Source organism: Crocodylus siamensis, chromosome 11 (assembly GCF_052110815.1).
Source record: "Crocodylus siamensis isolate JL-2025a chromosome 11, ASM5211081v1, whole genome shotgun sequence".
Lineage (NCBI taxonomy): Eukaryota > Metazoa > Chordata > Crocodylia > Crocodylidae > Crocodylus > Crocodylus siamensis.
The window spans coordinates 48585971-48868350 of NC_143405.1; the positions used below are offsets into that span (position 1 = coordinate 48585971).

General features: G+C 52.5%; 1 protein-coding gene across 6 annotated transcripts; it reads left to right on the forward strand.

The window, feature by feature from the left end:
• Positions 1-2350: 2350 nt before the first annotated feature.
• PLXNA1 (plexin A1) lies at positions 2351-235769 on the forward strand. 6 transcript variants are annotated; one of them, XM_090022932.1, is made up of 33 exons: positions 2351-2492; positions 28941-30289; positions 49660-49842; positions 109886-110026; positions 117313-117413; positions 120121-120244; positions 122377-122530; positions 123674-123773; positions 139881-139995; positions 154644-154844; positions 173257-173353; positions 173879-174069; positions 182770-182921; positions 183928-184048; positions 184622-184758; positions 185637-185804; positions 187199-187292; positions 188039-188278; positions 189058-189201; positions 191354-191588; positions 193659-193801; positions 201697-201953; positions 207874-207940; positions 208626-208772; positions 214990-215136; positions 216281-216440; positions 217437-217540; positions 218245-218341; positions 219150-219340; positions 221224-221393; positions 224852-225064; positions 227715-227865; positions 234211-235769. In XM_090022932.1, the coding sequence occupies exons 2-33, from the start codon at positions 29117-29119 to the stop codon at positions 234304-234306; spliced, it is 5814 nt and encodes a 1937-aa protein (XP_089879058.1). In that variant the 5' UTR covers positions 2351-2492; positions 28941-29116; the 3' UTR covers positions 234307-235769. The 6 variants fall into 6 exon arrangements, with proteins under 6 accessions (XP_089879058.1, XP_089879064.1, XP_089879062.1 ...); XM_090022936.1 differs by lacking the exon at positions 2351-2492 and adding an exon at positions 3660-3888; XM_090022933.1 differs by lacking the exon at positions 2351-2492 and adding an exon at positions 4167-4285.
• Positions 235770-282380: the final 46611 nt, after the last annotated feature.

A 282380-nucleotide genomic window follows, 5' to 3' on the forward strand; every position in this document is an offset into this window, starting at 1 on the left:
ACAACCCTCTTGCTCTGCTGCCTGTTCCTCTCCAGGCAGCCAAAGCTGAGTTGTATTGAAGCAAATACACCTTCAGATTCTGTGCCAGATTCTCCTAGGTTATAGTGATACCATCACGCTTCCATCTCAGCCTTTGCCAATTAAGTCATCATCGCAAAATTCGTGCAGGTGCATTCCTGATGTCATGCACTTGCATTCAGGATTGCTCCCCTCCTGCGAGATGACAAAGAAACAAGGACTCTTACTGTTTTGGTGGGACCTACAAAAATAAGCAGTTGCCCCTTGGGAGTGGTACTGGAGTGGTGTGATATCCTGGAGCTGACGCCCAGGACCGTGCTGGTATGCAAAGAAGGAGAGGAATGCAGAGGCAGGGGTGGTTTCACCTCCTGGGTAGGAGGGCGGGATGGGGAGCAGGGATGGGAGGGAATTTGGGAGGTGCCATGTGACAGGGACACGTCTCTGGGGTGGAAGCCACATTATTTTTGGAGCTAATAGGAGGGCGGCAGGAAGAAGAAAGAGTGAGGGGGAAAAAAATGAGAGTGATAAAAGTGCCTGGCATGGAGTGTGTTTTTAAAAGACGAATAATCAACTCAAATTGTCAATGAATCATTTCTATGGCTTTTATTATTTTTCCTCTTTATAATTTTGTTTTTAAGCAAAGTGAATTGAATGCCAGGTGAAGATGCTGAATTGACGGTTCTGGAGAGCAGCAGCCTCTGTCGCTCTGAAGATCAGCCCGGTGTGGCCCCCTGTGCCAGTGCACCCTGCACCAGGCCACTGCCACTTGGCCAGGGTTTGTGCAGCCTGCCTGGGCCTCTCTGCCAACAGGGCCTGCTGCTACATGGCAGGGGGCCATGTCTAGTGGGGAGACCATGGGACCAGCTCTCGGCTCATACTGCGGAGGTGACCCCTGGGGACCCAACTGCAGTAGGAGGCAGGAGTTGGCAGACCACAAACTGGCAGCTAGTTTCCAGCTCTTCTTGTACCTCAGGGCTGTGCCCACTCCTGGGGAGCCTGGACAGGCAGCCATGGTCTCCCCTCAGCCCTCGGTTCCCTCCGCAGTGGGATGAGTCGAGCGGGCTCTGCCTGCAGGGCCAGGATCCTCTCTGGCTATGGTGGCAGCACCAGAAAGGGCAGCTGACAACAGGCAGCAAGTACCAGGGAGGTAGAGGACTGACCCCTCACATACGCCACAGTCCATGTCCCCCAATGCCACCGTGCCAGGGGAGGGTGGCAGGAGCTGGCATTGCCTGTCACTCCCATCCCTTCCCCCTTGCCTGGACCACCCAAGAGTTAATGCCTCCCTGGCACCTTCTGCATCTCCTTCCCACTGAGGAGCCACCAGGCTCCCTCTCCCAAGAGTGCAGAACCGCTGGCTGTCTTGTCTGTATGGAAGGGAGCAAATCCCACTCCTCCAGTACCATCCCCGGGGAGACGCTGGCCAGGTGTCCTGCCCCAAAGCCCTGCCTGTGGATCTGCACCTTGGAGGGCTCAACCCAGACCTTGGGCATTATGAGCCAGCTAAGAGTGGCACCCCTGAGGTGAAGACCCTATCCACCGCCAGCTTGGGGCTTAGCCTGCTTTCCAAGTTTGTTTCATTTTCCTTTCCCATCTCAATTTTTTTTGTCTCCCTATTCGGCTGCTATCCCCCACTCTCCACCTGCACGCAGAACAGTCGCTTTGCTCTAACAGTGTCAGCGTCGATACAGGGCCAGCTGTGCCCAGGCACCTTCACGCAGCTGCGGCATCCATGCTTATGCCGTGGCTCCAGGGGAAGGGCTCGGGGGGCTGCTGTGCCCCGCCAAGGGCACTTTTCAGGCTGGATCCTCTCTGCTCAGCCTTCTGGGGTGGCCCTAAACCTTGGGCACCGTTCCCTGTGCCCGCTGGTGTTGGGCTGCATGCCCCTGGGTGCTCTGCTGCGCGGCTCCGAACACCTGGGGGATGGTAGAGCTGGGTCACTTGTGCACGTTCGTTCTTGGGCAAAATGACCTTGGCCAGGCCAGCATGGCCTTGGCTGACCCACACCCCTTCCTGGGGTCTCAGTCGCCCTCCCCTGAGTTTCTGGGGGCCGGCTCCAGCCTGGGACCCCCGTGCCTCAGTTTCCCCATCCTTGCCCGGCCATGGCTCCTAAGGGCTGCTTTGTGTCCCCCCCGCACTGCCGTCATCCCCAGGCGTTCAGCTAGCCTACCCCACGGCCACGACTCGTCCCACGAGCGTCGCCGCTTTAAGGCGCGGCCCCTTTAAGAGGCGCCCCGGCCCCGGCCCCGCCCCCGGCCCGGCCGCGCAGCGCGGGGCGCCCCCTGCAGGCGAGCGGCGGCGGCGGCGGCGCGTGCGCGGGGCGGGGGCGGGGCGAGGCGCCCGCTCAGAGCGAGGCTGGAGCAGTCCCGCCGGCGCCGCCGCTCCGCTCCCGGCTCCGGCCCCGGCCCCGCTCCGCTCCGCTCCTCGCCCCGCTCCGCTCCCGGCCCCGCTCCGCTCCTCGCCCGGCGGCCGCGGTGAGTGAGTGCGGCAGTGCCCGCCCGCGGGCTGCAGCGGCTCCGCATGTGGCTGCAGCGGCAGCTTCAGCTTCCCTGCGTGGGGCCAGCCCAGCCCAGCCCAGCCGGACCCGGCCCGGCCCGGCCCGGGAGGCGGAGATCCCCGCGCCCCGGCGGCGGCCGGGGGAGCGGGCAGCCGTGGCAGCGCGGATGCAGCAGGGCTGGGCGGGCAGGCGGGGTGTGCGTGTGTGCAGGCATGTGTGTGCATTGGTGTGCATGGGCGTGTGTGCAGGCATATGTGCGTGCATGGGGTGGGGGTCCCAGCCGTTTTTCCCCCCTGGGTGGAAAGGGGAGAAGTTTGCCCTCGCTCGGGGCAGGGGCTGCCCAGCCGAGCCCCTCGCCCTGCCCCTGGAAGCAGCTCCTCTGTAGACACTGGCACTGCTGGGGCTGGGATCTCTGCAGGGACTGGGCTTCCTGGTGGCTTGCCAAGGGTGCAAAGGGGTGGGGGGAGATTAGGGTGCAAGGGTTAGGGCCGGCTGGCTCCCAGCTGGGCTGCGAGGCTGACAGCCAGGGCCGGGGAGAGGGTGCTGGGGGCAGGCGGCATCCAGCGTCTTTGGCAGGGCTTGGATCCAAGCCACAGGCAGTGCCCGGGGACATCCCGTCGCTGGTGCTTGAGGTGTGTGCTTGAGTTGGAGGTGGGGTGTTGGGTGGGGATGGTGTGTGTGTTGGGGGGCTCTGTGTGTGTAGCCCTTTATTATTAATGTGCAGGGTGATGAGCTCTCCTGGCTGTGTGATTTCCCTGCCCACCTTCCCTTCCCCACGCTGCTGGCAGTGTGGAGAGACCTGCATAGGCTCTGCAGCGCGAAAGGTTTGAGATTCCCGTGATAGTTGGGATCTTGTCCGGGGCTCTCCCCTCTGCACGATCCTGTCTCCTCTCCCGAGTCCAGGCTGCGAGCCGGGGGGAGGAGAGGTGGTGTGTACGTGTGTGCGCAGAACTTAACACAAAGGTCACTGGTTAAAGAGGCGCTGGATCTGGGAGGACAGGCAGGCATTAACCTTCCCCGTTAACTCTCCCTACTGCCCATGGGAGAGAGGAACAAGCAAAATCCACCCTGCTCACACGGAAATGAATATTCATGACGATCCTCTTCCATTGTGGGCCTGGAGGGGAGGAAAGTTGGGAGGCTGAGCTGCTTGGAGGAGGCTCTTCCTTGTGCCCAGGCGCAGTCCCTTTGCGGGGAGCGTTCTGGAGAGAAGCGTGTTATTGGTCTTTGGCTGGAAGGAAAAAAATTCATCCCTCTTGTGAAGGGGACGTAAAAGGGAGGAGAAAAAGGCTATTGACTCCATCAGAGGTTATCCATTTGAAAACACCATTTTCCTCCGAACAGCATCTAATTGCTTCCTGAACAATTTCAAGGTCCTTTGTATAGACTCAGTGGGTAAAAACAAGTGACTCCGGGTCTCTCTCTCCCTCTCTCTCTCTCCGTCTCAAGACACTGATGACCAAATGCAGTGCAAATATGTAGAGTACAGAAGCCAACGGAAAAGCGGCAGGGCAGAAAACGCCAGGATGATGCGGAGATCATTTCTGAAGTGGTTACAGAGAGAGAAGGGGGTATTTTTTTGCATCTGACTGTTTGCATAGTTCCAGTCGTCTGATATTAGTAAATTACAGTGCTACCGGGAGCGAGACAATACCCGCCTGCGGGGGTGGGAAAGAAGTTTGGATCCAAAATACGCGATCGTGTAGCAGAGCGATACGCTAGGAAGCGGCGGGGAAGAGAATCCAGCGCATCCCAGCGTAGAAGCGTATGGTATTTGAATGCTCCCCGTCTCTTCCCTTAAATAGAGAAGTTGAAGCGATCTGTCTATTCTGATTAAGGTCCCGGTGGACGCTGATCTAGACGGGTATTTGTGGCTTTTATCTTCTCCAGTGGAGCCTTAAAGAAATGACAGCGTGGTTTTGCTGTTCCCGGTTCGGGCTTTCTCTTGTGGCAGTTGCGTTCCGATGCTATTCTCTGTTGTATTTTTGGTAGCACAGTAAGATACTGATACTGGAGGCAGCTCAGTTATGCGCTGAGCTTTGTCCTGGGGAGGGAGGGGAGAGGGCCTAAAGTTTTACCCACTCGGCCTTTTTGTCATGCTGGTAGGCTGGTTGTGGAAGGCAAGCGCCTGAGCGGTCGGGCTGCGACGTGGGGACAGGAATGAGGAATTGCTTCTCTGTGCGATGCAGCCCTTGTGCTGGAGGGAGAGGGCCCTGAAATGGACTCCGGCGGTGGTGAGACGCGGGTGCCCGGCAGGGCTTCGGGCCGGCGTTTCTGTCGCCAATGTACACTGCTTGGCTGGTTGGGGGTGTTCGGGGCTTGTGCCTGTCCTTTCCGTGCTGCGGCCGTGCCTCCCTCCCTCCCTCCCTCTCAGCCTGATCTAAGCTAACGCAGCCAGCCACCCTGCCTCCACAGTGGAGAGGGAGATCGGAAAGAGACTTTACAGCTGCCTGGTGCTCCGTTGCTTGGCTTTGCCAGTTCCTACTTTTCGATCGCTTCCCATTTCATGGTGGTGTCCTGAGAGCAGAATCCAGTCCTTTGCTCCAGGCTGATGAGGGAAATTGTGCGTGTTTGCTCTGCAGGCCCAGGGTGGCTTGGGGGGCGTCTGACCCACTCCTCGCTTGTGCCATAGCGGGGGCAGAGCGCTGTGAAACTTGCAGCTGAGAGGTGAGGATTGCCTAGGTGCAGAATCTGTGCAGTGCCTGGGTTCGTGCCTGTGGTGGGTTCCCTAGTACGTCGTGCCCAGTGTGTGGTGTAACTTATACCTGCATGCCAAGGGGGGTGCATGCCGGGGGCTGGCAGGAATGGGCACTGCACCCACCCTCTCTTGTGGGTCGTGATGGCTGTGGGGAGAGCTGTCACTTGTGGTCTCAGCTCCTGTGATTCATTGTGCCCATTACTCACTCTGGGCTTCCTCCTGCTTTGGTTTTCCTCTCTCCCTGCATCCTGCACCCAACACTGGGGGAGATAAGCACTGCCACCCCCTGTCCCTGCGGTGATCTCTTGCCCGGGGCTCTGGGTTTGCACCATGTTGGGCTCCGGGCTGCAAGCCCCACCAGCTGTAAAGCCTGTGGAGGGTCTGGAGTTCCAAGTGCTGCATGTGGTAACTTGGCATAGCAACCTCTGAACCGTGTCTAGACCCACTTCTGTGATGCTTTTAAGTATCCAGCTGGCAAAGGCCTCCAAGCGATAGGCTCCTTCATTTCTCATGAGCAAGCTGCACTGGCCTGTGGCAGAGATGGGGGAGGGAGGAAGGGAGCATGAAGGAGGCAGTGTTTAGTTTAGTTTAGAAGGGGCTGCTGCTATTCTTGAAGTCTGTCTTTTTTTTTGGAGGTGCTGAACACCAGAGCTGGTGGAAGCGGAGAGTGGTTAGAATCTGCGTGGATTAGGTACACGATGTCTTTTGGCATCAGAATCTGCTTCAATACAGGGACTGTGTCTTCCTCCATACAGAACACGGCACGTTCTGGGCGCCGCTGTATTATAAATAGCTCCCCTTTCTAGCTCTGGTCAGCAGGAATGATCCTGCTCTGCCTTGACTCTCCCAGACAAGCCTGAGCCCATGCCTTGGCGTAGCGAACGCAGTGGTAAAGCCGTGTCAGCGCAGACAACTTGTTCATCCGGACGCATCTGGGAGCCTTGTTTGAGCAAATGTCACGTGCCCCACGGAGTCCAAGCGCTAAATAAGAAATGAATCGTGATGGCTTTGTGCCAAGCCAGCAGCCCTACCTCGGCACCAGGCCACTCCAGAGAAATGGTGCAGCAAAACCGTGTCTGATGCTTGGCAAGCCAAAAGGGACGCCAGCCCTGCAAAGGCCTCTGGCCCTGTTACCATGGCAAGTTGTTGCCTGGAGTGGGGTCAGACATTTGGGAGTAAATGAGGGAGGGGGCCACTGGGACAGCCTTGCCCTCATGCTGCTGCCTGATCCCAGCCTCCTTCATCCTTTCCCCCTGCTCCCAGCCCCTGATGTATCAGGTGTCTATCTTGTTTGGAGACCATTTGCCCATTCGGCCCCCACCATCTCCTTTATGATGAGCATGAAAAGCACTAGTCAAGCCGTGCCCTTGTTCCTTATCTGATGAAAGGCATAAGCCAAGCTTAAAATCACTGTGTCTAGACTGTTAAAGCCCAAATTAATATGGGCCCCCCCTTTCCTACTTATCCTGGAATGAGAGGTGCTATACAGTATACATGCCAAGTGTTTTATATTAACTCCTGGGCAGATGGTGGATGCTGGTCCTACAGGTGCTAGGGCATTGTAAGGAAGGGAGCAATGTTCATCTCTGATCTACAGCTCTGTGTGTGCCCCACGTCGGTCTTGGCACTAACTGAATCCTTTCTAAACAGCGTTGGTGTCTGAATCAAGCAGATTGTAATTTGGATTGACAGGACTGTGCATTGGTTTAGTGATTGCTCTGGAGTCTGGGCATGGCACTGGGACTAGGAAGACCCGTGTTTGCCTCCTGCTGTCCTGTGTTTCTTGCTCAGGTTTCCCACTCTGTACTCCAAGTCGGGGGAGATAGAGGGCAATTGTGCTGTGATGGGGAATAGGTGATGCGAGATGTGAGAGCAGCTGCCCCTTCCTGACCCTGTCGGCAGGGTCCCTGCAGAGCCCTGTGTGCCTGTGAGAGATCCCTTGGCTGTGGCTGCTGCTGGCACTCTCCAATAGCGGCCCTGTGATGTTCTCTGACTTTCCGTTATAGCAGCCCCACTGGGACTGACCAGTGGCTGTCAGCTCCCATCACAGCCTTCAGACTCCCCACCTTCCACCCTTTCCTCTCTTTGCCTCCCTCCATCTGCCAGCCACCTTGGCAGGGAGACTGCGGAGAAGTCGTAATCCAATTTCGGCACTTGAGTCACGCTTTGCTAACCACGCTGCTGGCCAGTGCTCGGGAACTTTCATCTGCCTAATGACCCCAGCTAGGGGACTGGGCGGATGGATGGACAGCCAGTCGCTGGATTGGGGTTTTACTGTTGGGAACAAATGTGGGCCCCTTACCAATGCATATGTGTGCTTATACAGTGGGGAGGGGAGGGAGCAGATCAGGGTATACTGGCCTTGCAATTTTTAATTCTCTTCCCTTTCTTCCTATCACCACCCCTCTCTTATTTCTTCCTTCCCCCCTTTTCTTTTCTTGTAAAGATAAAACCCTCCAGGCAAGGCAGTTTTGCAATATACTATTATTTCCAGGAATGCTCAGCCAAGAAAAATAAAGCATCTCTCTCTCTCCCCCTTTGGTTGCCTACTGTTTAATGTACAAAATACAGGGGTGGTAATTGCATTAAAATGTATATAATTATACTAGACGAAAAAAAATCTTGTTAATTGCACGAGTGTTTTGAACTGATAAGTGTTGAGTGATTCATGTTTTCTTAGGAGTTCACCAAAGCAGAGCTGTAGTCCACAATGCGTAAGGTTAGGCAGGGGCTTGTTTTCATGCTGTTTGCAGAGAGTAATCTCAGCCTTTGGCATCTGAGCCGACTTGGGAATCTCCTCCATCTCCAGCATGTGATCCTATGTTGGTGGTAACTCGAGCTTGGGTTTTAAAGAGTTGGGTAGCTGGGTGTTCAGGCCCCGATGCACAAAAAACCTGAAGCGCACACACTTTGCTTTAAACACTGAAGTAGTCTCATTGGCCTGCAAGGTGCAGTCAGTCAAAGAGCTAGAAAACACGCTTTCCCCCAGCTGGGGGTAGGGAGGAAACTCCCATGTGATATTTGCTGTAGCTCAAGTAAGGTGTGTTGAGACTTTGTGGCCTGTCTGGGGTCAAGGTTAGAGGCAGGGCAGTGGTGCCTATGGACCAGCGTGAGAAAATGTTGTAGAGCATTTATCACAGTCAATTCAGTTGCCAAGTGGCTGGAGGGCTGCACCCAGAGGGTGGTGGTGGGTGGGTCCTTCTCAGCGTGGAGGGATGTGGGCAGTGGGGCTCCGCAGGGCTCGGTCCTCGGACCTGCACTGTTCAACATCTTTATCAGTGATTTGGATGAGGGGGTAAAAAGCACCCAGTTCAAATTTGCTGATGACACTAAGATGTGGGGGGATGTGGGCACACTAGAAGGTAGCATCAGGCTTCAATCAGACCTAGACAGGCTACAAGGGTGGGCGGATGTGAATAGGATGGGATTCAACACAGACAAGTGCAAGGTGATGCACCTGGGGAGGAACAACTGGTACCATACCTACAGGTCGGGGAACTCCCTTCTTGTCAGTACGGAGGCAGAAAAGGATCTTGGAGTCATCATTGACTCCAAGATGAACATGGGCCGGCAGCGTGGGGATGCAGTCAGGAAGGCCAACCGGACCTTGTCATGCATCCACAGATGCATTTCGAGCAGGTCCAAGGAGGTGATCCTCCCCCTCTATGCGGCACTGGTCAGGCTGCGTCAAGTTCTGGGCGCCACACTTCAAGGGGGATGTGGACAGCATGGAGAGGGTCCAGAGGAGGCCACTCGCATGATCAGGGGGCAGCAGGGCAGGCTCTGTGAGGAGAGGCTACAGGACCTGACCCTGTTCAGCCTCCACAAGAGAAGACTGAGGGGGGATCTAGTGGCCTGTTACAAACTAGTCAGGGGGGACCAACAGGCACTGGGGGAGTCCCTGTTCCCCCAAGCACCGCCAGGAGTGACCAGGAATAACCGTCACAAGCTGGCAGAGGGCAGGTTTAGGCTAGATATTAGGAAGTGCTACTTCACGGTCAGGGCGGCTAGGATCTGGAACCAACTTCCAAGAGAGGTGGTCCTGGCTCCTACCCTGGGGGTTTTTAAGAGGAGGTTGGATGAACATCTTGCTGGGGTTGTATGACCCCAGTATTGTTTCCTGCCATGGCAGGGGGTCGGACTAGATGATCTACTCAGGTCCCTTCCGACCCTAGAAACTATGAAACTATTTGCTGTGTGGATCTCTCAGTCTCCATGGAAAGGACAGAAAGGATTGACTGGTTAACTGGACTCTGTTGCTCTGAGAACTTGCCGTAGTTACAGATAACACCTAAGGCAACTGTAACAGGAATACATTTGTCTCCTTTGTGCGTTTATGGGCTTTTTCTGTAAATGGTTTTGCTTTTCATCTCTATTGTTGGTTAGTTTCTTCTCTGCTCTGAGGACACCAGCAGGGGAACTGGGGACCCTTGAAGCTAGCTTTAAAGAAATCTAGCAGGATAGAGCTGAGCAGCTCAGGCATTCAGAGAGGCTGGACTAGACTGGATTCCAGGTGCAAATTTGGGAGTGGTTTTTGGAGACTGGATGTGTCCATTAATCAGACCTGGCTCTTTTAAGGAACTCGCTTCCCCGCTCTGAGTTTGCCTTGTGTAAAATGGGATAATGACACTTAACTGTAACCGGCGATGTTCGTAGTGAAGCTGAACTCATGAATGAGTGTAAAGCGCTTTGAGATCCTTGCGGTTGCGGGAGCTAGGGAAAGGCTGAGTTATATCAAATTCTCTGTGGAAGAGGGAATGATTCCCTAATCCCTCTTTAAAGCAGAGCGCTGGAGTGTGCAGTGGGGAAGTTGGAGCTGCTGCTGCCTTCTAGCAAATGTTTAAAATTCATTTTCTCTCAAGTCTCCTGTGCTGCAATGTCACACCTCCCTCCACCCCCAGCTCCTCTTCAGTCAGTTTTATTCCTAGAAGTGTTGGCATGAAAACAGGAGCCCTGATTTTAAAAAAAAAAAAATTTTCTTATGCATCCGTCTGTAGTTCCTAACTGGAGGTCCTGATCCGTGGCAGTCACCTCGCTTCCTTTGGGGTGTTGTGGGTGGGAGGGGGCTGTGCTCTCTGGTGGGCTGCGAAGCAGCCTGGGGATCTCTTCTAAAGTGGAGAACCTGTTTTACAGGCTGACGTGGTCGGGAAGGAACGTGGGAGCAGATGCACAGAGAACGCAGGAGGGAGATCCGCGGGATTACTGCATGTTGGGAGCGGGGAGTGTCGAGAGCCCTCTGAACCCAGAGTGGGCCTGGGCAGCAATAACACGTCGTGAATGTCATGGCAGCTTTGTGAGGCCACAGCGGAGGACGGGGCCTTGCGTTAGAAGTCACTCACATGCTTAGAAAGAGTCCCTGCCCTGGAGTGCCTTGAGCCTCGATGGCTAGATGGAGGTGGGGAGGAAAATGGAGCGCCCAGGAAGTGACCTGCCAGGGCTGATGCCATAGACCAGCTGCAGAGTGGTACATAGACTCCCGGGGCTGGATCCTACCCCCACTTAACAGAGCTCTGTAAGTTTGTCAGGGATGTGAGCTGGTGGGATGGGACTGTGCTTAGGCACCTTCCTGTTGTAACAGGATCAGGGGGCCAAGTTTCCTGACTCCCAGTCCGGTCCCCCGCATCCCCTTTGCAGTTACTGACTGGGTGGTGTGGGTCCCGTTGCTTTCTGGATGGGGTCACTAATGCCACTAACAGTTGAGGGGGAATCACCTTTAGCTTTGGGAGATCTGTCCTGGCTGCCATGGAGCTGTTTTGAGAGACCAGGCTACACAGTGTGGAAGTGAGCCCAGTTGTAGTACATCGCAGTGTGCCACGTTGCAGCATGATACACAGCCAGTCCTTTCCCTCTCGTGCTGTGGGCAGGGGGCTGGGCTCTTACAGCCACTTTCATTCTTATTTGTGGATCTCTGTGCCCGAAAGGTGTTGGTTTGGCAGGCAGTAGAGGCAAGCGTTTCTTCCATGTGCCTCCCTGGCATTGGGCCTTTGGCCTGGCTTGCAGTGGGAGGTGCAAGGGGGGAGCCATGTCCCCTGGGCCCTTTTTCTGCCCTGAGGTTATGACAGTGTCCTGTGTGATGTGCTGAAACCCTGGTTGTATTCCCTCTGTGCACAGCCATCAGACATCAACATTGCCTGTCTGCCCTTGACCCAGGCTGGATTTGAACCACGGACCTAGACAAGAGTGCTGCCCCAGTATCGCTGTCTGTACCAGGAGCTTCTGCTGCATCTGAAAGGCCTTGCACCTCTTCTTGGCCCCGGCTGGGCTAGCCGAGCTGTCTGAAATGTCATGTGGACACAGCCTTTAAACGTGTGTGTGTGTGCGCGCCTGTTTTGATTGGATGCCGTGGGCCCTTCCTGTGTTAAAACAAAGCCTGTTACTCTCTTGAAACATCGTTTCCCCTCGTTTCCCCTCTCTTTGTTTTGTTGCTGTTGGACCCGGTTCAGACATTTCTCTCTCTCTCTCTCTCTCCCGTCCTGCGGTTGAGCCAGACTCCACGAGCTCTTGAGTTGTCTCGCTGCTTCCAGCTTTCCCAAGCCATCTCCACCGAGGGCAGTTCGGCCCTGGGCTCTGCAGAGGGGCGACAGAGTGGGTCCGAGTGCTGGTTTGACTTCCGAGGGCCCATTCCCGTCGGCATCTCTGAAGGCAGGAGCGCCTGCAGTTTGGGGGAGCTGAGCCAGGCCTCCAGCGGGGAAGAGGGCTGTGTAGAAAGGAAAGAGAGGAGGGGAGAACAAAGCCTTGTGTGAGATGGAAAGAAGGCTCCTCAGGAATGTCCTGGGGCCGCAGAAACCTTGTTAGGAGGCTCGTGTTAGCAAGGAGCTTCGGGGACTCTCAGGAAGAGCTAATGGCCAGCATTGGTTCACATGTCGTTATTGGAAACTGGGAGCTCGCTCTGTGGGGACCTGCTCGGAGAGCCCCCAAAGGCCTGCCAGCTGGAGTTGTTCCTGGCTGGAGGGGGAGGGAAGGAAGTGGTGGCTGGGCTTTCTGAAGGCTCGAATCCCTTGTTCCTGCTGGGTTACTAGGGGAGGCATGTGCGAGCAAGAGGGGCAACCTCCCCTGGGGCCCGGCTGCGGGAGACGTATTGATCTGAGGAGGGAACGCTGTTGGTTTGTATTCGGAGCTGTGCTCCAGCCTGCTAAAGGGCCCGTGGCAGACGGTTAGGAAGGCAGGAAGATCCGCGTGCATCTCTGCCTGGGCGCCTCTAATTCCCAGCCGCCGGAGAGCAGAGCGCAGCCGCCCGGTTGTGACTAGACTGCGAGCGCTCTGCCATTAGTGGCCTAAGTGCCTCCCTGTGCCGGCAGCTTCTCCTCCCAGGAGAGGCAGCGCAAGAGGCTTTGTTCTCGGGGCAATTCCAGAGACGCTAACGGTGTGCTGGGGGGAGATACAGGGAGAGGGTAGGAGCCCACCAGGGAGCGCGCACTGGCTGCATGTCTCTGCTTCCATGGGTTTGGGTTCGGGTCTTTGTGCTGGAGAGCTCTGGCATTACCTGGCCTTGTTTGTTGACATCGCAGCACTCGGCCTTGCTGGTCATCTGGGGTCCAGGGAGGACTGGGGCTAGGACAGCTGGACCCTCCATGGGTGGAGTTGCTGGGTGGAGGGGTCTGAAATTGGTAGATGAGGACCGGGTTGGCTTAGCAGGAGCTGCAGGTTGTGGCCGAGGGGCTTGGTGCCAGCTTTGAGCAAGTGACACTAGCTACTTTCTTGCATGCTGACGCTGCCTCCCGACCTCTCCAATCTGAGGCTCCAAGGGGGCTGAACTGCTAATGAGCACAGCCCAGAATGGCTCGGGCCCCAGGGAAGCAGGTTGTTATGGCAGGGAGTGGGGTGCACCTGGGGTGAGTAGCTGGGAAATGAAGCCAGGACCAGTTGGACTGCAGCTGAGCCTCCTGTGCACTGAGCGGCCAGGATGGCTTCCTGGGGGGGGCAGTCCTTAGGATGGCTGCATGCAGTGCTAAGGAGGACAAAATAGGTTGTACGAGGACAGGACCACCGTTTGGTCACAAATTCTCTCACCCACTGCTGTCTGCTGCACAGGCTGTTGTATCTGTATGGAGGGCACTGCTATTGGACTAGCTGGGTGGATGTGGGAGAGAGTCCATTCCTTGCAGACTGAGGTGGGACCTTGGTTCAGGAGTTGCTAAGTGAATTTCTCCTGTTTGTTGTACAGGAGAGGTCGGGGCAGCGGATCCCACTGATCTCTTACGGTGTTGAACCTCTGCTTTCAGGGCAGTTGAGATTTGTTGCCTCCAGCAATGGAGGCAGCTGCAGCTGAGTGCAAATTCAGCACATTTGTCGTTCCCTGCAGGATCACAGACAAGCCACTTGCCTTGCTCTCTGCCTCAGTTTCCCCTCCTGGCCATGTTGTTCACTTGGATTGTGACTGCTTTGGGGCAGAGATGGCTTTGTGCTGTGGGTCTTCGTAGCCCGGTGGGGCCCTGCTCTCTGACTGGATGCGGGGAATTTCCTCCTGCAGTGTGGGCAGCCTGAGACCAGGAGCAGTGAGGCTGGTTGGTAAGAGCCAAGAGATGCTTCCTTCTTGAAGCAGCTGAAATGCTGTAGCAGCAAGCTGGCTGCCTGCTGGGGCCAGCCCATTTAGGTGTCAGGAAGCTGCCTGTCTTTGCTCTCTGACAGTCCTGTTGCTAGCACAGGGAGAGTCTTGCCCTTATTTTGAATAGCTTTGCTTGGTGGTGCCTTGGCACGGAGACCTAGCCATGTCCGGTGGTCCCTGGCCAGTGCATCCGCTGGTGGGACTCTAATCTTGTTGGTGTCATTGAAAAGCTGGAGAACTGCTGATCCTGCATGGCAGGATCGCACGTGCCTCTCTGGTCTGGGTGATGTTGTGGGCTGGCGGTGCCCTTTCTTTGTTACTCATTGCTCAGGTTTTCTATCTCGCGGGTCTCTGCTCTGTGTGGAGGAGCTGGGCTGCCGGTGGCAGGGAGGTGGAGTTTCCTTCTGATGGGTGCGGTGACCTGTGGCATCCCGTGAAGGCTTTGCTGTGAGGAGGTGGTGTGGGGAGGGCAGGAGTGGCGGTGGAAGCTGGGGCAGGAATGCCTTGTGGCTCCTGCAGGCAGCAGGTCAGGGCCAGCGATGCCGGAGTGGGGCACACACCTGCTTTCTGTGTGTGCAGCTGGTTTAAGCCGCTGTTTCCTGCTGCCAGCTCCCTTCTGTTCCCCCTGCAGTGCTCGTCCCAGACCCTCCCCGGTTGCTTCTTGGAGAGCGAGACTCTCTTGGGACCTGGGCTCAGAGGCCCAGGTGGCTTTTCTAGTCCGGGGTTATCCTCTGTGCCATGTTACTAGGGCTTACTGTGCTGACAGGCTTTGTTTGTCTCCAAGGGGTGCCCACAGTCCCGGGCCTATCTTCATGGTCCCTCAGATTTGGCATTTGCCTTGTGGAGAAGAGGTTCACAGACCACTGGGACCTTTGTGCCCACCCCGGGTTAAAGCCTCATGCAGGATGATGGGGATTGCTAGTCCCCTCCCCTGCCAAGCCTGGCTGCAGCACTGTCATGGTACTTGGCCCTGGGGTGTGACACCAGTATAAGATGCCCCAGGGAACTTATACCCAGGGCATCAGTCAGGACTAGGCAAATGGCACGCCCGTTCCCCCCCGCCGCCTCCAGATTGCCAGGGGGAGTTGGTGGCCTGGGGAAGGGTCTTCTGGTCTTGAGGAGGATGAGAACGAGTTGCAGGTAGTGTTTTCTCCATGCCTGCCTTGTGCCTCCTCTGCCCAATGCTGATGTACAGTCCTAGCCAGCCCACGCGCCCTCTCTGGCCCTGGAGCTGGCTGGCGTTCAGCAGCCTGGGATTTCAGGCTTCTGGAAGCAAGCAGGCCGGCAAGGAGGCCTTGGGCTGTCTCACTGGAGAGGCCAAGGGCAGGCGGGGGCTGGGAGCAATGGGAACGTCAGAGTTCACGTGTATAAACCGCAGAGCTGAAAAGTTCCCAGCTGAAGTCATGGGCTGTGGGTGTGAGGGGGGAGCAGCTCCAGGGCTGCTCTGTGTCTGGGTCGACAAACCACAGTCCCTCCGCCTCTCTCCTTCCTGGGAGACCTCAGCCTTTGTGTCTCTGAGCCTGACTGTGTTGGATCTGTTCCCCTCTTGTGACTCCCCGTGTAGTGGGGCGGGCGCAGCGAGGCCTGGCCCAGCCCCTGGTTGTGCACCCTTTCCCCTCTGCTCGGCTGTGGGAGCTCTGGGCAAACTGCCCCGATGAATCGGATGGCGAATACTAGGGGCAAAGCAGTGGGGACTTTGATTTCAGGATGGTGGGGGGCAGGAAGGCAGGGGCTCTGCTTGTGGGGTGCAGGGTGAGGGTGGGTTCGCTTGGGAGACTCTGGAGGTGGTGTCATGGGGGAAAAGGGGGGTGGCTCTGCTGTTGGCTCTTCGCCATGGTTTTGCCCCCTGGGGTTATGCCAGGCTGGTGTTGTCGTATGAGCCAGCTCCTTGTTTCTGGCTACCTGCTTTGGGGTGTTTATGGCCAGCGAGCACAGAGGCTTTTACTCCCCCTCATGGTGGTTGTAGAGGTGCTAGAGTGCCTGTACTGGATTTGTCAGGGATTTGCATCCTAGCGGGTGCCTGCCAGGGTTTGTGGGTGTCTCGTTGTTCTTCACCAGGCAGTGCTTTCTGGTGAAGACTGCATCGTGTTGCTTCGGTGTCTGGGCACTGTGCAGTCTGTGGCAGCGTCTCCCCAAATGGCCTCGACAACCCGGTCGTGCTTTTCATCTCTCGTATCTCTGGCCCTGAAGCAGGAGATGAGGGGGAGATCTGCTGCGTTCCTGAATTTCTGCTCCTTCCAGCTGCCCTCTCTGAGGCCGCTTTTCCTTGCTGGTCCTGCCACAAGTCTGTTGTTGCTCACCTGTCTGCCTAAACCCTGCCTCATTTGCTGATGAAGGGCCAGGGAACAGGATGGCACCAATCTGCAGTTGCCTGCCTTCATGGTACGTGGGGAGCAGCCTGTGGAGACGCCAAGTCCTGGCACATGATGCTCCCTACAGAACTGGTGAGCACAGGGCTGAGGCTGCTCTAGGGTGATGAGCTGGAGATGGCGTGTTGGCCCCACTCCCAGGTCCCAAACCTGCCTGGCACTTTGCATTGCTCCTTTGCTAACAGGCAGTCAAGGGAGAAGCCAGGGGCTGCCCGCTCCATTCAGGAGGCTGCTAAGAGAGAGGTCCTATTTGTGGGGTCCCTAAAGACCATTATCTGTCTGTCGGGCACAGATCTGCATGGCTTGCATCCTCCATGTAACCAGAGGCCAAGAAGAGGCAGAGTTTGTATGCTTATCATCCTTCCTCTCTCCAGGGGCTGATGTAGCTGGGGATCCTTGAACAAACGGTTTGTACCCACAGCGTTGTTCCTTTCTGTTCCTTGCATGGACCAAATGCTGCTGGCACAACCAGGCGAGACTGTCCTTGCCCCTCCTGTGCTGTTTTTTCTCAGCCTCAGTCCACAACCCTGTGCAACACACGCACAAAAAAAGAAGAACCACCTCCTATTTTTTCCATTTCGCAGGCTGGCTCCGATGTGGGCTTTTGCAGGCAGCAGGGAGGTTTTTAATTTTCAAAATATATGGCAGCGGGGTGGCTATAAATGCTTTCACCTTGGATGATATGTTGTGCTACTTTACATGCTGAATTGCAAGGGCAGGGAAATCAGATCCTTGATAAATGCTGTTTGTATTTGGTTTATGGTGGCAATAGTACTTTGCACTGATCTGCTCCTTTTTTTCATCAGAGAAGCTCCAGTCACTCTGCAAATGTTAATTAAGCCTCTCCAGAGTCCCTGGGAGATGTAAGTAGTCTTATAGAGGGGAGGGGAAACTGAGGCACAAGGAATTTTAGAGGACTTGCTCAAGATCAGTCAGTAGCAAAGCTGGGAGAAGAACTGGGAGTTGTGCCGACTAGTCTGTGCTCTGATCATTGAGCAGCCTCCCTCTGACACTGCAGGTAGGAAGGGGAGGAGGTGTGTTGCAGACAGCAGAGGTGCTACGGATTGATGTTGGCATTGTGGAGATCAGAATAGGTCTCGTTTAAAGCTCTCTGACATGTGCCGATTTGGGCCCGGGCCCTGGTGCACATTTGAGATATGGAATTGGCGACAATGATTCCACTTATTCGCTAGCTGGGGAACAATGGAGAAATCCCTGCAAATTTGTTTTTAATTAATGTGTGTATTGGGGGGAAGTGGAGGGAAGAAATAAGCTTAGTCAGTTGTGTATGGTTGTGTGTAGACTATAATGTTTTGCCCCTGGTAGAACTGCCAACCTTGCCTTATTGCTGCAAGCCTTTTCTGCTCTCCCCATGAAGGCAAACCTCAGAATTATACCTTGTGCATTCCCAAATCTGCCCCACTCCCCTCTGCCCTTTGGGGCTCTTTTTCCTTTGCATCGTTTTCCCATCTTGTTGGCGATTATTAAAGGAGCGTGCATGAGATTTGCACGTGTGAGTGAATGTGAATAAAGAGCTGACTCTTCATTTGCTCCATCTCCATCTCCCCAAATGCAGCAAGTGACTCGTAGCGGTGAAAGATAAAGACCCATTAGATCTGATTTCTGTGGTCTTTTTGGGGCCCAATTCAGGGTAATTCCTTATTCCTTGGCTCTCTGGCCCAGCTGAAGTGTCCATCTTCCCAGTGACCAGAAATAAGGGGGTTTGTTCTCTTGCTGACTCCAGATCAGTTTCCTTCCATGTGCATGGAACGAGGACTTTTCCAGGTGCCCACTCTGTAGGTTTGTCGGGCACACCAGTGTTGACCGGGGCTCCTTCTGCCTAGTTTGTCTTCACCCGTAGTAAAGCTGCTGCAGTGAGAACGCGGGTAATGAACCGTTACATAGTGAGGCACAAGCCAGCATAGATGTGGGCCTGTCGTCCTGGCACAGAGCTGGTTTTGCGGAGCCAGGAGCAGGGGAATTCCTGTGGCTCTGGGCACGCCCATAGGACAGCTCTGTTTGCTGCTGTGTGGGCAGTCACCTTCCTAGTGATAACTGTGAGCGGTGGGACTGCAGTCGTGGCGTGTTTGGCACCAGGGATGGAGTTTGCTGAGTCAGCTATTCTGTGCGCTCCTGAAGCAGTACAGCATCGCCTCGCTGGATCAGGGAGTTGGCATCCGGCCTAAATTCCTTCCTCTCCCCCTTCCCCCTTTCTCTTCTTTTATTCTGTCCCATCTCTCCTGGTTCTGCCCCTTAGTGTCTCCCTAAATGATGCCGAAGGCAGCAGATCTGAAGTCGCAAAGGCAGGATTATGACTTCTCTGCAGGACCCCATAGGAGGAGGAGCCCGGCAGGCTGGGGAAGGCGCAAGCGGTTCCATATCTTTATTAGAAAGCAAGTGGGCCGCAGGCATTTGCAGGGAAACTCAATGGCTTTTTTGATGAAAGGGGCTTTGAAGTCTGTGTGTGAGTGTTGGCTGCAGCGACGCAGGCAGAAGTTCCAGCCTGATCTAGTTCTCAGAGCAGCTGTGACCAGTGTCTAAAACAATTGAGGCCTCGTGGCCACTTTAAAGGTGAAACTGTTAGCAAATTTCCTTTCCCAGCCCCGGGATGAAAGGACTTGGATTGCGTTTGGTGGGCTGCGGCCGCCGTGTCAGCTTGGCCTCCTATGGTGGGTTTCCTGCCCCTGTGTATGACACATGCGTGTGTGAACACACAACGTGGGCATAGCCCGTCCCTTCGCCAGTCCTTCTGTGTGCTCTGTAGTGCCACGGCTCTCCCCCTCTGCCCTCCTCCTATTGCATTGCTGCAGTTTGAGTCATCTCTGCTCAGGGTGGTTCTCTGTCGCAGGAAGTTTTGCACTGTTTGGTTTTCTGGCCCGGCAAAATAATGGAATGTATTTTTAGGCCTCTTCGCATTGCTCTCTGAGTTGGCATTAACACACGGCCCGGGCTGGGATGTATTATTTTAATGCAGTCCATGTCAGGGCTGGGCTTGGCTCCAAGGCGTCTGCCTGGAGGTTTCCGAAGTCCTGTAGCCACGGTGGCCGTGTTTGTGGAACAGGATTAACATCCCGGAGGCAAACTAATTGCTGGGTGTCCAGTGGGAATGGAGTTGCTAGTCAGAATTCACAGGGTAGGTCTCTGGGAGGGGCAAGAGCTGCCCAGGGCAGCTGGCACTGATCACTATTGCGGTGTCAGCGCGTAGTACGGAAAGTGGGAGGCTAGCACGCTCACTGAGGCACAGGGCTCGGAGCTCCTGGGTGCTCATCCAAGCATTGTCACAGGATTTGTCTGGGGGAGACGCATGGGGACAGGTCCTGTTCTCTCGTGAGGCAGCGAGGTGCCATTTAATACAATAGGTGTACGGGGTCCTGCTGCTTTGTTGTGTGCCTTAGTCTTCAGGATAAGTTGAAGGTGTGTTACCAAAGTAGATGTACTTAGGGCTTTTCAAGGACTCACGCGGTGGAGTAGGTTTGCATTTGGACATCTAATCAGTGCGATGGAACAAATTTAGTCCTGCAAGGCCCAGGTAACGGTGACATTCAAAAAAATGCTGGCCTCTATATGCTTCTGTGCAGCAGTGGTAGGACTGAGGCATGAGAAGAGCTAAGCAGAGACGAGGTCAGGGAATCTCAGGCTGTTTTGGGGGGAGGGTCCAAGGCAATGCATAACCCCTTGCCTTTCTCAGACTAGGCAATAGGCAGCCTGGGGAAAACAAACATGAAAGAAATGCCTCTTCTTGACCGGTTCTAGCAGGTGTCTGTGTGGTGGGAGCACAGTTGCATCCGTCAGCTGTCTGCGCTCAAATGCAGAGCCTTCTGCTTCAATTTACACCCAGCCTGATCCTCTGCTGAATTTGTCCAAACTGCAGAAACCCAAATCATTTGGTATTTTTATTTTATATTTTAAAATAAAACTCCCCCATTCTTTAATCCCTGTTGGTGGCTTCAGGCATGTATTATTGAGCAAAGCAAGATCTGGCTCCAGAGTTGCCTAATACCAGAGCTGGCATTCACCGAGAGGTAACTGCTACCTGAGAGCAAGCCATGAGGCTACTACACCATGGCACCCCAAAGCCCAGGTTGCTCAGAGACGTGCACTGCCCAGGTCCCTTCTCTTGCATATCTCCACTCCCCCTTGAAGTGACTCCAGGAATGTGCTCTTTTCCCTTCAGTATTCGCCAGGACTGATCTTCATGTCTGCAGTGCTGTGATCCTTCCGATATCAACGGCGACTAACCAAAGAAAACAACTTGTATCTCTGCTCTCTCTAAAGAGTCACCGCATCCTTTCAGCCATGTTTGTACATAGGCGCTTACGTGGTGTGCCCGTCTTGTGCTTCCTGCTGTGTGTTTCGGTCTTCTTTTCTTTTTCCTCTGTCTGTGTTGGTCTCTGGCCGGCCTAAGTGGTAATCTCCTTGAGGCGGAGACTTCTTGCATACAGCCACGACCATGCAGATATCGTGGCCGCGTTACTGCTGCCTGGGCTTGGATGGAGGGCCCTGCTGAGCTTGCTGGGCAGTAGTAGGATCCTTATGGGTGAAAGGGTCCAAGTTGTCTCCTGGGCCCTGCTGTGGCGTGGAGCCTGGCAGCTCATGGGAAGTTCTGTGGGACTCTGGCTTGGTAACTCAGTCTTATTAGCACTACAAGGCATGTCACTTAGTCCTGGCGCTAGGATTGTGAGCTTTCCCCTGTGTCCTGCAGGCTGCACCGTGCTGCTGCCTGCGATAGGGTCATGGTTCAGTGGTAGTGATGAGACCAGACTAGACAGCAGTCAGAGGAGGGCAGGCACTGCCTGGGAACCTTGCTGTGCAGCCTCAGAAGAGAGGGGGGCCCTGAGGGTCTGGCTCCTTGGGGAAGAGGAGGGTCAGTGGAAAGGAAGGAGGAAGACTCTGCTCTCTCTGTGTGGGCTGAGGCACTTTGTGGTTTCAGCACGGTGTAAAGCACTGGTCTGGCTGGTGGTGGGGGAGATCTTGGGGAGGCTGGGTGAGTGGTGCAAGAAGCTGACCTCATGTATGGCTGGTAAGGCCATGTGTCTTGGCCACAGGCAGTTCCAGCCGTTGGAGGAAAAGCAGGCTGTACAGCTGGGGTGGCTTTGTGGTGCATTGGGCTGGCAGTCCGGAGGCAGCGGTTGTTTTCCTTGCTGTGTCATTGGGGCACTTCCCTTCTGTGCCTCGGTTTCCCCACCTGCGCTGTCTGGCTGGTGATGTTCCTCACCTGTCTTGGTGGTGGGAGAGTAAATTCATTAGCATCTGGAAAAGGCTGTGCTGCTTTGATGCCCAGCACTGCAGAAGCAACAGGGTATGAAATAATTAGTTGCTGCCTTGCTACACTGCCGAGGGCATGGGTGCGGTAGGTCCCCACCTTGCTCAGCAAAGAGGCACTGGGCTGCTTTGCCTGGCCTGAGTCTGCCCTGGTGAGAGACAGGCTGGGCCCTAGGGAGCTGGAAGCCTGTGATGCTTCCCCATGGCCTGGCTTTGATCTGCTTCTCTGTTTGCGGAGGCATGGGCTCAGACCCCAGTAAGGCAAAGGGTTGATGAAACAAATCCCATGCTGGGTGGAGTTCTTCAGAGACGAGGGCTGAAAACCCATGGTGCTGGCTGGCTCCTTCCTCCTCAGCATTGGTGGTCCCGTGTCCTCCCCACCTCTGTGCTCCGTGCCAGAAGTCGTTTTGTTTCCGGCTCATTTGGGAGGACGCATGCTCCAGACACATGGGGTGATTCTGGCTAGGACTGCTTCCAGGGCTGCCGGCTCTTGGATTCGGTTCTCTCGGCACCCAGGGAGCTTTGCAGCTTAGCACCTGGATCGCTTTCCCCTTGCTGCTTGTCCAGCTGTGTGTGGTGTGTATACACAGTCGCTCAGCCCTGCCTCTGGGCAGGCTCCTTGGGCCCCGAAGTGTGGGGAAGGGCTCTTGGGGAAACGTAACTGGGGCAGCCTCAGCCTGGCACCTGCTCAGTGGGTTAGAGGTACACTTACCATGGGGAGTCTGAGTCCAAGCCTGGCTTGGATGACCCTGCAGGCAGGAGGCGAGCTGAAGGGGTGGCCATGTGCAGCTGTTGTGGGGGCAATCCTGAAACGGCTTTTGTTTGTTCCACTGTAGCCCGTGCTTGTACCCCAGGGGTCAGCAACCCCCGGCACATGTGCCAAGCACGGCACACAAGGCCATTTTGCTCGGCATACCTCCGCCAGCCTGGGCTCTAAGCAGCTGCTGCCAGCCATGGAGCCCAGGCTGCTCCCAGCAGGCGGCTGGGAGGCTGCAAGCCCTGCACAAGCAGATCGGGCTCCGTGGGCCAGCTGCAGCTAGGAGGCTGCAAACAGATGCTACGGTCTCCGGCAAGTTGGTGCTCCGGCACCTTCCGAAGTAGACATTGTTTTTTTTCGGCACTCCAGCCAAAAAATGTTGCCTACCCCTGTTGTACTGTGAACTCTGAGGGTGGCAGGGCGAGTGGGAGAAGGAGGGGCACCTGGAGGGGCATCTGCAAGGACAGAAGGTGCTGACACTGCTGAAGCCGAGGCGCGCTCTGCTCCCTGCCCTCCTGCGTGGAGCCCTGCAAGCCCATTGCTGGCCTTGCCAATGCTGCACTGTAGCTGAATGGCACTACTGGAGGAGGAAGCTTCCTTTGGTGCTGCAACTCAATACTGGGGAGATGCTCATTCCCGTTACCAAGCCTCTAGCTTCCATGCATGTGGGCAGGAAACCAGGCGTGCTGATGCTGTTCCAGGCTCCTGGCCCTTGCTGCAGTGAGGTGTGGCCCCCAGGGGCAGTTCAGGAGCTCAGGTAAGAGGCAGCTCATGTCAGAAGGTGTTTCACGTAACCAAAATTACCACCCCACTCACATTTGAAGCCTGGACACTCGGGCTTGGGTCATGTTCGTGTACTGGGATCTCCTGGAGGATTGAACTCTGACCAGCTAAGGCTGCTTTGCTGCTGAGTGAGGGCTTCTATGTGGGGTTGTAATAAGCTTTAACTCAGAGCTTCCAACCTTTCCTGGCCTGGGGGCAAACATGCTGAGGAAGTAATGTGCAGTCAGCAACATCCTCCATCACTCCCCCAGGGCAATCTTGTTTTTTACTCATTTTTCTGCATACACAAGGAACTTTGGAGGGTTTTGAGGACAGTATCGTATATGCAGGGATCCTGGTTTTCTCTGATTTCCAAATTAAAAAAAAAAAAAAAATCTCCAATTTTCAGGTTAAAAAAATTACTCAAAATGCACATTTTTCCATTATTAAAATGAAACACCAGTAATACATAGGTAGATAGATAAATAACATTACATTACATTTAGTGGTGTTTCATTTTGATCACATGAAAATGTGTTTTTTGGGTTACTTTTTTAACCCCAAAATTAGGGATTTTTTTAATCGGAGAAAACCAGGATCCTTGCTTATGAGTCCCATGGGTTAGGTCTGCTGTGCTGCCTGCTAGAGCAGGGGCTCTGGACCCAGTGATTTCAGGAAGTCCCTTCCAGCTCTAAACTTCTGTGACACGGTTAAGTACTGGTTTCACATCTTTAATTCACTTATCCTTGCTTCCCTGAGTGCCTGCCTATAGATCAGTCACTGAGAACTGGCTGGGCCAGTTAAGGGAAGGCTGTCTTGGGGCCTGGTCAAGGGAAGGTGAGAAGCACTTCGTGATAGTATCATGTGGCTGATTAGACTGAGCTTTTTCCAAGAGGGTTGGCGCTCATCAGGAAAGGGGAAAGGACACCATCACTCCCAACAACTAAGCTGGCATATGGTTATAGGGAGTTCTCTAGCCCTTTTTCCTATACCCAGCCCAGAATCTTGCTCTGCTCCATCAAGAGGCACCATGGGAATCCACTCAGTGGTTTGAGGACCTGGTCCATGCCTCATGCAGTTCCCCTGGCCAGGAGATGAGAAAACAGTGAGAAGGAGTGTGAGATGGCAGGTCTATGCCCTGGGTGAGCAGGTAACAATCCTTGTCTCCCTGTTTTCTGCTGAGAAGCGCTCATCTGGAGGTGTGCTGGTGGCTGGCTGGGTTTTGTCGCGGAGTCCGCAGGGTTGGCCATGCCAAGCTGGGCTGCTGGCCTGTCGGGTTCTGTCCACCTGCCGCCTCCACCTGTTGCTCTTACGCAGGGGGAGACCCTTGCCTACATCCTGCGTGCCCGTCGGGCTGTGCTGGAGTGGGGTGAAGAGGATCCTGGGGATGTGATTCTGGCAGAGCCAAGATGCTGCCTGGGGCTGTATCTTCTCTGTGCCATGCCCTGCCGGAGATGCTGACTACTGTTGTGGAGTTCAACAGGATTATTCCTGGTGAACCCAGCTGGAGACCTGAGGTAGGGATGTGTCTTTCTTTTGGAAATGCAAAACTCTCGGTTGAGAGATGCTACCTTTTATTAGACCAACTAAGAAATTGCAAAAAAAAAAAACCCTATCTTTTTCTGCAAGCTTTTGGGCTCCCACACCCTTTATTAGGCTCAGGGAAAATTAAAGATGGTAAAAAGTCCCCTTTTGGAACACCTCATCTGAGGAGGCAAATGGGAAGCAAAAGGTTTAGCTGATGCTTCCCCTATGTAGATGGTATCTTCATGTGCCATCTCACTAAGGGGTGTTTGGTTCTGGTAGATCAAGGGGGAGAGACACCAGGTTGAGCATGTGCCAGTAGATATGGTAACCCCCGGTGCCGTCGGACAGTGTTTGGGGCTGCTCGGGGGTCCCTGAATCTTGCTGGGAATGCAGTAGAGTTATAGGTCTCCTTATGCCCCCATCCCTTTGTTTGTATTGAGCTGGAGCTTTGAGACTCCAGGGTGTCCCTATAGCTTTAGGGGAGGAGGTGGAGACTACAGGGCAGAGATGGGATGGGCCTGAGACCTTTCTCATGGCAGCTGTAAATCACTGGACTCTTCTTCCCACCCTTTCTCCACTGAGATGAAAAGGGGAGAGAGGCCCATTGTCTTGGCTGGTATGGTGGGGGAGGTGGGGAGGGCAAGTGGGGCTGACCTCTGAAGAAAGGCCTGCAGGGTCTTTGCTGCTTGGGTTTGCTGCTGGAGTGGGCATGCAACGTAGCTGTCAGCTCCAGGGTGTGGTTGCAGGGGTTTGGGGTGGGGAGGTGGGGTTTCTAACCGGTCCATGGCTGTGTGCAGCTCCAGGCTTGCATGGCCCTGGGATGCCTCACTGAGGTAGTCATGGAGGTGCAGTTCAGACCCACCCAGAATAGCAAGTGTGGGGTTGCAGGGCCCACCCCTTGCTTGCCTCTGCTCCATGCACAGCCTGTACAGACATTATCTGTTGCTGCCTAGGCAGGGAAAGGGATGTGGGAAGTACTTTAACCCTTGGATCCAAATGGGCAGATGAGAACCTGATGGTGTTTAACACCGAAAAATGCAAGGTTCTCCACCATGGGAAGAAAAACCTGCAGCATCCTTATAGGCTCGGCAGCACTATGCTGGCTAGCACTATGGCAGAAAGAGACTTGGGGGTCATCATTGACCACAAGATGAACATGAGCCTGCAGTGCGATGCTGCGGCTAGTAAAGTGACCAAGACGCTGGCTTGCATCCATAGATGCTTCTTAAGCAAATCTCAGGATGTCATTCTGCCCTTGTACTCGGCCTTGCAGTTGGAGTGGTACGTCCAGTTTTGGGCTCCACAATTCAAAAAGGATGTGGAGAAGCTTGAGAGAGTCCAGAGAAGAGCCACACACATGATCAGAGGTCAGGAAAACAGACCTTACGACGGCAGGCTCTTGAGCCTGGAAAAGCGCAGGTTCAGGGGTGATCTGATGGCCACCTATAAGTTTATCAGGGGTGACCACCAGGATCTGGGGGAACATTTGTTCACCAGAGCGCCCCAAGGGATGACGAGGTCGAACGGTCATAAACTACTGCAAGACCGTTTCAGGCTGGACATAAGGAAGAATTTCTTTACTGTCTGAGCCCCCAAGGTCTGGAACAGCCTGCCATTGGAGGTGGTTCAAGCACCTACATTGAACACCTTCAAGAGCAAACTGGATGCTTATCTTGCTGGGATCCCATGACTCCAGCTGACTTCCTGCCCTTTGGGCAGGGGGCTGGACTCGATGATCTTCTGAGGTCTCTTCCAGCCCTAATGTCTATGAAATCTATGAAATTCAACTGGGGGATAGGGCTGAAATACTTGTATGTGCTTTGTAGACTGAGAGATGGACTATTACCCCCCCCCAGCGTATGGAAGCATATACCTAATGTTTCCAAGAGCCATGAGACCACCTACGATACTTCAGATGAAATATAACCTGCCCCAGTCCTGAATGTCCCCCGAGGTTGTGGGGTCTGGGGTAGTTGGCATATTCAATTCCAGCCTGGGGTCCAGGCTCTCCCCGTGGGAGGCTGGTATGTGTGATTCATCTGGGTCTGGAATATTCCCCTTTAAGCAGTGTGATCCTGTGAGCCTCATTGCCAAGATGCCGGGGCTTTAGGGTGCTAATTTCAGAGGGGAATTTTGAGCACGGAATTAAAGATCTGCTTTAATTTGGGTCACGAAGCATCTGTGCTGGAAGCTTTCCACCCTGCTGTGGTAACAGCATGCATCTTGCGCATCACGAAAGGGATCTGCTACAGACACCTCTCCTTGGATCTGTGTTTCCTGGAGTCAGTGGGATTTACCCGTCCACCTCTCTTGGGGAGTGATGGACAACTCCCATTATCTCTGGATGCCAGTCAGGCTTCTGGGGGTGTTAGGGAGAGGATGGAAAATGAGCTGTGCATCTCAAAGAAGTAACGTCCCTGGGGGTGATGGAGCTGGTGGGAGGGTGCTGGGGGAGAGCTCTCTCCCTTGGTGCTGGGGCCTGTGGACTGCTCTCTGTCCCTCAGTGCTGGGGAAGAGTGGGCAGGTGGGCACCTGTGCACTGGTCCCCAGCTGCATCCTCATGGCATTGCTGACTGCCTGTTTCGGAGGAGCTCTTCTTTTCTTTGCTCTGGGGGCAGAGGGTGGGGACTTTGCTGAGTCCCTGCTGCTGCAGAATCTGCTGGGCCTGCACCTGGGCTCCAGGCAGCCGCCTGTGAGAGATGTTCCCTGCTGGGCTGCCTGGAAACCAGAGGAGTGTGCAGACTAGCTCAGCAGCAGCCAGGACTTGCTCAACAGGCTGCTGCCCTTGGGCTTCCTTTGTGAGGCCTTCAAGGGTGTCAGTTATGGTGAGAGGCAGCTCATGTCAGAAGGTGTTTCATGTAACCAAAATTACCAACCCACTCACGTTTGAAGCCTGGGTTGTGCCCTGGCCCTGCAGCGCCTGGGGTTACAGGTCTCCTCCTCCCCCTCACTGTGTGACTATCCAGCTAGCTCCTGGGGAGCTGCATGGGCTCTTTCCTGAGCAGAATCCCCTCTGGGCTGCAGATCACCTCTGTGCCTCCGTGCTCCTCCCTGGATCCAGCCTACGGCAGAGAGCTCTGTGCGGCTTTGTGCTTTGTCACGCAGGGTTTTGGGGCTGCTGGGACGGTCTAGGTGGGGCAGCTGGAGGTGCCTGGGGTATTGGATGAATGGGCCAACCCTGTTCTGGAGGGTGATAATATTTTTCACTCGGAGCTACTCTTCCAAAGTCCTTTGAGAGGTAAAGGAATGTTAATCTCTCCTGGGCAGTGGGTTGACGTTTTTCTCGCCAGCCTGTAGATGAGTAAACGGAGGGATGGGGATGGGACTCTCCTAAAGCCATGTACCAGGTCAGTGGCAGAGACTGGAACAGACTGCTGGAGCACTGACTCCTGGTTCTCCTCCCCGGACCCTAGCTACACTGTTCCCTCTCTAGCGCATTGGCAGCCTTTATTTCTCCCTTCATTCATGAACTTTTCTCCCCCTCTCTTTGTAAAAGGAAAATCCCCTTAATGACCGACCATTCTGCACATTGAGATCCAATTAGGGAAACAGTGAAAAGCTGGCAAAGCTTTGAAAGCTCCCTCCTGCAGCAGGAGGGAGAAGGGCCCCCTGGGGAGCTCCACTTGTGACCTTTCCCAACCCCTCTTCTCTGCTGTTGGGTGTCAGGGTGGTGGGTGTGAAGTGCTCAGCCTCTGGAGAGGGGCTGGTAGCCTATGTCCTGGTAAAGAAGGGATGGATTGCTATCACAGGATGTATCCCTGCAGCAAGGACAGAGTTGGGTAAGCTGACCCCAGGTCTCCCTTCCTGGTGGTGTGGTTGACCTAGCCCGACGAGCATGGGCCATATTTGCCCCATGGAGACTCTCATGTTTGAGCCATGCTAGTGAGTTATGAGCCTGCTGCCTTTCATGTGCGTGTCAAAGCTTTGCGTACTGGGGGCTCAAGCCAAGCAGCTGAAGTAATGCTGGTATTGGGTGATGCTCTCGTCTCTCTGCCTGTGGGTTGGCCCCATGGTTTTGCATCTTCTTGGAGGCTCAGGAGGCTTCTCTGTGCCAGCAAGAGCTGAATGTTACTAAGGCTAAGTCCTGTCTCAGCATGGTTGGTGAGATGATGGTTGTGACATGGGACTACAGGAGTCAGGAGCGTGAAGCCAAGCAGACGGAAAACCTTTGGTGTGTGGGGTCAAGGATGGGGGCAGATCCTACCAGAGCCCGAGCGGGTCGGGGGTGAGGGGTGTGATATAGCTGCAGAGTTCAATGCTGCCGATCAGCCCACACCAGAACAACGCGTGTTCCTTCTGCTTCTGGTACGAGGGCTTGGAGGAAGGTGGCTGGGCACGAAACTCTGTTCCATTGCCTGGCAGCTGCGTCCCCAGGGTGGTGTGAGAAAGCAAGGGAGAGAGGAGTGGTGTGGGGTAGGGTGAGCCATGAAGGGGAGGAGTTTCTCATTATGGCTTGAGCCGCAGGAAGGCTTGTCTAACTGTCTTGCCCTTGTCTTTCCTTCCAGGGTTGACCAGGCTGCCAGCGTCCACGATGCCCTGAATACAGAGCCTGGTGGAAGCCAAGGAGACTGGCCTGCTAGCCCTCCTGTCCCTTTCCCTCTGCCCTCCCATTTTAGTTGGCTTATATTTATTTTGTGGCTGGGGCGTGTGCACGGCCTTGGCCGGATGTGACACTGCTGTGATGTGGCTCCTTCGCCTCAAGCACCACCTCTCCGTTAACATCTGGACCCTGCTGCTCTTGGGGAGCGCCTGGCTACCGCTGGCGGAAGGTGCCCCCAAGTCCCCCTTTAGGACTTTTTCCGTCACAGACTGGAGCTTGACGCACTTGGTGGTTCACAACAAAACTGGGGAGGTCTATGTGGGTGCTGTCAACCGGATTTACAAGCTCTCCAACAACTTGACACTGCTGCGCATCCATGTGACAGGGCCAGTGGATGACAACGAGAAGTGCTACCCCCCACCCAGCGTCCAGTCCTGCCCTCATGGGCTGGTCACCACTAACAACGTCAACAAGCTGCTACTGGTGGACTACTCAGAGAATCGTCTGATCGCCTGTGGCAGCGCCTCCCAGGGCATCTGCCAGTTCCTGCGCCTGGACGACCTCTTTAAGCTGGGCGAGCCCCATCACCGGAAGGAGCACTACCTCTCCAGCGTCAATGAGTCAGGCACCATGTCTGGTGTCATCATCGAGGTGTCCAACGGGCAGAACAAGCTCTTCATTGGGACGCCCATTGATGGAAAGTCAGAGTACTTCCCCACGCTCTCCAGTCGCAAGCTGATGGCCAACGAGGAGAATGCGGAGATGTTTGGCTTTGTCTACCAGGATGAGTTTGTCTCCTCCCAGCTGAAGATCCCCTCGGACACCCTCTCCAAGTTCCCCACCTTTGACATCTACTACATCTACAGCTTCAGCAGCGAGCAGTTCGTCTACTACCTGACCTTGCAGTTGGACACCCAGCTCACTTCGCCTGACTCCACGGGGGAGCAGTTCTTCACCTCCAAGATTGTCCGTCTCTGTGTGGATGACCCCAAGTTCTACTCGTATGTGGAATTCCCCATTGGCTGCGTGCGGGACGGCATTGAGTACCGCCTGATTCAGGACGCTTACTTGACCAAGCCTGGCAAGGCTCTTGCCAAGCAGCTGGGGATCTCGGAACGAGAGGATATTCTTTTCACCATCTTCTCCCAGGGCCAGAAAAACAGGGTCAAGCCCCCCAAGGAGTCAGTCCTCTGCCTTTTTACCCTGAAAAAGATCAAGGACAAGATCAAGGAGCGCATCCAGTCTTGCTACCGAGGGGAGGGAAAGCTCTCGTTGCCTTGGCTCTTGAACAAGGAATTGGGCTGCATTAACTCGGTAAGTGCCTGCGGAGGCAGGCTGCCCTGGTATCCAAAGCCCTTTCAGTTTCCTGGCCTGGCTGCTGTCCTCTTATATTAGGCTGCTCTCCTGCTGGGAGGGGTGAGGACTGATGGTGGGAATGAGGAATGGGGCAGGTCTCGAGCTGGCCTGCTGACAAGTGCTGGGGAGTTGCCTGGAGTCTGGTTTCAGTGGAGATGTACACTGACCTAAACCAGATGTCAGTGGAATGACTGAAATCCGACACATATCTTGTCCCTGCTCCCTCCCTACCCCTGCCTGGTACAATGCAGCAAATGCTGTTCTTAGCCTTAGCTCCGTGGGTGCCGTCTTGCTCCAGTTCTGTCTAGCTGAATGCTGGGAGGAGGAGTTGGCTGTAAAAGGACTGGGAGTGCATGCATACAGGGCAGGAATAGTGTGTGAGCTGGCTGAAAGCATCCTTGAAGCACCCTGTCCCTTCCTGGTGTAGTACCAAGGGGAGGGCAGTTGCAAAGGGACCTCTTTCTGCATTTGGTCTCCATTGTTTCCCAATGTCATCTGCTTGGATGTCTGTACTGGCATTCATAGTGACAGAGCATCCTGGCTCTGGTCCTGCTGATTTGCTCCTTGTCTCCAGGCTTGTGGAAAAGCTGAACCCAAGGTGGAGGAGCAGGACAGTGGGAGGGGATGACCTGTGTTGGGGTCCCTAGCTGCATGGATGAGCATTCTCCGCAACAGGGAGGCAGGGGGAGGGAATGTGTCCCTGCAACGCTTCCTTTCGTTGCCTTGCCAGAGTTGGTTCCCTCCTGGGGGGGCATGTGGAGGGAACAGCTAATCCCTTTGCAGATCAGGGTAATAACATGCTTCAGAGAACGAGCCCTGATAAGTGTGGATTAAAGAGCACAGATTACCCTCCTGTGGAGCAGGCAGCTCCTCTCCTGCTGGTTGATGCCATGCTCAGATTGGAGGTGCTGTGGCTCAGCATGGAGAGCTCCCCATGGGTGGCGGCTATGCATCTTGGGAAGATGCCTTGGCTTGCAGAGGTCAGTGAGACACCCGCCACCCCCTGACTCCAAATTGCCATGTACAGCTGAGAATGCAAGGCTGGGGAAGCATGTAGCAGTGAGGGAGGGAAGGAGAGGGCACAGCCCAGGGGTTGTGCCTGGGACCTTGAGGCTCTGTGTGTGCTTTCTGGCCCTTGTTCATTTGAAGTGCGCTAGTTGCATGTCATATAGTCTGAGTCAGCCAGAAGCAGGCACAAGGGTCTCATCCCTTAGTCACTGAGTTTATAACTGCTGATTGCTTCCTTCAGCACGTCCATGCTAGGCACTGTATGAAGCCAGGGTTTGAGCTCTCTCCGACGTGGAACCTCATGATACCTGTGAGCTGCTGCAGCCTGCATCTAAGGAGCGGACCCTGGGCTGTCTCTGCAAGGTAGCCCAGCCCTCCGGGCTTGGGAGGGGAGAAATGCTCTTCCTTTATGTTTAGCACCTTCTGCTCTTGCTGGAGAATGTGGCCTGTTCAGGCTGTGTCAAGCCACTCCCCTTCCCTCCCTTCCTCCTTTTCTCTTCCCCCGCGTTGTACAGGCTCAGCCATGAAGGAAGTCTTCTTGTGCGGTCTGCCTACTAGCAACCCATTCCCTGCACTGCCTGAGCCCTGGGAAATCTGTCTCCCTGCATCCCCTTCTTCTGGCACCTCCTTCATTCCAGGAATACCCGGCGGTGGCAGGAAGCCGTCTCCTGTGTCTGGAGCCCTCGGTGACACTCCAGTCCTTGCCCGGACAGGCCCCAGCAGAGAATCTGCTAAACCCTGGTTGCAGTTTGCCGTGGGGTTGGAGTTCCAGGCAACATCCAGATCCTGCAGCTGTCCTCATGTCACAGTGTGGTGCGGTGGCTTGGAGAAGGAAGGGCAGCTCCCCTTGAACTCTGGTTCCCCTGCAAGCTGGGTTGCTAGGCCATTGGCAGGGCCCAGACATGTTTTTAAAGCATGCAGCCCCATTCGGGATATGTGGGGGTGGAACGGCAGGGCCTGGGGCATCTGGGTGTTCAGGCTCTTACTCGCACTGTCCCGGGATGTAGGCGTGTGGGAGACGCAGCTAAGATGCCTGACTCGAACAATTAGTAGCAAACCAGTGGCCCGAGGCAGTGGGAACAGGCTGGGCCCAATCTGTCATCCTGGGGCTGTTGTTTCCCAATCAAGGGAGTCTCCTGCCTCTCCTGAGGGAAGTGTTTCTTATGGGCTGTTGCTTCTGTTGATGTGGTAGCTAGTTTATTGCTCTGTTTCTTTGCATGATGTCTGCTGCCGGGGGGGAAGGGGGGGCATGCCTGCTTGCTTTATGAACTATTCCTGGGTTCTTTTCCAGACAATATTATAAAATATAAATGGTCACAAGGAGGCTATTTCAGCTCTTTGGGATGACGGGAGCGCAATCTATCCTGGCCTTGCTAAGCTGGCAAGGAATGGGCAGACGGTTCTGCTCGCACCAGTTCCCAGCGGGTGTAAAGCAGCCTGGCTCCACTGACATCAGTGGGGTTACGCCAGGTTACACCACCTGAGGAGCTGGTATGAGACCTAATGCAGCCCAGCCTGAAGCAGGTGCTGCTGCTGTTGACATCGGCGGGCCCCAGGCTTGTTTATCAGGGCTGAAATTAGTCCTGGGGCCATGGCAAGGTTGGTGCGGCAGTTACATGCCCTAGCCTCCATCTGCAGAGGACTGAGCTCCTCAGTCTTGCTAGGTGAGCTAACAGTTTTGCTCCCTGGTTAGTCCTGGGCAGGGATTCAGTCTGGTAACATGCACTGGTGTGGTTTTCTTTCTCAAGGAAAGCCAGGACTGGCATCAGCAGGGGTATTGTAGGTCAAGACACTGGCAGAGAGGTAGGGAAGTCCAGTTCTGGACTAGTGAGGGGCTCGCAGAGCTGGGCTCAGGGATCCCAGTCCTGAAGTAGCTGGGCGTCCTATAGAGCTGGGTGCAGAGATCTTGCCCTGCTGTTTGCTCCTCTGGACAGCGCGGCTTGTCTGTCTCTCTCGTGAGCTTCCTCAGAGCCACCAGGTATATCTCTCCAGTGGGAGCTTCTTTAGGGTCTGATGTTCAAAGCCAGCCATGGTCAGAAAGCCATTCCCTCTCAGGGACTTTGCTGTGAGATACTAACTGCTGCTGTGGCAGGGGCCAGTGGTTCATAAGGAGCCTCTTTCCCTCCTGGCCTCTGAAATCCCTGCTTGGCTATCCACGCCTCTCATTGGGATAAGCACCCACTGTCTGTCTGTCTTTTCCTGCTGAGTGCCCACCCTGGTCAAGCCTTTGGGCACTGGGGGGTGCAGCAGGAGTGATGATTGGCAGAGGATCTCCTGGATTTAGTGCCCAGAAGGAGAGTTTATTTCCTTTCCCTGTGGTTTCTTGGGTGCCCTCTCGGAGGCCGCGGTTACTGCGATGACACGGGGTCACCCTCTGGGAGCTGGTGGCTTCACGGCAGCCCCGGGAGCAGGCGCAGCGGCGATCCGCGGCAGCCTCTCTCCTGTCCTCTGCCGGGCTCCAAGGGAGACAGCTAACAGCTGCCTGACAAAGTAAAGGGTTTGCTGTCAAGAGCGCTGGGCTCACAAATCTGATTTTGGCTTCAAACTAATTCAATTTTGGTGGAAAATGATGAAATCGTTACACTGCTGCCTGCTGGGTCACACGGCTGCTGACTCAGGGAGCGGAGCTGTTCGCCTCCTCGTTCAGAACGTGCTCCCACTCGCCAGGCTCTCCCTCGCTGCCCCCCTTGCCGTGCGGGGACACGGCTGGGGCTCTTTGTAGGCCATCCCAGCAGCAGGTCCACCTGCCTGCCCTTAAGGTTTGATCCTGAGCAAGAGAAGGCATCTCAGGAAGGGGATGTCACCTCGTGAGGGGATCGTGCTAGGGGGGTACGGGGATTGATGTTCTCTCCCCAGATAGGCCCTGGAGGAAGGCTTGAAATACCCACAGTGTGTGGCTGAGACGGACTGGCTGCATGAGCATCTAGGCAGGCAGCGGTCTCAGTGCCTAGGTTTCAGTGTTGTTTCTCTGAATCCAGACTAACTAGTCCCGTGATCTCTGCTGGGGGTGTGTTTTGGGTTGCCCCTCGGTGAGTTTTGATCCAGTGCTGGGCTCAAGGTGAGACAGAGTGTGCGTGAATGACACTCAGGCAAGGGCTGTCCCTGTTCTGCAAATCACTGCCTTGCTAACGCATCCTAAAGTGCATCTACGCTGACATCCTAAGAAGATGGTCATTAGTGGATCCCTTGTGTCTGTCCCATCCCTCGTTCCCTGCCTCCCTGTCTGCCTCTCCCTCCTGTTTGCTTGTGTGCACATTTACAACCTGCTTCAGCCCTTGTGCGGAGAGGGAAAGAGCAAAGCATAAATAGATAGGGCCCAGCTTGGCTTGCCTGGCTTGGGAAAGAGTCCTGGTTACCAGCAGGATGTGAAGTCCAACTAAGATGCTACCTTTTGGGGGGGGTGGGGGGCAGGCCGCATAGCCTCTGACACCTGGAAATGGGATTTGCTTCCCAGACTTGTAGCCCTGGAAGCCAGCCACTCACCCCTGCTTGAGGCTGCCATCACAGCCTGCCTGAGCTCCCTCTATTGGGCTGAGTCAGGGCTGAACGGGAGATGTCTAGGGAAAACTCAAATGCTTTGGGAAGTGTTGGTGGTGATTCATAGAGGCAGTGCTTGTCCCTGGGAGCCAGCTGGAGCTGCCCCCCTCCCACTGCATTCATAGGGAGACTGACAGGCTGGCCACCCTGTGTTCTTTGGGGACCTTGGGTGGAAGAGAGGGTGGACTCCAGTGTTGTGGCCAAAGGCCATTAGGAGTAATGATGATGATCCTCAGCCCCCTCAGCAGGTTTAGTTAGTGCACTGTTTTTTTTCTTTCCCATCCTTCACCAGTTTGGTGGCTGCATGCCTTTAAACAGCTCCCTCCCTTGCCCAGACATGGAGGTGACTGCATCCTTGGGGTTGCTGAATGCCTTGAGTTCATAAATCAGTTTTTCAAGGATGCTGTGCCTCTGTCTGGGTGAAGTGCCGGCCGTTATTGTGGTTGATGCTGGAGGGGGTGAAGTCTCTGTTCTGCTAAATGCCATTTTGTGGCAGGCATAGCAAGGCTATATTTTTACCAGGGAAGAGAGGCCCCCATGGCTTTTGTATGCACTCCGCTTTCCTAGATGAAACATGCCACGATCCCTACCAGTAACTGCACTGGGAGCCCAAATGCAAGTCTCCACAGCTTGAACTGAGTGGCCAAGCTCTGCAGTTTGTACGGTCAGCAAGGGCAAGTGTGCGTCTTCACTGTGGCAGGGAAGACATGGTTGTGCTTGTTCTGGTCTGATGACAGGAGCTCCAAAGGGTTTCCTGGGAAGCACAGAGGTGCCAGGGCTCTTCTCAGTGCTGGCCCTTCCTGTGCTAGACCCAGCCAGGAGGTTCCTGTCTCTGCCAGGCACCAGGCTGGTCTGTTGGCACAGAGAAAATCCCGGCCCCCTCATGATTCAGTTGTGCAAGCAGAGTGCAGAAAAGGGCAAAAGAAGGCAGAGCCAGCTCACACCCAGCCCTTGCACCTCCCTCTCAGAGAAGACTGAACCCACTGGAGCATGTAGAAATCCTGCTGTGGGAATCCCCTCACCCTGCTGAAATGTGGGGTAGCCTTTGGGGTAGGCTGTAGCAGCTGACTAGCAGACACAAAACGGGGCAGCACACAGGGGAGAATGGTGCCTTTAACTCACACTGTACAGGTGTTTTCTAGGGAGAGGCAGAATGTAATTGTCCAAATCAGAAGATACCTAGGGCTCTGGGGTGAATGCCTGATTCCATGCAGCAAAGCTCTCAGGAGCTTGCACTACCCATGGGCAGGATCTGTGGCTCCACCACTCACCCAGAAGTCAGAAGAGTGACTCCCTGTTGCTTGTGGGGGGAGACTTCTCTGCACTGGTGCATCCTGGCATAGTTTCATAGTTGGTCGGGTCAGAAGGGACCTGAGCAGATCATCAAGTCCGACCCCCTGCCATGGCGGGACAGAGTACTGGGGTCAAACGACCCCAGCAAAGTGATTGTCTAGCCTTTTCTTAAAGACCCCCAGGGTAGGAGCCAGCACCACTTCTCTTGGAAGTTGGTTCCTAGCCGCCCTGACCGTGAAGTAGCGCCTTCTGATGTCTAATCTGAATCTACCCTCTGCCAGCTTGTGACCGTTATTCCTGGTCACTCCTGGCAGTGCTTGGGGGAATAGGGACTCCCCCAGTGCCTGCTGGTCCCCCCTGACTAGTTTGTAACAGGCCTCAAGATCCCCCCTCAGCCTTCTCTTGTGGAGGCTGAACAGGGTCAGGTCCTGTAGCCTCTCCTCGTAGGGCCTTCCCTGTTGTCCCCTGATCATGCAAGTGACCTCCTCTGGACCCTCTCCATGCTGTCCACATCCCTCTTGAAGTGCAGCACCCAGAACCAGACGCGGTACTCCAGCTGACCAGAGCCGCATGGAGGGGGAGGATCACCTCCTTGGACCTGCTCGGGATGCATCTGTGGATGCATGACAGGGTGTGGTTGGCTTTCCTGATTGCATCCCCACACTGCTGGCCCATGTTCGTCTTGGCATCAGCGATGACTCCAAGATCCTTTTCTGCTCCTGCACTGATGAGAAGAGAGTTCCCCAGCCTGTAGGTATAGTGCTGGTTCTTCCTCCCCAGGTGCAGCACCTTGCACTTGTCAGTGTTGAAACCTATCCTATTCTCGTCCGCCTACCCCTGTAACCTGTCTAGGTCCGATCGCAGCCTATTCCCTCCTTCTGGTGTGCCCACATCCCCCCACATCTTAGTGTCATCAGCAAATTTGAACTGGGTGCTTTTTACCCCCTCGTCCAAGTCACTGATGAAGATGTTGAACAGTGTGGGCCCGAGGACCGAGCCCTGGGGGACCCCACTGCCCACATCCCTCCAGGCTGAAAATGACCCGTCCACCACCACTCTCTGGGCGCGGCCCTCCAGCCAGTTGGCAACCTATTTGACTGTGCAGGTGTCGACACCACAGTCCCCCAGTTTAGTCGAGATTAATTTCTGGCAAGGGCCTCGATGGGGAAAATGCAGCCTCTGCATGAACCTCAGCTTCTCCCCCTTCATCCCACCCTTCAGCCTTGGCTCCTGGCCTTGGGTCTTTTGGCAGCAGCTAACACAGCTGGGGTCAGTGCACCAGGGTGGCCAGTGCACATAGGCCTGTGGGCTCCCCCAGAGTGGTCATGTCCTTGCAGTGAGATTCTGGGTGCTGTGGTAAGGACATGAACTTTGCATTGCAGTTCCCCATGCTGCAGGCTCTTGGCTTCCCTGGAGCCAGGGGGAGAGCTGCCAGACTTGGCAGGGAGCACCGGAGATGTCAGCGGTGCCTCCCCAGTGCCGAGGAGCTGAATACACTTGGCCAGGGAGCTCGTTCCAGCCTGCCCGAATCCATCCTCTGAGAAACCCTGGAGGGAGATGCTCAGCTGGACGGCCCTGAGGTTCTGGCAGTTGTCCCTTCTTTCCAGACCCTGCGTGGCCCACCTGAAACTCTTGCTCTGAGGGACAAGGGACAGCTCACCTCACCTCCCCTCACTTGCTGGCTGAAGAGGAACACCCAAACTACTAATGGCATCAATCGCCTTATGGCAGAGCATGGCCTTCATCCCTCTGCCCATATGTGCATGCCATGGAGAGCTTGGGCAGTTTGGCCTGTTTAACTCCTCAAAGGCTGGATGAGAACTGGGACTGTCTAGTTCTGTCGCCAAATCTGCGTGTCAGCAGCTGGTGCCTTCCCAGAGCCCCCAGCTGAGGGAGGGGGCCTGGGGACAGGCTGCTGCAGGGCCAGAGGTGTACACATGCTGATTATCTAGGTCCTTTATTGTGTCGTCATGGCTGTGGATGGTGAGTGCGTCACAGATGGAAACAGACCCCCTGCTTAGACCAGCCCTCCTGCTTGTCTTCTCAAAAGCGCAGGGCATGAAGCCCTGATTCAGCATCAGCAAAGCACTTAAAACATGTGCTTAAATCCCATTGCTCCAGTGGGACTTAAACACAGTCTTAAGTGCTTTGCTGAATTGGGGCCTAGGAGACTCACTTGGTGCCATGCAGAAAGTTTGTAGCAGACTTGGGAACTGTATTCAGATCTTCTGCATATCTTGATACTTAGAGCATCCTTGTGTTGACTCACAAAGAGGGGGTGGATGTGGCTGCAGGTATTGAGGGCTGATGGAAAGCCTCTTCTTGCATGGAGTGGATGTGAGGAGGATGGCAGCAGGGCAAGCTCTTTCTAGTCCTTGCTCTTTGCCTTGTGTTTGACCTGCAAGAGACCATGTTTGGGGAAGGAAAGAGGAGTTCAGAACCTGTGGTCTGTTTGATTGTCTCTTTGCTGAGCTGGCTGGTGAGGGGGCAGCAGCTGCCCGTTTTGGAGGTGGTACGTTGTGATGCAGACACTCGATCTGGATGGAGAAGCATCATATGCTCCTTCCCTGGAGACTCCAAGCAGAATCCAAAAACCAACACTTTCTGTTCACTGCCAACCTGGGGCTAAGCTCAGACAACGGTATCTGTCCTCCTATTGCCCCATGAAACACTTCTATTGGCTTTTAATTTCCTTCAGCTGCTCTGTTTGGGACTGGGGTTGCTGGGTGAATTTTCTTTTGGGTGTCTGGGATGTGGGGATCAGAGGGAACCCTGTATTGTCTGGGTGACCATTGCTGAGGTGGAGGATCTCTCCTTACCCTCACATCTGTTTGTTCCTTGTGAGGTCAAGGCAGGGAACATCTATTTCAGATAGAGACCCCCGCGCCGCTCCTCAAACTCCTCTCCTCCGACCCAACCCCCGGTCTGAACCTCAGCCTCTGGTAGCAGTTGCACTCTGATACAATCCTTTACCCTACACTGATCCTCCATTATTGATTTTCAGCATAGGTTTTGCTCTCAAAGAGCCCTGGGGGGTGTTAAAGGTTCCCTGGAAGACAGGATAACAGGGACCTATATGATGTGTTAACTGGCAAATTACCGACCAATTAATAATAGTAAATGGCATGTATTTTGCCTTTCCTGTCTGCTCCCTCATTGCTCTGGTAAGTGGGCTTGAAGGGAGGCAATGAATCGGAGCCTCAGAAAAAACAGCGGCTTTTCTGCCCAGCTCAGTACTGCTCCACGTACGTGTACATATGTTGGATGCTTGGTCATGGCCTTATCGTGCTCTTTCTTGAAGGCTGTGGCTCACCAGATGCCATTGCATATCATCTCCACCTTGTTTGGAGATGGCATGCAGCTGAGGGGGAAAGATGACCAACTCCTGGAGATGGGACTCTTTACATCTCCAGCCTGGTACAGTTCTGATAGGGGCAGAGACAGCTTTTTCCACCTTCAGTCCCTGTCATGACCTGGAGCACCCTTCCCTCTGGACACAAGCATTTAGTCTTTCCTGTCCATCCGTGGCTTGGTTTTGTGGCAGAGTGTAGGACTCAGCTCTGGCAGAGGTTTTTGTGAGGGGGACGCTCTCCCACTAAGGGATGAATGGAGGTCCCCTCTACACTTGACTTGGAGCGGCACTGGACATGCAATACTGGTGATAAACCTACTGCTCTGGCTGCTTGCAGCATCGATTGTCCAGCTCAACCTCCTTCACACTGTGGGTGGCTGAGAAATGAGGCTTCCTTGACTAAGGTGTGGGTGATGGCTTCGTTGAGTTGGCAGGGCCTTCATCCAAGGCAGTCCGGATGGAGCCTGCTGGAAAGCAGATTGCTTTACCTTTTGCCCACCATGGTGGCATGCCGTCTTGTTAACCTGAGTGTGGGGCATATGCTTTAGGGGTAGCTGTGCAGGCTGAGAGAACAGAGAAGAATTGATTCTTCAGGTCAGCTGATTGTCACGGGTCAGGAAGGGATGCTACCTGTTTTGTGCAGCATCCGGCACATGGCCAGATAACTTTGAATCTCCCCCTGAAGCGTCTGGCGTTTGCTGTTGTCGGAGGCTAGGCTTCCATACCAGTATCTGAATCTGCCACGGCAGCCGGCGCGGTACCTCTCCCACCATCCAAGCCAGCCCAGCATGGCCCAATCTTGCCATAGTGCCTGCCTGCACTTCTCTAACGAGGCACTTTGCTGTGAATGAGCTAATTGAGGCATAATTATTTATTGAGGTGGTGTCGGCATGGCTGTGGCAGGCGGGGGCTCCTCCTGGCCCTGGAGTGCAGCTGTATTTGTCGTTTCCCAGAGAGTTTGTTGAGACAAAGCAGAGAGGAGTAAACACCATAAACATTTATCCTCTTGCATATTCAGCAGCAGATGAGGTTGGGGAAGCTGCAAATTGGAGTGCAGAGAGCAGCAGGGAACAGAGATTGCATTGGCTGGGTGGTGCTGCCTGGGCTAAAATACCTTCATTGGTTACACTCCTGTCTGCCCGGGACTCCGGCTTTCCTTTAACCCCTTCCTGCCACCTGCTAGGCATTTGGGGAGCGGTAGCAGAAAAAAGGGACACTGATTTCTGCTATTGGAGAAGGGGCACAGAATGTGTGCGTGTCTTGCAGGGGACAAAGATAGCCAGCTGTGGATCAAGCCTGTATGTGAGAGCCTTGATCCAGGAGTGCCTGAGCCACGCAGGGGTTCCCTGAGCTATGGAAACCTCTGCTGAGAGGTACTTATGCGCCTCTTAGAGGTAGCACATGCTTCTCTTGAGGGTAATGGCCAGGCTTTTTCCTCTTTCTCCCTTTTCCTGGCACAGACTCTCCAGCTCGCTAGGCTTTGGGGCCTTGTGGGCTGTGTGGCTGCAGGGGAGCTGCCTCCGTGTCCCTGCCTGCCGCAGGTTACCGTCAGCACTTTCTGTAACCACCTGAAACAAAAAACGCTGTGTGGCACAGGTGATATTGAGAGGGGGGGAGCTCTCTTGACCAGCAGCTGCCGTCCTCTCAGCCTCCTCTGATAGCAAAATGGCCAAGAAACTGCAGGTGCTCAGCCTGGGTGGAGATATCTGCTAGTGAATTGATTCCCTCTCCCCCCACAACACAGCTTATTCCTCAGGCCTCAATTCTCTTCTGCTTAGTCAGTGCAATCCTTCCTGGGTCCCAGCGCTTGGTACCTGGTGCTGGACAGCCAGGAGCACCCAGCAGGGTGAGGTGCTGAGGGGAGCAGTAGGCAGGGACCTTTCGGTCAGCTCCATTTGTCACGAGGGTGAGGCATTATATTGGTGCATCTTCCTGCTCTCACCTGTGTGAGAATGGAAAAGCAGCAGCCAGCCAGGGCTTTTCCCTCCCCCTCCCTCCCCTGGTGGTAGTGGGAGCCCTGTGTCTTTGGGCTGCTGCTGGCTCTTGTAACCCTGCCAGCCACTGGCTCCAGGGATGCGAACTTGCTTTTGGTCCTCTGTGGTGCTGACCCTGATAGTCTGATGGGGGCATGAGTAGTACATAGGGGTGGCTTCCTCCAGCAGATACGGACCCAGCAGGACAGGGGGAGCAGGCCCATCTCCCCCTTCTCTAGCAAGGGCTGGCATAGCCCTTGACCCAGCCTGGGCAAGAGCAGAGGAAAGGAGTCTGCTTGTGACCGAGTCCTCAACCCCTTGCCCCAGCAGAGGAAGTGAGAGCAGCTGAGCAAGAGGAAGTGAACTGTTGTGCAGGGCTGGATCAGCTCAGCTGGGTGCTTTGCCACCTCTCTACTCTCCCGTTCAGTGCCTGGGGTGGTTAATGCGGCAGCGGTGCGGCTTCCTGGCTCCACGTTGGCTCCTGGCTCTCTGGATAGGGAAACTGCTCCGTGCTCATGGGAATTGAATGCCACAGGGGCCTGGAGAAAAGCAGGCGGGGGCAGCCCCCAAATCTCAGCGAGTGGCTCTAAACAGGAAATGAAAAGAAGTTGGCTCGTGAGTGTGTAACATACGGAGCTGCAGTGTTTTCCTCCCGTCTGCAAGCCTATCTGCCTGGTGGGGACCGGTGCCCAGCCTCTTGTGTTTGCTGGTAGACAGCAGCGCAGGGCGAGCTCTGGAGGGTGCCTTCTGCTTCCTGGGTCTCCTGGTGGCACAGATCCTCCATGCTTGGCTTCCCAGCTCCGCAGGGGAAAGGCTTACACAGATGATTGATCCCTTGGGATGCTTCTGTTCCTATTAATTAATATCTCTATTATTGACTTGTCTCATGGGGGCCTAAACTGTCAAAGCCCATGGAAGGGGCTTCCCTTCCCTTCTTGACCAGGAGGCATGTACTAGAAGTCCCTCTTTTCCCCACAGTCTTTGCAGTGCTGAGACAGTGTCTAGTGTCTGCCTTTGCTCTGAAGGGCTCTGTACCTTTAAGGCTTTAACCCTTTTTATCCCTTAGCCTTGTACCCAGGGCCTCCCCCAGGGGTAGGAGTGAGCTGGTGCCAGATGACCCACTGACCTGAGGGCCTGCATTCCCTGTGTGCCACTCTACAGAGGTGCCACTTCATAGTGTCACGGGGTGGAAATTTTGCAGGGGGGACTGGGGCTGACTTGTGAGCTGGGCTCTTGGCCTCCAATAGCTCAGGAGCTCAGCACTTCCCCATATGTTAGACACATGCTGCATGGCTTCAAAACCCCGCAGGGAGCAGAGCATGTTCTGAGCCAGTTGCTTCCCAAACCCGCCCCTGTGAACTCCAAGCTGCTTAGGAAGCCTCTTTAAGCAAGAACCCCTGGGGGTCCCTGCACATGTGTCCTTTTCCTGGAAGTGCTGACTTCACCTGGGCTCGTGGCTGCCTGTTCAGGGCTTGGACAAACACTTTGCACCTGTGGGCGCACTGGGAACAGGCGTGGGACAGATAAACCCACGTGGGCTGTGGTGGCGCTGCTGGGTTCTGCAGGAGCAGTGCCATGGTGGCACATTGCCATTGCTGGATGCCATCGGGGTGGGATGAGGCCTACTGGGTGACTGAGCTGACCCACCCCTTCGTTCACCTCTCTTCTCAGGGCTCAGTCCCTCCTCCATCTTTTCCCACATCTCCTGGATCCTGGAACCCGTGGTTAGAGGCTGCTGGACCAGGCGTTGTCAGGGCAACAGCTCTCCTCCTCCTGAGGTGAACAGAGAAAGAGATTTCACGGTTCAGGGAGTTTCCCAGTTCCTGACCCCTGTGCTCCATCATCTCTGTCATCCTGGGTAGCACCACGTGGCCAGGCCTGTGTCGGGGCCGGGGGTGCGGTGCTGGTGAGAGAATGACTTCATTTAAATTCCTTCTTTGTGCAGGATGTTAGGGAATCTGAGCCCTGGGGAGAAGGCGTTCGATCGGCAGCTGCTGCGCGGGTGGAGACCTGACAAGCCTTCTGCCCCAGGCACCCCCTTGCTGCGGTGTCTCCAACTCTTTCTAGGTACGAGTGAGGAATACAGGCTCCTTGAGGGTCTCCCTGCTCAGGTGCCCGGACCACTGGGACTGGGATTCACAGCAGCGTGTCTGGAGACATGAACTGGCTGGTGGAGGGTGACTGCTCTGCACCAGCCCTTGCCGGGGTTGGATCAGAGGGTCTGATCCAAAGGCTGAATCCCTGGCCCCCTTGCTCAATAGCTGCAGATATCCCTTTCCTCCAAGAATTTGCCCAGCCCCTTTTTGGATGTGGCTAACCTGCATGTGGCAAGGAGTTTCATGTCTTAATGATGTGAAAAAGGACTTCCTTTTGTTAGTTTTAAACTTACTACCTACCAGTTTCATATTGTGACCACTAGTTCTTCTATTGAGAGAGTCAGTAATAAATCCCCATTCGCTTTCTCTTTGCCACTTAGTATTTTGTAAACCTTATGCTCCCTCTCAAGCATCTCTTTTCTAAACTGAATGAGCCTAGCCTCATGTGGAAGCCTCTCCATACCGTTAATTATCCTTGTTGCCTTTCTCTGGATCTTCTCTAATTTTTCTACATGCTTTTCGAAGCATGGGGACCAGACCTGGGCACAGTATCCAAGGTGTTGATGCACTATGGATTTATAAAGGGGCATCCTGATACTTTCTTTTTCACAAAATGTACAGGTGACCTACAGGTGAACGGGCCTTGTGTCCTGTTCCCCAGGTCAAGAGTATGGGGCCTTGGCGTTGCTATGAGATGGTGATTCTCCTAATGGGACTGGCAAATAATTACCTCTGTCCTTTGATCACTGTGGATCAGGGTCATGAGCTGACATTCAGTGCCCTCTTACTGGATGGAGATGCCTGACCCAACCCAGCTGCGTCCTGTTTTTCTTCATCAGCTCCCCAGGCACAAGCACAGAGAGGGGTTTCCACTTTGCTGCCTCCTGCTTTTTGGAAGCTATGTGGAATGAGGCCTTCAGGCTCAGGTTCCTGAGCAAGGACCGCCTGGGTCTACTGCCCTCCCTTCACCCTAGGCAGCAGTCGCAGTGCTCAGTGAAAGGCACGCTTGAGAAAATTGCCCTACATTCGTCTCTGCCAATTCCGGGCACTGGCTGAGCTACGATGCCTTTTGGCTGCTGTTCCAGCTCCCTTTTGTAAAAGCTTCTTCTGGATCTGCAAATGTGGGACAGTGTTTAACCAACAACACTGTGAGCTGATGCTGGCAGGGGAGCTGTGGCCCGGCTGTGCCTGCCAAACCTGCCGGGACATGCCTACCAGGGGGGTCACAGGAGTCTGTTCCCTTTCCCCCACATTGGAGCATTGTCTGGCTGGCCAGATGCATTGTATAGGAGGTGGACTATGCCTCCGTCAGCTGTGGTAAATCCTGTGTCCCCAGGGAGACTGTACCTCAGCAGTGTTAGCTCTGGAGTTTAGTGCTTGCTCTCTGCGGGTGCAGCGAGCGAGGGCAGGCTTCTAGCTCGCACAGGAAGCAGAGACAGTTCAGTCTCTGTGGCTCACTCAGGTCTCGATGTTTCTGCTGTTGTTGCAGCCTTGGGACCAGTGCCATACCTAGACTCCTGGAGGGCCCTGGGTGAACTTTTTTGATAATAATAATGGACAGTGGGGAAAAAAGTTACCATTTTCATGTACCCGTTCTGTCCCGGGCCCCTGGCAGCCACCTGGTTAGCTCATGCCTGTGTCTAGCTGTGCTCGGGACCTGTTGGTGCCAATAGTGATGGTGGAGCCTTGTGTGGTGGCTCCTGGGACCTTTTGAATTCATGATATTTGGCACAGCCTGGATGGGAATCACTGTGGGCCTCTAATCTTTTTGGCTGATGTTGCAGACCTGAAATGCCTGGTCTGGGCTCTTGTCTTTCCCCTGTACCTTCCAGACCTCTGAGTTGGTCTCTTCCCTGGTAATGGGGGTTTTGTCAGCCAGTCTTAGCCCCTTTGGGCATCTGTGAGAACTAGGAAGAGAAAAGGGCATTATAAGGAAGGTGGGGATTTCCCCAAAGATCTGGTAGGGAGGGTTTCTGAGCAGTGTTTGCTGGAGGCTTTGGTATGTTAAGTGAAGTACTTGATAAAGGCAGCCCTCTGTTTGTCTTGGCAGGACCTTTGCTGGGGAGTGTGTTGTCTCTCAGGAAGGTCGGGGCATGGCATCCAGTGCAACTCTTGCGTCACTGTGCCGAGCTTTCCTTTGATGCTGCTTGCTGGTGCCGCGGCATTGTGTTAGCCTGGCATAGTTCTCTGGCTGGTCCCGTCTGACTCAGATTTGTGTGATCTGCGACTGGGTGGGGGGAGAGGACGTGCCAGTACTCCAGGGCAGAACTTCAAGCTAAAGCAGGGGGAGCATGATGGAGGTTTTGGAGGGTGACCTGGGTACCTCAATACTGGAGGGTGCCCATGGCTAATGGGGATCAGTATAGCTGGTGGCTGGGGGTCAGGGTTCAGTCCTGTAGGGTTTACTAGTATGACCAGGTCCGGTGGAGCCAGAAAAGCTGGTGTACTTGCTTGAGCAAAAGCTCCTGGTCTCTGGACCCACAGAGCGTCTCCTTAAGGTTGAATTGTTTCAGCTGGCACTCTGATAAAGTTGTCCCTTCTAGACCTGAGTGACAGCAGGAAGAGTTGCTTCTTACGTCTTCTGAGGTGAGGAGAGATTGTGGAGCCAGTGTCATGCACTGTGTGGGCCCCAGAGGCTAGCACGTGCTGGCCAACCTCCTCATCTCATCTGGAGTGTCAGGAGACTGCAGATGGCACCGTGGCTGTGCCGTCACTTGGCCGCGGTGACAGATTCTCGCCTTCTGCTGGGGAGGGGTCAATATAGTTTCCCTCCTAGACACTGGTTGGCGATGAGAAACATAGCTTTGGAGTTATTCGAAGCAAAACCAGTCAGCTAGCCAGAACCCTGACCTTGAACTCTGCTTCCCCTGTTCATGGTTTTGTGGTCTTCAGTTCCTCTCTTCTGTGCGGGACCAGTCGGGTCTGCCTGGCGCGGGTCACCCGCAACAGGAGCTAGAGCCTGTTCCGCAGCGAGCTTTCTGCCGCCCCGGTATGTGATGTGTGGGATGCCTGACCACGTCTGTTTGGAGGGGCACAGACCCCCGAGTGCACCCGCTGAGAATAACCCTCAGATGTTCTTCTAGCACCTTTGCAGCTCAGAGCGCTGTACAGGGATCAGCTTCACCCCCTGCTGAAAGGCAGTCACCTCTGGGGCAGATGATGGCAGCTGCTTCACAGCTGTGCAGCCGCAATCCCCCCAGCCGCTTAGCACAGGAAGGGAAGGAAGTGGTATGCACCGGAAGCTGCAGGGGAATGTGCAGGGCCGGGGCAATGTGTGTGGATTACAAATGCATTCCTCTTGTTACAGCTAGTGGAGATGCAGCTTTCTCTTTCAGGGGTGGCCTTGAGAGGGGAGGATGGGGGAGAACGAGCAGGTGTGAAGTTGCAAAGCTGTGCCCCCCTCGAGCCTCTGTACAGATCCAGATGACATCGTGCAATGAATCCCCTGGACCACGATCAAGCCAGCCAGGAGAATTCCTGAACCGGCGCCAGCTGAACTGCACTCGGGGAGGACTGGCCTAGCTAGCAACGGCTGTGAGAAGGCAGGCAGGGCTTAGGGGGGCATGAATCCCTCATGACCCCAGGCTATGAAGGGAAGGGGGGTTAGGCAAGGGAGCTAAGCAGGGGGGCTCTGCTGAATGTGGTAGTGATGAGTTTTTGAAGGTGCTGTGTAGCTGGAATGAGCTGTTAAGTCCCGTCTAGGCTTCCTCTGGGCCATATTCAGCAGCACCCCCATATCCCCTTGGCTCCCCATTTGTTCCTGCTCTGTGGACCCCAAACCCCAGAGTAGAGGTGAGGGGACTACCTGAATCAGTGACAGCACACACACACGTGCCTGAGACATGGGGCTCCGGGATACATTTGGGGGATGCTTTGAGGTGACTGCTTTGCCTGTTTTTGGGGGAGCGGGCATGTTTCAGGCAAGAGGGACTGGGTGAGGGGCACTGCATGATGGTGCTTCCCAGTGTGAGACTGCATGGAGGCGCCTGGACAGGCCCAGTGGAGAGTGCAGTGCAGTTGGATCTGGGAGCAGCTTTTACCTGGGCCTTTCTTACTTCCCAGGCTCAGCCTTTGCTTGCCTTAAAACGCTCAGGCCAGCTTTGTGCAGTGACCAGGTTGGGTCAGTCAGCATGGCTCTGCCAGTGAGGTGCATGCTGCCCTGGCGCATGCTCTGGATTAATATGCCCCTGCTTTACCTTCAGGCTGGCTGCTGGAAAGGCAGCAAGGCAGCCAGGCTGTGGGGTTTTTAATCACTGCTCTCTTTCCCTCGGCGGAGAGCTCAGTGGGAGGCAGGCAGCCAGGCTGGTAAGAATGCTGATGGGGCTGTCCTGCTCTCTTCTCCAGTCTCTCCACTTTCCTGCTTTCTTTCTACCACGATCGCTCGCTAGCTTTGGCCACTCGGGGAGTCCCAATGCTGCTCCACGCTGAGCTGGGGCCTTTGCCTTGCTTTTGGATTTGGGGGTGATTCAGGACTCGAGGTCTCTGCTTCAGTGACTCTCCTGCCTCTGCAGACTTCATGTCTCCTGTTCTGCAGTACAACCCCCCCATTCCCCTCCATACCTGTTAATTTAGTAACAGGACTCTCCAGGGGAGCCGAGCCTCAGCTGCAGCAGGAGCCATTGGGCTGCTGGACTTTCCCCCGTTTCCGTCTGTGAGGACAGGTGGACGGGAGGAGTGGAGCTTTCTCTGTGCTTGCTGCAGCTGCTGTGGGGACTGTAGGAAAACCTGATTCCAGCGGGTTCTCAAGTGCCTGTACTCCAGGCCTTCCTAATTTACCCCCCGCCACAGCCGCTGCTCTTCCGAAGTGCCCCAGAATCCTTGCATCAGCTGCAAAGACACTTCAAGGAGATGGACTGGTTCCTGTTGCATCTCTGGGCCTTTGAGCTGGCTGCGAGGGGCTGAGCAAATCTGCTCCGGCCCAGGCAGGCTCGTGACTCCTCTGGAAAACTACTGGCAACCTCGTGTCTGGCCTCAGGCTGAGAACTGCCAGGGTAATTGAATCCACAGGGTGGGAGGACAGTGCCGAGGAGGACTCGAGAGATGGGGAGTGAGGGCAGGGGCCGTTCTCTCCAGGAGCCAGATCAGCAATTAGCCCTGAACTGCCAGAAAGTCTGGAGAGCAATTTCCAGCAAAGGCTGGCCTAGCAGGGGGTGATAGAGGTCAGGAATGAGGGGCACGGGCAGTGGGCTGTGTGTAGCAGAGGGAGCTGGGGATGGACGTAGCTGTAGGCTAGGAAGGAGGGGCATCAGTTAGAGCCATGTGTAGGGCGAGCCTGGGGCTGGTGGTGGTTGGTTGGAAGCCAGGCCAGGAGCAAAGGCCAGTTTTTCATGTTGTCCCTTCAGTCCTGCCTTAAAGACTGTTGTGTGCAACTAATCACTGCAGCCTGTAGGCAGATGGGATGGGCAGTCCGGTGGGGTAGGAATGGGCACTGCTGCAAGCTAGGCTGTCAGCCTGTTGCTTCCCTGTGCTGAATCCCAGGCAGCAGGGTGGAGGCTGGAGTTTGGCCCCAGCTGCCCAGGTTCTCCCACAGGCCCCCTGCCCCGGGAGGCTTTTTGTGGTCTCCCTTGGTGTCCTGGCTGGGTGGGGGTCGCTCACAGAGGCAGCGTGTCTGTGTACATCCCCTGGCCTTGTCTCACGGCCCCTGATGGTCACCTGTCTTCTGGGCACTGTGAGGCTGGTGAATCCCAGCTTGAGATAAGCAGACCTGGTGCTAGGCTGCTGTGTGCAAACTGCCTGTGATGCCATAAAATTCCCCGCAAGGAGCAGTCTCTGGGGAAGGGATGCAGAGCCCCTTGGTATCCTCTGTCTAATCTGAGGCCAGCTTCCTTGCTCTTGCTTTCAGTGTCTCATCACCTGCTCAGGCGAAGGGGATCTTTTGCCCCTCGGAGGAATGAGTCTGTGGTGGCAGAGGTGGGCACGTATCATTTCCTCACTTTGTTATTGCTCTAAATCAACAGCTCAGCCCCTCTTCCCCACTCCCCGCAAGCTGTGCATCGTGGTTTATGCAGCGTGTCAATGTATTGACAAACAACTCATCTCTCACTCTTGTTCTCCGCTCTTCTCCGACAGCCTCTGCAGATCGACGACAATTTCTGCGGCCAGGATTTTAACCAACCGCTGGGGGGGACGATCACCATTGAGGGGACGCCGCTTTTCGTGGATAAGGAGGACGGCATGACCTCAGTGGCGGCGTATGACTATCGTGGGCACACAGTGGTCTTTGCTGGCACTCGGAGTGGGAGGATCAAAAAGGTAGGCAACCTTCTGGCCTGGTTGTGGGTGAGGAGGCCAGCTAGCTTTTTGATGACTTGGAGGCAAGATTTGGGGCCTGTGCTGTGCTCTGGGGTGGGGATAGCATGTTCTTGGTACAAAATGGCAGTGTGGGTAAAGGGCCATATCCCTTTGCTCCTGTCGGCCATCCATATTTATTAAAGCATTTCTTTGTGGGAGGGTTGTAACTTATGAAAGTGGCTGCCCTGAGGTATCCTTCCTTTGCTCAGTGAGAGCTGGAGTCATGCTGTTGGCCTGTGCTTGTTGTGTTCATCTATACCCTGTGAGCCTCGATTCTGGGATAGCTTTGCCATTGCCCCGAGGGGTGCTGTGCTGTGTTTGCACAGATGAGTCCATGCCCGTGGCGCTTGGTTGCTCTCTGCCATCTTGTCTGGTGGTAGCATGGGCTTGAACAGGTTGGCATTTCTTGGGTCAGATGAAACTCTTGTTGTCTTGTTTGGAGCTCTAATTCGGTGTCTAACTTAAATGCTGAATTTGGACCAAAGGACTTGAATAAGAGGAACTGGAGAAAGAAAGGCCCAAAATAACTTGAGGCAATTGCTGGTCTTTCACAATTCATCACCTTTGGACTAGGATGAAACTCAGAGCAGGAGTTTTCCCTTCACCCTCGCAGCTGTGGTGCTCCCAAGCTTGGCTGAGACGTTTCTTTTTCAAGTCGTGTGTGGTGGCGTCCGCTTAGTCAGTGTCCATTGCTAAGGCAGTCCCTTTACTTTCCCTGCCTTCAGACCTGGGCTTCAGCCCACCTGTTACATGTTGCCCTTGTGTGGGGAGAGCGTGGAGACAGATTCTCTTGCTCCATGCGTGGGACATGAAGGATAAGCTCCCATGGCAGGGCAGCTCTCTGGGGGGCAGGGGGTGGGAGGGAAATGCATCATGTTCCTCTTTGTCTGCCCCAGGCCTTCTGCAGACAGTGTGGGGGAGCTTGCATCGCCCACTACACAAAGGCTGCTTGTCGGTGGCAATTTAGCAAATCACTGCGTGCCTCTCTGCATCTCCACAGGGCATGGATTTCCTGTTATCATAACATTGTTCCTATAATGACAGTTGGATGTATAAACACAGCCTGCACTAATGGCATCCCCAGTCAGGCCAAGCTGTATTTCAGGTCCTGGTACAATCCTGCTGGTGGCAGAAGGGACCGGGCCCTGTTGGACTGTCCAGGCCTAGGGCTTGCTCTTCCATAGGCTGGGGATGTGGCTGTTTGGCTCTGCCCAGTACTTAGCCCAGGAATAGCCTGATCTGCACTCCTTTGGCCTTGCTTGCATTGGCTGAGAGACCCTACTTTCCAAACTGACATGCTGTTGTGCAGCTGCCACCATGGCTCCCTGGGAATGTGATCACAGTGGGGGGCTGGGAGCACAGCATTCCCCAGCAGGGCTATTCATATTGCTGTGGAAAGCCGGTAGCCAGGAGTCTGGGTGAGACTCTGCTATTGTTTAGAGAGCCCTGTTAATTGGAGGATGACCTAAAAGGGGGCTTCCTCTGCCCAGCCCTGTGTCTAGCCAGGGTGGCGGACAGGATCTTTGCAGGCTAGGAAGGGTGTTGGATCAGGAGCAGATAAGGAAGACCAGGCTTTGATCTCCAGGGTTTTGCCATTCAAATAGGAGCCAGGTGCTCCTCTGTCCTCCCTACCCCACCATGGCTTCTGGTGGCGAGTCAGGATCACCCACTTGTATTTGTGGGGACACAGATGCACCATTTCTGCCCAATGAGTCAATGATAGAGCTGGGAGCAGAGCTTTGGGGTATTCCCTTGCTGTAGTCCTTTCTCTGCTGCTGGGCAATGGGTTGAGCTTGCCCTGCATGTGTCTCCCCCGTGTCCCCATGTCTGCAATGTGCTTTTTCACTCTAGTATGTATGGCTTGAGCCCCCTGGCCCTGGAGGTAGGAGGCTGCTTGCAGAGGTGCTGATTTCTGGTTCACTGGGTCAGGAATGCAGCGACTGGCCCCAGGCCAGTGCAAGACCGGATGAGAGTGTGGTTAAGTCATTACAGTGGTGTTGGACTGTGCGGGGCTGGGGCTGGCGCCGGCGGAGGGTGAATGCTAGGGGTGTGAAGGGGGGACTTGGATGGAGCTGCTCACATGGCCCTTGGCTTCATTGCAGGGAGCTGAATGGCCTTACAGGCATCTGCTTCGCATGGTGTCTTGAACACAGCCTGTGCTGAGCTCAGCAAGAGCAGCCCCTGCAACTCCCTGTCTTCTGCTGTCTGCCAAAGCCTAGCACCAGATCCAGCCCTCAGGGGTGTGATCCACTGTGGGTGGGTGGCAGGGTGGATGTTGGGGAAGAGGGGAGTGTGTTGGGAGAAGCTGGGGGAGGGTTGGTTGGTTGGCTGGTTGGTTATCTCCTCTCCCTGTCTGGTATCTGCTGTGTCTGGGAAGCATCAGGTGGCAGTGCCTTCCCCCAGCTGGAAGGCAGGACCAGGCAGCCTTTTGTGCCTTCGTTCCTGGGATCCCAGGCTCCCTTCCCCATCCTCACATGCGTGCTTCTCTCAGGTACAGACAGGGGAACAGCCTATGCTCCTGGTTTGGAGCCATGGTTTGCCGGCAGCGGAGGAGGAGGGGAAGAGAATAGGGCTTTGAGCCTACTAGGCTGAATTCAATGGGGACAGCAGCCTGGGCTCCACCTCAATTAATGTTTGCTTCCACCCAAGGAAATGCAGCTCATGGTCTAGCTCTGTGGTTTTCCAGGCTTTTCTTGAGGAAGTATGAAAGAAAAGTCCCCACAGGCCTCTTTGCACTGGGTCAGCCTCTTAGAGGGAGAAACTGAGGCCACATAGGACCGGAGACATGAAGTGAGTTGGTGCTCAATCTGATCATAGCATCCAGGAGTCTGTGCTGGCTGTTCCCTGCTCTAACTACTTTGCCTCACTCCTCTCTGAAGATGCCCTCTGTCGTGAGACTTCCTTCCCCTCCATTTGCCCCTCCATCTCCCTTTCTCCTCAGGTTTCCATCCTCCCTGGCATTATCTCCCCCATCAGAGGAGTCAGCAGCCCCTGGCTTGGAGCAGCCGGCAAGAGCACAGTTTGTCTGGGCCAGGCTCCTGGGATACTGCCTGCGTGGGGGTTTGGGCCTCCTCCAGGAAGCCAGGGAGCTGACAGAGGCAACTTGTCCTCCCTTCCTGATCGATAAGGGCTCTGAAGTGACTCCTGTCGCCTTTCCAGCAGCCGCTCCTGCTCCGGCGTTCAGACTGCAGGTTTTAAATAGGCCTGTGCCAGTGTGCATGGTGGGGAGGGCATGTGGGTGGAGGGCACATGAAGCCACTGAGACAGCACTACACACACGGGTATTTATTTATCCCTTGAACCTGCTGGTTGCTTTTCAGCTGCCAAATTTCTTTCCCTCCTTTTCTGCCTCTTTATCTAACCCATCCCCTTCCCTTGCTCCCTGCCCTTCCCATGATCCTGTGATGGTAGCTAGAGAGGAGAGGGGCCTGGGCAGCAGCCCAAGAGCATCTGGGTAATGAGAGGCACAAGGCTGGGCAGGAGTTGTGCCTTGGGTTAGCCTGGAGATGATTGTCCTGGCAGCCTGCCTTGTGTTCATGTAGAGACTGCCCATGTTTGAGTGTGCTGCACTGTGTCCATGGATGGTTTTCCAGGGGGCCAGCATAAGGGAGCCCACCTGTGTCCAGAGGGTGGGATGGGCTCTGGTTTTCAAGCGCTTAAGAGAACAAGTTGAGTTAGTGAGAGGCAAAGTGATGAATCCGTGCAGTTTGCAGGGGGCAGGTGTCCTCATCTTAGCCCCTTTGTGCCAGCTTCTTGAAGAGAACAAGGCCTGGGTTTCCCTTCTGCCGTGCAGAGTGGTGTGGGAAGTGTTTGTGCCTGGCTCTCTAGGCTCCATCACCATCAAGCTGGGTACCGGTCTGGGCTCTTCCAATAGGAAGAGCCCCCTGTCTTCCACTGGTCCCTGGCAGTAGGGAAGTGTTTGCTCTGGCAGAGGGTTGGTCAACATGTGAAAGGGCCAGGACAGCAAAGTGGAAGAGGAAGAATCTGTATGTCCTTCTGAGGGGGCTGAGATCCATCCTTGCGATGGGCCCAGCTCTCTTAACTGGCATCGCTTCTGCTCATGGCTGTTTGGCCACATCCCTGCTGCCGCTTAACGTGGCTGCCATGAGAAATGGCAACTGTGCAGGAAAAGGCAGCCTCTTCCAGATCATCCCATGGAGGCCCTTGGATCATTATGGGTGGCCATTATTATATTCTTGCACTTTTCTTGAAGGTGGGTTGTAATGACCATTGGCCCGTGGGGATCAGGGCTTCCTGTGCTGGAGCTGCACAGAGGTGGATGCAGTCCTGTCCAGACAGGTTCACCTCTGACACGGAGGAAGCCTTTAGTGGGGAGTCTGGGGCTGGGTGTTCATGAGGACTTGTGTATCTACAGCTAAGGGGCTGCTGTACTTTTGTGGGAGGGATATTGTTCCTTGAGAGAAGTTGTAATAGCAGAGAGCTCACAAAGAGGGCATGGGCGGCTGCTAGGCTGGCATACTGCTCTGGCCAGGTACAGATGGATTAGTGCTGCTGGAGGGGGGGGTGTTGTGGAGGGGGGAGGGATGGCCTGCGTCCCCTGTCCCCTGTGGTAACCTTGCAGCATCAGGGTGGTATGGAGAGCTCTGTTCCTTCTAGCAGGGCCCGTCTGGCTGGGCCTGGAGGGTGGGGAAAGTGCTGCCTCAGCAGTTACCTGATCTTCCTGGGGAGCCCTGTGCAACCAGACCCTGGCTCTGGCTGTCTCTGCTGCTGCGGCAAAAAGAGAATTGCTTCCCCTGCTTTTCTCCCTTCCTCCTGGATCTGGAGGCTCAAGGACTCTGCTCTCTGGGTGCTGGGGGCATGCTGTCCTCCGGAGGTGGAGGTGTGACAAAAGGATGCGGTATGGCTATCGCCTCTACTGGCAAGACCCTGAGGAAGCTCCTGTGAGAAGTCACTGGTCCCTATCTCTGCAGAGCGCAGGGATGGGTGGGGTGGAGGGAGCCTGGGGTAAGCGTGGTTCAGTTTTGCTCGGAGCCTGTACTCTTTGGAGCTCTGGATCTAGTGCTGCTTCCAGGATGGGCCCCAGGTCTGTTGAGGGATCGCCCCACTTGGCCCTTGCATGGGAGTGAACATATCTTGGGTGGGGGGAGGTCTAGGAGCTGCACAGGAAACGGCATTTCTGCCCTCAGTGCTGTCCTGTGGGGAGGTAGCGGGTGTGTGCCCTGGGCCTGGCTCTGGTTTGCATTGCTTCCTGGCATGATGCTGAGTTCAACACAGGTGGGGAGGCAAGGTCTTGTGGCTCAGATGTAGTGAAGACCACAAGGTAGCACTGAGTGGCCCTTGCAGCTGGGGTGCAGGTCGGTTTGGGAGCTTGGTAGTAGCTCCCGCCCTCCCCCCCTTCACCTGCCTGCCTCATGCCAACAGTCCTAACTCCCTCGCTCGCTGGTGACAAACTCAATGAGCTGCTTCCCTGTGCCTCTGGCAAACACCTTTCTTTGCACTGTGGCAGCTAATCTCCCTCCCCTCTCAGGTGTCTCCTCCTCCCAAGGTGCCCCATATTCCTGCCTGGGGGTGGCAGCAGCATCTGCAGCCCCCTGAGGAAGGCAGTGCCCAGGCTAGGCTGTGTCCCCACCCCCTGCCTGGCATTTTTCTCCTCTGGTGCGTCAAGGACATGGACCCCAGCCCTACTGCATGAGCGTGGGGGCTTGACTGGAGGCCCCTCACAGGCCCATGCAGCCCTCATTGCCCTGTAGAAGCTGCAGTACCACTTGCCTGCCCAGCAGCAGATGCTATCTGCTTTCCTGGCTGGGGCTGGATGAGTGTGGGGGGAGACCCTGGCTGGGTCACGACTGTCCCACCCCATTGCTGCCTGAGGGGTGTCTCAGATGGGTGGGGGGCAGCTGCTCCTACCCCACGATGCCCCCTGCCTCCTAGAGCTCCCTTGGCACAGACATGCTGTCTGTGACACTGCTGCTTCTGCCCTGCTCCCACCAGTACCAGTTTGTGCTGCTGCCTTTGCCTTCATCTCCCAGCCACTTTTCTTCTAAAGGGCCAGGTGGATTGCTGCTGGAGGCAGGAAGCTGATGCGAGTGGGCTACAGCACAATGTGGCGGCAGCTGCTGGGAGTGGAGCAGAGGTGAATGCTTTTCCTTCCACGAGATGGCTTAGACCCTGCAATAACACACAGGAATATGCGTCCTCATGACTCCAGGTGTCTGGACTCCCCAAATGCTGGGAAAAGCCCTGGCTTTGCAAGACTGCTGCTCCCTGAGCTGCCCTGAGCTCCCCACCAGGCGGATGCTGGGTTAAAGGGGTCTCTGATTTCACCGTCTGAAACTGGGGCGAGGTCAAGGGGGAGCCGGGGCAGCCCAACACTCGGCCCAGCCGCTCCTTGCACACAGATCCTTCCTTTGTCCTAGGGAGGCCAAGCGGCCTGCGGCGGCTCTCTAGGCAGCCCACAAACAGTTGCCTCTCAGAGCCTGGGTGCTGGGCAGCACCTGTTGCTGGCACAGCTGTAGCCTCTCCCCTGACCTGCACTTCCCCATCCTGTCTCTGCTCCCCAGCTTCCCCTTGCCCCTCGCCCTCCGTCCTGACCCTGCACAGGCAGGAGGATTGTCCCGTCAGGCTTGTCATCGTCCCCTCTTGCTGCTGAGCAGCCTGTGGCCTCCCGGGCACAGGGACCTGCTTGAACAGCACGAGGCCCCAGGGCTGGTGGGGTGGGCAGTGTATGGGTCTGTGAATCCATGAGGAGTGTAATGCTTGGGTTGACTTGTGTCCCAGGGCTCTCGGGACTGGCTAGAGCAGGAGTGAGGGGCGCTAGCAGTGCTGTGGGGGCGGGAGATTGTAGCCCTTTTCCCCAACCCCTGGAACTGCAGGGGACTGTGGGTCAGGGACTGGAAGGGGTGAGGGGCTGCAAGTTGGGATCGAGGTGTATTGGCAGAGCTGTGCAGCGGTGAGATCTGGGAGGCTTTTGCTGCTGCGTGAGGGCAGACAGCACCACTGGTCCCTGCCCTCCCAGTGGCCCAAGCCCTGCCCCATTCTCCATCACGGTGCGGCTGTGGGCTGTCTGGGGAAGTTTTGTCACTGCTAGGATGAGTGATGGCATGATGGCGAGTGATGCTGCCAGGCTGGGATTGAGGCAGTTCCCTCTGCTGTTCTCTAGTGTGTCCATAGCTTTTCCTCTGTGGTTTGGGGATTGTCACAGGCAGGGGGATCACCCAGCACTGCCTCTTCTGTCTTTTCCAGAATAAACAGGTCTATCCCCAGCGATCGAGATGGGTCTCCTAGTTGGTGGCTTCTGCCAGGGAAGCGCCAAGCCTGCCTTCCTGCGACAGGCAGTTATGGTTCCCCTGGGCTGCCTTGTACATTGAGCATCTCGCATGCAAGAAGCTCCACGTGCAGTTGCTACGTCCTGGGTGCACATGTGCACCTGCCGTTGCCGGCTTGCTCTCTGCGTACCAGGTGCACCCAGGCAGTTCCAGGCCTGCTTAAAGCGAGCTGGGGAAAACCGTGCCAGGCCCTGCCTACATGGGCTGTGTGCAGGCCACAGATTGCAAGCCAGATCTGCCCTCTCGTTTGCCATGGCTGTTCAGATCCAGGTGGAGCATTGCACGGTGGGAGCGGAAGTCCCTGTGGCCCCAGTGTCCCTCTTAGGAACAGAGCCCGCCATCTGCTCTGTGCAGCGCAGATCAGACACTGCCACGGGGTCTGTGCCGGGCATCTGGCCTGGTCCTGGTGTCTGACCCAGCTTTGGTTGGCACAGGATTGTTTGTGGGTCATGGACTCAGCCGTGCCATGTGGGCAGCCAGCTGGCCTCCAGCTCACAATAGGCCTCAGGCCACTGGAGGCCCATGCAATATTGATGGAGGCGAGGAGAGCGGGTGCCCTGCTGCCTTTTTGCCTCCGGCTTGGGGCTTTAACAAGCCAGCCTGTCACTCAGCTGAGGGGGATTAAGCTGCACTCACCTTTTGGAAGAGGATTAGCTAGGATCCAAGGGGCTTTGGAGTCTTAGCTTGCGTCTTTCAAGATAGGCATTTGTGGGCTTCTTGGGGGATGCAGGGATGAGGCGAATGAGAGGGAGCGACGGGGTCCTGTCAGGGCTGGGTCCTGCCCCATTGTGGACAGTCAGACCACGGTTTAACCCTGTAGTGGGAGTGTGATCAGGGCCAAACCGTGGTGTACGAGTGGCTGGGTGGTGCCCATAGGAGTTTTCATGCTGTTGCTGGTGCCTTGGGCAGACGTGGGAGGTGGTAATTGTGGGCAGAGGGAGCTTTCCTTCCACCCTCAGGCACATGGTGCTTCTTTCCTTCCTCTACGAATGGGTTTTGAGAATATAGCAGGCATTGCCTGGCCAAAGACTGAGGCAAAGGGTGATGACTTATCCCATCCACCAGGCCCAAGGCTCAAGTCCTGCTGAGAACTCTGCCCTCTGCCCCGGGGTGCTAGAAAACAGGTGGCACCGGGCTTCCTACTGGGCCACGGTGCCACAGGCTTTGTCCAGGCAGCCCTTGGGTGGCTCTGGGAAATGTGGAGGCTTTACCTGCCTGCCACAGAGCAGAGCGGTTCTTCCCTCACTGAGTGACCTGCCCCTGCTCTGTCTTTGTGACTGCCTGTGCCAGCCCACCTGCTGTGTGGGGATTTTTGCTGCTGCTGGGATGAGTCGTGCGGTGCTGACTTCTCTGGGATGACCCCAGATTTTAGGGCTCTGTTCCTGGGGATGCCCTGGAATGGGACTTTCCTCATAGGTGTGACAGAATGGTTCACATGGACTGCAGGTGTCTTCCCAATCAGGGTGGCCTTGGCACCAGCTGTGGTCATTCTCAAGGCTGCTGTTAGCCACTGATAGTCTTTTGGGCTCCCGGAAAAGTGGTTGGTTGTGTTAGACCTTTGTATGGTGCTCTCTCGCTTCCTGGCTGCTGTGTGGGGTGGTGGCTTCACTGTCCTGTTCCTTCCTTCCTGTCTTATCCCGCGGAGGTGTTGTTTGATCTACCTTGCCCCTACCATCTATATGCTCCTAGCCAGCAGTTGCCAAGGTAGCTGGTGATATTGGTGCCCAGCTTAACACACGAGCTTTGTTCTTAAAAAGCGCTGGGCACTTGCCCTCTGAAAACCAGGTGGGCTCTTCACACTGGGCACCAAGGCCTCCATCCCTGGTACAGTGACCATCATTCATGTGTTAAGTTCTGGTTGCCTGCAGGGAGCTGAGAAGCGGCAGTGACAGTGGCCAGAGCTTTGTGAGGAGTGGCTGCAGCTGCCTCAGCAAAGGTCTGGGCAGTAATAAAACTCTGATGTTGTCCTGCTTGGGAGGACAACAGTGGGGTACCAGGCCTGGGATAGGGATGTGGGTTGTGGGGGGAAGGAAGTCTGTCTCCAATCCTGAATCACAAAGCTTTTAATTCCTTCAAATGTGGATGTAACAGATGTCACCGGTTTGAGTCTCCAGCCTTGCTGTTCCCCAGGGGCAGCTTTCACCCCGTTGGTGATGATGATGAGGTATGGAGAGGCATTTTCCAAGCCACCCTCAGAAATGTGTCACTTGGGAATGAAAGATGGAAAGACCTGGGGAGTGGAGGGGGGTGATCTCCATTTGCTCCCTTCCAGCCCTGGCTGCAGGTACCTAGTTCGCTGCATTTAATAGGCTAGCAACACAGTCCAGTCCTGGAGGGGTTAATTCATGTGCTTGAGGTCTGCTGAGGCAGGCCCTGTCCTGGGACCAGCTGGCTTGGGGGCAGTGGCTTTGGAGGTGTCAGAGTGGCTTTTGCTGTGGCCTGTTTCTTTGTCTGCATCGGCCTGTCAGTTGCTGTTTTAATCCCTATGACCCTGTTCCCTCCGTGCGGACAGACGTGGGAGGGAGCGACTCTGCTGGAGTCAGCTCCCCCCAGCTCGTGCTCTCCCCATCTTGTTTATTCTCTCCCACGGACTGTCAGCCCAGGCTGGCCCCACCTCTGCTTTCTTTGGCTCTTCTTCCTTTAAGAATAATCGCAATAAAATAAATAACCTCTCCAGGCAAAGTGGGTCATCGTGACCCCACACACACTCGCATGCGCAGGGAAATAAGGCTCCATGTTTGCTGTACTGCTGACTAGCTAAGAGCTGCTGTTGTGGAGGGGCAGAGGTGGTGGTGGTCACAGTGGCTGATGACCCATTAAGGATCCAGATGTGGCTGAACTGCCCCAGTGTCCCTAGTCACCCTCTTGGGAGGTTAGGACAAGCTATGTACCTCTAAAAACTCTAGCTGTGGGTTCTTCCAGGTACCTCCTACTACCTGTCTTGCCCTAGATAACACAAGATCTCCAGGCCCCTTCACTGGTGTGATGAGCTTGGCAGGTTCTCAGAGAGGCTGGGGTGAGAGGCTGGCAGAGATGGGAGGAAGCACCTTTGGTCAGGGGCCTTGCAGGCATTTCTCTGTCTCCTGCTGGATTCCAGACTGCTGAGATGGGACATGAAGCAGCACGTTTCCCCCTCCCCCACTTGTTGCAGGGGCCGTGCTTCCTCCCAGGAGCCGTCCTTTCCCTGCAATGCAAAAGAAAACGTTTCCAAGCAGGTTGGGAAAGGGCCCACAGGTCTGTCACTGGCATGGTATCTGTCCATCGTGTACTGGCACCCTGGCCAGCACCAGCTTCGCGACTGGGAGGTGGCAGCAGCAGCTCCCGGGATAGAATCCCTGCGGGGCTGGCATAGCGAGCGGGCACTCAGCAGGGCCGACCCTCTTTCACACGCACACGCTCTCGCCGGAGTCTTTTGCTTCACACACCCACACACTTCTCCATGCCACTTGGCAAACAGTAGTCCCCAGAAGCCATATGGGATTGGGCCCCTGTCAGTGAAGGCCCCCAAAGGTGCTGTGTGCTCCAGTAGGCTTTCTGCTTGTAGTCCCAGTTGCTGTGTTTCTCAGCCGCTGGCAGAAGCCGGGCCCCAAAGAGATGCTGGGAGGCTGGGGCCTTCTGCTTTTGGCAGGGCAGACAGTGCTGGCTGTACACTGCCAGGACTGCTGAATCTATCTGACCTACCAGAGCACCCGCCTGTGTTACAGACCCCACTGTGCCCTGGATGCACATGGACACAGGGGTGGGTGTAGTGGGTCTCTCACAGCTCTGAAGGTTTGCACCCTCTGGCATATGGTAGAATCCCTTCCTAATGGGTAAGACTTGGCAGAGGTCATAAGGCCTGGCGCTGTCTTGGAAGGCCCTGGGCAGGGCACCACGCTGCAAGGATGGTCTCCTCATGGGCTCACCCAGCAAGTCCAAGGCCTCGTTCCTGCCCCCGACTAGGACCTTTTGCAACCCTTGGCGCTTAATGTGAAGGCAGCTTAAGTTGTCCCCAGCTGGACAAGTTGTCCCTTTGTCCCAGCCGGTGGAATTTGGCCCTGGCTCCGGTCTCTGTCAGCGAAGTCTGAGCTCCCCTTGTGAGTCAGCTTTCCTGTGCCTGTCGTGCCAACGCAGCCTTTGCAAAGGTGGGGAGAGGAATGCCTTTACAGATGGTGCTGGCCAGGAGCTGCAGTGGAGGGCTCTGTTGTGGTGGGGTGGGTACCGGGTTGGTGATTTGAGGGGAAAGAAGAGGACATGACCTGGCCTTGCCTGCTGTGCCCCTGCCTTACCAGCTTGAGAGCAGGGGCAGGTGGTTCAGTCCTGGGTCTCCCATTCTTGGTTCTAGAGTAGATAGATTCGTAGATGTCCCTGCCCCCTTGAATGTCCTCTGCTGTCCTCCCCCACTCTCCCCGATTGTCACCTTCTTGCCACTCTGATCCTTGTGGGGCATCACCTGTCAGCCCTGCAGAAGACTCTGGCCTCAGAGAATCCAGGTATCCCAGGGGGCAGGTGCTGGGCTCTCGATACAATGGGGACATCAGGGACTGCACTGGAAAGTTACTGGGTGCCCACAGGGAGGAGCAGGCAGTACAGGGGTTGAACGACTGGCATTGCTGGCACTTGCTAGCGCCCCACTCCTCAGCTGCTTGGCCAGACCCAGGTGGGCCAAGGAGCCCCCTGCTCTTCCCAACCCTGCCCTTCGGTCAGGAGCTGCCCTGCTCGCCACAAGCTGACTTACTTCCAGGACAGGCTACAGCCAAACCCGCCCTTGCCTCTGGGCTGCCCGTGTCCCGTGGCACATGCTGCTTGGGTGCAGGGCTGCTCTGAATCGGGCATCTCCTAGGTCTGTCATGTAGCCGGAGCCTCCCGGTGGATCAGGCCGCTCACAGGGAGCCGTGGGCTATGCCAGCTGTCTGTGCACACAAGGGCCTTTTGTTCTCACGCTGCCTCTCCCCTGCTCACTCCCTCTCTCTCTCTTGCTGTCTGTGTCCCGTTCTCCCTTGGGACCCCCTCCTCCCCCTGCCAAATATAAAGCTCTTCCCTTGGATTTCTCCTGGGGCTGGGGAGGGGAATAACCACCCCCCTGCCTGTACCTCCCCCTGATCGATAGTGATAATTTCCTTGGCATGACAAGGGAGGGGAGTGTTGCCAAGGCAAATCCATCAGCTACCTCTCAGCCCCTCCCTGCCCCCTTGGGAGCTCTCGCTGGAGTCTTTAAGTGCCATGGCTTTTAATCAAGGTGGAGGCCCTGGGCTCTGCAGTGTTAAGCTGCCTAGATGGAGGGCAGCAGGCTGTGGGAGGGGAGGCGCCTGTGTCTGCTTGCTGTGTGCCTGCCCGTTCCTGCGTCTGGGGATGGGGCCCCACTGGCCACTGCATCGAGCTTGGCGGCTCCGAACAGGATGTTTCATTGTTGGAGGAAACAATTAGAAATTCAGCTTGAACCATTGGCCTTGGGGACCTGCCCTGGGAGGCAGAAGCCACCAGCTCACCACCCCCAGCACCTCTGAGAGAGACCTTGGCTGGGTCACCCCCTAGCTCCAAGCAGAGCCTCCCAGGAGAGCTGTGCTAGCTATAGGCGGCGAGGGGGTGTATTGACAGCCAAAGGGGCAGAGTTTGCCACCCCTTCCTCAGCAGGGCTGTGGCTGGGGCTGCCTCTGTCCTGTCCCCTCTACTGACCTTCTGGGTCCGCTAAGATTTAATGGTGCCTTGGGGAGGCAGAAGGGGCTGCTGCATAGCTACGGCTGCCCCCTCCCCACCCCCAGCTGCCCCAGGCGCTTTGATTCATGGGCCATAACTTCCCTTCCCATCTGTTCCATACTCAGCACAATGCAGACAGGTGAAGAAATGAGGCAAGCCGGGCCCTTGTACTTGGCACGTGGCCAACCAGAGCTATGGCGTGAGCAACCCGTCCTGCTCTGCCCCTTTTGGCAGAAAGCGCTGACTCTGCGCCTCTCCCTGGCTCCTGTGCTTCGGCATCTAGAGGCAGCATGCCGTGTAGCCTCCATCCATCAGCCAGAGCTGCTTGCTACAGGAGAGGAGGGAGAGTCCCTCGCTGGGCTTTGTCCGGGCACGTGGGTTCCGTGGCGCGGGAAGGTGACGTTTGCCAGGGGTTGGAGTCTGGATGGATCTGAGCTTTGGAAGGCTTCCTGGGGCACTCTGTCTTGCTGCAGTGTCCAGCGAGAAGCTTTCCAGTTTGGGAATGTGCCACTGCACTGGCCGAAAGAGAACAGGCACCAAGAATGGCCCGTGAGAGGTGTGGCCATGTACAGAGAGGCCTCCCATCCCCTAGCACCTGGTTCCTCTCTTCCTAGCTCTGGGGGTCCTGCACTGGCTCCCAAGATCCCAGTGCAAGGAGCTTGCTTTTGCACTCCCTCTCTCCCTCTCAGGTTCTGGTGGGCCCAACTGGGTTCATGCCCAGGCACCATGTTGCCAGGAGGAGATGGCTCAGGTAGAGGGGGCATGGGTAAAGATGGATAATAACAAAGGAGCACAACGGGGTGAAGTGTAGAACAAACCAGCCTGAGCTGGGTGGCTGGCAAGGTGGTCTGGGCTGGTGCTGGGGGGTCTGAATGCCTGGGTGGGGTGACTGGGACTATTTGATGCTTCACAGTCACACGGTACCACCAGTCTCTTTCGGCCACCTGCAGATGGCGGCCGGTGGCGAAACGTGCACCCCGCACCCTTCTGATGGGGTGCGGGGAGGGGTCCGATGTTAAAAACACCCCTGGAGGGGTGGGTCCCGCTAGTCATCGCTGTCGCTGCTGCTTGTCTCGAGCGAGGGTCGACCAGCACATGAAGACATCACTAAGATGAGTGGATGGGAATTCGTCAGGTGCTTGGCTTGCTTCTGATTTCTCTTGCATCAGTGGGAACATACAGCAGAGAGGCCATCAGCAGAGTTGGGCCTAGAGCTCATGGCGCGAGCTGTGAAGGGCAGAGGTTGGTACTGGGGAGGATAGACTGGGTGAGCAATGAGAGCTTGGCTTATGTTCCTAGGAGGTTACAGCTTGCCTGATGCCTCTTGGGTCTGGGCTGCGTCCCTGCTCCCAGCTCATCCCCATCCTCTCTGCTGTGACCGGCAGCTCCCTGATGGACCCCCACATGTGGCTCAGCCCAGCTGGCGGCCCCAGCGTCTGAGGCGATTTCTGACTGCTGCCTCCTTCCTGGCCTCTCCAGGCTCTTAGTTCTTACAGGAACATGTGGGTGTGAGCACTTGCATTGGCACAGCTTGTGGGGCACCTTGCTGTGGCAAAGATCACGGGGCACCAAGCAGGAGGAGAGCTATCTTCCAGTTGCAGCTAAGTCTCTGATGCTGGCACAGGTGGGGAAATGAGCATAAAAGCATCACTGCAACCCCAGATGATCTGTCACTGCAAATCATCCTGCATGCTGGAGTCCTTCCCTCTGCCTGCTTTCCACGCGGCAGGAGCAGTTGCTCTGTACTGAGGTGACGATGGACCCGGGAAAGAGGAGAATGGCCTTTCTGTGTCCTTCGCCCTTCTTGCCATTGCTCTGGTGGCTGCGGCTTCCAGCTTGCTGTGGTGGGTGGCAGGCAGGGCTGTAAAGCAGAGGCAGAGATGCTCCAGCAGCCCCAGGGGAAAGATGTGAGGTGGAAGAGCCTGTGGGGGTAGGAGAGGCCATGCTGCCATGTCCTAGCATCCTACTTGGTGGACGGATGTTTCTGTGTGGTCCAGAATGACTGGCCTGGGCTCTGGGGTTGCTTCTGAGGGCTACTGGGCTGAACATAGTGGCTGCTTTGGGAACAGGGGAGGCAGTTTCATGAGCTGTCCTGTTGGAAGCCATGCTGAGGGCTTTGGCAGGGCATGGTCATCTGCTTCTGGGGTCTGGTGGTTACCTTGGGGGTCTGGAGGGAATCCTGGCCTCTTTCTGGCCCTGTTTAGCTGCCCCATGGATTTTCTCTGGGCTTCCCCTGAAGTAGCTGACATTGACTGCTGTGAATGCAGGGCCCTGGTTGGATCCAAGGGTCCCCTTTTCTTGGTCAGCTTCTTCCCACTGTTCATGGAAAGTGTGTGCTTATCCCAGCAGTGGGCTCCCCTGGGCCAGGGCATGCGGCATCGAGCAGATGGTGTGTGCATGGTTACACTGGACACTGCCTCTAGCAAAGGCCTGATGCAGGACTGGTGGCTGGAGAGGGTGGGCTGGGAGTCTGGTCTGCAGCATGGTGGGGAGATGAGGGATAAAGAGCGGAGGAGGTGCAGGGGGGCAGGTGGGGAAGCAGGGGGGTGATCCCAGGGGACCTCAGGACATCTTTCAGAGCTGGAATCTTGTCAGCTGTGCTGGGTGCGCCCCGAACTGGGGCAGATGGGAACCCAGGATAGCACTCCCGTCCCTGGGGCCGTGGCCCTCCTTCTGCAGCCATCTTGGATGGGGAAGTTTTTGTGAGCTTAGCCTGACTGTGGCCCTTTGCTCACTGCCCATCACTGGCCCACGTGGCTTTTGGCTTCTGTTATTCCTAGCCTGGCAAACGGATCCCCTGTCCCACCACAGCTCAGGGCAGTGTCGGCAGTGGGGTGGGTTAGTATGGGTCCGTATTAGACACACACGCTCCTTGCCCCCCTTTCTGTCTGCCTCTGTCTGGTACTGGCCGGAGCAGCCTTCTCCTTGGCCCTGGTTGATGGGGTGTGTCGGACCTGTGGCGGCTGAACAGCCTGGCCTCCCTCTCTCCTTCCTTAGCTTCCCTCCCTCCCACCTCCCTTGGTGGCTGCTGACTCTTGTGTGCTGAGCAGGGGCACATCCCTTCTGGGGGACCTGGCTGGGATGGCCCCTGCAGGGACGGGGAGGGGTGAAAAGCCACTGCATTGAGATGGAAATGAGCGTGGAGGTCTGGGCTCTGTAGCGTTCCCTCCTGTCAGAGCCATTGTGTCCATTCAGAGCCTGTAACATTGACTAATTTGGGCCTCTCGGGCAGGAGAATAGCCCCCGGGTCCCGCTGAACAGAGAAGAGAAAAGGGGAGGGTGAGGGGCAGTCATGCGGCTGGTCATGGAAGCAGTATTCCCAAGGCAGGGCTCTCAAGCTGTCGCTGGTGCAGAAAGGAGCCACTCTGGGATCCAGGCCTTTGTCTGTCCTGATGACCCCAGATTAATGGTGTCTGAGGCATCTCTCTTGCCCCTGCAAGCCCCACTCTACTGCCGTAGTCTATGCTTGCCTGGCAGGGGAAATACTGTGATCACCATGTTGGCATCCTGGTTGCACTGGGGAAGACCGCTCTGCTGGCATGGGATACTACCCGCATAGGTAATGCATAGTACTGCTCTGCTCTGTGGCAGGCAGATAAAGCCTCCACATTTCCCAGAGCCACACTAGGGCTGCCTGCATAAAGCCCATGCACCATGGCCCAGTAGGAAGCCCGGTACCACCTGTTTTCTAGCACCCCGGGGCATAGGGCAGAGTTCTGCGTGGGGGAGGAATGGGCCCCCCAGGCTGACAGGACTTTGCTGTTTGTGCTCCAGGCTTGCCCTTCAGGACCTAGCAGTGGGCTGGTGTCTGCTGAGGGGGAACAAAAGGGTGCTGGTACCTCAGGGCATGCGGCTGGGAGGGGACGGGGATGGAAAAGGGGCTGGAAACATCTGGGTGAAAACCAGAGGAGGCTGGAAACCAATGGGGGTTAGGACTGTCTCCTGGAGATGGGAGCGATGGAGGCTCAGAGCAAGGCATGGTGGGGTTACTTTGTTCCTGCCCTTGGTTTGTGCCTTGGCTGAGGCACTACCCGTCCTTGTGCCTCCCTTGCCCTTTATCTGCCACGTGACTCCTGGAGGCCCTGATGCAGCCTGACCCTGGCTTGGTCTCACACGGGGATGCCCTGGCCAGTGCAGTGACCTCCTGTCTTCTGCTGGGAGCTGGGTGCTGGGCACCGCAGCGTCTCCAGCTCTGCTGGGCAGCGTTCACTACGTTGACCCGTGTGTGTCCCCACGCTGCCAAATGGAGAGGCAGGGGGTAAACCAGCCATTGGGATCCCCCGTGGCCTAACCTCTGTGGTTCCCGTTCCTATGGCAACCTGGAGCTCATATAAATTAGGAGCTGCACGGAGGCATGGGCCACAGGAGAGTGTGCGGGGCTCAGGAGTGCGGGGCTGGGGGGCTGGCTGCTTCCTCGGCTCTCAGAGGCGCCTGCTGGAGCCCAGCGTAATTCTCTGAGCTTTTTGATATTTGCAGTGCATTCATCTATATTGCATAGGTCCCAGCAGGGGCCCTGTGCTAAGCGCGCACTCCACCAGCAAGGCCCAGGCGTGCGGGGGCTTCAGACAAGCAACTGCTGGGCCCCTTTATCCCTTTCTCTCGTTAATTATCCATTGGTCTTTTTGAAAGGGGTGGGGAAGAGGGTGCAGGTGTCCTGAACTGACTGCTGGGGCGAAGGGGTGGGGGTATAGTCAGGTCCTGGCAGATCAAAGCATGCAGTGAAATAGGAGATGGGAGGCCTGGGGGGCATTGCTGAGAGGGGTCTGCAAAATGGAGCTTGCTGCTAATCAGTGCAGATCAGTGCAGTGCAGCGCCCCTTGGGGAGGCTGCTTGAAGCGATTGCTGTTTAAGGGGAGGGGGCAGGGGCAGCCATTAAACCCCTCAAGCACAGGTCCCCCAGCAGGGCACGCGGCCTGCTGAGATTAAAGTCCAGTGTGACCACGTTGCTCAGCCTTGATCTCTCCTGGGTCACATTTAACCTGGACACTGCAAGGCAAACAGGCACACAAGCAGGGCCGAGCATTATAGCTCATGAGGAGGCAGCAGCAGGCTGTAGCCATGGGATAACAGAATAGGTCTTCTCGGCTTAAGAGCCCTAGGTGCTAATCCTGGTTTAGGCTGCCACAAGTATAGCACTTAGCATTCTCCAGGCTGGCATTTTAGGAGTGAAATGGGTTTAGGGCTCTGTCCTTTGGACGTGGGTACACAGTTGGGTGTCAGCTGATGGTGACTCTTAGGTGTGGGTTGCAGATCAAGGGTTGGGGCATTGGGAGAACTGGGTGAGAGACCCCAGCCAAGGGGCGGCTGGAGTTTAGGAGCCCTAGTGAGCTTGGTTCTTTGATGGTCTCTAGGTACCGTATCTACCTGCACAGCTCCCTTTGTGCCAGGAGCGAAATGCTTGAGATCCTTCCTCTGTCTTAGGTTGCTTACAGCTTTTTTTTTTTTTTTCAAATGCTTGAGATCCCTTGTCCTACTGCAGAACCATCGCTGCTTCCTCCCCTGCTGCACCCCCCTTTGCTGCACCTAGTGGGTAGATGAGAGTGGAGTGAACCACTGAAACCTCAGGAGCTCTCCATTCAAGAGCAGCTAGTTACTGTCCCTTGGAGGAAGAATACCTACCCTGTGCTGTCCCACATTGGGAATGTTTTTAGCAATGTCTCCATCCCAAGCCCTGCGCTCAAGATGAAGCTGAGAAGTGAAACAGCAGGGAAATCTTGGCAGGGAGGTGTGTGGCAGAGGCTCTGCAGAATCTGTCTCCTGTGGCATTGCAAACCAGGATGGGTTTAGTGCTGACCTCGGGGTTTACCAAACCTCTGGCTACTGACCTTGTTGTAGGAGAGAGACATCTCAGCCCCCTCCCCTTCCTATCCCACTGGTGATTACTGGGACTGTTCCCTATCATACACCACCCCTGTGGTAGCAACTGCAGTTGCCTACACAGAAAACAGGAGCAGGAAAGTTATTTCATGGCTGTTTAGTTCTTCTAATGCAATTTAGCAGCTGGAAAGGAGGAGGTGAGGCTGTGCCATGTGACAGATCATGAGGCTGGGAGTGAGAAGAGACCAGTGGGACCAATCTCCAGTCGGGCTTATAGTCAGAGAGCACTTTGATTCGCATGCTTTTGTCATGCTGTGCTCTCGGGGGCCTGTTGCTGTGTGTTAGCACAGTGCCTGATGCAGTGGAGCCGCAGCCTGGTCAAGGCTTGTAGGCGCTGGAGCAATGTAAATCCCAGCAGAGGAAGGTGACTCTGAAGAGCTGGTTTTGGGTGGAAGCTGTTTGTCCCCTGTGGGGTTTCAAGGGTCCCTCTATTTTTAATTAACTACAGCCATAAGCATGTGGCTTGGAATAACACTGGAGATGGATCAGCTTCAAGCTCCTCAGCAGTAGAAGAGGAACTCCCCCCCACACCCCACCTTCACAGCTGTTAGCTCACTTTCCTTTGCATGTGACTCTGCGCCCTTCTCTGTTCAGGGTCCTTCTCACTTGCTGATCTTCCTCACCCAGCAAAGTTTCCTTCTCTTTGTTTCTGATGCTGTGGCAGAGGAAGGTGAGTTTATAAAGCAGGAAGCAACGGAAGAGGCAGCATCTCCTCTGGTGCTGGGGCTCTGTAGCCCTCCTGGCCCCTTGGTGCTCTTTTGAAAACTGTAGCATGGTGGGGGGCAGCCTTTTGGGCAGGAGTGCCGCTAATGAAAGACTGTACCCTCCCCGAGTGCTAGTCCCACCCCCTTCCCCTGCTAGGTCCACTGCTCTGCTTTCTGCTCCCAGTCTGTGCTCTCTAGCCAATCTGCTGTTGTTTCTGTTTTCTGCCCTATCTGCTATTATGCTGCCTGTCCCCTCCTTGGTCTGCCACCTGCAGAGGCTACAAGTTAGTCTCCCCTGGTGTAGCGGGTGCCGTTTGTGAAAGTGCAGTTACAAGTTTCCAGCCAGCCTTGCCATTGAAGGGGTTGTATGGGGGGAGGACTCTGTCACTGGTCCTGATGCTAGTTTCAAACACCTTCCTTTGATGCGTATTTTAGCAGGCACTGTCCAGGGCTCATCTGCTGTCAAGTGGCATCTCTCATGGGTCCCAAACAAGGCTGCTTCCCCCTGCTCTCCCGAAATGTTGCATCTCTCAGTAGAGGAGGGAGAACTCAGCTGTGTTCCCCACCTTCCCAGAAGCCCACCTGGTGTGGGTGCCCCACAGCTGCAGTGCTACCACCCGCCTCCCCACTGGCGCCCGCCTGCCCTGGCCTCGTTTATAATTGATAAACTCCGAACAACAAATGTTGCTGTAATTTAATTTTCAGGCAAACAATAGTCCGGGGATGATGTTAAATTCGTGAAAGTGATTCACGTGCTGCACTCTAATGAGGCGATTGGTGTGTGCTCCTGAGCACAGCAATTGGCAGGCTTAGGGCTGGTGGGGAAGAGATCCTTCCCATCACCTCTGGACATACGTGGGTCCGTTTCCCATAAAGAGCATGCATATCAGGCATCTGGCTCCGTGGGGCAGGCCCAGCATGTGCTCCCTGGCTGAGCTGGGCTGGGGGACCTCCGCTGTGTGCTGCTGAGGTGGGCGACTTCCCTCGCTGGGCACAGGCTAGAGTGGGGCTGGCGCTGACAGGGCTGTGGCCCTCCAAGCTGTGGGGCAGGAGTAGTCTCTCCTGGGTGCCTCCATGGGGTGGGGGTGGGGGGCTCACAGGTGCTCTGTGGGTCATAGAGGACATTGGTTTCCTGGCATCATCCTCCCCTCTAGCTTTACAAGCTGATGGGGACAGGCAGGACTTCTTCATAGGATCTGGGCTCCGTGGCTAAGGGGGCTAATGAGGCCATGTCCAGCTCTCTTTTTCAGTAGTGGGATATTCCTCCTTCTCCAAGCCCTGCAGAGCTGCTGTTTCTTCCCCTTCCCTTAAATGCAGTGGTGCTGCTGGTGAGAGAGTCATTGTTAAGGCCAAGCCCTGGCTATTAGCCTGGCCTGAGCACGAGGGAGGGCTTTGGGGATTAGTGCTGGTGCAGCCAAAGAGCTGGCTGAGTTGCTGCTGCTTCCTGGTCTGGTGGGAGCTGGGAGCCATCTCTTCACTTGCCTGCATCCCCATGGCTGGGCTTGGCCTCCTCCTTCTCCTGGAGGATGCTCGCGGCATCCCAGCACCAGCCATCCCAGTACCATGGCTGTTCCTCTGCCCCAGGTTCTGGGACGGGCACCTGTGCTCTCCACGGACAAGCCTCCTCTGTGGCTCAGCCTCAACGAGGGCCAGCCCTCGGCAAAGCAGGTACCATCTGCAGAGGTGGCTTCAGGAAACTGGCCGAGGGGGAGAAGGTCTCAGCTTGGCCAAAACCAACATGGCTCCTTTTAGCTGCTTCTCCATCCTCAGCGCCCAGCCTAGGCTGTGTGGGGCTGTCACCCTGAGGAGCCCACTTCTGTTAATGGCTCAGTCTGTCTAGACACGGGGCTGGATGTAAGGCCCCGAGAATCTCAGCTCCACCATACAGCGCCTTCGCTTCCAGCCTCACAGGACAGGCTACTCCACATGGCCAAAACAGGGGAACTGGTCCTGTGCTGGAGGCATCTGTCTGGTCTTCTCTGCTTCACTTTGCCCTCTCAGCAGTGTGGTCTGGTGCATGGAGTCACAGTGTACAGGGGTAGAGGTGCATGTGGTGCTCACTAGTTCTTGCTGGAGCCCAGTTTCCCCATTAAACATTATGGATAGCTCCCAGTTCAGTGGCTGGGGAGGAAGCCGACCACTAACCCCTTCTGTGCCCCTCGCCCCACCCTCCTATCTCTGTCCCTGTGAGCATCCCAGAAACACTCCAGCCTTGTCTTCAGAGAGGCCGTTAGCCTCTGACCTGTCTTTTATACACACAGCTGCAAAGGATCCTTTTCCTAGGGGGGTCAGGGCAGAGTGCAGAGGATAACCTCCGGGCCCAGTGCTGTGCTGCCTGGGCTGAGCTCTGGGGAAGGAGGATACTAAAAATGTCTGGGGCTGCTGGGATGGGGTGTGTTTTTTGTTTCGATTCCTCCTGCTGGATCTTGCTTCCTGACTAGGGAGCGATGGGTGGAATTTGATGTCACCCCTAAGTAGCTTTGGGGCTCCAATTTCAAGGACTGGGAGTGGGGATCCTAGCACAGAGGCCAGGAGAAATCCCGCAGGTTTCTGGCGGGGAACTGTCCTCCCAGGTAATAAGAACGGTAGACTGAAAGAGCTGGAGACAGTGAACTGTGCTTGTTACAGGGGAACTCAGTAACCTAATAATACTGTGTTTCCTGCCTTGGCATTAGTCAAGCTCCCTGAGGTGGGTGGCAGGTGGAGGCCTCTATGACCGGGTGGAAGAGTGTGCTCCTGACGTGGGAAGGGGGGTGAAGAAGTCCCTGCAAGGGTGGTAGCGATGGAGCAAATTTTTGCTGGGGGAGCATGGAGCTAGGGCTAGGCCTTCATATTGCTTCCCAACAGTCAGTGCCCTGGCTGATCTGTGTCTGTCTGTGGTTATGGGTATTCTGTGCAGAGCAGTACCTGGTTCCCCCCTCCTCTGGGTTGCTTCTCTGCAGGACTCTGGGATCCTGTGGAGGGGGGGGTCCATCTCAGGGGCGACCCTCAGGACCTTGAGACTGTGCTATACTGTAAGGAGCCATACTGCAAGGAGCCACAGCATGTAAATGCCCATGCCCTGCTCCAGCCCACTCCATCCCCACCCTGTAAAAGCTGGATCCCTGTAGGAACCTGGACAGAGGTACATACCTCATATACACAAAGCTTGGGGCCTGGGGACTGCCTTTTCCTCTCCTGGGAGAGAGGGAGAGTGGTCTGCTGGCTTGGGAGTAGAACAGGGCATAGGACAGAGGTGCCGGCCTGGCAGGAGCCCTGTGAGGGAGCCTTTAGAAACTGGGGCTCCTCAGTGATGTGATGGATCGGTTGTGCAGGCTGGAGCCTGGGACCCCTGTCAGCAGCACTGGTAGCTCACGGAGGCATGGTGGGAATTGTTGTTCAGTGCCACCATCAGTCTCTGGCATTTGGCATGGGCTGGTCCCTGCCTGTCCCTCTTCCCAGCGTCCTCTCACCCTCTCCTTACTGTCGCTGCCATACTAGTCCCCAGGGCCATTTTAACCCTTTCCAGTACAGATTAGATGGGATGGCTTGCTTGCTGAAGACTTGCCTGTGTGGAGTGCATGAGACAAAACCAGCCCTTTTTGACACCCTGAACCTTGGCAGCACCCCAGCCAGAGAGGGGAGAAGGGGCCTCTGCCCCTCGTGGCCCTGTGGGTGGGAGGGTTTCCTTCTATCAGTTTGCCGGACTGGCAGCGCCCAGTGTTGGAGTTCCCCTGACCTGAGCCCTGTCTTTGTGGCTGGGAGGGGGGCTGAGCATCTGCACTAGCAGGTTCGGGGGCAGGTTCTCCATGGGCTGTCTGCTTGGGGACTATGTTGGGATGGGAGGTGGGTTGCTATCTTGTCCTATGCTGCAAGGCGGAAATTAGTCTGAGGGGCTGGTGCAGGTATGAGCTAGCTCAGAGTCTGGGGTAGAGGAGGGTCAGGTGCTTTCACATCTAGCTTATTTCTTTCAGGTGTGAAATTGGGCCCAGTGCCAGGCAGAAGCTCCAGGCATGATCTACAGTGCTGAGCAGGCTGGACTTGAGAGGCCTTTCCTACCCCAGCTCTACAGATGCCCCTCAAACCTAACCTGTCAAATCCTCCTGCTCCAGCCCTGCCTCAGGGCATCCCAGCACCCTGCTTTTTAAGGCTGCATCCCTCCAGGAGCCTCAGGCCCTTCCTGCAGCAGTCATTGCAGCACCTGGTGTCATGGAAAGGGAGTTGGATGTCTTCTAAGAGCTAGGCTGAGTCCCACCGAAGTCATCCCATGTATGACACCTCCCCATCTCCCCCAACAGGACTTGAATTCAGAGCTGAAATGTAGGTGAATCATGGCCCTTTGCCCTGCCTCCTCTGGGTGCCCTTCCTCTCACTTGAAGGACTTGCTGTGCAGAGTGGTCCTAGAGGCTGGTGTGGGGGAGTCCCCCTCTGCTTGGTGTGGCCTTGGGGGCTGTGTCCCATGGAGGCCTGGAGCAGGGCTCAGCAGTAGGAGAGTCCCAGCTAGGTTTGTCCTGGTGGTCAGCGTGGCTGAAGCATTAACTCCCCCCAGGAGGCAGGGCTGGGTCTTAGATCTGGTGTGTGGGGAGCACTGGGGCCTGTGAGCAGCCAAAAGTGGCAGGGCTCCAGGGCACCTGAGACTGTGACCCCATGTCATGTCAAGGCTCCTTTGATTGAGGCTGCCCCAGGTGGAGATGTTCTCTGGCACTGCCTGTTCTCCCTTGTTGCAGAGCTGCACGTCCTGAGAAGAGGCAGGACCCGGGAGCTGTGCCTTTACAGCTGGCAGGTCCCTTGGGGAAGGCTAGATACTTCAGGCCACCTGTGTGTGCTCCTGACTGGCCCTGGGGAACATGACTGTGACTGACTGAAGCACCAGGCAGGGGAAGGGATCATCTCCTAGTGGCCCTGAGCCAGGGGCCTCAATACTTGGCAAGAGCAGCCAGGCAATTGATGCTGGCTGGTCTGTTCTCCAGCTGGGAGTGCAATGGGGCAGTGACCAGCTCCAGGCCCCATCTGTCTGCACTGCCCTGACACTGCTGCTGGCCCCGGTAACTCATAGCTGCCTGCTTTTCATAGCTGCTCCGCCCTGGCCCCTGGCTCCTTTAGTGGCTAAATAGCTTCTTGTTTTCCGTTTGGGTTTGTTAAACCAAATCATGGAACAACATGCAAACAAGGAAAACCTGCCTTGGGCTCCTCACGTTGCTCTTGAAGCTTCCAAAAATAGACCTCGGTCTCAGCCAGGGTGCCAGAGCTGGAACTGGCCTTGGAAAACGGCTGTAGTTGCAGGAAGCTTGCTCACAATGCACCATTCAGGACAGGTCCCACTGCCGGGGAGGGGGTTGGGAGTTAGCCTCCCTTATGCGTGGAAACAGACAGGTGGGTGGTAGGGGGAGACCAGACCAGCAGAGCTCCCCCTTCCTTCTCAGGAGCCCTCGAAGATTCAGCCCAGTGGGACCTGCATGTTGTGTGGGTGGAGACGGGTAGGGAGCATGCCCTGCACCTTGTTTGTCCCTTTTGTCTTGAGATGCTCCCTTGGCCAGCCAGCACCTTGGTGTGGTTTGGGGGCTTGGCCATGGGACAGGTTGGAGAGTGCAGGGGGAGGTGAGTGGTACAGAGAAGAGAAGCCGTGCAAGGAGGATGTCTGTGGGAGATGCAGGGGGGATTCTTCTGTTCTTAGGACCCTGAGGTACTTGAGGGACCCAGGCCACGCAGGTGCCTGCAAGGGACTTACTCTCTGCAGGAATTGGGAACTTTGGAGCCTGATGTTCTCCTTAGTCAAAGCTGATGGTCCAGGAGGTGGGGGCATGAGGTGTGGAGGTTCAGGCCAGGAGCTGCCTTTCTGGCTGGTGATGCTGCTGAGTAGGTCAGCAACTCTTTCAGGAAGCATCCTCAACCCCCATGATAGTCCTGCTGGGTCCAAGATAGAACCCAGTGACCTCCCAGCCTGGGCTAAAATGCAGGACCCTGTAGCAGTGTGTTTTGGAGAGTTTGGCAAGAGTGGCAAGTTCTCGACGGGCTGGGACATGCACCGATTCCAGGATTTTGGTGGCTGGGAGTCCCCTCAGGGCTGAAGCAGCCTTGCCGTCTTGCAGTCTGCCTACAGCACAATGCCAGTGCTGTGACCCACAGAGCATCTGAGGCTGGCTGCAGTGCCCTGCACTTCCCATTGCCTGGAGTCACTTGTGGGCTCTTTCTGGGCATGGGGCTGCTCTGCCTGGCCCTGGCACTTACAATTTGGGGCCCCCTCAGTGATTGGAGGCGGGGGGGAGGTGGGACATGAATCAGGAACCCGGCAGCTCTTACCTCTGGTTCCACTGCCAGGGTGGTTGCAGTGCTTGCAGGTAACATGAGGGGCTCCCGAGATGGCTCCTCTTGGTATTTCTTGCGAGTCACTTGGTGGTTCTAGCTCAAAGCACTGATGTCCCCTGTCCTGGCCTGTTGATCTTGGGCTGCTCCTCCATCCACATGGCATGTGACTGGGGTCATAGCTGCTTGGCTACTGCACCCTTTGATGGCATGATTTGGACTCTGGTTCTATACGTGGCTCCTCTTTGCTCATCCCCTCTCTCCCCACCCCACAGAACCAGTTGTAGAGCAACACCACCGCGGAGCACAAGGTCATCCTTGCTGTGATGTAGGTATGATGTGCCACTGTCACTGGCTTCCCCAGGTAACTGCAGCGGCTGTGATGGCTCCTGGTAGAATTCACCTTCCTCCAGATGCTTTCAGCCTGTTGCTGCAGCCAGCCGGAGCTGCGGTAACTGGCTCTTGGGGCAGAGCTGTGCCGCTGGGGGCTGTATGGGGGGAGCTGCTTCCAGGATGGAGGTTGTAAGACAAGCAAACCTGCCTGAGAAGACACCGTAATTCCCTAGCTTACACTAAGGCCCCTGGATGGCTGGGAGCTTCCCAAATAGAGCGGAGGGTTTATTTCCCTGGGGCTGCGCTGTGTCAGTCTCTGGTATGTGTATGAGCCCCTAGAGGAGTGTTTTTATACTCAGTATTTAAATGGAAGGCCTGGTTCTTTTCTAGCAGGTGAGGACTCTGTAAGGAGACTGGACAGGACCTGGAGCCAAACTGGGCTGCAGGGCTCCTGGGCTCTATGTATGGGGCTGGTCGTGTAACTTGAGCGTCTGACTGCACCACTGCAGCTCCTTGCGTGTTCAACAGGGCAAAAGTCATGCCCTTTGCTGTGGAAGTGGGACACAGAGGGGCTGTGACGCTGCTGTTACAAATACAGCTGGAGCTCTGAGCCCTTGCTTCTCACGGGGGTGGGCGAGTGTGTAGAGAGCAGTGTGAAAGAGCCTCGGGCTTTTGAGGTTCCTTGGCCGCATCGGGCTCCCAGCACTGTGCTTCACCTGGCTAGTCAGGGGTTTGCGCAGCTGGTCTCTCAAAGAGCTACATATTGCACATTTGGGCTTTTGAGTCTGTTGTGATTGCCAGTGGCTGCACAGGCTCTGGGTGCAGAGTGGCAGGGGCTGCTGGGGTAGATGGTTAGACCCCCCTGTTCACAGGTCTCAAATGAACTATTGCATGTATCAATTGGGCCCATTAGTGTGGATACACTTGCTGGAGTTGGTAAGTCACATCGCCTCCTTTCCATGCTGAGAAGCTGTGGCATAGAGGAACAAAGGGGCTGGCTTCAGGCCCGTGTAGAGACCTGGTTTCCTGAGCTCTTGTTCACGGCTCTCCCTGTGGTTCATTGCTGTCTCCCAAATTTTTCTGGCTGACTTCCGGGAAGGACTGTTTTCATAGGTGACTGTACAGTGCCTACCCCACCCCCTTGCACCATCTGGAATGATATACTAACTCATCATGTATAATAATCTATCGATAATCCCTTATAATGACCTATAACCTATAACAAGCAATCATTTTAACAATCTATCAATATTCCATTCTAATAATCACTTACAAGCTATGGAATAAATGATGAGTTATCTTTGAAACAAAAGTTCCCTCCAGAAGCAGTTTTGATGTGGAAAGAATCTCGTGCATCTGAATCAACTCCTTTTCTCTCCAGGTGTTTTGTCACCATCAGTGCTATTTCTCCCCTCTTTCGGGCAGCCTTGCTCCATCTCTGCTCAGCTTTATTTCCCAGCCGGTGCTTTGATTAGTTCCAGCTCAGGAAGGTCTGAGTGTGAACTGAGCTCCAGTCCCTGAAGCTTAGTTTGCTCAGTGTCTAATGTGTTCGACAGTTCATTTATAAGCTGCTCCTAAACATGGACCCAGAGTTGAGTAAGGTGCATGTACAGTGTGCAAAATAGCAGTGTCTTGGTGAGATGTAGGGCTGATAGGGCTTTGATTGCCTCTGAGTTGCCTTTTGCACATCCTTGAGGTTGGCTGCTCTGTGTGGGAATGGAGAGGCGGCTGGCATTCTTTTCTTGACAAAGATCTCTTGTTCTTAAAAGAAACCCCAAGATACATATGTGTGGGGAACAGAGGTGGTGTGAGGCAAACTGTATTCAATTTTTCTGTGCCTTGTAATTTTGGGGCATAATTTTTAATCCCATTTTGTGTAGAAAGCATTCTCCACATCGTCACTGTAGCCTTTCATTTCCTGGAAAAAAGAAGGGGGTTAAAAGCACCATTAAACAGTGAGTATTGGTTGTAGCTGTGTTGGTCTAAGGACATAGGCAGACAAGGTTCTTTGGGTAAATGTGATATCTTTTATTAGGCCAACTAAATAGTTGGAAAAATTGTTCTTTTCAAGACTTTGGGCACAAACACCCGTCTAAACAGTGAGTTTAAACACTCATGCCGGTGCCCAAAAGCCAGTCCTGGCTCAGCCCTTGCCCCAAGGAAAGAGCCTTCCGTGTTATTTTCCGTGACCGTTAAACACCTTTTTCCCCACCCTGCCATCAGCAGAAGTCTGTGGGCCTGGACTGGAGCCCATAAACCTGGGCATGTCCATGGCAGCGTGGGCCTGTGGGCACAGTGGGACAAGGGACACGTGGCTATGGCAGAGGTGTGGGTGACAGGAGACTGGGCCTTGTGGCGGGTTCTGGATCTCAGCCTGGCAGGCTGCCTCCCCTCTTTGTGCCCCGGTCTGGGGTGTGGTGGGGAGCACACCTGGGCAGGTGGAGGGGTCATTTATTAGCGTGTGCACAGTGGCTAACAAGCTGCAGCATTACCGAAGGACCAGCCTTTCTTCTCCCCTGCTCATCCCAGGCAGCTCCTGTTCATAGGTGTCTTCCCCAGGCCCCCAAGACTTGCTCTTTGTAAGCTGATGTTACCCACTCCAATACCCACTCGTTTTGCCCTTCCGAATGCCAGGCAGAGGGTGGGGCAGAGGCCAGGGGGGCTTGGGACTGGGGTGGTGCAAAAAGTCCTTTGCCTTGAGGGAGGATGGCAGGAAACAGCCGTTCTCTGCCCCTCGTGGGGTCCTGGCTCTGGGTGTGGGGCTTTTGCTTGAGTGGGGTAAGTGCCTCACCCAGCTTCCTCCCATTGCAGTGAGGCAGGAGTGCTGGCACAGGCTGAGGGGCATGGGGCCGCCTTGTTGTTCTCCAGGCTCTTCACCGCACACAGGATGTTTCTGTTTAGTCAAGAAATGAAATCATACAAGCAGCCTGCCTCCAATTCGGCGTTTGCTGAGCAGCAGCTTTGTGGAGCCAGGGAAGCCCTTCCTCCCTGCTGCGCCGGAGACTCCTGCCCCCAGACCCACGGCAGGCTCGAAGGGCAGGGGACCTATTGCACATTTTGGGGACGACCTGCAGAGCTTGTCACCACCGCCCAGCAGAGATTGCTGGGTCATGATGAGCTGAGGGCTGGGATTTAGGCTTTGACGGACCAGTCCCCCAAACTTTGCAGGGTCTCCCCTTGCACACCCATGCTCAGGCCAGCAAAAAGCTGCCCAGCTATCTAGTACCAACCTGCCAGCCAGCACCTAGGCCAGTAGGGGCTCGGTTCTGAAGACATCTCTGCCAGTGTCACCCTAGAAATGCAAGTGCCCAGCCTGGCAATACGGGCTCGGACCCTCCTCTGGGCCCCCAAAGCTGTCCTGGCTCAGGGGAAGGATCTGGAGACATGGATCTATTCCTGGGGAATGAATATCTTTTAAGGATCACAAGCAGGAAGTGCCAGGCTCCAGGTCTGGGGTGCGTGGGATTGTGGCTGTGCCACGCAGGTTGGCACCCTGGCATCACCTCCCTCCTTGGGCCTTGGCCCTCAGGCAGTGACAAGAGCGCAGACGGGCAGGGAGGGTCCAAAACTGGTTGAAACACAATCCTGGCTCTTCTCGGGCCTGCCACACGCATCCAGCCCCTGGCACCCGTTACCATGGCAAAGCACCCAGTGCACAAAACCCGCCTCTCGCTCCTGAAGAGTTTGGAGGAGCAAGACTCCGTGGAGATGATCAGAATAATTTACCAAGCTGTTAACGAGAGCTGGGAAGACGGCGGCAGATTTTGGTGGTGGGGGAGGGAGGCTGCGTTTTGGCAGGGAGTGGGTCACGTTGGCACCCTGCTCCTCCTGCCTGGATGCATGCTGGAGTTGGGGAGGCGGCTGGAGCAGCGGCTGGGGAGTGGTGGTGAGCCAGCCGGGCCCCAGGCCAGCTTGCAGGCAAACATGTTGTTGTGTAAAAATTGTAGTCAATTAATTTAAAACCTGCCAGCTTCAACTGCAAAGCGCTGCGAGGCTCTGTCGAGTTTGCAGGGGGATGAGAAGCGGGAGGGGGAAGAACGCAGTTCCCTGCGCTTGGTGAGCGGAGCTGGGATTTGGGGCTGATCCTGCAACGTGTCTGTCACCCTCAGCTTCCACGGGCATCGGCACGGCCTGATCCTGCGAGGAGGGTTAGGGGAGGCCTGGCAGGAAGCGGGACCCCTTTGTCCTCCTGGGAGGGCTTGGCCCATTTGGCTGGTGTGGGGAAGCCCAGGGAGTGAGGAAGACTTTGTACTTGGCACATGGGTTTCCCAGCTGTGATTTTGGAGTTTTCCCTAGCAGCTGGCAAGCGTCGATCTCTGGCAGCCCTGGTGGGATCCCCAGATGCTCTGCTGTCCCAGAGGGCTTGCCCTGTCCCCTCAATGCCATGCACCGGGGAAGTTGGTGACTGGCCTGCCTAGCTTCCCAAGGCAGGTGGGGGGTCTGGGTCACCTCTGCTTCCTTGCCTGCTGTCCTGAGTAGGAGTCAGCTCCTCTTCCTCCCAGCTCCTGAGTCATCCTATTGGTTTGGGTTATGGCTGTACTAGCCCCAGTCCTGGACCAGGGCTGTTGTGTGTTCAGGCTTCCCATCCTGCCCCACACCCATTACTTCTTTTGGCCCAAGTCACCTGGGTCCTCTTCCCATCCTGCCCCTGGCTGGATGCAGTCACCAGCAGCTCCATGTGCCAGCTGGTCCCTCTGTCAGTCAGCGAGTGAGGGTCATTGTAGATGTCTGGCGCCTTAGGGTGGGGGGCGTTAAGGGCAGGGTGGAATTGCATCTCCCTGCAGCACCCAGTATAATGGGACCAAGACCATGGGTCCTTACTGCTCCCTACCCTGGGCAAACTATCCTGGGGTGCAGGAGGGGAAGGGGGCCAGGCAGGTCAGACCAGGCCATGCAGCCTGCTACCCGGCCTCCTCCGCAGCAGAAGCTGCGGCTGTTGTTTTTCATGCGTTTTTTGGAGCCCTTGAGTTTTTATTGGAGACTGGTTTCCTGGGGTTTGCGCGTGTGAGGTTTTGTGTTTTTTTTTTTTTGTTTTTTTTTTTGTTTTTTGTTTTTAACAGTTTAATGAAACTGCAGCTCTGTCTGTGAGTAACAGTCATAAGACTCGTGGAACAAGCTCTGTTTGATTGTGCCCTGCGGGCCGTTCTGAGCTAACTTTGTAGGGATCAGCTCCAGCCCTGCTGCAAAAGAAAGGGAATTTGTTCTGCCCGGGGCCTGTGTGTCTCTCTGCTGGCTCACTCCTCTCTCTGCTTTTCCTGGTTTATTTTTCAACACTAAAAACACCTTGGCTGAAATGCATTGTCTGTCCTTCCATCCATCTCTCTGTGATCAGCACTGGGCTTTTCACTGGCCTCTGCAGTAGTGGCATGTGTTGTGCATAAGGATGCAGGACACATGCCATTATTGGATCCCTGCGTTCTTGCACAAGTGGCCCCTATAGTTAAATGACCAGTGGTCCCAGATCCTCCAAGACAGCGCTGAGTTTCACGGTTGTCTCTCTGAGGACTGCTTGAATTGGGAATTTCCATCTCCTAAGGTTGGTGCCAGGCAGCCACCAGATCAGGGCCAATATCTGCACACTGTGCAATTCCCTGGGGTCCTGAGCTGGACACGGCTTGCCTGCTGAAGCTGTGAAACTGCCCGGTCAAGTTCAGGGCAGCTTCTAGCTGTCTGTAGAGTTCCCAGAGTTTTTCAGGGATTTTTTTTCTCCTTGAAAGTCGATGGCTTTGTACTCAGAGGTGTACAAGTGTGAGGAAGCGCCTGCATGCTCCAGGCCCAGCTGTCTGAAGAAGCAGAACACAGAGATCTGTTTTTGGTCAGGGGAAGCTCAGTCTGGGGTGTTACTACTGTTGCCCCCTTCACATTTTCTCTTGCAGTTTTAGTAGAAATCTCTTGTGTCCTTTCCCAAACAGGGCTGAGGTCTGACCATGCCTGTCACATAGCTGCCAGGTACCACCCCTGCGGTGGCTGCAGATTTCCAAGAGATTCCCGCAGAGTGGTTTAGCACTCCTTTGAGAGGAAGAGGCAGAGGAGTAGAAGGTGGTGCTATTTAATACCCACATGGGGCTGAGAATTGACTGCCACGCAGGTCCCCATCTGCTGGGAGAAGGGAGCTGTCAGGATGGGCTTTAGCACACAGGTCACCATTTGGGAGCCTGGTTGCCTCCTCCATCAGGAGATACTTAATATTTCACTGGCACGGGGGAGATGGCTATGAGGCGTTCCCTTCAGAGGAGGGCAGCTGCCAGCCGTGGCTGGGGTCAGACAGGAGCTTTTGCAGTAACTCAGTTTTCCCCAGCTGGTGCTGCCCCATTACCCGGCATCTTCCTTTGTGCTGACCTGGCTTGCAGAGGCAGCTGCTCCCTCCTGAGCTGGGGCAGGTGAGCCACGAGAGGAGGCAGGTGCTCTGTGTTCGGGAAGTGCCAGGCCTGCGCTGTAAGCTGTGCAGACCAGAGGGTGAATCGGCTGTTGGCTTTTTCTAGCTGCCCAGTCTGGATCTGGGCTGCTGGTGGGGCTGTGCAAGCAGGGGATTATTTGTGTTAGTATCCATGCCAGGTCCTGAGCAGGTTAGTGGCAGTGCAGGGACTTGCTTGCAAATCATCGTGGGAAATAGTGTCCTGCTCCATTCAGTCTGCACTTGCCTTTAAGAAATGGTGACCACCCAAGCAGAGCGGTGGGATCTGGTGAATGCTACATGACTTGACCCCAGGTGACCTGCATGGCTCTGAGTTAATGACAGGTGTGGGATGTCCAAAGCCTGGTGCTCCCCAGAACACTAACCTGTTCCTCCCACCAGCACACTTGGAAGTCTTTCAGGGACTCATGGCTAACTTGGCCTCTTGCTGCTCTGATCTCAGCCTTCCCACCCATCCATCAGAGGTATGTGTTGGTAGTGTGCGCGTGATTTCACATCCCAGCACTTTGGAAAGGGCCCGGATTGGCCCGTCAGGACCAATAATGCAAGAATTACTGCATTGCATGGGCGTCTTTATGTGTTTTTTAAACTGTGCTTCCTAATTATAAATAATGGCCGCGATATGAGATGTGATTATGATGAATGGGGATTCTGTATTCCACGCGTATTAGCGGCTTTAACCTTGCCGAGGTAATTATGTCTCATTTAGAATTCTGATAGTATTTATTTGAGGTAGGGGACTGGGAATTTAATTTCTGGCGCTTTGTCTTTTAGGATTATTATGATTTGAAAAGGATACCTTTGCAAAATTGTTTTTTAATAATTCCCTCCAGTGGCTGCACAAGTTCATTAATATTTTAGGGGCCTGCATGGAGCTGTTTTAAAGACGTTCTTAAAGGTACAGGGGGCACGAGGTATGTAAAACGAGGGTAATAGATGAGAGTGGGAAGCCATGGGTGGGAGCGGGGAACACCTGTGCCTGTCTCTTTCTTGGTCTTTCACATGCTTGGACTGGTAGGCTGCAGTGTAACAGTCGTCGCTCGTGCTTCATCTTGCAATGAAGTCACTCGCTCTGAAGAGAGCCTGGAGCTGGTTGAGACTCTCGGAGGTTGTGAGTGGGCTCCTAAAGTGTTCTCCTCTTCCTGCCCCTCTTGGTGCCTCGTGCCAGCCACAGGCGAGATCCAGAGAAGTGCTAGAGTCTGGTAAGCACCTACTGATTGTGTTTTTAAGCCCCAAATCCTTCATTACCTTGTGCCAACACAGCCCCAGTGGGTGTAGTAGGCCAGAGGAGTGCTCTTGCTTCCAAGACGGCTGATGTTTGGCTAGCGCTGGGCATCATCCCTCTAAATGGTTCTCCAGGCTCCTGCCCCCTCAGTGAGCTGCTTGGGGCAGGCACTTTGCCATTGAGGCTGTGAAGTGCTGAGGACATTGACACTGATTCCACTGTGTTGTCCTTGTACCTGGGGTGATGGGGTTGCACTCATAGCCAAGCAGGAGAGCCCAGTGGGCAGAAGCTGAGCACAGGGTCTGCAAGCACTGGGCTTGACTGCAAAACAGAACTATTCTGTTTTGTTTCCAGGGGAGGAGAAAAAACCATTGCAACTTTTACTGCCAAGTCACAGCTGCCCATGAGAGTTGGGGAACTCTGATGAGGCCTGAGTCTGCATATGTAGTCATTGCCTGCACCAGGGGTGGGCAACACGTGCCATAAGTGGCACAGGCAGCCTCTGTGCATGGCACATAGCAGATCAGGGATGGGGCAGGCAGCACAGCAGCAGATATGGCAGAAAGTAGAAAGCGAAGCAGAAGATTGGGCAGGGAGCAGAAAGAGCAGCAGACCAGACAAGGAGCACAGGGCAGAGAACAGAAAGGAGAGCAACTGATTGGACAGGAAGCACAGGGTAGGGAGCAGAAAGCAGAGCGACAGATCGAGCAGGGGAAGGTGATTGGAGTGGCACCCAGGGAGAGCACAGGGCTTAACTTAATGCTTGCCAAAGAGGTTGGCTCCTATTGGCCTACACAGGCTCACATACTGTTTCCCAAGACACTCTCATGGTGTGCACAGACATGCGCACACACTCTTCTGTGCAGCCCTCCTCACACCGGTTGGGCTGCAGCCTGAGGTGTTACGGGACTGCACCTACTACCTTGCCTGCCCCTCGCCCTCTCTGATGGCACATTTTAATTAAAAATCAGATCAGCCTCCAGTTTGTGCACGTGATCTGTCATCAGGTGAAGTCTCTGGGAGAATAAAGTAATTATCCTCATCGTTTGGTTACAGTAATTAAAACTTTAATTAATGTCCTCTCCCACCCCTTGGCCTCCAGAAACAGCACGGATATCCAAGCACTGCTGTGTGAGCACCCTTAGGCTCTGCTTGGGCCTGTGTCTGCCCTGCTCTGAGCTCCAGAGAAAGTCAACTTTGTTTGGAAGCTGGAGTTTTTCCCCCTCTTCTGACCTGAAGTCACAAGGCAGCTTAAAGGCACAGCAAACATCCTCTGCACCCCCCTCCCCCCCGGTCTGCTCATGACCGCTGCGTAGCCTAATCCCTGGGTAGTCAGTCAGTCTGTAGGGACAGAGTGGAGTTGACTGTATTTCATTGCTATTATGCTCCTTTCCACATTGACCTCCCTGCCCCCAATTGCACATTCCTAACTTGAGAAGTCTTCTACCGTCTTATCCCACACAGGGAAGAGGAATTGATGAGGAAGTGGGAGACTGATCCAGGGTGGGGCAGAGAGAGTGAAGCTCTGGTGCCTGAAAGAGAGAAAGGGAAGAGCTGACTGGTGCAGGCTGGGTGTTTGCTTGGGGGAGTTGTGCTGCATAGAGGAAGGTGCCACATATCAACTCAGTGATTCTTCAGGTTTGTGCAGGGGTTGGTCTTGCTGCTGCTTTGCTGCTGCTTTGCATGCCCGTGCTGATCCACCTTCCTTGTGTCTCTTCCGTGGCACTCAGTCTGCTGGGAATGAATAGCAAATGTCAGCTCCCATTTGAGATTCCCCATGTTCCAGGACTGCTAGGGTGAGATGAAGATAGCAGCAGGTGTTCGTCAAGTTGTGATAGCTCGTGATGTGGTCCTAGCTAGATCTACCCTCCACAATTCAGCACCCAAACCCACCTCCACAGCCAGGGGACTATAAGGCTGTAGCTAGGCATGCAGATGATGCTTTGAGCATCCTGTTGGACTCTTAAGGCGCATCCACATGAGCGCGGACATTTGGTTCCCTGGGGACAAGTAGCAGTGACACACCTTGCACTGCTGCTACTTGTCCCTGAGAATGCCTGTCTCGTGTGCACTTTGGTGTGTGGCAAGTTACCCTGGGGGTGGTAGAAGAGGCGGGGGCCTCCTGGGGCTGCAGGTATGGTGATCCTGCCAGGCGGAGCCTGGCCAGCAGCCTCAATATGGCTCTGGGTGGCCTGGCTTGGCTTTTCAGCAGCACGCTGCCTAAGCATGCACTGCTCCGTTTTTTTTTTCCATGGGTTTTTTTGACCCCTGGATATTCTTCCTTGAGGCCTAGATAGTCTGTGTGTTTGTGCCGGTGCAAGAAAGGACAGATCATTTTTGTTATCTGCTCTACTGGAGTAACTTTGCTCAGGGATAAAACTCCATCAGTATGAGCTACATTGGTAAAGGTCCCATCTGTCCACAGCTTATCCCAGGGTGGCTACCTGCTTAAGGCAGTGGTGCCCAAACTTCTGGCCCCACAGGCCAGATGAGTGGTGGGGTTGGTCCATGGACCAGATCCCATGCTAGCTTGGTGCCTGGGGTTGGTCTGTGAGGATGATCCCGCCTATTGGATGTGGGTACAGGGTGACCCAATATGCCAGCCTGCTTTAGTGTGCGGGGTCACATTACCCAGACTGCAGGGCTCCCCACAGGTCTGGAAATGTGAAAGCAGAGAAGTGGCAATTAATGCTACCTTTTCTGCCCCACAACCCAGTTTCGGCCTGTGGGAAGACTCATCGGCCAGATGATGTGGCTCCGGGCCAGATCAGAGGACGAGCACGGCTGACTTAGGGCAAACAGGTGGTTAGCTGCTCCTATGCCACTAGTGTTGGGGTGCAATATTGGTAGCTGACAAGGCTGAGCTACCCAGAGTGATGGGGTTGCACATCTCTTACAGGCCCCGGTATACAACAGCTTGGCACACTGACATGTAAGTTATACTGGTGCAAGTATGCCATCCATCCAGGCTTTTAGCTGTATTGGTAGAGGAAGTAACACCGGGACCGTTTCATTAGTGCCAGTGGTAAGCCAGTGCATCAGCTGCAGGTATGGTGCTTCTGCTGTAGGAAACTTGAGCTCTTAACCAGCTCCCACTTCGAGATGTAGGGAAGAAAAGGCTTTTCCCTCTCCTCCCAGTGTCTCTGTGTGGGTCATCCAAGGCCTGCACCCGAAACCAGTGGGATCTGCCTTGGATCGGGGGCACTGTGGAATGGGAGATGTGACTTTCCTGGGGATATTTCAGACTGTGAATGTGACAAAGATTGGACATTTGAGACCCAAGAGGATCATGTGGAGCTTCCGGAAAGCTCCCAAAAGCAAAGGAAGCACAAAAACAATGAAACGCACCATGTGATGGAGAGTTTGTGTTAGAGGCAGGTGGGGAGGAGAGGGGGAGGCTGCATGTGGGGTGCTGGGAAGCAAAATGCTGGCAAGTTTGCTTACCTCCTGCACTGAGGCATCACCTGTTCTCAGTGAGAGCTGACGGTAAATGCTGATGGCTTTTTTCCCCTCTAATCTAAGACGTGCATATGTTTAAGATCCCAAGCTCTTTCAGAAGAGGCAGACCTCTGGTTTTGGTGTGTAAACAGAGGCAGCACTAATTCCTGAATAGATTTGTCCATGTAGCTTCCTCCTGCCTCCTCCCATGCTGGATTCTTTCCCCTTGCAAGTGCAGGACTTTCTCTGGGGAATTGCTAGTTGGGCTTTTGAAGCCATCGCGGATGTTATGGAGGCAACTCTGCAGCTCTGTGCTGGGCACTCATGCACTGTACTGCTGATGGGACACCCCTCCCCTGTTGTTATCAGCTTCTTCCACATCAGCTGGATGCAATTTGTAAGTCAAGATCAAACACAGGGCAGCGCAGATCGGCACCCACAAGAGGCCTGTTCTGGATAAAAGGATCACAGCTGCTGTTAAATAGCTGGAGTCAGATCCTGCTTGCCCAGCTTGTGCTGCCGTTTCCCCCGACAGACCTGAATGGGACGTGGATTTAGTTCATATTGTACAGCATCGGCTGTAATACATGGCTGCAGCAAATGGCATTTGGATTGTACGTAGCGGAAATAATGACCATTACATTTGCATGGCAGGAGCTGAATAAACTGGTAGCTGCCAGAACAGGCTGAGATGGATTTGCAAACTACCTGCTTGGAAGGCTTCAGTGTCCATGGGGTGATGTTGGCTTTGAATGAAAGATCTGATGGATGAGTAAACTGAGGTGCAGTTATCCTAGAGATAAGGATCTTCTCTGCTGGCAGAGCCATGTTGGAGGGACCGTGGTTTAGGAATATGTTCGATGTTTTGGGTATAAAATGATTGTTTCTTTGACAGGCCCAGGTTTATGCCCCTCCTGGGACAAGGCTGAAACCAGCTCCTAAGGTGGAGTAAATGAAGCTCTGAGAAAGCTGTGGCCAAGGCAAAGGGAGTTTCGCATAAAATGCTTCACTTATCTTGGCATCTGGGCAGCAAAGCGTTAAGCTGGATCTTGTTTCAGCTTTGGGAGGGGGAAGGTGGAGCTGGGCTTGAGAGCATGTCTGGAAGGCAGCCCCTGAGAGGGGACAGGGTCCGCATCTGGCTGGGGGCTCTCCACCTGGTTTCAATTGGGGAAGTGCTTGGTTTCCATCCCCTGTGTCAGCTGCTCTGGGACTTGGCCTGGGGCCTGGGCCCCTCCTGCTTTGCTCAGGATGTGCAGTGGGAAGGGGCTGGGAGTCAGACAAAGAGGGGTGGGGGTCCCTGTCTTGGCAGGGGCTCTGGACTCTGGGGTGCTGAAGAAGCCTGGCTTCTCCCTGCCCCAAGGAGCTGCAGGCCATGGTGACAGAGGTGCACAAGGCAGTGATGCCTAGGCCTGAGTCAGGCTGATGTTTAAACAAGGACTGATTGGAGGGGGCGCTTGCCCTGGCCCTCAGCAGGAATGTGGGGCTGGGGCCTGCTGCAGCCACCTCCCTCTCTGCAGCAAACCCCAGGGCAATAGTCTGTAGGGGCCCATTTGCCTCAGGCTCCCAGGATGCTGCTTGGGGTTTTCCTGCCTCTAACTCTGTGACACCTCTCCCTGCCCTCTGGCCATGCCCACTGCGTTGTTTTGGGGAAGGAAACAACTTTTTCTTTTCCTGGAGATTGTGCTGGAGGGGAGCTCATCCGCCTCGGCATGTCCACTGGCTCTTCCCACTTCCACGCAGAGCATGACAGTGTCTTCTGGCTGTTGCTGTTTTGCTGGAGGTTGATCTAGAGGCATGAACAGGACACACTCCCTTGACCTTTAGCTGAAGGTGTCAGGCATTGAATTTGCTAGCAAGGACTTTCTTCCCAGGGGCATACTCAGGCATTTTTAAGTCCAGCAGCCCAGATGTCGATTCCTTGCAGCCTGGCTCTTTGGGGAGGCTCTGATGTCATGATGCTGTCATTGTTCCTATCAGTCGCAGGGTTTTCCTGACTATGACTTTGTAGCTGCATGATTAGGGCACGGAGCAGTGGGTGTGGGGGGAAATCCCGAGTGTTTTGGTCCTTGCTTCCAGGATTGTACCTGTTTCCTAGGAGAAGAGACTCGGAGAGCTGGGGTTGGCCTAGCAAGCAGCATGGTTGTGTATACAGACATTGGAAGGAAGTTGCCAAGGGAGGGGAAGGAACTATGCAAGCAGTGTTGGCTCCAAAACAAATGAGCATGAATTATCCGGGAATAAAATTAGAAGATGACATCCACCCATGGGGGCAGGGAGGTCTGGCAGAACCTTCCCAGAATGGGTAGCAGGGTGGGCTGGTATGGGGGCAAAACCCCCAGCTGTTTTCAAAATAGCTCTTGCTGCCTTGAGGAAAGGGGTGATATGATGTAGTGCCTGTGAAAGCAGGGACCCGAGCCATTCCTTCCAGCCCTGTGATCCTATGAAAAACACAGGAGCCGGGACCTGAATTTCTAATAAAAATAAAGAGCAGAGAGCCTTTACTGAAGAAAATTGCTCTCCCTTGCCATGCACCTTCCCACACTTAAAAACAGCAAAAAAGGCACCATGTTTTAGTTCCTGGTAGGCTGCCACAATGAGCAGTGCCAAGCCTTGGACCTGTGGGCAAATAACCTATTCTGTTCTGTTCTGTGCAGTGTCACAGGTTCTTGTACCTCTATGTCACCGTGGTATCTGGGTGCCTTCCCGGCGTGTTGTAAACCGTGTGACTAATGCTTCTCACATGGTGGCTCTCAGCTTCTCAGGGGGAGAAGCTTGTGCGCTTGCAGCATGTGGAGTTGCTAGGGCTGTTTTGGTTAGGTTCCTGGTATCCATGTCTCTGGCAAAGGAGCATGCTGCACTCAGAGGGGAAGGCTGTGAACTTTGTGAGCTTTCCTTCATTCACTCCATGCTCCAAGACTGGTTCCTGGGAAATTTTTTGATGAGCTGTGTCCTTGCTGTTGAGAGGCCAGCAGTATCAGCAGCCTTTGACCTGGGGCTGGATCAGGCTTTTTGGTACCCCCAAGACCCTTGAAGATACAGCCCAAGTCCCTGAACCGGATTAGAATCCTGATGGTCATTTGGTTGGAGCTCAGAGACCAGGTCTGATGCTCCATTTGCAGGCACTTTGCCCAGGACCGTTATAGTCCCACTGAGCAGCAACAAAGGTGAGAATAGCATCTTGTGCCAGAGGTCCTGGGATCGTGCTACCCTGCTGGGGTTACAGCTTTGTGCAGAAGCGGCTAGCGTACAACAGCGGTATCCTCCTTCCCTGACCCCTGAACATGGCAGCTGGAGTTGCCTCCTGTTGGGTGCCCTGCAGCTTCTTGACTCGGTGACACAGGGCAATGACTGCACATTGATTTCCTTGTCAGGAGCCCCCCTCCACCTGAATCAGCCCTGAGCAATGCTGATTGGGAAATAATTGCAATAATAATAGAGATATTTTGCTCCTGAGTAAATAGACTATACAAACCGGGCATGGAGCCAGGAGAGTTTTGAAGGGCAAAGCTGAGAAATCAATGGCTTGAGACCACTGGAGCAGCTGTCGAGCTGGGGAAAAGGGGGTGGAGTGAGGAATGGTGAGGGGAGCGGAGATGAAGTTGCTAAGGGGGGGCAGCAATGGGGGACCAGGATCCAGAGGGAAGGTGAGGGATGGGAGCTTGGTTACCCTTTCCCTGCCATTGTCAGGCAGAGCAGATCCCAAGTAGCCGATTCCTAGTCACACATCTGCCCTTTCTTGCTTCTTATTTCCTGGGGCATGGCTTAATCTAAGTAGTGACTTTGGGGCATCTGCTGTCTGAAGGAATCCTGTCACCTGCGCTCAAAACAGGACCAGCTTCTGCAGGTGGAGACCATCCCTTTGATATATGGGAAATTGCATCTTCGAGCGGGGTGCGGTTGGGACAGGGCACTTGGTGTTTCCAGCTCCCGTTTCCTGTTGTTTCCAACTGCTCAACCTGCGTTAAAAGACATGAAAATATTTTCCTAATGCATATGTTCCCTGAAGGCATTTTCTGTGGTCCCTGCAGCATTGCCATAGCAAACGGTATGGGGTGATGGTGAAGGAGGGGCAGTGGCTTGTGGGCTAGGTGATGATGGACTAGAGGCACAAATGAGGTTCCCCATTGAGTTGTCCCTGGATAAAGGGTTCGGATGGGCCGTGCTTGTGGTGTCACCCATCTGAATACACTGATTTAAGTGATCCATCCAACTGGTATTCCTGATAAGATTTTCAAGTCTGATTCTCCCAGCCCCATCCTTGTCTCACCATGTGGCGTCTCACCCCCTTGTACTTCTAATGAGGCAGCTCACCTGTGATCAGACCAGGACTGATAATTGTTCTCTGTCATCCCTTTCATTGGAGGAGCAGAAGGCACTTTGCAAGGGTGGATACACTGGATGATCCTCCCAGATTCTGAGGTGAGGAAACTGTGGCACGCATGGATGAAGTGGCCTTCCCAAGTCAAAAGGAAAGACCGCACCAGAACTGGTCTCTTCACTCCGGGGGTTCATTGGCACTAAGAAAAAGAGGCACATAAGAGCTGCCATCAGGTAGCCAACACAGGGCACTTTGAAGGTGTCGCATGTCTTTGCAGGTGGGGTCGAGCTTACAGTTCATCTTAACTAACTCTTGCACAGACCACAACTGCCACGCCTGTATGAGGTTATCGCATGTTAGCTAAGAGGTCACAGCTCCTTGATTTAACCACAGGACCGTACTTCCTTTTGGTGGGTGAGTGGATCCCAGGGGTCCTAGCTCTGACCTTAACCTAACAGAGTGACTGGACTAGGGCTAGAAACACCACCCGGGCCAAAAGCCTGGTCTTTTGGGTTTCCCAGACAGCATTTGTCCAAGAGCATGCACAGCAATGTGCGCGCCAATCTCTCTCCATCCTCACAGCCACAAAGCATCAGGTTTTTCCCCTCATTCCCCCAGGTGAGGAGAGCTCACTTGCTGTCCCTGGGGAGTTCCCAGTGGCTTTCCACGGCAGCTGTTCTGTGCTTCAGCTCTTCCCCCTGCTCCAGGTAAAAGCACGTTTCCTGCCACTCCGGACTGCCTCCACTGCAGCCCCTGCTAGCACACGCAGGCTCCCGGCAGCTCGCGTTGGAACAGCCGGAGCCGCAGGTTGGGTTGCAGACATGCCCACGCTGCTGCTACATGCAGATCTGCTGACGCAGCATCCCTGCTTAATGCCGGGTCATGTTCTGAGCCCACAAACACGCTCACATGGGGTTCCTTCAGGGCTTGGAGAAACGGCTTGACTTTGTTGCAGCCTGGCCCCAGGCCAGCTGCGCCCTCCCCTGCAGAGAGATTAATAACCTCACGCAGCAGCCGCGGCACGGGAAGAAAGGGGCCTTTGTCCTGGATCTCCTTCCCTCGGATGGGATAGGGGTGAAAGCGATTAGCCGTGAGCGAGTGGGCTCCTGGAGCTTGCTGCCAACGTTTCTGTAATGCAGGAGGCTCATGCCTGGCCTCGTGCCTGGCACTGAGTAGGGGGGAAAAGGGGGGCTTGAAGTGCTAGATCAGCTGTCTGCTTTGCCTTCCCCCAGCTGAGAGCCCAAAGCCGGAAGAAATCGCTCTTAACTCTTACTCTGCTGGAGTGACTTGCTCTCCCCTTGGGTTTTTGGCAGATATCTTGGGTGGAAGGCTTTGGTCTCCTGGGGAGGGGTGGCCAGCCTGGCGGTGTGAGATCTACCAGGCCCGAGTCGGGATGTTCTGGGCTGGGGCCTGTTCCGAACTCCTCTGAAGCCTGAGCCGCAGGCCAGCCAAGCTTCAAGTGGCTGTGCCCTGGTGCGTGAGGTTTGGCTTGGGGAAGCTTTCTGCCAGTGAGTTAGGTAAGAGTTTTTCATAAAGAAAGAGGCAATGTTAAAACAATGCAGGTTGAGCTAATAGGAAAATGGGTGGTGTGCTTCAGGGAAAGAGCCCTAGAGGCTTGGTTGGTTTTGCTGGGGATCTGTGTCTGTGGCCTTCTTTGCCCCTGGAGCTTTCTGCCCCTTCCTCGCTCTGCTTCTCCGTCGGTCTCCATCAGATTCCCCTCCCTCTCCTGCAAGTCCTGCAGTGTTCTTGCCGGGGTTGGACCCGACCCTGCGGTGCTCGTGTGGTGCCATGAGCTTGTCCATCTTTCACTCATGTGCCAGAGATCTTGTTTTCTCCCAGTCATATCCTTTGTCTGCAGGAGCTGGGCCTGGGGGACCTGCAGCCCCAGAGAGGGGGAAGAAGATACCCTTGCTCCTTACAACAGGCCCTGTTCCTTTCAGTCCCTGCACTGGTGGTCTCTGTTGTGAGGGGTGGGCATGTCCTGTGGGTTAGGCTTTTAATGGAACTGAAGTATGAGGGGCTGAGCTTGACGATGCCTTCCCCCCCCCCAAAAAAAAAAACCAAAACAAAAACAACAACAAAAAAACAAAAACCCAACAACAACAAAAAAAGCCCCAACCAAATCCCCGTGAGCGTGAGGTGGAGCTGGAAGTAGCGGCTTGGGAGATGGTAACAGATGGGCTTTTGGGATCCTGTTTGGGGCTCGGAAGAGACCTCTGGGCTGAGCATGTGGCCAGCAGTGCAGCCAGGAGCGAGAGCCCAGCCATGGGACCAGCGTGGTGACCTCCATGCAGGCGGTTTTGACTTCCCATTCTCACAGCGCCCAATGCACTGCCAGGCCTTGCTGTATCTCTGCATCCCACATTCCCCTCTGGTTCTCTTTTTTGGAAAGCGCTCTGCCCTGCTCTGGGGTGAAGCATGAGTGCTTCCTCCCATGGCTGTGGGCTTTGTGGCTGACCAGGGATGGGTGTGAGAAGCTGACACTCAGGCCCAAGTGTCAGGCTTTGCATGAAGGTGCTGAGGGGCACTAAATACCGATGCCTGCCTGTGGGTGTGTGGTGCTGGGTCACTGGGTGGGGAGCTGTTCATGTGGGGGTGGGTGTGGAGGGTAGACCTGGGTGATGGGGTGTGGGGTGACACTGAGTGAGCCTGCAGGTGGGGGAGGCTGTGCATGCCCGGCAGACTCTGAACAGTGATGTTGCAAATGGTTTGGTGCTGAGGCTGTGTGTGTGCTAGGGGCTGGGGTACCGTGTGTTGGGGGTGATGCTGTATAAGTATTGATGTCTGAGCTGCGCCTGGCGCTCTGGGGTGCAGGACTGGGGGAGGGGCATGCGTGCTGGGGTTCAGCTCTTGGAGTTTGGCGCAGACCTCAGGCCCAGGTCCCAGGCTTTGTGTGAGGCTGGCGGAGGGCACTGTGTATGCAGGGGGTGCTCTGCCCACCTGGTACGTGCATGTATGTGAAGCAGTGGCCCTGCACCTATCTGCACTTGGCAGCCAGCCTGGCTTCTCTGCTGGAGGGCCAGGCACCTGGAGGTGAGGGTGCTGTACCGTTGACGTGCCTAATAGGCGCACGTGCACAGCAGGCCCATTAATAACATTCCCGCTGAATCCGGTCAGATTAACCGGTGTCATATCTGTCAGCGTCGGCAGGTTGTTAGAGTTTGTTGCTGTTATGAACATTGATTTAGATTAAGTATCTCCCTGTTTTTTGCTTTATTATGCTGATATAATTAAAGTTCCAATACTCGCTGGCTGGCGGCGGTGCAGGGTCTGGGACAGCAACCTTGCTTGTATTAATCTTTATTAAATGGGAATTATTGCGCTGAATGAAAGTCGGCAGCTTATCTCCCCCTTCCCCAAATATATTATGGATGAGGAATGAGGGCTTCAGTTGTGAAAGAGCAGGGAGCATTGTGGATGGGCGGCTGGGACGTCCAGCCAGGAAGGATATAAGGGATTTCTCTCTTCTCGCCCTGTGTGTATGGGGGCATGAGGGCATGTGTGCGCGTGAGCGTGTGTAGGGGGGTGAGTCAGCATCTCCCCATTGTTTCCTGGGTAATTGTGTAACAGGGAACGTTTAACAGAAGCCTGAAAATATTTGGTTTTCCAAAGGTCGTCAGGAGCTGTTTGCCTCTGTGCCCCAGGAGAGCCTCCAAGGGGCCGAGGGTCTGGGGCATCAGGCTGAGCCTCACAAGATGCGGGTTGTCAGTTCAACTTCGCCATTGCTTGGGCAGATGACGTTGTTTCTCTGTGCTGTCTTCTGAATGAGGGGCATGGTCCTGCCCTGCCTTGGCTGCAGGGATTTAGGGTGCAGTTATTGTTGTGAACTAGGGAGGAAGCAGAAGTAACTGTTAAAGTATAGCGGCAGCTGCATTGCAGAACCCAGTTTCTAGTCGCTCTGGTTTGAGTTACTTGGGGCCAGTGCTTCATAGATACCCTCACTATGAAGCAGTCGCATTATTTAATGGGTTATGTAGCGGGGGGTGCCAGGAACCCCCCGTTCTGGTCCCAGTCCTGACCCATTTTGCTGTGAGTGGAGTTTGCTGTCCTTTTTCCCACCCCGGATTTGGCCACTGGAAAATGAGCTTAATGAGACAATAAGTGTGCCCCGTTTGGGATTGGGTGGATTAACCAGTGTGTGTGTCCAGGGCTTTGAATTGGGTAACTTGCCCTGGGAAGTGGCCTGTCTCTTCAGCAGTGCCAGGTCAGTAGATAATTCCTCTCTGGACTGTGTAAATGCTGTGACATCTTGGGGGGAGATGGGCAAGGGGGAGACCAGGGCTGTCAGCACTTGTCAGTGTCATATCTAGCTGCCCCTTGCCATTAGACTTCCAGGTACCCTGGAGGCACCATCGTGGGGGTAGGAGAGCAGAATTGGTGAGACCAGACGAGATATTTAATCAACTTGGAGCATGTTTGTTAAAATGGGGGAAGAAACCAGGGCTTGTCGCCAGTGGGGCATGGCTCAGAATAGCCCTTCTGTCCTTGCTCCCTGCACTGCCCGGGGAGCGCCTTGATGCGGGTTAGCTGGGTCTGCTTCAGAAGAGCTCTTGGAATTCGCACACGAACTTATTCCCCAGCAGTGTCCTCCGGGTAGAGCCAGCGCTGTCTGCCTTCCCACCCACCATATTGCAGCCTAGGGCGTGGGCTGGTGGGCATGGGGAGAGCGGTTGCCTTTGAGTCTGTCTTGTTGTGAGAGGGAAGTGTGAGAGGCTGGGAGTCCCCTCCACAACTGCTGAAGGCAGAGGCTGGCTGGGCTGGGAGTGCAGTGAGCCTGCAGGGCAGGCCTCAGTGGGTCCGGCCTGGCAGACAGAGAGGATGTCCCGTCTGCTCCCAGAGTCAACTGCAGAACTTCAGCCCACGGGCATCTCTGACATAGAAAGGCTGTGATGGGGCTCGGTGGTGTTTATGGCACCGCTCGTTACCCAGCCGGGTGGTATCAGGCTTTGCTGTTGGCCTAGGTCTGGTGAATCCTCTTTGAAAGCCTTTTCCCGAGGAGGCAGACACCTCATGCCCCCCTGTGCTATCCACCCCAGGGACCCCTAAGCTGCCTTGTCACTGGGCCATGATGGTTCCCCCTCAGCAAGGTGCACATTGCCTGGGGCTAGCAGCTACTGCTGGGAGCCTGCTTGCTCCTCTGCTCATACCGCCTTCCTCGCTGCTGTGTCTGGCACAGACTTTACCGCAACTCTGCATTGACCTCCTGGGGGAAAAAAGTCAGGCTGTGGTGTTGCCTCCTGGTATTGGGGTGCTCGCAGCAACATGATGTACAGAGCCACCATCATTCTTAACACATGGTGCAAACTCAGCCACTTGCCTGTCACCTCTGGGCGCTCACCCTGACCTGGGCTGTGCTGTTGAACGGGTGCAGGTCTCAGGGGGTGTTGGGGTAGATAGCCACCCTCAGCTGGCACTAGAGTGTATCCCCCCTGAGTGTGGTGCCCGCTACTCTACAGATGCATGCTTGTTGCCCTGTGGTACCGGGGGGTTATGTCCATTGCGGTATAGGCACAGGACGGGGGGGAGATGTATGCCCCTTCTCTGCACCGTGCCTGGAAATCACACAAATAAATCAGTCTCGCCTCCGAAATGTCAGCTAATCCTGTAATTCTGTGTAACAAGCCGGGGCATGTTCCACCAGAGACCCCCAGCAGCAGATGCGGGTCAGGAAGCCCCGTCCTGCCAATGGGGCGCCAGCTGCTTGTCTGGAAAGAGACGCATCTAATCCAGCCCAAGAAGAATAAATTCCTTTGAACGGCAGCTGTTGGGAAACGCAGCCAGGGCCAGGAGGGGTGAAGAGGTAGCCTGGGTCTGTTTTCACCTCCCGCTGCAGGGAGTGCCGGGTCTAGCACATGCTTTGCTCCACATAGTTGGGATTCCTGTGTGCCGCGGAGGGGGCTGGGAGCCCCTCTGCAGAGCAGGCTTGCCTTCTCCCATGTAGGCTGGCAGGGGAGCTGGGGCACATCAGTCACAGGCATTGAGTGACTGGGGTGCTCCCATGGTGGGCTCCTTAACTGGGAGGTTCTCTTGGATTGACCCCCTGTCGAGGGTGCCCCCTCTTTGGACGCTCCCCCTGCCAAGTCTCTTATGGGCTTAGCCTGGCAGCTGAGGTGTCCCCCTGCCGCAGGTGGAGAGTGGTTGCCGCTGGCTGCTTTGCTTGCACCTCTCCCCAGAGGCAAAGCCAGGCCTCTGGGTGCCCTGAGATCGTTGGGAATAGTTTTCTGTGCCCTGGGAGCCTGGGCACATGCATCTCCTCAGCTCCTTCTGTTCCTCAGGCCAAGTTGGGGTAGATTCCTGTGGCCTGAGAGCCCATGACTAGTTGGGGCTAGGGTGGGCAGAGGATGCTCAGCCCCATTCACATAGCATCCCACTCCTGGCCTGCAGCCCCTTGCCCCTCTGGGCCTGAGTCTCCCTCCCAGCTCAGCCAGTGTACCTCCCTCCTTGCCAGCAGCCCCCCTTCCCCACCCCAGGCCAGCTACTGTACTACCCTGCTGAGCTGAGGGTGCTTGATTTCTGACTCACGTCAGCACCTGTGCCTCACACTTGTGCACTTGCACGAGCCTCAGCTGCTCATCTGTCTGACACGGTGTGACAGATGGGCACTGACGTGGTTAGGGTGCGAAGGTGTTGGGCGGGGGGAGGATCCTCCTTTGGGCAGTGTCTGCACTGGTGTTCCTCTGGGGTCTTCTCACCATCGCTGCCCTCAGTGCAGTTTCATGCTGTGATCCAGACACCCAGGAAACCATTAGTGTGGGCTTGGCTTGAGAGTCCCAGGGAGAGCAGCCCCTTCCCCCAGCCCTGACCCCCCTGCTCCGCATGCCTTGCTGGCACTTAGCAGTGGAGCATTCCAGTCCTTCCCCGGCATCAAAGGAGGAAAAATATGTGGCTTGGTGACCCAGCGATGGCTGTAGGGGGGAGCTCTGCCCAGCCCTCCCAGTGTGGGCCTAGAGGTGTATCCCATGGTAAGGGATTTTATGAGATAGTTTCTAGGGTCGGAAGGGACCTGAGCAGATCATCAGGTCGGACCCCCTGCCATGGCAGGAAAGAGTACTGGGGTCAAATGACCCCAGCAAGATGTTCATCCAGCCTCCTCTTAAAGACCCCCAGGGTAGGAGCCTGCACCACTTCTCTTGGAAGCTGGTTCCAGACCCTAGCCGCCCTGACTGTGAAGTAGCGCTTCCTGATATCTAACCTAAACCTACCCTCTGCCAGCTTGTGACCGTTATTCCTGGTCACTCCTGGCGGTGCTCGGGGAAACAGTGACTTCCCCAATGCCTGCTGGTCCCCCCTGACTAGTTTATAACAGGCCACAAGATCCCCCCTCAGCCTTCTCTTTTGGAGGCTGAACAGGTTCAGGTCCTGTAGCCTCTCCTCGTAGGGCCTGCCCTGCTGTCCCCTGATCATACGTGCACTCTGATGGGTGAGCACGGAGCTAAGCAAGGCAGCCTTTGGGCATCGCTGGTCTCTCACGGCATGGACTATGTGTAGAGAGTGGGGGATGCCCACCCGGGTCCTCCAGCTGTTATCCATGTAGAGTCTGAGTGGGAGGGGGCCCATGAGCTTGCTATCACCCCAGCCTTTTGTGGATAAGGGGCAGCTCATCCCTATGCATGTATGGTCTGACTCTCTTTCCTCCAGCAGGATCAGTAAATCTGGGCTCCTTGGATGGATCCCAAGGGGGTCCATTCCACTTGACCTCACCAGATTCCCCTTGCACCCAGGAGCTTTCACTTTCTGTCCTAAGCTCTTGTGTGCAGCGTTGTTGTTGTGTTATTAAATCTCTGTCGTGTTCTACCCCAGAGGTGGCTGCATTTCAGCAGTGGGCCAAGCAGGTCTGACAGGTGGTCTGCATGTGTATAAAAAACAGTCCCTGCCTGTAACCTTTCAGACCCTCTGAAACCCCAGACATCCCTGCGAGTCTCAAGGCTGTGCGGAGTCAGCTCAGTCTGGCTATAAAACTCCTGCTGCAGCTGCTGCAGGGTTGTTCAGCCTCTGCTCTTCCCACCTGCTTTGTCTGTGCTGGGAATCGGAGCGGAAACCAAAGCAAAATGCTTCCGCTGTTATTAAAAATGACCCCACAAGTGCCTGGAGCCTGAAGTGTACAGCAGAAGGGGAGTGCCCGCACCTCTCCCTGGGAAGGGAGCAGGAGCCCTCTGGCTCATGGTTCTTTCTGGCTCATGTTTCTGCTCCTCTTTTGCTCGGCCGTCTTTGCTAGCTGTGTGGAGAAGGAAGGGGGAGATTCCCTGGCTGACTGCACAGTGTACGTGTGTCCTGTGTTTGTGTGCACTCATGTGTCATAGGTAGTAAAAAAACCCTGTGGTGGCAAGGAGCTTCCCCACCTCCCTTTCTACAAGTGGCACATTCGGAGCCAGTGATGGGGCAGGAAACCTTTTACCTTGGTAATGGGCAAAGCTCATTCCCACATGGCAGTAGGACTGTTGCCGATGGGCTGAACTCTGCCTGGGTCACCACAGACGCATCCCAAGAATGGCTCATGGCATTGGATGTCCCACAGGTGTGGGATCTTGTGCCCTAGCAGGGAGCTGTGAGGACATTTGTGGGCAAGGCCCTGGGATGGCCATTTATTTGCCTCTGTCCTTTGGCATACCAGAGGCCTGATCTCTCTGCATCTCTTCTTGCTGGCGGTTATATCAGTGCAAACCCTCCTGGAGGGTGGCCCTGTGTCTGGAGCACACCGATGCGTGCCTGCTATCTTGGACCCCCCCCGTCTCTGTAGCTGCCACTGAGTGGCATGGGGTTGGTTCAGGAGTGGCATGGGACCCTGTAACTCAGGCTCTCCTCTAGCTTAACCCTGGAGCTCTGGCATGTGCATGTGTTTGAATGCAGGAGGAAACTAGGTGAAGGAAGGAGAGGGCGCCTTGAAACACGGCACCATAAATAAGCCCACCTTTTGCATTGCCTGTCAGCTGTGTGAGCCCTGTGGAACTGGAAAGGGTCCCCATGAAAAGGCTGCGAAGTGTGTTTCAGGCTGATAAGTCCCTGCCTTTGAAGTATGGCAGTGGGTAAAAGCGCCCCCCTCTTGTAGCTGCTGCCAGCCACTGAGAATTAATCACAGCCGTGTACAGATAAGAGTACAAAGCACTGAGCGCTGTGCCTGTGGGGAAGGGCAGGGAACGGGACTGGGGTGGGATAGAGGGATGGGGGAGAGATGAGGGGCCATGATGGAGCCAGAGAATGAAGGGCAGGAGAGAGCTGGAGAGCCTGGCCCAAACTGGGGGTGCTGGAGGGGGCAGGGAGTTGGCTGGGCTAGCTGTAGTAATGGGTGGATACTGGCACTTCTGGGACAGTTGGAGGCAAGGGTCAGGAGTGGCTGAGAGCTGCTGACACCAGTGTGATGACTTGGTAGGTCTCAGCACATGCACCAGAGGCTGAAGCTCCCCCCATTCCTGAGGCCCAGTGTGGAGAGCTTTCCCTGCTTTGCAGATTGGGGGGTGGGCTTCAAATTCCAGAGCTGTCCCCCAGCAGCAGAAATGTGCCCATGGCTGTGGGATTACATTTGCACTCTGTCTATCCCCTCAAGCAGCCCTATGTTTCCTACCACCCAGCTGGCTTGCCCCATGCCAGCCTGCACAGCCCCACACTCCATTGCCTTTCTTCTACAGCCTGGCTGTTGCTTGGGGCTGCTAGATAGGGGAAAGGGGAGCAGAAGCTGCAGATATCATTTAGATATCACCAGGCAGGAACCTTTTAACAGCATTATACCCTCTGAGTCATGCCCTCTGCTAATGCATGCTCAGCACATTCTCATTACTGCTCTGTCCCACTGCCCTCCAAGTGTTTGACGCATCTGCCTGTTGCCGCTTGCCTTCATTTATGTGGGAATTCCTCATGACAGAGGTTGTTCACCTGAGTCTGCGTACAGTGCCTGATGTAGTGAGCGATAACCCCCAATTCATGCCTTTGGGGACTCCAGTAATGTGCATAACTCTGCAGGGAATAGGAAAAGAAAGAGCCTGTGTTAAAAAATAGCAAAGGATGCAAATCCAGCACTAGAAAGGAAGGAAATACCAGTGGTAAGGCTGCCTGTATAACCATAACTCGGCCCCTTGTGCAAGTGCACTGTGATAACCTTGGCCAACATTGCAAAACATCTGTGGAGCAGAGCTAGAAACTGAGCCCAGCCCAGCACCTTCCTCTTCTCTCCTGCAACCTTCTCTGCCCTGGGCACTGAATGAGGTTGGGGGTCTCATAAGAAAAACAGGTGGTCATGTCATTAAGGAGTAGATCTCAAAATGCATAGTGCTTCTGTCATGGGTGTAGTCATCCTGTTGCAACTCAACGTCATCCTGCCATGGCCCAGGCTCATTCTGGGGTGAACTGAAGTATTGTGAGAATGCTGACATTGGTCCCACATGGATGAAGGGGGTTACCCACAAAAGTGGGGATGGTTGGCATCATGGCCAGTGTTCCCCTGGGTTTCACTGAAAAACTTTAGACCCTGCTGTGTGGGGGTCTGACTCTTTGGGAGCTGTTGAAAGCTGCTTGTGCAATTCATGATTGATGGCCTGTGTGCTTACTGGGTAGATGGGATGGGGTTGCAGGTGGGTGGGGAGCAGCATCTGGGAGCCGGATGGGAGGCCAGGATCGCAGGGTGGTGACAGCACAGGGCCAGGGCCTGGGCCTGGGGCACAGCTGTGATCTGCTGCCCACATGCCCCTGCCTGTGGAACCAGTGCCCATCGCAGGGACCTGTGAGAAATGGATCGCAGCTCTGCCCTGGTTGGCCCCGTGCACCTCAGCCAGGTAGAGCTGAGGGACCCACTGTGGGCTGGATAAAATCCCTTGGCAGACTGAATTCAGCCCATGGACTGTATTTAGCCCACCCTTGGCTCAAGTCATCACATAACAGCGCAGCCCATCTGCACCCTAAGGTGATTCAATGTCCCATCCCATTCCTCTCTCTGCTGCCAGGGTCCCCATGGGATTGGATGGGTGACAGCTCCTTCCTGGAGATGGCACTGGCAGCCCTTCCTTCCCCATAACTCATGCTTTTATTGGGATTGGACATGTTGCAAACAGCTGCAGACAAGTCAATTATGATGATAAAACCGACTGCTTGATTCATAGCCATCATTAGGGATGTTGCCTTCAAGTGGAGCTGATGCAAACTCCTGGCGAGGCTGCAGTTGGACTGTGTGGGGCAGGTGAGAAGGGCTGGGAGCTGTCTTAACCTCAGGCCGAGGCAGCAAGGCTACAAGGTGGGCTGCAAGTTGGACTCCACTGCCTTTCCAGCAGATTTGGATTGACTTGTCTCCAGCACCTACTGGTCCTGGAGCTAGTGTCCATGCAGTTTGGAGAACTTTCTTCCCTTGCCAGATTGGGGCTAAGGCAGCTGTCATCTGTGCTCTGTTCTGTCCCATGCCATAGCCTGGAGCAGGAAAATGACCTGCAGCCACGGATCCAGTAAGGAATGGAGCAAGTGCTAGAGCCTGGGTCTGAAGTCCAGTGGGTTGAGTTGCATCCTTCTGCCAGAGTATTGCCTCACTGCTCTGTCTAGTTTGGCATCCCAGCTCCAGCAGTGGTTGCCAGTGGAGAGACTGGAGGAAGTCTCCAGTGCAGTTGCAGTTGCCATCTGTGTGACTGCTGAGGAGAAGGAGAGCCTCACCTTTCTAAGCATTGGGCATACACCAAGGAACAGGAGATCTGGCTCCTCTGAGTAACTCTTGCTTCAGAAGTTATAACAGTTCTTCCAGATCTCCAGCCACAGCACTGGACCCTGATCTTTGCTGGCAGTGAGTTACCTGGAGTTGATTTAACACTCCCTGAGAGACTGCACCTCTCCTTGCTCCTTTGCTTTTGAGAAGTATTAGCCCATCCCTGTGTTGGGTTTGTATCTGTCTGACACATCTCCCAAGAGATGGGGGAGGAAGGACAGACCTGGAGTTGAGGGATGGGGCAGTTTGGTGCATTTGCACATGTCTTAAGGGAGCAGGACTTCCCAGGGTGGGGGGCAGAGAGAGCACACCCATCTTGAGTTTGCACCCCGTGGTCTTTCATTGCCACAGCCATGTCTCCCACCATTGCAGACCTGACCCAGCTCTTTCCACAGAGCTCCTTGTACAGCTAGGGTTCACCTCGGGGCAGTCTTTGAAACAACTGTTCTGAGCACGTTTCCCTGGGTGCTCCAGTGTCTGAGTAGGGCCTTGCGAACTTTCATCTGCAAAAGTGCAGTCCCTGTAACTGCAAAAGAAAAAACTGCTGATGTACTCGCACACGTATCGGTCCTACTCAGGCAGTGAGTTGTGCAGATCCTTGTGCACACAGATTTCAGAGATCTCGGTGTTTTTCAAGCTGATCCCTTAAAACTCTCGCCTTGTAACTTGTAGTGGCAAGTCTCACGCATTGAGGCTCTGCCCTCTTGAGATGGGAGCACAGCAGCTGTGGTAGCAGCTGGAAGCATGGTCTAATCCCTCTGAGATATTGCAGTGCCCAGCAGGAAGCAGTTATGTTAAAGGTGTGTGTGCACTGATGCTGGAGTAGAGCCAGGGGACCAGCCCCCTTACTGCAGACACTCCTGACTTGCCCGGGAGTCCAGCTGCATGGCAGGAGGGAGCTGGAAAGGCAAAGGAAGAGCTCTGGGCATATTCCAGGGCTGTGCTGGCAGAGGGAAGGGGAGGGTGAGGGATCTGCTTAGATCTAAGGGATGGTACATCTGACATGCACCCCATGAGCTGGGGGACCTGGAGCATGGCGAGCCTTGGGATCACCCTGATGTCAGGTGGGGGACACTGGTCAGTTCACTCAGGCACCACTTAAATCCTCTGTATATAGCTTAGAGTACTGGTTCCCAACCCTTTTGGACCTGAGGTGCCCCTCACTGGACTTGAGGCTCCCCTCCATAACCTCTGTGAACAGAATGGCACCTGTTTCAAACATGAGCATATGGATTACAGTGCTTCCTTCCATGAAGAGTGGGGATGGAGGATCATCCAGGCAGGGACAAGCCTGAGCCTGCACTTATTGGCTTAGTTGATCTGCTTATCTCCTGACACCTCCCTTATCTCCTCATGCTTCCCAGCACCCTTCAAAAGATCTTGCAGCACCCCAGGGTACCCCTGCACCCTGGTTGAGAATCACTGGCTTAGAGAGTTTCACCGGGCCTGGTAAATCAGCCTGGCTTTCCTCAAGTCTCCTGACTGCTTGCAGACTTTGTGCTGGGTGCTGGTTCTGCCCCTTTCCAGTGAGCTGCTCAGGTCTGGTTGGGGGTCTCCGAAGATTGTGTTTGCGATGGCATTATTCCTGATGAGATGACTGGCCTTCTGGGTGGAGCACCAGACAAGCAACAGCCTGTGAATAAGAGGTTTTCTGGATGACCCTGCTCCCTTCACCCTTGGGATTACTCTCTAAAGCTGGGTGGGGTCAGAGTATGGGCCTGCTTCTCCAAACTTGGCAGGCCCCTCAGAGGCCTGGAGTCTCATCCTCCCCCCCAAAGGTATCCTCCCGGCCTCCCCTTTGCCTCTCCTGCCTTTGATGCTTGAAGCAGCCCCGTGTCTCCCGGCTCCGGGCTTAGCTCAGCTTCACTCGCACGAGACAGGCAGAATGAGGGCAGGAATTCTGAATGAGAAATTAGCGTGAGTAATTATTAGTATTAGGTAATTATCAGCATCAGGATGAGCAGGAAGGTTAATAGATTTTTTTTTTGGTAAATGTCTATTCCCCTGAGTGGAAAGAGAGAGGGGTGGGCAGGAAGAAACCGCTTTTGTAAGGGGGTTGTTCTGATTAACCTGCATCCTCTCTTCCCCCTTCCTCAAATTCCCCATTGCTGGGGAGGGGAGCTGGAGGGACCTGGATGGAATTAGGTTCTCTGAGCTGTTGGTGACACAGCTCCGTGTATGGAGCTGGCACCTTTCCGTGTATGTTCTGCATTTCATACATCAGAGCAGTGCATGGAGCTCCCCCACAAGCAGTGGGGCTGGAGGAGACCACCCCATCACGGTGCAGGAAGCCCCATTTCATCTGCATGACCCACGGCAGAGCGGTTCCTCCGATCTGTTCTCTAGTCTAGTGTTCAACACCGCCCCCCCCCCCAGGTCTGAGCCTCCAACTTCGTCTTGCAAGGAGATTTCTTCAGACCCTGTGTTCCTCCTTCCCCATCCCTTTTCTGAATTCAGAATGAAAGGGAAGGGCCTGGGAAGGACATGAAACCCAAGTGGACATGGAGCTCTGGAGCGTCAGTAAAGGCCTGGGGAGCATGAGGTTGCACCATGGAAAAGCTTTGCCCCTGAGTATGGGGATGGTCAAGTGCACCATGGAAATATCTCTCAGCTTCTGGACTGGTGCCTTTCCCAAGCTTCTTTAAGTGACCCATGGAGGACTTTAAGTGAAACTTCTGTGCCTTTAAAAGCCCTCCGCTCCCTCTGCCCCACGACCTTTTAGCATTTGGGCCACTTCAGAAACAGTTTAGTGTTTCCCATTTCCCCAAACCCAAAGCTGCTTTGGGCTCAGACAGTTCACTCCCTGCGGCAGCTCCTTCCTCTGCAGAATTGATGCCCAGAGCTGTGTGTGTATGCATGCACGTGTCCCTCTGCACACTGCTCCCTCCTCATGTCCCCTGAGTCGTTAGGGGCTCAGCTCCATCCCTTGTTGACTTGAGCAATTATTTTTTAGGCTTTTCCTGGAGCCTCAAATTAACTGGAAGTGCTTAACGTCTGTTATTTTTTTAATACGTCTCTTTCTATTTCCCAGCACTGCGCAGTGCAATAATGTAATGGGGAAATTACCCCACTAGTTAAAAATTACTGCCAGAGCGACATCAGCCCATAGATCTATTTTAAAACCAGGGTAAAACTATATTGATTCTTCTGTGCTGCAACTCTGGCCTGTAAAAGGCTTGGAGAGGTGCGTTTGTCACGTTGCCATGGTGCGGGCGGGAGCCCTGGTCTCCCTGCAGGGGAGAGCAGAGACTCCTCCGTGGAGTGCCCGTAGCTGCGATGCTCTATATGTGGGCGTGCGTGCTGCAGAGTCCGCCCCAGCCTGCCCGTCAGGGCTGCCAAACTGCTGAGAGCCGCGTGCGTAATGATAACGAGCGGGATGTGCACGGTGGAGTTGCTGAGGATGAGCCCCCGTTGGTTGCTATCGCTGTCCCTTATCACTGCAGCAGCAGCAGCTAAGAGGCCTGCAGGTGAGCCGCCAGCCCCAGTGCCAGGTGCTGTACAAGTGCAGAACCATATGGACGTGGGCAGCATGGGTCACGTGCCTGTCAGGTCAGGGTAGGGGAGCCCTCCGCGTTGGGAGGAAACCATCCTTGCTCCTTTAAAGCACTTCATCAGAGCCCCCCACCCCAGGGGGCTCACGGACACGGCCTGCAGTAGACCCTAGGATTGGGGTGTAAGTTGGAGAGGGCTGTGGCAGGGCAGTGCTGGCGGTAGGAGCTGAACTTAGCAGTGTGGAGTCCCTACATCCTCTGTGAGGCTGTGCACGAGTGCAGAATCTGGGGCTCTTCTTCAGGGTTTGCTGCAGAGGGAGGATTGACTGTGAGGTCCTGCATCCAAACAGAGAGGCTCCTGGAAAGGGGCGAAGTTGTTCTACTCCAGCATCAGGCCATGTAGTAACATCAGGAGGGGTGTCTTCTGCCCCCTCTCTTGGGGAGGGGAGAGGGACCCCTGTTAGCAGTTGCAGGAGATGTAGAGGTGTAGGCAGGGAGCAATAGGACCAGGGAGGGGAGTGCAGGGCAGTGCTTGCAGGGGAGATCAACTGTCCTGCCTGGGCAGTTGTCAGCGCTGCTCTCGGCTTCTGAGAGCTGTGCCCCCCGGCCCCTGCAGCCTGTCTCCTTGCTGAGGCAGAGGCCCCACGCTCTCTAGTAGCTCAGGGGTCTCTTTCTTAATTAAATACATTTGTTTTGTAAAACTGACTAAAAATAATCCGGGGCTGGTGCGCGCGGGAGGCTGGCAGTGAATCAAAGGCGCCGCTCTAATTAAACGGGCCCCGGTTTGTTTGTGAGCCGCATACATTTCCATGCTAATCAGCTGCACACCGGGATCCTGCCTTCCCAGCCCCGTATCCTCCGCCTGATTGGGAACTATGCAAATGCCGGAGTCTATTTATTGCAGCAGGGAAACTGAGCTGCAAAGCTGTCTGTGGGGGTACGGGGAGGTGGGTGGGAGGGGAACTCAGCAGGATGCTGGGGTGGGGAGAGGGTGGCTTGCTCTCTGGAGGGCCTGGGGGAGTAGAGGAGGGAAAGGTGGGTGCTTGCTGCAGGGGCTTTGGGGTGCTGCTTGAGGGGACAGGGAGAGGATCACTTGGCTCTCCCAGTGGGGCATGAGTCCTGCTGGGATCCAGCACTCCTTGTGCTGAGAGCGCCTGCCTTCCTCTCATTGCTTGGGGCAGCCCATGGTGCTTGGGGCACGCTTGTGTAATTGCGGTCACCAGTGGGGTGAGCTGTGTGTGCTCTGCCCACCACTGGGCTGTCTTCTTGAATATGACTGACTTGGAGCAACAATTATAAGACCAGTTTAAGGGTAGTTAACCAGTCTAATGCTCTTGAGGAAAGGGAATGTATCTCTGCAATGTCACTGTCAAATTAGTATGGAGGGCAGAGTGGTGTTATATGGTCCATAGTTTGATCAGGATTGCCACAGTCGCATTTTGCAGAACTCCTAATGCATCATTTGTGCATTAAGTAACCGCAGCAGCCGTGGCCAGTTCAGATCCAGTTTAGAACCTTGCATGTTTTTTGTGGAAAGTCAAAACCAGGAAGGCTTTGTTGGGTTGGAAATTAGAGGCTTATTCCGAATGGTGGGCCTCACTGGGCCTGACTTCAGTCAACAACCCCTTTTTGGGTGCTGACACTGTTCAAAATAGCCCTTCCTTTTCTTAGAGCCACATGCCTGAGCCTGAGTGAGCTTCAGAGCCAGGGGCCAGCGGCTGTGGTGGAGAACCCTTGTGCCCCAGGTTTCCAGGCCCAGTTCATAGCCATCTTTCCCTGTCTGTTAAGCAGTAGCTCCCAAACTTTTCCCTGTCAGGACCCCACTGATAGTCCCAAACACCCCGTTACCGCCTACCTGCACATGTCTTTATTGTGCTGAAGCTGTATTGTGCTACCTGCCCTTGTGCCCACAATTACCAGGAGTTAGACCAGGGCAATTTAGCCTTTTCCACTTGGGCATCAGCTGTCTCAGTTTAGCGCTCACCTCGGAGTGTCTGAGAGGGCAATTACTTTAGAGCAGCAGAGGCATGGTAATGCTCTGCCTCTCGTTAATAGGGATACTTGGTATAATTGCAGGCTCAGAGGAGTTAGGGGCTTGTAACTCCATGTTGTTTGGATTCATGACCTGGTTTGGGCATCCCTGCTCCAGAGCCTGCCTGAGGAGCAATGGAGAAACTGAGGCACAGGGCAAGGATGCACGTTGCTGGGAGGCGACTGTCATTAGCACAGGGTGGCAGTGGGCTCTGGGAATTAGCTGTGCTGAGCCGAGTCCCCACCTCACAGTGGCTCTGTCCCTGTAAAGCCTCCTAACATGGTTACCACCTGTTTGGTGTCACACCAGTGTGCTTAGGAAGAGCTGTAATGTAATTGTGTGTGTAAAGGGATTACTGTTTGCCATGTCCCTGATACTGCTCTGCGGGGCAAGGGTGCTTTCTGCCCCTCTGCTGCCCCTTGCTTCTAAGTCTCTTATAAAGACTTCCGCAGGCCTGGCTCTGAGCAATGCCCTGTGTCTTGGATCTCGAGGAAGACTGAGGCAGGGCAGTGAGAGCCCCATCTTGTAGGTCCAGTCCCTGTTGGGCAGCTGTGGTCCAGGTGTGCCATGCTATAGGGGGAGGGTGCACAAGCCCTTTTGTGGCTTATGTGGGACAGAGCGTGGTTTGTTGCATCAAGTACTGGGCTCCTCATTTGCCAAAGCCAGACTGGAGGGGACTTTGGGAAGAACAGGATCCCTGGATGGCTGCAAGGCTCTGGTGATGGGGGGAAAGGAGTGGTCTGGCGTTGTGCTGGTGAGCAGGACATGGTTTCTGTGTGCACAGATCTGAAGGGGTAGATGCTGGAGGGGTCCGTGGGGGTGGAGCCAGGAGCAGGGGGTGAAGGTAACCAAAGGGTTGAGCAGATGGAGGTGCAGCCACTTGCTGTCCCAGAGGGGACATTCCCTCTTCTCTGGGGGTACTTTGCCCCAGCCTGTGTGGCATGAAGCCCTTGGAGATTAAGCCACAACCTGGCCCTGGGAGGAAGGGGTAGTGGGCTGGATGGGACTTGTCTGTTTTCCCCCCTAACTCTTTCTGGAAGCTGTGTCAGAGGAGACAAGGGCAGTGCAGGGTGAAGCAGGGAGGTGATATGGGCTTCTGGGCAGGGTTTGGGTGTATGTGTGAAGTCTCTCAGCCCTTGTCCTTGGGGAGCTCTCTCCACAGTGGTGCATTGCCCCCGTGCCCCCAGCTCCTGGCAGGACTACAGCATGGCTGGGCCACAACAGAGTACTAACCCACTCCCCTCTTTCTGCAGATCCTGGTGGACTTATCCAGTGCCGGTGGACGCTCAGCATTGCAGTACGAGAATGTTGTGGCCCATGAAGGCAGCTCCATCCTGCGTGACCTGGTGCTCAGCCCCGACCGCCAGCACATCTACGCCATGACTGAAAAGCAGGTACCTGCCTAGGTGGGGAGGTGGTGTTGGGGGGGGCATGAACACGGTGTTGCCGGCAAGACTGGGATGATGTTGGCAGATGAGGGGAGCTGCTTGAGTGAAGGGGTGGCAGCCATCTCACCTTGATTGTACACAACAGGGGACCCCAGCATGTGCCTACCACTGCATGCCTGAGTGAAAGCAGCCTTGCTGCTGCAGCCCCTTTTCCAGAGCTTTGTCATTGTCCTTTTGCCTCTCCTCAGAGCTGGAGGCCAGCACAGTTGACTAGGAGGTTTTGCTGGTTGACAGTACCATCCTCTTTGTAAGGTGTTCCCAGGGAGCCTATGAGATTGAGGTGCTGGCTCCTAAAAGTGCAGTGGGCCTTGAATGCCCAACTTCCTTCCTTTTCCCTGTGAGACTTTGGCTCTTGGCTCTGGTCGCTCTTCCTGTGGACTCATAGACTGTCCTGGAGGAAGCAGAGACAGGAGCTGATCAGAGAAGGGTTCCTTCCATCTCATCGTCTCACAGGACAATTGGGCCATTGCCGCGGTTTGATACGAGAACTTGGCAGTGCTGCACGTGGTCATGAGAGCCCAAGATCACTGGCACGCAAGGCACATGCCTACGCACACATGTGGGCCTGGCTCCTTCAGGAGGTAGTGTGCTCTCTGCACCTTTGCACTTCCCTTGGGAGGTACCGGTATCACCTCTTGGCAGCCCCCAGCTCTGCAAAAAGAGTTGCCTGAGGCCAGCCAGTGTAGAAGGCATCGGTCCGTCTGTCAGTTCTGGGCTTGGTGGCCACGAACCTGTGGCACAGTCGCTGTTTGGTCCTTCTTTCAACAGCTTAAGCAAAAGGCAGGGCTGGAGTGCTCCTTGGAGACTGGGAGACCCTCTGACAGGGCAGACATACTCTGCTAGGGGTACTGGGACAGCTGCTGCCACATCGGGGTAGAGGTCTCTGTTCCAGAGGATCACTGGAATCTCGGCACGTTGCTCGGGGGGTCGGGAGGGGGCAGCTCTGTTCTCTGTCGGGTTGTCCCTTGGCAGCTGCCTTGCTGCATGGCCCTGTTACCTTTTCCCTGTTTTGCTGCAGGCTCCCTCTGCTGCTTTCTTTACCTTGTCACCCATCACTGCAGTGACTGCTTCCTCCTTCGTAGGGCAGTGACTTGTTGGGTATTTCGCTGTCCCCTTCTGCCCCTTTTCTGTCTTCTCCCAGCCTTGGGAGCAGGCCTCCCTTACACGGCTCAACCCTGTCAAAAGGGCAGCGGTGTGCTGGCGCCTAATGCTCGTGAAGGATAGCTGAGATCACTGGGCTCCTGCAGCCCAGCGGGGCTGCCTTGCACCCAGAGATGTCTGCCTTGGACCCCCTGTGCTTTGGCTGGGACAGCAGTGCAGGCTGAGAGCGGAGCCTGGAGGGGGCTGGCGGATACAGGGGCTGTGCTGCAGTGCTCAGCCCCGTCTGTGTAAAGTGCAGACACAGGCACAGGCAATCCTGTCCTGACTGTAGTCCCTTGCCCCAGGTAGTAGTGATTGTTGGCAGCTGCTGGACTCCCCCTTCCACATCTTTTCCTTAGGGGTCCAGGCCTGCCTGCCCCTTGGAGGGGTCACATGCTGTCCTGATAATGTTGGATGGAGGGGTGGGGTGAGGGGGTGGGCAGGTGCAGTGAGAAAAGCACCAGTCTCCTGTAAGCTCTTCCAGGCAAGCTCCATTCCCACATGTGCCTCCACATGCCTCACTAGGTACATGGACAAGCACTGTCCAAAGTCACTGCCTCTGAAGGGCTTTTCGTTATCTGTCCCAGACATTTTTTTTTAACCTGCTGGCCCTGGGGGTAAGGAGAGCTTAGCGGCTTCTGGCTGCAGTTGCTAGGCAGGCTGGATGCAGCACACGCTGTTTCAAGTAGGGTGTGTGAGAGGTAGATAGCAGGATGGCCTCCGGTGGTCTTGCTTTGGCAGAGAGTGAGGAAGCGTCCCGCAGTGCACTTAACCGTTCGGGAGCCGTGGGCAGGCTTCTGAGCTGCTGGGTTCCCTGTCACAACCCATCAACTCTGGCTCTGCTGGGCTTGGAGCAGTTGCAGGGCTACAAAAGGGGACTCAGCCTGCTCACTTCTTCCCACCAAGGGTCCCCAGGGTGCTGGCTGCATGGGAGTTATTATGCTGAGGCCAGAGCCTTGGCTTCTCACCGTGTGAAGAGGAGCTTTCCCCATCTATGCTATGCCTGGGGTTCCCACGCTTTGGCTTCCTGGGAGCTCTGTTCCCCTCACAGTGCCGTTAACCGTGGCTGCAGCCGTACGTAGAGTGGGGCTGGAGCCTGGGGCAGGGGTGTGGGGGAAACCAGGATGCAGTAGGCCCTTGCCACTCCTGGCCCCTTGGAACGGACCTTTTGGCTGGTGGTGTCAGGGCCCTGCATCCGGGCTGTGCAACTGCGGGTGTGTCTCCATCTTCGAGTCTCCCTCTGGGTTGGAGCCTGCGAGGGTGGAACCACAGTTGTACTTGGACTAGAGGAGGCGGCTTGGCCGTTCTCCCAGGTGGGGGATGCTGGACTGGGGCCTTTGGCTTGTCTAGACAACCCCGGGGGATGGAGCAGGCCGTTCCCTCCTCCTCTTTCCAGTTCCTGTTTCTAGTTTATAGGCCACCAGAGGCTTGGAGAAAACCTTGGGCTTTCCAGGTAGCACTGCAGGGCTTGGTGCAAAGAAGCTTTGAAATTCATTAGAGTCAAGTCCACCAGCACTGGTATCTGCAAGGGTCAGGGAAGGGGCTCCATAGGGAATCTCTCTGCACCAAGCCCCATGCTGCCTCCTCTACTTGGCCTCTCTTCCAGCATGTCAGTGGGATTTTAAATGCTCTGCAACTCATCCATCATGGAGCAGCCACTCCTGTTGGCCTGTTGCTGAGCTGGAGCTAGCCAGGAGGTCCCAGGGGCAGGCTGTCCTGCCTGTGATGGACAGGGGTTGTGCCTGGGCCAGTAACGGCTGGGAGCTAGGAAGGGCTGATGGAACTGGGGCAAGGTCCAAGCTGCTGCCTCCTGTGGAAACATGTGAAGAAGCCAGAGGATGGTGCTGTTTCTGGTACTACAGAGCCAGTTACGTGCAGGGGCCTCCCTGTTACTGAGGGCTGGAGAGGGAAAGCCACATGCCTGGGTTTGCAGGCTGTCCTCAGAGAGCTCCCCCTCTCCGGAGTCCATGCTGCCCCAGTGCCGTCCAGCTGTGTCCAGGCGTGAGGTGATGGGAAGGGGTTGGTGCAGGTGTCACTTGGGTGGAGTTGCTGGGTTATGTGGGAGTGTTCATGTGATGGTGCCTTTCAGACTGAAAGTTTGTAGACTCCAGTTAAAGGGGCACCAGGAAGTGTCCTGCTCCCCAGGAGGTCTAGAGAGAGAGATTGGAGGGAAGACGGGTATTGTGGAGAAGTTGCCTAGAGGCTAGAGAAGTTCTGGCAGGGAAATGTCACTGAAATGTAGCTGCTCCTGGCTGCCTCCCTGCTGTCACCTGGTTGCAGAGCTGAGGGCAGGAGTGAGAGATAGTGGGGTGCCATGGCAAGGAGAGGGGCTTGCTCAGTGAACCCCGGGGGCGGAGGGGAGGATAGAGAGGGATGCTCTGTTTTGTTTTTGCTGTTGCTATCACCAAGAGTAGCAGGAGATGAAGGCTGAGCACCAGCCAGCACCCCATCTGGGTGCAGAAGGGTTGGGGAAGGACGCGTGACATTTCCGAGGAAGCGATAAGTGCTGTGGCTGGGGGGGGATGAAGCCCCCACCCTCTTCCTCCTCCTCTCCTGGCTGCTGTTTGCTTTTGGGCCCAGGGCAATGGAAGGGACAAACAAAAACTGGAGCGCTACAGGTGTTCTCATTAGTATGCAAACCAGAAGATTCTGATTGGCCGGCCTTATCTGAGCCTTGGAGCCATCACGTGCAGCCTGTGTGCTCAGCGTCTGGATGAGCCTCTTTTTCCCTGCTGGCCTGGCAGCATGGAGCAGTGGGGTGGGTGTTGCTGCCTGGGTGGGGTGTGCCTACTGTATTTTCTGTGGCTGAAATGCATGTTAGGTTCTGCAGCCACCAGCGAAAGCAACCTCTTCCCTTCCTTGCACATTGTCACCCCCTTCTACCAATGGGGAAACCGAGGCACAGGGCAAGGATGCACGTTGCTGGGAGCAGACCTGTTTTTGAACCACTAGGCCTTGCTTGTGCCTCAGCGCAGGATGTGACCAAGCTAAGTCTGGCCACGTCAGATTGGTGAAACCACGTCTTGGAGTAAAGAGCCCCTAGGGCTCCCTCAGCTTCTGAGATTCACGCAGCTCCTTGAGAGCACTCTTCTGCCAACCTCAAGCGGGTGCGGGTTGCAGCTAGGCTTGAGGCTGCTGTGCAGCACACAAGACCAGCCTGGCTAGGGGGAGCAGGCTTTCCTTGTATGCTACCCCAGGCAATGATGCCCAGCTCCCACTTGGAGAGACTGGGGGAGGTGGGTTCACCCCCTATGACTCTTTCAAGCCATGGGGTAGCTTCCCTGTGTGCCAACCTGGGGGCTAGTCATGTGGCGATGATTTTCTTTTTTGGGCATCGGTTCTACTGGGGAGTGGGCTGAGATCTGCCAGGCTCCTTCTGTGCGGACCTCCACTGTGTCATTCCTATTGTGGCATCACCGAGTTGTGGACGTGTGCAGCACCTAACACAACAAACGTGGTGCGCACAGAGACGGTGCTCTGGTGGCTTTTCACTCAATCTTTCTGTCTCCTGGCTGACGAGCAAAAAGCTTTGCCATCTTGTGAAACCTCTCCCTACCCCGGTCCTCTCCTTAATAAAAATGAGCTCTTCCACCGCGGCCTGGCGTTATCAGGGTGTTGGCGGAAAGTAATTAAACGAACAGTTGTAACAGAGCTCGGAGGGCCAGAGGAATGAGGGGATTTTAATCAAATCTAGAGGAGCAATTAATAAAGAGCATGTAACCCTTTCAGGCTTGCTTCTGCAGTTATATTAAAGGAAGTATTGGGGTCTGGTGGGCATCAAGGACAGGGATTGGCCCAGCTGCAGCCCATTTTCCTGCGCTGCCTTGAACCCAACTAATGCAGAGGCTGGCACGAGCTCCAGACCTAAGGCCAGTTGGGAGGCAGGGGAGTGATGCCCCCCTTCACCCCACCTGCCAGTGCCCACATCACTGGCAGTGCCCTAGCTGTGATATGGAATATCTGTCGGGCTCAGTTTGGGGAGCTGCCTTGCTGAGGAGCATGGACAGCTGGGTGGGGACCAACACCTAGAATAGCTGGGGCGGGAGCTGGGGGTCAGGGCTGAGGCTGCTGTCACGCTGTGTAGGCTGCTGAGGCCCAGAATAGCAGAAGGAGCTGGAGGTTAGGCTCCTCAACAGAGCTGGAGGAGGGGTGGGAGTGTGGGGAGCTGCATGTCACGGGTGAGGGGAACGCATTTGGTGGGAGCACTGTGCACACATGTAGACCTGTGACCTTTCCCGGGTGGTCCCCAGGCATGAGAAGGGGTTGCCTTGTTGCTGGCACATTGGCTTTCTCTGTGTCACTCAGGAGATACTTTCTCCTCCCAAGGCTCAATCATTCTTGATGGATGTCATCTAGATTTCCCTGGCTTGAAGTGACTATCTGCCTTCCCATCACGTATCGCCTCCAGAGGAGCTGAGAGACACGGGGGACCCATTAAGGAAGAGGAGTCCTCATGGGGCTCTTGCTTTCCTCCCCATGTCAGTCCCCTTGGGGAGCTCAGGCTTTGCTGTCTCCCTAAGGCAGGACACTGGAACACCCTTTGTCCTGGGAGGTGACCTCAAGATCTTGGGTTACTGGGTTAACCTGGGGTGGGCAGAAGATACGACTTGATTCAGTTCCTTTTAACATCTCTCCCTTTCCCATGGGCTGGGGGTCAGGGTCTGGCAGTTGATATCTGTTACCAACAATATCACGGGTGGTCACAGCGGCTAATTGTGATGTTCCAGGCTAGGGGCAAGGCGCTGCGTGTAAGGAGAGAGTGAAAAGCAGAGCCATGTGCCTTGGGAAGGAGCGAGGTGTGTGCAGCTCCCCTGGAGCTGGGAGGCAGAGGGGGAGTTTTCCTGTGGCTCCGCAGTCAGGTCCCATGTGTCCCCATGCTTGGGATGCAGCCCTGGTGTCGCTGCATCTGTAGTTATGTTCATGCCTGCATGAGCTTTTCCAGAGCTGAGCAGGGAGCTGTTTATGGGGCTGGAACAACCCAAGTATAGTGGGCTCAGGGGACTTCTGCTCCCAGAGACCAGATTTTACCTTATTTGACCCCAGAAAGGCTTGCAGGGTAATGAGGCATATACAAAGGCACACGTCCCTAGTCCTGCTGCTCCCTGCCTGGTGCTGAGGGAGGGCACAAGGGCTTTGTATGAAGACTGGGTGTCTGAACAGGGCTTCTCCAGACACACCAATGTGCCCATCACTGAAAATCCTGTCTTATGTGTGGACGCTGCCAACCTGTGTCTGTCCCAGTGGCAGGGCCAAGCGGTGGGAGGGAGGGCAGAGCTCCTTTGCCAAGCCCCATACTTATGCTGGGGCCTATTGCCACAGTGCTCTCCAGGCTGTGTGTCCTGAAAGAGGCAGCATGGTCCTCTCCAAGGGGTGTCTCTGTCTAGCAGACCCCCCACTCTTGGAGACCTTCTGGTGGTGGCACATCAAGGCCTTCCCTTCCCTGGGTTAGCGAGGCGTGTGTCTGGAAGCTGTGAGCAGGGCAGGGAGGCAGGGCAGTCAGCTGGCAGGCGTGGGGCCCTGGTGCCCAGGTGCTTATCACAGCTGGGCTTCTCTGGCTGTCCTGGCATGGCAGGGAGAGCCTGGGCTGCCCAAGCTGCATCAGCAAGCACATCTGTGCTGCCTGGGCTCTCACTTGTTAGCCTGGCCCTTTGATTTCCTAAGCCTGGGGCAAAGGGTGAGATGAAAGCACAGGAAGGGGCCCTCTGTCTGCCCCTCCTGATCGCCAGAGCCTGGGCCCTGGGATTTTGTCTTAAATCTGTTAACTCCTTCATACCCAAGAGCAGGGCTCTTCATCCAGCATGCTGCAGGGTCCAGCGCCAGGTGGAGAGTCCCAGTTCATTTTCCTCCTTAACCACGGTGTTTGTCTTGTGGGATCCTTGTGTCCTTCCCTGTCCCTTCCTTCCCAGGCACTGTTGCCATTTGCCCCCCAAGGGAGGTGCTGCCTTCTGCTGGCCAAGCCTGGGTGCCCTTTTCTTAGTCCCTCTCTCCTGTGTTCAGGGCTCCCCAGGGAGATGGCTGCGTCAGAGCTGGCTGTCCTGCAGCTTCCCGATGGCAGGGGAGGTCATCATCCCCCTGTCTCTGTCTCCCTCCAGGTGACGCGGGTGCCCGTGGAGAGCTGTGAGCAGTACAAGAGCTGTGCGCTGTGCCTGGGCTCCAGGGATCCCCACTGTGGCTGGTGTGTCCTTCATAACGTGTAAGTACACTGTCTGGCACGTCCTGCCCATCCTGCACCCCTCCTGCCTGGCTCCCCTCAGGCTGCCTGTAGTGCATCTTCCCTGTGACCAGTGCCCAGAGCCAGGATGCAGCGGAGCTCTGTCCAAGGCGTTTACTTAGACCCATCGCTGTGGCCTCTGAGTGCCCTCTGGATTAAGCAAGCGAGTTATGTGGGTAGTTGTCTTTGGCTCCTTGCTAAAGCTTGGGGCTGTGCTGGTGTCTGTTGCTTCTGGCTCCTTGCTCCCTGCTATCACAGGCCTGAGCCCTCGTTGACAGTCCTGATGTTTCCCTTTTCTCCTGGCCCATAGATCTCCCCTTCAGATCTGCATCCTCCTTGTTCTCCCCCCTGCGGAGTCCTCACCTGCTCAGGGTGCACTATCTGCACTTCCTGACTGCATGCTTAGCCCTTAGAGCCCTGGCTGAGCCCTGGTGATGGGAACAGAAGAGCCCAGCTCAGCAGATTTCCCTCCGATCTTCCCATGACAGGTGGCTCTATCCACTGCTGGTGGTGTGGCACTTGCTGGCTCCACTGAGCATGCAGGGGCATCAGGGAGCCCGTTGGAGAGAGGCACTGGCTGTAGGCTGTGGAGGAGGGGGGCATTTGGCTTGTGCTGTTGCTCTCTGGCTGACTCCACCAGCTGTGCTGCATGCCTTGGAGTGACATGGCCCAGTGTGGAAAGGGTGCTGGATAGCAGCCTGCTGGGGTCATGCAGCACGTGGAGGATGTGCCGGGTGGCTGAGGATTAGACAGCAGCTGCCCAGAGGCTGGGCAGGAGGTCTGCCCCGCCAGATGGATCGATGCCAGCCCCATGGCAACTGGAGGCCTTCACCCCATGACCCTTGTGCAGCTGCTCTAATGCCCTGTAGCCGGTGGCAGCTGCCGGGGATGAGCGTCAGAGACCTGACTGGCCTGTTAACTCTTTGGATCCTAGGACGTTTCATCCCTGCAGTACCATAGCCTTTCTTGGCTTGGCTGGCTGTTTCCAGATGCTGGTAGGAGAAGCCAAGCCTCGTGGAGCGTGGCTCAGGGGCTTGAAAGGGAACTGGGGCCTCTGGCCACCTCTCTGGTGCTTGTCAGGTTGCAGTCTGTGCTCTAGAGGGAGGAGTATGAATGTGAGGGAGATTTTTGGCAGGTGGTGACTAGGGCCTTCTCCAGAGTCTGCCTTTCTTCTGTGCTTCCCAGGCAGCAGAAGCAGAAGTCACTGTCTGGAGGGTAGGTTTCAGGTCAGAACCAAAGAGCCCAGCAACAGGTGCTGTTGCAGTGGGTTACCACATTGCGGTGCTCATCCAACCAGCTGCAGACAGCTGTGGTTGAGTGGTGAGGCTGGCACAGCTGCAGGGATAGACTGAGGATAAACCATTAGGGCCCCTCATGCTGCCCTTCCTCCCCTCTTGTGTCTGACTGGAAGTGGCTGTGTCATTTCACAGATAAACCATGGGCAGGCAGCTCCTTCTCGCATGTGCTTCAAGCCGTGGGCCACGCAGACTGGCTGTAATTTGCTCTGGGAAGCTAGAGGCAAAGATCTTGTCGCCTGACAGCGGGGCTCAGGGCTCAGCTCCCCCAGGCAAAGAGGGAGGGGAAACGCAGCATTGAAAAAGGGAAGCACAGATGACAAATCCGGTTTTCAGCATGGGGAAGACTTTATTCCAAGGGATGAAATTTGAGTGCCTCATTGGAAGCCCATCTTTCCTGCCACGCAAAGCATTTTAATTAAAGCTCCCAGCCTTGACCTCCTTCCACAAGTCCTTTGGGGGCTGGGGAGGGGCAGGCCAGAGTGTGTCTGGGGCACAGTATGGTGCTAGTGCCTACTCAGGAGATAAATCGCTCAGATTGAAGCTCTCTCTTTTTCTCTTTTTCCTCTTTACACTTAATTAAATGCTTCCTGTAATGAAATAATGTTAGCACAGATTCAGGGAGGGCTAGCTGAGGGATGTGGTTGGAGCTCATTAAGGGAAAGCACTTGGACAGAGCTGGGTTCAGGGGTTGGGGAGCAACTTCAGTGTGGAGGTAGTGTGAAAAGCCTGAGCTGCGCTGTGAAGCCTCTGGAAACATATACTATGGGGGTGCAAGAAAGAAGCACTGGGAGCAAAGAAGAGAGGCCAGAGGACGTCATCAGGGAGGGGCTGTGAGATTGTGTACTGCTCTCTCCTCTCTGAAGAGCTGGTCCAGAGCATGGGGAAGGACTCTTGTGGAGAAGGACTGCTCAAACCAGCACATGGCTGGTACCGAGTGGCTTCAGCAGAGCTGAAGGGGGAGCAGATTAGGCTCTTCTGGGGTGCTGCAGTGCTGTGGGACTGGCATACAGATGGTGCCTTGGTTCTGGAGTGTGGTAGACGGATAGAAAGCTGCAGGTGGGGTGCTTGGGACTGCTGTGTGTTTTGTGGGCATTGGTGGGTGCAGAAACTGCCTGTCCAAACGCATGCTGTTGAGTGTCTGCAGTTGTGCTGGGGTTACAGAGCATTTCAGAGCCTGCCTGCCATGTCACATTCATTCTGTATTCCATCCTGGGAGACATCTGTCCCTGGTCCTCAAGCCTTGCCTCATCCCTGAGCCCTGCCTAGGGCCCTATGCAGCAGTAAGTCCCAGGCTTTTCCAGAGGCATAGTGGTACTTAGCTCTGAGGCTGAGGAATAACTCTTTGATCAGGGGGTTCACTTTCTCATTGTGCCTGTTTGATCCCTTTCCAGTTGCTCGCGGAAGGACCGGTGTGAGAGGGCTGATGAGCCTCAACGCTTTGCCTCTGACCTGCGCCAGTGTGTCGAGCTCACCGTCCAGCCCAAGAACATATCGGTTACCATGTCTGAGGTCCCGGTAAGCCACTCACCTTGCTGGTACCCTCACCAGCTACCTTCTGCCTCAGGGGTAAAGCAAAGGCAGCATTTAGAGATAAGTAAGCAAGTCTACAGGGGCAGATTAGATAGCCATTAATATACATTAGATGTTATGAAGTTCAGGATATTGATAAGGGACATATGATAAAATTCTTCACTGGGAAGCTAAGGTTAATCAGGAAAAGATGGAGTGAGTTTATTAGGATGAAAAGGAATCCAAACAGTGATAGAACCTGTAGCCTGGAGATGGTAACATGGTTAATCCTGACGCAGAAAAGGCAGAAAGGTTTGTGGGATATGTCTGCCCTGCATTTGGAAAGAAGCAGGATGTCCTTGTAGTGTGTGAGGCTGATGAAATAACTTAGTAACTAAAGAGGAGATTGGATGACATTTGCTAGTGATAGACCTGTTTAAATCCTCACAGGCCGGGGTAACTATTCTAAAAGAATAGGCTGAGGAGATCTTTAGCCTTCTGATGTCAGTGTTTAAATCAGGTTTATTCGAAGGGAGTAGGGAGCTTCCAGGAGACTAGAAGGGGACTTACTTTGGGCTGATGTTCAGAAAGGGCAGTTGAGATGACCTAGGTAACTTTAGGCTGGTGGTCTGTTATCTATCTTGGACAAGTGAAGGCGAAAGCTGATCTGGGATTTAACTGATACAAAATTAAAGGCTGCAGTTATAATTAATGTTAGCCACCATGGTTTGATGGACCACAGGTCTTGTCAGACAAACCCGATTTCACCTTGGATGAGATTACATGCTAGGTTGTTAAAAATGACTATGCCAGTACAATATACTTTTGCCTTTTACAGGGCATTTAACTCAGTGCCTCTCAACAAGCTGACCAACAATGAGCATTAAGTAGGAAAGCCTATATTAAATGGATGGCTACCAGAAAGATCTCACACCACAGTTGTCAGTGGAATTGCCATCCCGTAGGGTTTTTCTGGAGGGGTTTTGCAAAGAGTGGTGCAAGGCCTGATTCTGTTCAGCATTTGATCTGGAAGTAAATGTAAGTGTTACCATCTGGTGATAATATGTGCAGATGGCACAAAGATGCTACAGAGTGGTCAGTACTAGTGAAGGAGGGGGCAGTTGTAAAAAGTGATTGGGGCTGTTCAGGAAACAGGGCCCTTTCAAATGAAATGTGTATTAATGTAACCAGACATCTAAGAATGCAGGCCAGGCCTACAGAATAGGGATTTGCACCCTGGCAAGCTAAGGCTCTAGAAAGGATTTGGGGTCTGGTGGAACATGAGCTCTAAGTGTGACACATGGGCCTGGGGGGAGGGGGAAGACTAATGCAAGTCTTGGCTGTGTGAGTATTTTGTAATGAGGACTAGGGAGGTGACTTCATCTTTGTGTGCGACTGGATGAAGCTGATGTCTGAACACTGCACTGTCCTGGTGCTCCCAGTCTAGAAAAGGCTGTTGAAAAAAACAGAGGCCTTGCAGAAAAGAACACTCTTGACTGATTCAAGGGCTGAAGAGACTAAAAGAGCTCAATCTGTTTAGCTTATCAAAAAGAAGATGGAGAGGTGAGTTGATTACAGCATGTAAGTGCCTTTGTGAGGAGCAAATGCTGGGTGCTGAAGGGCTCTTTAACTCTTCAGAGAAAGGTGTAACAGGAACCAGTGTTTGGAAGCTGAAGCCATAGACATCCAAGAGAGCAATAAGGCACTGAGTTTTTGCTTTGAGAGTGGCTGACCAGTGGGACAAACTCTCAGGGAAAGTAGTAGGTTCTCCCTTTCTTGATGTCTTCAAGCTTAGATGCATTCTTGAAAAATATTCTTTAATCAACCCAAAAGCCATTGGGCTCAATCGAAGGAAAGCCAGGTGGAATGTAGTGGTCTGTAGTGGAATGAGGTCAGACTCGAGGGGTTAGCGGTTCTTTCTGCTCTTACACTCTAGGTTTCACTTCCTACCCTGTCCTCTGCATTTCCCAGAGGGGGCAGGGGTGCTTGTTCCTGGGTTGGTGGCAGATTTTCTGCTAGATTTGAGGAAGGGAAGTGGGACTGCTTCTAGCCTTTCCTCTGGACTGGGGCTGTTCATGATTCAAGAGCTCCTTTCATTAGCTGATTTACATGGTGACTATTCTTCCTCTTGACCCCAGCTGGTGCTGCAGGCCTGGAATGTCCCAGACCTCTCGGCTGGGGTGAACTGCTCCTTTGAAGACTTCACTGAGTCCGAGAGCCGCATCGAAGATGGGAGGATCTACTGCAGCTCTCCCTCTGCAAAGGATGTCATCCCCATTACCAGGGGCCGAGGTGAGTTTGGGGAACCATGCATAGCTCCTGACGTCAGTGTCCCCAGGGGCTGGGAGAGAATCCCTTTACAATTACATATACACATGCATGTTCTGTTGTATTTATCTTGCACAAATATACGCTCTTGTCTGCTCCCAACTATCATACACTTGTAATCCTGGGACCCAGGTGACATTGGCAGTGTAGTAGTCCTCTCAGGGCCAGGGCAAGGAGACTCCATAATCCAAAGCTAGACAGGAAAAACCGTGGAGAAAGGTGTGTGCGGCTGAGCCCAGCTTGGGCCTGAAGAGGATGAACTGGAGGAGCTAGCATGTCTTCTCCATGTCCCTTTGGGAGAGGCTGGCCTAGCTGAAGGGCACTGCTGGCTGCACCTCTCCCAGTGGAGGACCTGAATGGCTTATAAAGGACCCAGGGCTCTGCACAGACCCCAAAGCAGGAGCTTGGGGTGCAGCATGGGTAAACACGAAACGCAGTTCTTCTGCAGAAGGAAGTGCCATGAGGGATCAGTCTCTGGAGTGTGGCAAAGCAGTCTTGGAAGGAAGGAGGATTGAACTCCAGATAGGAAAGGCAGAGTACACTGGTCCCGTAGCTGGGAAGGAGTAGATGTTTGACTGTGATCTATCTTATCTTCTCCCACTCCTTAAGCCTGACTGCATACTGAGGGCCTGTGGCTATATCCCATTGAGGGCTTTTGTGGTGACCCAGCTCCCTAGCATGGGAGCATCCTTCGATGAGGCTTGTGATTTCAAAGTGAACTCCTCAGGACACTGCTTGAGGCTGTAACACAGAGGGATTCAGTCCTCTCCTTTGCCATAAACCCTTGCCCAAGCCTGTGCTCCTCTGCTGCTACTCACCAGTACCTCACAAAGTAGAGGCATAGTGCTGAGTGACCTTACCTGGCCTGTGATCCCTGCCAGCTGGTTGGAAGGCTGCATGGTAAAGTGCTCCCCCTCTTCTTGGCTCAGGAATTGGGCCATTGTCCTAGCTAATTGGGGATAATTGGGATAACTGCTCTGTTCCACCACAGGCTTCACTTGCTCAGTGTTGAGCTGTGCACTGGGTTCCCTCAGTCCCTTTCTGGTGTGTGACCTCCCCTGCCAGCAGCACCTTTCTGAATGGCACGTCCACCTGATTCTCTTTCAGGCGATAAGCGAGTGGTAAAGCTCTACCTGAAATCCAAGGAGACTGGGAAGAAGTTTGCTTCTGTGGATTTTGTCTTCTACAACTGCAGTGTCCACCAGTCGTAAGTCACCTGGGCGTGTTCTGGGAAAGGGGCCAGTTGAGGCAGGCACAGTGGGGGAGCACAGACTAAGGCAGGCGGGGGCCAAGGGTGCCAGCTGTTTTTCTGCATCTCACTGGGATTTGGTGGAGGGGGACTGGGGAGCCAAGTCATCTTGTTCTCCTCTCAAATTTGGGTATGGTGAAAAGGGGTCAGGTCCCTGAGAACATGGAGGAAGTCTCTAAACACCTGTGCTTTATAATTCATCCCAGCCCAAAGGCCTGATCCAGCTCTAACATGGAGGAGATGGACTTCTTTCCAGTGGTTTAATCAGTAGAACTGTTTGCTAAGTTTCAATCAGCGGTGCCCTTGCAAATGCCCTGCCAGCTGCTGTGTTGTGCAGATGTGCATAGCAGAGTGTTAGTGAAGGCATCTCCTGGCTTGCAGAACCTTGAGGGCTGGGTTGGAGGGCCACAAAAGCTTAGAAACCCCCACATCTCCTTACTGGATGCCAAGTACTTTGATCTGGAAGTGAGAGCAAGGCAACCAACCTGAAGCCAATGCTGTAGCTTTGCCAGTCGCTGCTTCCAGCAGAATCTCATTTGCACAATTGACTTCTTTTTGCAAAGCCTTGGAAGGAACAGGCTGTTTGTTGGAATGCAGATGCTGTAGCGATCACTTGGACTTCACGTGCTGGACGTCTTGTTATTCATGGAAACTGTTAACATACAGGGCAGAAGGACTTGGCTGGGGAAAAGCAGTAAAGTCCTACATTTTCCTACCAAGGTACTTGCCTCCCAGGGCTGCTGGATGGCAGTCTGGAAAGTCACAGCAAGGCTTAGTGGAACATTTTGCATATTATGCAGCACTTGCCCAAGAGTTTTCTAAGTAGAAGGAACTGTGCCCTTGCTTTCTCTCCCAGCTGTGCTGAAACCCACTTTAAACATTGGCCTTTGGGATGTCTGAGCTGTGCTTGTACTAAAACAAGGCATGGAAATGTGTGTTATTAGGATATCCAATTATGAGTTAGACAGCCTGGCAGTTGGGACAGGATGTTAACCTTAGGGAAGAGATTGGCGTGGATGTGAGCCCAGAATTCAGAGGTAGTGATGGAGTGATTCTCTTGGCTTGCCTGATACTTTCTGGTGATGGTAACATTCAGGCTGGTCTGTGGAACAGAGCGATAGATAATTTCAGGAGAGGGGCTGTATAGTCATCTGGGTTGGACTGTTTCCTGCCAATGTCTGTAGTCCTTCAGAGGGCTGACCCAGAGCTCTGCTACAAACAACTTCAAAGCCGATTCTTCAAACAAGCTGCACTTTCCACTTTGATCAAGGAAACAGCGGTTGAGAAGCAGTGTCTTGGGGTGCCTCCAGGACACCTGCAGTGAACGTTCATGCATCAGCACCTGGGGCTGCTGGCAAAGAGAAGAGCCTGTGGGGACCTGGCTGTACCTGTCTGCCCAGGACATGTCCACATGCAAAAGGAAATGTTAAGAGGCCCTGGGGCATAGTGCCTGGACAGCAGAATGCAGCAGTCAGGACTGTGATGAGGGCTGCGGAGACAGTGATATACAGCAGGGAATACACCTTCTAGACCACTCGTGCTGGGGAGGCGAGGTTGGTCTCACTGCTGGGATTTCACTACCACCTGCTGCTTGTGGAGAAAACAGGAGAGTGAGGCAGGGGGGAGCATAAAACATGCCTCTCTCTCACACCTTGACTCACAAGTAGAGCTATGCCTCCCATCTCCCTTCACATCGTGTGGTTTCAATAACATTAGATCAGCTTTGGCTCAGGCAAGTTGCTTGTCATTAGTTTGCAAATCCAAAAGCAGATGTGGGTTTTTTTTTAATAAAAGAAACAAGACTTTTGACTACAAATGGTACCAGATATGGCCAGATCAGGGCCTCATCATCCTGCCAGCATAGAGGGGAGAGATGATGAGGGAAGTGACATTTTATTTTATGGGCTTGAGACAAACATCAAAAACCCCCCAAACCCACAAAAAAGCACTGACTGATTTATAACCATGTTGGTGTTTAATTTTGGATGCATTATTTAAAAAGGCTAATTATGGAGGCATTAATATTTATGGGCTCCGGTTGGAGCTGATAGAAGTGTCTCTGTTCAAGGCTGTTGAGCATTATTATTATTTTCTTTACGTCAAGGATTTTAGAGTTTGGAGGCAATTTTAATTGTGTGACCTGCAGTCAAGTCATAGCCAAAGAACATGACAATATCCAGGATGATGCAATACTTTTAAATACCATTTGCAGATGGGAGTCTTTAATGGATCTCCTCAGAGTTAATAGCCTCTCCGATCCAGGTTTCATATTGTGCAGAAGAAAAATCTATAAGTCGGCCTGATAAATTCTGTATTAGGAACAATGCACTTTTCTACAAGGCTAATGTTTTTCCTGTGGAGTTTTCTGATCACCACGCATTATGCGTTTCTTTCACGTTTGGGCAGCTTTTGCTTGGGCCGGGAGCCGAGGGCCTGAGTGTTAAATCATTTGTCTCCTTGAGGATGAAATGTTTTAGAAGAGATTTTCAAACCGTTACAGAGAGAGAGAAAAATGGCTAGCTGCTTCTCCACTGGTGCAAATTGGAGCAGCAGTAGGGAAGCCAGTGGGGCTCTGTAGACTGATGCCAGCAGATCTACCCCGACATGTTTGCGCCTGGAAAGGTGCCTATGATATTTGTAGGCAAAACCCATGACAGGATTTTGGTCCAGTCCTGCCATGGTCTCAGCACCCTTGGTGCTCAGCGCCTTGCAAGAATGGGGCTCGCTACGCTTATTCTAGAGGCCGCTGGGAACTTGGTTTGGGGGCTGAGGTGGCTTAGGCGGGCTTCTTTTTTTCTCTAAGGGAGCTCAGAAACACTCAGAAAGGGTCTGTTTGGCCCATCTCCTTAGGAGAGAAACTGGAGGGGCATAAGCAGGGCACAGCTCCCACTTCTTTCTGATCTGTCCTTGCAAGGCTTTGTAGGGTGATCCAACCCTGTGCTGCTCAGGCTCATCCCCTGCGTTGGGTTAATAGCAGCTAGATCCCTGATGAATGTCACTGGCACCTTCGTCTTTCCCTGGGCTGCAGAGAGCGTTGCTCTGGGAGCTGATAGAGTCCTCTGCCAGCCATACTGCTAATTTCCAGCATAAAGAATTTTAAGCAGTCTCCTTTACTTTCCCCCCTGTGCCAGGCCTTGCCCCTCCTCAGCTTGGGATGAGGCAGCCAGGCCAGTGACTTTCATTTTCTCTTTCTAGGCAGTTTTGCTTTCTGTTTCTCCAGCTGAGTGCTGCCGCAGCCTTGAGTTTTTGATAGCCCAGGGGAATGTCGAAATCAACAGCAGCAATAACAACAACAAAGCTGTTTATATTGAAACCTTTATAAAAGCAAGAATATGTTTCTGCTCCTGTTAGGTTTTGTAAATTGCCTCGCCTCTCCCCAGCATCTCCCTTTCCGACATTTGGAGTCTAAACTGCTTGATGCCAGCAAAGACCATTGAGTGTGGCGAGTGTTGTGGAGTGCACAGCTTGAAGTGCCGTAGACGGAGCTGATTTGCAGAGGATGAGCAAACATCAGGCCCCTTTAAGGTGTTTTAAGCTGGGTCCCAAGGTACCCAGCAACTCTTGGAGCAAGTGTCTTTAAAGAAGATCTGAGACCTTGACCCCAGTTCTGGGTTGTGCAGCCCCTTTACTGTGGCAGCATCTAGGTAGGCAGTCCATACTTGGCATAGAGTAAGTAGAATACCCTGGATCATCTTCCCCCTATGCCCTGTCATCTAGGGAAGTGTTTTCCAACCTTTTCCAGCCCAAGACACACTTCCATTAATAAAATTTTTCTGCGGCACACCTGTTAAGGCATTCTCCGTCCCAATATTTATGAGCTTGTTGTAGCTCATTGCCATGGCAAAATTCTGTGGCATACCTGCTCATTTCTGACAGCACACAGTTGTGCCATGGCGCAGCGGTTGGTAAACAATGATCTAGGGACACAGAAGGGAGAGCTTGGAGTGGGAAAAGGGGCATCAGGTCCCACGGACTTGTGGGGTTACGCAGGTATTCCCTGCAGAAAGTTACTATAAGGGAGAGCAGCCATTTGAGTGACTTTAAATCATAATGAGGCCTTGGTGTGGTGATTTGAGATCCATCTCAAGCTGAGCCTCCTCAGAAATGCAACCCTGAATCAGGGCTTGTTTCCAGTGACTGCTTTACTCTGTAGAAGCACGAACAGGGAGGCAGACCTTGTCCTGAGCCTTGAAGATCTATCAAGGTTTGTTCAGGATGAAAACAAATCATTTGGTGTTAACAACAAAGGGATTGTGCCTTGTACATGATTTCTATAGTAACCGCTTGAAAGAGAAGGATATTGGCAAGGAGACAGGTGGGGAGTGCTTTCTGATAGCACCTTTCTGGAAATGGTGGGTCTCCTTGCTCCGATCAGCCAGGAGGAATTTTGGGAGCCTTGGAGCTCTCCTGGTAAATCAGGGCTGGGCTGAGGAAGGGGTTATGATTCTCTTTTTGAGATGCCCCGGTGAGTTGATGCATTTAGACCTTGTCAATATTTTCCGCGCTGCTTTGTGATGGGGCATTGGGACTGGTGTCTTGGACTGTCGCTCTCTTCTGGCTCTGCTTTTCCAAGAGAGGAATCGCCGTGACATGAGGCACCAGAGTCCTGTAGCACCTCTCAATATCGATTTTCCTGTTCTCGCCAGAGTGGTGGTGACTGTTGACAAGGTTGCCACACCGCTTATTTTTCAAGGCCAGCCCCGCGCACTGTCTGGGAGACTTGTGGAGAAGAATGCCGCTTGTATTCTTTTTGGGAAAGCTGCCTCCCAGCTTTCCCAGATAAACGGGGCTGCAGTTTGTTAAACCTTGATTAGCACAAAGTGTTTGACAGAGCCCTTTGTGAGGACCTGGTCCATGTAATGGGGGTGTGCACAGTTCTATGTGCCTTGACTAGGAAGGGCTGAACTTCCCTCTGCATTCCTAGGGGAGATATTTGGTTAAGGGCTAGTTGCTTTGTGCAGAGCCTGCAGGCCATGATCAGGCTGCTCGGAGACCATTGTTCAGAGCATTTTCAATAGCTGTCCTGCTAAGGGGCATGCAGTGTAGCACAGCCCCTCATTCATATCCTCCGGTGCTATACAGACTTCTGCATCAGAAAGGGGATTGGCTAGCTCTGGGACAGCATTTTCCCTTCCCTTTCCCTGGATCACATGGAGGTCTCTTGGGGCAGTAAGATGAGTGTATGGTGAAGCGATGGGCTAGAGGGGGGTACACCTCACATCCCTGCCAGTTTTGGGGGGCAAAGGGGGACCAAATGGGCAGCACTCTCTGTGCTGTCTGTATAGGAAGGTAGGTGGGAGGAGTCCCTGGAGCAGCCATCAGCTGTGAGAGCCCTGTCAGCTTACCTGTGTTTGAGCCATGCTGCATGGAGAACGGGCTCCCACGAGCTGAGGTAGAGGCATGAACCTGCAGAAGGACAGCCTTGGTATGTCCCTGACTATGGGACTCATCCACTAGGCTCAGTGAGCTGGTTATGCAGGCTGGTCTTTTCAGGCAGGGCTGCAAACTCTGCCCCACAAGGGGATGTCTGGATAGAAACCTCCATGGGGAACTCTTTGTGCTTTCCCTCCCGATGAGCCCCTCCCCTTGGGGGCTTTCCCACAGCAGGCCTTGATCAGACATGCATTCTTTAAAGGCCACTTCAAGAGCTTTGATAATCCACTTAATCACCCCATGTCCAAAATCTGTGTATGCAGATGATGTGATGCCTTTGTGCACATTAAACTGCCTCTTAAAGGTGTTCTCCAGGAAATTGAGTTCCTCCTTAGAGATAAAGGTCTAACACAAAGCTCCGTTATTGCTTTCAGTAGGGGCTGTGGTCTCTGACTAGGAAGATGAGCGAGAAATAGGTCTTGAAAGAGAGTCAGGGATTTCAGAGGGGTGGGGAGAGCGATGGAGCGATGCTGGGGCTCGTCTCCAGGGGGAGAGTTCTTCAGGACTCGGACGACTAGGTTTGGAGAGGGGGAAATGCTGGACCTGAGAGCTGGAGGTTGTGGGGGAGCAGGCGCATAGAGATGCAGGGTCTGGCCCTCACCAAGTGCTTCATGGGACTGTCCAACTATATCTGTTCCCAGCCTTTGTGGTGTGGGTTTCACTTCATTATGGTTTCTGCAGTCTTGTTCCCAGGCAGAAAGGGTATGAGGGGAGGGGAAAGAAGAGGTGTTCATGAGGATGTAGGGCTTGATTCTGCCATTTCTTCATTTCAGTCAGTAAATTATGCAGAACTTTTGACTTTTAATATTGCAGCATGTCAGCACATTCCCAGGTTCCCATATGGCCTGTGCAGAGAGAACCCATCACAAAGCAGCAGCTCTGCCAGATTTGGAAACCACAGCCATCCCATTGACAGAAGGCAGCAGGTGGGACAGCAGTAGACCACCCGGCCTGATCCAGGAGGGTGAAAGAGACGTGGGGATCCTGGCAGATGGGACTGGGAGGGGGACTCTGAACTTGAACAGTTGCCATGGGCTGCTCGATGTCCATCCTCTCTGAGTTTCACACACGGATGTAGTACTGTTCACATGCCAACACAGGAAACACAGAAGCCCAGAATGCTGCCTCCATGTGGTGACAGTGATGGCAGCTAAATGCTGCCCTGTGTGTGAGGGTTGAAACTCTCCCTCACCTCCCATTAAAGCTGTTATTGCTAAGAGCATCATCTCCTTGCCGTATGAGCTCCCCAGCCTGCCCCGGTGGTGGCTACCCTCCAGTAAAACCCCTCCCAGAACAGCGACAGCTTTTGGGATCACTTCTGTGCACAAGGAGGGGAGGTGAACAAAAGCAGCTGTGTTGGCCGCTTCTGCATGATGTAGGGGAGACGTTAGAGTCAGAGGGTCAGGCCAGGGGGATGAAGTTTATTTTTAAAGCCTTGCGAGGGCATTGCAGAACAATGGGGAAATGGCTGTAGTGGCTGTAACACTACTGCAGCTGAAGCCAGGCGTCTCTCTAACTCTAGGGAGGCGAGCGCTGCCGCCTTTGAATAGAGCAGCCCTATCTCACAGGTCAGGCTTTCGTTATAAGTCTCCATTAGGCAAATGGGATTTTAATGCATTGCTTCAGGGGGTGAGAGCTGTGTGGCACTGCAAAGAAGGCAGGGGCTGGGCTTGCTGCTAGCATGTGAATCACTGTTTCTTGAGAGTCTATCTCCACATAATTTTGATTCTCTGGAAGCAGGATGGGTGTGTTGGTGCCTGCTAGAGCCAGGGGGGAGTGCAAGTGCTGCACACTCTTCTAGCTCTCCTAGTACCCCTCAGTCCATATTTTGCTAATCTAAATCTGGGGCTTCCCACTCTGTCCTGCTGATATGCCTCAGTCCGGATCTGTAGCATGCCCTGCCACTGAGATGCACCTCATTCCCCCGTAAATGCTGAGTCCTTGCCCCAGTGGTCTCGCAGCAGACAGACTTTACGACTTGTACCCTCCTGGATCAGTTCTGGTGTTGCATTTACTTAGGTGAGCTATCCTATGGTCTTCAGTGGGACTGGCCTGAGGACGTACTACTCAGTGTGAGTAAGGCCTTAAGGCCAGCCAAGAAGAGCATAGGTGAGACACACCAGGCTGTAGGGAGGGCTGGGTTATGGCCAGTAGGGCAGTGTGGTTTCTTGAGGGAATAGCATTCATGTTTGGAGGTGTCTAGGTCTCCCTCAGACAGTGATGTTTCAGGGCAAATTGTGGTGGGCAGGTAGGGAGAGGTGACCATAAGGAGATATCCATGCAAGACCTTGGGTGAGGTGGAATAAAAGAACATGGGTGCTGGCCTGTAGCCCCGGCGATTCCAGTGCCAGGGGCTATCAGAGAACTGCTCGCACTCCTCTGGGGTGAGTGGCATCAACCCACTTCTGACTCCCTCTTGCTGCTCTCCCACCTCCCCCAGCCTGTTTTGCAAATGTAATGGGAGTGGAGCTCAAATCACTTGCAGTGCGACCCCTCCCCTCCTCCAGCTGCCACTCCAAACGCAGGCTCTAATAGAATCTAATATTCGCTAAGGGCATATCTCTCTTACTGAGATAAGGTCTTAAAAGTAGCTTGGAGGATCTGAGGAAGTCAGAGGGAGGTGCCGCATGTATGCAGATGCTGTTTCCATCAGCATGGATCGCATATGTCATTTTCCCTTCCAGTTGAACCTCTCTTGTTCTGCATATGCCCTTAGTAGAAGTCGCCCTCTCCTTTCCTCCCTGTGTGTCCTTCCTCTGTGGAAATCCGTGGCTCCAGGCTAAGATCTCCCATGGTGGGGGTCTGTCCTGCCACTTGCTGTGATGGTGCCTGGACTGCTTGTGTCAAGCACCCAGATAATGCTCCCTGCGTCCTCTTTCTGGTTTGTTCTCTAAAGGCAGCTTTGGGGGAGCAAAGGTAACCACCTTCTTCCTCCATTTTCCTTTCCTCTCCCCTCTTCTCTCTCTGTCTCTCTCCTCCTTGTTTCCCTGCTCAGGCTTATCTCCCTCCGCCCCGTGGGTGCCTGTTTTGTTCTCTGCCTTCCCTTCTCTGCACAGAGTGCTGAAGAGCTCTCAGCTCTTTTAAGCCGGAGATAAGAGAAGCGAGTGGACTTGTTTCCCAGACCATGCGAATACCAATATAATAGAGAAGCGTGCACCATGCCTGAGGATAAGAGTGAGTGAAGGTGAATGAGGAATGAGGTCTGATCTGTAGCACGTTGAAGTTGATGAGAAGTTCTTAGGGTATGGACATGAGAACAATTTACTGCAGAATAAGCGGGCTGGACTTTATCACGTGTCAGCTGCTCTGCGGTAGCTGCCCGTGTCCCTGCTTTTACTCCATGTGAAAGAGGGCTAAGCTACCGTGGTTAAGCTTCCACTGACTTTGGGGTAAGAGCATGTACTCAGTTATCGTGGAGCAGCTGATGTGCGATAAAGCCCGTGTTCCCTGGGGTGAATTGTTCCTGTGTCCTTAAGCCTTCCTTCAGTTTGGATCAGGCGGGAGGGATAAGAACAACAGTGCTGTAGTAATTTGAGCTGCCTAGTCCTTAACTCCAGGAGGAGATGTTTTCCTGAAACCACTGTCCACTGGTTCTGGGACTTAGCTCCATGGAGCTGGTGCAGTCCCAGCTGGGATCTCAGGAGTGATGCTTCTGGAGCACTCTCCATTTGACTCTCCTGTGGTTTCCAGAGACGTTCTTGACCCACTGGTCTCAAAATCAAGCACTTTTTGCTGCTTCACGTCCCCTTCCCACACCCTGCTGTTTTGGGCATCGTGTGTCTCTGATGTACACTTAACTCTGAGCAAGTTTATGGCTGACCTCCTTTCCAAGGGGGAGCAGGATAAAGACACCAGGGTTGGGTAGGCACAGGGACCTGGATTGGATGGCAGCGGGGGCTGCAGGTCAGAAGAGGACATTTTATCCTGTTACACCTAAGTCAGTGCAGCTCCAAGGCAGCTTTCTCTATCTGAGGTTTTTTGCTTTAGAGCTGCTGTCGTCTGCAGTCCTGAACACTCTTTCTCTGGGTAGGAGCCCTGGAGTTGTGATGGTTCTCAGTCCTTTGCAGCCCCACGACAGTAGACAATATGTACCATTCCTACCACAGCAATCCATGACAAGGGCTTTCTCTGGTAGTTCTGTGGTAGATGAACCCCATGTGGGTTTTCTTTGCCTAATGTGAAATCACTATTGAGTTTCTCTCCAGTCACATGGTCCTGGAAAAGAGGAAGCATGCAGTGCTGCAGCTCAACTCCCTGTGGACACCTCAGCAGCAGAGCCAGTCCAGGGTGCCTCATCTGCATCCGAACCTGTGTTTGGCATCAAATTGTTTCCAGCTCGGCTTGACTGCCGGTGGAAACTGGCCTTCTGGGAGAGGATGTTCCTGCTGCAGGGTCCGATATACAAGGGAGGATGTGAGTGTGTCTTCCTCTAATTATCCGAAATGGTGAAAGTCTTTTAGACAGTAAGTGCTGAGGGAAGAATGCCTGGCTGTGGGAAGGAGAGAGACGGCACAGATGGCATCATGCTGCCAAGCAACCTGCTACTGCATCAGGAACCGGCAGGAGTGACAAATGGACACACTGGGGATGAAACCCCAGACACAAAGTAGAGCCCGACCTTGGCAGGATGTGCCAAGACCAGAGAGCTTCAGCTTGCTCTTCTGCTTTGGCTGCCAGGGTAGTCTGACCGGGCCAGTCTGCAGAAACATTTGGAGAAGCCTCTCATGCTTCAAAATCTCAGCTTTGACTTTTCTTACTGAGTTGGTCTGGGGCTGGTCATTAGGATGAAAAGCCTTTGGAGCATGACACAGGCATGTGCCAGGGCAGTAGTGTCTGTTTGTGCCCATGGCAGTTTGCAGGGATTGAGAGGGCTGGTGCAAAAGTGTCAGGGTCATGGCACTCTCAGAGCTGTTCTGTGTTTCAGTGCTGAACAAAGCATGCAGGAAAAGGGGGGGTGGCGGGGGAAGGTGGTGCGGCCTCATAGCAGTGCTGGGGTTGACCGACATCCTTAAACCCTAATATGGTTTGTACAATTCAGGCTTCACTTTGGTGTCACCAGTGGGAAGAGCTCAGGCTGCTGTTGCAGGATGGAAGAGTAGAGCCATTTAGATGTCTCCCTACTCTGAGTTGTAGGGTTTTAGCAACTCGGTTTCAGTTCAAAGCCCACTCTGCTTGGCAGCATTCACTAGCTAAGGTGAGCATGTCTGAAGCATATTCGAGCCATGCTTTGGAACACGTTCTGGCCTAGGGTCCCTGCTGTCCGGGTTCTAGTTTGCCGTGCGGTCTGTAGACACATTGCCCAGTCTGCAATAATCTGGGAACTTGTTGGAATGGAGCTAAAATGCCACTGGAGACTAGGGCATGAGTAACAGGAATAACATAATTTTGACATCCTGGTGGCAGAGGGTGGTAATGTGATGCCAAGCTCGAAAAACAGGGGTGCTAAAAAGGAGTCTGTTAAGTTAGAAGGAGGATGAAGGGGTAAATTAGGGAATTAAAATCCATATGCCCAGCATGGGGGCTGCTTTGAGGGCAGTACATTAGAGTCTCTAAAAGTAGGTTTATCTCCTGGCAGGTGACGGCAAAGCTAAGAAATCAGCTAGATCCTAGTGTGGTTAAATGGTAGAGTACATGAGTTCAGTTGGGCCAAATTTACAGCCTTGGCGCTGCTGCAGATTTAGCCCACTTAGGCTAGTAGGAGGTATTTAGGTGCAATATAACATCATGCTAAGCTGGACTTCCTATAAGGTACCAGCCAGGAGCTGATGCTACTCAGCACCTCTTTAGGATCAAGCCCATGGTGTGGGACCGGTCGTACTCAATACAGGGGAACACTAGAATAGGCTGGGGATAGTGGTCCACAGTTGCAAAGAGTTACAAATCAAAGACTGGTTAGGTTGGACGGTAACATGGGGAAGGTCTGGATTGAAGGTTGCCTGTTGGCTCTCCCAGGTGGAGGCGGCCTCTTTGGTCTCATCTGGGGCTGCCCTCTACTGCATGTTCTCCTCAGCTTTATTGAGTCTTGGTTCAAGTGCCCCAGTTGATGTGGGCTGGAGAGTCTGCTCCATATCCTGAGAGATCAGTAGGAATTATTTCCTGCTGTGTTCAGGCTGTATTTGCTTTAGCTCAGTTTCATTCTAGTCTCCTTAAGTTATGCTGATCTCTGTGACCCAAAACAATCTGCCCCGCCGTGCATGTTCACCCCATCAGACGCTGGTACCTAGGCACTTATCTGAGCTGTCCTTTCCACGGTTGCTGTTTTTCTATTTGCTGGTTTTTGGCCAGTGTCCACCACTTTGGTAGCTGAATTGTTTGCTTCCCAGTCCTGGCTTGAGCCCTCAGTGAAGGGATGGAGAATAGAAACAATCCTTTTGCTTTGTTGTTTGTTTGGTTGGGTTTTTTTCCCCCTCTCTGCACCTCCCTCCATCAAAGCTACTGGAGATAGGAGACCACGGCTGTGCTTTTAAGTTGAATATCTGCAGTTGAAATAAAATTGCATATATTTGCATAAGGAGCATCTCAATTAACATATTTGTGGGTAAAGCTAAAAGGGCTGTTCATTTGGAAGTGAAAATGTGAGCGAAACATGGAAATGACTTCCAGCCCCTTTGCAAGCAGCTTAATTAAATATTTCCTTAGTGCATACGCATGGATTTAAACAGCTCTCGCTGTATACGTAATGGCGTGTGAAGCTCCAGGGCAAGGAGTTTTGTCCCTGCAAAGCCCCAAGTGAAGTGTTGATACTGGGGCTTATCTGTACCTTGATTGTCTGCCCTGGCATCCGTATCACACTTGGCCTCCTTGCGCTATCCTAGCACCTCTGAAGTGACAACTCTTCAGGAGGGAAAGGAGTTCAGCACGATAGATCCCTGCATTGGAGACTGTCTCTTTCTTAGGAGCTCTTCTTTCTATTTCTTCTCATCACAGACTCAGCTCTCCCTAAAACCGCCCTCCCTGAGAAGTTCCCACAGGGTTTGCTGTCGTGTCTGGCTTGCTGGAAGCATGACTCGCTCAGCACTGGGGTTCGAGGGCAGCCTTTCCACTTACGCCACTGGAAGGATGTTTCTTTATGCCAAGGCTGGAATCAGGCCTGGTATTTCTAAGGAGGCTGCCATGCTTTGGGGGTAATTCTGCTCTCCTTGAAGTCAGTAGGAACAGGATTGAGCTTTTATTGGGATAGTCATTCCTGGAGCTAAGGTCTTTTCTCTTTTTTTTTTCCCCGCTTGTGTTTTTAATGCAGACAGCTATGTCCCCCACTTCATTTATGCCCCAGTGCCTGTCCTTGTTTCCCAGCTGCCAGGACAGGTTTGGTTTTGTGACGGTCTTTCATCTTGTGAACCTGGCTTGTGACTGAGGTGAGGGCCTTGTGGACAGCCTCACGGACATGTATGAAGAGTCAGTTTTGTGGCATCACTACTGAACTCCTTCCTCCCACAAAGTGGCTGGACTCTGACTGTATCCCTCATGCAGAGGAGATGGGTCCCTAGTTAATGGAGCAACTGAGGGCCATGGTGCCGTGACCTGGAAAGGAAGGGTAGTTTCAGGGACATTTTGGTTGTGTAGAGACCCCACTCATTTATTTAGATTTCTGTTGTTTAATAACCACATTGATCCTCCAGTGCTGGACTTCTGTCAGTGTAGAGCAGAGGTGCACAGTGCCCACTTTCTTGCCTCTGGCAAGGGACACTTTCCAGAGGGGGGCTGCTGTAGTGGGACTTGCCTGAATGGATGTGAGACCCCCCCCAGTGCCTTTGTAAGCAGGAAGCTGGCTCGGCTCTACACACTGGTTAATGAAGACAGAGAGGACTGTGCAGAGAGGACACGGGGTGTGTTCTTTTGCTTTCTAAGTGCTTTTACATGCAGCTCATTGATGTGATCAAGGATTCTGGTGGGCTGCTGGGATTGCCCAGGCTGGCTGCATGCGTGCCCCCTGCTGTAGAAGAACCAGGCCTCTTGTGATGGGACACTGCTATCCCTGCTAGCAGTTCTCTGGGTGTGCCAGTTCTGGACGTGAATTGGGGCCATAGCACTTCAGATCAAGAGTGAGGAAAACCACGGGAGAGATCAATCTTGTTCATGTGTTACAGCACTGTAGTGGCTTTGCCTCAACTAAGGGAAAGTGTGCTTCTGAGGAACCTGTTAGCTAGCAAGTTGTAACTCAGTGCTGTTACAAATGCAGTGGTGCCTAATGTGGACAGGGTTTGGTACCTTCAAAAGCTGGCCAGCTTGTCACGATTGTTCCTAGACCACATGATTTTAGAGTAGGATTGATGTACCGTTTAGGGTACTAGGATCATTCCCAGGTGAATAAGCCCTTTGGTTGTTTGTGCTTGCGCTGAAGGAGTGTCGCCAGGGCAGCCTCAGGCCAGACTGACAAGCAGGTGGGCAGGGCTGGTGGCTAGGATGACACTGGTGGAGACTGGGGCAGCGGGGTCCAGTGCGAGTGCATCTGTTTTCTCTTCCCTCTGTGCTGGTCTGGCTAGTATTTCTGGTGTGGCTCCCTCTGCCCATCTTGGAGTTGGTGCAGACTAGGGCAGTCCCAGTGCTATCGTGGTTGGGTGGAAGGAGGCCCTCGGGCTTTTCTGGGGCTGCCTGCTGGGTAGCTGTGCTTGGTTTCATCAGGGCTTACCTGATGGGCTGAGCTGACTCGGTGTCTCCTTTTCACATCCAGCCCTAAAGAGGGTCCTTTGGAAAGCCTGCCCTTGTGCTTTCTCTGAGCGCAAGAAAGGCTGCTTGCCTGCCATGTTTGTTTCCTACCAAAGCTGCTCCTTTGTGGGGCAGCTCTGACACAGGGACTTCAAAGTGCAGGAGTGCGGCTTGCAGACCCAGACAATGGTTAAACATAGGCCCTGGGGGGATGCAGAAGAGAGAGGAAGAGAACCAGGGGAGGGAGGGAGGGACTGCGAGCCAGGCTTGCACACAGCCGGGGAAGGGGGAAGCCAACACACGCGCAGCCCGGCTGCAGACTGAGGATGCGAGGGGAGCAGACAGAGGGGTCACACACGCGGCATTGTGAGGGAGTGAAAGGCACTACAGTCCCAAAATGTTAATCTGACCCAACCTTTGGCCAGTTATAATGTAGCTCTGAATGAGCATGCATTAATGCAGTGGGGGTTTTTTTCCTCCCTGCAATTGGAGGGTCCTTGTTCTGACTCTGTTTGCTAAAATTGCCTTTCATAAAACCAAAAATAAAGCTGACAAAGTCTGCGATTCAGCCCCCTCACAGGCAGGCGGGAAGGGAAGCGCCCAGGCCTGTCAAGTTAGGGAGAGGGGTCACAGGTCCCCTGCTTGTTACCACGTGGCAGGCGTCATGACGGGGAGCGGAGGAGGAGCGCGTGGCTAGGGCCAGGGGATGAGAGAGAGAGATGCTGCGAGCTTTGTAAAGGCTGTTTATGCAGGCTGCAGAGTGGGCGATTCAGCACAGAAGCTGTGATGTAGTATGGAGAAGGGAAAATTGAGGGAGAGGGGTGGATTTGATAACAGTCTTCAGATACCTGAAGGGTGGTTATATGGAGGATGGCGATAAACTATTTTCTGTGGCCACAGGGGACAGAGCTAGGAACAATGGTCTCAAATTGCAGCAAGAGAAATGTAGGTTGGATATTAGGAAGAACTTTCTCAGTCTGAGGGTGGTTACGCAGCAGAACAGGCTGCCCAGAGAGGCTGTAAAGTCTCCATCCTCGGACCCTTTTAAGAGCCGGTTAGACCAGAGGTACTTGACCCATAGCCATGGGCTGCACCTAGCCCGTAGAGCTGTGTCGTCCGGCGTGTGGGGCTTCCAACAGATCCGGAAATTTGGTGGTGGGGGACTGGTGGCAATGTTAATTGCTGTGGCTCAGGGAGCCAATTCACACTGCTTCTCTTTAGCCCTTATACAATTTCTGGACCAGCGGGCTGTCCCCCAGTCCAAATGACGTGGCCCCATCTATCGCTTGGGGTTGCAGCCAGTTCAGTGTATGGGTTCCTGTATGGCCAGCTGAAGCACCGGGGCCAGGCCCGTGCACCAGGTTGCAGCTGTGTGCTGACCCCGCATGCAGGATTTGGCCCTGCACTGCTTATTCGGCCTACAGAACTGGAAAGTTGAGCATTCCTGGGTTAGACAGAGACTTGATTGGGGTGGCTTAGTCAGGAGTGATCCTGCCTCCTACAAGGACTGGGCGACCTTCTGAGGTCCCTTCCAGTGCTTGTCTATGATTCGGAGTGGACGGGGTGAGTCCATAGGAGCCACTGTTCCCAGACTGAGTGCTGGGGGTTGCTATGTGCACTGTGCTCCACCAGGCACAATCATGTGGCTGAGATGCAAAAGAGAGACTGACCTCGCTGCATGATTTAAAATCCTCTTGTATTGATGAGAAAATCGGGATGCGAGAAGCATTTGACTAAGATGCTGCTCACATCTGACCACAAGTAGTTCCATTCTCCCTCTCCATCGCCCTCTGTGATTTCAGTGGGATGCATACACCTTTTCACGTCACAGCCTGAATTATTCTGTTGTCTTCCACCCTGCGAGCAACTACGTTTCAGTGGTGGATGTCTGATCCCTATGTACAGTCTGCGATGCTCTTGGGCACTGTAGGGAGTCACTGCCTCATCAGGTCTTAATACTTGATCATCTGCTCCCTTTTCTTGCAGCTGCCTCTCCTGCGTGAATGGCTCATTCCCATGCCACTGGTGTAAATACCGTCACATCTGCACCCACAATGCTGCGGAGTGCTCCTTCCAGGAAGGACGTGTGAACATGTCTGAGGTAAGCTTCCTCAAAGCTGGCTCCCTTACCCCTCCATCTGCCTCTCTGCTCTGCACTGGGGTCTGTGGAGTGGGACTCTCTTCGGATTATCTGTTATTTTGGAGGGGAGAATACCAGTGAACTGCAAGAGGGAAAAGGGCCCTTTCACAAGCTGTCCTCCCTGTCCTACTTGGTTGTGCTTCCATCTGAGAAAGGGGTCCTTGCAGTTGGGCCCTGTGTTGGTGGGGCAGTGATGACAGTGGAACTGCTGTGGGTTTTTGGCGAATTCCTTACTTGTTGGAAAATGGTGTGATGGGGATTGAAACCGTTTTATATGTTCAGATTGAATATGGCAACTACTCTGCCCTGAAAACAATAGAAAACTCAAACCCCAAAGCAAAAAAAAAAAGACCTTCAGAAGAAGTTGAAACGTTTTGTTTTGATATTTCCCAAATGGAGTGCTATGAATTTTCCTTTCAACGTTGACACTTTCATTAAAAATTTGCCAACATTTAATTAAAAAAACCCCCAAAACAGGGCAGTTGGGGGTGGGGGCGGGACCTTAAAAGCCCCTTGAAAACCAAACAGTTCCCCCTTCTCCCTCCTCTTCTTCCCTTCTGGTTTGCCAGGAGATCCAGAAGATTTGCATTGCAGATCAATCCTGCATGCAATTTGTGTCCGCCAAACTGAGGAACTCATATGTGGACTGCCGTCCTTGAGGGGATTCTTTGGGTCCAAACGAGGGTGGCTTCCCTGCTTTTCCAGCCCTCGGTAGTACCTTTACTTGTCCTGATGCTCAGTCACTGCACGAGCTATTTAAGAGCAAGGCCTTGGGAAAAGTAGGTTCATTATAAACCAGCTCACACGTGCTTCCTTTCCTCTCTCCCTGTCTCAGCCTATCAAGGTGGCTTCAAATCCTCTGTTAAGTCAGAGGGAACCTTAACCCTTCAGGCTCTGCATTCTCAAGGTCCCCCTGAGTAACTCAACAGCAATCGCTTCCTGGAGTTGGAGACTTGTATACATTTTGCCCAAATTTCAATTGGTCTGTAGAAACAGCAGTTCTGGTGAGCACTGGCACAGATAGGAATCACCCCATATTTGTCTTACTGCAGCCCTGTCTGCAAATGGACCGGGGAGGTTTGTAGAAGCTGGTGAGGTATAGGTTTGTCAGACTGTTCTAGTCTGCTCCTGATGCTGGGTTGGTCCTCCTGCAAAAAGCCAACGTTTTAAAAGCAGTGCGATTTTTGGGCACCCAGTCTGAGATGCCTTTAAAGCAGCCAGATTTGCAGAATGAGGACTTGATCTCTGTCCAAACTAGGTCCCTTTAATGGGTCTCAGGTTGGGTACCCAACAATATGAATTGCTGCTTAGCATTTAGGCCAGGGCTCCTGCCATTCCCAGGGGTGGGGAGTATTCAGCCTTGCCAGAGCTGAGGTGGTCACAGTGACGGGGTGGCAGGTTCTACAGAACAGCATGATGTGAAACCCTGGCTCTGTTGAAGACTATATCCGAACTGCTCTTGATGTTAGTGGAGCTGGGGTTTTGCTCATGCTGTGCTGCACACCTTCCCAGCAGGACTGATACCTGGTTTTACCTCAGAATTGGACCTGAGACCCAGCTATGCCAACCACCAGTCCAGTGCATGCTGCCAGCCCCATGTCCGTAGGGCCGTTTTGTCCAACGTTACATTGGCTGGGGTGAAGGGAATTTCCTTCCTGACACCCTCTGGCAGGAGGATGAATTTCCCTTCTGATTGCGCCACAGGTGGCTGCTGCTCTTGTTATCCCAGCGCTGCGAGCTGCCTGGCGTGCTGCTGTGAGCCTGGTGAGTAATGAGGACTTCTTGGCCCACAGAGCTCTGGGCTTCCCGTCACCCTCTGCTAAATTGGAAGAAAAGGGCTCTCTTAAAAAGCCGTGTGTTAGGAGCGCTCTGTTAGAACCTGCCGCTTGCCACTCCATCCTTTTCCCTGCGCAGCTTGATTCTGGCACCGCTAACGCTTTCCTCACCAGAACCTGTCCACATGGAGGCACCAAACAGCTGCCTGTCAGGAGCAGTGGCTTGGCTGAGATGTGGGTGCAGGGGGGCAGTCTCCACGAGTGCTTTGGGGAATGGGTGGGTGATGCATTGCCTCCTGTTCTGCTGTGGCTAGGCACCTACATGCAGTGGTGCGTGGAGCCCAGAGAAGAGGCAGAGCTGAGCTGTGGCAGCAGCTGGAGCTGGAGGTTCTGCTCTGCTGCCAGGATGTGCATTGCTGCATGTGCAGATGATGGTTTCCTAAATTCTGCTTTGCTGACTACTCTGCAAGGAAAGGGCACTCAGTAAATACCTAAGGGAGAGATTTGCTCATGCTTTTAAACCATGAGTATCCCCATGGGGCTGAAAGGGCCGTAACCTCACCTCCTTCCCACAACACACATATCCTCTCACTGCCAAGTTGTGCTGATCAGCTTAAAAATAACCTTGCACTGGATTTTGGGTGCTGTCTTTGGCCATCTCCTCCCCACTCCAGGGATCAGCCCCCAGCTCGTAATTCTGTCTGATGGGCATGAACAGCTCAGAGCAGTAGTGGTCAACATTTTTGCTGTGAAGGCTGGATGAGTGGTGTCCAGGCCCAGATGCCATGGCTCTACAGGCTGGGGTTGAGCACCCCTGGATCAGAATTAGCTGGGGAGAATAGTGCCTCACTCTGGGAGGTGGAAGTGCCTTGTGAATTAAGGGGGAAATTAGCAGCACACAAAAGTGAGTATTTCCCATTTGACTTCCTCTCCCCAGCAATTAACTGGGAGTGCTGGAGATGATGAGCCTTCCCTAGCCCAATCCAGAGCTTCACTTGAGACAAGTGCTTGTTGCCGCCCTGACCCCCAGCCCTTGCTAGCAGCTCTGTGCACACTTTCTCTCTACCTCATGTCTGGTAATAGGAAAGAAGTGACTGGACTTCTTTATGGAGATTGTTCAAATGAGTTTCTCTTTGGAGAAAGCACTTGTCAGAGCCATCTCAGGAAACCTCTCCCCAAGCAAACACCTTTAATGAGGGGGCTGACAGGTGACAGAACTCACGGCACATCAGGTCTCCCAGGGAGCAAAGGACGATGAGGATGGCTAGAACTTTCCTCCCTCTGTGAATCAATTTGCTTGTAAAGGAATAGGGGAAAAGTCTCCCTTTCCCTCTGTATGGTTGGACAGTCTTGGCTTGGCCAGTGATGCTCCCTCCCACAGCAGAGGGCACCTTCCCCAAAACCCTTCCCAGTCTTTAGGATGTGGGAGATGGCTTGAGTTCCCTAAAGCACTGCCACCCTTCACAGCAGCAGTATCTAACCCTAGCCTCACACACTTGCCTGGCAGCCAGCCTCTCTTGTGACTTGGGGCCCTCCCAGTCTTCTTCGCACCTGGGAGATGCTTTTTAAACATGCCCATGTGCCCCTGGATCAGCCTGGCTCTGTGGAGACTTTGTATGCACTAATATCCCTTGCAGTTCTGTTCCTTGCATAGCATAGGCAGACTTCCTCTTCCCTTAGTGGAAAACCTTCCTTTACCTCTGTTGCTTTTGTCTCCCAAGTTCCCTATTATCACTGTTTGGGGGGGGGGGGGGGGGGGTGGCACAGACCAGGGATCTCCTGAGGTGCTACCGGGTTGGCCCACCCCTGTCCACCTCCCACATGGCACCAGACAGATCCGACAGTGAGCGCCATTGAGGCTGAGGTGCCCTTGGCAGTATTTTTCACTTCCTTCTCACTGTGTCGTTTCCACTCTGGCTCCTGTTGCTGCTGCTGCTCCAGGCCAATGAGCGGCTGCTCTGCATTGAATAGGTCGAGCTTCCGGCAACGAACAATTAATTTTTCTTCCCCCACTCACCCTTTATCATCTCTGGGAGCCTGGCCCTCCAGGAAGGAGCCAGCAAGTTGGGCAATTACTCATCCAGAGCCCAGTCACTGGCCGCAGGATTATTCTCATAAAAGGGAGAGCATGTGCAAGGGAGTGACTTTATTTATGCCAGGCCAATTCCTGTGCACCTCAGTCATTTAAGTGGCTGTACTGAATTCAGAGGGCCTGATCCTACTCCCACCAAACTCAACTCATCTGAGCAAGGCAGGAAAACCTAACTTGGTGTAACCAGAACCCAGGCTTCCTAGTTCCTGTGTGTCTGGTTGTCTTATCCATCATGCAGTCTGCGGTAGCTGTACCTCCTGGGGTTGTCTCTGTAAGAAAAGGGACAATTTCTTGTCATACTCTTGCATTCTTGACAGATCTGGCCAAGATTGGGCGTCTTAGTGGTGATACCTGATGTGTTGAGCTGTGCTAGTACCTCCCAACCATTCACAACTCTGATTCCCACAATACTAGTAGAAATGGGCAGCTGTCATTTCCCCAGGGCTGTGGCAGATAGGGAAAATGAGATTCCACTTGGCAGTGCTGCCTGCCAGCCCCTCCCCTTGTCCCACAGCTCCTCACATATGTGGGTGCGTGTGGGTTGTGTTGGGTCTCTTCTGCTGACTGCAGCGACTGACAAAAGCTTTCATTGCCCATTGATCCTATGAGCTGGGCAGAGATGGGGGGAGCTGGTGAGACTCTGTTCTGCCTCAGACATCGATAATGAAAATAAGCTGAATTCCAGCTGGAGGGCTGGCTCCGCTCTCAGCCAGTCCACGGTGTTGCTCAGGGCAGGAGGTGACATCTGCAGGGTTGCATGAGGATCTCCAAAGCTAGGAGCTGCCCTGTAAAACTGTAATTACTGGTGAGGATACACCAGCCAGAAACAAGTGCAGCTGGACTCTTGGATACTGGAAGAGCTTTGTTGTGTGCACAGAGAGACAGACGAGGTGTCTTCTTGTAAAGGAGTCCCAAGAGACATGGGACCCCATGTCGCCTTTCCCTGAAAAGAGCTGCAGGTTAGGGGCCACAATTCAACTTAAATTTTATACTCATTGTAGGGATTTCCTAGGCCATAGCCAGCAAGCAGCCTCTACATGCCCACTAACTGAGTGCATGTGTGAAACTTCGCAGGCTGAGTTTTGGAACGCCCTCTGGAAATGCAGTCCTGCCACTGCTGGGTATTGCCCTCAGTCTTACAGTGGCTGTTCGGTGACGCGCAGACTTCCCAGGAGGACAGCCCTTGAGAACTGTGTACAGACTCGAGGCATGGGGGAGCTGGCCCTTTTGGTTCAGGCTCAAAGTGGCCAGGAGCCTTGCGTGAGGTTTGGAACAGCTCAGCAAGGCTTGTTTTTACTCTTGTGTGGCTTAGTTAGTTCCTGGCAGGGGAGGTCAAGATATGATCAGAGCAGCTGCTCTTGTGGGATGCATATCCTGGCAGGAGCTGATGGGTCATGCCGCTGTCCCCAAAAAGCCTGTTCCCGTGAAACCAAAGGAGTCCTGACAAACAGCCCAGTGAGTCCTTCATATGAGTGGAGGCAGCCGGGTACCAAATCATGGCAGGGTAGATGAAGGATGGAGACTCAGCACAGGCATTGAATTTCCAGCCTTTCGTGGGTGTAAGTCTAATGCTTTGAGGTATTTTAAGCTGTGCTTGGTCTGTCTGGGTTTCTGCTTATCTGACTGTGGTGGGAAGGCTGGCACAGAAATGGAAACCTCCCTCTGCACCCACTGAGACGTGCATGCAGCTCCTGCTGGCTTTTGCCTCCTAGCACCTCCAGGGCAGCCGTTGCCCATTAAGCTGTCTCTGGAGTCGAGGGAGGACTATGGCATCCCTGGCTCATCAGGTGTGTTCTGCGGGCGCCAGAGAGCAGCGCAGGGCGCGTTCCCCTGGGTCTTCCTGGGGCAGTGACTGGGGAGAGCAGGGTAGGGAGAGATCACGGATCAGTGGGAGTTGCTCATTCACCCACATCTGGGTGGCAGTGCCAGGGAACAGCCAGCATTTTCCTGAGGCCATTGGAGGGCTTTGATCCCCTGGATGTAGGAGGCTTGGTTTTCTAAGGGTTAACACCACATAGCTCTTTGCCCTCTTGACTTTGCCAGGGTGTGAGGAAGAACAGCTGCTGTCTCCTTCCTTCTTCCACCTTCCCGCTCCTGATTCCTGGTGGCTGGGGAACGCGATCAGCAATTAAAACTGAATTATCTTTTAATAAAAGGCTGTTCCACTGAGGGTGGATCCCGCGTGCCTGCGGGTGGAGGGGGCTGGATGTAGAGAGGAGGAGCATGTTGGAAGTCTCCAGCTGTGACTATCTGTGGAGGATTGAATGTGTTCAGCTCTGGGCTGGCTCTCTTCCTCCGGGCTGGAGAGTAGGTGCTGCTCTGAGCTGAGCCAGGAGACCAGGGCAAGGCTGAGGGGATCCCTGGGGAATTGCCACCTGCTACCTTCCCTGATGGTAGAGCAGAGCCCCTGGGCTGTGGTTGGTCACACTTTGGGGCCTGGTCAGATGGGAAGGGACTTTGGGGAGTCAGAGGCCGGGGCTGACTGTCTGTCTGCCTTCCTCCTGTGCCCCATACAGGCAGAGCCCCAGACGCCAGACACCAGGCCTGGCCTAGACAACCCTGAGGAGTAAGAGGCTAAGAGTCGAATGTAGGCTCTTTTCTGCGAGGATGCCCAGTTCCTCAAAACAGCACCTAGCCCTGATATCCCAACTGTATCATCCACCCACCAGCTTCTGGCCAAGCCACCTCTGGGTATCCAAGCCAGGCCATATGTTGTGCTGCCCTTAGCTTGGTATCGCCTGGCTGGGAGGGGAAAAAGGTGTCCAGAGGAATTCAGAAGAGAGAAGAGGCAGAGAGAGAGAGGTGGTAACTGAAGGGGTGGAAGGGGAGTGGGAATGCACATACTGATGGAGGAGCCTGGGTAGAAGGACATGGGGAAGAGGTAATGGGCACCTGGGGTGAAGGGAGGAGAGACAGCAAACAAGAGCAAAGGTGTTGTGGGGACTGATGAAGAGGGGAGCTGGAGCAAGAGCCGAGGGACAGGGAGTGACACACAGACAGAGAGGGAAGGAGATGGTCTGAATGACTGGGAGAGGAGGAGAGACGGATGGAGAAGAGTCAGGCCAAGGCTTGGCGAGGAGGGCAGTAAAGGCCAAAAAGGAGGGCCAAAAAGGCTCTGCCTTGTAGCTTGCGGCTGAAAGCCCTCTTACCCCTAGCTTTACCCCCACATGTTCAGGAGGCTTTTGTGGGATCACTCACCACTGTTCTCCCAGTGACCTGGACCAACTTGCCTATGTCCCACCGTATACTGGGAACAACACAGCTGCGTGCTCACTGCTGATCCAGGCAGCCATGGAAAAGGCAAAATGACCACTTTCCCACCTGTTCTTTACCCTCTGCCCAATAGAAAATCTCTAATTCAGAGGTGGGCACAGGCATTTCCTTGAGTGGAAAGCCTAGTTTCTCATCAGAGAGCAGTTGTAGCACAGAGAGCTTGAGACCAACTGTATTGTCAGTGCAGATGTACCAGCATCAGGATGCAGCACCCCGCACCCCCATGGTGAAGTCAGGGAGCTGCAGGAAATGGGGCCAACAATCCCTGAGTCAGCTGGGGCCTGTGTGGAGGTGTCCCCTCTGCCAGCATGGAAGGAGCAGGCTAACATCCTAGGGCACAGCCAGCACAGGTTTGTTGCAGGTAGGTCTTGTTTGACCAATCTCATTTCCTTCTATGACCAGGTGACCTATCACCTGGACAAGGGAGAAGAGATTGATGTCATATATCTTGACTTCAAAAAAGCTTTCGATCTGGTATCCCATGATCACCTGTTGGCCAAACTGGCCAGTTGTGGCCTTGGCTCCACCACGATCTGCTGGCTGGGAAACTGGCTCCGTGGTCGGACCCAGAGGGTTGTAATTGATGGTAGTCACTCATCGTGGTGCCCTGTGACCAGTGGGGTCCCTCAAGGCTCTGTCCTGGGACCCATACTGTTCAACATCTTCATTAATGATGTGGACATTGGAGTCAGGAGTGGACTGGCCAAGTTCGCCGATGACACCAAACTTTGGGGCAAAGCATCCACGCCAGGCTGACCTGGACAAGCTCAGCAAATGGGCGGACGAGAACCTGATGGTGTTTAACGCCGAAAAATACAAGGTTCTCCACCTTGGGAGGAAAAACATGCAGCATCCTTATAGGCTCGGCAGTGCTACGTTGGATAGCACTACAGAAGAAAGAGACTTGGGGGTCATCATTGACCACAAGACGAACATGAGCCTCCAATGCGATGCTGCGGCTAGTAAAGCGACCAAAATGCTGGCTTGCATCCACAGATGCTTCTCGAGCAAATCCCGGGACGTCATTCTCCCCTTGTACTCAGCCTTGGTGAGGCCGCAGCTGGAGTATTGCGTCCAGTTTTGGGCTCCACAATTCAAAAAGGATGTGGAGAAGCTTGAGAGAGTCCAGAGGAGAGCCACGCGCATGATCAGAGGTCAGGAAAACAGATCTTACGATGACAGGCTGAGAGCCATGGGACTCTTTAGCCTGGAAAAGCGCAGGCTCAGGGGTGATCTGATGGCCACCTATAAGTTTATCAGGGGTGACCACCAGGATCTGGGGGAACGTTTGTTCACCAGAGCGCCCCAAGGGATGACGAGGTCGAACGGTTACAAACTCCTGCAAGACCGTTTCAGGCTGGACATAAGGAAGAATTTCTTTACTGTCCGAGCCCCCAAGGTCTGGAACAGTCTGCCAGCGGAGGTGGTTCAAGCACCTACATTGAACCCCTTCAAGAGTAAATTGGATGCTTATCTTGCTGGGATCCCATGACCTCAGCTGACTTCCTGCCCTTTGGGCAGGGTGCTGGACTCGATCTCCTGAGGTTCCTTCCAGCCCTAATGTCTATGAAATCTATGAAATTTGTAAGGGGGGGGGAGTGCCATCAGCTTGTGAAGCTGTTCTTGGGGATCACATCATTCAGATTCCTTCCAACCCTGCTGCAGGGGAGCGGGGAGGCTGGATGAGGTTGCAGGCATTTCCCCTGCGGTTTTCCCGGTCCTGCAGCCTGGGGCGTGGGGCCATGCGGCTTGCTGGGGAGAGGGGGCCTCCCAGCACCAGGTGCTTCCTGTTTTGTAGCCGTGTGAAATTTTTGTTGGATGAGACAGCTCTCCCCACAGATGCAGAACATGTGACGTCGCCAGAGGATTTGGCTCTGGCCCAAAGAGCAAGTCAGCAAAATGGGTGGGTGGGTGTGTGGCTGCGTGTGCAAGCACCGTGTGCCTGTCATGCCATACGCCTGCACACACAAGTTATCTGTGGGCACTGTGGGGGCAGTTCACAGCACCCAGGGGCGACCCAGCAAGCAGTATTACAGAGCGGAGGGTGAGGCTAAGGGGGCATGGCACTCAGCTCCCACGTGGCAGAGGCTTCATGGAATATGAGCTGGTTCTTTTAAGGACCACTCAAACGCAGCTGTTGTTGTGAGGGGGCAGGTTTGGCCTTAAGTCATGGGCCAGCGTGACAAGGCCCCAAGACCCATCAGCCAGCTCTGATACAAGGCGGGAGTGACCCATGCCCCACACACGGTGTATGTTGCTGGGAGCCAACCCACAAGCTCCCGAACACACCAGCAAATACATTGACTGCACCCGCACATATGCTCAGGCAAAATTGCTGCCATTGCTGTCATGTCATTAAATGGCTCCCTATCCACTTTGTGCCCAGGGTCCCCAGAATCCACATGCCAGCTCTCTGTGAGTGTGGGAGAGGATATCTAGGAGGGGCTTAAAGAAGAGGCTGGCGGGTCTGCAGACTAGCTCAGGGAAGGGTGTTCTGCCTGCAAGCACCTGTGCCAGTAGCAGACGGTGTGAGGGCATGAGGAGAATGGGAACCTGGTAGTTACATAGGGATAGGCAGTTTCTCAGGGTCTGGGAGGCAGTGGCAGGGAGTAGCAAATACCAAGGGACAAGGAAATGGAAGGTATGGTGTTATGTTGGAAGGGTATGATACTTTTTGTTTAAGGGAGGAGGAATCCTCTCCAGGGGACTGTCTCACCGTGTAGGGAGAATGCTCATTTTAATCCATTGTGTGTGATGCATTGCAAAGGAGAGGGCGTGAGGCAGTCAGTGGCATTATCCCCATTTTGCAGAGGGAAAACTGAGGCCCAGAATGAAGTGAGTCAGTGGCAGAGCCTGGAATAGACCCCACCATCTGATTTCATGGTTGCCACTGTGAGTTTTGTGTAGCTGGTGACCTGTAATTTGTGACCTAGTGCCCCCGTTCCCTCTCTGTCAGTACATGGATAGAGTCATTTTTTTCAGATGAATCAGTTGCCAGAAAAAAACCACAGTGTTGTGTTGACCAAAATGATCCTAAATTCAGGCTAAATCCAGTGAGTCATTTGGACAGGAAAAATGAGGGGGTGGGGTGGGAATTGAAAAAAGTGACATGCATTGTCTTAGCATTTTCAAAGCAAATGGGTTTGGGTTTTGTTTAGGAATGATGTTTCCAGACCAAGTTTGCTCATATTTGCTAAAATGAAATATGGCATAAATCCATTGCTGCCCCTCCTCCCCAAACAAAATACTCTGTTTCAGGTTGAATTAACCATTTCGGTCAACCTGAAGCTGTATTTCAGCCTGGTTTCCTGTTTGCTGACAAAGCTGGAAAGGGCTCAGTTTTAGGTCAAGCTGACACCATTTTAGTGTTTTCAGTTTCTCTGTTCAGCCAGGAAAGGGGAAAAAAAATCAATGATTTACCCATCTCTAAGCCTGTTGCTGCTCAGGTCTCACTACAGTGAAGCAAAGCCCTGGCGTAAACACAGCTAAGGGAGCAGAGTCCCTGTTGTCTTACCACTCACCTGGTTATGAATCGTGGCCCTGAGGTTGGGGTGTTGTGGGGGGGAGGCTTTGATTTTGGATCTGCAGCTCTGGGCCTCCTATGAACTGTCCCTGAAGCCAGAAACCAAGGAATGCATGTCTGAGCATCTGCACTGAAGTAACCATCTTGCCCTGTGATTGCCCTGTGGGCTCTGCGATAACCCACCAGTTCACTGGTGCTGCAGGGAGTGGGGCTGAGTAGGGCAGAGCCTGTTTCTGAGACTGCCAGTTAACCTCCTGATTGACACAGGACATCTTGATTACTGGGCACTGTCTGGCAACAGGTGTTTTCCCACTGCACAGCAAATGCCAGGCAAGGGACTCTTGCTGGACTTCCCCTGTGGAGAATCCAGCCCAGCAAGGAAACATGGTATGACTTGATCACTCCCAGAGGCAAGGCGACCTCTACCCTGAGCAAAGCGGGTACGGTGCTCCCTTCGCAGAAGGCTTGCTCTGCCTGAGGACTTGACCTGGTTGGTGTGTAGAGTGGGGAGAAGGCAGAAGCTGGGTCATAAAGTGACACCATGGGGTGAGGGGAACCAGCCTCCAGCATGTGCCTTTCTGTGGGAGAAGGCGTCACACTGGGCAAGGCTGAGTCAAGGCCCTCAGGGTGGCACTTGGAAGGGGTAGGAGATGCGCTGGCTATTTTCTGCTGAATTATTTCATGGGGTAGCTGGGGACCTGGAAGTGAGGTTGAGGGGAGGAATGATGGGTGGTGGCTGTTCCCAGCACATCTGAGAGCATACCGGCAGGGAGCTGGACTTCATGCATGAGGGAGCTGCGTTATCGTGGCTTCAAGGACCCAGGCAGAGCTGAGACTATCAGCTCTCCTGATCCAAAGCCAGGCCTCTGCCTGAGAAGATCCCTGGCCTAATATGTAACATTCATCTGGGCTGATTTGCTGAGAGGATTACCAAAACTGCAGGTGAGACTAGCACCAACCCTGGGGAGCATGGTCTAGGGTTCAGGGGCCAGGACTCCTGAGTCCTAGCACTGTACAAGCCCCATCCCTTCTCTGCGCCTCATGCATCCCATCTGCAAAATGGAGACGATGGAGCTTGATGGTGACAGTGAGGATCGGGACGGTGATGGGATCCCTGTTGCTTGGACCTCGGTAACCAGTTGATGGGATATAGCCCCTAAGGGCCTGTGTCTGCAGTGGAAACGAACCTCCAGATTAGTCGGGTCCATCTCACCTATGGGCAGTTCTCTGCCTGTCTGCCAGAGCTGGCAGAAGGACTCTTGTGAGGCAGGGTCTCTGTAAAGTGCTTTGATGGTGTTAGGCGTAGCAGAGTGGCACCTCGATCCTGGCTCTTGCTGCCTCTGGTTTCAGCCCTGGTTCCTGGAGTTAGGATCACCACATCAAGCTTGCATCGTGCATGGTTCCTGCCAGGTTGCCAGGAGATGCAGCTGCAGGTCCCTTGGTGCAGCTTGGTTTCTGTTCTTAGACACATTTGTTTCAAAACATGTTATTCTCTCTCCCTTATTTAAAGCCAGCACTTTTAAGAGTAGCCGCCTCAGGCACAAGTCCCCAGCCAGGCTCTGCAAGGCTGGCCTGGGGATTGCATCAGGCTATTGTTGCTGAAGCATCATCCTGAGGGACCATGGAGCTGTTTTTCTGTCCAGGCCCATTTATTTTTGCTCTCTCCCTGCTCCCCTGTGCTTTGCACACTGGGGCTTGGGGCTCCGTAGAGAGCAGCCCTCAAACTGGATGCATGAAAAGTTGAGAGCTTTGCAATGCTGCAGCCCCAGTGGTTCTTCTCAGAGCTGGCTGATGAGGGGATGCTCAGACTCAGGTGCTCACTGCTGTTCCCTGAGCTCTTGGCTTGCTCCACTAAAAACTCAGGGCCAGGTGCAGCTGTAACTCAGCCATGGCACATGCTACCTTCCCTCAAAGTTGAGGCCATGTTTGCTGGCCAGTGGCCACTCTGATGGTGCTCCTGGTCCATCACCGTTGCATCAGAGCTCTGTGGTTATGTTGTACAAGGCGGGGTGTGTGGGCGCTCCACTCCAAACCCAGCCCTTCTCCTGGGTGAGGGCTGAGTGGGATTGCTATGTTCAACTTGCTACAAGAGCCAGATCTGGCTCCATTGCTTATTTTGCAGGACTGCATGCATTAGTAGGGCAGCATGCAGCTTGGGCTTCAGGTGGACAGTAGACGTGAGCTCCTGGCAGGGTTTTCCTTCCTGAGGGGACTACAGGGACTGCCATATTAGGCCCATGAGTTGTATCACCTCTGAGCCCTCACCCCTGCCCAGTGCACTGCTCATTTTAGGTTGTTCTTCCTCACAGTCCAGCACCTCAGGGCTCACGGGCAAGGACTGAGGAAAAGGAAACTCCAGGACTGGGCTTATAGAGGCTACTATAGGGTCACAACTAAGGGGCTGTAGTGATGGGCTTGGATCTGAGGCACACTGGCAGAGCTCTGTTGGCCCAGTGCTGAAACCAGGGGCTGTCACAGCAGCAAGGTGCCCAGGCAGGGCTCTGGGTGAGAGGACTTTGACTGCCTGCTTGCAAGTACCAAGATCTAGCCACCATTACATCTCATGTTCTCTGTACTGTAAGCACACAGCCCTTCAGTGAAGAAGGGCTTCCTTTCTGGGAGCCAGATGCTTGGCCCCGAGCGCATTTGTCCTGTGCTAGCCTTAGTTACCCAAGCTGGCACAGGCGGTACCTGTTCTCCAGCTGGGCTGAGCCACTAGAGGTGCCGCTGTTCACGCATTAGCAGGCAGGGCACAGGTAAAGCATGCTAACTTGGCAGATGTTTTGCTCAGAGGCCTTCCCCAAGCTCCTTTCCTCTCCTGCCAGAGCTTGCTCTGCCCTGCAGTGCCTCTTTGGCTTGGGCAAAACAAGCACCCATAGGTTTGCAGGAGAATGGTGTGTGATAATTTGACATCTCAGTGCTTTGTTAACTTTGGAGGCCTTGTGCAACATGTAATGGAGCTGAGCTCTGGAGCACCAAGCACAGACGCTACATTGAGGCTGAAATGGCCTCTTTTATAGAGCATTGCTGGATGATTAGAGCATGTCACTGGCCGGCTCTAAAATCAGCCTGATCTGGTTCTTGTTTGCCAGGCAAGGGCTGGGTTAGGAGTGGGTGTGGGTGTGGGGTTTGGGTGGCGGATGTGAATGCCTGTTCTGCATTGCAAGGCTTTCTGGGAAATCCACCTCTTTCACGGAAATGTGTTCCAGGACCTCAGTGTCTAAAACGTGTCATTACCAGTGTCTAAAAAGTGTCATTACCAGGTGTCAGTCATAGCAAGTGCGCCTTCCAGATGTGAATGGGGTGAGGCAGATGCAGCCACATGTTTGAATCTGCAGCCACTCTGAAATAGTCACTCTGAATGGGAAGCCTTGGAGGGTACATCTTGATGCATGTTGACTCTGAAACCTAGTGATTACATTTAAACATAAACACATCCTGCTGCTAAAGTTGCAAGCTGTGCAGCTGAACTGTTCCTCCCACAAGCCGGAACTACCTGCATTTCTGCATTTTCAGCCCTATATCCTGCACATCCTCCCCCCCCCCCCCCCCAAAAAAAACAAAAAACAAAAAGTGAATGGCAGGGTGGAGGGAAACAGATATAGTGTCTTACTGAACATGAGCAGGAAAGTGTCTCCACAGCGGTGGAGTGCTGTGGAAACAAGGTGGCTGTGCCCCAGCTCTAGATCCCATGTGCTGTAGAATATGTGGGGCTCTAATCAGGGCTGCCATGAGCTCCTGACAACTGTAGGGCTTGGCTGTGGACAGAGGCACACTCTGGTGTATATGCAGGATTGGGTTTGTCTCATCTCTTGTACAGTTATCCTGATATGTGTATGCTTTTCTGCGGTGTCTGGAGGATGCCAGAGCTCGCCATGAGCAGTGTTTCTGGGGTTTGGGGGAATTTTTGGTGCTAATTCTGGATCTTTCATCCCCTACCCCACAGGACTGCCCACAGATCCTGCCTTCCACCCAGATATACATCCCTGTGGGTGTGGTGAAGCCCATCACCCTGATGGCCAAGAACCTGCCCCAGCCGCAATCTGGACAGCGCAACTACGAGTGCATCTTCCACATCCCTGGCAGCACCACTCGTGTCACTGCCCTGCGCTTCAACAGCACCAGCATCCAGTGCCAGAACACCTCGGTGAGTGCAGCCCCCACCTCGCCTCCCGCCCCTGCTGGGACTTCCCTTGTGCTCCAGGGCATTGGTGAGGGGAAGTGCATTCAAGCCTGCAAGGCATCTATGGCGTGACCCCTCTCCTGAGGCACACGTCTGGGGGGAGAGCTCATGTCCCCCCCACTCCGCCCCGGCAATTCAGAACACGTTTCACTTGCAGGGTGTTTGCTCCCTTCCTAATCTTGGCAGGTTGAAGGTCACCCCGGTGGCGTGGCTTGTTCTCCTACTGGTTTTGCCTCTTATCTGCTTTGCAAGCTGAAACTGTCACTTTGAGAAACTCTTTCCTCACCCCCCAGACCTCACTGCCCGACTTGCCTGATGCATTCTCACCCCCGCCCACCCCCGCCTCGCACTGGCCCAGCTGCACGGAGTCAGGTTGTGTGGAAGTGCTCCATCCAGCCCACCGCCCACCGCAGCCATTCAGCCAAACTGACCCCAGGGGACCCTCCCCTGCTTTATGAGCATTTCCAAGGAAATTTGCTTATGAAAGCCAAAGAAAGTTGCCTGGGAGAAAGCCAGCTGGACTGGCGTTTCAGAAACTCTGCTTGCCCCCCCTTCCTCCCCCTGCCGCCTGCACTTGGTTTCCTTTAACACCAAATGATCCCGCTTTACAAGCGGAATTGAGTTAATTCCCCATTTATACCCAGCACTGCACACACTCACACATGCACACACATGTCCAGTCACGCTTTCCAGCCCACTCTGTTGAGCCCAGTCAGGCCTAACTTACAGCTCTTCTGAGGCCCTGCAGCTGTGATGCTGCCCCTCCTTCCTGCCCTATAGCCCCTGCGCTCACTGCCCTGCCAGTGCTCCTCACCCTTGCCCTACAGCCCCCTTGACCAGTTCAATCCTGGACTCCTATCCAGCTCTGCCAGTGCTTTTCACCCCCCTCCCAACTGCCTCTGTGCTCAGCTCCACCAGTGCCCCTTAATCCAGAGCCTCTTCCTCCCCTGTTATTTTATCCTTCTCTCCTCTAGCTCTGCTGGTGCCTTTGAGGCCCAGCCGCTGCTCTAGTCTATGCCACGCTGCCTCTGGAGTGAACCTCAGAGTGCCACTGAGAAATTAGCCTTGCCCACTTGCTCCCAAGTCTGCAAACTAGGCCATGTAGACAGCTTGGGGGAGGGCATGCCTGAGAGATCTGGAGTATGCGCTATAGCACAAGGCTCGGGCTCTTCAGCAAGGTAGAGGTGGGGCATGCACTTGGGATGGCTCACCAGAGCCACGTATTGTGGCCACATTGGGGCTTAGGCATGAGCGGGGGAAGAGGGGAGCCAGTCACTTGGCTGCACTCCTGGGCTTGGTCCACAAGCCATACAGAGAAGCCTCAGCCTCGTGTCTCCTTCCCACTGCTCTGCCAGTGCACATTTTGTCTCGATCTTCAGCTGGCCCAGCTCCCCTCACCTCTTCCTTCTGATCCACCCTGTGCCTAGGGAGGTGGGTGCTGTTACAGCCAGGCTGTGTGATCCACTCAGGAAGCTTGGATACCTGGTCCTGCTTGGTGACCTCTGTGGAGAGCGTGAAGCTGTGAACAGAGAGATCTGAAGGATTACTAGGCTGTTGCCCTCTGGGGAACACCACTGCTACAGTTCCTTGGCTGACCCGGTGGGCTCTGCACCAACCTTTCCTCATCCACATTAAAACTGCCCCTCCCTTCCTTCTCTGTGTCTCTGATTTAATCCTTTTAAAATTTGTTTTCCATCACTCATACCGTGAAAGCTCATTTGCAGCCATGATGTGAGCCATACTCCCTGCTCTCCTGTCCTTCAGAGGCACAAGTGACATTTAGAAGCTATTGAGGATCTAAATGGTCTTTTCTCTTTCTCTTTCCCTCTGCCCACACAGTCTCATTGGGGTGGGACTGGGCTGGACCTGGAGGGCATCATTAGGTGTGAGTCTATCCCTCTCATTTTCCTGGGAGTTAATAGCTCTCGGTTTGTTACCTGATGCTCCATCCAGATACACCTGATGCTTTTAAAAAGTGGGTATGTCTGCCTGTGTCCTTGCAGTGGGAAGTCCTTAGCTAGTGGGCAGATGTCACATCAGGTATGTTCTTACCTGGCTGGCCTTGGACCTAACGCAGCATAAACTATCTGTTATAGAGGGAATTAGAGGCTGGGTCAGAGCTCTACTGTAAATATAGCTTCCCCCAAGGGAAAAGCTGTGCTCAGGAGAATGCTCAGGTGGGGATTTGTATACTATTGTTAAATTCTCCATAAAGCAGAGGCGTCTCTGGGGACACTGTGAGTGTGAACACATGGGGTACGTCTGCCCTGCAGAATTAACCTGGGTTAGCCAGGCCTGGCTGCGAGCAGCCTGCTCTCCACCCCCCTCCAGGTACTTCATTACTAGTGCTGGGTTCACCCGAGTGTTTGCTACTATGGGTGTGCAACACTTCATACCACAGTAGGCTGCACTTCATCAGGACACTTTCCTAGAGGGTTGTGGGAGAACTCTGTTCTGGTATGTGCAGGGAATTGTGGAAAGGCACTAGAAGCCTGTCAGCGCTCGAATGAGTTAGCTTACTTGCTCCTTCATCACCAGCCTGAGTGAAGCAATACCCGATCTGTAGCCTGCATCCCAGCAGAGCCTAAAGCAAGAGGTGCTGTGTGTGGATGGGGATGGGGGTAGGGGTAGGGGTAGGGGCGACGTTTGAGTAAGAGGCCAGCAGTAAGGACAGACCTAATCCCAGCATACGTGCTGTGGGCTGAGACTGGAGCACAGCCCGTTTGCAGTTATGGAAATAACAATGAAGTCAGCCATGGAGACGCATGAGTTCAGGGGGAAGCAGCAAGGGCCAACTGAGCACATAAGAGGCCAAAAATCATGTTTTCTGGAGTGGGAATGCTCTCTGTAGGGAGACTTGGAGTCTGTATTGAAGTACCAACAGGGTTCCAGGGAGACGGCTCTTCGAATCCCAAACCCTGGCAGTAACTCCTTCCCAAAGAGGTTTTCGTTGTGGGGTGGGCTTCCTGATACTATCCAGGTGACCCTATATCCAGCCCTCCCTGCCTGCTTCTAAAAGGTACTCTTCAACATTCACCTAAATACCACCCCCAAAGCCACAGAGGTGCAGGGCAACCTAAAACCTACATTTCAGTCCTTACAGTGAGCCATCAGCCTCACACTTGTGCTTCTCGTGAGTATGCAGCGATTTCTTTTCAGTAGCTTAGCCAGGCTTCTGGTGCGTGGGGGCTGGGGTGTCCTTCAAGAGAAGCAACTAAAGGAGAAGCTGGAGTAATTGAACTAATTTCCATCAGGGGGGTGGTGGGGGATTGCCCCCTACCAGAGCCACCTCAGGTTCCACCTCATCCATCTCCCTCAGCTAAGCACCGTTTTGCTCAGCCTGATCTCTAGGACTCAACGTAGGCGAGTTGTAAATGACTCGAGAAGAACGGAACGAAGAAGGCTGTGATGGATGAGAGCGTGCGTGTGCGAGGAGATTACTGCTGCCTCTGTCAGATGAGATGGCCCCCAGGATGGAGGGGCCTCAGCTGGACTCTTGTTCTTATATTCTGCGTAGCTCCGTTGCTCTGTATCTCCTGTTGCCTTGCAGAAGATGCTTCAGAGGTCAACTGAGTGGTCATTTTCCCAGCAGGAGGCCAATTAAGCCAAATACTGGCTCAGCTGTACGAGGGCTGTTACTGCAGCACACGTGTGCCCTAATCGCATCCCAATTGCCAGTGTTCGCAGGCCTTGAAATGGGGTCGATTAGGAGGCCGGGGGAGTCTGTGGCTTGCCAGCGTGCAGTGCTTTGGAGGAGCCATTTTTCAGTGGCAGGCAAGAGAGAAATGGGGTTTCCTACTTGCTGTAGGACAGCAAGGCTGCACAGAACTGCACCCGTCACAGAAGCACTTCTGCAGGGTACAAGCAAATCTCTTGGCTGGGCTGCTCCCCAGGGCAACTGTGATGGTGCTTTGGGGTGGAGGGTTAAGGCTGGTGGGGGAAGAGGCCACGCTGTCCTCAGGCCTGGCTGCAGTCACATCAGCGGTCCTGCTCTGGTGGGCAGGATTAATCTGCTGAGCAACGTTACATTCACATGTGTGAGTGTTGGCAAGACTAGGAGCCTCCTGGATCCCCAAAGGCAGCAAATCCCTGCTGCTCTACATGTTACAGAGCCTTTTGGTTTGGGGTCTAGAGAGCAGCAGGCAACTCTGGGGTGGTTAGAGCAAATCTGTGTTCATACATGCACCCCGGTGCTCTATTGTCGCAGGCCCGGCAGGCTCGCGCTCCTCAGGGGTGGGAGGAAGCAAGCCAGGCATGCTTTTCTACCAACCACATGAAAGTAAGAGCAGGCTTGTTGGTGTGTCGGCAACCTCTCAGCCAGGGAACTATCAGTTGTTCACCCTTGCTGATTTATTGATCTCTAACCTTTCCCATTTGAGGAGCAGACCTGCCTCCCCCACTTCTTCTCTCCTTCCCTCTTCGTTCTGAGCCCCTGGTCTCCATCCTGCCTCCCTGCCCCTCCTGTCAAGTCTGTTCAGTCCTCCAGGCAGGGACTTTTCCTGGGTTGCGGAGTCTACTCACTTGAGGGCTGATTCTTGAGGATGCTTAGCACTGTTCATCTCACTGCTTTTGTGGGAACTGAGGGGACTGGGCTAGTCCCCTCTGTTTCCTCTTAAACTTTTCTCTTTGTCTTTAGCTTGCAGTTTGGTTTAGCTCATTTTGAAGCAGTTGGGGATGCTGTGTTCTGAAGGACACTATATAAAAATAAATAGCATGGTTGAACAGTAGTGAAAGCGCTGGCTTAATGGGTCTTGAAGGTTGTATCTGATACTCAGCCTGTGGGAAAGGACAGTGACTTGTGTTAAATGCAGCACCTGGGAGTGATGCTTGGGTGACTGAGGGAGCAGGTGGGTTTGGGTGCTGGGGTCAGGAATTACTGACCATTTGTGCCCATTTCCCTCTGGTCCATACAGCCTGTGAATGGTGGGGATGTTGGGAAGTAGTCATGGCAGACTGTGCCTCCTGCCTTTACAGTGCAGTCCTATAATCGCAGCTATTAACTGTGGTGCCTTTGAGGCTCTGGCTTAAACAGATGTGATGGCCCAGCAGGTTAGGGGCCAGGTGTTGTTTCGAACAAAGGCTTTTTGCAGAGCCGTCCATTTCTATTGATAGTTTGCATCACAGTAGGACACAGTAAGGCCACAGACACAACAAGAGAGATTCCCTGCCTCAAAAAGCTGACAGTCTAAATGGACAAGAAGTGAGACAGACATAGAGATAACGGTTCTTGGTTGAGGTCACCCAGTGGGGTTGGTAGCTGAGGTCGAGCAGACCCCAGATTCCTGTGCCCCAGTCCAATACCTGCCTTCTGTAGGCAGCTTTGCCCACCCTCCGTGTAGGTGACATCTCCATAGTGAAGGTTGCAAACAGAACTTGAATAACCAATGTGAACGTAAGTTTGGCCTAGGTATTATCAGACATCTCCTAAATAAAAAGCACAATGTCTATGTGCGGGGTGCAAACTTCCTTTGCGTCACAGAAGTGTTGATGTCATGATGGTCCAGGAAACATTTGAGAAGCAAGATGTTTGATAATATCTTTCGTTGGATCATCTTTGGGTCTTTTGGCCTGTGAAAGTGTACGTAGTGCCCAAAAGCTTGTCTAACATCCCTCCATACTATAGAACTGGTTCTGTGAATGGGACTACCAAACAAATCTTGCTGCTTTGAGTTACATGTCACTTGGATTTTAGAGCTGGAGTTAAGGTTTGAAGTGCATTTCTTTTTCAAACCAGTCTTTCCCCTACTGTTTTCATGACCCACCTGACTTTGTACAAGAAAAAACCTTAGTTGAAAAAAGCTGTCTTGGCTTTCAGCATACACTTGCCTGTTTTAAAGTTTGAAGGCAATTTGCCAAGCTGTTTTAGGTTTTTTTTTAGTGTGGGTGCTTAAAATTCACACTTTTTTTTGAAATTTTACTCCTATCTCTTTTTTTTCAGTCCATCTGGCTTGATGATGGCACTTCATACTCTATACGCAATCAAATACCATTAATGCTGACCTGCAGTGGGGAAGCGAGGATGAACTTGTGTCCTGGGTTGTTTCAATTTCTTTATGATGAATAAAGAAGAAAGGGAATTGGGTTTGTTTAGTTTGCTTGGTTTTAAGTTTCTACTTTTTAATGTTAGAAATTCATGCCTTGTGTTATCTGGAAGACCCTCTTGACTGGTGAACTACTGAAAGGACCGCATACATAATCAGAGATAGGAAGTGGGTATTTGATGTCTATGATTGTGGAAAGTATGTAAGCAGATGCTTAATTCCCATAACTTCTATGGGAATCTATGCACAAGGTTAAGTGTTTTGCTGAATAAAGGATTCTTTTCTGGATTAGGTTCTGAATTGGGAAGAGATTTTTAGTTAAGGCTGCTTAAAACTCTTTGTGTTGTGTTTGGTTTGTTAATACTGATCTAACTCCAGTGGCTAGTTAGCATTTTGAAGAAAGGTCATTTTTGTTTAAACATTCAGCAATCCCTTTGTAAAGGTTTTAATGTTGAGCATGCACATCCTCTGAGACACCCAACCGGTCCTCCAGCAAAATCAAGGGATACCAGGAGAGACATTCCTGCTAGCTCTAAAGTAAAAAAGCAAGCAGAAAAGAACTTTAATGCCTCCCCACTCAAAAAAAACCAGTGCCCCTGAGCTTTCCTTTATCTGTCATAAAGAAGTAAAAAAAGCGTTAGTTCAATTTAAAAAAAAACCTTTCCAAGTCAACTTTAAATTTAGTTAACTAGTTTCTTAAAATCTTTTAAAAACACTTATACAAGACCTTGCCTTATTATTGAGTATCAAGATGCATTGCAACTCACAAATCCAATCTCTGTTGCAGTTAAAAACTCCTTAGCATTCAACGGCATGGAGATGAACGTTAGCTTCAATCTTGCAGATGCTTGTTTGCACACATGAATAAAGTTCCTCCTGTAGGCAAGTGTTTGCAGGCTTAGTGTCATACTTTGAAATGGAAGGCAGATACATATTCACATATCCTCACGGTTCATACAGGCTCTCAAATAAATGAATGAAGGTAAACCACTGCATTTCACATTCCAAGTCCCCCCCCGTTTTCGTTCTGCCAGCTGATACCTTGCCTATCCACCTTATAACACAGCCATTGTTCTGGTCGCTGCAAAAGATAAACAGCATTATTGATGAAAAATAACATCGTCTTCCATCATTTGTGGCAATGCTAGTAACACAAGGAGGGGCTTTTTATAAAAATATATGCTGCCAGATTTCTCTCTGATGCAGTTAAAAAGGTCTTAAGGAACTACCCCAAGCATGGATTTGGTCCCGGCTTTTGCTCTTGAGAATGTTCCCTGAAAGGGTGTAATGTCAGGGGTTAACCCATGAAACATTCTTTGCCTTTAAGTTTAAAAATAGAATTGAACTCCTGATCCGCTCCTATTTCCTCCTTTTATTTGGGTTGGTCGTCTCGGTGCTTTAAATTAAACGTAACTCTGAAACTATTTCTCATTCCCTTGCACAAAAGCAGCACTGGGTGATGAGCAGCTGTGTCAACTCAGGAGAGTCCTTTCGGGCTGATCTCTTCAGTCCTCCTGTCATTCGCAACGAGTTACTCGTCCTTCTGCAACTTGCCTCTGGCTTCCAGCCATCATCTCTTTGAACTTTGCTCCTTCCTACCCTGGTACCTATTGGGTGGGAAGGCATCCGCTGATGTGACTGCCTCTTTGGAAAATGAAAGGCAAGTCCTCTCCATTCTTCTCAGTAACCTGACAGTAACATGGCCTGTGACCTGTCATCACCCAGGGCAACGAAGGCAGTCAGAAAGCTGAACGCCAGATGGTTATTGGGATGGTTTGTCAAGGATCCTATCACCCATTTCATGCAGTTAGATGAGAGCCAGAGTTTGAGCCCCTTTTTGTGAGGGGATTAGTCTGCATTGTTCCTGAGCATTTTGTTAACACTACTCTTTGGAGGAATGCAAAGTGCCGGAATAACTAAGCTTGCAATAGTGGCATTGTCCCCACACGTGGCTGGGGAAAGTGAGGCACGGAAAGGTTACGGGACTTGCTCAGGGATGCACAGAAAGCCTCTAATAGAAGTGGGAGTGGAAGCCAAGGGCCCCGACTGACCATTGAGGACAACACCTTATCCTCTGCTAAAAGAGATGCCGGGCTGCCCATGGCAACACGGTACTGCATGCCCATTCCCGGAGGCTATGGGGCTGGGAGGCTCAGCTGACTAGTGAGGTGTCGTGTTGCCATGAGTGTGCTTGGCAAATGTGTGGCTTGTGGGGTTTCTTTGCAGTTAACCTTGATGTGGTCCAGGCTTTGACCGCACCAGAGCCCAAGGGTTTCAGGATCTCAGCTTGCTGTATCCTGGGCTCCTTTCCAGGAGCTCGGGACATGTTGGGCTTTTGGAGCTGCGTGACTCGGAAGGGAAGGAACATGAATGCAAAGAGAGAATAATAGCAGGAAGAGAGAAGAGATATAAAATCAAAGCCGAAGCCATCCTGTCAGGTTGTGCTATGTGTGTGAGCGCTGGTATTTTAGTGGGCCTGGAGTATATTTATAGGGGAACATAAATCATACACACATGCCCTATTATGAGTGCTGCACACCTACAGTATATGTATCTCTAATTAACCAGCCGCTGAGAGGGAAATGGGATTGGATCCTGCAACCCCAGAAACGTTCTTGGAGGAAGCAGCGCTCTCTCTCTCCTCACGGCGCCTACATTTATCTTTCCTGCAGCAGTGTTTAAAGTGAAAAGGGAGTATCAGGAGAGTTTGATAGGATCCAATTAAATTCCAGCAGATAAAATAATGATGAATTGCAGTTGAGCTCCAGCGAGACGCGATGTACATTACTGCCATCCCCGTAGCACGGGGAAGGAGTTGAGGTCATCAACTACAGAAAAAATAGGACACAGCTGCAACTGAACCGTTCCTACAGAAATGCAATCAAGGGGCGCGCGCCTGTAGACGGGGGTGTGGGAGAGGGAAGTTGGGATGCAGACAGATGCTCCAAGCCTATGCAATGCACGCTGCTTGCAGCCGACAACCATCACCTTTCTTCCAGTTGCTAATGTGGGCTGCAGCCTTATCACATGCCTGGGAGAATCCAGTGTAGGGGCTTGCTTTTCCTAGACAGCCGTCTGGGAGGACGGTGTTTTTGGCTTGTTGGGTTGGGAGCAAATGGAATTTGGAGCAACTGAAGCAGGCTTGGTCCCATGGCTGGAGATGTTCTTGTGCTGGCAGGGCCTCGAAGCCCCTGATGGACATACCAGTCTCTGGGAAGCTGAATTTTGGGGTCTCTCTGTAAAGGAATTGCTTTGGCATAAGCCCCTTCCTTCCAAAACTTTGTGCCCAGAGACCCTTGATACTGCTTGTCTTGATGCTTATTAGTACCAGTCCAGCATCTGCTGAAGTGGGCCGTGCAGGACAGACAGGGCACCAGCCTGGTAATCGAGGGTGCAGTGACTGCTGTCCTGAGCTGGTTTTTTGCAGTGGAGTGAAAGGTGAAAAGCACATAGCCCTGTCCTGGACCATGAAAGGTCCTGAAAGGAATGATTAGGGTTGTACAAGGCGACAGAGCTAGGAGCAAGATGGGGGAGAGAGAGTCAGTCCAGAGGCAGGGTGAGAGCATCAGTGCTTGAATCCCTTCTCTTGGGAAGGAAACTGTCCGGCTTGGCTGGAGCGCCCTGCCTTGGTGTATCCCCAGGCGCTCCTTTGAGTTACCCTGTGCAGGATCTTTGTTACAAGATTCACAAGCGTCTGAAGTGCAAAGCTCAAGGACCTGGATGCCAGGAACTCCTGGCAGGGCTGTGTGCTCCTTTCCTTCTCTGTGCCTTGCCTCTCCCAGTGGAGATCCTACTGACCTGCTTCCCGGGGCTGCGGCAAAGACTGGGTTAAAGCTGGCAGAGCACTTGGACGACACAAAGCACTGAGTGTGTCCTGCTGAGTGTTATTACTCTACTTCTAACCAGGCTGCTGGAGGCAGGAGAGGTTGTCAGTGCAGTTTGATTGGTATTCTCCGAGTCCTGGATCCTAGGGTGAGGCTCTGAAAACAGCGCAAGGAGCCCTCCCTCCCTTTCATCTGTGGCCACCATTTTTGCTCCCAGATAGCAATTTTCCCTTCCAGCAACTTGTCCACTGTGCTGATGCTTTTCTGCTGCGTGCTTTCCCCCAAAGGACTGTGGGGTTAAATGAAGGGTCCCCAGGCTTTTTCAGAGGGTAGAGCCTCTCTGATTAGGTATGTCCCCTCCCATTCACCACTGCCCAGCCCCTGCCTTCCCCATCCATTCCCCATCACAGAAACCCTGGCTGACAACCCCAGCAATGATGACGGGAGTTATTCCTAGCAAAGTGTTTAATGGATGTTCTGTGTCTTTTAATACAATTTATTAGCGGGCAAGCCAAGAGGAGCCAACACCATGTGAGCACCCTCAGGTTGGGTGCCTCTGAATGTCAGGACTCATTAAGTCATTGCGCAATATAGCTTGTTCACCTGCATTAGTTATTCATTGGTTTGTCAGAGGGAAGACATGTTTAGGATGAACTGGAGGCAGCTTGGCATGGTGGCCTGGGCATGGGACTGGGAACCAGGAGCACTCAAGTCCTTCTCATGGAAGTGGTGGTGAGCTGGGCAAATCACTTCAGCTGCTTAACCTCGGTTCCCTCAGGAAGGTGATAAATTGAACTTACCTGTAAGCTGAGGTGGGGCTGAGAGGAGGTTATGACTTATGAGGGGTAACTGGGCTTTGCAAAGTGTCAGAAAGGGTAAAGAGGTAGTGGATATGAGCATGACAGTTATCAAACAGTGTCTCAGCACTGGAATATGGGAACGATTGGGGATTCCAGGATATGCTTAGGCCCCACTTGCCTTGCCTTTGCGAACAGGAAATACATTTTTAAAAAACCCCACTGGAAATGGGCCACCTCTGTGTTCACCTGCCACGTCCTATAGGCAGGAGGCTGTTTCCCTCCCAGTCAGAGTACGGAGTGTGACCGCTTTCTTGCTCTGCGTCAGGGCTCAGTGATGCCATCGACTTTTGCGAGGAGCTGCGTAGAGCCCAGCACACGGGTGCTGAGGGGCGGAAAGCTATTCGGCTCCCCTCCTAGGCTGCGCTCAGTTGTGTGTTTGAAACCGGCCCAAGTTTTCTCTGGAGGATCTGCCATCTGAGTCAGATAGGCTGCTCATGCTTTCTCTTCAGCACGTTTCCATCTGCCCTCTGACAGACTCAAGCCACTGAGTCTAGTTGCTCAGGACCCCAGTCCTCATTCTCCTCTGCCATTTCATCTCAGGTCATGCACACCTGGGTACAGCAATCTTTGCTCAGAACTTGTTTTGTTGCACCCTTCCTGAGCACAAGTGTGTATGATGGTGCAAGACAGCGGTTTCTGGGGCCTCTGTCCTGTCTAGAGACCTCCTCTTGTACTGGTCACCATAGCCTCTCAGCTTCCATTCACATCTGTCCTCAGAGCTCTGCTGACCCTGTCTGAGCCTGGGGCACAATATGGAAATAACTTGGCAAAGTGATAAAGGGGACAAACCCTGGGAGGAGCAAGAGGGGCTTTTCCAGCTTCGAAGAAGGTTAAACCTTTGAGGGGTGTAGGAAGGAAAATGGGTGTGTGAGCAGGAGATGGATTTTGGTGGGGTCTGTGCGATACGAGGAGGTGGTGTCAGATCCCTGGCTCTGGAGTAGGCTTTTCCACCCCCTGTTTTCTCCTATACTCCCACCTTCCTTTGTGCTCCCTGACCCTGGGTTTTGGGACATGGGGTTGGCTCCCATCCTTTACATCAGCCTAATGTGGAGGAGAAACTCAGGGTGGTTCTGGAAAACTGGGCTTAGTCTAGTTGTGGAGAGTTGCAGAGAAGCCAAGTTGGCTTGGGGGCAACGGAGCGCAAAGCCACCAGCCCTTGTTTTCACTGGGGGCTCCCTGGAGTTGGTGACAGATAGCCGAGCGTGTCGCAGACAACAGGGATGAATCACACCTGGCCTTCCACAACCCCCTTCTCCTCTCCCTGCAGCAAAGGCTGCTGGGCTTGCCAGTCAAGTGACCATCAAAACAGGTGGCTGGGACTGCCAGCTCTTATCTTCCCTCTGGCCTCAAAAGCCAATGTCCGTGGCTGAACGAAGCAGTATGCGTTCCCTGCTGCTGGCTGCCATGGCTGTGGGGAAGGCCAGGCTGACTGCCGTTGGTGGAGGGTAGTAGGGGACCCACTAGCAGCAAGCAGAGCAGGCATGTTTCAAGATACAAGACTGGTCTGCTCAGAAAATGGGTCTCTCCCAACTTCCTCGAGGAGCTCAGTGCTGGAAGGAGAGCCTGAGGAACACAGTGCTTTGCTGAGCAGTTTCTAGATTTAGGACCTGAGATTGGTTAGAGCAGTGTTTCTCAACCTGTGTGTCACAACTCAAAAGTGGGTGGCAAGAATATATGAATCACAGAAAAATGCAGGGAAGTGTGGGTTTCCCCTTGCGGGCTGGCAGTGTTCCAAGAGCCGGCTGCGGGGAGTGGGATGCAGGGGGTGCCACATGCACATCGACCCGCATGCATGGATGTGGCAGCCAGGCAGGGTGGAGAGCAGCTCTTGCAGCTCCCCACAAGTAAGTCTGTGGGGGTTGCATAGACAATGTGTCTTGTGCTGGCACCAGGCTGCAATGGGCAGGAGCTGCCTTGGGGGCCCAGCGGGTGGGTCCCAGTGTGGGAGGGCGGAGCAGAGCAATGAGACTAGCTGCTGGAAGCTGAGCGGTGGTGGCATGGTAGAGTTGTGGCCTAGCTCACAAGCAGCTGGCGGTGGGAGGAGGTGAGGGCAGCGTGGGCTCATCATACTTCTGGTGCAGGGTTCATGGTGGCGGCAGCAGCAGCAGCTACTCGTGCTGTCCCATTCCACCCTCCCACTCTGAGACCCACCTGCTGGGCTACTGAAGCAGATCCTGTTCATGCTGGTCTGGCCAGACTGCAGCCCTGAGCCTGTATAAATCTGGGGGGGGGGAGGGTACATGTCCCCCCCATGGCCTACACACCCACCCCGACACACTGAGGGGTTACAGCCTGGGGGCAGAGGGCAGTGGGCAGGGAGTGAGGGGCACCAGCAGGGCTTGGGGTTGGGGAGATATGGCTTGGGAGTGAGGGGCACTGACAGGTCTGGGGGTTGTGGCTTGGGAGTGGGGACACTGGCAGGGCCAGGGAGCTGTGTGCCAAGACTGGCCATTGAAGTTTACAAATAGGTCCTCGTACAAAAAAGATTGAGAGCCACTCACTTAGAGAACTGTGCATGGAGCTGTGGATTGAATTTCCTGACCCTGGGTTTGAGGCTGGGCCTGGACCCATAGGTGAGAAGCTGCCAATATCAGGTCTTTGAACTTCATCGGTGCTGTAGGATGTATCCTTTGCTGTGCATCTTTGGGATGAGACCTCAATATCTCCAAAGCTGGTGCATGAAAGGTTAGCTGAGATCCAAGAAACATTAATGCTTCAATGGCAGTTCCCTAAAGGCGTCTATACACATGCAGCAAGGCTGCTCCAACACGCTGCGATTACAGCACGTTGGAGCAGACTCAATTAATCAAGTCTGCTGGAGCGTGGTACTGTAGTCCAGCGGACTCTAGTGTCACGTGCATCAGCATCTCCATGCTGAGAAATGGTGGCGGGGGTACTTTAACTAAACCTAAAGTGCCTAAGCTGTCATTTTTCAGTGCAGGAATGCTGATGCACTTGATGCTGTCAGAGCCGCTCTACTTAAAGCGTCCCCCCTCCGCTCTCGGAGTATGTGTATAAGTGCCCTAAGAGCCTAGTCAAGATACTGTGCTTCATGCAAGTTAGGTGCTCCTTTCCATGCCAGAAACAGCTGCATTTTCATAGCATTGCCTGGCGCTGGGTGGGGGGAGGAATCTGTGGTGGAGATCACAAGCGGATGTAGTGCAAATGAGGTCTGAAATCTGAATCGCAACATCTCCTGCTGGTTTGAAGAACTGAGCTAAAGCCCACACTGCAGACCTGGAGGGCTTGGCACACTTGCAGCTGGGGTCTGAGCTGCATGGCTTTGACTTATCTCAGTCAAGGAAACAAAATATAACTTAGAAACTTGGGGGCCCAAGCAGAACTGTTACTGCCAGGCATGGTCAGAAGGGTAGGAGGGGGAGGCACATTGCTTCTCTATGATGCTTTCATTGTGTGGGGCTTGTTCCTTCTCTCCCATCTTCAAGGCAGGTGCATGAAGGGTTAATTATCTTTTCCCCCACCCCCTGGCCCCCCTTTCACTCCCCCCTGCAGAAAGAGTTCATTTCCAAAAGCAGCTGGGGCAGGGAGATGCAAATAAGTGTTTTGGACAGCTGCAGGCTGGATGCTTTCCCGAGATGCCAGGGCCCCAAATGAGACATGTCAGAGTACAAATTGAAAATGCCAATTTCACTTACGTGGCCACGCTGCTCGTCACAGCTAAATTCTGCTCCACGGCTCCTCCCCCCCACTCCCACTTCTGAGCTTGCCAAGTCTGGGACTCCACCTGCTTGTGTGGCACTTGCTGCTCCCCAAGCGCCTTGGTGCGAGGGCTCCCTCAGCCTCTGCCCTTGTACAGGGATGGAGGGAAGGGGGTTGGAAGCGCACACCTGCTGAGTTTCTAGTCCTTTTCTGTCCCTGTCATCATGGGGCCCATAGTCACAGTCCCTGGAGCTCAGGGAAGGTATATGATACACCATAGAGGATGGGGTAGGGTGGGAGCCTTCCCAGGAGCACCGCTGGCTCCGTGGGCTCTGGGCTGAGTGGCGCGAGGTTTCAGTTCAGCCTTGGTGGTAGCAGTGATGCTCCATTGAAGAGGCAGGCTCTAAATCAGAGCTTTCTGCCACTTAGGTCATCAGTGGTCTGACAGCAGTTTCAGCTGGATGGACCAGTCCTCATCGTGTCCAGTCATAAGCTGCTCTTCCCTGCTGAACAGCTGCTGGCTTCTGCCTCAGAAGTGGTGGTGTTTTACTTCTGGGGACAGTGACGGCTGGATCTGGCTGTGCAGTCCTGTCAAACTTGCACTGTAGGGACAGAACTGAGGGCGGAATTCAGCCCATCCTTAGCAGATGGCTTGTGGGGATCTTTAGGTGCCAGGGGCATGTGTAAGGGTGTGCATGCATGTGTATGGTTTTTTTGGCGGGGTCATCTCATATCTCTTCTCTGATGCCCACTAGCTAGTGGTTTTCTTTGATTCCCTTCAGTTTCTGGATTGCAGCCTGTGAGGCTGTCCGGGTGTTGGAGAGCCAAGGCTGCTGGGACCTCAAACACTGGATTTGCTGCTGCTTTGACTTTGACTTGTCTCCTGGGTCACTGCTTTGTGTCCTCTGGACTAGGCTGTCGCTGCCAGTGGGGAGCTGCCCCTCTGGCTCTTAGGGCCACCTGGCACTAGGACTGGAAGTGACTGGTGCCAGGAAGCAGGGCTGGGAGGATGGCGGGTTTTTGGCTCAGAGCCCTAAGGACAGAGCATCCTTGCCCTGGGCAGCCATGTGGGAAGGTGTGTGGTGGGCAGAGGGGGAGCAGGGTTTTCTTGCATTGAGGTCTTTGGTGAGGGGCTGGGGTGCCCTACTAGGGCCAATCCCTGCCAGGGTGTTGGTGGAGATTTTCACCCCCTCAGTTGGGTTAAAGGTGAGATCCCCAGTAGCTGTAGTGCACAAGGTGGAGGAAGGAGGGGGAAGACTAGGCAGAGGAGGAGGTCTCCCCTTTTTCTGTCCATATCTGCAGAGGTGAGGGGCAAGGGCAGGTGCAAGCTCAGTCTCTGGCCATGGAGAGGAGGCGGTCCGGCCTGGCCACAAGGCACAGCTGGTGAGTGTAGGGCAGAGAGCATTTGATTTTTCACTGATGAGGGAGCAAGCTCCAGGTACCAGCACTGCAGTCATCCCCATCTGGGCTGGGCTGCAGTTTCCAAGCTAACAATCAGGACTTCCCCACTGCAGGCCTCATCCCAGTAACAACTGCCCCTCCCAGCCTGTGCACTCCTTCTGCCCTGCATCCTGCCCTGGAAAAACAAAGGTATTTCCTGTTCCTGGCCAGCAGGGAATTTGCTGTGCAGGCCTCGCCATCCCAGGCCTCACTCTGCAGGGGCAGTGCATTCCCTCCCGTGCCCCAATCCCTTTGACTATTGCTTGGTGCTGATACACTCACTTATATATCACGTGTTTCTTTGGTACCTTGCACTCTGTGTCCCCATGTATCAGCTGGTGTGTTCAGTACTGTTGCAGGGCAGCCACCTCTGGATGGGAGCAAGAGCCGAGGGGCACAGGACCCACCGTGCTCGGTAGCCCAGTAGGGGTGTGCGACTGTGCCTGAGAATGACCAGGTTAGCACTTCCCTCCCCCATGCACCTACGTATAGCATTGCCTGGTGTCACCTGCTGTGATGCCTCCTCTGGACTGGCCCTGCCCTGCTGCTCTCCAGTGCAGGTGCACCTAGCTCTCAGGAGCAAGCTGTGGATGTGCCTGCCCCACCTGCTGGGATCCAGGAGCTGTGCTTGTGCCCCAGTTACCTACGCCATGCAACTCGCCCACTGCTGCCCCACATACTTCAGACATTTTTACACAGTACGAGCTGTCTTAAAACCAGCTCGCCCATGGTTAGGGCAGTTCCTGGAGTAGCACGATTGTGTAATTAGGGCCAATTGCCCCTGCTGAAAAGGGGCTAATGGGGCTAACAGTGCTACCCTGCTTCTGGTATCCATTGTGCCCAGCTGTTATAGCCAGAGGCCCAGCCCATGGGCAGGATCCTAGTGGCTGGAACACATGGTGGTTACTTGGGACTTGTGGCTTCTGTCACTGCATGAACAGCTCACCTTCCCTGAGCCTCAGTTTCCCCATCTGGGAGTGCAGGGAGATCCCTGATGATTTGGTGCAGTTTAGCAAAAGGTGCAGAGGGGATGGAGAGCTGGTTTATTCTGCTGTGTCCCTGGTGCTTAGGCCAGTGGCACCCGCTCCCCACCTTCACCCACGGTGGGGTCTGTCTGCTCTCACCTCAGGGCTGCAAGGACAGTGCAACACTTGTGTCCCTTCTGCGCCAGCTGCAGAGCTGGTGCTGAAGCAGGGTGTGGATCAGGCAAGAGCTGCTTTATATATGAGGAGGGGTCCGGGGTTGGGGGGGTGGTGACACTGTCGTTTGCCTTGCTGTCTCCATCCTTGCAGCCGGCCCGTGGGACTGGGGAGAGCAAGAAGCGGTGTGGCTCTGGGGCGGGGCCTGAACTCGCCCCAGGCCACGCTGCAGCGTCCGCAGCTCCCTAACCAACTCCAGCAACCCATGAATCATTCATTTAATCTCTCCTGACACGCCTGTCATTTTCTCCGGAGAGGAGCGGAGAATCTCTCGCCGAAGGAGGTCATTAGCTGTCAGGGAAGGTTCCGACTGCCTTCCTGTCTCCGTATCGATTAAGCCTCCGCCTGCGTGCCGGGGCTGCGTGGGGAATATTGATGGGGCTGCCAGGACTTGGCTCAGGTTAGAAGCCGTGGAGGTGCTTTGGGCGGGGGGAGGCACGGCGCGGGGGCGTGGGAGGGATGTGCTCGCTGCTGGAGTTGTGTTTCTCTGGCTCCTTTCACCGGAGCCTGCTTCGAGTGCCTCGGCTCTGCGATCCAGGCGAGGGGGTGAGGAAGGTAGGATCTAGCCCTGTTCGTTCTCAAGTGGGGGACAGAAGAGAGCTCCAGCTTCTGCCAAGCCCAGGCAGCACAATTGTTACACTTAGACAGCTTGCCAGGGGGATTTGCATCTTCCCCAGCCACAGCTTGGGCCTGCTGCATTGCGATGTCTGAAAGGTAATTAATCTCAGCAGTTTTCCTCTGGGTCATTTCTGGAATGGCCCTGTCTTGGGCCTGTGGGAGCCAGTCTGGCCAACATTTCCTGATGGGTTTGTTTCATGAGCTGGTGGGAACGTTCAAGGCACAGGAAGCAGTGTCCACATGTGCGGTGTCTCTTGGCATTGCAGCGCTTGGCTTGGTGTCTGGGGGATGCTTGGAGTCAGGAGTGAGACTGAGGTGCTGTTACAGCTGGGAGGGTCTGGGGGGCAGCAGCAGGTTTGGAGTGAATGGCTCCGGTAGGGGTGGGAGAGCCCCAAGGCTGGAAAGCAGTAGGTGTGAGGAAGGGGGGTAGGGGACACTGGCAGAGGTGTGGGACGGTCTGGGCTAGAATAGCAGCCAGGGCTGGCACAGTGTGCGGGGGGTCAGAGCTGGAAAGCAGCAGCTACCTGTGGTCTAGGTTGGGGTGCTCTGGCAGAGCCCGTAACCGTGTTGCACTGCTCTGTTTGCCTCCCTTTGCGCCCAACTGGGAAGTTCTCTGAGCAGCGTTCTTGTGTGGCCTTGGCTTCGTGCCTCGCCTCATCCATCACGGGAGGTGTCTGGCCCAGCCCTCCTCTCGCTGACTAACGGCTTCTGCTCTCCCGTGTCTCCCCTTGCAGTATTTCTATGAAGGGAATGACATCAGCGACCTGCCCGTGAACTTGTCCGTGGTTTGGAATGGAAACTTTGTCATCGACAACCCCCAGAACATCCAGGGTAAGTGGGACCGCAACGTGGCCAACAGCCCCACAGTGAAATGACTCTGTGGTCCACACCCCAAGCCTCAGAGCCACCTGGGTCCTTGCATCTCCATGCAAGAGACGATTTCCAAACCCATCCTCTGAAGGCCAGTCCGCCTCCACTTGCACCCATCCACCCACCTGAGCAGTTGTGGTTCCAGATTGAGATCAGCTCCCAACCATTTGGGCTGTCATGTGAAATGGGTCAGTGGGCCTCAGTCCAGTTCCTTGTGAACCAGCGTCCTCATAAGAAGCACCAGTGCTGTCCCCTTCTTGGTGGTCTCTCAAGCCCCAGGCACCCTTCCAGCATACCCCAGATGCTGAATTCTCTTCACCCCCTGAGGTGGGGCATCTTCAGCACGGAGTAGGGGCACTGGTGGGATCAGTCTGTGTGGGATGCTTCCACTCCCACTGCCTGTTCTGGGGAGGTCTGTAGGGCAGTGAGGCAGCAGGATTTCCCTTTTGTGGCACTGACCCGAAACTGCTCTGCTTGCCTTCACAGCTCACCTGTACAAGTGCTCAGCCCTGCGAGAGAGCTGTGGCCTTTGTCTCAAGGCAGACCCACGTTTCGAGTGCGGCTGGTGTGTGACAGAGAAGAGATGCTCACTGCGGCAGCATTGCCTAGCCTATGAGAGCAGCTGGATGCATGCCAGCAATGGCAACAGCCGCTGTACGGACCCCAAGATCCTCAAGGTAAGGGAGGCTTGAGGTGAGCGCTGAAGAGGATGCTGCAGGGGAGACTCCTGCCCATGCCATGGCCTTGTCCTTGCAGCTTACAGTGGCAATCAGTGTACACAGTGCTGTTGAAACAGTCATGGGCCAGGTCCAGAAGAGATTGAATCCTGAATGTGACTAAGAGGGAAAGAGGCAACACAGAGCCGAGGTGAAGCGGGCAGCTGCTCTCAGTTGGGGGGTGTCCAGGAGCACTTGCTGGTACCCCTTTGCTGTGGCTTTGTTTGGGATGCAGTGCTTTCCCTCTGGGTGGCTGAGCAGGGACCAGGTGAGCAGGGATTGGGGTGGAAGTACTCAGCAGATGGGGGGTTTGAAGGTGGAGGAGGGAGCCTCGGGAGTTAGGAGGCAGGGCAGGGTGAGAAGGGTGGCACCAGCAGAAAGATGCCTGTTCATACCCTTGAATTGCATGCAAAACCGTGTATGTCAGCGTATCTGCTGCCTGCCTATCTTGTGTCTGCCCCCCATGTTCAGCTGTGTATGTGACTTCTGCTTAGCCCAGCAAGCACATACCTGCACTCCCTGCCCCTCTCCCTGGGCTGGACAGGATCCCTGCAGCACTGACTGCTTCTCCGTGATGCTCATTCAGCCCTTGTATCACTCTGCGCTTGTTTGTTCTGCCACCATAACCCTCCTGGCCCCATCTTGCTCCAAGCACAACACAGAGCCACCCCCACCCCTCAGCAGCAGACATACAGTGGGGTCATTAGGGCCACCACCACCCCCCAGCAGCTGACAGTGAGGAGAGGAGGGGTGCAATTTCATGGCTAGAGCAGGCTATTTTGGAGCTAGGACTTCTACATCTTATTCCCTCCTCTGCCATTGTGCAGCCTTAGGCAACTTGTGTGCAGCCTTGGGCAAAGTCTTGGCCTTGCTCTGGGCTTCAGTTTCCCCTCTCAGCAAAATGGTGACCCTGACCAGTTCCTGGACAGCTTAATTATTGCTGGCCCTGTGTTTTGCAATCTGCTGGTGGCAGGCACGGTCTGAGGGCAGGTTCTGATTATCCTGGACTGCTCCTTGTGGCCTGTTCATGATGAACGTGCACGCGCTCTCTCTCTCTCCTCCCTGCTCCTGGTGTTTCCCCGTGTGAAGTCTCTGACCTTCCTCACAGATCACAGTTCCCTTGTGTCCCAGGCTTGCAGACTCCCAGTAAAGCACTGGGCTATTTGTCCCCCAGCTCCCCCTCCCTGTGAGGACTGGTGGTTCATCATCTCTGTTCTCTGACAGCTTTTATGACCTTCATTTAATAAGACTGTGTATATTAATGTTAACATGTCTGTTGGGCCAGGCTCCAAGTGCATTAGGAAGGATTGGTGGGTAATTCTATTTGATATGTTCTATTTACCCACGGATTCCAGACCAGGCAGGCCTTGACGGTGTTAATTACCAGAGTCTTAGCATAGTATCTAATCTATTTGGGTTTCAGTTTCTTATCTGATGAAGGCTGGAAATTAGAGTTGTGCCTCTCCTGCTCCCCAAAGCTCCCGCTGGTTATTGGCACCGCTGTGGCTGTTGCTCTGGTCTTGCTGAGAAGAGTAATGTCACCACTGGCCTGCTCCCACCCTTCACACCAGCATTTGGGACCCCTGCCCAGCACATAAATACTTTCCGCCCTGGAATCAGAATTTTGTTCAAAAGGAATGATAAGAGCTCAGAGCAGCTGAGAGCGTCAAGCCCGTCCTGTCACAGAGACAGAGTGAGCCAAGAATCTGGATAGCTGTTAAAATGCCACAGAGCTTAGGGGTGGCATTTGGCTGGAGCTGGCTTGGCCTTTCTTTTTGCATCCAAGGCACTGAAACTACAGGTGCTTGGTGGAGGAGCCAAGATGTGCAAGTAGAAGAACAGTGGCACCGTGTGTTAGGGGTAGGGTTAGTGGTCAGGGACCTCCATGCTCCAGCCCTTTGGTTTGCTGTTCCATATGGTGCCTGTGACCCCCTGATAAGCCCTTTCAGTCCAGATAGTGCCCTTGTTCTCTGTCCAACACCAATTGCCTATCACTGCTGAGGGAAGTGGCTTAAGTAACATGGGAGGTGCCATGCTGGAACAGAACAGCTGTCTGCCTGCCCCAGTATCCTATCTCCAACCATGCCCACCACTAAGTGCTTCAGAGGAAAGTGGTAAGAAATCTCCCAGTCCCTACTAGTTAAGGACAGGCTTAACCAGGAAGCTTGATGTTATTTCCAAAATTTATGTCAGCCTGAAAGAAAACTGATGTGAATGTCCCCTAGTGAGGTCTCAGAGGATGTCATGTTAACTCCAAGCAGTTGACTTTATGCTATATAATCCCCACCCAAAGCCCTCAGTGGGAAGGACCAAAACCCTATGTAGAAATCCCATCTGTTCCTGGGCTGGGTGCGTTGTATGCCCTTTCCCACAGCTGTTCTGACCTGGTGATGGAAAAAGGACTGTGTCACAGAGTATCTGTCCACACTGCGAGGGCTGCATGCAAGGGCTGCATACAACAGACTGAATAGATTTTGCATGATTCTGACAAACCAGCAAAACCTTCCTTTGGGATGAGCAGAGGCTCCATCCAGCGTGAGATCCTCAAAACTTACGGCCTGTATTAGTACCAGGAAACCAGGCCATAAAACTGACTAGAAGCAGTCAATAGTGACTGAAAAGCAGAGGCCAGGTTTTTGTGGCCTGTGTGAAGGTGTATTTGCTGTGGGAGTCATTAGGAGCTGCAGCTTTGGCCTACGACATGTAACAGGCCTGTTTAAGCTTCATTGCCTCAAGCTGAACAGGAAGGGCAGGAAGGAATGAACACTGCAGAGGATGAGGTCAGTGAAGGGTTTTAAAGTCTGCTCAGTTTTAGCAGTCTCAGGGGTGGGAATGGTGTGGGTAAAGGAGGATTATTGGGCATTTGGTACTGGTACTGGGCTGTGCCCGCACCCTCTTTTCCACCCTCCTCAGTGGAAATGAATACATCTTCCAGATCCTGGCTTAGAAAGGTAGTAAAGCAAGAGGTCTCCTGCTGACTTGGTTTGGCTTTGGCAGCAGATTACTAGTGAAGCCTTCATGGTTGGATTCCCCCATGTCTGCAGCAGGACAGCTGATACCTCTACATCTGTAGCAGATAAGTCTGAAGCTGAGAGCCAGCAGCCACAGGAGTCTGTAATGGGAACACAGCTCTCGCGGGGCTGGGCATCAGGATGCCTGGGTTCTCCTTCGCAGCATGGTATTTTCAGATTTTCTTCACTTAGGTTGAGATGACTGGGCCCTGGCTTTAAGGAGGTGCTGAGAGCAGGTGGCACTCCAGCTTAGGCCAGCGGGTGTAGCAGGCATGGAGCATCTTCATTTGGATGCTTCATAGCTGAGGCATCTCATATTAGTAGGCACCTCTGAAGGGGGTGGCCTCTACTACCATATCGCTAAAGATAGTGACCTGCTGCCTAGAGGCTTTGGGAGCCTCTCTCCTTGTCTGTACAGGGCAGTGAGTTCCCTGCAGCAAAGGTGGGAAGAGCATCCTGCATATCAGGGGGCTGGAGAAAAGGAGGAGAGGGACCCTGCTTCTGCCTTATCCCCAGCCAGGCAGGGAGGGAGAAGCAGCAGCTGGAGCTAGGCGGTGTTTGCTTCTTTAATTCAGTCCAGATGAGGGGAGGGAGCAGGCTGTGTGAGACCTGGATGGGAGGGGGTGGCAAAGCCAACATGGCTGCCTCTGGAACGCATGCTCCAGAGCTGGCGGGAGCTACCCAGTTGGCAGAGCCTACGGACTCGCTCTGGTGCTGCCTGTTTCCGATTGCTTGGAAGTTAGCAAACAGCAATGCTTTGCAGCCCCCTCTGTGTCTGGCAGGCAGAACAGGTAAAGAAACTGAGGCACTATGAAACTATGAAGCACAGAGAACGGCAGAGTTTGCTTAGTCACTCGGTGAAGCAGTGGCAGAGCTGGGACTCAGATTAAGTCTCCTGACACCCAGAGCTGCTCTGAGACCATTAGCCACAGGCTTTGTATTGTGGGGATCCTGGGGTTTGGAGTCATTCCCTGACACCTCTGAACACTTGTTCACTTTTCTGTGGGAGGCACAAAGTGAGCTTCATAGTCTGCCCCTGGTGGGCACTAATTTGCTCCCAGCACAGAGTATCTCCAGCCTGGCTGACGCCAGAGTTGCAGGCCTCGAGCAGCGGCAGATGCAGTGGGTCTGGATGGAGGAGCATTACTGGAGATGTGTATGCACTGGGGCAGGGGCTGAGATAGCAGAGAGCCAGGATTGTCGCGTTTGTATGGAGCTGTGTGCGGGTGTCCAAGGCTAGGGATGTTGCTGGTCAGGACTGAGAGGCAATGGAGAGAGAAGGAGAACGGAGCTAGGACTTGAAATCCTGGAAGGACTTCAGGTGGGTGAGGTGCCTTGGCAGAGGGTGGGGAAGAAGCCTGCCCTGCCCTGCCCTGCCCTAAATTCTTTTCCCGCAGTAGTGGTCTCCTTTCAGGAGCCTCTTTCAGAGAGGCCAGGCCTCTGTCTGTCTGAAAAGATGGGGAACCAGTGCCATGCATTTCAAAGGGCCGTGACTGCTGCCAGGCTCAGCTGACCCTGCTGTCTTCGTCAGGCCCCTGGGTGCTGAGAGCAGACTGTTCCCAGCAGATGCAGACCCTGGCAGGCAGGGGATTCACATGCTCTCTGCTTCCCTCTGGCAAGTCCAAACTGGGCTGCTACAGGCCACACTCCACAGCCAGGGCTCACTGACTGCCCCGTGTTGACTGGGGCAGGGGGTCACTCAGTGTGGGAAGCCCCACTACCATGGTTTCATTTGTTAATCCCCTTGGCTGTGGCTGAGGTCACTGACAACATCCTAAGGGAAAGCACCTGACTGGGGCAGTGGAGGAAGCTTGAAAAATACCCAAGCCCACATCTGTTTCAGGGCTGGAATTCCCCTTGACAGCGTCAATGCTGGGGAGCGTTCAAGAAGGTTTCAGCATTTCCAGCAAAGACAGGGTTTGCAAAGAGCTCAGTTCAACTGCCGCTTGGCACCATAATAAAAAACACTGGTGCGTGGGAATCTGCCCCTTTCCTTTTCAGCGGCCACTGCCCTCCAGAGGCGAGGGCGCTGGTGTTACCTTGGGGCCGGGCTGCGCTGTGCACAAGGACCCCTGGGCTTTCTTCAGGGCCTCAAACAATTGACCGAGGCATTTAGGTTCTGCGCTTCCTGTTGTGTGCGCCGGCCACTGCACATGCCAGTTACAAGCTGCATCTGATTAGCTGCCAGTGCCTGGCCCCGCTATCAGTCTCCCCATCCCCAAGTCATTAAAAGTAAATTAAGAAATTGCCACACTAATTGTAGGTCTGGCACAAATAGATCAATGAGCCCTTGTGAGCTGCCCGTGCAGCCTACGCACTGGTCTTTGTCAGGGCTGGTAGTAGGAGGGCAGCTGGGGGTTGAGTGTTGTGTCCAGCTGCTGCCCCGACGGTAGGGCCTACCCCAAGCCAGAGCTGAGAGCTCTGCGTTGTGTTCGCGGAGTGGGACTCCAACTATTCTCTGCCAACCCAGCAAGGCAAGGCCGAGTGAGACTCGAACCACATCTCGATGGGGCTCGGAGTACAGTCAGGGGAGTGCTCTTGCTGGGGTCAGAGAAAGGACCTGAATCCAGCCCAAGGAGGGTGCAGGGAAGGTTACAGGTATTGGGAGGATTCCTCGGGCTCACCTTTGTGCGGTGCATCATATGGGGTACTGGCGCTGTGTGGGAAAGCTGCATGGTAGAGCCTGGCCCATGTGCCATCATGCAACATCCCTTTGCATTGGAGACTTGGAGGATATGAGAGGGATGGATTAGTCTGCACGTGGCATGTTTCCCAGACACTTCCTCTAACATATCTGCTGCTGCCTGTCAGAGCCCCGATCCTGGGCTAGATGAGCCTTTGGTTTGACCAAGGACAGTCATTTTTGTGCTCTTAAGATGCCTTTTTGCAATGCCATAACATTATTATGGCAAGTTGCCAGACCATCCTATGGGAAGGCTCTATCACAGCTGCCAAAACAGCTCTGGTCCAGCAAGCTGAGAAGCTGATGCCTCCATAGACAGGGGACGTTCTCCAGCCTGCAGTGGTGACCAGTGGCTACCTTGGGTGGAAGGGGCTCCCTGTAGAGCTGGGATGAGCTGTCCCTTCAGGCGCAGTTCCTCAGCCCTCTGGCCCTGCTCAGGCCCTGTCCTCTGCCCTCAATGGCTCCTGCACCCACTCGGTTTGGTGCATCTGAGGAGTGAGCACACAGCCTGTGCTCTGTTGGCCAGTTTGTTTAAAAGGACCCTGTGAAACCAATTAGCAGAAGAGTAATGTTGTTTGTCAGGGCTGGAGCTGGGACGAATGGGGATTTGGAGGTGGGGGGTTCAAGAGAGCCTCCGATTTCCCTGCCAGCTTTGTCTCCCACGCACCTTGTTTAGTGATGACCTCCCTGGCGCTGGGGATCCCCGGATGGGCGGCCCTTGTCAGCTTTGCCGCCGAGGAGGAAAGGATCTAACATGCCGGGGCAGCTTCTAACGCTGATTTAAAAATACCAAGCAAACAGCCGCTCCTCACCGCCCGCCCCAGCGGAGCCCAGTTTAGGGAAGAACAAATCCGATCGTCTGCTGCCGCTGCCTTAATGAGCCCTGATCCGGGACTTTGGCAGAGGGCTGGATTGAATTGAGGCAAACAGCAATACCCTAAAGCCCAAATTGGTTTTGCCGTTGTATAAATTCTGCCTCGTGGAGCATGATTGCCCTGGGCCTCCTGTGAGAGAGTGCATGGCTCTGTCTGCATGTCAGAGCGCGGGACCAGGGAGCCAGGACTCCTGGGTTCTGCTACGAGCCTGCCACTGACCTTGGACAAGCCCCCAGCTCCCTCTGCTTCTGGAGGAGCTGGGCAGTGTCCTGCAGGGTGCTGATCGTGGGACAGGACATTTGTAGAGTGCTTTGAAGAGGAGAAGGAGCAGTGATTTCTTTCCATCATGCTCGGGAATGATGATTAATAGTAGCCATTTCTAGAGCTAGGCCTTTCTTAGCCTTTTTTGGGGTTGCGGCTGCATTGTCAATACAGACTTCCCATTGCTCATCTCTGCCCTGAGCTCTCGGCTTGTGGGAAGGTGTAGGTAGCAAGTGGGAAGGTGTAGGCTCAGCTGATACAGGAACTGAGGCACGAAGTTACAATAACCCTTGTTCTCCTTGAACAGCCACAGCTGGGGCCAGCACTGAAGCAGTTCATATGAGTCCCGGGGCTAAGAAGAGGAGAAGGGACCAGCTAGCGCTTTCAGAGGGTAGAAATAAAGGAGACATTGCTACTGGGGACCCTTGTCCCTAGGCAATCCATCTTGGGGGCTGGCAATGCTTTCTGGCACTCCCTGCTCTGGCATGGAGAGCTTGGCAGGTGTATTGGCCAAAGCTGCTGTGGATCCCAGCAGTGGGCCTGAGGTGTCACAGGGTTGGGAAGTAGTGAATTCCTGGGAGGCAGCCGTGGACGTAGGCCAGTCCACTTCACTTCCACCACCGCGGCCTCTTTCCTCACTGATCCACAGCCTGCAGGCTTAGCTGAGACCCCCCTCCTCCTGCCCCCCCACCCTCTGGCTCTGTGTTGCCAATGACCTCCCCCACTTCCCTGATATAGGAGCGCACGCTATCCCATTAATTCTGTTTAGTGCCTGCAGGTGTGTGCCGAGCACTGGGGCCAGTGAAATCTGGTGTAAAATTGCCCATAATTACCTTGTTAGCGGCAGTGGCGGGCTTGTGCCTCTCTGCTCATCCGTCATTGTGCTGGCTTTTGTCAGGCCACACCTGTCCGCTTTATTGGGAATCATCTTGCTAAATGAGGTGCATCCCGGTGTTGGGGGCTCCCCCCTCTCCCCAGCTGGTGCTGGCACAAGCCCTGCTTTCTGTGAACGACCAGATTGGGATGGGGGGAGGATACCCCCTTCCCAGGGGTTGTCACCGTCTCCTCTGGGGAGGTGATTGCAGGAAGTCTCTATTTGAAGGGGGCAGCAGGCCCTCTGAGGGCACCTGCTGGCCGTGCCAGGCTGGCAGGAGCGTGGCGGAGCTGGACCTACCATCTCGGCCTTGTAGGTGTGTTTCCACGGGGCTGGCCCAGCAGTCAGGAGGGTTCCCCTATTTCCACTGCACGCAGCTGGCACTGACTCAGCTGGAGCATCAGCTGGGCTTGAACAATAGGCCTGTGCTTATTCCTTGCGGGTGCGCTTGGAGATCACATGGGCCAGGAGGCTGGCTCAGTGCCTTGGAAAACCATAGGTTTTGGCAGCACCCAGAACTCTGCCACCCAAGCCTTGTAACCCATGCCCTGGGTGATTCATGGTGTGGGACTCAGACTGGGCCAGGAGAGCCCCTTCTGCTCTGTGCAGACCCTAGCACCCCACTGGCACTTACAACCGAGAGGGTTTGCCCAGTGCCCACAGTGTCCTCTCCTGTGCACTTGCCTGTGGACTTCTGCCAGAGAGGGCTCCCCCAGAATGGATCAGTACCCAGGTGAACTCTTGGCATGATTTGATCTATACTGACTGATAGCAGAGGCAGGGTACTCTGTTCTCAGCTGCCTTGCAGTGTTAGTAGCTGGAGTGGCACCATATGTGGCTCTGCACCTCTGCTCTGTGGCAATATTGAGCACTCTGGCCGGGGCTGGTTTCACCTTACAGCTGGCAGCAGATCAGAGCACTTCGCCGCAGTTACAGGTTTGCTTTGCTGTCTTGTAGCTATCGCCTGAAACAGGCCCACGGCAGGGAGGGACTCGCCTCACCATTACCGGGGAGAACCTGGGCCTGAAGTTCGAGGATGTGCGCTGGGGAGTGCGAGTCGGCAAGGTGGTGTGCAACCCCATTGAGAGCGAGTACATCAGCGCAGAGCAGTAAGTGCCCACCTGGATGTGGCGGGGTGGGTGGTCAGGCCTGTCAGGTGGCTCCCTCAACCCCCACTGCCAGCTTGAGAAGCCCATGTTTTGGGTGAGAGCACTGCCCCTTGCTGTCGTCCCAATGGATGCTGAATGCATGAAGTAGTTAGGAGTTGTGAGCTTATCTGAGCTCTAGAGACCCTCCGTGGAGTTGAGAAGGGCAGAGCCCATGCCAGGGCAGTACTAAGAGGCCATTCTGGTGCTGTCCCACTTCAGGCCCTTGTGACACTGCAACTGCAGACCCATCTGGCCTCCCCGCTTGCATTTCTGCTCTGACCAGTGATCCAGGGTACCTGTTTGGAGTTCTGCTGAGCACTTCGGCTCTCCCTGCTTCCAAATGGGATTGTGCAATGAATGCTCCCTGTTAGAGGGGGAGTTGTGCATTAGAACGCCTGTATAACTGGTTCACCGGTATTGCAAAACCTGAGAAAAGGGGCCCGAGTAAGCCCTGGAGTATCTACATCCCAGCTCATTCTTCAGTGTTGGACCCCCAGAACCTGGGGTATTAGCCAGATCTGCCAGCGGGGGCACCTCTGCTTGCTCTGGAGTGTGAAGAAGCAGCCCATGGTCATGTTTAAAGATCTCTGCAGGATTAGCAGTAACTAAGGGTCACAGTCCTGCATACTGGTACTTGAACCTTAGATCCATCCTCATTTAAGGGTGGATGGGCTCCTCCCTGAGAACAGAACCATCCCATGTCTGCCCACGTTCCCCAGGCCTTGTTGTCCTTCCGTGCTGAGTGATAGCAACCCACCAGGGTGTAGGGTCTGGGAGGAAAGAGGAGCAAGCAGTCATAGTCCAGTACTCAGGCAGAACAGCGGTTGTGGTTGCCTGTCCATGCAGCCTGGACCTGGTGGATCTGGTGGTCTCCCCTCCTCCCCTTCCTTGTGCCCTCTGCTCCAGGGGGCTCTGCCATGTTACTCCCATAGCAGGTGAACCAGAACTCCTTCCCTGCTTCCCCTAGGATTGTCTGTGAAATCGGAGACGCTAGCCCGAGCAAAATCCATGAGGCCCGTGTGGAGGTGTGCATCAGGGACTGCTCCCCCAACTACCGAGCCATCTCCCCCAAGAGCTTCACCTTCGTGGTAAGGATCTTCTACAGCATCTACTGCTCTCAAGCCCTCCTACTCTGGCCTGTCCTCCTGCTCCTCCCCACAGCTCAAGAGCCCCTCTTGGGAGCTGGGGGTTTGATCCTGTTTCCAGTCTGAAGGACTGCAATGAGTTCAACCTCACTTCCAGCTGTCAGCTCTTGCAAGCCAAGGAGGGTAGTGGGGCTTGTGCTATCCTTGGAGGGGAGACCTGGGAATCACCAGCCCCTACAGGAAGCAAGTCTGGGGACTCAGGGGGGAGGGGGTGCATATTACTCGATAGGATGTAAAACTAAGTTCCTTGCCACATGCTCCAAATCTCAGCTACCTTTTGTCCTGGCCAGATTTCATTTAATCTAAATGCGTGTGTCACACTGAAACCTTCACTGTTTGAATGGCCTTTGAGATTCGAGACTTCCAGCCCCAAATAGCAGTGACTTGTTGCTGTCCAGGAGCATCTCCCTTCCTCCAACTTTGATCTAAGATCTGCTCCCACTTAGCCCTCATCCTCCCACGCTGCTTCCCCCATGCCATCCACTGCTCACTGGGTTTGCCGTTTTCCTCTGACAGACTCCCACCTTCTCACGAGTGATCCCCGCCCGGGGTCCTCTCTCAGGAGGCACCTGGATTGTCATCGAGGGCAACCACCTCAATGCTGGCAGCAACGTCACAGTGACAATCGGGGGACGGCCTTGTGCCTTTTCATGGTAAGGCTTCCAGTGGGGCAGCATCAGGAGAGGATTGGGGGCCTGCTGGGGTGAGGTAGGATGAACATGGGGGAGCACTGTGGTGGATGGAGCAGATGGGACCTACAAAGATGGTGGTGTTGGGACTTGCTTCTGGGAAGCCAGGCCAAGGGTCTGGAGCAAGGTGCCCGTGGAATTCATCCCTTCAAACCTCTTTGTTTCTGAGGTTCCTGAAAGAGACTGAAGAACTTGGATTTTCTCTCAAAAGCGCAAAGCCCTGAGGCATGAAGTGGATAATTTTTAGATTAGGGATGATAATGGAGCGGCTCTTTAAATATTTTCCTGCGGTAATTACTGGTTATCAGCCCTAATCGCTGCTGTTTGCAGCAGCCACACGATGGGGAACGCTCAGGAGCTGCACGCGCTTCTCTTGCTGCTTTTGTTTTATTTTCCTCTCTGCACTAACTGATGATTTCAAGAGTGCTTCCAGGGAGGGAGAGGGGAAGAGGCAGAGGGGGCAGTGTAGCTCCCCACACTCTCGTCAGATGCCAACAGCTGGATTTCCTCGGGGCCTGGGCCACAAGGAGTGCTGGCAACAGCAGGCTCCTGAGTGCTGCCAGAGGCTGCAGCTGGGCCTGTGTACATGTTGCATCTTGTCCATGATTCACTCCTCAGCCCAGCAGAACCTGACTTGAGAGGATGCGGGGCTGTCTGTTGAAGGAACAGGCAGCATGAATTGTCTCCAGCAGTGATGCAGCACCTGCATGCCTGTTTTGGCTTCTCCAGCCCTTAATCCTCCTCCATGGTGCGGGGAGGTAGATGGGGGTCTATCAGGGCAGGCAGTGTTGAAACAGAGTTTGGGGCTTAGTACCTGACGACTTACTTTCCTGTGTCCGCAGGAGGAGTGCCCGTGAGATTCGGTGTCGGACGCCCCCTGGCCAGAGCCCTGGCGGGTCACCCATCCTCATCAACATCAACCGAGCAGAGCTCAGCAATTCGGAGGTGAAGTACAATTACACTGAGGACCCCACCATCCAGAAGATCGACCCTGAGTGGAGCATCAACAGGTAGATGTATGGGGGCAGCAGGTATGAGTGTTCACTGAGAAAGTGGGGCCCTAGCACAGCCCTCTGCTCAGGAACCGTGCCTGGCTGCACCCGCCAGGCTGTTCAGTGTTAGAGTGCTGGGGATGGGACAGACTCTGGAGATACAGTGACTGCGCTGGGTGAAGCCAAGAGCACTTGTGTCCCTGGCATGGCTCCTCACCTCAGTGAACTTCTGGCTTGCAGCACTCAGCCTGGCAGGGGTCAGGCATAGAGAGGGTTTGAAATAAGTTTTAATTTCAGCTTGACATTTGGCTGCAGCAAATAAAATTAAAATATTTCCCACCAGGGGAGGTTTAAAATGTTTACATGGTTGGTTAAAAGGTTTGAATTGGCTGGAGGGGACACCGAGGAATCTGCTAAACGTCAGCACCACTGAGCCTTGCTGGGAACCAGGCACTGGAAAGGGTCCCCAGTGACCTGGGCAGGTTTCTCGCTGCTCTGGGGCTTTTCAAATGAGTCCTGGTGAGTGCCATGCCCTCGCCCTGGGTCAGATAGCTGGCTGGTGTCTAATGCTAATGGGGCTTTTGTGTCTCTGGCTCCTAGGCTCCTTTTAGTGTAATTGGATGGGTTGGAGAATCAATAATTCCCCCTGAGGTGGCCATGTCGAATTCAGAGCAGCTGCCATCCGCTGCTTGTACTGAGGTGGGGTCAGGGGCCTGGCTGCTTGGTAGGCATGGGTGCATACCCCAGAACTTCCTGCTATCTAGCATCACAGTTGGCAGCTGCATTAAAGAGGCATAGGTGTGAGTGAGTCTCTAGAGACTGAATGCCTCTTTCCTCTCAGAGGGAGGCAGGGATGGAGGCAGGTCCTGACTGTCAGTACTTGTGGCTTTGTAAGGGTCTTTGCTATCTGGAGCTGCACCTTCCATGTCTGCAGGGGACATACGGAGCTGAGAACTTGGCTGGAGCTGATGGCCAGGGCCTCCTGCGCTGCCATCACTTCCTATTGCTGGGAGACAGTTCTGGGTGAGGTGGCCCTCCTGGAATGGTGGCCAGGGCAAGGTTGTTTCAAAGAGAAGTTCTTGAACTGAGGTCTGTTGCCTCCTCATCTGCCACTCGTGCTAAGGGTGGAAGGTAGCCATTTTGAGATGCATTGACTGATGCTGTGGTGCCATATGAGGCTGTGGGGGGTGGATGATGCTGTTTCACATGTTATGCCCAAGTGCCAGAGCCTGGCTGCTGCTGCTTGATGGGTTAGGATGTTTCCAGCCTGAAGTGGGAAGGGACCAACTTGTATAACAGACAGAGCATGCAGGATGGGGCAGGCTGGGAGCAGGGCAGCGAGACTCATGCTTATGTTCCCCCTCCCTTGGGCCCCCAGCGTCTCTCCTAACCCCCTCCTCTGTCCCTCCTAGTGGTGGGACGCTGCTGACTGTGATTGGCACCAACCTGGCCACCATCAAAGAGCCCAAGATCCGTGCCAAGTACGGCAGCTCTGAGAGGGAGAACGTAAGTAGATTCCCAGCTCTGACAGGGGCCGTGTGCTTGGCTTGCAACAGGCAGGGGAGGTCTGCAGTAGTACCCCACAACCCTTCAGGAAATGGTGTTGGCCATTGGAAGAAGGACATTGAGCCATTTAGATCTTATCCCAGGGCAGGATGAAGCAACAGCTTTGGGAAGTGCTCACTGTGGGAGGAGGCTACAGGGTGGGATGAGAGTGAGGGGTGAGGGAATGGGAAGAGGAGCATGGTTTTGTGAAGATATCTTGGAAGCAGAAATGGTACCTGCCAAGGTGACCCCCGAGCCCCCGGTCCCTGGAAGGTTCCCTCCTGTCTGTCACCTTACATGCTTTTCTGGAGGCCATGCCCTGCACAAGCAGGAGTCTCCTCACCTCTCCCTCAAGTGGGGCTGTTTTGAGGATGGGCATGACAGCTGTTGGGCAGAGCACAGCAAGGCCACATTGCAGGCTAGGGAAGGGCTTGGAGAAGAGATCCATGCCTAATTGAAACATGAGAGGACACAGTTGAGGGGCAGCGGAGAGGAGGTCTTCCAGCAGCCCAGCCCCCGTAGTGGGTTCAGGACTGAGCAGGGGAAAGAGGGACTCCCATGGACTCAGCAGCCCTAAGTCTGGCAAAAGTTGCTGGCCTCCCATCCAGGCCCTGACCCCACTGGACTCAGCCTATGAGAGCAGACATGAGCCTAGCCCAGGGCGATGGCAGATTGCTCTGCTTAGCTCTGGTGACTTCTCTCTGCAGAACTGCACTGTCTACAATGACACCACCATGCTGTGCTACGCCCCCTCCATTGACAACCCTGTGCGGAGTCCCCCGGAGATCGGCGACCGCCCAGATGAGATTGGGTTTGTCATGGATAACGTCCAGGCACTGCTAATTGTCAACACCACCAATTTCGTCTACTACCCAGACCCTGTCTTCGAACCTCTTAGCCCCTCCGGCATGTTGGAGCTGAAGCCCAGTTCTCCCCTCATCCTCAAGGTACGTCCCAGCCCTTTTCCTGGCGTGGCCAGCGTTCTGGCTTTCAAGCTCCAGTTTCCTTTTCCACTCATGGCCAGTTGCACTTCCCATGCAGAAGGACAGAACTGTCCAGCACGCCTCGTAGTGGTTCAGCGTCAGAGCTGGTGGCCAGAAAGCTTAGCTCCTCGGGGGTTAAATGGACTGTGCTGGCCAAGTACAGCTGTATGGGTGGAAGGTGTCAACCCTGCCCTGCTGGAGCCATCTCACTGAATCCCACTGAGTCCATGCAGACACCCTGCCTTTGGGACAAGTGGATATTATGGCTCTAGATAAAGGCAAGGGGGAAGGGCTATGGGTGTGCAGAGCAGGCAGTGTGGGTACAAAGAGCCCACCTCCCTTCCTACCCCCTTTCCTGCTTAGCACAAGGTGGTCACAACCTCATGGTGCCTATGAGAGCTGTGGGATTTCCTTTTGGGGATGTGGGCGTGTGAGTTCCTGGCTGAGGAAACTTAAGAGCCTTGAGACCAGGTCCCTTCTTGTGAGCAGCGTGTATTTAGGGAGGAGCGTGCCAAGCCATTCCTCTCCCCTCTTAGAGTTTAGGGTCAGGGTGACTAGTCTTTCTGGGTGTCCCACCTTTGTAGCTTCCTGGTCATCTTCTGGGGGAGGGACTGAGCTCTGCCTGGCCTTCCGTCCTTTTCTTACCTTGCCCATGGGCTGGGGGCTAGAGAGCTGTGGGAGAGAATCTGCTGCATGAGTTTGCTTCCTGGGAACTAACAACCTTGGGCTTTCTTCCTTGACAGGGCCGGAATCTGCTTCCACCAGCTACCGGTAACTCCCGGCTCAACTATACAGTGCTGATTGGCGAAACTCCCTGTGCCTTGACTGTCTCCGAGACCCAGCTGCTGTGCGAGTCCCCAAACCTCACTGGGCAGCACAAAGTCACGGTAATGCCACTCCTTCCGCTTCGTGGCAGCCAGTCCTCCTCTGTGTTCTTAGGCTCTACAGGCCAGGCCCTTTTCTAGGGGCTGCTGCAACCCCTACAGATCCAGGCTAGGGGAGATGACCCTGTGTTAGGGATCTAGAGCACATCCAGTTTCCAGCTGTACGATGAGGCACCAGTAACTATGCTCCTCCCTGCATCCCATCTGTTATTGTCCTCCCTCTTGGGCGTGCTGTCTATAGGAGAACCCCAGGTGAGTCCCTTAGGCAGTTGTGCCAGCCCAGCTGGCTGTCCTTCGGTGAGGCCCTGCCATACCCCTTGCCTCAGACCCCACCCCTGCTTGGGACTTTTCCCTACCCTCTCACCCCCACACCTGCATGTGCTTGGGGCCTTGCATGTGGTTCCCACCCTGGCGGGCCCTCAGCTAGCCCAGAGTACTGCCATAGCTGTGGCTGTCTTCAACAGCACAGCAGCAAGCGGCCTAGTTTCTTTTCTGCTATTCCCCTCCAACTCTGAGCCAGCCTCTGCTGTTGAGGGGATGGAGGACCCATTGCGCTGACTGCTGCTCCGCTGGAATCTGGGGCACTGGGTTATGTGTCTGCCATATCCCGAAGTATGGAGTGCCAGAAGCAGATGCCTGTTGCAGGGACCATGCAGGCCTCCTAGCAGGGGGGCTGGACTAGATGACCTCCAAAAGTCCCTTCCAGCCCTACTTTTCTGTGATTGTGTGTCCTGCAGCAGCTTACACCATCCTGGGATGTTAATGCAGCCTGGCTGGAGACCTCGGGCCTCAATCCCTTCTGTCTCCCAGTGCACAACCTGCTATAGCCCTTGCCGGGTGCCCTGAGTGTGCCCTGGTTCTTGTTGGGTGAGGACTGGTCTGCATGGTGTTTGGTCCACATGACTTTGTGGAGAGACCCTGGGAAGCTTACCTCATAATACGCCATTTCCCACTGGCCTGTTGAGGTAGACCCAGGTCTCCTTCAGGCCCTTCAAAGGGTGTTGCGACCCAGCTTGGAGATCCCAGTGGCCCTGGATGGACCTGCCAGTGACTCCCTTTCCCTGCTGGCCACAGTCACTGGGTGCCAAACCACTGGCGTTTCCCAACCCCATTCCTCCCCCCACCACTGGCTTTGCTCTGAGTAAGACTGTGTCAGGTTGCAGTGCCACAGCACTAGTGCCCCAGGTCCTGGCACAGCCTTGTGTGTTTGAATGGGACCTGGAATGGTCTGTCCAGGCTCCACATCCATCAGGGAGCTCACTTTACATCCCATCTGTTATTGTAATGTTGGCTGAGTGAGACATCAAACTTGCTGCCTGGTCCTCGCAGGCACTGGAAGCATACCCATGTGTATTCTGTGTCTGTTAGAGCTCTCTATGGCGCACCGGACACCAGGCAGTGCTGCCTTGGCCCTGCTCTGTTCCTTCTCCAAACCCTGGGGTCCCTATAGCCAGGGGGTGCAGTTATCTCGCAGGTGCAACCTGATAATCCTTTTATTGTCCTACTAGCTTTGGTACATACTGCTTGTGTGTGGGGTCCTGTGGACTGGGACGTCCTGCTCCCTCCACCCCAACATGCATTTTCCCCTAAAGAGAGGGGAGGAGATGAGCTCCAAGCCCACCTTGCCCCTTCTGAGCTGACAAAACTGCCTGCCCTGAACATGCCCAGGGGTTAATACCTTTGGCTCAACCTCTCCCTGCACCATGAGAAAGTCCCTGCCAGGCTTTCCTGTAGAGCTGCTGTGGGGGTCAGGAGGCCTCCCTGGCCCCCTGCCTCTTTGTAATGTGCCCTGGATGTTTTGGCATGCGTTGAAAGCACCCAGCTGCGGCTCCAGCAGGTGTGAACTTGAAAGTACTGTCCAAACTCAAGGCAAAGGCTGTCCCCATTCAACCCAGCTACAAATGGGTCCGTCAGTCTGGGAGGTCAGGCAGAATGCTGGCAATAGCACTCCCTTGTCCGTCTGCAGCTACAGAGGCTGGTGGTCCTTGCCCACATTAGCCCAATGGGCCACCAGGCATGGGTGGGCCTTGGATGCTAGCCTGTACTGTAGTAGGTAGGTGGGAGAGGGGAGTCCAGCCTGTACTGTAGTGGGGAGGTGGGCTGTTCCCCAGCCCTTGGCACTGATGTGAGGCCTTTTTCCTCCCATGTGGCTCAGATCAAGGCTGGAGGGTTTGAATTCTCCCCGGGGACACTGCAGATCTACTCGGACAGCCTCCTGACACTGCCAGCCATCATTGGGATTGGCGGCGGGGGTGGGCTTCTCCTACTCATCATCATCATTGTCCTCATCGCCTACAAGCGCAAGTCCCGTGATGCTGACCGTACATTGAAGCGCCTCCAGCTGCAGATGGATAACCTGGAGTCCCGCGTGGCCTTGGAGTGCAAGGAGGGTGAGTCTTTTCAGCTTCTCTGCCCAGGTCCTCCTGACGCCATCCCCAGGGCCGCAGGGTGTTTCTGCTCTTGGCTCCTTCCTCTTTGCTGCTTCTGTCCCATCTAGCCCAGGTGGTTTCCTCCCCTCTTGAGTGTTCACTTTGTAGGACCCCTGTCAAGGAGCAGCAGTGCCAGGAATATCCATGCTCCCTCAGCAGAAAGTCACAGGTAAGGCATAGAGGGGATGGGTGTTAGTTAGCACTCAGGTAGGCAGACTCCTCCCTGCTGAGACTCATCCATTGCCCCTGTCCATTGTGGCTTCATTTGAGCTTTCCTCCATGGCCTCTATGTTTGTAGGCAGAAGGTCCCATGCCCTGCTCTCTCGATGGCCAGTTTACATTCTTCAGTCACACTGACCTCGATTCCAGCTCTTGACAGGGAGCCTATCCCTGCATGCAGAGAAGCTGCCATATTGTCCAGTCACTGTGTAGTGTGTCCTGAGGCACTGTCCTGGTCCAACAGCCCATGTGTATTTCCAGCCTGCTCCTTTCTCCTCTCTAGCCCTAACTGCAGCTGTGCTGCCTCCACAGGGAGGAATCTTTTGCTTGCAAAGCACAACGCTCACAGATGATGCACATGAAGTGATCCCACTAGAGTTCTGCTTGTGCAGCAACCAGGTCCATCTCATGCTGATGGCTCTGCATGCTTTTGTACTGCAGAGACCAGCCCCCCTTAGCTCCTTCAAGTTGCCTTTCGGACAGGAGATCAGAGCAGGCAGAAATACTCTGTTGGGGGAGCCAGTCTATTTTTGGTGGGATTTATTTTTTTTCAGTTAAGGCATTTTCTTCTAAGTCTAAAGGCGGAATAAAGAGGATAGAGAAGCCTGCCTGGAAAGGGCTGTGGGTCTCTCATTACATGACAGACGGATGCTGTGAAATTGGACAGAATGCCTCGTATGATCCTGCCGATAAAACCTAATTGCCCATTATCGCCGCAAGCCAGTGCCTGGGGCCATGACCCTGCCAACTGCAGCCGGCCCAAAGGCTGGGAACGAAGCAGGCACCTGAACTGAGATAATAAAAAGAGAGAAAACAGCCCAAAAAATCTGCACGGATGGCAATAGTGACAGAGTGGGGAGGGCGGGAGGGAGCCGGTGGAGGGGATCTCGTCTCGTCTTCCACAGCTGGCAGATAAAAGGATCTGCTTTTAATTAAAAGGCGCAATCTCTTCCCTGCCTTTTCTCTTTTCTAGTCCCACTAGTTACAGATAAGATAGCACGCCTTTCAAGCTGACGGTTTGTTTTTTCTCATCAGGCTGACGAGCCCGCAACCCTCTGCCTCGCTTCCAGCTCCCTTTAAAGTGCTGCTAATTTGATTTTTTTTTCTGTGTGGATTTTTCCCCCCTCTTTCCCTTATATAGTGTTAGGATTTCTTCCCCCAACATGCACACACCTCCCAACCCTCTCCTTTAAGTATGATTAAAGGTGCAGCACACCATTTCTCTCCCTCTCCAGCGCATGCTTGGGCTACATTTGTGCTCCTCATGAGACACCTGGCTGCGTATGTTCAGCTTCTCTCCATCAAATTATTTAGGTCAGAAGAAAATGAGGACGCTCGTGTGGCATGTAGTTTAAATGAATGTCTCACCTAGAACCTCAGAGCCTTGTAATTTACAGTGTGTGTGTGTGTGTGTGTGTGTGTGTGTGTGTGTGTACAGTGTGTAATTTACAGTGTGTGTGTGTGTGTGTAAAGGGACTTCTAAATACAGGACTGGCATCTGAACTCCTGGGTTCCGTTCCCAGGACTCACTACATGGTAGCCTGGAGAAGGCACTTCTGTAACTGCAAACGGAAGGTAATAATGACACTGACCCACCTGAACAAGGATTGTGAGACTGACTGGAGCTAATTAACATTTACAAATTGCCCTCCAATTACAGGCGATGGGTGGAGAGGTAAAGCTCTACTGCTGTGCTTGGGTGGGAGTTTTTATTTCAGAGGTAGCTGTGCGGTAGCTTCTGGTCTGTGGTCAGGATGGTGGCCTGGGCTGGGCCTTGTAGTCCCCTAATACAGCTTTACTCTTTCCATCCAGCCTTCGCCGAGCTGCAGACAGACATCCACGAACTGACGAATGACTTGGATGGGGCTGGCATCCCCTTCCTGGACTATCGCACCTATGCCATGAGGGTCCTCTTCCCAGGAATAGAAGACCACCCTGTGCTGAAGGAGATGGAGGTGTGGTAATGTGTGTATGTGTGTCTGTCTGTCTCTAATTTTTCACCCCAGGGATACCTGGCTTTGGGGTCTGTGATTCATACTCTGCGTCAGGGGGCAACCTTGCTCATTCGCCATTATGGCTTGCTCCTCTATTTGAGTAAGGGTGTCTTGTAGGCTGCAGTGTATCTCAGTGGCCTGGGCTTAACAGTGAATGCAAGGGTGGGAGAGTTATTGATCTAGGAGCAACATCAGCCCTCCTCTATTTGCCTTAGCAAGAGCTCATTGTCTCTGTGAATCATGGAGGAGCATTGTTTAAGAGGACTTGTCCATGCAGTTTCCTTGACCTTTGACACCCTTGGTTCTGGATTTAGGATTTTCAGGTTCTCTACAATGTCATTTTCCTTCTTCTGTGAACAGCTGAGGGCAGCACATGTGCAAGAGCATAAGAGCACATATAGTCTCCTCTTGCTTCATATGGAATCCCTTAATAACACCACATAATACAGAGTTTTGTTCCATTGGACAGAGGCTTACTTGGGAATGGACCCCCTTTGACTTCTTAACCAAGGGATGGGGACTGTCATGCTGTATGGAGAACAAAAACCCTTGTGCCATGTTGGGCTATGAATTTTTTTAACACAGCGCATAATTAACCTGTGGAACTCATGGCCACAACTATCAATAAGGCCAGGAGTTGCTAGACTGACCAAGAGCTTGACGGAGCTCAAAGCAGGATTAGATGTGTATGTGGACAAGGGGAAAATCCAGAGATGTGTTCGCTAGGACTGGGGTGTTAGTTGACCACTGTAGGCCTGATTTCAAGAGCTTGTTGTTCCCACTGCTCTCAGTGGCTGTTGTGCTCACTGATGAGGATTAGGAAGCAAGTTCTCCCAGGGCCAGGTTATTCCACTGGTTTCTGTCCTGGTGCTGTTGCACCTTGGCCTAAAGTATCTGGAACCATCCATTGATGGAGACATGGGTTCATACTTGATGAGGCATCAGCCTGTTCCTATCTGGCTCTTCTAGTGTTTAGTTACAGAGCACAGATGTGCTGACTCCTGTCAGGGAGGCTCTGGGTGCATTTTTCTGTTCTCTAGATGTGCGCAAGTGGGAAATTTGTTCCTGAGGGAAGCCAGGAACCCCCACAGCCTGGCACATTGGAGGCTCTGACGGGATGGATCTCTAGGAGATGCCCTGTAGAGATGGATCCTGTGTTGGTCTTGAGGAAGGAGCTGGTGGGCCTGACGCGGCCTGGCTCATCTCCCTTGTCAGTGATCCTGGTCAGCGATGCTAACCCTCGCACTGCCAGGAGTGCTCTGCTTTGCAGCTGTCTGTGCAGCCACGGGCAGATCGTGCATTTCACTGGCAGGTGTCTCCCAGGGGCTGAAAGATGGATGAAGCCTCTTCCTGTGTTTCTGAGGATCACTAATGACTTTCCCACTCACTGCCTCCGACTGCTGTCTCTAGCTTATCCTTTGCTCTTCCTCTAGGGGCAGAGGGTGACCATGTGGCTATTAGTTGTAACGCTTTGAGTGCAGTGTGCTTGAAGCCACCTTCTTACCTTCCAGAAAGTGTTGACCTGTCACTCCCATCTCTGGAGAGGTTGACTGTTCCTCTACAGGGAGCGGCATTGCTACTGTCCATCCTAGCTTTATCCACGGCCAGGCTGACTGGGCTTCAGCCCCTGTTACTTATCTGCCTTATGTAGAGTAAACTACAGCTCAGCTGTAACTGGGGTCTGCAGCCTACATAGCCCCTCAGCTTGTTTACTGTGGCTCTCCACGGTTAGCTCCCATCAGCTTCACTTCCAGACCCAAGCTGAGGAGAGGAGCTTCATTTACTCTCCCTCTTCTCCAAGGCTCCCCAGCAAATTGACTCAGGGTGCCAGTTTGTTTCTTCAGGGTCAGGAGAGACTGGGGGGTCCAGCATAATCACTGAGTGTCCTCTGTGTGGCTGCCACACTCAACAGCATTAGTATCAGTATTTGTATTAATATAATTTCCACTGTCATTTTCTTAGCTTATTCAGTTGGGTTCATTTGATGCCTGACTGGACCCTGTTTCCACCAGACTAGTCCCATGTCATCCACCTTCCTGGTTCTGGGTTTCCCCCCATGCAGAATCCCATCCTCTCTCTTCTCCATCTCCCCCACCTCTCTGAGGCTCCCTGGGTTTGCTTAATTTAGTGCATACAATTGCATGTAATTGCCTTTCTGTTTTCCTTGCTACAAAGGCTGCTCTTGGTTGGAGTGGTGAGGGGTGACCTTAGCTTCACCGTGTTGCTGACCCGGCACGGTAATTAATGTTGACATAAGCTTCAGAATGTCTTTGGGTGAAGCCACTGGCCTGATGCAGGGTACAGAGTTGTTAATTGCAGGGCATCGAGACCTTTACACTCCAAATACACATGCCCCCTGGAACGCGGCCTGACCACTGCTTTTGAGGACTCTCTCTCCAGGGTAAGGGGGTTAGTGCTCTTTCTCCTGCATCCTTTCATACCTCCAGCTTTGGAGGTCACCACTTTTCCAAAAGATTCCCCATATTCATGGATCTCTGCTCAGACATCTAGGCTTGTAGAAGGCCCAGAGGCATCCCTTTGTATGCTGGCTTGGGGACACTGTGCTCTTATCACATAGCATTAAGATGTCAATCAATAGACAACTTGGAAGGATGATAGGATGATGTCCCATAGGGCAAAGGGAAGTAGACCACGAAATTCTTATCCTAACTCATTTCCATTGCGACAAGGGCCTTGCTAACTTACAGCCATAGGTGGGGAGGGGTAGATCCTTCAGCAATAAAACCTGCGGCTGTGGGACATTATTATGAGGGCTGTGGACTTATAGCTGCCCTCCATAGTTCTTGTTGGCACTCTGTTCCCAAGCTAACCAGTGCTATTCTGCTGTCTCATTCTGCTAGGCACCCCAGAACAAGTATTCCAGACCCACATGGAGATGACAGGATGCTCCTGGAAGAAGGGTCTCCTTTGGTAGGGTGACTAGGGCTTTGCAGCTTGGAGACAGGGTACCTGGGTTTGGTTCTGGCTGAATGGCAGGATGTGGCAAGGGTAAAGCACAGGAATGCTGACTGGAGGTTCGGAGGCTTTGCTGGGAAGGGCCGTCTCAGTGAGGTGGACTGCTACTCCCCCCACAACAGTCCCTCAGGCACTGTTGTTAAGCTGTCAAACATTGTATTTTTAATGTAGCTCCCCATTGTTCATTGGACTCTCCCAGGTTAACAAAGTCTTTTGATATCCTGTCATTAGCAGCTCACGCTTCATTCCCCTGACATGAAAAATGCTTCACCAAGCCTTTGTGTTGACCAGAACTTAGCAGACCCTGAGCACTTTGTCCTCTGATGGAAAAAAAAAGCCTCTTATCGGCCCTTTTCATAGAATTATGGGGTTGGAAGGGGACCTTAAGGTTCATCTCATCCAACCTCATGCACACCTGATCCTCAGCCATCCCAGATGTCTCTTTATCCTGCCCCTTAATAATCTCTAATGAGTGAGATTGCACAACTTTCTTAGGCAGCTTGTTCCAGTGTCCTCCAGTTCTCGCAGCTTAGGAGGTTTGTACCAAGAGGTAGTTTAAATTGCATTTTTATAAGTTGTTTTCCCGCATAGATTCATAGATGTAGGGTTGGCTGTGGAGGAGCTGGATTCAAGTTGAGGTCTTGTATGGCTCTCTGCAGTTGAGAGGGTGTCCCTGATTAGTCATGGCCTTGTTCTATGCAAGAGGGAACCTGGGCTTGTTTCCAAGACCTGGTCTCTTCCTCTCTCTTCTTGAGGTTGGGTGTGCCTAGAAGGCACCCCTACTGTGATAGGGTTGACAGGCTTGTATTGTCCTGTGGTATGTAGCACCCAGAGGAGAAGTGGTGGCATGATCAGGAAGAGCAATATGAGGAAACCACACAAGAAGGGGTAGCTTAGCTGAAATTGTCCCACTGTCCTGGCCTGGAAGCCTGCAGTGAAAGATTCCCATATTTTTAACCATCAGTTAAAGGACATGGAAGTACACAGTTCTCTTTCTTCAGCTGAGAGGAAATTTGTGTAGCCTTGCCAGGCTCAGCTGACTGAGGGGTCATATGCAAATCTGCTGAGCAACCATCAGCAAGTCTGAAAAGAAGTGGGGAAGTTCCCAGTTTTCTGTCTTTTGGTGTCTGCCATTCACTGAGGGGAAGGAGGAGGACTTTGTTTTCCTCAAAAGTCCAAAGTTAATGTTACCATGGGCTAAATAGAAAAGCTATTATCCCACTTTCCAGCACAAACCCAGCCTAGTAGAAGAGTGGAGTGGGGGAAAAGTGGAGGGACTGAGAGGTGGATCTTGTCTACAAGGACTCATGTGGCTGGATGTTGGCAGAGTGACATCCCTCTGGTGTAGACAATCCATTTAAGTGTGTACCATGGACGCATCACCTAAGGGAAGGACTTTCTGGTTTCCAGTGATAAATGCTGTATTTTCAGTGTTTTGCCTCACCCTGCCTACCATAAGAAGCCACCCAGCTGTAGTCCTCACCTGGGCACTCTCTGGGGCTGTGCCTCTGAAGGATGAGGGCAGGTTTTGAAATCCCATCCCTCAACAGGGTCCAGCTAGGGCAAACAAAGCGGAGGTTACTCTTCTGGGTCTCTCCCCATTGAAGGCAGGCAGCCCTAGTTGCTCCAGCCCATGGGACGTAACTCAGCTTTTGACTTGGCTGCGCTTCCAAACAAGGGCTGGGCCTGCTAAGTGGGAGTTGGATCTGGGTGGAGGTTTAGGTTGGGGTTGGGATTCAGCAGTTGCAGATGCCCTAGAGATTTTGCCTCCATATGGCCAAGCATGAGCTCAGCTGTTGCCATGAGATTTTCACCATCTTAAAAAAAAATCTCAGCTCATGTCTGAATTGGAACCAGAAAACAGGCTTCTTCTGGGTCTGGATCCAAACTGCGGGGGCAGATTCAGATGCAAAGATTTGCATCCACTTCCCGCTCTCTCCTAGGAGTACTCTGGGGTACTTTGGCACATCTCTTTCTTCAGCACTGGGCTGCTGGCTTGCGGTGTAAACCCAGGGTCTGCTATCAATTCCTCAATCATTGTGGAGGGGACAGAGACTGCAGGAGCCAAGCTCAGCTGTGAGGGAATAGAACCTGCTGTTAGGAGTAAACGGATGAAATTGGAAAGGTGAGCTTTGAGGAACCTTTCCTAGCAAAGAGTCTTTGGAGTCCTTTCCAAAGGGAAGGGGTGGAAACTTCATTTAAACCTAGACAGGATGAAGCCTGGAGAAGAAACTTCAGTTTTACATAGGCCAGGGGAGGGAGGTGGACTAGACAGGACCTCAAATGTCTAGGATTCCAGACACGCTGCACTCCCAGAGCACAGGAGAGTGTGAGGGCTTGGGTGGGAAACAAACATTATAGTTGCAAGGGAGGAGAAAAAGGGGACAAATTAAATAAAGCAAATACAGTTGTGTAAGCATCATATAATTTAATCAGGTTTGCTTTTATTTGTCTCCTTAATCAGAACGAGTGTAACACTAGCTATTACAAGTGACGGGGAAGGAGCTGTTCCATACACACGCCATCATCCAAAGCCAAGTATTAGCGCTGCCGTTAACAGCTCCCTTTCTCTTTGGGTCTGTGTGTGTGTGTGTGTGTTTTTCTCCCATTGCTTTGTGTGAATTTAATCCTGATTAAATATTTAATTCCTTATTGTTCATTTACTTCGGCTAATGATCATCAAGTTAAACACAAAGCCCCAGCAAAGCAGGAGGCAGTGACTGTGTGCGGGGGCTCAGCCTGGGTGTGTTCAGAGCTGAGTCTGGTGATACTGCGTGTGACATGTTTTGCAGTCTCCCCCGCCAGCCTCTCACACTCCCTGCATGAAGCCCTGATAAGATCGCCAGTGTAGGACAGGACCAATTTCCCGGCTTATCGAGCGGCGGCTGCTCCGCTAGCCAGGAACATGGCTCTGATAGGATCGTGGCATCTGATCCCCACGTCTCCCGAGCACGCGGAGGATGGCTTGTGCTTGGATCAGCTTGAAGACACGTGCTGCTGTCAAACCCCATTGCTAAGTGGTCAGAGTGTTGGAGATGCAGCAGGTGGCTGGCTCCTTAGACCTAGATCCAAAGCAAAAACCCCTGGGGTAGAGCAAGATGCGGAGGGCAGTAGTGGTACTTGCTGGCCCATTGCTCAGGGAGCCCCTGCTGCTTCCTTCTGAGACTTTTTGTTGAATTCTTTTCACCTAGTATAAGGTGCCCAAGAGAAGGATTGTCTTGTGTGTGGGGGGGTGTCTATCCCTTTATCTTCCAGAGCATGTGTGAGGGGACATGTGCACTGTAGCTGGAAGTGTGTTTAGACCATGCGTAGACATGCTTGAGCTAGTATTACCCTGCCTAGTTCAGGTACTGATAGCAGTGACAATGCAGTAACGTAGGCATCAGCTGCTGAGTAGGCACCCAGGCTTCCAGCTGGGATTACATAGCACGTGGCTCCACTGCTAGCACCCAGACTAGCTTGATTAATTCCAGCTTGTGCATGTCTGTGCCTGTTGGCATCAGACCAGTACCCAGAGGCTCTCTGTGCCTCGGCTCCCCATCCATGCAATGTGGGTGATAGCACTGGCCTACTTTGTGGGAGAGTGATGAGGAGAAGTACAGTACTACCTGGGAGGTGTCATGATGTCAGGGACTGTACATGCAGCTAAAATAGACTGGCTCTTAGAGGCAGAGACTCTGTTTGCAGGGCACATACAGCAGAGGTGGTGGGAGAGTACCCCTCTGCACGCTCCCCTTTAGGGATATGGGCAAACATACACTTAGGATGCCTTCAAAAGGGGAGGGAGAGACATTGCTTGGGTCACAACTATTCTACAGTAACTGTTAGGTATGCAAGAGCCTGGAGCCATATGAGGACAACAGAACCACCCCAGCTTCACCCCTCCCTTATCCAGGAGCAAAGCTGGGACCAGCATGCGGCACAGCAAAGCAACTGCTGTGGAGTTCGGTTTTGCTGCTGCTCCAGGTGTATGTGTTTCTGTACCCTGGGATTGCTGCTAGGAGCAGGTTCTGTCTGTCTCTTGTCTGGGGCACCAGCACAGACATGGGGAGTACCAGCTGTGTTTCAGGGTCTGGTGTGGCCACCCGAGCACTTGGGACTGGACACTGACAAATCCACATCAGGCAGGCACAGGGAGTGGGATCTTTGGCCTGTGGGAAGCAGCAACACTCTGAGATTCATTTCCATGACATGAACACAGAGAAATGTTGTGGAATGAAAAACGCCAGCTGCGAGGCTAATAGGTAGTAGAGGTATTGTCATAAAATAGAAGAGGCAGACCAGTGAAGAGGCAGGCTGCTCAGGGGCTTTGGTAAAAGAGTGTGATCCACCCCAACAGGTCTGCATCAGGGACAGGGGCTCTGCCCACTCTATGATCATCTAGCCACCCCTGCTGCCATGGAGGCATCTCCATACAGATAGCCCCCACATGTCCTCAGGCAGGGCTGCGCCTCACTGCTGCATCCAGCTTGGCTTCACCCACTCTCCTGGCTGAACTCCGTTGTCCGGAGAAGCCTGAGGCCAGTTATTCACATAGAGCACACATTCAGGGAGCAGGTCTCAGGGGTGGGTCCCAGCAGCTTCTCCATGGGCAGGTGTGTTGCTATAACCCCTGACAGCCCTTTGAGCCAGTTTCTGGTGTGTTGTCCAGTAGTAGTTCTACAAACTGATCTTGACCCTTCCTCTAAAGGGTGCTGGCCATTGCTACAGACAGGATACTAGCTGGCTGGATCACGGCAGTCCCTGTGTCCTGCCTTGTAACAGGCTTGGCGTTACCCATCCAATCTGACATCCTCCATTGAACTCAGGACTCTTCATGAGTTGCAGCTCCCTTCCTTCTTCAGCAAATCTGACTCATAGCTATTGTCTTGTTTCCTCAGGTTCAGGCCAATGTGGAGAAGTCCTTGACTCTCTTTGGGCAGCTCTTGAATAAGAAACATTTCCTGCTGACCTTCATCCGCACCTTGGAGGCACAACGTAGCTTCTCCATGCGGGACCGGGGCAACGTGGCCTCCCTGATCATGACAGCCTTGCAGGGAGAGATGGAGTATGCCACCGGCGTGCTGAAGCAGCTCCTCTCGGACCTCATCGAGAAGAACCTGGAGAGTAAGAATCACCCCAAACTGCTTTTGCGGAGGTGAGTGTCCGTGTAAGAACTTAAATGAGACTTATTGGTGAGGGAAGGTTTTTCAGAGAATCTCTGGGACAAGGTGGGGCTGAGGTACCTGCTCTGAGGTAGTCGTGTGCCCTTTACTTTTCTTAAACAAAAACATCTCATGATATATTGGTCTGCAGAGCAGCGTGATACTCTGCTGCATCTGTGCTTTTGGAAGGAAGCCCCTTTCACATCCATTCTTTGCAGTGGAGAAGCATTTGTGCCAATGCCACAGGGGTGTGTGTATACTGTTCTAGCCACATGGCTCCATGGTTTCTCCAGGTCCAGTACTGCAGAGCAGTGCTGTTCAACACGTTCCTGTCCCTTGGCCTACGCGTGCGCACGTGCGTTTGCGCAGTGTCCCTCTTGTGATGTCATCGGCTGTCTTCTCCATCAGCAGAGCTCATGTCAGCAGTGGCAACAGCTGATGGATAAGACCCCTGGTAAAGCACTTCCTTGGCTGTGCGAAAGATTCCCCTGTGAGATATAAATGTGGGACCTTGGGACCTTCCTGCGTTTTGGACAGATGGATGCTCAGAAGTGGTTGTTTATTTCAGCACTTGGAGAACACTGCAGGATTTCAGAGCTGTGGATTTAAAGGCTGCTGGAGGCCATTTTTTTCTGCAGTTGTTGATGTCATTGTTAACCCCCTGTTGCCGGGCCAGAGCTCTGTTAGGGTCCCAAGCCATACCTTGGAACAGGGACTGTGGATTTCCTCCATGCCCTTGGCCGTCTATAATGCCTTCCTGAACCAGGTGGAGGCCAGACAGGGACTCGCCAAAGACCATGTGTTGCCTTGCAGGCTTCCAGATTGCACGCCCTGCACTCTGGGGTTCTTAGGCTCAGAGTTTGCCAGGACTCTCCCATCACCTCACAGGTACCATCTGATGGGTGCTGTGTCTGACCTGTTGTGGCCCTGGACCTCTGCCATGCATGTGTTAGATGGTGGGTTGCAGGCAAGACCAAAGTGGGTTACAGTCCGTGACTTTGGTTCTTGGCCTGTTGTCAGCAATATGCCGTCCTAAGCTGGATGAGCTCTCCGACTAGCTTGCCTGTCTACCATTCTTTTTTCTGTACGCAAATCTGGCATGGGGGCCGACAGCCCAGCAGATAAAGGATACTGTCTTCTAGGGCCTGCATAAGCATTGGCCCCGTAATGATCCTCCCTCCAGCTGACAAATGACTGAACTGGGATGGACTTGATTCAAGGGGCTGGTTCTTTAGGAAGTGATGGGTGAGTGAGGAAAGTAGCTGCCTTCCCCCCAGAGCTGAGCCCTCTGTGAACATGATGTTCATGGTGCCAGGATAGCACAAGTTCCGGGGCAGGCTCCACCATGGCTCTTCACAAGCGTAACTGCAGGCTGCTGCTTTGGCCTGCATGTGTTGGTGCCAAGAGGGAGCAGGAGATGTTGGCACAATGCCCTTGCAGCAGATCAGTCCCTGGCTAGACTACATTCCTGAGGGTGTTAGAGCCGGAAACCCGTGGTGAGGCAGCACATGTGAATGCAGTGATGCTCCTGTCAGCATCCCAGTGCTCCTGGCATTTGCTGAAACCTGGAGCTGTGATCGGTATCTCCCTTCTGGCAAGGTAGCTCTTAGTCATATTTTACGTCACCACAAACACACAGAGGTCCCGTCTTGCTGGAGCACTTCAGAGCACCCAGCTTTATTTCCCTAGGCCTTGTCCATGCCCCAAAGGAGTGGGGTGAGGGGGTTATGTAAAATTTGAACGAGGTTTTGGAAACCTTGAGTCTTGTGGGGGTTCGGGGGTAGGGAAAGTGTGCGAGCAGGAGGCAGCGCTCCAGCTCTGCCACCAATCTGTTCTGCCCCATCAATATTTAACAATAGCTCTGAGCTGTCCTCTATCATGAGCTGATGAATATTGAAAGATACACCGAGTGCAGAACCAAAACAATTAATAAGCAGCACAGAGCCCCTCCCTGCTTTCTTCCTGCTCTGGGAGCTATCCCTTCATCACTGCAAAGCTCCATGCTCCCCCGTTCCTGCCTCCCGGCTCCAGGAGCGGTAGTGCTGCTTCCTGGACAGTGATGATACCTTCTCCCTGCTCATGGAGCAAGCTGTCAAGCACCAGGTGAGCCAGCAAGTCTCTCAGAGCCTACAATGTGCCAGCAGTGCCCAGACTGCCACTGGGCGAGGGGGGAGGTGTGTGTGTGGGTCTCAGGGTCTCCAAAGTCCACTGGTCTTTCTCTTGATGCTGTTTAGGAGCTTCAACCAGCCCTTGGAGGTCAGGCTTCAAAGAGTGGCATTTGCAAGGCCATCAGTATATATTCCAGCAGTGAAAGTATCAGGAGGGGAGGATCGTAAGGGAAGTTTCACCAACCATCTGCTGTTTATTTGTCTGTCTGTGTGTGTCTCTGGGCAAGTCACTGAGTCCCTGTTTGCCTTGGTTTCTGCACCTGTGAAATAGGGGTGATTTCTGCCTCCTAGGAGTGTTGTCACTGCCTATCTCTTTGCCTCGGTTTCTTCATCTGCATTATAGGGGTGACTTCTATGTCCTAGGAGCGCTGCGAGCATAGATTCATCACTTCCTTGAGATCCTCCTAAGGACTGCGGTAGAGAAGGGCATGTGGACTGGACCAGGGGCTGGCCACTGACTTTGATAGCAGCAGGTTGATGGGATGTGGTCTTCTGTGTTTCCTCTCTCTCCATGCAGCCACTGTTCCCCTCTCCTGAGAGCATCCTGCTGTCTGCTCCCTCTGCTCACCCCTCTCCCATACGACAACTGGTTTTGCTGAAATATTTAAGGTGCATTATCAGATCGTGGGCTGCCGGGAGCACTGCGGAGCAGAGGTTGCTGAGCACTGCTCCGGAACGAAGCCAATCAATAAAATATAAATAAAAGGCGAGAGCCCCAGCGTGGGGAGACCCAGCCACTGTATCCTGCATGCTGTGGTGGCAGTCCAAGGCCAGTGAGGGAGGCAAGGCCTGGCCTTTGCTGCCTGTGTGAAGTTTCTCTCCCCAGCAGGCAGCACTTTGGGTTTCGTGCGCAGTGTGTTGCATGTATGGAAGTGCATCGGCGGAGCTGTGAAGGGCCTGCGGCTGTAATAGCATTGGAGGAGGGCTGCAGGTCAGGAGAGACGGACCCTGATAGAGCCTGGAACAGCGAGAGAGGAAAAAAGTGCCCTGCTGATGCCTAGTCTAGCTTGGTCCTTCTCTGATTGCCTTCATGGCTGCGTGGGTACGTGCAGGGAGGGATCCTATTCCCCACGCGCCCCTCTAGTTTGAGTTCCAGACAGTTCCTTCTCCTTCTTTGCAGTGGCCTGGCTGGTGGAGCAACAGGATTAGTGAGTGGGTGGGATGTGCTATTTAGTCACTTTGGAAGTGGCACTTGGCCGTGGCGCAGAGAAACAAACTTCTGGGTGTCACAGGTTCCCAAGGGGAGCAGCAGAGACTGGTAGTCGTGGAGGACAGGGGCTATTCTGTGAAGGCCAGTGTGTCACTGGGGGCATGGATGGCATTTTTCCAGGTCATTCCAGAAATACCGTTTTTTCTTTTGGATTCATGTTTCCTGGGTGGCAGAGGAAGAACTCTGCCCTCCAATGGCTCAGATGTGATATTTCCCTACTGAGCTATTCCCGTCCTGGACCAAAGGAAGAAAGTCAGCCCCCCAGTGCCCCACCAAGCTGAGACGGCTGCAATGGGAAGCAATGGGTGGGTGGGGACTGGACATAACCAGATCCAATTAAATTAACTCCAGCGTAGCTGCTCTGGGCTGGACAATCTACGATCGTTCGTCTCCGCTTTCCTGTGCTGCCTCCGTGTCCCCGGGATGCGGCTCCAAGTCTCCACGGCGCTGGGAGTTGCGTTCTTTTCATTTTATTCTTCCTCGAAATAAAGCTATTTCTCTCTGTTCCTCTCATTCCCCTGGTGCGGCGGGAAGGCAGCTACCTTCTCGAGGTTATTAACATTGCTTGTGCTTTTGTGAGCATCTCCATTCAAAAATAGCTGATCTGATGATTAATGGATGGAGCAGCTGAAAAAGCATAACTGGAGAATTTCAATGGGGACTGGCTCGGGGGGAGGGGGGCGTTTCCCCCCTTTCTTTTTAAGGAGATGCAAGTGGGCTTTTTTCCCTTTAAATAAATGTGTGCCCAGGTGAATTACAGTTCCTGTGACAGCAAGCCCAACCTCAGTGCAGAGGCAGGCAGCTGCAAACAGCGCAAGCTTCCCTCCCCCGGGGCCCAGCTGATTCGCTGCCCTCTGCTGTCACCTGCCAGCCCGCTCCCGCTGATGCAGCAGTCCTGACCTGCTGCAAGCCTGGCCGTTGCAGCGCGAGGCTTCCCACATGCAGCTCAGTCGCACCTTGGTCTTGACACGCAGCACCCCTGGCTCGTCCCAGCCGGAGCCCCTCTGCAGATCACTTGTCGATGCCCAGTGATTCCTATCTGCAGCCCCTTCTCCCCTGCACTGCTTAGTCCGGTTCTGGCTTTCCTGGTCAGAGGCAATTGGCTGTGCTGGAGTGGGCAGTGGTTTTGCAATGTGGACAGATGCTCATAGGGAACTGTGGTCGGTCTCCTGTCCCACAGTATTTCTGGAGGCGACAATCCAAATTTGACTAAAGCTAAGCAAGAGGCAGCATACGTTCTCCCCAAGGCCAGCTTCGGCTGCTTCCCTTGGTGCTGTCCCCAGTCTCTGAGTGTACGAACAAACAGAACCTTTGACTCACTTGGAGATTTGCAACATTGTTATGATGTAACTGTGATTTCAGCAGGCTGCTATAGTGACCAGGTGAGCTAAATCGCCCAAATGGGGACCCTGAATGAAAGGGGGGTAAATGTTCCCCAGTTTGGTTTTGCTTATATCACTAGAGGACTATAGGGATGCAGCAGTTACACCTTAGCACATTGATACAATTATTATATCTGTTTGTTCCCTAATAAGCTTTGTCTGCTGATGTTTCAACCCCCTTTGGGAGCTGTGACAGCCCCATCAAGAGTTTGCTCCCAACTCTTCTTTCAGCCCTGTTGTCTGCCTGTGATGGTCTTTGTGGATTAGCTGAGTTGTGCTTAGGGTGCAAAATACTGTACAAATGGGGTGGCGAGCAGGGGCACCCTTGTCTCTTCCTGGGTGAAATGGGAGCTGCTCAGCTGGGCCCCATAGCCCTTGAACTGCTCCCAGTGTGTGGGGTGTGAGGATTCTCCTCTGGACCGAGTTGCGGGGTCCGCACTTTTGGAGGGGATGGGCCTGCGGTCTGCTTCTGCTTTCTCTCTGAGGCACCGTGTGGCTGAGCTGCAGTGACAGACGTGGTGCCTCAGCAGCTGCAGATTTACGACCGTATTTAAGAGCAGAGGAATCAGAGCACCAGGTTGCAGAGCAGGGCTCCCCCGTGTTAGGCTATCTACTGCCTTTCTCCACACAACCACAGAAATGCAGTATCCCCATTACAGGAAATACTTTAGGCAAAATTTAGTAATTTTACCCTTCCCAGGTTCAACCTCTTTCCCTCCCCTCCCTTAAAGACTTCTGCTGTGGAGGGGATTATGCAGCCCTGGAGTGCAGCTCTTTTGCAAGACATGAGCAGGAGATCTTACCCAGTTGTGGGGGGAGGGATCGCTGCGGGGGTGGCAACACAGGTTGGTCTTCAGAAGGGCAAATGTCTCTGGGGATAGGACCCTGCTGGCTGTTTCTACCCCCACACCTCCGGGAGAGGTATCTGCAGTCAGGCTGGCTCAGGGCAAGCAGGCATTGGCTACAATGAGGGGCTTCTTTGGATATTTATCCTGGCAGCCCTGGATTTTTGCTGCTTCTTCCTGCCCCTTTACTTTGGACTCCTGCCTTCCGAAGCATGACCTGGGGAGCAAGAGAGGGAGGAAAAGGGGTCTGAGGCTACACAGATCAGAGCCCTCCCCCCAGTAGCTCTTATCCTCTGCCTTCTTTGCAGGACTGAGTCTGTAGCGGAGAAGATGCTGACAAACTGGTTCACCTTCCTGCTGTACAAGTTTTTAAAGGTGAGTTTGGAGCAGACCACGAAGCCGGAGGTAGGGAGGGTGAGGGGGGGACACAAAGGGATCCTGCCACCTAGGAACAATTCAGGTATTGCCTGGAGTGCTACGTTGGGCGCTGTAAGGTCTGGGATCTGTTCCCAGTTCTGCCACTTACTCTCTATGTGCCCTTGGGTATGTTACCTTCTGTTAAATTGAGCCAGCGATCCTGACTGGGGTGGGAGTATGGTTGCAAGGCCCAATCTGGTAACAAATCAGTACAAAGTATTTTGAGGCCCTGACCCAGAAGGCACAATAGGAAAGGACAGGGCTGTTGTTCCTGGGCTGAATCCTGAGGTCCTTTCGCAGCCTAATGCCCGCTGTAGCCAGTGGGAGCTTGCCTGAGTAACTTGGGAGAAAGGGTCCCAGGTTTGCCCCTCTGTCGCCGTATGTGGTGGTTAGAGGGTGGTGTTTGTTTGGTTCAACCCTGTTTTGCAGCACTAGCCTGTGGTTGTTCCTTTCCCGTGTGTTTTTTATAACTAAGGCCTGGTCTGCACTGTGATGTTTGGCAGCAAAACTTTGCATGTGTCCTCCCTCAAAGCTCTTCTTTGCTAGCCCAGGAGACCCTTCTCTGGCAGCAGAGTAAAACCGCCTCTCCTGAGCAAAAGAAGACACACGTAGACACTCCTTCCCCACCCTTTACTGCCTGTAGGGTCCCTTCAGCAGCTGGTGCCCTGGCAGCACTTCTGCCTCAGTAAAGCTGCACAGAGCTGGCAGAAGCACGTGGTTGTGCCCAGGCTGTGGGGGCTCCATAGTGGTGGCTGCTGGCCTTGACCAGAACTCCTGCTGGCAGAGCCAGGTAAGTGTGGACAAGGCCTAAGGTAGTTTGGTAGCAAAATGGCATCTTTCAGGCTGCTTCTGCTCCTGCCACTTATTTTTTCCCCAAGTCTGCAAGGGTGGTGATTGGTGGGTTGGAAATGTGGGAGGGGAATGAAGGGCAGGAGCCAGTTGGACTCAGCATGTGGTGTCCGTGATACCTGTAGAAGGAGCTCCTTTCCCAGTCCCGGCTGGTGCCTGTCATCCATACGTTCATGGCTTTGCTTGACCTCAGTAGCTGCAATTCATTCCCAATGCAGTTCCCGCAGTGGTAGCAATAGGGAACGCCAAGGCATTTATACCAAAGGAGTCCTGTAGCCGTGCCCGGAGGGTATAAAGTGCTCCCCCCACCTCCAATCCTGCCTGCATCACTGTTAGAGCTGTACCAGCAGCAAATTCCAGGTGCAAGATTGCTGGCACGGCTGCAGCCCACGTGTCAGAGTGGTGCCACTCTGTTGGTTTGATGGCAGTGGTGGGGAGTTGCCTGCTTGTCAGTCAGCAGAGCTACTTCCCCGGGATCTCACCCGATGTTTGCTCGGCATGTCCTGGTGGCAGAGCTGTTTCGTGGGATTTCATCCCTCATTAAGATAAAGAGGGTTTGAACCAGTTCCAGGAGAGGAATGTGCGTGAGCCGGAGTCAGTGCAGACCTCGACTGATCGCCAACGAGAGGTGATTTATAATATCACTTCTGTGCACTTGGCTTTTTGCCTCTGTCGAGGGATGGCCTGTATCTATACAAATATATCTGCGCTGTACAATGTATATCACTTTTGAAAGGCAGGAGAAGAGCATAGCTTTGCCACGCTTGGGAAAGTTTTAAAAGCCTGCTGTATCCTTTTCTCTCTACTGTTTTGTATCTGCTCATCACCTTGTGCATTGGGAAGGGCCTCCAGGTGCTGTATAAGACCTTGGTGGAATAAATCAGTGCTCACCCCATTTCACCCAAAGAAGGGACAAAGGAAATATTCAGGCCAGAGAAGCTAAGAGAGAATTTTGCTTCTGGGCAAAATGCCAGGTGATCTGCAGGCTAAATTTCCAGGAAAGGTTTCTGGCTGTACATGGCAGCGAAGTGCTTCTGTGTGCACCTGATTTGCTTGGGCAGTTCCAAATATGCATGCGTTTGCAGTGCTTTGACATGCTGATGACCAGCAGTGATTCCTGCTGGCTGCTTGCTCAGAAATTCCTGCAGCTGCATGAGCAAAGGAAGTGTGCAGATTTGTGCACACATGATTGGGAGTGCTCTCACCACTTGCTTCCAGCACTGCTTGTGGAGCAGGCAGGAGCAGTTGTCTGTCAGACTCAGCCTGCACACTGGGGCAGGTACCATACATGTCACAGAGGGTGAAGGACTGAGCTGATCCTGCCATTTGAAGGCAAAGCCTCTAAAGTTCCTCATCCAGGTTCTTGTGCGTGCTGACTAGGTTGCGGTATTTGACCGGTTACATAAAGTTTGGTCAATTGACCAATTCAACATTGGTCAAAAATTATAAGAAATTGCCAATGGGTCCAAATAACACACAGAAAAAGCACACATTTTCCGTTCAGAAATGTGTTAAAAACTAGTACTTCTGTCAAGAAAACTACAAAAATAATGTCATTTTTTTGGTAAAATTTCTATGGTCTTTGACTGGTCAGTTGACAGTATTAGACCAGTCAGTTGACTGGTTTGTCTACTCTAGTGCTGACCATCTTAATATGGGGCTGTCTCACTGGGAGAGGGCTCATCCGCTGTTGTATGACCTTCCCTCAAGAGAACTGAAACTATGCATGTGACCAGCACTGGGGCCTGGCTTCCATGAAGGAAAAATAGAAGATGCCCAGGAGTGAGCCAAGACACTTGGGAGGATTTTACACCATCTTCACGGTACAAGAAAGGGGTTATTTGATAGTGGGTATAATTTAAGGAGAGGCACAGGCAGGTAGTCAGGACAGACTTCCTAGCAGTGAGATATGTTAGGCTATGGGATAGTCTTTCCAGGCACATTTTCATGCTTGCAAAGTCTGTACCAAGACTGGGCAGAGCCTGAGAAGGACACATCTGATGGCAATGTTTCCTGCTGCCACCTTGGGGAGGTGAACCAAATGATACGTCGCTTCTCTGATCCTCAAGGTGAGAATTGCAGTGGTAGGAAAAGGCGAGGGATCTGCAGGTATTGCAGCAGACTGTTTGCAGCAGGTAAACATATGCCTTGCACCCAACAAGTAATTGGGCATGCAAATTAGGAATGTGGATATGCTTGCATTGTCATGTGTGCAGCTGGCAGTGCACTGTTGGGGAGCCAGCACCCCTTTGACGGCAGTGCATTGTGTTGGAGCAAAGTTGACCCACTCGGAGGCATTGGTTGGCATGAGCTGGTGTCACCAGGTGCAAAGCCACACCAGGCAGAGACTCCCAACTCCTGCTTGCCCCAAGAAGAGTTTCTGCCAGCTGAAACAGCCAACAACAACAGGGGTATGCAAGTAGCATGAAGCACACTGTGAGCCCCTGCTGTTGTGTGCATCAGACTCTCAGTATTGGATGTGACACGGGTAACTGCTTGTTGGAGCACCAAGGGGTTGAGTTGCACAGAAGGCTTTAACAGCACATGAATTATGCCAGCAAAGTAAACTGCCCCAGTTGCTGTCACAGACTGGGAAGGCTCATGGTATTTCTCAGGGTCCAGATGTCCAGCCTCACACACTGCAGGCATCGAAACTAATCTTTGTACCAGATCCAAGGACTCATCTCTCCTGGCTTTAGGCATCTCCTGGTCCTGCCTCCTGAGGAAATGCCAGGGACAGGCAGCAGCTGGGACTCTATAAGGCCCAGTGATTTCTTTGGGCCCTGTAGCAGAATTTTTCAACCTGTTAATAAGACACTGTGGGGAAAGGGAGAGGGAAAAATAGAGATGAGCTCTGAAAAATGCACAGTATTAGGTGCCTGATGAGCTAGATCTCGTCAATAAGACACTGAGTGTTTGGTGGCTTCGCTCAGACTGCCAAAAGCCTGCTCCCTGTATGCACATAGGCATGCACTTCACACACATTCTCTTGCACACTTAGCTCATTGTGCTTGTGAAAAGAAGTCTCCCAGGGCCCTTCTCCTCAGGTCATCTTTATGCAGAAGCACACTGGTTGGGTTGAAGGATGCAGCCAGGAGCGTGGGTAGAGATGCCTCCTGGAGCCAAGCTGCTATCATTGTGTAGTCAGGGTAGCCCATCCCTGGGTGTGCTTCAGAGAGGATCAGGCATTTGGAGCATCCACAGAACCTGTCTTGTATTTGGGTTATGGCAGCTCCCTGGAATTGCAGGCAGGCTCCAGACCAGCCATCTGAGTCAGGTCCCTGACATCCCCTTTCTTGAGCTGGTCTGAAGGAGACAAAGAGTAATGGAAGAGGAATGGGTCCATCCTTTCGGGGGAGGCTAACCAGACAGAGCCCCACAAGATGAGTGGCAGTTATTGCAAACATCTGTTGGTATTTGGCTGCAGACCTGTCACAATCTCATAACAGTGCGAGTCGATAGTGGGTTCCTTTGGGGTCAGCTTTGGGCCATGCACTTCAGCTGGCAGCAGCTGCCAGAATGGATGCTGTCTGCCATCTTTGCTCTTGCTGAGAAACATGGCTTCATCAGAAAGAACAAAGGAAGGGGAGAATTGACTGGCTTCAGATGATGGGAATGGGTCACCTTTAACCTGCAGTGCAATGGCAAGGAAAACCTGAAAATCATTCCTATCCAACGGGCCTTTGGTGGCAAGTATGAAATGATGGGACAGTCTTGGTCCAAGTCAGAGAGAACAGGTATTCACATCGTAATGGGTGGTCCACCAATATAATCATTCTTCCCTGCTGGAGATCTCTGCAGACTGGCCAAGGATTGAGCAGGCTGGAGGAACTCAACCTGTCATCCTTAGAAGATGTCTCTGCAGGGCAGGGGTGAGGCACACGTTCAGAGTGGCCATACTTGGATATCACTTCTGCTTCAAGGGGTGACAATCTCTCCTCTTACTAGAGCTCGCAGCTCAGTTTGAAGGATCCAGATGATGGATTAGTTAACGCCTCTCCAGCCGCTCCTACGCAGAAAGCCTCTTCTTCATCATTTGCTGTATTTCAAGGCATTGGACAGTGAGAGCTGCGGAGCTTCACTGGGCTGGAAAATGAAATGGGTCAGCACCTGGGGGTGACATCTGAAAAGAGTAATCAGTTCTGCTAACAGGTCCCTTTAAACAGCAGGAGTGGACACCTCAGCATCTATATAACGCGTGGTGCGGGGAAGAGAGAGAAAACTGTGAGCTGGGAGTGGAGCAGATAAACGAGATGTGACCGGGAAGGCTGCTCCAATTTATTCTTCATCTGTGTCACTTTCCTCTGGCTGGAAGTTTTACAGGGAGCTTTTATAAGCAATCAAAGGCAGTGACTCCCTTGCTTTCCTCTCATGAAAGCGGGTGTGAGGAGGAGACCAGAGGCAGGACAGCTTTCCTGTGTCGAAATGCAATTGCTGAGTGGGCCTGTTGGTTTACGGTCATTATTTTGCTTTTGCATTGCAACACAACTATTAATAACCAGCACAGCACCCACCTTGGGTCTCTTTCTCCCTCTCTCACTCTCTCTCTTCCAAGCTGACTTAATGAAGCCAAGTTTGCAAATGAAACATAATTTCAAAGACAGGCGTGTTGTCGGAAGGTCTGGGGATGATGTATGCCTGTTCCTGCTCGTTAGCAGCTGTCTCTTTAATTACCGCAGATGCTAACGAGATGCTAACAGCATATGGTGACAGGGAGAGCAGCCGCACTTTGCACCAAAGTACAATTTATTTGCGAGGCGGCCGGGCAAGGAGGGGAGAGGGGGGGCAGTGGAGTGGAGTGCAGTGGACTTTCTCCTAGCCCTTCGCACCCCCGCCTCCCCTCTGCTCGCTGGTCGGGGTTAAAGGCAGCTTGCAGGAGGTGGTGCACTTTAGGGAGGCTTGAATCACAGGGCACAGTTGTGGGCAGCTTTGTTATAGAGCTGTTTCTCTTGCCATCCCCCCACTTTCTCTCTCATCCTTCTCCTGTCCTCTTCCCACCCCATCCCTCACTCTGCTCTTAACCTAGTGCCCAAGTATTTGGCCTGTCCTTGCTTTTCCCAGTTGAACGCGCTGTCCATCACATCCCCTTCTTCTGCTTTGTTCTCCTGCAATAATGCCTGTTTCCCTTTGTCTCCCTCTCCCACCATTTTTGTAGCTGGCACCTGTATGCTGAAATCACTATGCCTGACAGCTCTGAGCTGGGTGAGGTGGCACTGGTTTGATGGAGGGGGTATGCACTCCAGGTAGTCAATTGGCTTGATTGACTGAAGGGAAATTCCACCAGTCAGCCTAAGCTGCCATTGAGAAAGCTGCTGATTGAACTCTTATGAGCTGGCCTTTGGCTCCCTCTTTCTGTTGGATGCGTCTGTCTGTGGCCTCTTTTGCCACATTATCAGGATACCCCATTTATCCTTCCATTCAGGAGTATGAAGCCAGAGATAAAATCCCAAATCCTCACCCCTTTCATAGGCCTTCATTTCCAGCTTGTGGGTGGGTTTTCTTGGCCAGTTCAGACTGTAATTCAGACTGGATCATACTGCACCAGCTCAGGAGGCACCAGCCATCAAAACCCAGATGGCCACCACAACTCACCTGTAGTCAGAGAGGTGTTCCCAGCCTGGGCCAGCTCTGATGCTCACTGGCTGCTCGACCAAGTTTAGTTTCTCTGCTTTAGTTTTCTTACCTTTCAAATGGACTCTGCAATGTTGAACAGTGTGGACAGTCTGGATTTTTTTGGGAACCATTGTGTGACTGGGCTAGGGACTGTGATTCTAGTTCAGACATAAACTAGAAAATAAACAGAAGCTGGCCGTAAGGATGATAGGAGGCTGCCCTTAAGAGAAAGAAGTTACTTCCGTTTTCCCCAGCCTTTGAGATTAGAGTGCTTACGATGATATTTTACAGTTTATTCCCTCCACGGCATGTAGTCACACAGCTATCTGCTCTTGTAACGTAGTGATGACACAGTCATATAGGGCTTCATGGGCAAAGGCTGGAGGCTGTGTTTGTAAGTCCCATGTGGGCCTGTGAATTGAGGTTAGATCCTGTAAGGACATGGCAGGTTCCCATCATGCAGTAGCAGGGGGCTTCCACGAAAGGTTAGGATTGGTGTCTGGTGCCCTCTCACTTTTTGCTCTTTCCTACTTCCCTCCCTTCAGGAGTGTGCTGGAGAGCCTCTTTTCATGCTGTACTGTGCCATCAAACAGCAGATGGAGAAGGGACCCATTGATGCCATCACAGGAGAGGCCCGCTACTCCCTGAGCGAAGACAAGCTTATCCGGCAACAGATCGACTACAAAATGCTGGTTAGTGCAAGCAGGAGCTTCGCCCAGGACTGGTTCTTGCCAGGACCCCTAGGTTCAGCTATTTAACAAGGTCTTTAAGGCACCAAGGTACTTTGCAGAGAGCAGTTCATCTCATTTTTCTCTCTAGCATTTCTAGCTGTGCCTCTTACCCTGTCTGCGTCGCACCCTCTGCACCTTGGGCCAGGAAGGGTGGGTGGTACATGGCAGATGGCGAAACCTGAACACAGGCTGATTCCCCCCTTTGAATGGATGGATAGATGCACTGCACTGACAGAGAAGGGCAAGGAGTGGGTATTGGGGGGCAAGCATGGCTATTGAGCCCAGCCCATTGCGACCTGGAGCTTGGGCCTATGGGCCAGTGGGTTTCTTGGGTGGAATTGGGACCTCTTTGCCAAGGACAGTGACAGCTGTAGGGATTACATATATATCTTCTCCCTTCATCTTTTCCAAAAGGCCTTGAAATTACCAGGGAGAAGCCCTGACTTTTGCCATCTTTCACCTTGATTGCCTTCTCTGTCCAGCTGCATGACTAGGATAAACCCCCTGCCAATTCTTCCTTTGTCTTCCCTTTGACTGAGTTGGGAGTAGTGGTGTTTGTGAACAGTCTGCTGCCCTTTGACCACAGAATGTGCACTGAGCTCTTCCCAGTCAAAGCTAAGGTTACGTACGACCACTTTCCCTGAAGCAAGATTTGTTGCTTTGCCCTGTTGGAACCGTCTCTGTGCTGGGGTTCAAATGGTTCTTTATGCTGTCCAGAAGGTGGGGGAACATGCTCTTCAGTAGCAGCTGGCCTGGTCCTAGACTCTGCAGGTGTCCATGCACAGGGATGGATTAGGATCAGATGCTGGTGTTTTGGTTTTCACATAGTTGGGTGCCCCCGGGATCCCTTTGCTGAGATTTTATTGGTTTCCTGGCATGGTGCAGAAATGTTGGCATTGGAGGTAGGGGGTGGGGTGGTAATGACATCCAGTTTTGGGGGGCAGAGCTATGTTTCACAGCTGCCTCTTCTCAAAACCAGTGGCTGATGGATAAAGAGGTGTACTGCCAGTGGACAGCTGCGTGACCTGCACCCTGTCTCTTCCTTCACACCTCACCCAAAGGGTGCCTGGTCACACGAGTTTCTCTGCTTCCCTGTGCTGCCCAGACGCTGAACTGTGTGAACCCTGAGAACGAGAACGCCCCCGAGATTCCTGTTAAGGTGCTCAACTGCGACACCATCACGCAGGTGAAGGAGAAGCTGCTGGATGCCGTGTACAAGGGTGTGCCCTACTCCCAGAGGCCCAAAGCAGGAGACATGGACCTGGGTAAGATAAAGATGCAGGTGCTTTCCAGTAGGTTGGTACAGGGGCAGATGGCATATTCCAAAAGCAGCCCAGAGCAAGGGTCCTAGGCCTGCTTGGGTGTTTCTGCAGAAGCTGGAGCACACAGTTATAGGGTTTCTTTTGGAGCATGGGGCCTAGAAGAACCACTGCATTTAATCTACTATCCTGTTGTGTACAGAACATGTACTTACAGCTGTACACCAGAGATAAACTGTTTCATATCAAGCAGGTTACACTATACACATCAGTATGTGCAATAGGACCAGCTTGGCATTTAATGTTCTATGCTGGCATGCAGGACAGAGATCTGGCTTTGCTTCCCAGTCCTGAGCTCCTAGTTTCCAGACTGCCAAGGGCAGGCAGTATTGTAGTGATGACATTCTCAGCCCCTAAGTGGGAGAGTTGCACCTCCCAACAGTGACCTCTGGGAATAATTTACAAGGAGCATAGACTGGATGTCTGGAGCAGGGGAAGAGCCCATCTAGTCCATCAGAATTGTGGTCTTGGAGGTTTTGACCTCAAAAGCAGTGGGTGCAAGATGTGGGGGAATACTCACAACAATGTCAGGTCACTGGGTGATTAAAGGGTGCATTGCAATAAACGGGGGAGGATAGATTGGAGCTCCCTTCTGTGGCTTGGTTTGTGATTTGGGATGCCTGGGTGGAGAACACAGCTGAGGAGACCAGCAATGACGGTTTTGAAATTCTTATTTCCAAACAAGAGGCTGGGGAACAAGGGAGTTTGAGGGAATAAAGTTAGGTCAGTCATGCCACACCCAACAGCTAGCCACTTGGGTGCCTAGAATGGCTTTTACCTAGTTCTACACAGTGCACTGGTACTCTGTAGCAGAGTGGGCTCCCTAGCTGGTTGTGATGAAATTTGGGAGGCTTTGCCTCTCCCCTCTGCCTGTCCTACCCTTTGATTTGTTTTGTGACCTGGCTTCTGCTGACAACATGCCCTTCTCTTGCACTGGGGCAGAGTGGCGACAGGGCAGGATGGCCCGTATCATACTGCAGGATGAAGATGTGACCACAAAGATAGACAATGACTGGAAAAGGCTGAACACCCTTGCCCACTACCAGGTAAGGCTGCCCAGCAGATGAGCAAGTGGAGCAGAGCAGTAGGCAGTTACCAGCTGTCAGAGTTCAGGTGCCTGGAGATTTAGTGCTCTTCACTGGCATGCTATGAACTCTGGGCTCAGCTGTGGGCCCATGTCCCTCATTTTAGATCTGAAGGGAGACTGAGCCAGGGGGCCACGTAGTGTATAGAGACTGTGTTTTAGCTTCCAGTGTTTCTATCTGCAGGTGGCAAGCAATACCCGTAAGCCTTCCAGAATGGAGGGGAAGTTCCTTATCTGCCTGCCCAGCAAGCCCTTGGGCTCAGGAGGAAACAGTGCTCATGGAGCTGGGAGCATCTCCTATTGAGTGCTGCCTGGATGGAAGGTTATTTCAAGGCATCAGGGGCCCTGGGGCAGGCCTCTTCTTTCCCAGCCATCAGTGCAGCCAGGAATGGGAACCTGCTAAGTGATCTGGATTGCGAGGCAGTTTGTAGGAGTCCTGTTTACTCCGTTTAGACCAGAGCTCTTGCTATCAGGGGCACCTGGTTAGGTGATGAGGATGGCAGTTTAGTTTGTAGCTGGTGCTGGTGAGGGGAGGGAGAGGGAAAAGGGGAGTAGGCACTTTTGGGCCCTGAAGGCATTTGGCTTCTTGTGGCCATGGTAGGGAGCTTCTGCAGGAGTGGGGCACCCCGCTTGTCTCAGTCATTTCCCACTGCTCTCTGCCTCTAGGTGACAGATGGCTCCTCAGTGGCTCTGGTGCCCAAGCAGAACTCAGCATACAACATCTCCAACTCTTCCACCTTCACCAAGTCACTCAGCAGATACGGTGAGCATGTGGGGAACCCCACTTTCTGGAGTCCGCAAGTGATGGCAACTCCTGTCAGGCCAGGGACCTGGAGACAGTGGGTTCCAGAAAAGACAAGGGGGCAGATCACACACACTCAGCTTTTTGAAACACAGCCACCAACCTTCCCAGCTCTTTGGTGCCCTCTCACTTATCCTGGGTTCCATCGAGAGTGGGCAAAGGCTCGTGTGTGTACACGCCTTTGTCTTTCACCAGTGTAGGATGCTGGGTGTGTATTACATGCTAAGTACTTGCTTAGAGCACAAGTGCACATTACTAAAATAGGGTCAGGAGCAGCAAAGCTGAGAAGGGTTTGTGAAGGTGAATTTCATGTGGATGAGAGGTGGTGGCTGGTGGTCCTGTCAAATGAGGTGGTCTGTGCATCTAATGAGCAGGAGCAGTGCAGGACACCACAGTGCAACGTGTGTCCACCTTGGTGTGGAAGGGAAATTTTTACCTACCGAGACTAAAACAAGATGTTGCATGAGAGATGTCATCGTGACATGCCTACCTTGTTTTCCTTGGGACACTGACCTGGTATCACATGGCAATACCTCCTGTGGTGTGAATCTGGCCTGAAATCAGCCTAATTGCCAAAGGTCCGCTCAGCATGTCCCTAAGCATCGAGTTGCCAGTCCGTGAAGGTTTTGCGGCTGGAACCAGAGCCTGGCACACAGTCTATGGCCATGACACACGTCTGTGTTAAGCAGTGTCAGAGGCAGAAGCAGATAGAGATGGCAAGCATCAAAGGAGGGAAGAGGTGTTCCCATTGTGCCTGGTTTTCCCACAGAGAGCATGCTTCGGACAGCCAGCAGCCCAGACAGTCTGCGCTCACGGACCCCCATGATCACACCTGACCTGGAGAGTGGCACCAAGCTCTGGCATCTAGTGAAAAACCACGACCACATGGACCAGCGGGAGGGTGACCGGGGCAGCAAGATGGTCTCTGAGATCTACCTGACCCGCTTGTTGGCCACCAAGGTAGGGCATACAGGTGTGAGGCTGTCTGCTTGCAAAGAGGAGGTGGGTGGGAGATGAAGTGCTGAGTGGGGACCATTCCTGGAATTCCTCACCAATTTTTTGACTTCCCTTTCCACTGTAAGCCTCTGTTCTTGGCACCCCTGCCCTGCTGGCTTCACACATAACATCTGGTTCTAGCTGATGCCAGAGGACTCCACCCCCTGTCACTGCTGGCACAAAGCTCTGTGGTGTGACTTGTTCTATCTTTCCTTCTGTCTCTTCATCTAACCGTGCACTTGAAGCATGGGGCAAGGAAACATCTGCAAAGCCCACTTTGTCATCTCAGCTGAAGACATAGCAAAGCTCCCTCCCAGCCGGCAGTCGCTGGAATTCCCACCTCTCGTTGCTCGGATAGTGATAGATGCCATTATGTACTAGATCTCTGTGTCAGCAGAAGAGGGGCAGGGGAGGGAGCCTTATAAAACCAGAGGCTGAATACAGAAATGCTTGATCTGAGCCTTCAAGAGGCCAAGAATTGAAACAACTTTTAATTCTACTAATGCCACACCAGGCCTTGGGTTTGCGTTCTTGGCCAGTATGAGAAGCAGTCAAAACCCTATTATTGTGTTTTGAGGCTAGGGAACCAACCTCCACCCCCACCCCTACTATGCTTCTAATTGACAAGGCTGAAACGCACATGATGTAAGTTGTTCTTCTTCTTTGTTCGCACCAAACCACACCAACCACTGTAGTAATCTGGTACAGATTGAAATGCTTTCACTGCCGGTGGCTTGCACTACGGTTCTGTTTCCAGTCACACTCCACTGAACTCGGTGAAATGTCAGGGCAAACCAGGGTGGTTCAGAACCACGGCGGGCATGTGCTAGCCAGGCATTTCTAATGCATTGGGTAATAGGCCAGGTGCATTCTACCAAAGATCTACTCAGTACATTGTACAGTAAAGAAGACTTTAGACATCTCTGCTTTGGGGCAGGGACTGTGTCTTGCTGATTTGTCTGTCATGGTTCTGGCTTGTTTTGGGGTGTTCAGAGAAGAAATAATGGATCTGGCACATGCGGCAAGTTCCCCTTGCCTAGGCATACTTAAAACCTTCCAGACTACCAAGCAGACCTTCAATATGGGAGATTTACCTGCAGTGGAAATGCTGCTCTTGTGGTAGATGCCTTGAATGGGGGCTTGGAAGATTAGGGTACGCTGAAACTTTGTGCGGCTCTGTCTGTAAAATGAGGATAATGCTTTCCCCATCTTAGTGAGGGTTTGAAGATAAGTTCAGCAGTGCTTATGTAGAGCAATGAAAAACACTTAAATACTTAAATCATGCCACGGGTTGGCTTTCAGGCCATGCAGGGTTTTCCATTTGATTAGTTCACTTCAATTTATTCTGTGTTTCCTCTCACATGAGTTTCCCAACTGGATTGTGCTCACCAGGTGTTATACATATGGCCATATTTCTTTCTGGAAGCCACGAATAAACCAAGCAATGTACTACCATAACAAGATATCTTTAATACTATGAATGGGTTACCCTCAGCATTTCCATGTCATAGTGACTGGGATGTGTAGGTGACAAGAAGCCTTCTTGTAAGACAGCACAATATTTGGGTGGAGTTGAGTTATGAGACCAGATCACATGAAGTCTGAGAAACAGGCACTTGATATTTAATTTTCATCACATTGTCCAGTATAAACATCTGGGGGCTTGTCTGTTTACATGGACCTGATGGGTAGCTCACTTCTGCTCCAGGTTCAGATAATGGTCAGTGCCGGCAACATGAGGGAGAGATCCTGTCCAGAATGACCAGCCAGCCCCGTTGGTCCTCTCCATCCCCACCCATGACTTACTGGGCCATACCGAGCAGCCATTCTTCCTTTCTCATCTGCAGGGCACCTTACAGAAGTTTGTGGACGACCTGTTTGAGACCATCTTCAGCACAGCCCATCGTGGGAGCGCCCTGCCCCTTGCCATCAAATACATGTTCGATTTTCTGGATGAACAGGCTGATAAACATCAGATCAATGACTATGATGTCAGACACACCTGGAAGAGTAACTGGTAATTGGGGCCAGAGCCAGGGGACGAGCGGGAGAAGGCCCTTGTTCCAGGTTGTGCTGTCTCTGCTAATGAATGTTTCCAAACATCTGATGGGAACTTGGAATGGGCCAATATCACCCAAGGCAGATTATTACCAAAAGGGACCTGAGTCAAGCAGAAACTCCAGGCACATAAATCTACCTGTACTTCAGCATTCCCTGGGGTGGATAAAGCTGACTTATTCTGCACTGTAACAGAAATAGCCCCAGCTGAACCATTCCTATAAGTATATGCTAAAGGACTAGATTGGGGGTGGCTATCCTGCAGCATGCATGCCACAAGTGACAGGCAGCCTCTGTGTGTGGTATACAGACTGGGGAGGGACAAACAGCACAATGGCAGATATAGCAGAAAGCAGAGCAGCAGATCAGGCAGGGAGCACAGGGCGGGAAGCAGAAAGCAGAGTAGCAGATCCAGCAAGGGAATAGGATTGAAGGAACACTCAGGTGTGAGGTTAATTTATGGCATGCCTGCCAAAAAGGTTGGCTTCCACTGGACTAGGTGCTCCTTCACTTACACCTTATGCCTGGGCTTTGTGAAGAGGCCTGAGGCTTTGATGTTACCAGCTCACCTGGGGATAAATGGATCGTGGTTCCTAAGTCCCTTAGGTGGCTTTACAAACCTCCAACTGTATCCTGAAATGGGCTTTCCTAGTAGTGTATGATCATATTCTGTTCAGCCTTTTACCTCGCCAGGCATGGTGTAACAAAGTAATATCATACGTGCATCCTTCATAGACTAGCCTTCAGAGCCAACCCATTAGGTTTGCTAATTACTTCCAGGAAAGGGTGGGAAGGAGGGGAGCTGTTTGTGAGCTCCCAGTAAGCACAATGATGGAACTCACACTTAGCTGCATACGGGCTTCATAACTCCAGCCCCCCTCCACATCCTTCTTTTCCGCTGCCTTGCTGATTTCATCTCTCTGATCTTGCTGTTACTGGCGATGGGTACGTACATTCCTGTGTCTGGCATTTGTTAAATGGCAGCCAAATTGCTTTTGTATAGTTCAGTAACTGTCGGCAATTAGCAGGGCAGGAAAAGAAACATTTTTAAATGGAGATGTGAGAGCGCAGAAACGCTTGGAACTGATTTATAACTCTGCTCGCTATATTAAAGGAAGGAGCGAAGGGGGAAGAAAAAAGCCTGGTTCCGCAGGGGCTGGGCACGCAGGCTTCTGAATACTAATGCTCACACTTATCTCAGGGCACTAATTCGATGCGTGGAGCTAATTTCTTGAGGCTGTTCCCTTCACAATTGAAATATGCACGTGCACCCAGCACCCTCATTAGGAGAGTCCTGTGGAACCAAGCATTTGGCATCTGAGACGCAGTCATTCCCAGGGGATTTGTCCCAGGGGTTGATCTTTGAGCAGCTTATAAATGAGAGCCGGTTGTGCAGAGACTGCCATGATGAGGTTGGTGTAGGAACCTGAATGAAAGGGAGAGTGATGCGCACATGTGCTCTGAGCAAACACTTAGTGTGCAGTATGTAGCCAGCATCTTCCTCTAGCTCTGAGCCCCCAGGAGCAATAGCTTTGTTGTCTGATATTGGAGGCAATCCTAAACTTCCTCCTATCATAAATACCTGAATCCGCTCAACAAGCCCCACTTCACATGAACCCACCTGTGAATTTTGTAGATTGCCATGAGGAGCAACTGCTGAGGGGGAAAATGTTATGCCCAGTTTGGCCTGAGACAGAAGGCATGCGGATAAGACACAGTCCATGGGAACAGAGCACGGTCTCAGAATGGGAGTAAATGATTGAGCTGTTTGAGAGGTGTGGAGGCTATTGAAGCATCCAGGGACAAGGTGGCCAATCCCAACTAACAGGAATAAAAGGACATCCCCGGTTTGGGATCAAAGGGTTGTCAACACTTCTGTCTTCTGATCAGAAGTGATTTGGGGGGATGAGAATACCTGGGAGAAGGAAACGGGAAACACAGGCAAAGGACTTGAAATGAGGAGAGCTCGCTTGTGACATTGGGCTGAAGAGAAAGGAAGGGAGAATCTGAGTGTTGCTCTGAACCATTGCTAATTAAAGTCAGACCCAGGTCCCCGTCCCATACAATTTCCTTCAGACCCCCTGCTCCTTCAGAGGGGATGGTGGCCTCTGTGGTAATGCATTAAAAATCCCTTCCCTCATGAACTCGCCATGAATGGGAGACCCTTGTTACCTGAGAGTTGTAGGTTGTCCCCGGTCAGCAGTCTCGTCTCAGGCAGCTGCAACAGTTCAGCAGAGGAAATGCCCCTGAGGCAGAGTGAGTTTGCACACGCAGAGACTCTCCAGATGTCTGGGAGCCAGCAGTGCTGCATGTTGTTGGCTCTGGTTTCTCTGGTCTTCCTGTGTCATTTCTGTTGGAGGACTGAAATAGAGCAAGGTGGGGAATTAGTGTTCTCATCTCATTAACATTTCAGACTCTTCCCTGTGCCCTATTGTGATCAAGCTGAGATTTTCCAAAAATTGCCTTGAAAATGTGAGGGGGAGGTAGAGAAAGAGCATGTGTTCCCCAAATAGTCCATAGCCTGGGTATCAGAACGGTCCCCTGGGATGTGGCTCTAGTCTCTGCTCTGCCTGATCAGGTTTCTTCTTTTTCTCCTCTTGGTGCTGCCCTTCTTTGTAGAAATTAAATATTCCTTGGTCCAGAGACAGAGAGAATGACTTTTTATGCAGACCATGGTTAGGAGCTCACCTGCAGTGTGACAGACTTGGGTTCAGATCCCTTTTGCAGAGACATCCTGACAAGCTCTGTATTCAAGCTGAGTCCCCATGATGCCAGGTTTTGCCTGGGCTCCATCTTCAGCTCCATATGCTCCTGTTAAAGACACCTGGTTATGTCTGTAGCCTCCTTGTGTGACAGACCACAGGGTATGCAATTACATTATATCCAGTAACCACACTGAGGCAAAATGTCTTTGACCAAAGCTGCAAGATCAGCTCAGCGTCAGAGCTGCAGGGGAGCAGCGCTTGTTCTTCATGAATACTAGTGCTGGTCAGGCAGAGATGGGCTGTAGTGCTAGTGGGGTCTTTAGGAGTCTTGGACCCTCGTTTCACAGCAGGTAGATGTAGGCCCTCAGAGTATCCAGAATCTCTCATCACCCTCCTTTGAAAGTGCTGATGTGGCTGAGAAATTCCTTCCTGCTATCTTATCTGTCCTATTCTGTACCCACCGGATAGAAATGTCCCTGAGTAGGATGGGCCTTAGGGGACAGTTCTCCAGGATCCCAGACTGCCATTGGGTCTGTAGCTGAATGGATATTTTCTCCAACCTGTTTATATTCTTGTAGGACTTGGGGAGAGGAATATGCCAAACTCTAGCTTCCCAGGATCCTGTATCAGCAGAGATCAGAGCCCTGTCTACTAGCTGTTCCCTAAGGCCTCGTTTTTTGTACTGACTCCCTTTCTTTCTTTCTTTCCACAGTCTACCTCTGCGATTTTGGGTGAATGTGATTAAGAACCCCCAGTTTGTGTTTGACATTCACAAGAACAGTATTACTGATGCCTGCCTATCAGTGGTGGCTCAGACATTCATGGACTCCTGCTCAACTTCTGAGCACAAGCTAGGGAAAGACTCTCCCTCCAACAAACTACTGTACGCCAAGGACATCCCCAACTATAAGAGCTGGGTAGAAAGGTAAGTGTCCTTGGACCTGGCCTTCTCTGTGTTGTACATGTTGTATTTGGTATATGCATAACTGAGGCTTACGGACTCTCCAGTTCATATTGTGCATGCTTAGAGAGCTTGGTAAATGTAATGATTTTTCTACAGATGGTCCTTAATGGGTGATGTGGTGGGGGTCCTGGGGAGTCCCTGCAGCATGTGGTCCCCAGCCGCTCTGATGTTGGCCAGCCCTTTCTAGGAAGCGGCAAGCCCGAAAGAAGTGGAGTACTTTCCAGCTGCTCTAAAAGATCCCCTGAGTGGTTCATTTCTGGAGCTTGTTTTGGTTAAGTCTAGGAGGCAGCGGTCCCTAATTTATGTGTTGGAGACCTGGGAATGGGCCGGATAGTTAGGTCATGTAGCTTTCCCATTTAAAAATATGCTTGTGGTTCTTTGTCAGAGATGTTCTGACAGTTTGCGTCAGGCCTTTGAAATTCAGGAAGGAGAAAGCCCCAGGGCTAGAGAAGTGCCTTTTCTTTGTCTCACGAGTACCCATTCTGGTTTTGTGGAAAGATGAATTATTGAACATTGCTGTTTCCCTTGTCTCATTTGCACTCCTCAGTTTAGGAGTCTGCTAAACTAATCACTGAACATGGACTTGCTCAGGAAGAGCTCATACGGTTGCCAGAGCTAGACTAAACTGGGGTGAGGAGAAAAAAACAGGGCAGGCTCCCCCCAGCCTCCATCCCAGTGGGATAACAGCTTTCCTTTGCTGCTAGTTAACATAGCAAATCTGTTCTGCAGCACAGAAAGTTCAGGGTTCAAACCTTCCGCATTTTAAAAGAAAGCCAAGGAAATGACGTAAGGTTACTAAGGTGTGTTTTAAGTAAGGTTATTAAGGTTGCAAAGTTGAGAAATGGCAGTTGCTGTTGCAGCCTTACTTTAGCTTTTCTGTGCTTCTGCTTTACAATACATTCTGTATTATCTGTTCACCTAACATTTTTCCCCAGGACCCCTGCCTAATTCATTCTACTGGGAGGTTGCTTATGTGGGTAACTGTAACTCTGGCATTTCCTGAGATTTGAGTGTTTGATGTTGCCACCCAAATAAGGTTCTTGCAATGTTTTTTTTAGCTTGCGGTTATTCATATGGCAGCACAAGTGAGTACGGTGCTGTGCCAGTGACTAAAAAGATGTGTTAGCTGTCCTAAGGGTCTTACAGCTTCAGTTAGACTCAAAACATAAGGAAAATATCAGTGCAACATAGTGGGTAGGGGAGAGAGGAAGACCATGTTCAGCACTTTCACTCTTCTGGCACAGTGGACTTTTCTACAGTAAAGGTGAAGCTCACTGGTACAGGAGGCAGGGTTTTCTCAGGTTGTACTTGTTTTGAAGTTGTGACGTGAGAGATCTCAGGCATTAAGGGCCACCACAATCTCCTCACCTTCATTCCAAGTGCAAGGTTAGTGGCTTTGACCTTGCTTTTTCCAACACAAGCCTATAGTGACATTTCTATTAGGGGTAGGGGGAAAGAATTAAAAGAATTCCAAATCACTCCCCTGTCTAAGGAGACCCTGAAAGAGTGAGCAGATGACAGATGTTCTTCCCGTCACTTGCTGCACTCCTGTAAGGTGTTCAGATACCATGGTGATGAGTGCAGTGCAAGAACCAATAGAGGATAGAATAGCAGAAGAAGTCTATTTTCTGCTGAGTGCAATATTCCCATATGGGCTAAGTGGCTGTATTTCACACTTTTCATCTGCTGTATGGCTTTATGGCGTAATTGAAGTTTCTTGGGTAGATTTATCATTGCAAAGCTTTGTAGAAAGAAGGATTTGAATGAAGAGAATGTGGTTGACTGCAACTGGCAGTTCCAATAAAAGAACCGTGAAGAATCGAGAATCGGGAAGGAAAAGGAGCCAAAAGAAATTTCAAGAGGTCATCTAGCCCAACCTGTAGGATAATTCTTGTCTACAGCCTTCCAGACAAATGTTTGTATACCAGCACTTAAAAACTTCCAGAGATCTGGATTCCACAACCTCTCTGGGGAAGATGTGATCCGTGCGGTGGTCAGCATAGCTGTATAAACTAAAGAATTGGATGTGAAATGTTCACAGGTGATCACAAAATACCACCTTTGGCTTTATATGGCGCAAAAACAACAACCTGTTGCAGCAATTTGTGGGATTATTTGATGGAAACTCATAAAGGATTCTGGGATATGGGGTCAAGGGGCAAAGTAGGAGGTTTGAGGGTCACTGGAGGCATGGCAGGAAAAAATGGATGGCTTGAGGGTGGCAAGTGGAAAATCATTGCAAATGCCTGAGTCCTGCTGGACAGAGCACTGGATTGCTTCTCAGAAGGTTTAGGTTCAGTTCCCTGCTGTGCCCCTGGACTGTTGGAGGACCTTGGAGAGATCCCTCTGTAAAATGGAGCTAATGATACTTCCTGCATAAAATGGGGAGAATGATACTGAGCCCTTTTGCAATGTGCTTTCAGATCTACTGGCAGCGTTCTAGGAGCCAGGTGTATCTATACCATCGTGGCAAGACAAGAGGTGTCTTGTATTCATTCTTCAGACTGTCCATAGGGTGTTTGCAGAAGGAATTATGTAGAAGGCTGCCCCTTTCCCCTCTACCCACACCTGTTTGAGACATGCTGTTGTGTTTCTCCTGTCCCCTTTGTAGATATTATGCAGATATTGCTAAAATGCCAGCAATCAGCGACCAGGACATGAGTGCGTACTTGGCAGAGCAGTCGCGGTTACACCTGAGCCAGTTCAACAGCATGAGTGCGCTGCACGAGATCTACTCGTACATCACCAAGTACAAGGATGAGGTAAGTCCCCAGGGGAGCTGGCGTGGCTCTTAGCCATGGTGTGCAAGCACTTTCCCCACACCCATGTGCCCCTTGGTTTGAACTAGAGAGGAGAAGACTGGATTCATCTCATGCTAGGGACATTTCAGGATCCTAAGGTGAAGTCTGGCCTGGAATTAAGTTACCCATCCTGTGTTAACCAAATAGTACCCAATGGGGTGAAAAGCATTTGAGAGGACATTGCCCGGTTTGTGTCTCATTCTTGGGTGCATTGGAGTTAAGTTAGCAGCCAGGGTGCTGACCAGCTGTATACCTCATAGACTGCATTTCTTGTGGAGACTGGGTGAAAGGGGTGCTGATAAAATGGAAGGTAAGTGCCAAGGGGTGATTAGCACAGTGCAGTGGTGAGAGGCCTAGTTTCATACAACAACTTTGCTCTTCACTCCTGGCCCTGCTATTGCAATCAGTTGCCCTCAGAACTGATCAGAACCACTCCTTGCTTTTCTCACAATGGACACGCCAGTCAGCTGTGTGAATATCCCTGACCTGCAGCAGTACCTCTAGCTGCTTTAGTCTTGGTTCTTTTCTTCCAAACGTTGTGACAGAGATATTGGTCTGTATCCCTATTTCTTCTAGCACGCAATACAGGGAAGTGCTAAATTCCTTTCCCAGTTGAGAAAGTCAGGATTTAAAATCAATTCTCCAAGGATACAAGGTTGAAGTTATCATCCCAGTGTGCCTCACCTCAGTTGCTTCCTTCCCTTTTTGCTTTAAATTATTCCATAACAGAGCAGTACCAATGAGTTTACACACATGGGATCTTGCTTGTGATCCTGTAGGATATTTGGTGAAAGCGGTGCCCACTCTGGATGTTGATAAAAAGGGTTAAAAACCCAACCCTTGGGTAATTGGCATAAATTAACTTCATAAACCACTCATCAAACACACTCTTTGCAATCCTTTTATTAAAGCAATAAAATATATGACTATAATGTGTGTGCGTGTGTGTGTATGTGTGTAGCACACAATAATATGGATTTTATTGTTCCCATAACACTGAGTGCAAACTTTGGATTGTCATTTGTTTAGCCCATAAAATGCCTTTGCCCCAGAATGGTGCATTATCTCCTGCGTGACAGAGGGGCTTTTCTCCTCCCCAAGGGAGCCAGCCAAGGGGGACAGCATGAAGCCCATCACCCTGCAGCCACATTGCAGGAAGAGACAAATGGAAAGGAATAGCTAGCTCAAGGGAGTGGGATACACAGCCTTTTTCTGTGGGCTGTCTCGATTTGACTTTCATTAGTAGCTACCAAGTGGTTATCCCTCCCTGTGAGCTGTTGGGCGACCTTCCTGAAATGAATGTGACAGGAACTTAGTATAGTTCTTAATAGAAAAGTGCTCACATCACCGAACTCCTTCATCGCCCTGCCGCAAGAGACAGAAGTCAAAGCAGGGAGACGGAGAAATCAGGGCATGAGGCACAGGGTTTGCAAAGATTGTACAGCTTCCCCTGTTGTCTCTTCTTCCAGTTGTTGGGGATAGCCAGCAAATAGCTCTCGCTGGCCTGACACTAAACCTACTAAAACTGGGCAACTGATAGGCACAGAGAGGAGGCTGGATTAGTGGTTTGGGCCTATGTCAGCAGGAGAGAGTGGTGATTTCTTGAATTTTGTGGCACAGATTCAGGTGGGTTCAGATGGATTTTGGGTGCCTTTGTGTAACTGCTTATTGATCAGGGCTTTTAACTGCAAATGGGAAGGGAGGAGCTGGAGGGACAAGACTTCTGTAAGTAAGAAGTGGACACGTGGAGGAGGCGCTCCAGCTTGCCTCAGATGACCTTTGTTTTTGGTGAGTTTATAGCTACATAGGACTCCAAACCTGGCTGTTGCTTATTGCCAATGCTGTCATGGTCTGGGTTGGCACGATGGGTCTTATACACCCAGCCTGAAATGCATTGGCAAAGCTGTGCAGGGAGCTTAAGCTGTCAGAGGCACCCTTTCATCAGTACTTAAAAGACACCTTGGTCTTAAATTAAAAATCATACGCACACGGACCACTGTGGGGGAGTCAGGAGTGGGGGAAGTGTGATATTAATAAGCTGTTCTTTGGAGACAGAGGGTGAGTTGCCATTCTCTGTCCTTGCCAGTTAACTGTGGTCTGGCATCTGTTGAATGTTCCTTCGTAGCCCACTCTCTAAGCATCACTAGTGTGTTCACAGCTCTCAGGAACTTCTTTTATTATTCGTAATGGGATTAATAAATCGCAGCTGTTCCCTTTGTTTGTTTTCATTCATTAAGCACAATTACATGCAGCCCGATTGCACCCTCTTTGATGCGAAATGGGAGAGAATAATTTTTCCTGTTGTTCAGCGCAATAATATGCTGTCATTGGCTTTGAATGAAAATCATAATTAATTTTCATTTGGGTACTTGCATCTTCGTAATCACTGGTCCTGGCTCCTTACAGCAGGTGACAGGCATGTATCTCTCTTTATACTCTGCATGGATTTTCTTTTGCTGTGTTGTTTCCATGAAGACAACAAGATAAAAGATAATCAAATAAATACGAGGCAGGTTGTAAATCTTTCAGCACCCTCAGATTTCAGTAATATACAGCTGTCTTATCAGGAGAGGCAGTGGTGAGTTGGGTAACTAGACAGATTCCAATTCTCAGACTCATCCTGTTCAGTTCTGCATCAGATGCCTTTAAGATGCATGGTTTTTGACTGCCAGATACATTTTTTTTTTTGGTTAGGTACACAGTGCTTTGGTGTCCTCTAGAGGCAAGTCTGGTTACTGACAGGGAAGTGTCCATTGGGATCTTTAAATATGTTGGATAAGACCTGAGTCCACCTGGCCCTGTGCTTTGTCTCCAGCTGTAGACTATAGCTGTCAGTCAGGGAAAAGTAAATAGAAGTCTTTTAATGTCTCCAGATGATTATAACATGCAGCACACAAGGAGAATCGCTTTTTGACCTCCAATAGATGATGAGTTTGACATCTTGAAGCGTGACATTTGTTTTCCCCTGTCCTTGAACAGAAGTACAGATGTTGCTATTAGTGACCATTAAGCTAACCAGTAAAATATCCAGCCACCGAATCTGAGCTGATCAGATGAATAAATCTAGAGTTTGGCTGATCTTTCCTGCCATCTCCTGACCAAATGCCCACAGTGTAAAAATACCTTTCCAGCCCTGGTGCAGCTCTTCAGTAGGTAGGACACCCTCTGCAGTGACCAGGACCTCAACAGAATCCCAGGATGCACAATAAAAGCCCACAAAACCACAGTTCATAATCTGGGAGTGAAGTCACAAAGCAAAATTAATGGGTATCACATTTAGACCCAGGAGAAGGAGCAGAGAAGTCATCCCTGGATCATGAAGTTGCAGCAAAGGCACAGGCTGGATGGATTTGGAAAAAGGCTAGAGGAGTCTTTAATGGCCTAAGTAACTTGCAACTTCATCTCCACGGGATGTGAGGAAATGTCTGGGAGGAGGTTTTTCTCCCTTTACTATAGCATCTCAGCCAGGATCTGAACCTGACAGGCACGAAACACCCTCAGTGTGAAGTTGGATGCTTGACATTTTGCGGGATTGAGTCCTTGGTTGGATGCACTGCGGAAGTGCAGACCAGCTGGGCCAGACTGGCTGGTGTTACCTACCTGGAGTCAAGAGACGTGCTGAGACCCATGTCTCCGGTGTCCAGGGGTTACTGAGCCTTAGCACAGCATCTGCTTCACAGCACATCCTGTGCACTCCATGCTAAAAACCTGCAGGGAGCTGCAGCAGCTCTTAATCAAAGGGAGCTGATTTCCCTATTAAGGAATTACCTGTAGGGCTTGCAATGGACTTTGCCTGCCTCCTAGTCAGTCTATTAATTATACAGCACTTTGTTTCCAATTATGCAACCAGTGAAATGGTTAATCGAGTCCCCTTTGACGGACGCCTTGATATTTAATTGTAAAAAAATTTGCTCTTCCGACAAACTCACCCGCGGAGATGGGATTTCTGTCAGGTTTGTTTTTTAAATCAGCTGCTCTGTCTCTGCTGGCATAACGCTCACTAAACGGGCCTCTGCCCTTTCGCCTGCTGGGGGTGGGCAGCAATGTGATTGCTTCTCTGGTAGGCTTCATTACCCACTCCCTCCTGACCCTGACTCTTGCCCTCCACAGTCCAGCCTCAAGCGCCCACCTCCCCATGCCTTTATTAATGGCCCAGGTCATGTAAATGCCAGGGAAGCATGTCCCTCCCATCCTCCGGCCTGTCACTGAAGCACAAGCTTGTTTAGAGAAATGAGATTTCAATGGAGAAATGTCATCGTCTGATGTTTCCAATATTGCGAGTGCGCCTCCTGCATAGCAACGAGGCCTCCCATTGACGGAGGCAGGCGGTGCCAAGGCTTCGTGCCTGAACGCCTGCCCGCACAGCGCTCCTGCAGAACCGAGTTCTTCATCTCCAATCTGCTAAGCCTTCCCCTTCCCCCTGGTCCCCCCCAGCAGTTGTCACTGGCAGAAAATCTGTTTGAGATGCACTCTCGATAGCCAGGAGGCCTCATAGCCGCCGAGCCTCAGTTGCAGAGATGGAGAAGCACCACTGTCACTCCCCGCACACCCAGAGCCGGTTAGTTCACCAGCGCTGCATTAGAGTGCGGCCTCTCTCAAAAGGTCTTCCTGTACTTTCTGGGTCCTGCCAGGCTGGCTACACGACCAGACCCAGTGCCCATCTTGGGGTAGCCCTGTTTCTTCCCCTGGCTGGATCCTGGGTACACCTGCAAGTGATGGGGCAAATGTCAGCCATTGTTTCTAGGCTTCCAGTTTCCCTTCCACCGTAATGGATGGTGTGTGCAGAGCACTGGGGAAGAGACATCACCTATGCTGGCAGGTCCACAGCAGCCACACAGCAGTTTCTTCCCCCAGATTAGCTTGTCAGCAGTGATATCTGCTTCCTCCAGGTTTGAACTGCTCCCAGCTCAGGTCCTAGTTGATATATTTTATCTATATCCCGAGCTCCGTGAGGATATGCTACAATGCCACAGCAGGCCAAGATGGGCACCATATGCTTTCCTGTTTGTTAACAAGGGTCTTTATTCCTGGAATTGACAGAGCCGGGCTGGATTGGTTTTCTGAACTCTGATTCATAAATTAACTTGGCAAATGACCGGTGGCCTGCTGCCAGCCAGTTAATAATAATAGCTTGGTGCTGGTTCTCTCTGGGATTTGGCTGAAGGTCTCAGTTAGCTCTTATTTTACTCAGACCAGTTCACTGCATCCATTAGTGAGCCAGTTTAACTCAACTCTGAGCAGTCGCAGTTAAGACGAGCACTAGGGCCAATTCATGGTCTCAGTCACCTCCGTAACTCCACAGCCGCATCTGTGTCTGTAGTACTCTAGGTTCACACAGTATTGCAGTCTGGCCTCAAGCACTTCGGACCTTGTTCCCTAGCTGGGGAACCTTCACTGTGGCAGCAGCATGGAGGCAGATATTCTCTTGATCTGTTAATGTTGAGAAGCAAAATAAAACAAAGCCCTGGAGAGGCTGTTCAGTGATGTCTCTGTTAACCGCCATGCCTTCTAATCAAGAAACCAACTCAGCAGTGTTAAACCTATTTTATGTGTGCTTGTACTATTAGCAGTACCCATCAAAAACCATCTGACTTGAATAGATGCGTGTAGAAAGCAAGGTTTTTTCAGAAGCAGCCCGCAGCTTTGGGTGTCCTATTTGAGGCGGCATATAGGGGCCTGGTTTTCAAGAATCCTTGTTCACCTGCTCTCAGACTTCCTTGGGGTATCCATAACTGGCTCCTCAGAAGTAAGGCCCTCAGAAATTTCTAGTATAGTCTGGGCTGAAATTGCTCCCTCGACAGGGGCTGCCAGCAACTCTCCTCCAAGGCTGCATTGCAGGCAGGTAAATCCAGCCCTTAGAACATTCTTGAAGTTTTTTTGCATTTTTTCCCCTCTCTATTTCCCCCTCATTGTACACCCATGCAAAATAATTTCTCTCCATTGACATCAGATGTTTACCATGGGTTTTTTTTTTAACTGGTATCCTGCCCTTCGCTTTGTGTTTGCACAGGCCTCTCGTTAGCTTTTTCTGTATCCTCCGGTTGAGCTATTCCTCCTTTGCCGTGCTGTTGCTGTTCTCTGAACTTGCTCCATTTTGTCAGAGCTTGGGAACCAACCTGAGTCGTTTCACGAGGGACCGCCAGCTCCTTCCCCTTTGACACAGTGGCCTGGCTGGGTCTTTGCCCCTTCACTAGTCTCTCTTTTTGGGTGTCACTAGGAAACACGTTGCAAGTAACAGTAGCATGAGATGAAGCGGAGTCTCTCCTCCCTTCCTCATTCTTCCTCCTCTCTTGTCCCCTTTGATAGATTTTAGCTGCTTTAGAGAAGGACGAACAGGCACGGAGGCAACGGCTGAGGAGTAAGCTGGAGCAGGCAATTGACACAATGGCCCTAAGCAGCTGAAAAGGCCGAGGCAGCCCTGATGACTTCCCGAGCAGTGCAGACTACAGGAGAGGGCCAGCCAGCGGCAGCAGCAGCAGAGTACTTTGGGTCCAGCGCCAAACGGACACGCGGAGCCTGCCACGTCTCGAGACACTTACCATAAACCAACCAGGCCACCTACCACCGTACCAACCACAATCCAACCCGAACGACCCAGAGACCTTTCTAAAGGAGCAATGTAGGGAGCAGTGCGATGGAGCCGAGACCCACGCGGTGCGGCGGCGCCCCCCCAGCGGAGCTGCTCCTCCCGTGAGCACGTTCCAGACCGAAAGGCTGGAGGCTCGGGGCAGCCACGCTAACTTCTAGGACAATGTTTTTATGTTCTTGTTTTGGGTGGCAGGAGGGTGGGTGGGCTTCGGTTTTTACTGTACTTGACTTGCTTCCCTTCCACCACCCCCGCTCTTTACCCAGTCCCTTCCCTCTCCTCTCTTTCTCTCTCTCTCTCTCTCTCTCTTTCTCTCTCTGGCCTTCCGCCATTAGTGTTAACTGCTATATTTGCACAATTTACACAAGATAGACAACATTTTTAATTTAAAAAAAGAAAGTATAACAAAAAGGGGGGGTGGGGAGGCTGGGACTGGGGAAGGTCTGGGGCAGAAAGGTTCTACATTTTGCAACAAACTAACAAAACAACAACAAAAAAAAAGCTTTTGGAAAAAAAGAAAAATCCAAGGGCCGATGCAGGGAGGTTCGGGGTGGAGAACGGGAGACCAGGAAGTGGGAGCAGTCCCGTGAGCTTTGATATTTCATAAGATTTTGTCCTGTGCCATGTTTTATTTGAATGTTGTTTAGTGCAAGGAAAAAAAAAGAAACAAAAAAACCAAACAAAAAAAAATTGACCGTTTTGTTAGCTGGATAGGTGCTCTAATTTAAATGCTGCTTAAATGGTGTCTGAGGTAACCATCCAAGATGAGAAAGACCAGAAGGGAGGGGCACCCTGGCCTGTTTCCCCAGGGACTTTGCTGTTTCAGAGGGAGGAGCAGCATGGTATCGGTGTCCTCCTCGTTTCCTTTCTTCACGTTGCTGTTTCTGTGTGGGGAGGGAGGAAGCCTATTATTTATCCCAAGAGCTCTGTCCAGCTGAGCTGTTTCCCCATTGGGAGCTTGTACTCTGTCTTTCCTTGTGAAAGAAGAGGGTCCCATCTGCATTCTCCACCCCAAAGGGAGCCCTCAGCAGACCTACGGGGCCAGCAGCCATTGACAATGCACCTCTTATCTGTGCCTCTCCAGTGCTCTGGCCCCAGGTCAAGGAGATTAATGCTTTGGAAGATAGAGGTCATGGTTTGCTCAGGTGGACAGGGAGCAAAGGTCTGCCAGAGCCAGAGCGACGGGAGAGTCAGGAAGGGTTTTGTTCATCTCAGCCATGTTTTCCTCCTTAGAGACGGTTCACTCCTTACTTCCCTCTCATGTTCCTGGGGTGCTGAATATCTCGACAGAGCCTGCCGATCCCACCTTCCTCTAGAGCAGCTTTCATGAAGCTACGGTAAAGCTTCTGACTCGCGCTGCAGCCTCTGCGCTCCGAGAGCTCCCCCAGCACCATCCTGCCAGCTCCCCCTTTCAGAGCGGTGAGAGGCATTAGTCAAATACACTTGCTCTTTAACAAGGAGCAAGATCTGAGGCGCGAGGAGCTGTCATCCTGCTGCTCTGCCGATAACGAAGCCTTAACCTGCTGCAGCCCCATAGTCCAATTAGAAGCAGTTTTGACAGGAGCAACATCAACAGATTTGTTTCAGGTTAGGTCAAACAGATCCCAGGAATGGAAAGGGGGGTGGAGAAGCCTGGAATTTTGACTGAGTGGTAAAAGCCTTTTCTTCCCCCCACTCCCCGTCATCTTTTTTGTGCTGACTTAAGGGAAGGGCTCAGATTCCCAAGGGAAAAGTTTAGATCATTATTTCCTTGCAAAAGTCTTTAAAAGGCCTGCAGTGCCAAATAATGCTGTACTTTCTAGCTGCAGGAGCTCCAGAGCAGCTCCCTGGGGTAGAGGAGGGGATGCTGTCACGAGCGGTGAGCATGAAAACCAAATTTAGGGCAAACAGGGCGGGCATCTCCTTAGAGGTCCTGACCTGGTTTCCCTGAATTCAGGCCATTTCTGAGCCCAGCTGCTCGAGATCTGTTGGCACAAAAGGCCGTAGAGGCTTCTGTAGACTAAGCAGGTAGATATACTTCCCCAAGTATCAATTTAACTAAATGGGGGGCAGACTGGCGTGCCTCTCTCTCTAATCCCTTCTCCTAAGCCCAGGAACAGATGGTTAGGAAGGGGTGTGGTTGGGTGGAGGATGATTGTTATATCTGTGTTCACTGCTTACCCTGAGGCGGTGGGAGTTTTTCCAGCCGAGTGCTCAGAGGTTCTGGTGATGGGTATTATAGAAGGACCTTCCAGTAAAGGATCAGGAGGCGGCGTGAAAGGAGGAGATAGGAGGGACTGCAGAGTTTCTGCAGTGGCTTCTATGATGCTTCTGAATAATCTTGCTCTGTATGTCGGTGGTTTACGCAGCTCCTATCTCCTTTGTATGTACGCAGTATATACTCCACCCCTACTTGTTCTCTGCCTCACGGGAATTACTGCAGCACAGTTGGAAATAGCTCAGGTGCTCAACGGGGCTGATTCTCAGCACCCTTAATGAGAAAGGAGTGTGTCTTAGCCAGCACCTGCAAATATCCCCCAGCCTTTGGTAGCTAGTCAGCTGAGAACGAGGTGCGGAGGCAAAATCTTCCAAGGTAGACTCCCCCAGGCACCCTGTGGAGCCAGACCCAGTCAGGGATGACTCACTTCCCAGACCTTACCTTTCTCCTCGTTTCTCATTCTTCCTTCCTCTCCTGCACCATGTCCCTTCCTCCCTTCCCCTTCCATTCTGTCTTTCTGGGAGATCTCTGCCTTCTCTCATTTCACAGCAAACCCAGGCCTCCGTCTCCTGGGAGCCTCCATTTGAAACGTCCAAGCCTCTGTATCAAGAAACGCACGCACCGAGGCGCAGTCCAGGTTCGGAGCAGGTGACTGCAACCTTCCACAAACTATGAAATGGTTTTTCTTTTCTGTACCAAGAATCTGTTTTTGCAGCCTGGGCTGAGAATGGAGCCAAACTACGCCAGAGATGGGCTACTGCAAAAAGAGACAAAATATCAGCCCAGTTTCTATCTGTTCCCTTAGATCATGAGTGTGGGGGGTGGGGGAATAATGAAGATTTTAATTAAAGAAAAGTGTGTATATATATATATGTGGTTACAATCTAATTGTTGTGCCCCAGTGGGGTGCTGTATAGTTAACTGAAGGAGAATCAAACCAATATAAATATGACATGGATTTACACAGCCAGTGGAAAATACCAAATGGTCTGGAAAAAATTTCCAAGCATTTCTCACCAAGCAGAACAATCTTTTGAAGCCTGCACATCTCTAATTATGTTGTAATTCTGTTTTTTCTTTTTTTTTTTTTAATTAAAGAGGAGAAGCAGCTGATGATTTAAGGAGAAAAAACAAAAGCAACAAAATCGTAGTAATAAAAAAAACAAAATCCCAAACCTACAAATCCTGAGCTGTCTCCAGAGTTGTGGGACCCGTGAGCTGTTGCATGACTGTGCTAGATTTTAGTCTGAGTTGATCTTTTTAAGAAACAAAAAATGAGCAAAAAAAAAAAAAAAAAAAGGAAAAAAAAGAAACCCTGCAAGTGTTGAATACTAGAGGTTTGTTTAGACCTGGTTTGTTTGGTTTTTGTTTTTTAATTTTGGAATTAATTTGTCACTTTCTTGTCAGAAAACAATAGATTTGACTTCAGTGGTTTACTTCTTACAAAATGGTACTCAAAGAGCCTTAAAGGACAGCTATGTGTCTGCAGGCCCCAAAACAGTGGTTACCGCTCTCTCGCTTGCTCTCTGGGGATCCTCTTTAGCTATAGCAGAGGGAAGAAATCTGCCGTTGGAGCTGTATCATGGGCCGTGCAATGTTCCCCTGGGGGGTACTTCAGATAATTGAAAGCCAGATCCTCAGCGAGTTGGAAACAGTGACTCTGTGCTGACTGCCACGGCACTGAGGACCTGATATTTAACATCTAGGATGTTTTGAAAAGAGATTCAGGGGCCACGTTGAGCTAAATTTTTTCCTTTTCTCCATCCTTTTTGGTTGAGACCGGATTGTAGGCACGTTCAAAGACAGTTCAGCCAACCTCACTAGGGGTTTCTGCCCATTGCTCTGGCACACGGTCAGTACTGATCCATCTGATGGAAGGGGTGCTTCTTGCGGAGAGGTTGCTTTATCTTCCTTTTCCCCAACAGTGACTCAGATCAGTAGCTGGTTGTAGAAGGAGTGTCTAAAAACAACTGGTGTTGCACTGGCCGCCCTTCAAGGATGTTCAGGAAGCGGAAGGGTTCACTTTGTGGGTTTCCACAGGCTCCAGTCTTGTGTCAGCCTCTGCTGTGTCCTTCAGGAGGAGATTTTGGACCCCAGCTGCTGCTCTCAGAAGACCAAGGCCTCCACACATGTCCAAAGGCAGTTCCTTAACCCTGAAGAGTGCTGGGGTGCAATGGCAGAAATGCTCCCCCAAGAAAAAAATCCCTGGCCATACCCTCTCTCCAGTTCCTGGAGGGAGGGGCTCTTTTTCAAGGCGAAGGGCATACTGGATCCATAGTGTGTATACTCACACTTCTGTTATGTGCAAGGGGCTAGCTGGAAAAGCTGCTGCTCACTTGTGTGCTCAGGCTAGGTGCCCAGACGTGTGCATTTCCCTGTGCAAATCTGCACTTGTGTCATGGCAAACCAGGCCCCAAAGCTTTGTGAGGGCACTTTCACAGGTCGCTCATGTTCTTTGGTGGGGCAGAAAGCGTGCAAGTGTCCATGCTCTGAGCCAGCTTCAAATTCACCCTATGCAGGGGGTGCCCTGGGCTTGGATTTTGCTTCAGCTGCTGTAGAGAGGGGGCAGAGGAGGGACAGCAGTAAAACCTAGATGCCATCCAGGCCTAGGTCCAGGCCTCTCTTGCAAAAGGAGGGACTCTGGAAATTGCTGGGATAGAGGGAGGGGAAGCCAAGTGAGAAGCTTGCTGTGTTCTTGTTGCATAGCAGTGCGTTAACCTACCCACGTATTTTGCCGTGCCTCTGTTTCTCCTAAGCACAAAATAGTGCAAATAGGAGCCTTTCTCCTTTCCTGTTGGTTTGTCTTTGTTGGCCATCTTCCCCATGCCGTTTTGCATGACCTGAATTAGTGACACCAATAAATTGGGCAGGAAGAATAACCAGCTGACAAGGAAAGGAGATGGGGCTCTTCAGTGTGGGATTGACTTAGTAGGGGGGAAACAATCTGATGTTTAACATGGAGGTGGGGTGGATCCAGGATTTCACAAATGAGGGTGCGGAAGCAGCAACCTGCACTGCAGGGTGGTTGCACCCCCTGCTCCCAGCCTTTGTCCCCTTCAGAGTGGGTAGACCGTGCCATGGGAGCCCCAGGGACTTTGAGCAGAAAAGGGAAGGAACTGGGTATTTTTACCTGTTTTGGGGACTTTACAGAGTCATACACCTCTCCCTTCCTTGTGCCCCTGCAACTTCCTTGCCTGCCACTGCTGCTTTCTTCACTGTTTGGAGGCTGGGCCCAGCTGGGGGGGGCGGTCACAGGCCATAGTGCGGTGGGAGAGTTGTTCCCCCCATCCTACCTAATCCCCTAGGAGCAGGCAGGGGAAGGGGAGCCCCCCATATCCCCACTGCCATCCCTTCTGCAGCTGAGCCCAGCCCCTCCACGGGCAGGAAGGGCTCTGGTGCTTCCCAACCCCCCCAGCAGGGAAAGCAGCAGGCTGGAGAGAGAGGAAAGACGAGAGGAGGGGTGTGTCTCTGAGCGGGAAGGGAGAGGGGATTTTTACCTGCTTTGGGGATTTCAAAAAGTCCCCAGAGGCTTCCATGGGGCAGTCCAATCCAAAGGGATGCATTCATGCCACTGCACGGAGTGACATATCTATTGATGGTTGGACTCTCATGAATGCCTTGTCTGCTTTCTGTCACTGCCTGAGCAGGTGTCACCCTCTCAGCCCCAGCACTGTGGGACATGTCTGGGATTCCTCACTGAGTATCATGCCAGGGCCAGAAACAGGTGCAGTGCCCAGCGCAGGGGCGTCTCTTCCTTCTTCCCCTTCTCACTCTTCTCCTGTGGCATTTCTGGCAGCAGCTTGCAGATTCTTGTCATTTCTTCCACCAAAGCCCCCCCAGCCCATGGCTGTGAGCAGGTCCTTTACAGTCTGCTTACTGCTGTTCCCAGCTGCTGGGCGTGCTGAACGGCGTCTCCGTGACTGGGTACTTGTTTGAATACTCTCTGTTGACTCCTGAGTTTTCTGGTGCTGCTCTTGACCGTTCGTGTCTAATGCCAAAGGTGCTTCATCATGCTCAGGCTTCTGCCTGGCTCCTCAACCCTTCCTTCTGGCCTTCAAAACTGAGCTGCAGTCAATGCGGGGTCTGGGGGAGAGCAGCAATGAGGCAGAGATCTACTGACTCGGTGAATGGATCTTTGTTCTCGTCCTGCTGGAAATGAAAAGAGGCCAGGAAAAGCCTACTCCAACCCCAGGTGCCCAGAAGCCTTCTCCCAGAGCTGACGCTTGGGCCCTTAACTCCATGAGGGGACAGGCCAGACAACGTAGATGATAGCTGCCCCTGTGCTCGAGCTCCCACTCTTTGGTCAGGTCTTGCTGTACTTGCTGCTGCTGTTAGGGAGTTGGACCACGGGAAACAATCCTGTGCTGACCAGGAATGGGAGTGACCGCATAGGCCAACAGGTTGGGTCCTTCTCCAGTCTCCTCTGGTTCAGGACAACATTCTTGCACTTCCATTTTCATTTGGCATTAGATTTTAAAAGCAACCATCCTTCAGAAGTGCCCCTTACACCAAATGCCTCTCCGTGGCCCCCCCATCCATCCAGCTCCTTGGGGCAGTAGTCTCATTCTGCCTTCTCTTGGAAGGAGCCAACATGCAATTAGCTGTCCTTTAAGAAAACGGGAGAACTCCCCTCCCCTCCCCAACAAAACCAACAAAAAGCCGAGAATTTACAAGTCAACTCCAGAGTCCTGATAACTTTACATGATTGTTTCAGACTTGAAGCAACTGGCCAGTGTGTGGCTGGTCAACGGCCTTCGGTCGTGTAAATATCCCGCTATTTCCTATTTTAATGTTCTTCAGATTTAGTACTTGTAAATAAACACCCGCATCAAGGAGAGATTAAACATTTTTGCTAAACGGGGTGTCTTGCTTGTGTTTGTGAACCTTGGGCTTGGAGGGCGTGAGGAGCAGGGGATCTGGGCATGGGCAGTACCTCACTCTTTCCACCCGTGCTACCATGGTGGGTGCTGAGTTCCATGGCGGGCCCTAGGAAATCTGGTCCCCCTTGCTCCTGCTCTTCCTCTGGCATGGACTTCCACCTCTCCTTTGCTCCCACCTGGCTGGCAGGCACCCAAGGGAGGCACCCTGAATTCCAGGCCAGCAAGAGGAGAAGTCTTCATCATCCAGGGGGCTATTGCAGGAAGGTGGGGATATCTATCTGTCACATCTTCCCTTTGTCTTTTGACCCTTGGTGTTTGTATAAGACTCATCTCCTGGGGCTCTAAGACAAGCTTGTGCCATGTGAAGGATATTACCTTTGCTGCCTCGAACCTTGATCTTCAGCTTGATGCAAGTTCCTGAGCAGAAGAAGGTCTCCTGGAATCTCAAAGGTAAGAGCCAAAGGGGCTGGAAGGTCTTGTCTTCTGGGGTCCTTTAGCTAACCCAGAATGAATCCCTGTGAAGAGTAATAAGAGTCTTGTCAGACGTGAAGAGTCTTGTCTCCTGCTCCAAGCCATCCAGGTTAATGGCTCTGACTCCAGGAGTTCAGGATGAACGGCTGGGACAGGCTCTTTCTCCTTCATACCAGCTATGCTGCAGTGGGGGGTAATCCAAAATGTGGGTGGCCTGGAAAACCAAGGGGCTAGCAGAAACGTGTCTTGGGAGGCAGGGGCTGGGTTGTGGCCCTCCCCCTGGAACTGCCCCTTCCCACCTTGCCAGTTCTGGAAGTCCTTGCATTGCCATGCAGATGCCCCTCAGCTAGGGCTGGCCATGCCCTCTGCTTTTCCTGGCCTATGCTTCCCTTCAGAAGTCTCTCGTCTTCCTCATCAACAGGGATCCTGGTTTTCTCTGTTTAAAAATCACAAATTCTCTGATTGAAAGGACAAAAAACCCATGCAAATTCTCTGATTAAAAACCCCAAACCTGCCTTTTTCCATGATTAAAATGAAACGCCACTATAGATATAGGTGTCAGTTGAACACAATATGTTATTGATGTATTTACAATTTTGAGGCTATTTGGAAGCCTACCAGTGCCTCAACTGCTATAATTAAATAAATTCTAAATATCTATACATTTTGGTGCTGATTTTTGGGTTTTTTATCTTTGCAAATCAGAGCTCCCCCTGCCCCCTTCACTCACCAGGATGCGGCTGTGCCACCTCATTGCTTTTTGGTGCTGAGCAGCCCTGATATGCCAGTGCACTGTCTAGACCATTGCCCCTCACTCCCTACCCACAGCCCCCCTCAGCCCTGCTGGAGGGGGCCCCCAGCTGCCAGGGCTGCTGCCTGCAGGAGGCTGTAGCTGCTGTGGTGGAGCAGAGCACGAAGCTTGGCTGTCCCTCCTCCATGGGTGGCATGGCCAGAGCGGGGCCTGTGTGGGTGGGAGGGAGCTGATGCAGGCTGCTTGCTGCCAGCTTGGGGCTCCCCAGCCTGCTGCCCTCCCTCTGGGGCCTCTGCAGCCCAGCAGGTGGGACGTGGTAAGGCAGAGCAAAGTGGGGTGAGGTGGGGAAGCTCAATACTGCCGTCACAAGCCCCATGCCACCGTGGTGATGTGCCCTCTGCTCACTTGGCAGCAGCAAAGGGCACAACTCTGCACTGCCACCCCCTGCTGCTGCCAGGTGGGCAGGGGGTGCTTTGCCATGGCAGTGTGGGGCTGCTGCTGGTGGCACAAAGCTTCCCCGCCCTGCTTTGCCCTGCCACACCGGATCCCACCTGCTGTGCCACAGACACCTGGGGGAATCTGGGAGGCATGTGTTCCCCATACCTCCCCCAGGAGTGGTGGATATCCAGCCTCCTGCTGCCCTGGGTGGGCAGCAGCCACAGCCCCAGCCCTAGCCCTACCCAACTCCATTCCTCCTCCACTATGGGGGCTTCAGTTCCTTCACCACCGCCGCCACTGCCACCACCAGACTGACTTACTACGGGAGCTGCTGTCCAGGATGCCTGGTGGCCACGTGCATATGCATGCATGGCAAATGGAAAACCTGGGTCCCTGCTCATCAGCTAGGAGTCCTGCTGTTTTCTGCATCGGCTCCCTTATGGCAGCTTGATCCTTTCTGGTCTGGGCAGGGTTTTAGACGTTCAGGGTGTTAGGTCTCTGTTGTGTCAGATTTGATAATATTATGTAGAATTTACATTATGGCTTGTATGGGATGATTTGGATAGGGATGGCCCTGCCTCAGGCAGGGGTTAGACTATATGACCTCTGGAGGTCCCTTCCAGGCCTTCTAGTTGCCTTGCAGCTCGTTAGGAATGCCTAGCTGTGCCCCAGGGCTTTGCATCATGGAGTCCAAGTGCTTCACAAAGGAGGGTGGGATCATTCCCTGCCACTTTACAGAAGAGGAAACTGAGGCACTGAATGGGGCAGGGGCTCATCCAGCGGGGCAGTGGCAGATCTGCAAATAGAAACCAGGTGTCCCGGCTCCCTATCCAGTACAGTTCACTACACACTGGCGTCTCTTGCCCCGTGGAGTTTACTTTGCCTGAGTCCTGAGGTACAGCTTTCTTCAGAGCCTTGCCAGTCCTCTCTGCTCAGCTCCACCCCTCTGCCTGCCCAGGAGCCCCTCACTCTGTCTCCCTGCTCTCCTTCCCCCTCTTGCTGGAGTGGACTTAGCGATGGAGAGGTGGATGCAGAGGTGCAGGTGCAGAGACATGGATGGACCTAGGATCTTGAAAAGGGGGGGTGCAGCTAGTACAATGCACCACACATACAGTGCAACACATTTTGATCTCCACTTAAAAAAAACCTACAAGCTGTCTAAACAAGCTAAGGGCCTAGGGCTGTATTATTTAGCAAAAAACAAGCATAGCTATGGAATATACATTATTTGCTATGTCACATAGTAGATGTGCAAAAAAACCCCTGCAACACATTAGGCAAAAAGAATCAAAAGATGCTGCTCAAGTGTTTTTGTTGTCATTAGAATTAAATGTATGTTGTTCAGATCCACAAAACAAAACCTAGCCTTCCTGAGCATCTTGACAGCGTCCAGTGCTTCACTGAAGTTATGTCCATTCCTAAGTTGACGTTCACCTGAATTAACATCTTCATGCCTGAGTTTAATGTTTTTAGTTAGACTTAGTTCCAGTTTCACAGCCCTGCAGACTGCTTTTATGTAACCAGGAGCAGCTCAGAAACAGCAGAATTGCAGAACACAGGCTAGCTTAATCTGTGGAACCATTAAAAACCATGGAGTTTAGAAAGGATCAGGTATATTATACTGAGCCATGATTTCCCCACTGCTGACTGAATACAAATGCCACTGCTGCTGCCAAGCAGTTGATTTTAAACTTTGGGTGGACTGGGAATCAAAGGGGAGCAGGAATGTGACTGCTCCACTGCACCCCCTGCATCTGCCCCTGCACAGAGAAGCCCATGTTTGCCTGTCCCACAATGCGACAGCCCTGCCCACCAGACACTGGCCCAGACTGAACCAGTGTGGGGCTCTTCTTTGTGCCTGGCACCTCACACACAAGGCTCTGGGACTTAGAGGCTGACAAGCTCAGTGGCAGTCCGAGAATTGGCCAGCTCCCAGTGGCATCACCTCCCTCACCCCCAGCCCACAAGCTTCAAGGCAAGGATGCAGGACGGGGGGCACTTGGGACAAGAAGCAAGTTGGGTGGGTGGAGACATTTCCTCTGTGGTCACTCCAGGTCTGTGCATTCAGTGCGATCCAGGAATGGGCATGGGGTGGTACAAGGTGCAACGGGTCTCCAGGTTTTTATTGTGCCGACGGAAGGAAGCAATGTTACCCAGTGCAGTGGGCTGCAAACAGTGGCTGTGCCTCCCCCGTGTCTGGAGTCCTTCTCAACAGGCCGTGACAGTGGGTGGGATGGGAGCAGCTGAGCTGGATTCCAGATGGATCTCCCTCTCCCCTCATCCCTCCTTTCTCCACAGATTTGGATATAACCCATTTCCCTATGGCCACCCCCAAGAAAACCTAGATGATCAGTGATCACTAGCCCACCTGGCCATTTAGAAGGGGGCAGTCTAAATGAAACCCTGTATCTGGGCCCGGTGCCATGCTTTGCAAAGTCCATTCTAGTCTGTACCTCTGGATCTAGCTTGCAAACAGACCTGCCCAAGGACCAGGCCAAGGTGGGAGGGTTGGGGGCAGGACAACTCGATGGTGCTCAATTGGTCCTTTCTATCTCTAATGGGCCTGCTTTTCCAACGGTGCTTTTATTAAATTATTTTAAACGGTTTGATTTCACTCTCTGCCTTTCAAAGCTTCCATGGCTTTTGATCAGATGCAGAGGAAATAAATCAATTATATCAAGAGAGAAAGAAAAAAGAGGTAAATACTTGGCCAGGTTCACTGTGCAGTTACCAAGTGCTGGGATCAAAAGAAGCCAATCAAGCCCCTTCACAGGGAGGGTGGGCACAAGGTGCAGCACATTGTAATGCTTCTCTCTGCAGCTATTTTCTCCTGTTTTCAGCTGTTGCCCTTTTGCATTTGTTTTCTTCTCTGATCTGTGCTACTGAGGCTATTCCTCTGTCCCCCTTCTGCATTTCCTGCATCCACCATGGCTCCTGCTAATGTCTGTTCTACTTGCCCACGACTGGATTATTCCTCCTTCCCTTCCCCATCCCACTTGCCTTTGGCTAAAGCTTTCTCTCTCTTTTGGACTGCTCCCTCATAGCTCAGCCAGGGCTGTTCCCTCTTCCCTCCTTCTTCATTAGGTTTAATCCAGGCTTCCTTCACTTCTGTCACTTCTCTATCAAGGCTATTTCTGTGCTCTCCCTTTGCTGCACCTGGCTTTTGCCAACACTGCTCTAACAAGCTTTAGCCAATGGCTACACCTGTCCCCTCGGCTCTGCCTGGCCTAACTGCTACTCATTTCATGTGCTTATTCTTTTATCTCAGATTACAAGGGCAACTTCCCTTTGCCTATGGCTTAATTAGCAAAAACCTAACAAGGGGTAGAAACGGCTTTCCCTGGAGAAGTGCTCAACCATTAGTAACATGCACTGATTGCATTTCAGATGTATTGTTTGTGAAGAGGCTCTTTTGGAAGAAAAAAATCTGCTCTTACCAGAAGGAGATCTAGGTTAATGTGACAAACTTCTCATCAAACAACAGCCTGTACATAGGCTACACCTGGTACGGAGGAGGGATGCACCCAGTACTCTGCTCCAAGTCTCACTTGCTTCCTGGAGGCTGAAGGGAGGAGAAGGATGACTGACCAACATGGTGGACAACATGGTGTTTATATGCAGACTGGCACTTTGTCAGGGAGGACCAGTCCCAAAACGTTGCCATCAAAGGTATCGGCCCCTGGCACTTATGTCTGGTAGGGCGAGCCACGCTGGAGACAATCAGGCACATTGAGTTAGGATGTTGTGGGGGTGTCTGGGTAGGATCAGCTGAACTCTTCCCAGTATGAGGCGCAGCAACCCACACATCTGAGCTGTGCACTTCATTCCCGTGCCCTTCATGTGCCGCTGGCTCCTTATTCAGGCCTTGAAATATCTGAATGTCTCAATCTTGGGCTTTCGAGTGCAGCATCATTTTGAAATCCCCTTTCAGGAGTGGCCAATTTAAAGACCTCCATGAGTGGCTGGTGCTTCCTGAATCTGGGGGAGCACCCGCAGAAGCTGCCGACCCTGTCAGGGGGGCACCAGCCTTACCAGCAGCATCACTGTTGGCTGTCGGGGGGGCACATGCACCCCCGTGCTCCCCCTACCAGTTGCCTATGAAGACCTCCTGTCCATTTGCGCCCTACTCGGACAGCCAAGACCAACAGGTAAGCTGTGGCTGATGGAGACCACAGTTAGACCCTCAAGCACTGAGATCAGAGCAGAGCTGTGGCTTGGGCTTACCCCTCCCTGCCATCAAGAAGAGTCTTGCCATTGGCCGCAGTAGGGGCTGGGTCAGACTCTGGCTGAAGGGGCCTCGGGTCCTGGAAGTCCAAGCAGACAGATTGCACAATGAACCCAGTGCAAGATGCAGGGTGGTCCCTGCCTCCCTGCCTGAACTTCAGTGAGGTCTAGCCTTATAGACAGAGGGAGCTGGGTGCCTGGCTGAGCCCCCAGAGGGTCACGGATGAGTCTACTCAAGTTTCCTGACCTAGTAATCTGGGAAGAGCCTCTTTCCTACAGGATAGCCACAGCTTCCTGCTAGGCCTTAACATGGCTTGAAGGGCCTTTCTTGTAAGCATTCAGGCATGTGCGGGGCTGACTGGACCCTTCAGGACGGGGCAGACCCCAGAGGAAAAGCTCAGAGGGTTGAGGGGAAGCCACCTTGTTTGAAGTTTATATGAGGCACGGGTAGAGCAGAGCTGTCTCACCCTGTTGAGTTTCTTTCTCCATTTTCCTCATTCACATCATATAAGTGTGTGACACGCACACAATCTTGCAAGATCAAATCCAGCTCCAGTCCACTCCCATCGCAGGGACTGGATTCCCAGGGCAATGTGGGTTGAGATAACAGGACTTCATCCCTCCAATGATCACCACTATTGCTAGGTCATGGAGAAGTAGCTTACTCAAGAGAGGAAGAAGCTGGGGTGGAAGGTCTTGTCTTCTTAACTGGAGCTGGATCCTTCAAACTGGTTTCCAGTTGGGGTTGGCATTTATGGTATTCACCAGGGAAAAAGGTGAAGCCAACTCCATGCAAGTTCCATCACGCACCCAGCATAAAGCATTTGAAAGCATAAAAAACATTTCCCCACTTCATCTTTCTCCTAGATATCTTAAGGGTTTGTAAAAGCAGTAGACAGACAAGTCAGAGCCATTTCAGAGGTGTATTTTTAAGTTGATTGTCTCTTTTAAGATGTGCACTTAACCGCTCAAAAAACTGGATCCCAGGCCTACTTTAAAGTACTTAGAGCCAATGATGACTTATCCTCATTACGAGCCTCGTGTATATTTTATAGTATGCATTTTGCTCTCCTATGGTTTATGGTAGAAATTTTACATTGAATATAAGCATAATACACAAAGCCATGCATTAACTCTGGGAAAAAAATAGAATAAAACCACTACATATTTCCAGGCTGGCGGAGTTAATTTTGCTGTGGCAGGCTTAAGTTTAGTGCTTCCATCTTGTTTGTGAGTGTGTCCTATGTAAGTTTAATTTTGCATAGGTAAAGCTCTTGGCACTTAATTTCTTCTATATTTCTATAGTAAGGGGAAGGGCAGTGGTGAAGGCAAAGGACTGTTTGTCCTTAATAATGATACACGGTCCCAATTCATCTTTCAAGCCTACACCTCGATGAGATGGGTGGGATGAGTTTCTGTCTCTTCTGGAGACAGCTTTGTGCAAGACTGAGGGAACAGGGAAGCTGTCTACACATGTGATGGCTGCTTCACTGCAATGGAAAAGATAACTGATCTGCTGTCTGACAATAAAAGCTTTGAATGTTCAGACTGTTGTCGGATGCCGTGAAAATTGCAGCGAGCTACGAATCCCAAGATGCTCAATGATTTTGTGTGTTATGTTTTTTGCCTCTTGTCCTTGACATTAAGCAGGAGTTTGAGGGGGAGAATACTTTGAATATATGTATTACACTAACTGTTTCTATTATGATTTCTCACTTATGTTTTTAAGGGAAAAGTCAGAAGTAACTGTTTCGTTAGCACTTTCTGACCCCTTCCTGTGGACAGCGTGCTTTGTGGTCACACCGGTGTGGCAAATAGAATAAGGGAATCGTTCTTGCTACAACCAGATGTAGGGTTTGGGGCACAATAGACCTAGCTGGAGCAGCAAAGATGCTGTGGAGATTATGGAGGTGCATGGATGAATCTTGGGGATCAGGGCTCTGGGTCAGGTGGGGAGCAGAGACAGAACGAACGGATTAGAATATTTGGCTTGGGAGAGAAGCAAAGTGGGGGAGAAAAGAGCCTCGTAAAATTCGGGCTAATCTTATGATTTTGGTGAATTAAAAACATGGTTGCCAAGAGGGGAAGGTTTTCTGGGGCTAGGCTAAAAAGCTGAGCAGCAGCTGTGCATCACAGACGTTTCTGATTTTTCTCCTTTCTCCCAGAGTATTCCCTTTTCCCAGGCAGGTCTGTGTCCATTTTAGATATCAAGGAAAAGTAGACGTTTCCCTGAGTCTTTGTAATTATACAAAATGGCCTGAACTTTGCTCAGTTTTCTGAATAGATGTAGTTTCTGGCAACTGGAAAACTTTCCTCTGCAAAAGCTTAGCTAAATTGTGAGCATCTGAAAGGGATTTATAAGGATCTGGCATTCTGCAAATATAATTCTAGCAGACCCGTCTAGGGCTGCCTGTAGTCAAGGCTTAATGGGATGGGTAGTTGCTGCTGGTACAAATAAAATCGTCCAAAAGTTAGCTCAAGACAGAAGACCAGCATGAAAAAATTCAGTCCAAATGGTTAAAGTCTGAGAGAGTTATAAGCAATTGAAATAGTTTTGTAATGGAAAGTGTAGGGCAATCTTAATAACAAGCTGCACCCAGTGTTAAAATGACAGCATTTGCTAGGCATTGATAATGCCATTCAGCAGTAACAGTGAGGTTTAATCTCCTATTTGGTCTTTCTGAAGACCTGATGTGAAAGCTCAGCCCAGCTGAGGTCAGTGGCAAATCTCCCACCATTTCACTGCAGCCAGTACTTCACGAAGCTCAACTTTAATGTCTCCTACAACACTTCTTCAGCAGGGAGCACTTTACATGTTCCCAAGGCACTCAGTTGTTACTTAAAGGGCTCCTCTCTCCAGACTGTTCTGGGACTTGTCAAATATGATGAGAATGAATCTCCTTCCATTTAAGCCTTATCAACTACAAGGAGCGGCAATAACATCCCCCATTCCTATTTGGTATCTTGTAATGGGAGTTCAAATGCCATAGGCCCAATGACCATTGTCCTGTGTTCCCCTACATTATCTAGGCTGGGAAAAGGGCACCTTGGGTAGCCATAAGCCTTTCCTTTGTGGAAACCCCAGGCATGGAGCCAATACTTCCATGCCAGGAATAGAGGCTAGGTCAGTTGGGGTGGGGGGTGGCCTGGGCCACCTTGAAGATAAAGCAAAAACTTAGCCCTCTCTTTTCCTGTATGAAGGTGGTGCCAAAATTGGAATGAAACATGTAATGGCAGCCCTGCATGTTCAAACACCATAAGCCACCACCCCACAATCCTGAGATGAGCTCGAAGATTTAGGAGAGGTTTTTAAAACAATTCTTTAATGTTATTTTTCCTTGCTTTGTGTCTTTTGGGTGCATTCAGGGTCCTCTTTCCAAGCATGTCTTCCAAACCATGAGGTCAAGAAACTAATTTAAACCTCCACCCCTAACCCCCCCCCCCAAAAGAAAACACCTCTCCCAACCCCCGCACAAAACAAACAAAAAAACCCAGAAATGGAAATTCCCAGAGAGTCACAGACGTTTCGAAGCCTAGCCTGAAGACAATCACCAGCTCTCATGAGCTGAGGGATAAAACTGTGGGTCGACAGATCTGTGAATCTGTCTCCGTGCCCCGGGTGTATGTGAGGACGGGTGTGTGCACAGCAACATGCAGGCTGGCATGCACGCCCCATTTTAGAGATTTAGCGCCACGACTTGTCTCTAATTCTGCTGAAAATGGCCTGCATTAGGGCCACTATCTTTATTTGTCCCGATTGCTTTTATTATCTTAATTAACTTGTCAGAAGAATATATGGAAGAGCTGTGCTTGCTGATCCACCCCCATGTCCTCCAGTCTCTCCAGCTTTGCCCTTGTGAAGCCAAAGCCACCGTAGGAGGGAGATTTACGCCATGGGGAGAGGTGCACACCCGTTGGTTATTTATTTTTCTTGGCCACAAAGAAGGCAGAAAACATTTTATCTGCCTCACTGCTCAGAGCAGGAATCCAGAATGGCCTTCCTCTTTGCTGCATGAAAGGTCACCCCTCCATGTTCGGGTGGCAGGGGCACTCCTCAGTGCCCAGCAGCGCAAGCCTTGAATCTGCTCCGAATCCCAGGACTGAGGCCCGCGGCACAAGAAACACCAGCACGCTGGTCAGCACCAGCAAAGAAGCTGAATGGAGGTGTGATTTCCCTCCATTTGCACCATTATTGGTGCTGGTGTTGCCTTGCCACCTCTGTCTGTCCCTGATGTGTGCATTCACATGACTGTTCCTGTGTGTGGTATGGCCCAGTCCACTGGCTCAAAATCCATTGGGAAGAGAGAGAGAAAGAAAGAATGGGAGAGTGGAAGGTGGCAGACATCTCTCCTCCACTTCAGGACGCTCTGCATACGCAGGGATGGTGAAGCATTGGTGCCTGGCTAAGTGCGGTGCCCAGCATGTGCCATGGGGTTATACGGCAGAGGATGTTAAGGAGCTTGTGGATGGTGCTGCAGGCCAGAACAACGTCACCTGGCTGACCTCTGCTGCAAGGGGGACTCAAATGGCAGCCACTGGACTGATCTCTCAGTGCCCCATAGCTATCTTAACATGGCACTGGGGTGGTGCCTTTCCTGGGGTCACCTGTGCCTTCCATCTCTCTCTTGTAAACTGGTTAGTGGCTGTAAAACATGATACGGTTCTTTCCCATCCTGCTGTTTCTTTCTGGGTCCTGGGCTACATGGTGCAGCCCATGGTCAACCCATCCCCATCCCAGCTTCACTGCTATGAGGCCCCAAGGTAGCTATATTAAAGCTTATGCTTCAGCCAGTTCCCAGCTCCTTCCTAAGGTACCATAGCAATGGTTGCCCAGAAGGGGCAGTGAGTGAACTGGAGGCTCTAGAAAGCAGGAGGGCATGTAGGTAGACTTGCCAAAAAGCCATCCCCAGGTATGTCTCTGTAATCAGAGGGACAATTGGAGCTTGCATAGCCATCTTCAGCCTAGCTTTAATCTAGCTAGAGTGGGTACTAAGAGCAGGGAAGCCACAGGGTATTGTACCTTAGGAATGAGCTGTGGTCTGCAAAAGCCAGCCCTGATTGCAGGACATATATTTGGTATCTAAAGTCCACATACCTTAGGATACAAAGCTGTCTCCAGCAGAAACAGAAACTCATCCCATTCATCTCATCGCAAGCCACTGCAGCTTCACTGCGAATTAGCTTTAATCTAGCTACCTTGGCTAGACCTGTGCAAGCTTCCAGTCTACCTCCAGTTTCAGTGTGGATGTACTGGACTGTTCCCTCTGTGCCGGGGGTGAGAACCCAGGGGCTGGTGCAGCGTGGGCGTTCTGGGATTTGTAAAGGATTTACAAGCAAAGGAGAAGAAGGGAACTCATCACTGGGAAATAAATGCAGGTTGTGGCAATGCTGCTGTGAAGCGGTAGGGAGATGGCTGAATCACTGATAGGGGGTGGAGGTCTCTGAACTGTGCTGAGGTTGTTTCAGGTGGGATTCAAAGTTAGCCAGGGATTTAAGGGTTAACCAGTTTCGGTTGCCACCTCCAGATGTTTTTCCTCGTGGGTGGCGCAGGGTGCCTGTTCCAAGTGGCCTAGCCGAGCCCATAAATCTGCCTGGGCAACAGTCAGATGAACTCCAGTGTTTAATATTGCAACAAAACGTTGAATGTTTAAACAGGAGTGCCCTTCCCCTGCCTGTTAAACATGCGGCACCTTGCTCAGATGGTGGGAACTCGCTCTCTGGAGACAACGCAGCGCAGGTATTGTCAATTCTCTCTGCTCTCTCCTTGCTCTTCCTCTTCCCCTCCACCCCTTATGTTTTCTTACTAGGAGACACTTGCATGGCAATGGAATCTATGTCCTTTTGTGTCTGTCTTTCTTCCCTCTTGTGCACATTAAATACCTGCTGTGTTCCAGCGGGGGCAGTGTAGCACATTGGCAGAGTGTATTTTGCAACCTCCTGTCCACTAGAGGATAACAACCTACTACTACTACTACTACTACTACTACTACTACCAGCTAATGAACCTACTCCTTTAGCTTCAGTAGGAGAAGCCGGTGTTGTGGTTTTGAAGTCTCTTGTTCAAACCCAGATGATACGAGCATCATTCTGGGAGTGATGCCTGAAAGAAGCCTTGCAAGCCAGTAAGTCTCAGACCCTCAGGATGATGGCCTTCTATTAAAGGAACCAGATAATACATTGACAGGGTGGGACATATTCTCCCTCAATTGTCTGATCCATTACAGGAGAAATGCAGCTAATGGAGTTGCTCCTTTAGCTCTGGTATATTCAGATTTGTGCTTCAGATATGAAGACCCCTGGCACTGAGCCATGCTAGGGGGAGTGCAGCTGTATTTGGATGGTGGATGAAGCAATGCTGGTGAGCAGTTTATAATCCAGTGAGTCTGGATTTTTCCAAGTTTTGTTTCTTTGGCACTCTGGGAGCAGAAGTGAAAGGCATGATGTAAAAACAAAGTGTTAGGTGGTGTTTCTGACCATGATTGCTTCCTACTCACCCACTAGTGTTGTTAGTCCAAAACAACAGCCTTCAGGCCAGTCCAGCTCGTCATGTTCACAGACCCGCCAAACGGCACTTGGTACTCATAGTTCCAGTATCCTCTAGGTACTTACAGAGGTTTCTCTCTTAATATTTGTTCCATTATTTTACTGGGAGTTGAAGTTTAAATTTACTGGATGGTGAAAAAGAACTCTCCTAATATTTCATGCAGGACACACTGTAATACAAATTGCACTAGTGCCTCCAGGGAGCAAGAGCTTCTGGTTTGGAGCCAAGGCCTCCAAAGACAGCAATAAATGTCTTTGTTTGCCTCCAAGTTCCTGCGCACAGCTAAGCAGAAAAAGCTTATCGGGAACGGAGAATGACTGCATAATCCACAAATGCACTTTATTTGATTAAATGATAAAAAACATGAACCCTCTAGCAACAACATTTGCTACTAGAGCCCGAGACACAGGCAGTCCAGGAAATTGGTAGCTGCCACAGCCAAGTCAAAAATCCAGACTGTCAAATATTTTGATGTGTTTCTTGCCCTGCCAGACTAGGCTTTCCCAAGATCCCCTTCCATGATATGCTTCTAGGTTTCTAGTCTCCTAGTAGCTATTTGACCATGAAGGTGTCAAGTGCCCTCAGCGGTTGGTGAGGTAGCATGTCTCAAAAAATTGGGCCCTCAATCAGTGTGTAGTTGCTAATGCACTTTAAAGGACAACTTGATGAGCTCCTTGGGCTTGTAGCATTTTGCAGTCAAGTCTCTCAAAGCTCTCTAACTACCATCAGAATTCACCCCGTTGGAAGTGTGGCAGAAAGCCACCTTGGTTTCTCCCCAAAAATCTCTGCCCTGTGACTCTGTGACTAAAATCTCTGGGCTGCAACCATTTGATTAGGGTGGGCCCAGCACACAGGGCACCGCACCCTCGGCCTGTCTATTTAGGTAACCTGAGCTGGCTGCATTCCTGAGGGAGGGGGGAAACCTGCTCCTTCTGCCTATGGGACTTGCATCAATTACCTGGGTGAGGGGTTTCTACCTGGGGAGCTGGAATCTGCCCGGTAACAGGTGATGTATTTCAAATTGGTTGGCTGACAGCCAACTGGGGCTGACCTCCACTGGACCAGGTGAATGAGGCCGCAGGGGCTATATAAGTTGCGGGGGGAAGGAGGCGGGCTCTCTCTTCGGCCATGAAGTAAAGCAGTGGCCATGCGGGGGACACAGAGGAGCATGACCATCTACAATTGGCTCTCTCCCCCAAACTCACAAGCTAGAAACTGCCTGCTTTCAGAGGGGAATTGCACCAGCCTTTGGAGGATGCTTGTGAGTAAGCTACTCAATCTGGTTGGATGTTTAGCTGGCAGTAACACAGATGCGTGATCAAAAGGCTACCTCAGCCACACTGTTTGCTCTTTAGGATTTCTAAGATATTGCTCAATCCTGTACCCTAGTTTACCCTACCCCTGTAATCAATAAAGTTCTCCTTTTTGACTGGTGTGGGAGACTTATTGAGGGGTGGGTCTAAATTATGCCTAAGAGACTCCTTAGGTCTGCGGACTAAGGGAGACTTTGCTTTTTGCCCCCTGACTTGGGGAAGTGCCCCAAGTGCCTGTACTGGGTCGAGTACCTGTCGGACTATTAGGCCTGTGTTTCCCCGAGGACACAGGGCCAAGACAGTCCCTTCTCGGGGTGGTGGTTGCGATGTTACCCCCAGACTAGCGAGTGTGCTCTGGGAGAGGGGTCGGCTGAACATAAGGTGCCCCTAGGGAGGCATCTGGAGCCTGGAAGGTGGTCAGGCGCAGGGAGGTGGGTGGCTTAACGCAGGAGCGCCCCCTACTGGCCCGCCTCATGTGGTGGGAGAGGTGGGATATGAATACCCAGCTGTTTTACTGAGGTGGAATCTCTGCACCTGCCACAGGAAGGTACTAACCAGGGCACGGAGAGTTGATTAGCTTGTCCCAGAAGGTAAGTTGTAGATCTAGAAATATACCCCAATGCTCTTGAGTTTTATAAATACTTGATCCACTGCAGTGTGTTCCTTTTCCTTTTGTATGATGGCTCGTTTCAGTTGCTGATTTCCTCTTTTTATGGTCTTAAGTCTCTGAACTTCAGAGACTTTTGGCTAACCTACCCTTCTGCTGTAGAGGTGGGACCTTAACCATTTTCCCAGACACTTCCGAATACCCCTCTTGGTTTTAATTCTCCTCATTGTCTCCTCATCACCATGCTTCTCTGACCTCACTTTCCTCTCCTAGATGCTTAGCCCTGTCTTCGCCATAGCTGGCCACCCTTCCCTATCTGCTCCAGCTCCCTTCGGAGTCACTTCATCTTTAAATCTCACTTTTTCTCTCTCTGGTACAACTGTGGGAAGCCCCAGAGTTACAAAAAGGAATTAGGTGCATAAATCCTATTGAAATCAATGGGAGTTAAGGGTGCAAATGAGAACTGGGTGTCTACACATATGAAGATCTGGCCCCAAGTCCTTGTGAGAGTAGGGCTGTAGGATACCATGAAGCAAGCAGATATGTTGGCCCATGGAACATGTGTTCTGCACTGGGTAGAGCATGTGTGTATGCCTGTATGTGCAGGTGTGTTCAGACGGCCTGTAGTCACTGTCTGCTCATCAAAATCTTCTGCTTAGGTTAGCAGGAAGATTAATGTAGTAGTCTGGTAGGATATACTAGAGCTATTTTGCATGCCCCTATGCCTACCATTCTTTAGGATCTCAAAACACTTTATAAACCATGGAATGGATCTTTCTAGGGAAAACCCCCACAGCCTTCAGTGAGATTTACTGAGTAAGGACAAGAAGGCAGGAGTTCATTCCACTCCCAAGTTACTTTATTCACCACTAAAAAGCAGCTGCTTCTGAGGTGGAACACAGAATACATTTGTGAGTGTGCAATAGCACTATTTAAAGTTAGGATAGGAAGAATGCAGTCGCAGAGTGTTTGGAGCATGAGTATGTGACTACCTCCAGCATCCTGGCCCAGCTTTGGTTTGGGCAATGCCATCCATGTCTCTTGCTGGAGGGCTCTTGGTTCACCCCAAGTGCCGTAGATGCCAGGGAAATCTTTCCTTCCTCCTCAACCTCCCACTGTGATTGCTGATTTGCCCTGAGCTGCAGAGCAGCAAAACTTTTCGCCGTGTGCAGCGTCCTGAGTGCTCCCATAATCCTCTTAAGCTGCGTGAAGCATGGGCCAGCGAGAGAGCTCCATGCTTAGTCCCGGCACTGAGGGGCTTAGCCATTAAAGATGTCATTAGAATCATCCTCGTCTTAGACTTAGCAAAAGGTCAGGCAGGAAAAGCTCAATCACTTGCTGGCTCCAAAGCTCATGATTGACGGGCTGGGCCAACGGCAGGGTATCATCCCAGATGTCCAGGCATCTTTAACACCCTGAAGACAGCAAAAGGTGCGGGGAGAAAAGCTTGCCTCTTATTGCCCTTTTCCTGGCACGTGCACGGCTAGATTCACGCCCTCCTTATCCCATCTACCCTAGAAAGCTGCAGCTTTGTATCAGGGTGATCTTGAATGGTATAGTGGGCTTTCCTCGCTCAGCACATCCTGTGTGACCATCAGCGTAAGCCAATGAAGCCCCCTAGGTCTCTCTCTCGCTCCTATGCCAGACCAAATAGCGAGGGTGAGATTTTCAGAGTTGCTTGGGTAATTGTGTGCCCAAGGTCCATTAATACGAGTGGAATTTAGGCCTCTCTGGGTCTATCAGAAATTCAGCTTCAGATAAATAGGAAGTCAGGCCCTGCTTGCGCTGCCCTGACAGGCAGCGGGAGGTGTCAGGTGCTGCCTTGGGGGGGTCACAAGAAGAACCATTGACCTCCTTGGATCAGTAATGCTTCAAAAAGGAGCTCAAAATTGAGCAGCATTGCCTATTCCTTTGAAATGCCTGTGATGAGGGCAAATACAATGGGGGAGGTCTTTCCAGCCAGGGGTGATTATTATGTTTCCTCGGTGCTTCTAGGGGAAAAAAATCCATAAATTGTGAAGGCAGCGAGGGCTGAGGGAAAGCAACCCCCACTCCCCCTCCTTCCCCCTGCCTCCCTCCTTTGCTAATGAAAATCACAGTCGCTTTAGGAGGCCCTTGGTTTATGTTTGTTCTTTGCTTTAAACATATAGTTAAAAAGCCTTGGGTTTTTGGCTTGAATCAGAGTTGGGGATCATTAGGAGCTGGCAGGCGTCGTCTGATGCACACTGATGTGTGATGATTGCTGAGGGGTTTTTGTGGGTTTTTTTTCCCCTCGCTGAAGCAAATTATTGCTACAGGAACGTGGCCACCTCCCTCTGAGGAATTAGAGCTGGGGGAATCGATTGCCTTGGATTGTGTAGCCTCCGATGCCAGCGCTGGAAATGAAAGCCATCTCCTCCACGGAGCAGTGCCAGGACCCCTCGCGTTTGGATGCCACTCTCTTAAGATAGAGAGATCCCAAAAGCTCTTGAGGGATAGGCCCGCCACCCTCCAGATGCTCTGGGCTAGAGATAGGAACAGGCTTGATCCGCGCAAGGCTTCTTGGGGCAGCTGGACGATTACGTGGAGTGAGCTAAGGGGATGCTGATGTGCATGACGGGGGGCTGGGTTAGAGGTGGCCACGTAGCTCCACCCATTGCCTCTCCCAGCACTGTTCCCTTCACGGTGGACCAAGTGCACTGCGATTTCAATCTCCCAGACCACTGAGGGCTTGGGCTTTTGCTGACTGTGGTAATTGGAAGTAATTAGGCTGGGGAGTTATGGTGCTGCAGGATCCTCTTGTTAGGAGCGGGACAGAGACAACTGCAGCGTTCCTAAGTTTGCAGAGCTTTTGATCTTAAAGCAATCGCACCCCCCAGTTGTCTCTCCAGAGGCCACATTAGAAACCCACCAAGCCTCTACAGGCTCTGCACCTGGTGTAAAAAGGTTTAGCCTGATTTTTTTCCCCCCCCTCCCCGTTGCCAAGCCTGTTCCCATCACTGTCCTTTGCAGATGCATTGGCTAATTGCTGCCAGGCTCCTGCTTTGAGGGAGAAGCTGGGATTTCCAGCTCAGCCCTGGTGGAGCTCGGCTGTCTGCAGCTGAGAAAGGTGCCCTCTTTTCTGAGGCCTCTAATTGCTCTTTGGAGATGCTTGGAAAGCATCCACTGATCCATTAGCTCATGATCATCTGAGCAGGGAGGTGGGATTGGGGAAGTGATGGCCGGGGCGAAAGCCCATGACCAAGGATCTTTGATGACTGTCAAAACCAATTTATATTGTGCAGCGGAGTCAGCTGACAAATAACTCTGCGAGCGCCCTGACGACTGACTCACGCTCCACCCTGTGATTCGGTCCGAGGCACGGTTGTAAGGGCCAGCTAGGTCGGAAAGGCCTGGCCTGAACTAAGTAAAACCTCAGCCGCTGCATCGGAGATCCAGGAGATTCCAAGTGCCCCGGTGCCCAGGTGCAAATGGGAACATAAACGCTCGGAGAGCGAAGGGCACGGCTGCCTACCCACATCCCCGTTCAGACAGACACAGGGACTCCTTTCAGCTAATCTCTGAGGGCTGGAGAATGATGAATAGCATAAATCCTGTAGCCATCTGGCCCCCATCTGCCCTCTGCCGTCTGCAACTGGAATTACTCAGCGTTGGATCGTAGGCCTGTCCTGCAAACAGCTAGGGATCTTCCCCAAGCTCACGGAGTAGAGATCTGCGCTTTGGAAACAAGAGGATGTGGCTTGTAATCTCTGTTGAGGCCTCTAGTCTAGATGGGAGGTGACACCCATGAAGTTTTATCAGCAACCAGAGATCTGTTTCAGTGCTTAACAAATCTGTAATTCAGCCTCTCAGCTCCCCATTCACTGGTGCTACTGTGGAAACTGAGGCACAGAAGTAGAAGTGACTTTGAGAAATCAGTCAGGAATAGACACCCTCCCAGCCAGGCTCAGACCCATAGATCAGTCTGCTTTTCTTGTGGTTCCTCATTCCTGGAGGGCCTCCTTGGCTATCTTTGAATCCCAGACTGGAGATTGAACCCTTCCTAGAGTGGATCTTTTGAATGAAGTCCTCCAGCCTCACAGCCTAGTCTCCTAGGGGTTTTTCCGCTCCGTGGTAGCCCAATTTCCTTTTATAGCCTGTACAATGACTGGCCTAATTACAATTAAAACAGGGAAAGCTCTAATCAAATCTTTTACTATCCTAGACAAAGCCAGAAAATGAGTAAAATTAGTGACACATGGAAGAAAAAAAATGAGTGCTGATGCTAATGGAGAGAGAGTGGAGCAGGACAGAGTAATTTTTCAGCCTTCATCAGCAATAAAAGACCACACAGGAAGGGCAGGCTGAGCCATCTTGGGAGTGGTGTTCACTTCATTGCTTTCAGGGTTTTTCATCCTGATTCTTTCCTCCTGCTGGCCCAGACTTGAAGACCCAGGAAGGCCCTTCTGGTCATTAGCATGGCAACTGAGTATATATGTCGCAGTAAGAGTTAACTCACTGGGTGAAAAAAGAACGGGGTTTGGGAAGGTACACACGAGCCTCTGAAAAAATGGTCACTTGGGCCAAAGTGGGGTGCAAATGAGAGGGGGTGGTTTGGGTCAAGGATAGAGTTGGCCTGTGGAATTTGCTGCCTTGAGAAGTCATCACAGCAAATCCTGTGGCTGGGTTTTATTTGTAATGGTGTCACCATTGATCATGGCTGCAGTTGTGGGGAAAAGGCGCCAGCCTCATGCTTAGCCGCAGGTGAGGTGTGCATTGCACCTGGCCTGGATGGAGAGAGGCCCAAGCTCTGCAGGATAGGCTATGGGACTAAGCAGAAGAGTGATCTGATCGGAGGCAGACGGACGCACTCTCTGCACTTCCTCTGGGTAGGGTTGCCAACTCTGTTTGAATCTATGCCGGGAGGTTTCATCATATGACGTAACGACATATATTGCAGCGCGTAGACTTTACATCAGGAAGGCAAATGCACATCATTTTTGCATTTAAAAAGCCTTCTGGACTACTGTATGAATTGGGTTCAACCTTTAATATTTATTTTAATGAATGCCCTATCATTTATCTCCTGGGTGACTCTCAGCAGTCTCCTGGAGATTTATGTCTTAATTCCTGGAGACTGCAGGGCAATCCTGGAGGGGCAACCCTACCTCTGGGCAAGTTGGGAAGCTGGAGACTCACAAACTCCATCTGTTTTCATCTCAGGGGCTCATGGTTTAGTACCTAGCCCTGCCTGCCTCCAAACTATCTCCTACCACTACAGTTTTCCTCAGGGCGGGTAGGGCCCTCCTGCTATCAGGTCCAGAGTTAGCATTCCCACCTCCCCACGGGCAACTCTAAGCTTCTCCGCAGAGGCTCTTCTGTCCACGGAGACCAACTTCGGGCTGAGTTCATTTGGAGCCAGTTTATAAATTCTGCTGATGCCGGCTCCAAGCAGGCAGGGATAAATTGTCAAATGCTGAGCCTGAAGGCGTCTTTAAAAATTCAGTCTCTCTTCAGTCACACCCGCACCCGAGTCACAGCCAGCCTACTGCTTTAAATGCAATTTTTAAGTTAAATTTGGGCCCCACCGTTCCTTGCTGTGCTCCTGACTGCGACAATTTTTTGTTTGGGTGGAGCAGGAAGAGCCCAGAAAGAGGGGAACAAATGCATACACAGTTTGAGGGGTCCCCCTTGCTGTGACACATTTCTGTCTTCACTTCCTCCTCTATCCCCACCCAATGCCTGTCACAAGCAGCCCCCTTACTGTAAAGCCGATCAGGTTTAATTTACTTCCACATGTGTGACAGAATGTCATCGCTCAGAAATGAAGGCTGATGCCAATGCAAAATTCCCTCTGCACCAGGCAATGCATTTCAATTACCATGTAGTTTGCTTCTGAGTGGATTTATCAAACCGGGCCTATAAAGCAAATTGAATAATCTTGTGCTTCAAACCTATAAAATATAAGTATTATACTTGAAAGTACTTTGACAAAGTAATAAAGACAGAGTAAAGGGGGACCCCCCCTCCCCCATCAACCCTATTTTAATGTGCTAAGATGGACTGAATCAGCTTCCGACTCCGAGGCACCCTTCAGCTTGGAAACTTTTTCATTACTCTCACTGCAGTAGGGAAATTTGGGACTTTCCAGATAGCTTGCTTGAGTGTCAGACTGCTGTCTGGATCCCAGACAGATAAACCTTATGATCGAAGTCTGCTCAGTTGCTCATAGAGCCCCAGGCAGCTCCCCTTCCTTCATCTCTGCCCTGGTTTTCCCTCTGAATCCTTATCTCGCCAGACGGTGAGGGCTTCCAGCCCAGACCTGTGTCTGGCCCTGTACAGCCTCAAGCACAGCTGGTTCTAGATTTTGGCTTAGACACAGATGCTTGACTGACCTCTGCACACTTGTCCAGTTTGTGAAACTGCTTCCCGTAACAGCCACAGGGGAGGCAATAGCCTGGTCCCCATGAAGAGGGGCAAACTGAGTCACAGCAAAAAACAAAGCGATTTGCCATAGTTCCTTTATGGAGACTGCAGTGGGAATAATGCTAATATCTTTAACCAGCACTCTCCCCATTCGTGCACAGGAGGGCTCCATGTGTCAGAAACAGATGCCATACATATCAGAATAAACCAGCACAAAAACACAGCAATATTGAACACTGCCTTCTGCACAATATCTAGTCTCCTGGAGCCCTTCAGTCTAACCACTGGTACACGCTGCCTCTCCTGGAAGTGTGTTCATATCAGACTGGTGCTGGTACTACAGGAAACTGTCAGAGAAAGGCACCCGAGGAAGGAAGAGGCTCTGAGCCTATTGCCTCCCAAATCTGTGCATCCCTCACTTGTAATTCCCTGGTCTCTCTTGATTGACAGGTGCGGCTTTGTTCTCTTTACACACTGGCTTCCTGCAGCGCGCTGCATAGCATGGGGCTGGCAAGCCCCACGGGCCAGCTTTGCTAGCTTTTTACATGAAGGCTGCCACGCTATAGAAAGAAACAGCTCCCAGGCTGCTAACACCGGCATGGACTCAGCAATGACAGGTCCATTCTTTGCATAGTTGGTAAAAATGGAAGCGGAAGGCTCCTGTGAATAGCCATTAAAGGCCATGTTGTTATTGTTATGAATAACAACCCCTGTTAATAAAAAGGCTTCTGATTTTCAGATGCTTCCCCTGCAATCAACTGTGGGCCCTGATGACAGCATATAAGTCTGCCTAATTACCTGGCTGCACACACACAAGCTTTCAACTGCACCCTTGGTTGACTGCAGCCATCCAGGAAGAGTTTCCCATGTATCAAAGGGGTTGGGGGTCTGCAGTAATGCAACGGTGGGGCTTGGGGGGTGCTAAGACCTCTGCAAAACAGGCTGCTTTTAGTAGGAGCCAAAATGCATCTGAGGGTCTTCATCTGTGGAATTGCTGGTTTTCAATTCTTTTGGCCACCGGACGAGCTGAGCTGAATTTTCCAAGGAGGTGAGTGCATGCGGCTTTCCCTGAATTGGAGAGGAGCTGTGGGTGCTCAGTACCATTAAAAATTAGGTCCCCAGGTATTTAGGCAGCTAACTGTAGGTGCAGTTGTTTGCAGATGCTGGGCGCTAGGAGCACTGGTGACAAGACCCTCTCTTGTCCTGTTGGAGTTCAGGGAGGCCCCCTCATCTCGAGACCACCCGCCTAGGCCCTTGTCAACCGTGTTCCCCCGCTGTCCCAACAGGTTTAAACTCCCCTCAGTCTCTGGTGGGCCGGGATGTCCTGAAGGCCGCAGATCATTTCTCCTTCCCACAGCCGCTTAGCTTTGAAACTCAGGTTCCTTGCTAGGCCCTGCAGAGGCTGGGGTGATATTTGAGACTCTCCTCAAAAAATACTTAGAGGACCATCCTCCTTTTTGGGAGGGGAATGGGACTAAAGTGTCTGGGAGCCGGGGGATCCCTTTGAGGGCTGGATCACAGCACAATTTCTGCATGTTTCTTAAAAGGTGCTTTATTATTTTGGCACTATTTCCTACTATCCCATTGCACTGGAGCAGTAGGGATTAACAGGGGTATGTCAAAGCTCCTGCTGCTTATTCATGGGGGAATAGCTGAACTCATGCCCACTCACCTGTGGCCTGTTGGCCTGTTAGCTAGAGTATCATCTACTCAGGAGGTTCAGAAAAGTGGGCAGCACAGACTAGAATAAATAATGTAAATAAATATATGTCTACCTTGTTTTGAGAAGTCTCTTTTTTTCCTGGGCCACCTATATGGACTTATTTATTTCTTTATTTTTTTAATCCTCCCCCCACTACTCAGTGTCCTTTTAAGGCAGCGGTTCCCAACCGGGGGTACGTGAGCTATATTTCAAATGTTGTCACAGGTTGAAGGGCCTAAGAAAGTCTTGGCAATTGGAAAAGCCTTTATATGAGTATCTTGCCATTTTTATAACACATGATTACACGTAGTTTGACATGAAAACTAATTTCCCATTGAAACGGGGTATATGAAGTCTCACTCTGAGACCAAGGGGTACGTCAGCTGAAAAAGGTTCAGAACTGCTGTTTTAAAGGCTTTGATGAGCAATGGGGATGAAACAAAGCCCTGAGTTTTAGGTTGATAAAAATGGATCATATAGCGGTGGTGGAGCAGTCCTATGTGCTTAACTCCATACAAGCTGGAGGCTGTTCAGCTCCTCCCCTGAGCTGCCTGGCTTGAGTCCAGGCCCTAGCTGTGATGTGATGTGTACGCGCTGATGGTACATGCTGTGTAAGTGGGTTAGCCCCCTTTACACTACAGCCCTTCTAGGGCTCGGCGCACACGCGGCCCCTCACTGTCTTGCTCTTGGTTTCAGGGCTGCAATGAAGTTGAAAGTGGGCAGAAAGCTTATTGCTGCAAGCAGCTAGTGGAGTCAGTCAGGACAAGCTGCAGGAAACTTCTCGTCACCTCATAAAAGCATTTCCTTGTCAACCTTGTGTCACAGTGAGTTTCTGCAAACACAGCCATGTCACCAACACTTGTAGGGGAAGCAGAGCTCTGAATGCATACACATTTCTGGACAGGGATATCTTGTTTGCAGCTAGACCTACTTAGGCAAATGCCTCTTTCCTTGGGTATAGCTCACAGGTCACATCCATAGGCAACAGTGTAAAGGACTGAAGTTCACCCCCTCATTTTTAAATACAATTTTTTTTTACAGGTATCGCACCTTTTTCCCCCCCAAAAAACTAGCTGCTGGAAAATGGAGTGCTTGTAATGCAGGGAAATATGGTAAGAGCAATGCTTCTTAGTGAGCAAAAGCAAAAGTAAAGTTTGCGCCTATCCACAGGATCAGAACAATGAGGCACAGCTCCTTAGCTGCTGCTTCTCAATTTGGGGGCTGGACTTGATGATCCTCCTGGGTCCCTTCCAGCCCAAAATGTCTATGAAACCTACTACAAAGAAAGATCTTATCCTCTTTATTCTGCCTTTCAGAAACAAGCTGTGTATCTTATTCCAGGGTATATCGTATACAAGAAAATATGGTAAGTGAACTGTAGGCAGAGAGCTGGCAGTATTGGCCTCTTGCTACCAGATATACAAATTCTCAGTCAGGCACCATAATGACAGACAGTCTTGGCTATCAGCTAGAAAAGTGGGGAAATGATTATGCAAGAAATAACATACCAAATCATTTATATGTTGTAGTGTTCAAAACGCACCCATTTTTCTGCAAAGATTCCTGCTATACTGTATACAGGGAGCAAAAAGAAGGAGCAGGGTAACATAGGACCCCTACAGGGCAGACTAGAGCAATTGGTGATGGATAAAGCTGAGCTCTTCAATGAGTTTTTTTTGCTTCTGTATTCCTGAACACGGATCAGGACAAATCTCCCAATTGGATTATAGATGAGCATAGGAGGGAAACCAGCCCACCAACTGTTAGCATCAATTTAGTGATGGGACACTTGGAGGGGCTGGTTGTGTTTAAGTCAGCAGGCCCAGATGATCTTCATCCAAGGGTGCTGAAGGAATTGGCCAGTGTCATAGCAGAACTACTGGCACGGTTGTTTGACCACTCCTTTACTGCAGTGAAACCTGGACTGTCTGCCAACACTACATTAAGACCCTTGAGAGCTTTCTCCAGTGGTGCTTGTGTCGAGTCCTGGGGATCAAATGAGAGGACTGCTGGACCAGCGTGAGCATACTCCGTGAAGCTGCATCCACCAGCATCAAAGCCTTGCTCTTGAGAAATCAACTCTGATGGATGGGCCGCAGCATCTGGATGTCTGAGGACCGCCTCCCTCACCAGATTCTGTTTTCCCAGCTCTCCTTTGGCCAATGCTCAAAGGGCAGCCAAAGGAAATGGGACAAAGACACACTCAAGGTCGCCCTCAAGCATAGAGACATCGACACCAATGGCTGGGAGGAGCAAGCTGCTGTCCATTTGGTGTGGCGTCACCCGGTCCACCAAAGCATACACCACTTCGCGGCCCAATGACTCGATACTGAGCAGAATGGCAGCGGCAGAGGAAGGAGAAGGAGACCAACCTGAGGCTGCAAATCCCGCTCCCTCATGCAACAATATGCTGCCATTGCTGAAGAACACGTGTATCCAGAATCGGGCTCCTCAGTCACCTGACGACCCATCAAGCCTGACAGACGTCATCCTCGACTCCGAGGGGCTGCTGATGACAAGTGCTGAGGTCAGGTCCCAGAGGATTGGAAAAGGGTCAGTGTGGTCCCTATTTTCAAGAAGGGGAAGAAGGGGGATCCAGGTAACTTATAGGTTAGTTAGCTTCACCTTTATCTAGGGCCACCCCTGGTGGGGTGTAAATCAGGGCAAGTGCCCCAGGCCCCGCACTTTGGGGGCCCCACAGAGCTGGGCAGAGCAGCGGCAGTGTGTACCTGGGTGGAGCGGTGGCTCCACGTCCAGCCGCTTGCTTCCCCCTGCCCCTCCACTGCCACCGCTGATGGCAGTGGCAGCTAGTTCAGGTCTGGGGCCTGTGGGATTGGGGCAGGGGCAGGGCCCTGCATGGGCTGATTTGCCCTGGGTCCTGCACCCTGCTCGGGTCAGCTCTGCCTCCATCCTTGGGAAAAACTTTGAAAAAATTATTAAGAATCTCATTTGTGGGAGTCTAGCAGGAAAAATAATGGTGAAGGGCAACCAGCACAGGGTCATAGCAGGTAGATCCTACCTGACTAACCTTGTTTCTTTTGATGACAGGGTCACAAAATGCTTAGATGCAGGCAAAGAGGTAGATGGCATCTACCTGGATTTTAAGAAAGCCTTCAATATGGTATCTCATCCTATTCTCCTAAATAGCCTGAGCAGCTATGACGTACATGATTACACGGTCAGGTGGGTGGTGAATTGGCTAATGGGATGCACCCAGAGACTGGCGGTGGATGGGTCAGCATCAACCTGGAAAGCTGTGGGCAGTGGAGTTCCCCAAGGTTCGGTCCTTGGACCTGTGCTGTTCAGTGTCTTCATCAGTGACTTGGATGAGGACGTGGAGTGCACTTTGTCCAAATGCATGGATGTCACCAAATTATAGGGTAAAGTAAACACACTAGCGGGCAGGGAATGAATCCAGGTGGATCTGGACAGGTTGGAGAAGTGGGCAGAACAGAAAAGGATGCAATTCAACAAGGACAAATACAAAATGCTGCACCTAGGAAGAAGGAATCACCAGCACACTTACAGGTTAAGGGATGACCTTCTCAGCAGCAGAAAGAGATCTTGGAGTCACTGTGGACTCCAAGATGAACACGAGTCGTCAGTGTGACAAAGTGATCAATAAAGCTAACCACAGTCTATCACGCATCAGCAGGTGCATCACAAACAGGTCCAGGGAGGTGATACTTCCCCTTTATGCAGTGCTGGTGGGGCCACAGTTGGAATAATGCAGTCAGTTTTGGGCACTACACTTCAAAAGGAATGTGCGTAGCCTTGAGAGGGTCCAGAGGAGGCCACTTGTATGGTTAGGGGCCTGCAGGCAAGGCCCTACAAGGAGAGATTGAGGGACCTAAATCCCTTCAGCCTCTTCAAGAGAAGGCCAAGAGGTGATCTTGTGGCCATTTACAAATTCATTGGGGGTGGGGGGAGAGAGGAGGGAGACAGCCAGGACACCCCTTGAAGTACCCCTCTGTTTTCCAGGACACCCCTTGCAGTAACTAGAAATAACAGCCACAAAATGATAGAGAGCAGATTCAGGTTAGACATCAGGAAGAACTTCTTTACAGTCAGGGTTGCCAGAATCTGGAAGGGGCTTCCAAGGGAGGTGTTGCTCTCCCCTGCCTTGGAGGTCTTCAAGAGGAGACTGGACAAGCACCTGGCTGGGGTCATCTGACCCTAGCACTCTTTCCTGCCCAGGGCAGGGGGTCAGATTCGATGATCTACTGAGGTCTCTTCTGACCCTAATATCTATGAATCTATGTTCAGTGACACTTATTAATCATTGTTACGGAAATTTCCTTTTACTGGTAATCACATTTTTAGGCAATGAAAACACTATTGATTGTATATAGTCACAGAATATTTTGCCAAAAAGTTTGGTGATGGCAACAATTTTTATAACAAGTTTTATTTATTTATTTATTTATTTTAGGAAAAAGGATTGTCTTTCAATGCAAATAGTGAACCATCACAATCAGCTCTAATAAGAACTGGACTAGACAGACCAATCGGTCCTAGGAGGCACAAGCTTCCCAAAGTTTAAGCTGGTTCTTTGGGCAAGGGGAGAAAATATGCCTGCAAAAGAGCCCTTTTGAAAGCACTTTTGAAAATGTGGCTTTGAGTTATGTCCTGCAAAATACAGAGGTCATTCTTTCTTCTTGTTCCCTGCTGGTTGCAATATGAGAGGTTACCACTATTTGTTGCTGCAGAGACTAGGACATGGACAAATTGTTTGAAGTTGCAGCAAAGTAGATTGACATTGGATAGCAGGAAAAACTTCTTCAATATTAAGACACAGCGGACTAGACACCTAGGGAAGTTGTGGAATCTACATCGCTGGAGGTGTTCAAGAAAAGGCTGGACAGCCACTGGCTAGGGATGATATAGGCAAAGCTTTGCCTATGTTCTACTATGGGTATTTCCCAGGCTTTTGGGCTTTGCTGCTTGCTCCCCCCAGCCTTTCTGCTGCATGTGTCAGGATGCTTTTAAGCCTTCCTCAGAGGCACTGGGTGTTGGCTGCAGCCAAGGCTGGGGGGTTTGACTGGGATGTGCCAATGCTCCTGTTGGGACCAAAGCCGGAGATTCCTGGTTAGAGGATCTTGTCCCTCAGCTCAGGGTGTTTGGGGTCAGGAAGGAATTTTACCGCATGGTCAGGTTGGTATGGACTCTGGGGCTTTTGCCTCTCTCTCTAGCAGGGGGCATGGCCCTCTACCTGGGATTTCTTGAGTGTATATTAATAACCTTATACAGAAGCAGGATGTTGGCAGGTTAGTGTCTCGTGTTGTGTCAGGGCTGATGGCAGTTTTACGGAGAATTTAGATGATGGGTTGTATAGGATAGTTTGGATAGGGATGCCTCAGGGAGGGGGTCGGACTAGATGACCTTCCAGCCCTATGATTCTGTGTGCTTGAGAGAAGTGACTTGCAAAACATAGCATAAATGTCTCACCATTATATCGTCCATGGGCTTTATACCGAACTTGCAGGAATAAGTAGACTCTGCCTATAAGGCACCTTCACTGTTTCATTGGGAGATACTGTTATCCTTCACTTCCTATCCTAAAGGTCAGCCTCCAGGGTTGTCAGTGTAGCATCTCACACCAGAGTTACATTTGTTTCTGGCCTCTTGCATTTTTGGCTCCGACCAATAAAACTGCCTGGTACTTGGTTTTCTCTTTGCATACAGTATATATTGCAGGTTGTTGTTATATTTAAATAATAAAGCAGAACCAGGATTGTTTTGTACGTGTTTTTTTCCCTCCTCTCTGATCTCCCCATTGAAAAATGCATAGAAAGCAACAGATGTTTCGACTTTGTAGCTTGAACCTTCTCAGCTGTTTGAAGATTTGATGTAAAGTTCTTTGAACATCAGTTTCAGAAGAGACTCTCTTGGTTACGGTTGCCATGCAAAATCCATAATTAATGAAGATTTTGGGATCGCGGTGGGTTTTAAAAATTTTATTTTATTATTATTATATTTTTTTAACTACTTTTTTTTCTGTAATAGGTGGAGGAAGCGGCTTTATCTGAATGGAAGGCTCGTCCAAAGCCTGCAGCTCTGCATGGCAGAATTAGCTAACAGCACACCTCCAGGTTGTTTAGCTAAGTGGCTTCTACAAACTCTCTTTGACCAGCTGTGGGGTATTTGGATACTGATTTAAGACACAGGTGGTGGAGATGGGGCCAGCACCATGATTAAACAGCTGCTGTAGTTAATGTCCTTGACTGCTGCTCTCCACTGCAGGGATTGGGAACTGATCTCATCTGGAAGGTGGCCCGTCCTCTGTAGGCTGCGAGGTCAGTGTTCACCTTCCAGTTTATAGGGCTGGGAGCTCTGAGTGCAGTGAGGCACCTCCAAGCGCTTTAGGTCCTGCACTGCCTGTGTGTGGATGAGAAGCTGAATGTATGATCTGTAAGGAAGTAGCCGTGCATTCATCACAGCCTTCCTGGTGGCCTTGGCCTTTCCCTAGAGCAGGGTGGATGTCCCTGTGGTGCCCTCTTGTCCTTTAGGGTATATGTTGTGGATAGGGTGTCCTCGCCTTGCCAGTCACCATGTGGAGCTGAGGTACAAGACAGTGGCTGTGCACATCCTCTTGCACACATGGCTGGGGCAGTGTTGCTGGGGGGGCTGTGGCAAAGCCAATGTGTGGCAATGTCCCTTTGCTGTGACTGCTGCACCAAAGCAACTGTTGTAAATGGCCTTTGTGGTAACTGTGTGGAGGAAAACGAGCAGTGTCTATAGGGTTGTGACTGCAGCAAGGACAATTCTGGCTATGTTATCCCATTCCTTCCCTTTTGCCTCTTAGTCTTGTAGCTCCTCTAAGTATCTCTGGTGATGCAGGGTCCTTCTTAATGCCAATACAGGGCATGAAGCAATGGTACCATTATTGGCCTGGGGTGCAGGGCCACTGCTAATACTGGGAATTGTATCCATGCATGTGCCCCCACTTAAGTATAGCCTGAGTAATTCTGAGCCAAGAGATTGATTGGGTCCACCTCTGAGTGCTCTAGGCACAACAGTGTGGACATGGGTCTCTGGTGGCATAGTAGGTTGGCTCTTGCATCGTCCTGTGGCACAGTGCCATAAACTTGTGTGTGTGTGCATGCACGTGCATGTTTGCATGTATCTGTGTGTGCGTACACTGGAGAGAATCCCAGCTATCGGCCGAGTATGTCACAGAGGTTCAGTATGGAGCCTCTCTTCCCTCGATGGCTAGACTGAAACAGAATGGAAATGCAAGGGGGCCCTGGCCAACGGCATGGTTTGCATTGCTCCTTTCCTGCCCCAAGTGCCACAGCTTGGTTTCTAAGCTCTGGAGACCCTGGGGGCCATTTTAGAACCATTTGGCTTTGGCCAAACCTAGCTCCTCCCTGAAGTCAATGGTGACAAGTTGGCCAATGCCAAACACTACTGATGTTCCCCCCATCCCTTTGTGTCCATCACCACCTTTCTCCACCTACCATCTGCTGACAGAGCTGAGATCCCCCGGCCCCACTTTGTCTCCCTACTCCCAAGCCCTCCAGCAGAGCCCCACTGGGAAAAGCCAAGAGTAGCAGCTCAGCCAGAAGGCAGCATGGGCAGATGTATCCGATACCGGTGTCACTCCAGCTTCTACCAGCAACGCGTAGCTGCCACCAGCAAGCAGCCACTAGCAGCCATGGCAGGAGCTGTCAAGTCATGCATTTAATTGGTGTCTATTGGATTTTTTTCCTGCAGCTCCAGCCTGTGCTACTCACTGTGACATGAGATCCACTGTTATTTTTTATTTTTTTTTTTTTTGGTGTATTTCTCTGTCTGATGCAGTGAATTTCTCCACTTCGACTTCTGACCCTGATCTCGACAGCTGTTTTTCTGTGTCACTGGAGCAAGCTCGTGGTCAAAAATGCACACAGGAGATAGAAACAGGGGCAGGGGAGGAGAGCTGGGCACAAACTCAGGGCAGCGTGAGCACCCTGCCACTCTCCCAGCTGTTGATTCCCAAAGACAGGGCGGGCGCTGCCTCTTCCAACCTGGGTGCTGCAGCCAGGCCTTTCCCCTGTCATCCCCATATCATCTTGAATCAGGGTTGTGAGTTGTGTGTGGGGACATGCCAGATGCTGGAGAGGCCAGTCTCCATGCAGGACACTGGTCCCTCTGCATGTGCACAGTCCATAATGCCCAAGTGAGCTTTGGTTTCGTCTTCTGCAGCTGGTCAGGTGCAGGAAGTAGGAATGCATTCCCAGTCCCCTGTCAGCACCCCTGCAGCTCCTGCCTTGTCATGTAGCCACCTGATCCCACCAGCTGCTGATTGTTACTGAAGCCCGTGAGCTACTCTGAAGGGGTGATCCACACAGGCTCCCCTCCCTTCTTGCAGTCCTGTGCAGGCTTCCTCTGCTGTGGTGACCAAAAGAGCATGTGCTGGCCTGAAGCATGAGGGATTCACAGATTGAGTCTGCGGACAGAAGAGGAGTGGTTTTCTGAGAGATTTCCCAGGGTTGTAATGAGTCAGGGGAAGACAATGAGCAAAGGAAAACGAAGCCTCCAGCCAGAGCCATGCAGCTGGGGCAGTGTCTGCCAAGGGAGATGGCCAAAGCCAGAGACATAGTGAGCTCTTGAGCATCCCTGTATTTTTGGAGCCCAACCCCAAGCCAGCTCCAGATTTTTCAGCTGATTCTCATTTGTCTACAATGAGCTGATCAAAAGCCCAGCAGCTCCAAACTGCCCTCAGCTTTGAGGGGCACGAGGGGGTGACTTTTGCCATTCAAACCCATCTCTGCATGTTCCAGTCCTGTGTTACTGAGCTGAGTGTACAGTGATTTTTTGAGTGGTGGCTGCCCATAGGTTGGGATGTGTATAGGCTAATTCTTGTTCACAGGCAGAGCCCCGAGCCAAACCGTAAGTGTTATTTTCCTCCGGCCACAGGAACTGCGGCTTTGGTGCTGTCTGACACTTTTCCCTACTACAAGTAGGAACTAAAGCCCATGTACCCTTAATTGTGCATATCGCTCGCATGCTACTTTCTCTGCTACTGGAGCGGTGCTATTCTAACAGGGTGCATCTGGGAGAGGATGCTAAAGGAAAGGTCCCAGAATGGAGCAGGCAGGAATCGGAGCACTTTGAAGCTGCAGGTGAAAGTGGAAATATAAGCGGAGCCTTCAGGGAACGTTGCACAGCAAGGCCATGTACAGCACACGGCCCTCTCAGAGTCGGCCAGTTGTCATGAAGCGCGGTGGGAGGGCTCTGTGGGGTTGGATTCCCCCCCCTACTGACCAGTTTTCCCCATCTGTGTTGGGCATGAGCACTGTCTCCATCTCTGCCTTTTCAGCAATCTTTCTCTTTGCAAAGGACGTTTCAAACCCTCCCTCCATCTCTGCAACTCCTTGCTGATCCACGTCTTGCTGAGCTGTCTCTGTCTCATCCTCCACGCTGCCCCTACAGCATGAAACATCCTCCTTCCACTGGTCTGTGGCCCATCCGCATTCACCTCTGCCAGTGTGCCTGTAATAAATCTGCCAGGTCTGGATGGACAGATGGAGGGCATTTGAGGACAGCCAGCACTCTCTATATGCTATTTTGTATTTTTCTTGGCTGCAGCATATCTCAGGCTATAAAACTGTTGCTGTTTAACCGGAACATCCCTTCATTGGCCATCCTTTCCCCTCTCAAATTGCTGGCTCCTTAAGGCTGGAGCTGTGCCCTCTAGTGTATGTGCAGTGCAGTGCCTGGCACAACTGGACCTTAATTCTGACTGGGGCTCCTTGGTATGATTGGAATATAGTTAAATACACCCAGTGTGGAGGGGGGATTTGCCTGGTAACAGCAGCACATGCTCAGCTAGAGGCATTGCTACTTATGGGCACCCTTGCATGGAGATACACCCTTTGACAGGTATACCAGGCAGCGAGAGGCGAGAGCAGTAAAATACCTCAGACTTCTACCTGGAGTTATGAATGGGCAGTGCAGGGCATCTGCAGGGCTCCGTGTTTGAGGAAACAGAGTTTTTGGACCACTTTATCCTTCTGCCCATGGCAGAACCTTACTAGGTGGTGGATTGGCCTCCTGTTTGGGAACCACAGGGCATTGCTGAAGTGAGGCATCATGCAGGCTGGACTGGCTCCAGGTGAAGGCTGAACAGCCTGTTGCTAGGACTAGAAAGTGACACTGGCACCATGTTGCCTTTGTAGCTGTCCTTGTCTGTCCATCTTTACAGAACAGCCTCCTGAGTTACTCTCCCAGGACCCAATTTTGCAAGGATACCAGATTGCCAGGAGCTCGGCACCCACAACTGAGACCAGAGTTTCCAAGAGGTCTCATCAACCAACTTGCTTTTGAGCATCCAGCCCTTGATTTAGGAGCTGACAAGGGGAGTGGAAAGTACTTGCAAGTCTGGCACAGAAACAAAATGAATCAACATTTTTTGGCTCTTCAGAACTGCCATGATTCCTCTGTCTGGATGTTTCTATGGGACAGGAGGGATCCTGGGAGAACCTAGCAGTATATGGGCACCTTCATGGTACCTCCAGAGTTGATGAGCACTTCTGTAGGATGCTAGCAGGAACTGCCTCCAGGGAACATTTCTGAGATACCTGATTGCCCTGTCAGGCCCCCATGGTAGCCTGGTATTTCTGTATTACCTTTGTGTAGCTTTCTCTCTGTGTCTCTCTCATCCATTATGCTGCTGTCTGGCTTTCTCTTGCCACATTAAGCCACCTGTCCTTCACCCCGTTCCAACTTGCTCCTCTGTACTTTGACTGCAGTGAAGCTGTCTCAGACTGTATCCCTGGAAACACCAGTATCATTAGCATCCACCGAAGATTGGCAGCCCTCCCACTGGCAGGGGACATTGTGAATTCTCTGTCCCCAGTGCTCTTCTGGACAGGCTAAGCCATAGCTAGCAATCTCCCAGTGAAGCACTGGGGGCAGAGTGAGGAACAGGAGGGAGCAGAGGGTTTCCACAAGCTGCACAGAGGTGGGGCTGTTGTGCAGGTCCAGAGATCTTTATTTATCCCTTTGTTTTTCACTGTAACCCTTAGGGCTCTGTTGTGTGCAGACAGCTGATGCCTGTGGATGCCTGGATCAACTTTGGGAGGCAAAACAGTGTTGCTGCCAGCACTTGTATTCCCATCACAAAGGTACCTTGGTCCCCTTATACCCCATCCTTCACTGCCCTTCCTCTCCTCCTCCCATAACTGCTGCAGCTCTCCTCAAGCCCCATCCTGAATAACCCAACATGGCAGATGCGGCCTTGCAGCCCTGACGCAGCTTTGTGCATGGGAGAGGGGAACATCTCGGGACTCTAATCTAAGCCGACAGATTGAGGTCAACCAGTCCCTCCATGCAAGGTAAGGAAAAGGGAGAGGGGAACTGCTGCCCCTTTGGGAAGTGGAAGAAAAATACCAAGCCAAGATAAGAGGAGGAAGGTGGCTGGAAGATGCAGCCCCAGCCCACCTGAGACCCTCAGGGCCTTAGGTCAGAGGCCAGTGCGGGGCTTCAGGAGGCACCATGGTGAGAAGCTTAACAAATGCAAAGGGTCCTAATGGAAACCAAGAGATAAAAAGTGCCCCCCAGCCACAGATGCAGATACCCCTGCCAGGTGATCCTGTTTGCCTTAGCATTTAAAGCAGCTAGGTTGGCTGCCTCACATCAGGAGACAGGAGGAGGAGAAGGGAGAACTGGCATTAACTCTCTGTCCCGGCAGCCTCAGCAATTACAGTAGGTCACAACCTGCATGGACCTTGGAGACTGAACTCCCTCCCCTGTCTCAGCAAGCACCAGTTTCTGCCTCAGCGCTGAAGTGTATGAGCTGTAAACAGGGAGGGCAGCGAAAGCTTTCATTGCTGCGGCACTTCTTCCGTGGCTCAACAGAGGAGACCAGCTTCTCTGATCGGCGCTGACTTTGCTTACAGACCTGATCTGCGGGCACACCAAGCAAGTGGCCTATCCTTTCTGCATGAGCGAGTGGTGAGTGAGGGCACAATTCTTCCCTGGTGTAAGTAGGCCTGAGCTTTGCAGCAGTGGCTGGGCCAAATTCAGCATTGAGGTGGCATGAACACGGACATATGGTTCGTGAGGAAAAGGAGGTTAGATTGCACCCCATGGCACTGGGCAGGGGAGCAAAGGGGAGTAGTTGACATCCTGGAGGGGCAGGCCAAGGAATGAGCACAGCAGAGAGGGCAGGGAGGCATGAGAGACGAATGTCCCCACGGTCTTCCTTTTGGCAGCTTCTCATCACTGTAGCAGAGACACTGTCCTACCATGTCCCCCGCAGTACGAAAAGGGGTGCGGTGCAGCTGCTTTCTATCCTTAGACCCTCCTCTTTTTTAAGCCTGCCTCCTAGGACTACCAGCCAGACCAGTAGCCACAGGGTGGAGAAAATTATGCCCAAGCCTGCTTGTTTGTGGGTGGGTGAAAGGTCTGTGCTGGGGGTTACTTCACTGGCTCCTCTCGGTCTGTGCTAACCACTTGGGTCCAGACCCCTCTGTGGGCACTGAATGGCAAACTGGCTGAAAGTCTCAGGAGAAAAAAAACAAATAAGGCAAAAAAATGGGTGTTGGCAGGGCTGTTTCCATCCAATCTTCATGTGTACAGCATGAAAGCAAAAGAAATGTGTGTACCTCAGAAGAAGACAGCAAAGCTTCTCTGCGTGGGGAATCAATGGCTCCCCTCAGAGCTGGGTGTGGAGCCCTATGGCCACTGTGACTGCCCATCCCTGCAGTCCCTCCACCCTGTGTAAGGTGCGGGGCACCTGGTGAGCTTCACCTGTTGCTTGCTAGGGACCAGGTAGTGACCCTGCATCCTGTCCTGCACCCCCCACTCATTGCCCCAGGGATGAATTAAGTCCCGTGTTCCTTATTTTCATGTAGGATTGGTCCATCCTTTTCTGTTGCTTAAGGTCTTTCCTTATTAAAGTCAATTTAATGGCCTTGAGAGCTCCATTTCTTAGGAAATTGCATCCCACCTGCTTTTCCCCTCACTTGAAGTTCTGCCCGTGACCATCCCCGCCCTCCACTCCCACCCCATCCGGTGGTGAAGTGATGGATGCAGGTTGTAGGGGTAGGCAGCCGGCACAGCACAACTCCTAAGGGCCTGGCCATTTTGATGCAAATCTCATTAATGGGAGAGACAGATGAAAGCAAGACACTGAAAGAAGCGCTGAAGCAGAATTGTCTCTAAATAGAATATTTTTCTTAGGCTGGCTCTCAGGAGACTCCAGCTAGTCTCTAAGCAGCATTTTATGCAGCCACTTGACTGGGCCGGTTCTGAATAAGTAGCTGCATTTCAACAGAGGCGATGTAAAACCAAAGCCTTGGCCACTTATGGTCACTGAGATTCCCACAGCATTTTTCAGGCTAGTGGTCATGTTAACTTGGGTGCCCTGGCCAAATTCCCACGTGGGTAATTGCATTCTGCCTCACGAACCTCCTCTTGTCATCTCTCTTGAAGTCAGTACGCCGCCTCAGTTTTCCTCCTAACTTGTGTGACTGAAACAGCCACCACATCCCACCCTAGAGCTGCGTTTCACCAGTGGGGGCTGCAGCTGCTGTACATATAACAAACAAGATGCTCTGTGACAAAAATTGTCTGCAGAAGTGTAAGACATACAGACTTACAAAATATGCCCCTGCTAATGAAAACGAACGCAGCTCCACTGACAGTTTCTTGTACGATGACATTCCTACTGCCATATCCCTGTCCCTATTAGAAATGTGTGTATTTGAACACACACACACACACACACATTTCCAATACAGGTAGGAAGTATGAATGTATACACACACAAATGCACACAACCTGCTTCCCCCCACACCGTTTCTTCTGGCTTGGCAGCTGACTAACAGGCACCACTACTGCCAAAACCATTGATGATCTTGATAAACGACAGGAATGTGAAGTACAGCCGATCTGATTTTCCCAGATTTTGCGACTTTGTTTAGTTTTAGACCAGTGCTCCTTCCATCCCAAGCAAACGCAAACCTGGTAAATCTGAAAATACTTGCCAGCTCTAGCGGACTGAAAAATGTTTATAATATTTTTTGCCCCAAATAATTGAAGCCACCCCAAAAGGCCACAGGAATTTCTACTGATGGTGGGGCCTAAGATATGCTTTTCGGATCCTGATGAGAATTGCCCATTATTTGGTGGTTGGATTTTGGGTTAGGCCAGTCTGTAACTTCTCAGTCACTTAGAAATATCTGCTGAGCTGTTTGTCTTGAATTTACATTAAGATCAATTCCTGGTTCCCTAAAAAACTGATCTATTGGATGGTACCTGTGATGCAGGGCCAGATTTTGATCACAGTTGCACTTGGACCGCTCTATAATAAGTCCTTTGTAGCAAGGGGAGTTCCTCTGGCTTTATCCTCTTTCTTATAACGGAGACTGAATCTGGCCCAAGATTTATTGATGTATCGTAATATCAGAACCCTAATAGACATGTCCTGTATGATATCTGAGCTTTGGATATCTGTGGAACTTGTATAATCCCCTTTGCATCCGAGCAACTTGTGTTGTTTAGTACATTTATCCTCATAGTATCCCTGAGAGGTAGGGAAGTGCTATTATCCTTATTAACAGATGAGTAACTGAGCCAGGAGGAGGGAGAGAGAGATCAGAAGCGTAGGACTTGCAGGGACATCCTGGGCAATTGAGTTCAGTCGTTTGATATTACAGGCAGTCAAGTCATACAGTCATTTTAATAAACTGATCAAACTATCTTAAAAGTAGTTAGGTTTTTTTTTTTTTTGCGCTCACTATTTTCATCAGAAGGTTGTTCCAGAACATCACTGCTCTGATGAAGAGAAACTTTCTTCTAATTTCCAGCCTCAGTATATAGTCACGGCCAATTATTTATACCTTTCTTTTCTTGAGCCAGCATTGTCCGTTAGCTGAAATAGTTCTTTCCCCCTCTGGCACTTACCCTCCTGACATATTTATAGACAGCAGTCGCATCTCTTCTCAGCCTTCATTCCACTGGGCTAAATAAGCCAAGCTTCCTTAATCTTCTTTCATAAAATAGACTATCCATTCCCCTGGCCATCCTAGTAGTCTTTCTCTGAACCTATTCCAGTCTGAATTCATCTTTTTTGAATGTGGACAAGAATTCCAAATGAGGTCTTACCAGCTCCTTGTGTGATGACCTTCATACTTTCCTATCCCTGATGGCACTATTCATTGGTGCTCACCTGGTTGCACTTGCCTTTTTTTATGTTCACACCACATTAGTGGGTCATAGCCATTTAATGGCAGAAATTCCTGTTGCAAGTCCTTAAGTACATGACTTGGCTTTGTACGGTTACATCTCATGCTTTTTCTATTACTCCAGTCCTCAAGGCCAGCAAGATACACTTGTCAAACATCTAGCCCACAGAGGTGCATCATCCAGCCTTCAGGCTCCTGGAAGAACTGGGAAATTGGGGCAGGGGCTAGCAGTGGGGCGGTGGTTTCCTGAGCAGACACAGAGGCTCAGGCGCCCATGGGGTTAACCCATGGGGGTCAGCCATGCCAAATTCTAGGGCACAGAGTCCCACTGAGAATGCATTTTGGCTGTGCTAGGGCAAGTGATGGTGACATTAATCTCTGTGACTTGCTGAGCTGACACAGCCTGGACCCAGCCTGTGGGAGGGGAGGTGGGAGAAAATGAGTTTGACACCCCTGCTGTAAGATATTCCAGCTCTCTCTTTTCATGATACCTTCTAATTTTGCATCAGCAGCAAATTTCTGTGGCACACTCCTTATTGTACCAGAGCACAAGTACAGTTACCAAGTGCAAGTAATATTAAACAAGATTGGTCCTAGGACTGGCCTTTAGGGAACTCCACTAGTAATCAATCTGTTGTCATCTCTCCTTCTGGTAGTTCTTTACCCTCCTTATGATTCTTGTATTAATCTCCATCTCCTCTAATTTAACTGGCAGTTTCTCATATGGCACCATATCAAATGCATTACTGAATCTGTCTAGATTAGATCTACTGCATTTCCTCACTCTGGATCTACCTTGGGTAAATCTGTGTTCCATTTTAGTCTATGTTTCCTTTTACCTCCATGCCTTTAATTATTCCTTCCTTCAACATGTTTTCTAAGCTTTGCAGACCACTGAGATCAGACTAAAGGGCCTGTAGCTGCCTGTATCACTCTCCCCCCTTCATTAAATATAGAAATTACAGTTGCTATTCTCCTCTCATCTAGTACCTCCTCTGACTTCATCCTTGTTTCTGTACCTGCAGCTTCACATGGCAGTTTGTGTAGAGCTCTACAAATGAAGATTATCCAATCCTGACTTGAACACGTTAAACTCTCTTGAGGCTGTGGACAGATGTAACCTTCAACATGTTTAAAATGGGTGGTGGATTGTCATTAGTTGTTTCAATGTAGCTATTACCTCTGGCCTTATACAGATGTTGAGTTTCTCCTGGGAGAATCACTGCTTTCTCAGGGGAAACCATGAGTGTACAGATGTTGAGGCTTTTTTTCCCCCAAAGTAAAAATGGCTGATCCAGGAGAAAAATAATCTGGGAATAACTAGGGTTAAATCACTCCCGGGAGAGTTTGTCTGTACATCCCATGCTCAATCCTGAGCTCAGCAACTTGAACTCCAGATTAAACAGGGTCAACTTTTTTGCTGTAGGAGCATGTTGATGTAACAGTTACGTTGTAGCACCTTATGTCAATATAATAGTGTATTGGTATAACTGTTACATCTAGCTACCTGCTGGATTTTCCTTCCATCTTGGATGTGGTAAATCCCATTTCTGTGCCTTCATTTCCATGAGCTGTCCCATTTTTAATATCAGCAACCATACCAAAAATCTAGCCAAAGTATTCTCTTAGTTTCTGGACCACTCATAGATTATCTTGACTTTCTACTCCATCCTCAGTGTACAGCAGCTCCACTATCTCTTTCCTTATCTCTTTTTTTTTATATGGTTGAAAAGTTGCTATGTGTTTTCATAGGGTCTCATTCAGCTTGACTTTTGGAAGTCCTCAGTTTATCCATACTCTATTTGACCTCTAAAATATCTCTTTCTTTGCTGAACAGCCTCATTTCCCATTCCCTGTAGGCTCATGATATAGTCCTAATAATATTTATGAGGCTTTTATTTATCTTGGTAGTCTGACCCTTCCTTGATCGTTTCTTCTTTTCACTGTGGATACAGGTTCCAGACAGCTTCTGCAGTTCTGAATTAAAGAAATCTCAAACTTGTTCTTTGGTCCAGGCGGCCTCACTAACCAGCCTTAGCTTAATTGCTCAAAACCTGCTCTTTTGAAATCAAGAACCTTAGTCACAGACCCGCTTTGGTTTATCCTTCATTTAATTTAACCTCAATTATCTCTCAATCACCCAACTCCCAAGGTTATATTCCATTAGCAACATTTCTCTAATGTCCTCATTACCTACCAAAACCTGATCCAACACACCACCTCATGTTGGTTCAGTCACTATTTCTGTAAGAAATGTGTCAGCTATGACATTCAGGGATATCTGGCACTGCCATTATACTGACACTTTTTCATTTGGATACACATCTGGGATGTTGAAGTTTCCAATAACGACACAGTTTATGTCTCCTTCCTTTCTTACCCATGTGTGGGGATCAGAGTAGAAATATTCAGGGCTTCTAACTTAGGGCTTTTGGTCCCAGTAGGAAGCTAGTAGTTATGAGACAAATTATGAATAACAAGCTCCATAGGGCCCCTTCAGCTTGTAACTATCCCAGGTGCCTTCAATTGAATAAGTGAAAGCCAGACCACAGCAACTTAGCCATGCTTCATTCAGGGGCTAGTTACCCCAGCTTAGGGCTCACCCTGGGTTCTCTCTCTGCGTCCAGATCTGACCATGCCTGTCTATGGTAAAGTCCTAGCATATACCACTAGAATGTATTTGACCATCTTTCTCCAAAATTATTGTGTCCCAATCAATCCTGTTTCATCCACACTATCCCTTTTTTCTTCTGCACATCATATCATTGATGTACAATGCCCCTGCAGTAAACTTGTGTTTATTTCTGTCGTTCTTGAGGAGACAATAACTTGATATCTGTGTTCCCGTCCGGGTGGATCTTCTACTACGTTTCTGCCTTCCCTGTGATCCTGGGTTTCATGTGCTATACCAGTCATCCTAATTCCTCTGTGTTGTGTTAGTACATAGATGCTTCAGTTGCTTCTTACTGGATACCCATGATTTCCCACCACAGTCCTCTGACTAATTACATCTCCTTCCCTAGCTACTGCTGTCCTCATTATTAGTGCGTCTTTCTGTTTATCCTCCTACCTGCTGTTATTCCTTCATCTATCCCATGTCTTTGTTTACCTGCTTTTCCTCTTCCTATGTACTAAAACCACACACAGAAATCACACAAGTCTCTCTGGATCCTGGGCAACCAACAGCCATGGGGATGTGAATA

Excerpts from the sequence above, each read along its gene's own strand:
- PLXNA1 (XM_090022932.1), top strand. The coding sequence starts at position 29,117 with ATGTGGCTCCTTCGCCTCAAGCACCACCTCTCCGTTAACATCTGGACC. Across the intron at positions 122,531-123,673 it reads CCCCATTACCAGGGGCCGAG|GCGATAAGCGAGTGGTAAAG; the intron begins GTGAGTTTGGGG and ends ATTCTCTTTCAG. Across the intron at positions 207,941-208,625 it reads TGCTGTACAAGTTTTTAAAG|GGTCCCTTCAGCAGCTGGTG; the intron begins GTGAGTTTGGAG and ends TACTGCCTGTAG.